A 214,081-nucleotide genomic window follows, 5' to 3' on the forward strand; every position below is an offset into this window, starting at 1 on the left:
AATGGCATGATGACACAAAGCAAGCACCTTAACTACGAACTAGCCCTACCGAAAAAAATACATAAAAATGCCTGATCTTGCTGCACCGTTCTCCAGCAATTTAAGGTACAAGACAGCTAGAACATCATTCACAGGTGCTCTAGTAAGTTAAATACCCTACTTACTAGCTACAGCTAGCCATGTATCATCCAACTTGATCTCCCATAACTCTCAAGGTATCTACAACTGCCCATCACCCTGCACGTCGCTGGCTGTACGGTCTACGGCATTACAGTAGCAATTGTGAGACAAGAAGTACTCACAATTGGCCAGACTAACTGTTTAATTTATGAAGGAAAAAAAGAAGAAAGCATTCAGCTATAAAACCGTGACAAAGAATGATACATGTAATAAATACTGTTGATAATGTTGATGATGACGATAATAATTCAATGACTTTGTTATAGATAATGACCTTGACGTTGTTGGTGTATGTGAGACATGGTTGCATCCAGATGATGATGCTGTGATAGCAGCCCTAAATCCAGGTGGTTACAGGTTTTGTCATACACCAAGACTCCATAAAAGAGGTGGTGGAGTTGCACTCCTTTATCGTAGTAACTTGGATGTTAAAGTTGTTCCTTCCTCACTTAATATTAGTACATTTGAAATGACTGAAATCAGTATTGTACATAATTCTGTATCTATGGATGTGTGTGTTATCTATAGGCCCCCGAGTGCTTCATCCTCTCTCAAGCAATTCATAGATGATTTCTCTTGTCTCTTAGACTACCTTCTTTTTAAGAATTCTAGTTTGTTAATTGCTGGGGATTTCAACATTCATGTTAATAATGTTTCGCCAAATACCAGGCTCTTCCTCGAAACTCTAAGTGCCTATGACCTTAAACAACATATTCAGGTCCCAACACACATACATGGCCACACTCTGGACTTGCTAATCACTCGCCAGTCAGATATAAATAATGTGACGGATGTAATGGTGGTGGATGGTCTTTCCGACCATTCTGCCATAATTTGTAAGTTGAACCTAATAAAACCTCCTGCTGCAAAGAGTGTAATACACACACGTAACATTAAGTCCATAAGTATTGTATCATTTATGGAAAAAATCACTGAACTATCTCTCCTAGGAAACTGTTCAAATAGTGATGTTTCAGAATCTGTTGAATGTTATAATTCTCTATTAAGAACTGTCCTTGACGAGTATGCTCCTGTGAAACAGAGATGTGTCACAGTTCGTCCTAACACAAAGTGGTACTGTCAAGATATTGCAAACAAAAAACTCCAACGTAGGAAATTGGAGCGCAAATGGCTTAAATCAGGCCTAGAGTCTGATCGTGAGAAATATCAGAACCAGCGTCAGTTAGTGCAGTTGAGTGTTCGCGCTGCCAAAACATCATATAACTCTATGCTGGTTGAAAGCTGCACAAGTACAAGACAGCTGTTTAGAGTTGCAAACGTTTTACTTAACAGAAGTAAGAAACCTCCCCTTCCTACTTATGTAAATCTTGCAGATCGTTTTAACAATTTCTTTGTGGAAAAAATTCAGAATGTCAGATCAGCTCTTACTAATATCGGAGGGTTTGAAATTCCTTTGATTACAGAGAAGACACTAGATACGCTATCTCCAACAACAACTGATGAGATTAGGTCAATCATAATGAGTTCACCTTCTAAATCCAGTGAACTTGACCCCATACCAACATTGCTTTTGAAACAATGTCTCCCTGCTATTATACCATCAATTGTAACTATAATTAACACAAGTCTTGGTTCAGGGATAGTTCCTGACAGTATGAAGATTGCAGCAGTGCGCCCCACCTTGAAAAAAAATCTAATTTGGACAGTGAGTGTCTTTAGAACTATAGACCTATCTCAAATTTGTCGTATCTGTCCAAACTCACAGAACGAGTGGCTTTCTCACGTCTTCTCACATATCTTATTGAAAATAATTTAATTGATAATTTTCAATCTGCCTACCGCCCTCACCATAGTGTGGAAACGCTACTAACTAATCTTGTGGACAGTGTCCTCTCGGAAATGGATAAAGGTAACATTACTTTTCTTGTGCTACTTGATATGTCAAGTGCTTTTGACACTATTGACCACACAATACTTGTTAAGAGACTACAGTCTCTTGGGGTAACAGGCACTGCGTTGCAGTGGTTTTCATCATACATTCATAAAAGAACCCAGTATGTCTCTGTAAATAACTCTCAATCTGACAAAACTTATCTCTCATATGGTGTGCCACAAGGGTCTGTTGGTGGCCCGTTAATGTTTTCAGTTTACCTTGAGCCAATTAGTACAATAATTAGAAAGCATAATATAAAATATCATTGTTATGCTGATGACATTCAGCTTTTCATTTCTGTTCATCCTTCCTCAGATGCAATTGCCGATGTTAGAGAACTTTAGAAGCCTGTATCCATGACATGAAAGACTGAATGGATTCCAACGGTCTTAAAATAAATGAAAATAAAACTGAGTTTATCATTTTGGGCTCTAAGAACTCTTTACTGAGAGCAAATCATACTCATTTAAGCTTGCATGTAGGTGACAAAGTTCTAAAGCCCGCCTCAAAGATCCGTAACCTCGGTGTGATATTTGACAATAATATGTCATTTATTGAACATGTATCTAGCATATCAAAGTCTGTGAGATATCAACTGCGGAACCTTGGGTTCATACGAAAATCTCTGACTCAAAAAGCATGCGAACAATTAATCCATGCATTAATCTTATCCCGCTTAGACTTTTGTAATTCTATTCTATTTGGACTCACAAAACAGCAGCAAGGCAGACTGCAATCCCTCCAAAATTCCAGAGCGAGACTCCTTACTTTCACACCAAGAATGTCTTCTATTACGCCTATATTACGCTCTCTTCACTGGCTACCTGTCCAGAAAAGGGTCCACTTCAAAATTATGTTATTTGTTTATCGGGCTCTCTGTGGAATTTCGCCACAATACATTAAAGACTCACTACACCCCTACAATCCAGCTCGTACCTTAAGATCTGGAAGTGATAATTTGCTGCAAATTCCCCGTACCCGTCATTCATGGGGAGACCATGCTTTTTCGCATGCAGCAGCCAAATTATGGAATAAGCTTCCCTCATCACTTCGCTGTATTGCAACATACTCCACCTTTAAAACTCGTCTTAAGACCTACCTATTCCATCTGTAACCCAGTATTTCCTTAAGTTGAATAAGTTTATTTTACTAAATCCATAATTGACATGTTATTTGTATATATGAAATTAATTAGTTGTCGCCCTTTAGTCTCATTGGCTGCCCGTGTGGGGCCTGTTGGCCTAGATGCTAGAGCTTCTGTGAATAATGTGCTGACTGGGCTAGTCCCTTAAATTGTCAGTGAACGGAGCAGCTGGAGGGCACCGGGCCCCATCGGGCAGAGCTGAGGATCGAAATGGGTCATAACAAAAAAATATTGCAAAAAAAAAAAAAAAAAAAAAAAATGTAAAATTATTTACTTTTCCTGTATCAAAGAGAACTGTTGCTGAGCTAGCGCCATGAGCGTCCCTGGACGGTGTGTGCGCTCTATAAGTTTACACTATTATTATTATTATTATTGATAAAAATAGTAAAAATAATAATTATGATAACGATAATAATGATGATGATGATAATGATAAAAATAATAATAATAAAAAATAATAACAATACTATTTCCGAATTCTACGCAATCGTACATTTTCAATAGTGTTTGAAGTCCATTTATTTATTCTATTTTCTTATATCCTTCCACTATGTAAAAACGATTTATATCCGTGTTTCCATATGAATATGTCATTGTACATTTGCTACTGTGTATTATCTATTTGTGTATATTATTTTCTATTGTATATTGTTCATGTGCTTATGTAATGCCAACAACTGAATTTCCAAATGGACCAATAAAATTAATCTGAATGAATCTGAATCTGAAAACTTAACGTCTTTCAGTGTATATTACACTAATGCACTCAGAAACATGAATTATTTGGTGATTCGTCGCGTAGCGATCCAACGGATCACCTCTGGCGTCAAGTTTCTTCTGTCTTCTTAATTCTTAATATTATTAGGTGATCCGTCGCGAAGCGATCCAACGAACCACCTTTTAATGTCGTCAAGTTTCTTCTGTTTGGAAATAGTACATCTTTGCTAACCTTTTTTGCAACCGCATAGCATTATTTGGTTTATAAAAATAATGCACCTTCATTAAATTGTATTATCTCTTTTGAGGTGTAACACATACAATTTTATCTAAATTCGAAGAAATCAACACCGAAGTAGGAATGAAAGTATGCAACTCTAAAAAGTACATATTCTCATCACTTTTGTAACTGAGTTTCAGTTAACATTGTTATATATTAAGGTACTTTTTTATCACGTTATATTTTCTCTTAAAATCTCAAATGCTTACCTTTGTTTTCTTCTTCAATTAAGCATTGCGTTTAGATTGTTTTTGTTATTTTTTTAAAGTGTAAGAGGCAGGTGTTAAGTCTGGCATTGAATATGAAGTACTATCAAACAAGGAAATATAGCTTTAAAAAGTTCTAAATGGTTAACAGAAAAGAGAGGGAGATGAGAGAGAGGTGACCAAAATAAAGATCTAATAATAAATATTTAAGTATGACAGAGAAGAGGGGGACAACATTTTTTATTTAAATTTGATACACAATACATACATTCAAAAGAGGCTAATCTAGAAGTCAGTTATTAACGAATTGTAGAAAAGCAAATCACTATCTGGTATAATAGGAAAACAAGATTTTAGTTTTTGGCTGTGAATCGTATATACAGTCTTCAATGATCACTTCATGATATGCAAAAACTTTGTTATATGAAGATAAAATAGGAGAGAGAGGGAGAGAGGGAGAGAGATAGAGAAGGAAGGGGAGAGGAGGTGAGGTACTCAACTTCTGGGCGGGCTCATGAAACCAACAATGTTATTCTCATGCAGATGCCGAAGAACCAGGGAGGGAGAAGGGGAGGGGGAGGGGGTGTACGAGGAAAGAGGGAAGGACTGCAGCCACACCCTTACCTTATTTTAGTTGGTGCATATAACTACTACAGCACTGTATGCAGCGTGATTAGGAACGACCCTCAAAAAAACAAAAAATATATAAATAAACAAATAAAAATAAATAAATAAATAAATATAAGTGTTAATGCAGATTATTTTGTAATAGTTTATTAATACAATGACAAAATATAAAATGTCTGCATTATTCCTATGTAAAAATTATGATTTAAACAAGTTTCTATTCACTCTATAGTATTGTATCTATTCCACCCATCAAACAGGCACATCTAGATTTGATAAGTTTTAGCTATGAAGATTTAAAACAAATTATTAAAAAAAATATTGTAATTGTACAGAGATACAAAAAAGAGGAATGGCATTATTTGTATGGATATTAATGTCTTTGTGAATTCATCTTAAAGATGAAAGTCCACAGAGAAAAACAAAGGAAAAAAAAAATTTAAGAAAGAAAGATGTAGATTGAAAAAGGTAAACTTGAAAAGCTTAAAATGCAATATTGATGGCAAAAAGTTAATACATGGTATTTCTGATGTCATTAAATCCATGGAAACCTAAACTATGTCTTACCAGACAGAAATATATTAGCCGGTTCGTTTTGGATTGATGAAGGTTGAAGTTTTTTAAAGGCCTTTCCTCAACTGTATAGCAATTCCCAAGATACGCCAAGACTAGAACCGCGTTCAGGTGATATCGCAGATATCATATAATTAGGATGCTCTCCTTTTTCTTTGATAATGATTAAGAATCATACATGGAATATATACATAAATGGGATAAGATTGCTTCAGTAAAGAAGCAAATCTGTTTATATTGATATAAACAAGACTGCAATAATCACTTCACCGACAAAAAAAAGTAAAAGTTAAAGAACAGAAATAATGGAGACTTTTTCTCATTTCATATACATATTGGAATAAATAAATGAGAGCTATATGCTCTGTCTCAATCAATCAAAGTATTAAAAAGACAGGTTAAACAAGGCCTAAAAAAAATAACGCGTTGATTTTCAAGCACTCAAATACCTCTAAATCGGCAAAGGATGCGTCTTTGAAACCAATTATAATGATATTAATACAGCTTATTGTATGTGGTTCAATAAGCATGTGATATACTCCCATCAAAATCTCTATTGAAGGTGCATTCCAACTATGCATGCATTTCTGCCCCTCCCTGATGATAAGCCATGCATTCAAGAAGATGACATGGGTGCCGATAATTGGAGCAGAAAGATTCATTCACCCCCTTTTTTTCTTCCTCCCTTCCCCTTTGTTTTGATTACCATGACTTCCTGACATGCCTAAAGGGCAACTCGAACATGTAAAAAAATACGCCATTCCCCGCGGTTACGTTTTATGATTCTTTAAGTAGAACTTCGATGAAAAAGAAAAGTGATTATTGGGGCAGAAACCATATGTTTGCTGCTCAATATACGGTACACGTACATTGGAGGCCCACTCATATCATTAAGGCACATACAAAATTAGGTTGTCTATAATTTTCCTTGACTAGACACAAATTATGTAGATTAACAAAGTATAAAATGGTCGGAGCAATTTTTTGTCGTTGATTTGAATGCACTCTGTACATGCTGACAGGCGCGTACGCAGGGGGGGGGGGGGGGGGGGGTAAAAATGTGTGTATTATGTTAGCATTTTTGAGCTACCCCCCCCCCTTTTGTTGATGCTTATTCAGCGGCGGGGCTGAGTCGTTGCGATATTTTTGGCCCGATTTCAAAATGTTAATCCCCCTCCCCCCTTGAAAAAATCCTGCGTACGCCACTGCATGCTGATACCACCTCGTCTGTGTTTTTGTTAAACTTTAATCTTTGCACAGCAACTTAACAGCAACCATTTTCAACCTCTTTGATGTATACTCCTGTTTCTTTTTCTTTCCTTTTTAGGAGGGAGGGGGGGGGGGGCTCTACCTTTCTAATAATTGTATTGTGTTGTTTTATGAGGCGTACCGGACGCAAGCTCATGGGTGTTATGCCTTCTTCTTTATCTTTTTACGATCGCCAACATTGTAATTTGTTGTTTAACCCGACTGCTTAAGTAAGCAACGAGGGGGCCTGATGTGTTACGCCCTCTCCGAGGAACTTGGTTATGAGGATTAATGTCTTACCAAATGGCATGCGCGCATCGACTTGGGTTCAAACCTGGGACCTCCCGGCAACGAGACCACTGCTCTACCACTGAGCCATCGCGCCTCCCCATTAATTAAATATGTCATTATACATATATCATTATGTTTAAGTATTTTTTTATGAATTAAATGAAAGAAAACAAATGTTACTTTAGATAGGATTAAATAATCTCTGTACCCCTCGATTTAAAATGGCCTCTGGGGTGGTATTCTGAACATTGTTGTAAGTTTTGTGTTATCTTTTGTTGTATCTTCCAGAGATAACACAGCGCTAATATTGTTGTAAGTTGGTATTCTGAACATCATTTTATCCCTGTGTTATCTCTCGCAGGACCGCCTCTATCTTATCTTTGACCACTATTGACACGCCCATTTGTATGGACCCTACCAATCAAAATCTGTTTTATATAAGCATTATAAGTAGGTCAACCAATAGGAATGATTTAGGCCATATCTAAAGATGCGCCTAGCGCATACTAATCTTGAGCGTAATTAGTTATTTGAGCGCGTATTACGCGCGTCATCATTATGTGTTGTTGAATGTGGATTATGAAGACAAATCACGCTTTCCCAATACTGGTTAAGATGAGAGCATTAAAATCGTCATATCCTAGCATGTAATTTCTTAGAAAGTTCTCATCTGTGATGTTTCCGGTCAACACTGGCACGAAGTTGGTTCTGGGCAAGAAATATTGCCGCCATTATATCACAACGAAAGATACAACAACCCCTTACCTGTTGTAAATATTGTTGTAAATACCATGCAAGATAAGATAAGATAAAAGGTACAACAACTTTCAGAATACCAATTATCTCGACATATTATCTCTCGTGCGCATATGCAAATGAGGATTAAACGCCACTTTATTAATAATACGCACAATTACAAGCGCACCAAACTTTGAGCGCAGGCGCAGCCAATGAGATGAGAGAAAAGATACAACAAAAGATAACACAAAAGTTACAACAGTGTTCAGAATACCAACTTGATCTTATCTTCAAAGATACAACAACATTTGAGATAACACAGGGTTCAGAATACCGCCCAGCTGGTTTCTTTCAAAGTAATCAACGGGGTATTAAGGCATGTTCACCAGTTTACCGTTTCATTTAACTAGCAAATAACAAATCGATATATTCCAGAAAAGAATATTCTTCCTCAAATGTACTCCAATTAAAAATATTCTTTAAATGTCTCTTAAAATAGTTGGTCGGTATAAAATAAGGTCAACTTTCTCCGTCGAGCGATTAACTCCCCCTTTGAACGTCGTTCACAAAGTGAAGTGGTTACAACATTGCATTGATTTTGAGATTATTCCCCTGAGTAGATTCACAAAATTTCCATCTAACTCAAATAGCAATTAAGCTAATTCTTGCATAGGGACATGCAGTGGGGTAACTATACCCCTCTCCCCCTTATGGAATGTATTGGAGATATCAATTGTTTTGTTGTCTTTCTTGTTAATAGTAGTGTATTTATACTTGTTTGTAAGTCTGTTTTATTTGACTGCCTGGCAGCCACTATTCCAGGGCCATTCTAAGAATCATTATCAGCAATAACAACAATTTAGTAAATTCAAAGCCGATCAGAAATGTCCTCCCTCTGCACATCATATGTCGAGATAATTGGTATTCTGAAAGTTGTTGTATCTTTTATCTTATCTTATCTTGCATGGTATTTACAACAATATTTACAACAGGTAGGGGGTTGTTGTATCTTTCGTGGTGACATAATGGCGGCACTATTTCTTGCCAAGAACCAACTTCGTGTCAATAGACGAGTTAGAAGAAGATTTTGTGTTGACCGGAAACATCACAGATGAGAACTTTCTAAGAAATTACATGCTAGGATATGACGATTTTAATGCTCTCATCTTAACCAATATAGTGAAAGCGTGATTTGTCTTCATGATCCACATTCAACAGCGCATAATGATGACGCGCGTAATAAGCGCTCAAATAACTAATTACGCCCAAGATTAGTATGCGCTAGGTGCATCTTCAGATATGGCATAAAGTATTCCTATTGGTTGACCTACTTACCATGCTTATATAAAACAGATTTTGATTGGTAGGGTCCATACAAATGGGCGTGTCATCAGTGGTCAAAGATAAGATAGAGGCGGTCCTTCAAGAGATAACACAGGGATAAAATGATGTTCAGAATACCAACTTACAACAATATTAGCGCTGTGTTATCTCTGTGAGATACAACAAAAGATAACACAAAACTTACAACAATGTTCAGAATACCACCCCAGGGCCTAAAGTAGTAGACTAAAGGCAAAGGCAAAATAAAAGAGGCCATGTTAGGCCTAATTGTTATTTTTTAACGATAGATTTGTAGTTCGAAGTTATCCTAGTCCATGATTAAACTAACAACACACGAGAAAGTACAAACCAGACTTCGTCCTGCTCGTCGAGCAAACTGCTTCGACATCGACAGCAATTATGTCGATCCTGCAAAAATTTGCATGCATACACCGTTCGGCGTCCGGTAGCTAGCTAACGTCACGAGCCGCGAGTCGACCAGCTAGCTAGCCCGGGCCGGTAGAGATATGGCGCGCATCGCAGTCGGATATCCTGGTCGCCCGGGCGAAAATCAATAGACGAAATGATACCGAGCTAGCTCTAACCCTAGATTGTTCACAATTCAACGCAAGTTGGCGACATTTTGCCTTTGAAATCGAGGGTCCGTCATGATCTTTGGGAAGATCAATACTATTTTGTAAACTTCATTTAAAAACAGGAAAATGCTTTTCCAGTAAAATTGACAGCGGATTTAAATTACAATTTACTCTTGCTAACTTGGTATAAAAGGGCAATCAATAAATACAAGAATTGGAGCCGTCAGAAAGGGATTGTGTTACGGGGACGTAGTCTATACATGTCCCCGTAAAACGCGGCAAGTCCCCGTAGCACGGGGATATACCGACAGAATGTCCGCGATTTCAACTTATCAAATGCAAGACTCGCTGACAGCAAGAACAACAAAAAGGGTACGTGAAATTATCCATAAACATGTTTGTTTAGTTGCTGAAAAAGCATAGACGTAGACTCTAGACGAAAATAGATCTAGTTGTCAGGGTGTCTGATCGCGCACCCGATGTTGTGTGTTTAAATTCTTCTCATAGAGTTTGCACGCAATGCAGTCGCTATGCAGTCTACGTGCATTGCGCGACCATGCAAAAAAAGTCAAGTTTTTTTTTTCAATTCGAGATTCAAACCTTTATTTGTTGTGATCCTGAAGGTGATACTCAATAAGTGAGGTGTCATATGAAAGCGCAGGTTCTTCTCCATATTACCCACAGGGCCGGCCCACCCCCAAAATTGTAAAAATATCTTGCTTAGACTAGAATCTAGATCTAGTCTACTCTCAAAGATACACTCATAAAAAACAACTGTGCAGATAAACTAGAGAAAGGCCAAGGTGGTGTCATTAGTTGACTCTTTTGTTTTCGGCATATAAAAGTATTAATGACTGCTTTAATATTCGAGAAATAGTTGTTTTTATACGATCTCGGGAAGGTTAGAACACGCCTCGGGCAATAGCACAATTCTAACCTTCCCGAGAGCGTATAAAAACAACTATTTCTCTCAAAGCAGTCATTAATACTATAATATGTTTTAGAATGTTTTTTTTATATGATTGTATGTTTGATGTAAACTTGCATTTTTAGTCTTTGGACATTTTGACAAGTCTCGAATAAAACCTCATTTGAATTGAATATAATCTTTTGTAATTTCTCGTCTTGTCTTCAGATGTTTACTCTGGTTTTGAATAATCACTATACTCCTGATTTAATTTGAACGACCCATTTTGTCTGAAACTCACATTTGAACTCTTTGGTTTTCTTTTTCTATATTTTATATTTAATTTTTAATTCATGCCAATCTATGTTCATTGTAATTGATATGTATATTTGTAATTTTGCATGTTTTTAATTAAACTGTATCGCAATTCAGCCATCAACGGCTGCGAAGATATATTTGAATAAACCTTGAAATGCTTCAACCAAATAATGTCTGTGGACATTGGAGATTTCATGCACTGCATATGAGCTGACGTAATGTAGGATCTGTGTATAATATAGCTTGTGCTTAGTAGAGAAGTAACAAATTATGCACCTTCACTGGGGATAGTTACCTGTGTATTGAGAGATATCTGCTAACGAAGTATATCAAGTGACAAATTAACATCAAAAGAAAAGCAATGCACAAATGTCACATTTGTATGGCTTATTTTGTATTCTTACCAATTCGTGAGAAAATATTTAACAACCCCCCCCCCCTCCCCTTTGAGCTAGGGGGAGGGGATCCGTCTTCATTTTTTTCTTCAACAAAGGTGAAGTTTTTGGGGGGCAAGGGGAGGGGGCCCCCCTTAGATCCGCCACTGCCACTGATCATGTGGAGTAACTCCATCGGTCTATTCACCTTAGCCGTTACAAAACATCCAGTTGTTAAGATTACAATATTTAGGTTTAAACATTATTACTCTTATCTTCGAGATATAATGAAATGAGAAATCATATATTTGAGAAAAGATCTTTACGCATACTCATTGCTAGGGTGGTGGCAAGATGATTTCGTTATTTGTTGGATCATGCTACCATACTTCTACAACATATAGCCATTCATTAAAACAATGCGAAATCATCATACAAAGTTTGTGTGCATGGAAGCAAAATGTTAAACGGAATTGGTATCTTTTTTTAGATTAGAGAAAATGGTGCTAAGGCAGTGACTTCAATGCTAAATGTACAATAAAAAGATAATCTGAAAGTTTGAGTGAAAACGGACCATTGTTAATGATAAAACTTGGGAAAAACTGATATGACCGAACCTTAATTCTCCTATTTCATTATATTCTAATTACATTTTAGGCCGACGTAAATCACCACAAGGCAATGAATTGGCTCTTGTACCTTTCCAAACATTTAAAAGTTAATTTTTTTTTTTAAAGTCTGTTTAAGGTATTATTTTCATGAAAAAACGGTCGGGAATATTCAAAAATTGGTTGGGGAATTTACTGTTACAGGGTTTTGAACAGTGACGCCTTTAAAGAAAACCCTAAATATTTGTTTGCATGTTCAGAGGGTTAGAACAGTAGAAGGAATATAGTAGTAACATTTTTTACCAAAATTACACAGTTTTTTCACCAACCTTTAACAATGTTACAGAGTCACTTTAACATATATATATTATATATATATATATATATATATATATGTAAACAATAACAACAATCAACTATGTGTTGCATACATGAAAAGCATCATGAGAATATAGTACATACACTTTGACATAGAAGAAAGAACAAAATATCCTTAGATATCGCTTCCAAAGCAGCACTGCTTTATTAGAAACCAATAAAAGACAGGTTTAAAATGTATTCTCCACCATTACAGTATTTATCAAAAAGTGCATGAAATGAAAATGGAAGACAAAAAAATTGTTAATTGTGAGTGTCCTTGTAATTTCAGAAAATACTTGCATAAAATTGGGAATGAATGCTTATCATAAAGATACCATAACTAGTGAATAGTATTCTATTTTCATGTTACACGTGTCTCTTTATACACCTGGTTCAATATGTAAACAAATTTACTCAACAATTTGTAACATTAAGACAAATCAAGAATAATAATGTTCTAAATAAACAAAAAAAAGCTATACGTACCTATAATTGGTAACCTGAATATAATGTGCAATGGAAAGACACTGATTCTCACAATTGATAATGTGAAACAAAGAGTATAGCAATTCTTCATTCTCTTCTGGACATACATATATATAACATAAAACACCATCTAAAATAGAGAATATTTCTATTAATCTGAAAGAATACATTTACCAACTGCATTAAAAGAAAGACAAAAGAGCAACACGTTGCCATGCAAATATGAAAGACCATGAATACAGAATATAAGTTGTCTGTTGAATTTCTACAAAACTCTGGTTCCTCATGTGCTGCATTAAATCACATTTATAAATCGACAAATCAGAAAAGTAAACATCTGAAATTGTCAGTTAAACACATGATTTAATTTTGATAAAAAGCACAGAGACCAGCTATTGCTTACATCAAAGTCTAAAGCAAGTGCGACTACAAAACACAAAACATTAAGGTTCATATTGACAAACTCTATTCAGGATTTGCAATCAGCATGTGATTGTTAGTTATCATTATCAGAAAGAGAGTCCCGTACAGAATATTCTTGTGATAGCTAAACATGAATTAAAATAAGAAAATCCCTCTACCACGATACAAATATGATACAAAAAGAAATGGCATGATTGATATTGAGTAATCATTTCTTCCCATCAAAAAATCTAACAGCTTGGATTAAAAATAAAGGCAATTAGTACAATATACACGTACATGTATGAGCAAAACAACATGATAAATTTAATGAGAACATTTGAAGATGTAAAATATGTTCTGAGTAATGTAATATAATAGATATAATACCAAATATTTATTCTGCATCATTCAGTACACCACTATTTCTATTTCAAGCCAAGAATGTACAGAACAATTTGAAACAAATAGAGCTCCAATCTGACATTCTTGTAGCCTGTACAGAATTACGATATGGAAGAGTAAGATAGATGCATGATTGCTAAAATAACATTGAATTGTTTAATTATACATACAAACATATGTCGCTCCAATAAGTGGGGGTACCAACTTAATGGTTAGTTATTAGATTAATATATTTAAATGATATGCAGTTCTTTGACATTGGTTATTTTAATGGTGATTCTACACATCATATCATTGCTAGTATATATCATATCACCGGTAAATACTTTCTTTCATTCAGAAAAACAAATTACAGTACCCTGGTCTTCAGCACAATGCCAAATATTATGCTGCCATAAGTACAAATCTTGCAATGTTAACCTCATTTAAACTCCTTTTGGGAGTGTTTAAACTAAACATGTACAAGTATGGTTGTGTGCATTTAGTTGACAAATGCTACTTCATCTGGGCGGGTCTTGGTCCTACCAGATATGCGGGGCATAATCCTACAGATAGTGATGGAGAGGATTAAGATTACTAGGACAAGCAGGCCCATTGCTGCTAAGGTAGGCCAGTTCATAAAGCCAGACCTGTCTTCAACTCTTTCCAAGTCCTGATGTCCACCAAAGTTGTGGTGTACCTCAAAGTCTGCAGAAAGTAAGAATAAGGAAGATAAATATTTCTCAAGCAGGAGGGTTTTCCAGTATTAAAAACCTACTCTTACCAAGGTTTCAACACTAATACTAAATGATATCTGCCAAATAATCTTGGTAGAAATATGCAATAAATGCATGTGAGTACCGGTAATGAGCATGGAAACTGCATGCAGATATGTCAGTTGTCCTTTTCACCATCTGTTTTCAGCACGTTTTAACGAGTTTATATGTTTTGCCAACCTAAAGAAAAGTAAAAAGTTCAGAACTTGAGCCATTCAATCTCTGAGTGGGAATTTTATTAACAGATCTCAAAATTTGCTTACCAATAGATTCAACTTTTCAAAAGTGGAAATAATTTCAGTATACTTACATGACTCGCAATTTTGCCCAGTCCAGTCTGATAGGCAGAAACAGGTGTAAAGTTCCTGGATCTGGACTATACAGGTACCATTATGAAGACAAGGGGATGAGGAGCAGGCATCTTCACCAAGCAACGCAGGTGGAACATCAACTTTCAGGATATCATCTGAAGAAGAAATAACATGATAAAATGTGCCTCAACCCTTGCGAAGCCATCAAGTTATACAACAGGTATCAAACATAACTTCCCAAGACAACTTTCCCATCAAAGTGCCCTTTAGCTTTTGTTGTTCATATTGATCCAATATTGTTATATTATATATTATTACCTATACAAGGCATTTTAGCTGCAAAATAAAAAGACATATTCTGCATGCTACTCCAAATACAAAACCAGAGCGGGCAACATTTGCCATATTGCCTTCTTCCAGATTTTCCCCATAAACCACTGTACTAAATTAGAGGGCAACATTCTGACATATTCCACTCTTTCTTGTCAGTGCACTTTTATTAAAGTGCATACACACAGTAGTGTGTAGGCGTTAAAGTGTACGCGTGGCAACAATTTATGACACAATTACATTTTCATACATTTTTATCTCTGGACAAGAGTAAGGGGAATACATGCATACATGGTGAATAAAAATCATGCTTGATACCAAAGTTGTATATCATTTGTAAAAAAATGCCTCTTATAGGTAATATTAATTACATAGACAGGGCTACTTTTGGGGTACATACAAAATATTGACCGCGCTAAGACCATATTGCCCTTGTCTTCGACTTTGGGCAATGTGATCTTAGTTTGGTCAAAATTTCTAATAAACCCCTCAAGCCCAGTCAATATAATACAATTATTTCACAATTATGAACCAATATGAATTTCAAGATGAAAATCGAATTCTTTGCAGTCATTATTAGATGCAAGATCAAAATACAATATCAAAAGGGTTAAGGTCTGTGGTTTACACTTGACTTGAATATGACTATAATACCTAATAGTAGTAATACTTGCCATTTCCAATGTAGGAAGTACATTAGGAACGTGTGAGATAAAATTGAGAGAAAATGATGGAAATGTATGAGTAAGTGAGAGGTAGTATCATCATGATCTTCACCATTATTTGGTGTCTATTTTCCCCATGATGTTGGGTTGAATGTTTCTTTCACTTATTGCTCTTCTCCAAGCCTTCTTGTCTTCAGCATCTACCTGGCTGAGGCCAGATGCTCTCATGTCTTTATCTAGAAGGTGGATAAAAACTCTTACCATGTTGACAGAGGATTCCTGAGTATCCCGGTCGGCATTGGCAGGTCACATCTCCCTCAGGTGTCTCCAAACAGCGTCCTCCATGTTCACATGCGCAGGTGAACTCAAGCTGGTGTTCAACTGAAGGACAGACAGAGGAGATAAATGACAGAGCTTAAAACACTACTACACTGCCGCGCTCCACTGTCAATATGACTATAGATGATAAGACAATGGTATAATCAATGCTCAAGAAATCTGACAAGACCTGTTTATTGACTAGATAAATACTAAATTGTGTCTGTTGTCTTAAAGCTGGCAACTAGTTTTTGTAAAGCATCATTCACACATGCCTGAGGAAACTGTTTCAGTAAACTGCAGGGTCCAAATAGCCATTACGCACATCACATTTTGGAATCTTATTAACATGTTTTTATGGTTATTGAGCCAGGGTAATAATAGTACTCTGTAGGTGCCCAGAGCATCCCCTGGGGCAGATATGTATGAAATATAAATGTAGCTCTTATTATTATCATTATTTAAACTTGCCAAATCTCTTTATAGTAGAAGCTGTATGTGAAGCTTATCTTGGGAATATTGTTTAACGACATGAAACATACAAAGCAAAATACTTTCCAGTGATTGATACACTTAAATTATCTAATCAATGCAAATTGTTATACTTACCAGTTTCCTCCCAGTGTGCTTTCCTCTTTTCTGTAGAGAATTAAATAGACAATTTTAGAAAATATTGCAAACTGCAAATATCAATAGATAAATTGGTCATCATGCCCTATTTTTTGCTAGGATATGTATGGATTTTCATAGTCCTCCCATTTTAAGAAATATTTATGCTGCCCCCATAATCTCTAAACCAGACCAGAGGGGTGTTTCACAAAGATCCAAAGTCGAACTTAACTCTTTGTTAGACTTCAACATTTTGGAGAGCCATTTGTAGCCTTAAAAATTTTAATATATTCAAAAGCGAAAATTCAAGTACTTTTTATACATTCAACATCAAGAACATAAAATATCCTTGATAATAGAAAATACGAAAGATTTGAATCAACATTTGATGTCTTTTAAAATGACTTTTACAAAATATTTTCATAGATGCCAAGGGCTTTCCATAATTGTCCAACTTAGAGATAAGTTCAACTTAGGATCTTTGTGAAACACTCCCCAAGTCTTATAAATTGTGGTGTGTTGCAGAAAGTCATCGGTCTTAATAACTTATGGTTGATCCCCCTGAATTATGGGCCCAAACAAGAAATGTATCTATGAGGCATAATTTATTTTACTAATAAACAATAGTACAGATCAAGTAAACTATCTTCAAGTATCCTTTGACTTCACATTATTAATTGTACATTTACATCACAAGAATGAAAGATAACCAGGATGGTAACTAAAATAATTCAACACAACATTAAACGAATACACATTCACACCTATCAAGAAGAGCACATAAAAAAGGGTGAAATGCCAAATAAAATTACATAATCTTTGGCAGGCCTAAAAAACCTGGCATTACCTTCAAAATAAAAATTTAATCATAATTACATGTTTGCACAACTTTAAAAAGAACATAATACAAATACATGTAGCCTTTTCTCCTAAAACATGAAAATATGTGTATGTACATGTACACAAGATCCAAAAATATCTACAACATTGCTAATTTGATGACAAAAGGAAGTGATCCAAACAATCATTCTTTTCATTTTTAAATCAGGTGACTTTGGATACGAATACTAATACGTTGCATACATGTATGCTGATGTGTAAAATAGCATAAAGGATAATGATCTAATTTATGATGACAATGGCCTTAAAGCATTTTCATTCTGAATCAACAAAAACACTTTTAGTAGAATGAAATAAAACATTATAGTGTTCCTGGGCTAAGAATTTGGGTACAAATATTGTTATAATATGTGAATTGTATTGTTCTTACTCCTTCTTCCTTGTGTCTGTGCATTGGGACAGTAGAACTCCTGATCATCATTTGGATTGAAGTAGCAAGCCGGATCGGGACAGGGGTTACATCGGCAAATGTTAACACCCTCTGGATAGCAAGAAGAAATACGATCGGTGAAGGGTGTTTAGGTGTAGCACAACATTTAGCAGGAGGAGGAAAAAAAATGACTGGTATTGCAATGTTTTCCTGAAAGCCTTTATAGTTAGGTCACATGAGACACATTTTGATCCTTTATTGTGCAGCAAGTGTTTTAAACAGACATTGTGAATAGTAATGATAAATCATGATTAAATAAAAGTCCAATCCCTTGCTTTGTTGCTTTTACCTTTCAATATAGCAAATCAGATTATATTTTTAAGAGAGTACCATGTATAACAATAGACATATGATTTACATTAAAGTTAGCACATTATAAGGTTGAGACTTGGTGATTTCTTGAAGTTGATTTTGGAACACCTCTTCAGATATGATTATATTTATTTTTAAAATAAGATTGACACTGTCTTTAGAGATTCACCAAGTGGGACTGTATATGTATTAAAATAGCATGAATAGGTGCTTCATGTTCCTTCTCTTGATAATAAAAGGGTGGGGCATAGTGATATATCATACTTACGTATAACAGAAAGGTCTATAGCACAGTCTGTCTGATATCCCTGCTGGTTGGTGAATGAGTACACAATCAGATAATCGCCGATTGCATAGTTATTCAGTGGTGAGCTGTTAGCAGGAGAGACTGTGACTGCAACTCCAGCCTGAATTGAAGAAGGCTCTGTGTATCGAGCGCTGCAGTTAACGCTATTATATGTTTCGTAAACAATCGTCTGGGCATCTTGCGGACAATTATTAATGACAGGAGGTGCTCTTCCATCATTAGCTGCATACCAGAAAGAGAAAAAAAAGCAAGAGTAAAGATTTATCATTGTTTTTTATGATTTTAGTCCAACACATGACAATAATTGGTTTTGTACAATGTACATGTGTATACAAACCCAACACAACACTCAGCCATTTCACCCTTGGATTAATATAAAATACATTTTTCAACAATTTAAGAAATTCCATTCTAATGTGAGATTGGTTTTAATAAAAAGGAGAAAACTAAGAGAAAAAGAATCAATACAAATTTAAAGGAAAATTTGAGAAAGGAAAACTGACAACTCTGCACCCCTCAATTGTTTGTTAACAAATAATTTCAATACTTTCTAATTTTTTCAAAGGAAAATATGTCATTCTTATGTGTTCCCCGGATCTTTATCAATTATTTTTACACACCTACTTTGTAAAATATATCTTTTCAAACAGCAATAATTTTTTATTTTTTTTAACGATTATCAATACACAAGTAGAGAGTTACTCATATTGAAATTGCCAGTCCTATAAAAAACAAAATTCATAAATTTGTATATATTTATACCCTAAACGATCTTCCTCAAAATTTCAGGGGTATATTCTTCTCATATTTTGCCCTATCGAAACCACTTTTTACTAGGTGGACTTCCCTTTGAACAATGACTTTTGTATTGCATTTATCTTAAATAAATTCATTGAGTTTCAGAAAACTGAATACTTTCATTCTGATGGGCCATAATGCAGGAGGCACCCGATTCCTGTATGCAATAGGTAAGTACACACATATTATTCCAGCAGCTATCCTATCGTTATTTCTAATATTCTTGGAGAAGCTATGTTATTTCTTCTAATTCATTGACCCTTTAATTGTGGTATATCATTCAATCAAAAAACAAAAACAAAGAAGGGAGGGAAGGGGAGAAGAAGAAGACAAACTAGATGGATCATCTACAGCGCGCAGACGAAAATGATGCCTCCGCCAATAGAGCGATTTTATAAACCAAAACAGAAGCAATTTTTAAAATTCAAGTTTGATTGTAATCCATTAAAAGGTTCTCAGAATATTGTGATTTCATGCTATTTTACACAAACATGTGTGATCCTCTGATCTCTAACCTCATGACCCAAAAATCTAATAAGTTCATTGGTTCAGCAAGATGCATATACATGTCTAGAGTTGATAGTAATCCTTATGTTGGTTCTAATGATAATGGAATCACAAGCTATCTTTGCATACATAATAAGTAGTTCTGTAAGTCAGGCGCCATGTTCGGTTTGGCAGAGTTCGGCAATTTTTTACACGAACTTGGTTCGGTTCGGGGTTCGGTAATATAATATCAAGCAGCGTTAATATAGCTACGGTAGGCGGCACTGGGCGGCCAGGCCTGGCGGGCCGACCAGCATGGAGCTTCTTCTGCATCTGCCTACCACTCCTGATGAAAAACACTGCTTCGGCACAAATTTCACATAAAAAATCTGCTTTAAACGTAACTATATGTGAAGAAAAGTAGTACTTACATTCATATTTCCGTCTTCAATTGTGTTTTATTTGCAATTTTACAAGAAGCATTTTTTCAATTTGACAATAAATGATATTTTTTAAAGATTTGTTGAGACGGTTTTTGTCTAATATGTTACGACTCATGGAAGCTGCCATTTTGGATATACGCCCAGGCTCGTTCGTTTTCTGTTCTTTTAAATGTTTAATTTTAATAAGGTAAAAAACAAAGTACCTTATTTTCTTGAATACATAAATAAAAATCCTATAATATACATTTATTTCATTATTTATATTGTAAAATTTGTTCGATATTGTTACAATTAAAATATTAATTATTTTATTGATTGGGTTTGAGGCAAACTTGTTTTAATCAGCACCTAGTACGCACGTGTATTCTTGTTTATAGCTTGCGATCGGGACGTTGCAGAGGTCAGGATTTGGGATTTAAATTGCATCAGTGAAGTCGCGCCAACCACTTGAGAGGCATAAATCACAAAGATGGAAAATCAGAAAAAGGTAAATATAGAATGAGCAATCATGACATGAAAATTAGGTACAAAGTGACAAGTTAATTAGCTTGCAAAAACTTTTAAATATTTTTTTGCCAAACATCCGAACCAGGCCTTTGCGTTCGGTTTGGTTCGGTTCGGCTCGGTTCGGCTCGGTTCAGAAGTGCCATGTTCAGCGGTTCGGCTACAGCACTAATAATAAGCCCCATGAACCTGGACCTAGTGACCCCAAAACCTAATCAGTTCATTGGCTCTACAAGATACATATATGTCTTGAATTTGATGGGAATGCATCAATTTGTTCTTGACATAACGCAATGATAAGAACGGAACATACGGACAGTCGGACAACCCGAAAACATGTCTCCGGCTACTACGTTGCGGAGGCATAAAAATCAAGTAACACTATATTCTTAATCTTTACCTGTCACAGTGACATAGAAGGAGCACTGTCCAACATTGCCAGATGGATCGGTCGCCGTGTACACTACAGCATATCTTCCAACATTAAAGGGTGTGTTGGAAGTCCTGCTTGCTACTAATGTAGCCTGCTCATTAGGTGTTGGTTGGTTCCAATTCACCAAAACACTTTGGCCGTTTGGTGCTAATACCTCCTGGTTGCCAGGACAAACGATTTCTGGTGGAGTTGTGTCTATGTAAAACAAATTGAAGGAAAATAGATAAATTATTCCATGTTCTGTGTGATGGTGATAGGGCTAACCCTATAGAGAGCGAATTCACTTAAAATATCACTGATTATGTACACATGTATATTTATAAACCAGAAGCAAATCCATGGTGGTGCCCATGAGGGCTATACTGCTCACACTTTTGAGAAAAATTATTAACAGAAAAGGTTTTCCCTGACAGCAGGACTGTATAGATACAGTAGAATTACATAGACTTGCAGGTGATGATGTTAATATTAACATGATTGAATATAAATGTAACCAATCATCTGTCCTTGAATCATTCATCAATACTCCTTTTTTTGGGCCCTGTAACAAAAAATTTTCCAATCAATTGCAAAATGGTAATGGCAAATCAACATATTGTTAAAAAGACTATTAAACAATCAAAATCAGAATTATTTCAATCTTTTCCATGAATACACCTACCTGTGCTTTGAGAGGTAACTGTGACAGTGAAAGTACACATAGCAGAATTCCCTGCATCATCAGTCACAGTATACGTGACTTGAGTGTTTCCAAACGGAAAGGAAGCAGGGGGGCTATAAGTAGAGGTCTGTGTGGATTGTCCAGAGTTGTCCGACGAAGTGGGCGGATTCCAAGTTACTGTAGTTTGGCTTTGTCCAGGGAGAAGCATTCCTGTAGCCCCAGATGGACATCCCACCAACATTGGGTCTGTTACATCTGTGTTTATACATTCATGGAGAAAAAGGATGATATAAACAAACAGCCACAGAAAGATCTCATACATGCAATACTCACTTGCATGGTAAATCAACTCTTTATAGAGAACACATATACACATATAATCTCCCTGTGCCACATTGTATTATTTATGGGATAGATATACCAAAGGCTTCAAGATCAATCTATCAATCTTTCAATCAGTGTTGTCATGGAGGAGCTCATTAAGACCAGAAATGGGTAATTTTGCAAATATATTATGCTGTGCAAAGTTGCACGTCTTGCAGAGGAGTGCACCATGGAGAGGCGAAGAAAGCAACTGCAGTGTTAAAGGGAAATTAACCTCAACTACATGTTAATTTCAGTTTGTAGGCCATTCAAAACTGAAAAATCATACATTTGACGAAAGGGAGGACGTAACTCTTCTTCAGAATCCTGTGAATAGTTTTTCCTGTTGTACTAGAACTTTTTGTCCAGAAATTTCTGCACCTTCAGAGCTGCTACGTATAGCTTGAAAATTTCATCGCAATTATGTCGGTCATGAAACCGATGACACGATTTCCCCTTGGTTTTTGAGGAACAATAATTACAACCAAACACTTGGCAGTACACCATGTTTGACGTGCTTATAGCAAGCGTGCTGCTCTCCTTGCGATACGTCACAACCCAGAAGTTTAGAAGGGAAATTCCTTGGGGAGTAGACGACGTCATAAATATGGCGCATTTGGCATACAGCAATGCTTTTTATATCAAATGAAACGTTGTTGTACTCTGTCATGATAATGCATCATAGTCAAGAGGTTAATTCCCCTTTAAGGGGCCAATGAATTGAACATGTACTTTCTGGAGTAAATAGATTGAGAAATTTTCAAAATCAATTAAAAAATAATATTCTGATTTATGGTACATCATTAAACTTCATTTCCAAGGAAATACATCAATTTTTCGTCAATTTCTTGGGTATCATACTTCAGAAGAACAAAAATGCAGTGTTTTAGTACTGTTTTTCTTTATTTCTTGTTCTGCGTAATATGAAAACAAAGGCTCACAAATATTACACTATAAAATGTTCTACATGTATATTCATTAATTTGCCATTCAAATAGGGAATAATTATTATGGCTATCAATTGTCCATTAAATGAGATTAATAAAATATTGAATACCCTTGAGTGGAATGCAAGGGTGTATTACATTATCTGATTAAAATATTTTACGAGTCGGCACAAGTGAAGTATTTTCAAAGCAAGTGTGATGTGTATCCCAAGAAAGAAAATTTATTCAATATTATTATTATATTATTATTTATATGAACCCTAGTACATCATCTTTTTAACATTACATCCTTGTGTTTTATGAACTTGCAGATAAATCAAAGAGTATTATATATCTTATGTCCCTTCTCAAGTATTTTGGCAAGTGCTGCACATGTACATCCACCGTCTAAGCCTTTGCATATGGATATGTGTTTTCAGTTCTGTACTCGTTTGCAAACCCCAAACCATGAGATATAGGAACAATACTGCATAGTCATCCGGATACTCTTTGACAACCGAGAGGTATTGTTTTAAGTTGCCCGGTAATCAGGATACTTTTTCTCAAACCATGAGGCGTTGTTTAAAAAATGCAGTCATCTAGATCGTTTTTGCATGAACTAGGAGATTAATAATGTATTTACTTGTTGGCTCAAAATCCTTCATACAAATTATAATACATCATTTTCTTCTTTTAATAATTACATATCATTATACTAAAATAATAATAATAATAGTGGGTTCTTGTATAGCGCTCATGTCAGTCAGATCTGAACCTCCTGGCGCTCCCGATTATTACCCTGGCTTTAGCATGGCTGCCATGCTATAAAAAAGATATTATACACTCTGCATTCAAAATTTCACACCATTGCAATAATTTTGAAGCATTTGTTAAATAGGGTTTGTCATTGTACTAAATCAACCTGAACATCAAGACCACCTTCCTATAAAGACCAATTTCCATGTCTCCCCTGAGTGGTCTTTATATACAGGTTTCAAAGTACATCCTCACACATTAACCATCATACCTATAACTATGACAGAAAAGGAACAGGTAGTTGAGAGGCCAGCTGAGTCTGTTGCTGTGTATGTAACTGGGGTTGAACCAGCCTGAAATGAACTGCCAGGTTGAATCGAAGGAGTCACAGTTGGTGTGTCAAAATCATCAGTTGCAGTTGGTGCTGTCCAGAAAACAGACACTTGATTTGAGGTAGATGGCAAGTCTCGAGTTATAACCTGCGGGCAGTTGAAGAGTTGAGGCGGCTGGTTGCCAGTAGTACCTGGAATAGTAATGAAACAGAGAGAGAGAAAACGAAAGGTTGTGAAAACCCATACGACCATGTAATGGAGCAATATGAAATATTATGATTAGTCTTTAATACCACAGTATTGTTTCGAGACTCCAACCCCCAAATCCTTTCTGTCAGCGAGATATATTTGTTTGGCTTGTCATAAATGTAGGTATTTGTGAATTGGACCCCATCTTAATTCCTTATTTTTTATATAATGTTTTTTTTATACTTGTCTGAGGTTTTGTTGGGGAATTTTGACAAACATATTTTGTTAGAAATTTTGGGGATATTATATAGAGCCCCACGTTTACCAAACCCTGGAGTTGCCCCTCCTTATATATCATTTACTTCTTCTGGTACATATGTGAACCATCACAACAAAACTTGAAAAAATAGGGGGGAATGTAAGGAAGAAAAAAAAGAAAAAAGAAAAAAGAAAGAAAAAAAAAAAATCAAAATTTGTTAACAAATTTATTTTTAATTCTTCATATGTTCAATGTTTCATGAATGTTCTGAAAAAAAATTCCAGTGAGAGGAAAGCAGGAAAGGGTCGAAAAGGCAGTTTTTGCGAGTGCTTATTTTGGTCAGCTCTTTTATAGAGTACCGAAGCTCTGACATGATGAAAATCTATTTTTGGAATTTCTCAATTTTTTCTTCATTTTCCGAAAGAGCATCAAAAATAGTGTTCATATGTCGAAAACCAATGAAATATGTGTAGTATTCGCTGAATAAATAGATTTCCTATGGGAACTCAGTGTTATATTGCTCTGGCTCATAATTACATTTTTGATGACGTCAAACTATTTGCTAAGCCCCACCCCTCAGTGACATATGGCTTTAATTGGCCATTGGTGGTTCACAGTCATGTGATCTCTGTAAAGAATTTTCCCAGTTTGCACATTCTTTTAAAAAGCAGCATATTTCATAGCTGTCTTAAATGTGAATAGAAAAGAAAGATAGCTTTTAAAAAAGAGTATGGGAACTGTGCCATTATTTCAAGGGCATAATTAAGAAGGAGCAATTAAAGATATCAATAATCGCCTGGTCAGGGCATGTCTTAATTCCTAGTCTTTAAAAAGCGGCAAATTCTAAAGCTCTTTGAAAAAAAGAAAAGAAAAGAAAGGTAGCTTTTAAAAGAGAAAGAACAGGAACTACATCGAGACTACGACACTGGTGTTATTTTTGAAGGAGAAAAATTACATTTTTACTTCATCTCACTGTGTATCAAATACAAATACGAAATATATAATAAAGTTCACTTTTAAAAGAGAGAAAAGGAACCATGTCGAGATCACAAGTTCATGATTTAGAAAGAGAGAATAAAAATATTGATAATCTTCTGGTCAGGGCGTGTTTCAATTTTTCATCTTCTAAAAACAGAGAATTCTTTAGCTATATACAAAAAAACTGGAGGAATAATGCATGAAATCATTTTTTTTTCAGAGTCGGTACAGTATACAGAACTAATTAATCATGGTAATCTTGTCAAAATTTTATTGGATTCATCTGGAAATATTTTTGCATTCAGTAGTTACCAAGTTTTATCATTCTGAATTTAAAAATGAGTTTGGAAGTCTGAAAATCAAATGAAAGTTTCTCATTCTGAAAATGAATTAGGGTTCATACTTCCCAAAAATGAAACATGGGAAAAGATTATGAAGAAACAGATACACTAGGTTTTATTCAAATTGAAAAGTGATTGCTAGGGCCTTTTTCAAAATGAAATTGACAATGAAATTAAAAATGCTCATGCTTAAAACCGAATGGAAGTCAAGCAATTTTTCTCGTAAAACCCTTTTTGAAAACTTTTGTTTTCTCATGGTTTAAAAGCTATTACTGTATCTCCATCCCTCTCTATAGAGTTGAGTTAAATATCAAACAAAAGCTAATGATGTAAGGGTTATTGTGCTAAAAGCATATTTGAACAAAGAGAAGTAATGTATGGACACAGTAACCTGTAAGTATCCTATAGGTGAGAAACATTTAATGTTAATCAAGTTTACTATTGTGATATTTAAACCTGTTAGTGACTACCGGTACTGAATTCTTTCATTCTCATTGGCTTGATGAAGAAACCACCTGATTTCATAGGAAATGGGTTAAAGAATGTGTCACAAAATGACAAAATCATTGGACTGGCTTACATATTGAAATACGTAACAATCATGGTCTATACAAACCTTGTGTAACTGTGACCTGGAAGGAACAGCTAGTTGCCAGCCCAGCTGCATCCCTTGCTGTCGCCATTTTGTTTTCCATTTCATGCAGTTTCGCATTACACCGTACATTATGGTTGCGGTATATATCGGACACCAAATCTGCCTGCGATCACTTTTTTTAGCTAAACTTCCAGTAAATTATAAGAATATTGATGAATTTCGTATCAGTTTGTAAAAAAAAAGTAGTGTTCGAAAAAATTATGATTATTTTGTTTTGTCCGTTATGTATTTTTTCTTCCCCTCTTTGAAATGTCAAAGTTGGGGTGCGGCCTATGCAGCGGTGCGTCCTTATTGCCGGCAAATACGGTATGGCACTTTACAAATAATCATTATTATCATTATTGCTATTGAGCTAATAGCATTTTGAGCCAAGAGAAGTAACCTCTAAAGTACCCTATAGGTGGTGATACATTTAATGTTAATTATTTACTATTGTGATACTTAAACCGGTTAGTGAGTACTGAATTCTTTTATTCCCATTGGCTTGATGAAGAGACCACCCGGTTCCAATAGGAAATGGGTTAAAGAATGGGTCCAAAATGACAAAATCATGGGACTGGCTTACATATATTGAAATACATAACAATCATGGTCTATACAAACCTTGTGTAACTGTGACCTGGAAGGAACAGCTAGTTGCCAGCCCAGCTGCATCCCTTGCTGTGTACGTAACAGGAGTTACACCAACAAAAAACTGACTGCCAGGTTGGAAAGTACTTGTTAAAGCTGGTGTGCCAGAATCATCGGTTGCAGTGGGTGGTGTCCAGAGAACAGCAACTGAGTTTGCTGGTGGAATTAAAACCCCAGAAGCAGATGCTGGGCAATTGAAAAGCTGCGGTGCCTGGTTTCCAGCAGTTCCTTGATCATGATAAAAACATTGAAAAAGAGAATGAGTAAGTGTGTGTGTGTGTGTGTGTGTGAGAGAGATAGAGAGAGAGAGATGTAAATTTAAAATCTGCAAAGGCTTTAAAAAAATAATGAGATACATGAATGTCGTACACTTAATGCCTATTATATGGTGTTGTATATAATGCATGTTAACATGTATCCAATCAAGTCATCCTCAATGTTTTGATAGTATTCATTCTGCCCCCCCCCCCCAAAAAAAAAAAAAAAAAACAACAACAACACCAATAAAATAGTTTTTTGCATCCTAAACACAAGATCATCTTCAATCTGGCTGATTTTTAGCTTAATTTCCCAAAACATCATTACTTCAATGGTTTAATTCTGAAGAAAATAAAGTTTTTTTTTAAATCTTAATCTTTTTCATGAGAAGAGATCCTAAAGAAACAAATAAACTAGGTCTTATTCAAATTGAAAATGGGTGCTAGGGCCTTTTTCTAAATGAAATTGACAGTAAATTGAAAAAATAAGACTCGAAAAACAAAACGGAATTTAAACTTTGGAAGCGTTTTTCTTGTAAAAACACCTTTTTGAAACCCCATTCCTGAGTCTTACGGTTTACAAGCTTTTATCTCCACTAATGCTCCTTCTCTAGAATTGAGCTTTATATGAAATTGAAGCTTATGAAAACTAGATGGAACTTTGACTGCGTGCTGTCGAAAAATGATGCCTTCGCCATAGAGAAATTTTACAAACCAAAACTTCAAGTTTGATTGTAATCCATTTGTCAATTTGAATGATAATGCATGCACAAGCTATTTATAGGCATACATAATGAGCTACATGACCTTTGACCTGATGACCCTAAAACCTAATCAGTTGATTGGCTCTGCAAGATACATATACATGTCTTGAGTTTGATAGAAATCTGTGTATTGGTTCTCATGATAATGTGATTAACAAGCTATTTGTGAATACATAATGAGCCTTGTGACCTTTGACCTTTGACCTGGTGACCCAAAAATCTAATCAGTTCATTGGCTCTGCAAGATACATACATGACCCTAGTTTGGCAGGAATCCATCAATCAGTTCTTGAGATAATGCATGCACAAGCTATTTTTGCATATATAATGAACCCTATGACCTTTGACCTTCGACCTCATAACCCCAAAATCTAATCAGCTCATGGGCTCTGCAAGATACATACATGACTTGAGTTTGGCTGTAATCCATTAATTGGTTCTTGAGATAACGTGATCACAAGCTATTTTTGCGTACATAACAAGCCCTGGGACCTTTGACCTTTGACCTTGTGACCCCAAAATCTAATCAGTTCATTTGCTGTGTAAGATACATACATGACTTAAGTTTGGCAGGAATCCATCTACCGGTTCTTGAGATAATGCAATCACGAGCCAATTTGCATACATAATGAGCCCTGTGACCTTTGACCTTGGATCTCGTGACCCCAAAATCTAATCAGTTCATTGGCTCTGTGAGATACATACATGACCCAAGTTTGGCAGGAATCCATCAATCGATTCTTGAGATAACGCGATCACGAGCCAATTTGCATACATAATGAGCCCTGTGACCTTTGACCTTGGATCTCGTGACTCCAAAATCTAATCAGTTCATTGGCTCTGTGAGATACATACATGACCCAAGTTTGACGGGAATCAATCAATCGGTTCTTGAGATAACGCGATCACGAGAACGGGACGTACGGACAGACGTACGGTACAGACGTACGGACTGACAACCCGAAAAAATAATGCCTCCGGCTACTTTGTAGCGGAGGCATCAAAAAAATAAGAATGAACCAAAAATTAAAATTTGAAAAATGTGACTTTTCTCTCATTTTGACGGATTGGTAGCATATTAGGGGCCTTGTGGATTTTCATTGTTTGCATAGTACTTTTAAAGTACAACTCTACTTGTTCACTTTCAATAGTATTTGTAAACAAGTCGGATCTTCAGACCTTTTTCTTCTTGTAGTTCCCAAACAATACAACCACGGGGGATCGATCTTTTGATCATGCTGGATCAGTTCTATGGAGTAAATTACCACAGCCTCTTAAAGCCCCACTGCACTACTAGTAGCTACATGTACTTGCTCCCTCTATATAGAAAACAATGCCTAAGCGGTGCTCGTTGGTCCCCCATGATCTTCTTTTTCTTATGTTAGGTAATTGAGAGCTGAGTTGATGAGATAACCACCTGCCAGTGACAATGCTGGGTGGTCTAATCCCTCCTGGCCAAACTAGTACAGACAGGCTTTAAGGAAATATATACTGTAAACTCAATCAAGTCTTCTCTCAAAACTCACCTGGTCAAAACCGCTTTAAATCAATTCAATTTCATCTTTGTCATTCATTATTTTTGTGTCAACTTATTTTTGTCAATGTACACTTTAATTTGTATTGTTCACGTGCACTGTATTGCAATTTACATGTAACTATATCATTTTTAGGTACGGGTATGCTCTTAGCACCCTGAGCATTACTGCAAAATGAATACCGTATTTGCGGGCGTAAAGGCCGCAGTATTTTTGGAAGAAAAAATATCAAAAAGTCGGGGTGCGCCTTAACGGCGAAAGAGTAAAAAAAAAATTTTTAAAAAAGTCAAAACCAGCACGAATTTGCACATATGGGACTACGAACGGCAAAATAACTATACCACTATGGTACAGGACATTTCCACACATCTTACCGACACTTTTACCTTGCATTGTTGACATAAAGACGAAAAGTAAACGTCCTAACACAACATTTGCCGATAGATCTTGATCTAAGTTCGTGCCAATGCATTGCAAAAGTAAAGGAAGGGACCGTTTAACGGAGCTGCAGCGAACATCCATCCAAAGTCGCCATTTTGTTTTCCATTTCATGCAGTTTCGCATAAGTATAAGTATAAGTATAAGAATTTATTGTCCTTTACAGGAAATTTGTTTTCCACTGGTTACAGAGTATTACAATACAAATATATACATGAAATATTACAAGACAGTGATAAACATGAATATTATGATAAGCATACATAAAGAATGAGATAATATGTGAGTAAGCCACTGTATATATGGTGGTTGAAGAGATAATATCAGATTCCATTTTACAAAATATGAAGCTAAATTATTTAATATTCATTGATTATTCCATATTAAATCTTAAAATGATAATAAATACATGAATTATTATTATTATTATTATTATTATTATTATTATTATTATTATTGATTACCATTTTCAATAGTATAATTAATACCGGCATCGTTATTATTGTTAAGTTTATTGATGACACATAAGTTGTAGTTACTGGCTCAAACGTTAGTAAATAGTTGGATGCAGTATTCATGGCATATACATTTATATTGATACATTACATGGTAGGTTCATAGTAATCAAACACGTTTTGCTTTGGAATTGAAAAGATGAATGGAGTCGGGGATAAAGGATCTTCGGAAACGTGCACGTTGGGTTCGTGGTGTGCACAGGCGTATTCCAGATCTGTTATAATTAAAGTGCTCATTCAGTGGGTGCGAGGGGTCATGCATTATTTGTTTTACTTTAGAAAGGGCATTTTTCTGATACAGATCTTCTATGGATGTTAGATCGGCTCCTGTGATAAGTTTTGCTGCCTTTCTGGGACGTTCGAGTAGTTTCTTGGCAGCAATTTTAGCGTTTGCATAATAGCAAATTAGGTTGAAGGTTAGGACACTCTGAATTAGGGACTTAAAGAACAGTTCTATCAACTTACTATCTACTCTTAAGTTTTTCATTACCCTAATAAAGTATAGTCTCTGGTTGGCTTTCTTTTGGATGTCTACAATGTTCTTAGTCCAATCAAGTGACTTTGAGATAGTAGTACCTAAATACCTGTACTCTGTAACTTGTTCTACAGGAGTATCATTTATCAAAATCGGGGTATGATCGAAGGGGTTTCGGCGAAAATCAATTATGATCTCTTTTGTTTTAGTTACGTTTAGTATTAGGAAGTGGTCATTGCACCATTTAACAAACTCATCTATAACCTTAACGTATGGGTCTACATCTTCAGAAAGATAACCTGTGATTACAGTATCATCCGCATATTTGATGATACTGCACTCTCCTACATTACATAGACAGTCACTTGTGTAGAGGGAGAAGAGCGCGGGGGAGATGACACAGCCCTGGGCGCCCCTGTATTTACAATTCTTGGACAGGATAAGGCGTTACCTAAGACCACTCTCTGTGGTCTGTCACTTAAAAAACTCTGTATCCACAGACTTAACTGGGGAGGGACTTCCATATCAATGAGTTTGTTTATCAGAAGGTGGGGGATAATAGTGTTGAAAGCACTAGAAAAATCCACGAAAGTGGATCTTACATAGGTCTTAGCCTTGTCTAAATGGGCATATACCTTATGTAGGTATGTTAGTACTGCATCGTCAACTCCTCTCTTACATCTGTATGCAAACTGCATGGGGTCAATGTAGGGGGAAGTGTATTCAAGAAGGTTCTTCATCATGATCTTTTCGAAACATTTCATAACACTACAAGTGAGTGAAATGGGTCGAAGGTCATTAAGTTCCTTCACTTTCTTCCCTTTAGGAATTGGTTTTATCAGGGATGTTTTCCAAAGAGTCGGGATATGTCCCCTTTCCAGTGAATGGTTGAAAAGTTCATTAAATACCCCGGCTAACTGATCCCTACAAAGCTTGAGTACTTTGTTACAGATACCGTCAGGCCCTGGGGCTTTATTAGTTTTAAGTGCCCCAAAACATCGCCTAACATCATGTTCAGAGATACATATTACATTTTCAGATCCACTTAACATTTGCCTTAGTCTGAGTGCAATTACGTCATTTTCAACTGTAAACTTTTTATCATATCTACAATAGAAGTCATTCAGTTCATCGACAAAGTCCTGTGTTATGTCAAATCCCAGAGTCTTGGGCTTTGGTTTATACCCAGTAATCACCTCCATCGTTTTCCAGGCAGCAGCAGGTTTGTTATTTCGAAAGTTATTTTCGAGCTTGTTTTTATAAGACATTTTACAAGAGTCAACTAAGCGTTTAATTTCCGTTTGTACCTCTTTGACACGCGTCTTGTTACCGTTGATGAGTGCACCATTCTTTACCTTCAGCAGGTCCCGGAGTTCCTTTGTAACCCATGGCTTATTGTTGGGAAACATTTTAAACGTTTTAAGGGGTATAATCGAGTCGACACAAAACTTGACATAACTTGTGATAGCATCAGTGGCTTCGTCTAGTGAGCTCGCTGAGTTGAACAATAGATCCCAGTCCGTACAGTCAAAGGCTGCTCGGAGTTCCTCCGTTGAGTCATCAGTCCACGCGTACCGTTGCTTAGTGACGGGCCGGCTTCTTTTCAACTTTTGCTTGTAAGCCGGTAGTAAGCGGATGTTTTGGTGATCGGACTTTCCTAGACGATGACACGGTTTTCCAACGTATGCTTTAGGAATGTTACCATAGCACTTATCTAGGGTAGCTCCGTTTCTTGTTGGTATGTCAATATATTGTTCAAACGTGGGAAGTACACCATTCAAGTGACATTGGTTAAAGTCACCCATTATGAATGTAGGGGCATCAGGGGACAACGAAGCTTGATGATTTACTTTAGCAGCTAGTAATTCACTGGCAATTTCAACATCAGCACGGGGGTGAATGTAGACCACAGTAATGAATATCTGGGGAAATTCACGGGGAAGATAGAAAGGTCGGAGTCCCACTGTAATGAGTTCAATATCGGGCAGACAAACGACATCCTTGACATCCCAATTATTACACCACTTTTGGTTGATATATAGACATACGCCTCCTCCTTTGCTTTTCCCTGACTGTTCTGTTCTGTCTCCTCTTACTACATCAAAATGTGGAATATCAATAACATTGTCGGGAATGCTTTCTTTCAACCATGTTTCTGTAAATGCCAATAGACAAGAATCTCGGTATTCGTTCATGTATCTAGAAAGTGTTTCAAGTTCTTCCATCTTATTAGGCAACGAGCGTACATTCCCCAATATTATTGAAGGGAGGGCCGGTTTTGTTCCTCTCTTTCTCAGCCTTGTCCTTATTCCGCCCCTCTTACCTCTCTTACGTGGTTTGATCTCGGGTGGAAAGTCCTCATATCCGAGGGGTCGAGCATCCCCGTGGCGGCGCGTAGGTTGAGTATCTCAGTCCGTGTGTATACAAGGCTATTCAGTTGGTGTTCGACTTTCAGGGCAGAACCAGTCAAAAACACCGATGCGAGGATCAAAAATATCCAAAAGGTAGCCATGGCTAATCTCACAGTTATGGAAAACATGATGAAGGTCAAAGTGCACTCACAAAATAAGACAAAATAGTAACAAATAATCCAAAAGATGGGGAGAACAAATCCAGTGGTGGTCGCCACTGAGCGGCGCCCTTAGCATTACACCGTAAATTATGGTAGGGATATATATCGGACACCAAATCTGCCTGCGATCACTTTTTTAGCTAAACTTCCAGTAAATTATAAGAATATTGATGAATTTGGTATCAGTTTGTAAAAAAAAAGGAGTGTTCGAAAAAATTATGACTATTTTGTTTTGTCCGTTATGTATTTTTTCTTCCCCTCTTTGAAATGTCAAAGTTGGGGTGCGGCCTATGCAGCGGTGCGGCCTTATCGCCGGCAAATACGGTATGGCACTTTACAAATAATCATTATTATCATTATTGCTATTGAGCTAATAGCATTTTGAGCCAAGAGAAGTAACCTCTAAAGTACCCTATAGGTGGTGATACATTTAATGTTAATTAAGTTTACTATTGTGATACTTAAACCGGTTAGTGAGTACTGAATTCTTTTATTCCCATTGGCTTGATGAAGAGACCACCCGGTTCCAATAGGAAATGGGTTAAAGAATGGGTCCAAAATGACAAAATCATGGGACTGGCTTACATATATTGAAATACATAACAATCATGGTCTATACAAACCTTGTGTAACTGTGACCTGGAAGGAACAGCTAGTTGCCAGCCCAGCTGCATCCCTTGCTGTGTACGTAACAGGAGTTACACCAACAAAAAACTGACTGCCAGGTTGGAAAGTACTTGTTAAAGCTGGTGTGCCAGAATCATCGGTTGCAGTGGGTGGTGTCCAGAGAACAGCAACTGAGTTTGCTGGTGGAATTAAAACCCCAGAAGCAGATGCTGGGCAATTGAAAAGCTGCGGTGCCTGGTTTCCAGCAGTTCCTTGATCATGATAAAAACATTGAAAAAGAGAATGAGTAAGTGTGTGTGTGTATGTTTGTGAGAGAGAGAATACATGTAAATTTAAAATCTGCAAAGGCTTAAAAAAAAATAATGAGATACACGTATGTCGTACACTTAATGCCTATACATGTATGTACCATATGGTGTTGAATAAGTACTGGTGTATATAATGCATGTTAACATGTATTCAATCGAGTCATCCTCAATGTTTTGATAGCATTCATTCGGCCCAAAACAAAACTAAACATGATCTAATAAAATAGTTTCTTGCATCCATAACACAAAATTATCTTACATCTGGCTGATTTTTAGCACAATTTCCCAAAACATCATCGCTTTTATTGGTTTTATCCTGAAGAAAAGAAGCTGTTTCTGGGGACCCATGCACCTCCAGGAGGGTTACAGTACCTGACACAATGATATTGAAAGAGCAGATTGCTTGGAGGCCATTGACGTCACTGGCTGTGTAAGTGACCAAGCGGTTTCCTCCCACTGGCACAGAAATACCAGGGTTTGCATCACTGATGATTGTCGCGGACGTTTCGGCATCGGATGCAGTTGGTGGTGTCCATGTGGCTGTAGCTGATGTTGCTCCTGCTGGAGCTGACAGAACAATCGTTGATGGGCATCCGGTAACCACTGGGGGGTTGTTATCAACAGCTGAAGAAAAAAAAAGTGTGAATGATCTGAGACAAAAACCAATCTTGAGAAGTCGAGATAAGTATGGATTTTGAGGAAAAGCTGCAAAATAGCCCATCAACAAGACACCATAAACCTTAACCTGACCTTGACTGTAACCCTGACTCTGGTCCTAACCCTTCATTGTAATTGTAACCTTAACCCAAATGCGTCTACATTATACTGATGCCTGGTGAAACATTCTGCAGCTGATCCAAATCTAGCTGCACAAGGTTTCAACTTTAAGACTTTATGATTGAGCAATTAACTCAATATTATTTGAACATTGCCGGCATCTGTCACTGATGGTTGATATCACACAAATATGATTGGAAAAAGAGTGCCTTCTCCCAAGCAGTAAAACCTATTCATCATCATACAATGTATAATAGGACAAGTCCAAGGTATTTGGTCTTTGTCCCATACATTGCCAAGTTTCATGAAATTAAGAATGTAACAAAACTTGAATCTATTATTTTTCTCAATATTTGGTTTGGTTAAAGCAATCGTATGGCTTTTAACTGAATATAGGTATCAAATATACAATGTTGGTCATTATATGGGACAAAATACTTTGTCTTTGCCAATAGCTGATGCACAAGAGGCTAACGTTTCTAATGAATCTAACTTGCTTTTACATTTCAGAATACCTTGGTTGTAGTTTTTCAAGAAAGATTTGTATATTCATCAAATTCTAAAGTGGTGTTCTTCATTTGCATATCTTGACATCACAGTAGGTTTTTGAACATTGGTCATGAACCGTACTCATGCATCTAAGCAAGAAATTTACCACCCTTGGTCCAAATTTAGTGAAAAATAGTGACACAACATATGGGGGGGGGGGGTAAAAAAATGTCATAGTTTTTGAGAAACTTTGTTCAGGTGAATTTGCCCTAATATTATTTTTAATGAATTCCCTCATGCTTCATATTGCCACAGAGGGTGTGTTGTGCTGTCCTGAGAACCCTGCCTGTACTGAGAACTAAAGTAATAATTGGAAGACTTACAACCACCACCACCGGTCACAATGACATTGAAATCACAGTTGGCAGTGTTTGCCTGGTCATCAATGAAGGTGTATCTCACTGGAGTTGTTCCAACGCCAAATGAATCTCCCGTATTACGAGTAGATGAAATGGTCAATACCGCAGTTTGTCCATCAGAAGCCGTGGGCTCTGTCCATGTGACAGGAACTGGCAAGCCATCGGAAGAAGCGGCAGTTACATCGCCTGGGCAGGAGGTCACACTTGGAGGAGTGGTGTCCGTGCGAGCCACTGCAAAATTCATTCAAGGATTGAAAAGCAAATATGAATACCATACATCAATATCTTAGCATTACTAATTCTAATCTGAGCTTTTTACTCCCCCAAATCATTTGTTGTTGAGAGGTCATCACCAACATTTACCATGTTTATATTTACAGAATAGAGAAAGTTTAAACAAGTAGGCATATCATTCTGAACTGAATGAAAAGTAACAAATATCACTTTTTTGACCACCAAAATAACCCATTATGTTGCATAAATCATAGATAAGGGAAATGTGTAGTAGAGAGGCAGATAATGTGCAAGTTTTTGAAGGAATGTGGGTCCATGCATGGGATAGTAGCCTTTACACCTCCTACAAATGTGTCAGATCGTCACATCTGTCCTAGGGGGCAATTGTCCTTGGGGAGGGGGGGGGGGGTCAGTAATTATCTTTGTGGTTGATTTTCCTGGACGGTGTGTGCACTCTATAAGTTTTCGCTATTATTATTATTATTATTATTATTATTATTATTAATATTATTGACATTCAAAACATCTTTACCTGCAGCAAAAATGTACAGCTCACAAGTGACTTCATTTCCTGCAGCGTCACTAAACCTCCAACTAAAAGGTCCAGTTCTACCCTCTGGGAAAAAAGCACTTGTGAACGTCAATCCACTGGTGAAATCTATCGCAACTCCGTCATCAGTAGCAGAGGGTAATTCCCATGATACAGAGGCCAATCCACTACTACTAAATAATTCACCAAAGACTGCATTGGGGCAATTCATTAATACAGGTGGAATGCCATCCACTACAGTTCCCCCTGTAACAAAGAGAGATACATCAAAGATATCATTATCATCATCATCATTATTTTTATTATCATTTTTATTAATATTATTATCAACATTATTATTATTATTATCATTATTATCATCATATTATCATCATCATCATTATTATTATTATTATTATTATTATTATCACTGTTCAGTATTGTTATTTTTTTTATTAATAGTATTCTAATTTTATCATTATCATTATCATTATCATTATCATTATTAATATCATCATCATCTTCATCATGATCATCATTCCATTCGATAATAAAAAAAAAAGTATAACAAATCATTAAAAAAAGAGAAAAAAATATAGATAATGAAACCACTGGAAAGGGTCAGAAAAAGTTGAAAATGAGTTAAAAATCACTCAAGTACTGTGAAAAACACATTTCGTCATAAGGGTTACATATAATAATTGCATGACATAAATTACCTAACATAGTTGAGCTACTACTTATAGTAGAGCTACATCTACAATATCCCAGAGTGTTGGCTACTTTAATCCAAACAATAGAAACTGAGCAACATACCCATTTCATATTCTAATTTTTCTTGTTGACACTATGTTAATCACAGATGCTAGAAACACAACAGCAATGGTACAAATACATTGTAAATGTAACTGAAAATGATCCATACAATGATGGTTTCAAGTGGGACCACTGTGGTATATTGGTGAAGGCTCTAAATTATTAAAACAAGAGGGCCTGGTTTCAGTGCTTACATCTTTGGACAAGGCGATTAGCCCATATTTATCCTTGTAGACTCAGGTGCATCAAATGGGTACCTACATGTCCACCATAATTGCAGGGACCACAGGAAGAGCAGTGTTTAATAATACTGATGTCTCTACCCTAGGTAAATAAGTCCATTTTGATTTATTACTTTATTACTATCATAATATCATATCATAAAACAGCCAGAGCCAATTATTTACTGTGCTCAAGAGGTAGTCTAGCAGTTTTAAATAAATCACATCAATACAGCTCCTAACCCCTGAATCCAGCTGTTAATTACCCCATACATGTTACAATGTTCGAACACAAGCATAGAAAGGAGTGGGGTTACCTCCTCCGGAAGTAACAAGGATGTTAAAGGCACATTTAGACTGCAGGCCAGCTTCATCTGTGGCTGTATATATCACGGTGGTAGAGCCTACTGGATAAGAACTTCCAGGGTTGTTTCCATTGGAGACGACACTGGCTGTGCCCTGACTATCTGTGGCTGTTGGTGGTGTCCAAGTTGCAACAGCTGACGGGGTACCATTGGGCACCTGCAGGGTTATTGTTGCTGGGCAACCGGACAAAACTGGAGGAGTGGTATCACCTTTGGGAGAAAAATGAAATAATGCAATTAATTGTTACACACAGGAAGACAGTAATGTACTGTATTTGAATGGTTTACTCACTGGACCGTGGGTGCATGTATTGTGTTTATAGAGTGCCCCAGCACACCATTACAGCCCTAATGTCCACATGCAAAATTGTATATACTGATCTATATTCTTGTGTTTGATAAACTTTATGTTTACCAAAGATTGTGTTTAAAGTCAGTATTTTCACTCCGCATTTGTTAACAACTTTTAACAAAAATGCTGGGGAACAATGATTTTAAGTGGGTTGGCAAAATAGAAATTAATTCAGTGACTGGAGTGTATACATACTACTGGTAAAGGAAGCGACAAAAATTACCTTCAATTATGACATAAAGTTGGATAGGAAGAAATTGATTTCCCTGTAAGGCAAGGCATAATTAGGGTTAGAATCCTAAGTGATTATCCACTCTAATGACTTTATTCAATGATCACTAACCTATTAAAGGCCACAGAGCTTCTGGTGACAATGAGTGGAATTTAAAAGCAATTTATATCTTAAATCAAATATCAAGATGTAAACTTTACCTGCATGAGTTGCTAAATGATTGTTCCGCCGCAGCACTAATGACCTTTGGCAAGACATTGATCTACATTTGCCACACTCAACCCAGGTGATGTAAATGGGTAACTGGCAGGAATTAATTCCTTAAAATGCTAGAGCATCATAATGGTAGCCGTGCTGAAACCAGGGTAATAATCGGGACCACCTGGTGTGTCAAGTCTGACAAAATATTAATATTATATATTTTTAAATACTAAAACATGTATGTTAAATGCTGAGTATTCTATCCTATTAAAGTTAGAGACTCATGGAAAGCTAAATTTGGCAACCAATCTATTGTCAGTCATGTGACCAGTTTGATATCTCTATGATTTGCAGCTGATTAGGCTCACAATTACCTCACTTTGTATAATACTATCTAGTTATGTGATCATTAGGGAATCAATTGGGAAGGATTTTCATCTCTGAACGTTTAACTCATATCCTGCCATGAGACTGCTAGCACGCTATTGTTATAGTGCCGTGTGCACTATCAATTGATTGCTACGTTCATGCTAGCGAGCTACCGCTTGTCTGCTTTGAGCACGCTAGCACGCACATGTAATAACAGTTATTGGTCATGCCCATTGCACCGTGCTGAGTGCTTTTGCAGCGCTATTGAAAGTACCATTGCGTGCATCAGATTATCGGCTTTCGATTACGCGTCTTCGTCTACAACAGTCAGATTGGATTTTCTCGAGTAATTTAGCGATTTTTTTTTAATATCATATATCATCATTATGCCTCCCCATCGCAAGAAACGTATATGCTTCATTGACCCGGATCTGGTGCGAGAGATGCTTATTTATCTCAGCAAAATTACAAATTCATGAAATGATATTGGTATCAATGGAAAGAGGGTGAAATTTCCTACAACTTTCATGTACAATGTTTGTTTATACAACATACGAATGAGAAGTTATAGTGGATCAAACATAGTAAAGATTTTAAAAACACGCACTTGAACCAACACTAAAATTAACTTGGCACACAGGGGGATTTGTGGCTGGCACAATAGGGATTAGCACTGTGGCACTGGGTGCATTGTATGGGTGGCAGCATAAGAGTTAAACCACGTGGCAAGTTCTTTCTAATGCCTGTCACAGTCAAATCAAGAGAAGTGGAGTGGCCTTTCACCCCTCTTGTGCCACCAAGTTTCTAGAAAAACTGAACCTTTAAGAGTGAAATTGGACTAAAAGCCTTTTGTTTCAATGTCAAATCCGGCACAGAGTACATGTATCTTCGATGGATGCAAACTTTAATTGAAGTATTGCCACTTCTGTTTCAGAAGGATAGACAAAGTCAAACATTCCTTAATAGTTCAAACACTGTTCGGCTTTGTGAGTCACGGTCTAGAGCAGGATTGACTGCCCATTTTATGTGATTTAAAAATCCAAGTAAATTAAAAGTGGTAGGGAATGAGAATACCTGTAGATGTAGCACCACTGACAATAACACTGAATGAGCAGAAAGCCTGTAATCCACTGGAATCTGTTGCTGTGTATGTTACAGTGCGAGAACCCAAAGAGAAGGAGGCCCCAGGGTTGAAGTTGGAGATAAACATCGCAAGCACTATATTATCTGTAGCCGTTGGCTCTATCCAAGACACTGTTACAGTTGAGGCTCCCACAGGAAGTGTTGCAAACTGATCTGAAGGGCAGCTGCTGATAACTGGAGGCACAGTGTCTCCTGTTTTTTAATAAAATATGTCATCATAAGCAGTCGCACAAAAGAAGCTCCAGATGTCGACAGTTCAGAGCCAGAAGAGTGTTAACTCTGTGTTACAGTATACAAGTTAATGCCTCCTTAGTGGGAACACAAGAACAACCCTGCTCCATGTACACTCTAGAAATTGTGGCAAAAATATCCCTTAAAACAAATTGTTCATATCTTAAATGGACAAATCACCAAAATCATTTAGAATGCAACAATTTACGGTTTTACTGTAGTCAATTACTTACAATTCAGCATAATTTGAGAAATTTTAATTTGTTGTAAGGTGGAAAGGAAATCATTAACACAAGGATTTGAATAGACTTTGGAACCCTGCAATCATACAAGTGCAGGTGTCCTCAAGTAGACTGTGTGAGCATTATGGATACAAAAATGCAGAAATTAAGCATTGCACAAACTACCCATGGAAACAATTCAATATTTTGTGATACCTACCTCCATTCTGAGTCACAAGAACTTGAAAAGTACAAGAAGTGACAAGACCGGATTGGTCTCTTGCCTCGTATCTGACGGTTGATGTCCCCACAGGGAAAGATGAGCCAGGAGTAGAATCCCCAGTGATGGTCACAAATCCGCTGTTGTCTGTTGCTGTAGGTGGTGTCCACGTCACTTGCGCACTCGTGGATCCTTGGAGCGCAGAAACAACTTGAGTCTCTGGACAGCCATTGATTACGGGTGGACTGAGGTCACCTAGAAGGAATTAATACAATACCAGTAACATTCAGGCAGTGCAATGCATCACACTTTACTAACACTACACTAGTTTGTATTCCCAATTTAGTGAGGTCAGTAAAGGGTTAGCCTCTTGCCCCCCCCCCCCCCCCCACTCAGAAAAAGGTTTAAACAAAAAATGGGATTCAAGATGGCCGCTTTTACTTTTTAAAAACCATAAATCCATTTAGGAGATACGATTCTGGAGTCTATACTACGGTTTTTAGGGTCAAAGAATTTTTTCACACCACTTACAACGGATTAAAGACATCAGGAAACCTGGAAAACCAAGATGCGATCCAAAAATCGCATATTCAGTTACTTGCACATTAGCTGGTGATAGGACATTTACTTTATCTGCTTCAAAATACTGGAATGATCTACCACTTAAAATTAGACAGTCTTCATCAGTTATTACCTTCAGAAAGGCATTGAAAACACATCTTTCTTGCAGTTTGTAGTTGTAAGATTGTTTTTCTTATTACATGTTTTTATGTAATTGTCATTTACTGTAAGCGCTTTGGGCCTTATGGGATAAAAATAATAATAATAATAATAATAATAATAATAATAATAAAAAGGCTGCCAGTCTCCTAAAAATGACTAGAAGTGAGTTACTGCATGTAATTACAGGAAAGTTGTAATTTGAAAGATTAAAAGTATGTATTACAGGTCAGGATATTCACTGGTATGCTTCAAATTATCATAAAGGTTTAGAGAAGCCTCATACTCAAAACAATACCTAAGATGGCAGCCATTTTTGTAATTCAAGCTGGCCATTGGAAACTGAATTATACATAAATTGTGATACATGTATATCCATCTTGGAGATGTAATTTTGTTGTCTATACCTAGGTTTTGTGGGTCACCAAATCCATGTAGACTGCATAAAATGTGTTATGGCAACAAGAAAAAGGAAATCAAAGATGGCGTCCAAAATGGTCGTCAGTCTCCCCTAGATATGAGGGAATTACTATTTACAGTAAAGCCGTATTTATTAAGCCTAGAAGTACGTTTAAGAGATTAGGATATTCATTGGTACGGTTTGAATAATATTAAAGATTAGAATAGCCTTTATTGCAATGAGGCATGATGTCATTGCCTTGTTTTCGTTCTCGTTCTGAATTCTTATTCTTATTCTGGATCTTCTTCCCCCAAACATTCACAATCACATTAACAAAATTGATGAATAAGTAATATCATAAGATGATGACATGGATGATCCTAATCAAATGATTGGTTGAAAGCATACATGTGACCAGGGGTGATATTCTGAACATTGTTGTAAGTTTTGTGTTATCTTTTGTTGTATCTTCCAGAGATAACACAGCACTAATATTGTTGTAAGTTAATATTCTGAACATCATTTTATCCCTGTGTTATCTCTTGAAGGACCGCCTCTATCTTATCTTTGACCACTGTTGACACGCCCATTTGTATGGACCCTACCAATCAAAATCTGTTTTATATAAGCATGATAAGTAGGTCAACCAATAGGAATACTTTATGCCATATCTGAAGACGCGCCTAGCGCATACTAATCTTGTTAATTGAGCGCTTATTACGCGCGTCAACATTATGCGCTGTTGAATGTGGATCATGAAGACAAATCACGCTTTCACTATATTAGTTAAGATGAGAGCATTAAAATCGTCATATGATAGCATGTAATTTCTTAGAAAGTTCTCATCTGTGATGTTTCCGATCAACACACAATCTTCTTCTAACTTGTTTATTGTTGGTTCTTGGCAAGAAATATTGCCGCCAGCACATCACCACGAAAGATACAACAACCCCCTACCTGTTGTAAATATTGATGTAAATACCATGCAAGATAAGATAAGATAAAAGATATAACAACTTTCAGAATACCAATTATCTTGTCATATTACCTCTTGTGCGCATATGCAAATGGGGATTAAGCGCCATTTTATTACTAATAGGCACAATTACAAGCGCACCAAAGTATGAGCGCAGGCGTGGCCAAAGAGATGAGAGAAAAGATACAACAAAAGATAACACAAAAGTTACAACAATGTTCAGAATACCAACTTTATCTTATCTCCAAAGATACAACAATATTAGAAATAACACAGGGTTCAGAATACGGCCCTAGGCATTTATTTTGCCTAACACGTAATTTGGATAATGACCGGTCATTATCAAAATTATGTTATATAACATCATTTTATAAAACAAATAAAACATAATCTTATAATAAACAAATAATACCCACACTCGGTACCTTCAAAACAGTCCAAACACCCTCGGCTATCGCTTCTGGCGTGTTAGACTGTTCCAAAGGTACCTTGTGTGGGTAATTCTTACTAATGCCCTCACTGCTGTGTATCATTTGTATATTATGACAAATTAAATTATAAATGAATAAGACAAAAGTTTCACCTGTAGTGGACACAAAGACAGTAAATGTGCATGAAGTCAGAAGTCCGTAGGGGTCCTTGGCGGCGTAAAAGACTAAAGTTTGCCCGGCTGGGAATACATCACCGGGGTTGTAATTAGACGATAGAGTAACCTGACCAGAGTTGTCCGATGCAATAGGTACAGGCCATACCACAGGTACAGAAGTGCTTCCAGCAGGCAGAGAGGCAAATCTCTCCTCGGGACAATTCTGAATTGTAGGTGGGGTGTCATCAACTGAGATGTTTAAAATTGTAAAAAAGGTAAAATGTTAAGGGAAATTCTTGATGCTGCCTTGATAATAAATGTACTGTTGAAATAATCATTCTAAAACAGCTCAAGAAGTACATCAAGAAAAATTGATCTTTAGAAACATGTATTAATGCAATACAGATGGAGAAATCTTTTAGATATTTGTCTTTATTCTTTACTGGGCATGGAATTTAAAAAGCTGAAGAAATGTATGGGCCTACAGATATATCTTACTACACATCACATAAACATGTATTGAAAAAGAAAGATGTAAGTATTGACAAGTTTCACAGGAAAGGGCGATTATTGTAGCCCTTTGTGATGCTGCTGAAACTTTAATAACACGTTTTAAAACGTTTCTTGTTATAAAGAATTTCCATTGCCACCTGATGGCTAATGAAGTTATGCTGAGCCTGTCTTGCTCTTCTTTTTTTTTTCTCCTTTCCTTCTCTCATACATACTTGTGATACACGCGATACAAGTATTATTAAACGATTCCTGGTCAATGGAAACAATACGCACCAGGCAATTGAGCGATGACATTGAATGAGCACCTGGCAGTCAGTCCTGCAGAGTCTGTGGCAACGTACACCACTTCAGTGATGCCTGCAGGGAATGAATCCCCAGGGCTGTAGTTGCTTGTGAGTGTGGCAGGTCCATTGTTGTCAGTGGCACCAGGAACTTGCCAAATGGCCATCGTGGTTTGAGAGCCAATTGGTAGGGTGAGAGTGATGTCTCCAGGGCAACCAAAGACTGATGGGGGTTGATCATCTACTACATCACCTGGTATGTAGGGTTGATAATAATCAAACTAAATTTAACTCTAATAATAACCTAGCAATAAATCTAAAAACTAATAATCATAACAATAATGATAATAATACTAGTACCAATACTATTATTATTATTATTATTACCACTACTACTACTACTACTACTTAAACTGCTGGCGAACAGAACAACAAGACCAAGCTCTGTAATTATTAGGATCTCTGTCCAGTAGTGCCGTGTTTGTGCCATCTAACTGGATCGACCAAATCAATTGATTCATAATATGTATATGCAATATTTTTTCCCGTAACATGAGAGTAATTTTAATAGTTTCATACTATTAATTAAATGTATTGTTAACTGTAACTGTATAATTGTTTTTAAATGGGGGCACGCTACAAGAGTCCTATCTCGCACCCCGGGGCAACGTGTCTGACACGGCCGGTTGTAGCAACTACTCCGAAGATCAAGATTACAGTAATCTTGATCTAAGGAGACACGAACAAACGAACTACTGCTACTACTATTACTGTACTAATAATAATTGATAAAGGTCATGATAATGATGATCACGTGAGAGAACGTGGAGGACAAGATGATTTTCATCCTGAAATATTGAGTTGTCCTTTGTCTAAACATCTGATATTATCTAAAATAATATCGCCAGTGACATTCGTTTGTCTTGCGATGTATGGTCAACAAGGGATCAAAAGATCACGACGTTTCTTCAGGTGATAAAATATATTGAAAGCAAGCATTTTTTATACTCTACGGGTGGACTGGCGGTAAAATAATTCGATCAATAATTTAAACAATAATGGACAAGGCCTATTGGCCAAAGCACACGAGTGCTCAACCATGGTCGAGCACCCGTGTGCTTCGGCCAATAGGTCATCAACTGACAGAGCTAGGCTGGACTCAAGGGTTTATGGAGTTGTGCTTAAGTGTCAAATCAAACTTTGTGCCTAAAGACTAGGCATACCTTATGTTTTGGTGAAGAAAAGCTACTTTGTCCTAAAAAACAGAAACAGATACAAAGCATTGCAATGTATGTTCTGATCATGGTAAAACATGTGAGTTTTTAAACCCAAACAAAGCATTAGAATCAAATTTTCAGCCTCCTAATTCAGTTTAAGATTTTCTTTAAGAAAGTCAATGGCAAGGAAGAAATATATTTACCTGAGACTCTAACAAAGAAGGTACAGGTGGCTCTATTCTCTGAGACATCCTCAAAGACATAGGAAACAGAGGATGTACCAAGTGGGAAGAGTGATGATGGAGCATCAGATCGGAATACCCTTACACCATCTGGTGATGTAGGTTCCTGCCATGTGCCAAAAGCCCTGGTCTGACCAAATACAAGCTGAAGCTCAATATCCTCTGGACAGCCCACAATGGATGGTTGGGTTGCATCATCTGTAGTAAAGGATTAATCACTGTGCAATTTTTTTTTCTTCTCTCTTTTACATAAAAATTAAAATGTTAGCTGTATTTTATTTTAAGATAAACAGAGGCTTTTCTTGAAGAAATGTGTGGTCTTTACAGATAGATGGTCAGAAAAAGAAGGTTTCACTGCACATACCACCAAAAAGAAAATACACAGGAGTAGTAAGCAATGTATAGTTAACAGCTAAATTATTCTTACCCCATGTGAATATGAAGTTTTTTTGTTTTTTTGTAACTCAAAATGAAAGGTGAACTGGATGAATAAGGAAAATTGTCAATACTATTAGATGTAGTCTTTAAGATTGGTAATTTGAAAACAGCTCAGGTAACATAAACCAAAGAATACATAATAACTGGTCGAAGGGTCTCATTCTTTAATTGAAAATCCTAGGAGAGCTTCTGCAAACATAAAAGTAATTATTTCAGGTATATACATAATCATTCAAAACCAGATCAACTTACTAGAAACTTGACACTGGTCTCCAAAGAATCCCAAGGGGCATGAGCATGTGTAGTAGGTATTGAAGGACATACAGTTTCCGCCATTCTGACATGGAGCACTGGCGCATGGGTCTGGAGCTGTGTTAAGAAACAAAATGAGATTGTGGTTTCTACATTCTATTTTTATTTAAAAATTCATAATCAACTTCTCTCTGTTCTACGGAATACATTATTCCTCATTTTTTAAAAGGTTAGTAGACTGAGAAATATGACTTTGTAGAAGAAGATTTTGTTAATGTCCCTATTAACACAAGAATCAATTAAGTTATAAATATTATGAAAGTACAGTGTAAATGATACATTTCGCTTGAAAGACAGTCACAATTCTCGCTATTGCTATTATTAAAAATACCTGTACGTTACATTAAAGCCCAATTTCAAATACACTCTGAGATAGGTTAGTGACCAAACGCCTGGTATATTTGCATATTTTTATATTTGCATATATATGTGCATGATAGTGTGTGTGTACTCTATTTTCCTACAATAACCACAGTGATTCTTAACACAATTTTCAAGCGATTTCAGGAGTGGATCATTACAAAAAAAAGTATGAAAACTATTTTTAAACATTCTAAAAATAAGACATTTGCATGTTTGATGGCAAGAGCAAGTAAAAGCATAGAAATAATAATGTCAACTTTCTTTGGTTGTGTTAGTTGGCAAGTGCAAAAACTTGTCTAAAATACTGATGGACAAGGCTACAAAACAGGGTTCTTTGGCTTGTTGGATGAAAAATGGACATTTCCTCAAAGTTTCTTGAAGAGACTTCCATTGTTTCAATCTGGTCGTCGATATGATTTGGAGCATCTTGCTTTTGTATTTCTTTGCTGCCATCACAAAAGTTGAGGAACCTAGAAAAAGCTGTTAAATCTTTCATACATGTACATTGGGCATATGCATAATACGTATACGGCGCGCATACCGCCGTAAACTTGAAATATTTAAGCCCCAGAAGTGACTTGAATTACATCCAAGAGGCTACATCTGGGCATTTTGGCGATGTTGGCGATAGCGAGAACTACAACGGGTAAAAGTGTATTGACCCCACTGACAAATGAATTCTCTCTTTCCCTAGACCCCTACACTTATAGTTTTGACACTATTGAGTGATTGACTGACATCTTTTTTCTTTGGTGATTACAGTCAAACCTGCTTTAGTGACCACCTGTCTACAAGGACCACATTTAATGTTTCGCTTGAAAATGGTTTCTCATTGTAACATGTACTAAAGTAACCTGTATACAAAGACCACTTTTTGTGTTTCCCTTTGGTGGTTGCTATAGACAGGTTTGACTGTACATACATAAAATGAGCTGTAACAGGTACATGAGCATTTGTCAACATCAATAACCCACGACTTGTAATGGCCAAAATTAAAGTGATTTAATCTTTGTGCAGCACAAAACATACAACCATTTTGTAAAAGGGTCTGAAAATCAGACTATTACTACATGTAAGTTGATTTGACAACTAATGGGCCTCATTTTCCCACTAAAAAACATTTTTCAAGCCCTTTCCTTTTGAGGGACGTTCTAAATTAGTATTGTCTTTCAAATGCCGTTGGAATTTAACCATTTCATTTTTGGGCCTGTAAAAGGGACATAATATACAAGAACCATTGGTCTGCATATTTAACTAGTTAAAATAACATTTATAATCATTGTATCAGTGAGTACGTCATGTATATTGACATGAATATTGAAAAAAATCTAGAAAATCTTGGTTAGATACAAATAACTATTATCATTCATATGCTTACCGACAGTTTCGCAGTTGTGCCCAGTGAGGCCAATAGGACAGTCACAGTAGTAGTCTACATCATTGGTAATGCTTTGATAAGAGTTGAAGCAAGGTGCACCACCCTGGCAGTCTGGTCTGTCAGGTCGTACAACATTGCAGATGTCTTCACTGGGAGACGAAACTGGAAACACAGGGTCAAGAAATATGGACATGAATGCATGCTTAGTTTTGAGGTACACGTATGCATCCCGTCTCATTATCACAGGATATATACAATTTCCACACAACTGCGCCAGGAGTGTCATTTTGACAGACATGGCGCATTATAAATGTTCACTATTATTATTATGTCTACTACAAATACTTTACAACTTCTATAAACATGAGTGTTGGCTCAGTCAGTAGAGCGTCCGCCTCACAACCGGGAGGTCGTGGGTTCGAATCCCGGCCGCGTCATACCAAAAGACGTTAAAAGATGGGAGTTGTTGCTACCTTGTTTGGCGTTCAACAATAAGGGATATAGCAACGTCGATCTGGCGCTGCTCAGTGGCTGCCGGGCTCACGATCAATTGGGCAAAAAGAATTTCTGTTTCGGTTTAATAAAATTTGGAGTGGACTATTAGGCTATCATTATTATTATGTATATTTCAAGCATATCATATTATTAATATTATCTTCATGTGTATTAAATACACATGAAGATCTTACAATGCCACATACATTTTTCTTTCCAGTATCACTGATTTTTTAAATCATAGTACACAAATTTGTGTTTACAGTGATTTTTACAGTGTTATATCAACATTCCATTTGCGTGCTCATCAAAATATCAATGACTATATCTTTACTCTTTGAATGTTTTGATGTAAATGGGTACCTGGCAGGAATTAATTCCCTGAAATGCTAGAGCGCCGCAGTGGCTGCCTTGCTAAAGCGAGGGTAATAATAGGGGCAGCGCCAGGAGCGTCACAATGTGACGGACATGTGCGCTATATAAGAAGCCACCATTATTACTATTATTATTAATGGAACAGAAAGCGGACTACCACAGTTGACTTATTTGTCACACGTACACAATGATTATGGACCTTGTACTCCAAACAGCAGCCTGGGGTTTCAGTCTGTACTAAATACAGAATTAATTCCATAGGTATCACTTCAAATTAACTTTGTGTAAACACAAAAAGGGATAATTTGTGTCGATGCCAAAGACTTTTCAGTGTTTGTTATTTTAAAGAGAGGGGAATGTTTTTTTTTAGAGCAGGATATTTCACAAAAAAGGTTACATATTTCAAAGATGACCCTGTACTTTTTGTGAATTTGTACCCAATAAGCACAAATTTGAGTTATATTTAGAACTCATTTTGTACTTTTTTTCTTTAAAGATAAACTTGAGTTCTGGTAAAAAAAGAAAATGAATTCTCACAGAATCAAACGAAACTTACACTTAATGTTCAAGATTACAAATAAATATCATGTGCCAAACAATTTTGGAAGAAAATGTATACTGGCTGAGTAATGAGTATAGAAAGATAAGGAAATCAGGGCAGTACTAGCCCCGACACCATGTGTGTTGTCCCATATACATCTTTCTGTGTAAGTGATTGTTACTTTACCAAGACTCTGCCAAATTTATGATGATTTTGATGACTCCAGAACCTTGCATTACACACCATTACTTACATGCTATATGATCAACTTTTCTGATCCATTCCACACCTTTTCTTTCACATTGCAATCGCATTACCAGAACTCAAGTTTATCTTTAAATTCCGCAAACAGGAGGTAAATTTCAACTCCACAAATAATCATGAGTGAAACAGAGTGATATCACTGAGGAGTTAATATACCATACCTGTCTGCCGCAGGCAATTAGTTCCAGTGAAGCCAATGGCACAGATACAGTAATACTGAGGCGTGTAGAAGTTAGGAAGACTGCTGTGGTAGCTGGCCACACAAGTAGCTCCATTTTGACAGGGATTGTCGAGACAGAGGTCAATGTTTTGGCCAACTGAAAAGACACATAAAGATTCAAAGCAGAGACATGTTATATACTAAATATTAAATGTTCCCATGTGAAATCATTATTGGTATTAAACAGTATAATCATTATGTAGTAATTTTTTTTTTCTTGTTTATGCCCTGTTTGTATGTCCAGGGCCCTGTCTTACAAAGAGTTGCAATTGATCCAAATCAATTGCTAGTCCTCCAATCAATTGCAAGTTTGCAGTCTTCTATCTCTTATGTACATAGTTGCGATTGATATCAACTCTTTGTGAGACGGGGCCCTGGGCTATCATATATCCTTTGTTGTGCAAGAACATCAATAATTTAAACAAAAGGAGAACAAAAACAAGAATTTAAAAAAAAAAATTAACAAAACAATGCAACTAAAATAATAAGAACCAATGCTGAGTTATAATTTCTAAAAACTGAATTATCAATATTTCTGTTGCATTTTAAAATAAAAGTTGTCTAGATCAGAGAAAGATCAAAGCTCGATATGGAACTAGAAATTCATATAACTAAATTTACAACATTTCTTGGGTTGATTTCTCCTTAAAAATGAGAAAGGTGTCAGTCACGAAATGAACGTACATGTAACTTAACACTGTGAGATACAAACAGAAAAAAGAAGAAAACAACAACATTTTGTTCTACATGAAGGAAGTATAGGTACAGAGAGCTAACCTGAGGGTTGATTGCAGTTGATACCAGCAAAGCCAGTACGGCAGAGACAGGTGTAGAACTGGCTGTCCATAGTAAGGCACTCTGCACCATTTAGGCAAGGGAAGCTATTGCAGGGATTAGGATTGGTTGTCACCACTGGAAAAATATGATGATGATGATAATAGTAAAGATAATTATAATGATAAATATATTGATATTAAAATAATAATAATAATAATAATAATGTTTGTAACGATCACTCACGTAACCATGTTTTGAGTAATTTCATAGATACAAGCTATCTAATCTACGAAGTGTAGGATTGACACTACAATTTTTTTTCCCAGCCAGTAAATCTCAAAAACTCACTCGCTTAATAGTACGCAATGCAACATTTTTCTGTACTATATACCACTTGAAAAAATATTACAAGTGCTTGTTATAGAGACTGGTCATGACATATATCTGATATATTTACTCCCTTTATTTTAATAGTTTATATGTACTCTTAGTTACCATCAGTTCCTTTAGTGGGTGGGGGATGAACTGTAGCCGGCCACATGAGACTTTCAGATAGAGTCAACCTTTATGGTAGTGCCCAAAATCATGGGCGGACAATTATGCACAATTTTTTGTGTTAGTCTCTTCTCAGTGACCATTTACATTGATTTTGTTAACATCTGGGTCAAGTACCATTATGTTAGCTAACACTTCATATATCAAATAGCGTGTTCTAGAAAGTATGTGATTATGTGAGTGCTTGTTACAAGCCCAATAATAATAATAATGATGAAAATAATAATGATAAAAACTAGACCCCCGCAATCGTGTTAAAATGATATGCATGCAATGGCATCCGTATTTGCCACCACTGATCTTGATACAGATTGATTTTTATAGGAATTTGTGAGAATTCTGAAGGACTTAGGTGATATGGTGAAGAAGCAGAAAAGAAAGAGAAGAAAAAGAAGAAAGAGAAGAAAAAGAAGGAGGAGAAGAAAAAGAAGAGGCAGAAGAAGGAGAAGAAAAAGAAGAAGAAGAAGAAGAAGAAGAATATATAACATTCTAAATGCTACATTTATACACAACCACTCTCAACTATGCATTAGAACACAAAAGGAGATTAGAAGTTAGAAAACGATATTCAGTGAAGCCTTGAAAATTTGATTCAAGATCATGTATTACGACAAACCGTGAGTTAGAAAAGAGTCCTGCAACAGGAGAGACTTTAATAAAAATCCAAATATCATCCTCATTATTAACACAATTATCTACAACTTTGTAAAAAATCACTAACTCTAAACACTTGAACTCAATTAATCCTCTTCACATTCGAATGCACCGATAAGCATCTTCCACAAATGGGTGAAATGTCAAAAAAGTAGAATACTTTGGCACAGTATTAAAGAACAAAGTAATTTACCTGTTTCACAGTGGAGACCACCAAAGTTAGCTGGGCATTGACACTGGTAAGCTGCACACTGTCCTTGAATAGGCAAACAGTTTCCTCCATTTTGACAGGGATTGGCAGTGCAGGGAGACGGAATTGCTGCATGAGAATCAATAATTGACAATGATGACAGTGATGATAACTATCATGATAATAGTAATAATGATTACGATAATAATATTAACAATAATGACGATGATGATGATGATAATAATAAAAATGGTGATAATGATGATGATACTGCTACTATTAAAAACATTGATAACTTTAATTTTTTTTGCACAAATTCTGTATATATATATATATATATATATAGGCGTGAAGAAAATGGTCTAGGAACGTGAGACGTAGCTGTACTTTATGTATATATATATATATATATATATATACTCAACTTGCCATATAAACTGCAATTTAACAGAAGTTCACATACCAATTTCACAGTTATAGCCAGTGCTACAGCCGGTACATTCACAGGTGTATGAGAAGCAGTTGCCGTCATTCAAAGGAGAACAAGCGCCCCCATTCAAGCATGGATTTTCAAAGCAAGCATCCCGCACTGCAAGGGTGGAGAAAAGATTTAGTAATCAAGTAAATATCCATTTAAGACATCTTTACAGTAAAAGATAAATATATATATGAAATATTCTATATTCATTCTCCTGGCATGAGGGCCGTAACAATCATACACAAATTTATCAAAAAAAGACCACCAATATGTTTTTTATATTGTACACTGCTCACTGAGCTTATTCTATTTCAAAGTCAGAGACAAGAAAAGGTTTACTGTGTCATATGCCAGCAAGCCTTGAAACATGTATTTTTCTTGGAAGTGTAAAAATGACCTTCAGTCTCATCTCACCTTCATTACAGTATGCACCAGTAAAGCATCCTGGACAGGAGCATTTATACTCTGTGCAGAGTTGCCCGACAGGGATGCAGTTAGCCCCATTGGCACACAGGTTGAAAGTGCATGCACTGACCTCTATTTGATTACACAGAAGGGGAAAAGAACCAACAACAAAAAATGATTATAAAAGAGGAAAGAAGAAGTGTTGACAAAGTAATACTATAACGTATACAGGTAGTTATATCAAACTGACTGTCTCTTTCTTTCATCCCTCTTCGCTTTCTGTTTTCAATTTAAAGACAGATATATATTATTATTGTATACACACATCTACTAGCAGAGCCTCAGTATTGATAATGCAAACACATTGAGACGTGCATTGTACATGTACTACTGTTTGGCCAGCTCCGTGCAATGCATGATGTGCCGTCAATAAAGCAAATGGCAGCCTCCATGATTGTGCAACTCTTAGCTTTTTGATCGAGTTTGTAGTAAATTTCTCGATTTCATACTCATATTATGGACCCCTCTTATGAAACAAATGATACATGCTAAAGCTTAGTCTAAAGTAGGGGGTAACAAATAAATAAGTAGAATACAGGCCATTGTGTTTTCAAAAGAATCTTGTAGAACAAAAAAACAAAACAATACCTTGTTCACAGAATTGGCCAGTGAAACAAAGAGGACAGGTACAGGTGTAGAGCTCACAGTTCAGAGGATCAACTGTACAAGATCCACCATTCTGGCATTGATGGTTCTCACAAGAGTCAATTGCTAGTCAAGACAAATTGGAAATATAACAGAGGAAAGAGAAATTGTAAAACTATATCCATTGGTACGTTTTATATAGGGGGAGTCCACAGTAATTTGTTCCACATGTAACTAACTGCATAACAAATTTCATTATATCTCATGTTGTATGAAGTTGAAAACCCTCTTATAGCTTGGAGCAGTCCAAACATCAAGGATATTGAACCGTGGTTATTTCATCTTTATTCAGTTGGGGTAAGTGGACATGTTCTTATGATAGCTATAGCACTAACGATAAAATGACAGAGACGATTGTCTTTTGTGTGCCTCATATTGCACTTTTTTCTTTTCTTTTAATTGTTAACATTGTATCGTATTTATGAAAAAAAAATTGTTAACAACACATGTAAAATATATTATTCATCATATAAATTCTCTGTATCTATTTTGTATCACGTATATAAACAAAGAAAAGAATTTCCGTTTCGGTTTTAATAAAATTTGGAGTGGACTAAAAGTTTATTATTACTATTACTATTAAAACAATTTCCGATGTTTGATTTATAGATTATACAGAAGAATTAAAGTTAATAATGATACTTTTGGTGCTAAGTATTGTCAGAATTTGATAATATGGAGGGAAAAAATGAACAAATACTATGACTTGCCTATAAGATACATTACCATCATGACAAGAAAAGCATATTAAATACATGTACCTATTAAATGGGTTGAAATGATTGTCATATGAATCAAGAAAAGCCAGAGAATAGAATATACTTACGCAAATTACAGAATCTTCCAGTAAAGCACCCAGAGCATTGGCAGCTGTAATCTGTACATGAGCCTGGATCAGGCGTACACACTGCTCCGTTCTCACAAAGATTGTTAGTACATGCATTGAGGTCTGTAGAATGGTACATTACAAAGATTCACAAATTATTTCAGTGAACTATACTTTACTCAACATTGTATTGCATTGCAATTGGGATAATTCTACTGTTGTAGGCCTGCATCTTTACATGTAACCCTGTAATTACTACAGCTCTTTTTTAGCATGTTTACTGTAGTGTGTTATATTGCAACAATGTATCAATCTACATTAAAACACAAGAGGTTTCTACTTTATACATGGATCAAACGAAACAAATGAAGAAATGCTTTCCTTTACAGTTTCAATGATGATCATTTTAATTAGGTGATCTGCCACCTAGCGTAGCAGAGCACATATTGATTTTGTCATAATGTATCTTTTTTCCCCTATTCTTTCTGCATGGATTTGTTTGCTTCATATCTCTTGAATGACATGGTTAATGACAATGATTTTTTTTATATTACTGATGCTGAATTGAAATCATCTAGGCGCCATTTTGTTAATTTCTATTATTGATCATATTTCCGTCATACATTGTCATTTCTGAATGATATTTGATATGCATAAACTTGACGTCATGGGTAAACTTTTGGTCACACCCATGTCCGTGCGCACCTCATGGTGGATGCGTACACGTCCATCAAACTTTTAAATTAGTCACGATGCTTATTGGACTAATTAACTACATGCTTCAAACATTTTTAAACATTAAAAGAAATTGGCGAGCGTACACATATACGCACACTTTTGCGTGTGCCGTCCGTATAGTAAATGTATGAATTTAATTTTTTCACTTGTATTGTGTTGCTGATACTATACTTAACAATTTGAAATCACTTTGAGCCATTCTTGACCTAAATGTAGCTCACAGACATTTGTTGAACCTCAAAATTGATGCATGCACGGATCTTCAAAAATCACCATAAGTGATATAAAAAGTACCTCTTTGCTATACAGGTTACAGGGGTGATAGCGAGCGTAAAAAACATAGGTTTTCATGAATCTGAGCGCTTGCGCAAGGTGTTCACGCAAGTCACAGCACCTCTCACCCCCCCCTCCCCCCCTTGCACGAGACATTCAAGCAAGGTCATATATGCGGCTCTCCACCCCCATCCCCCCCCCCCCCCCCCTGCATATAAATTTTTTTTCTTCAGATTTTCACAGGTAATTTTCAGGTTTGTGGTTACCCCCAATTTTTCTTTCATGTTCTGATAGGGTATGAATTGTAGACGTGATTTCATGTATCACGTTAGCTGTTAATAATAGAATGCTTTGTTGTCAACATAGTGCCACTTAATTGAAGTGAATTAGATTTGATTAGGTAATATTTCCCATTGATGTTTTGAATATATCTCGTCTATTCTTACCCTGATGTCTCCCATGTTTTATTAAGCAGGGCTCCCATTTAGCCAAGTTATATTGGAGAGTTATTGCGAGTTGTGGTGAGTTACCTCAAAGAGGCACTCGCACAAACTTGCGAAAAAGCTCTTCTTGTAACTCTCTATGGCTCGCTACAACTTTCAACGACTCTCCTCAAAGTCATGAGAAGTTCCAAAATTTTGAACATGTTCAAAAGTTTCACTGACTCGTTGTAACTCGCCACCCCTTGATCGCATTTGACTCGTAGAAAACTCTTATCACTCGTTAGAAGATCTTGATATCTTGTTGGTAGATAGGTACAAGTCATACACAGGTCATCGCCACTCAAACAGAGCTCACGTGACTTGTATCGCACTCGGTTTACTCATACATCTATCGTAGGAAACTAGATTTTGCGTCGTAGATCACTCATGCAAATATCATAAAAATAAGTAAATTTCAAGCGAGTTCACGCAAGCTTACGCGAGTTGAAGCTAGCACCTGCTTGCCACAACTCAAGGCTCCAACTCGGCTAAGTGGGAGCCCTGCTTTAAGCTCTAGCTGAGACATTACTCTACAAATGTACTTGATTCAATCAGAAGAGGGGATCGTGGTCAAAATTCTGATTTTAAGGTGAAGACCTGCAAAATCTGCCATTCTGGTTTCTATTTGTACATGCTATCTCCTATTGATGTTGTGTTATATTTCTGTAATGGATAGTCATTTATGAATGATATTTGGTATGCACGAACTTGACATCATGGGTAAACTTATGGTCACATCCATGTCCATGGGGGCCCCATGGGGGACTGAATTTGTTCATATGAGTGTAATATGAATGGAAGGTGGGATTTTTTTTGAAAGACCAAATCTTCCATTGAGTTAAAGGTAATACAAAGTTTTGGGAATATTTCATCAGGATTGGATCATGAAATTTAAAATTTGCATTACGTTTGTGAAACATAGTGTTAGAACACCCAACTCTAAAAAAATTGGGCTCTAAAAAGCTTTTGATTTGGAGTAATTAAAATTTTAAAAAATAAAAAATTTTACCGGTACTCCCGGTAAATTTGGTATAGCTCCCTCTCAGTTCGAAAATTTACATGCCATCTGAGAGCATAACACATATATAGCACTATTGTCAAAGTGTAATAATTAACATGTTTTGGCACCAAATCATATTACCAGACTTAAACAATATATATAATCATGAAGATAATTATTTTAAAGTTGAGTTGCCTTAGTGTAAGATTTTTATACCGTCTCCTAAATTTGAAGAAAAAAAACACTTGTCTGTACACTGTAATCGCAATATATAATTTTATAATCGATCAGACCGCCGCCATATCTTTACTGTACTTACGTACGTTAATCTATGTATTTCCTGCGCGGGCCGGAATATTCTGTGTTGTTCTCTTCAACTCATTTTTCCATTTCCCTCTCTTAATCGTTTCTGTGTTTTCAACTTTGAAATGCATTTTGTTATTGCTCGACTTTGATAATATTGTTGTTCGCCAGCTCTGTGAACGAACGCACATATTGCCTGTATTTTGGTCAAGTCAAGTGGTCGTGATGAACTGCAATGATCTGGCATTGATCCTGTGCATGTGTATTAGGCCCGCGTATATAGTACATGCAGGGACTTGGGAGATCACCTAATTGGTCTCCGTGACAAATTCATTGTCTAGTTCATTTTTGCTATTGGTATCACTCCTTTTAGGGTTTGGACAGGACCTGCTGCCGACAGTGTACAAATAGAAAGGGTGACTGCTATACATGGAAATCCTATATTTCTGTGTCCCCCCCCCCCCTGAAGTGGGAGTGAAAATTGGTCAACCAAAAGATACATCCATATATCAATATCCTTTAAATGTAAAATAAGTGCTTTTACATGATGTGATTTTCATAATATGAAGGAAAAGAATATTTGAAATAAAGCACTGCATTCACAGGAGAGAAGTAATTATTGAAGGCTATTTCAAAAAAAGATTGTAAGCTACACTGAACATACATATTGTAAAATGTGGAGAATGGAAGAAAAGAAGCTAGCAATTCAATCTTATGACAACATGAGATGAGCTATCAACTGTCTTTAAAATGCATTTGTAAAATGGTATTCAAATGACAAGCATTAATGCTTCTTCACATACGACTTGGAAAAATGAGGCGGTTTACCATAGGTTTTTTAAAGCATACTGCGCCTCACATTTTGTATCTTATAACACCTGGATAACCAAATGCCCACAGGACCATTGATGCACACAGATACTTAATTCCGATACCCTTTCGAACTCAAAAGCATGTGAATGAACCCTTGGGCAAGGAAAATACTAAATTAAGCTAGACTACTTACTTGTCTCACAGTTGGTCCCTGTAAAGCATTCTGTGCAGATACACTGGTAGTTAGTCAGATCTGTTGGTACACATAAGCCTCCATTAAGACAGAGATTTTGGTTGCAGGGGGTACCTGAGGGGAAAAAAATATGTATTTATTTTTTATTCATTTGGCAACAAACATCAAGATAAAACGATACATTTACATACAAAAAAGGAAGAAATCGATTGAAAACATTTGTTGTGATGGATTGGTTTGCGTATCCTAAATATACTTGGGGAAATTTAATTCCATATTATTGAAAAGTTAAATGCTCAAGGCAGTAAATACAGTATACATATCTGTACGAGTATTTCTGCTTTTCTATTGAGAAATATCATATTAACTTCCATTCATTAATTTTACACGTCTTAGAGTATAATGCAATAAAACTTTTTATATATTTTAAATATTTCTACAAGGAGATTGATCCTACCATTTGCAGACGATACATGTTTTTCAATTAACAAGAAGATTTTTCAAATATGCAGCAAATGGTAAGAGTGAAATTGTATCTGGATCAGTGCAGCCATCTGCAGGCCATCATCATTTATCTGGATAAAATATTCTTTGACTCCATAGATAAAATTTCACACATATCTCCAGCCGAGTACATACATATATAAGTGAAATCATTAGTATACTTGATGGTCAAAAATTGGCCGACACCACCTCTAATCTACCCTCTGCATTTCAAACGGTTCTTTGACACTCAATGCTGTACATATACATTGTAGATACCTGTGGTAATGGTGACTGTGAACGTGCAACTGTTCGAGTTGCCAGAGGAGTCAGAATATGTGTACGTGACTGGAGTCACTCCAATGGGAAAGAGGTCACCAGAACTGGAGGAGGATGATACAAACTCCACCGTGCCCGAGTTATCCGATACAACAGGAGGATCCCAGGTTACGTAAGTACCAATTGAGCCTATTATCACAGTCTGCCGAATGTTTGCAGGACAAGTCACTTGTGGTGGTATATTATCCGCTGTCAGTGCAAGAAAATGGGATGTGTATTGCTGAGAGTTACCTAAATATCTAATTGGATAATGCTATAAACTGCTGTAATTATCTGGAAATTAAGAAACAGTAATAAAGGTCTTAATTGTTTACATTTAAATAACAGAGGTTGCAATATTTTTGTATAGAAATATTTATGTATGAGTTTAATACAAGCATGATAATTCCAATGAACCTATACATATCTATTCCAACATACTATCGAATTACACTTATTTTAAATGTGTCTCACAACATGCCCTATTATTGCTACACATGGATCTATTGTACATCCACAATTATACAGTGCATGCCCCCCCCCCCCCAAAAAAAAGAAGGATACCCAACTTTGGCAGATCCAATTTAAAGGTTAAAACCACTGTTAAAGCCAGGGTAATTACGCTGCATTATTGTAGATCGCTTTAATAGAGACTTCTGATAAAGTAAGTGTTAGGCACTATATAAGCAAATATAATTATTATTGTTAACCTTTATGACTTTGAATTATGTTACTTTGAAGAGTATCTAAAATTCTGTCTAAAGATACCTTATACATAACTCTTGTACCAAGTTTGTGCTAGAGCAATAAATGTGCGCAAAAGCCCTTACCCAGTGTTATTTCAGTCCAAAAATAATTGCTGATATTATTATACGCATTGATTCTGTGCATTATAATAGAAAAGGTAGCAATGTTTAACTCAGATTCAAGGAAAGGCTCATTTACAAGCCATATTTATGATATCCTCCTAATGGTGACACAACCTTGGCAATTCTCACGTCCCATGTTTAAGGTAAGCATTGTCATTGGGTCATTCAACATGGACAAAGTTTACTTGCATGGATGCTATCTACCTATCATTTTCATGTAAGTCTGTTATCAATATCTTTGGTAGTTATCATCTTGACTTTTTTCTTGCATTTACTGAATCCTCAAAGTTAGTAAGCCTCTATTTCTTTATGTGCTGTTCCAGGCAAAAACACACATTTGTAATGGTGCATTAGACAAGCCAGAAGTGAGATTTTGGATCTTATGAAACAAGAAGTTATAAAGATGTTTAGAATAATTTAAGGTTATCGTGAAGATTGAAACAAGGTCATGTGAAAGGTTAGATACATTGGATCACTTTAAACAATGAAGCACTGAAATATGAGGCAGTATTTAACTTTTAAAAGGATTTAAGTAATGCATGCATATGGCCTGACTCACATTTGGTAAATAAGGAGTTTTTTATAGCATTTTTGTTAAACCCTGTTGCTCAGTCATCGGTAGCAGTTATAATATGAATAGGGTATCAATAGACAGAAAACAAGTCATTCTTTGCCATGAAATAGATTTCAAGGTCACATTAATAATGACTTTATAATTATAATCTACTACAGTTGGGTAAAACTTTTTTTTTATATGCAACGTATAATAATACCCATTTGTAATATTTTTGCTTACAAATCATCATTATAATATAAGCATAGACTGTTTAGCCAGAAACATCTCCATCTTAAACTTTGTAAACAAAAATTTGTGTACTACTTGTACATACTTCTTGTAATAGTTATTTGAAACTGGCACTGCTGAGTATTTCCTGCTCCATCTGTAGAGGTGTAGATGACATTCCACACTCCTGGAGCAAAACGATTCCCGGGGGAGAAGTTACTAATTATGCTTGGAAGCAGCCCAGAGTTATCTGATGTAGCTGGCGGTGTCCAGAACACAGCAATGTCTGTAGCTTCTAGAGAGATGCTCCTTTCGATGTCTCCTGGACATCCAGTAATCAGTGGTGGGACTGGATCAGCTATAACATCAAATCGTATTTTCAAGCAATTATTATACAAATACTGAATGCTCCATCATCATCATTTAGCTACTGTTTTTCCCACGCTATTTTATCAGACAATTCATTTCCCATTGAAAACCATGTAGATACCTACCAGTTTGGAAACAGATCTGGATTACCTACTAACATTACATGTATCTTGTTGGTCTTTTACATAATCTTTATCATAGTGCAGAGACAATAAATCTGTTTCAACAAATTTTCAATAATTCATATGTACTTTGTACATGTTTAAATATGTTTATATTGAAGCGGAAATAAATAAACCAAATTAAATCAAAATCATGTATTCAGCAAATAGGGACTTGCCCAGCATATGGAAATACAAGTAGTTGACTCTTTCTTGGTGAAAATTGTATCCTACTGGTTGACTGGTTGCATAAAATATCCCAAATACATCATGAACATTTTTTCTTCATGCATTTGTTCAAGTTTACAATGTTTTAATATATTTTCATGCTTTCTTTTGTGACAATTTAAACTTTTAGCATATTCTGACACGTCACAGGGTCACTTTTTGTGTTCTTTGATTCTCTTTGACAACTATCTACTACATGTATGTAAAGTGACAGTATAAAGACTGAATAATTCTGGATCAAGTGAGTTACAAGTGAGTTTAACTACTGTATACAAAATTATAACTAATGAAATGATCTTACTTATTGCAATGTACTTTAAATGGGAAAATGTTCTCACAAAGCTAGGTCAGCTGGTTTTCCTATAGGATTTACCTCATACTTGCTATAGATGATTTATTTGAATATTATTATCATCAGACTTGCATGTCTCCAGCAAGTGGGGGCTTAATTATCCAACATGGCCATGTGGATATTTTTTCCTCAATTGTAAACGTTTTCTCTCTGGTTGAACTCTTGAAAATTCTTTAAAAAATATGAGTATTTCTTATTAAACATGTGTGCAAGTATTTTATGCTTTAAAAAATGTTGATTAAAGCAGATCATGTGAAATATCTATTTTTCTTACTAAATGACCTTGGAATGCTTTTTATCTACCTTTTATGTACTTGTATGTCTGTTATTTTGTACAATGTTTTAAAATGTTTTATATTTTTTAACATGTTATATACTACTACGACATAACATGTAAACATGAATTATCCATCACTAGCTGCTGTTTGTGTGAATTTATTTGTACAAAACATGTATTGATTGTTTAAACTGATTAATAAACTGTTACCGGTATTGCATTGAAAATGAAATTGAATTTATGGTCCTTCTCTGAGACTTGCAGTGTTAAGCTGCCTATTAAAGTTAGGCAAGATGCTCTCATATCTCCTTTTACTAGCTGAATGAAATATACGAACCAACAAATTCACATTTCCAGAGTGATATTTCACCGAGACCATAGGCCAATGTTGAAATATCCTTGAACAAGGGAAATAATGAATGTTAAGGTACTTATATGTTAATATGTATATAGAATGAAGATATGCATCTATATTTGTCATATATAATCAAGGTTTTTTACTCTCTCATGTCTTGTTTAAAAAAAGAAATTGAATTGCCATCTCAATCAAATTCAAGGGATTGCCATAAAGGTACAATTTCAGTCTAAATTCTCAGTTCTATTGTAGTTCAATTAATGCATGTGTGAATGTAATAAGTGGGTGTATTTGCTGTGCATCATTGTTCCAATATCATGAATACTATACTATGTTTTGATATACAAATTTTTCTGACACAACAAAATAAGTTCTTGAGGGAAAATTTCTTTCCCTATGACTTAATTGTCCTGTGTTTTCACCAAAATTGTTTATTTTAAAGTTTTTCCTATGCACTAAGAATATATATGTTATCATTATAAAAATTCAAAGAACTTACACTGAATGACATTGACTACAAACAAACACTGGGCTGTGTTGCTGGAAGGGTCTACGAACTCAATGGTAACAGTAGTCGCACCTACAGGAAAGGAATCCCCGCTGATATGCGATCTACTGAGAATATTCACTACTCCCGAATTGTCAGTCGCCACCACAGTTGGCCAAGTAACCTGAGCAGATGTTTGACCCAAGTCAATGGCTGTGTTGAGCGGTGATGGGGGGCAGTTGCTGATGACTGGCAACTCGTTGTCCACTACAAACAAATGGAAATTGGAATAGAGATGTTGTGATGTAGCTAACACTTGAACATATAAGTCACTAGAGTGTGATTGAAATGATATGGGGTTCTAATCACTATGAATATGACGGACAAAGAAAGCGGACAAAATATACAGTTCCTCAGGTAGACAAGGGAACATCCCTTCACTAGCTGCTATTATGTAAAAATGTGTAGAACAGGTGTCACATGCATATTCACTTGTTCTACACATTTTTACATAATAGCAGTGAAGGGATGTTCCTTTGTCTACCTGAGGAACTGTATATTTTGTCCGCTTTCTTTGTCCGTCATGTTCATAGTGAATATTCTTGTTATGACCCTTTATTTGTTGTACAAACACAAATATTTGCTTTCAAACTACATGTCATGCTTACTCAAGCATGAACGAATATATGTACATGCACACCAGTACCCTATAAAGAGGTCATTATCTTTTGAAGAAATTTTCTTTTAATTCAAGAATAAGGAAGAAATTAACGGTCCTTGGACAAAACTTTTTTCCTTACAAAATCAGGCTTAGATATTTTACCGGTCTTGAGAACATTGTTTTTCTTAATTGCTTTTAGAAACACAAAGCATCCTATAAAATACCTCATATGATCACAATGTGAATTTGAAGACATACACAAAAATATGTAAAATCAATGATATTGAGCATGCTTCAAAGTTAATCTGGTTACCTTTTGAATAAAAATGCCTTTCACAAGACAATTAAAATCTATTCATCATGAAGTAGTTTGGTAGTTTGGGTTACAATTACATGCAAGCATATGAGAAATAGGTAAAACTCCAAATTTTCTGAAAATTGCTTTCACTGAAACCACATACCTACTTCTTGATGAGCAATCTGGATGAGGAGAGAGATTATATTATCTTTTCATGCTCGGTTACTTGGCTAACATGCATTTCATACCAAATTAATTAAACAGATAGTAATCTCCTGATAGTCGTAAGGGCATGAACTCATATATTTGTATACATAATAAATCTATACTCTAGATCTAGACTATACTGTAAGAATAAATGCTGTCCTGGCTCTCAGCAGATGATTTTTTTTTTAAATATTGGTGATTCTGTGTAAGATGGTTGGTTGGAATCTATGAAATCTTTAATATTATCAAGGGGCGGTTTAGATGGATTATCTACAATCTTAAATAACTAATATATTCTATCTTATCTTTAAAGGAGTAATCAGTATTCTGAGACCACTTTTATCTCATACTTAATCTTAAATGTTGTACCTCAATCAATACCCCTTGCATATATGTAAATTACAGTTGTACACATGATACACCTAGCTTTAACATTTAAACACCCACATTACTTTACATGAAACTTTATATATAAAACTTTAGCGTACAGGCTATTTTTATCTTTACCACAAGGGCAACATATTTCAACAAGTATTCTGCTAGTTGTGTGTCCAAAATAAACAAAGAATACAGATTATTGACCACCTTTCTCAAGCAAAACTCTTATAGGAATATCAAATTATATTTCAAGATTTTTGCCAGCTAAATTCATACATACAATAATGATTGTGATGGCACGATTTTTGAAAAAATCCCAGCAAATTCTTGTTTGAAAATTGAAGTACCGGTAATGCATTTGTAAGGACATGAAATAATTCTCAGAATACCATCCCAGATCTTTAAATAATACATTACCTGCTATTACAGTAATAGTAAATGAGCACATTGCAACATTTCCTGAGGCATCACTTGCAGAGTAAGTAATAAGGGTTTCTCCGATGGGCAAAAAAGATGGTGAAGAGCGATCTGATGTAACAGCTATGACTTCACCAGAGTTGTCTGTTGCTGTGGCGGAGATCCAAGTCACTGTCAAGCCACTCAATCCCAGAGAAGTGAGCTCCGAGAATCCTTCAGGGCACACTAAAACGGGAGGAATCCTATCAACTGCCAAGATCACAAAGAGAAAAATAGGGAGTTCTAAAACAATTGTTTGTTTGAATTACCTTGCAGTGAATAATAGCCTATACTGCACAGGGTTTCCTGGCATGAAAAGTTGCAAAAACATTGTCAAACCAGCACTGTGCATCCAGTGCTTGACAAAATTTTTGATACACTGCAAACGGTGTGCCTTGGGTGGGATTATTACTTCACAATAGAGTGCGCGCAAAGTTTGCATTTTCTCATACACGTAATAGATACGCAATGCAGATTACAAAATCTACATTATTGCCCACTAGTTTAGCACACATTTTGCCATTTCATTCTCTGAGCGGTCAATAATATTTTTTTGACCGTAGTTTTGTTGGTTTATCAATTAAACCTTGAGGGCAATAACATTTAATAATCGCCCTGCTCAGATGTCTGATACGGTTAATAATACATGATATCATTTTGGATACAAATATGGTGTATAGTCCATGTCAGTTTTTAACATAATACAACTGTTCTCCAATGGAGTCCCGAATAATATCATTCTCTACAGTCATATGGTATTCTTAGTGTGACAGCATTTTGACACTATAACTAAAAAAGAGAGTAAATTTTAGCAGTAATGACACACATGCAAAAAAAACAATCTTGATATTGATTCTTTTTACATCAACTAACAAGGATGTAGGAATTTTGTTGTATAAAACAAATGATGCATGTTTTTCACTCATTCATTACAAAATTTATATCTGCTCTTTTTAAGGCTCATTAAGGTACTAAGTACCAATAGCAGGCCCAAAATATGAAAAGGTTTAATTCCAACAGTATTTGAAAGATAATACTAATGTAGAACTTCTCTCAAAACGAAAGGGCTTGGCAAATAAAGACCAATAGTTGTCAAATTGACTTTAGTGATTGCGTGTGGTGTGTATTGGGTTTTTTACAGACGTGTATCAATCAGATATGATTATTTACTTCTGGGGACCGACCTTTAAACGTCACCATCCAAAAAACGTGACTCAGTTTTGAATCTGCGTCCTCAGCTGAATCAGTTTGTAACTTCCATTGTTAGCTGGATTACAGGCGCACGCCACAACGCCTAGTTGCAATCGAAAAAAAAAAACTAAAAACTAATTACCGTCTATACTATCATTTTATATTAAGATATTATAAATATGTAACAACGTTTTCTTGATAGTGCAGCGGCTTAGCAAGAAAATTGTGCACTTTTTGATAAAAGCATGAAACTTCTAGCATAGTTTGCTTTCACCATAAGATTTATTTTCAGATGTGGAGGGAAGTCAGATTTGACCTCTGATGACCCTGAGAGGTCAAATCCAAAATGGCCGCCAGGCCGCATGGTCTAATGTACAAACATGCTTAACTTTTGAACCAAATAGTCCAGAGAAACGTTTAAGGTGTCATTTCCAACTAACTTGGGGATGCCAATTCATTTGGTAATACTTCTGAGATCGCCTGAACTCAGGGTTTTGCATTTAGGTCAAGGTCAAGGTCAAAATTGACTAAAAATAGCATGTTTTGAAAGGTTACAAATGGTTAAATCTCATTTATTTGTCATTTGTTCTCAAATTTCTTTAGGAATTGTTCCCCTGCATAGTCCTCCACCTTAATCCTTTTCAGGTAGTCTATTTCAGTTTGATTTGACCTCTGATGACCCTGAGAGGTCAAATCCAAAATGGCTGCCAGTCCGCAAGGGCTAATGTATAAACGCAGTAACTTTTGAACCAAATAATCCAGAAAAACATTTAAGGTGTCATTTCCAACTAAATTGGGGATGCCAGTTCATCTGGTAGTACATTTGAGATCACCAGAACTCAGGGTGTGGCATTTATGTCAAGGTCGAGGTCAAAATTGACTAAAAATAGCAAGTTTTAAATGGTTACAGAAGGTTAAATCCCCATTATTTGTCATTTGTTCTCCCTAGCTATGTTCTCAAATTTATTAAGGAATGGTTCCCCTGCAGAGTTCTCCACCTTAATCCTTTTCAGTTAGTTTATCTAACAGTTTGATGTGACCTCTGATGACCCTAAGAGGTCAAATCCAAAATAGCCGCCAGTCCGCATGGTCTAATGTACAAACGTGGTAACTTTTGAACAAAAAAGTGTAGAAAAACGTTTGAGGTGTCATTTCCAACTAACTTGGGGATGCAAATTCATTACGTAATACATTGAGATCGCCAGAACTCAGGGATTTGCAATGAGGTCAAGTTAAAGGTCATATTAGGCCAAAAAAGTGCTGTTTTCTTTTTTAAAATAAACATTGCCTCTATTTTGACACTTAAGGTTTCATTATTTTAAAAATTAATAAAAAGACCCGTGTACCACCACTTTGACTATCCAGGGCCAAATTTCATAGAGCTGCTTATCGGCTGGTTCTGTGCTTACATATTAGTTTCTACTTCAAAGCACTGCTAACCGTAAGCACACGAAAATGCATTAACCTTACGCTGCTTACTGGACGAAAATGAATTTTGTAACAATGCAATCCATTGTGAACATACAAGGTGGACGCCTTGTTTTCTTGCTAACCAAAGTTGTCTGCTACAGTTATAGCACGAAAATTTGCTTACCGGTTAGCAGCTTTATGAAATTGGGCCCAGAAGACAAAAAAAGCTATTCCAAATACGACCTAAAACCTGTTCATAACCACAGCTATAGATATTTACATGAATTTAGCACTGTCCACAACTTATGCATATCCTAATGATGGTAACGATCAAAATCTAACAGTCTCCAGAACAAGATCACATTCCAGTGCATCTTTTCTTGCAGCGACAGTGGATTATTCATGCCACAACTTTTATGCTTCCGGGAGAGTGGTCCAAAGAGGCTGCCACCCAGTTGTTTCGTTTGTCCAGCCCAAGTCAGATGGCTCTGCATCTCTGGATTCTTGGCCAATATCTGGTTTCAACAGTTGGCCTGGTAGCAAGTGCGCTTGAGGTGCTGCTTGAGTGCTGCCTGGGATGGAGGAAAGTTCTCCAGGTTTCTAGACTTCTGTGCGAAGAGCTGTTTCCTGGCATCATTGACTATCATGCTCTCACTGGTTCGGTCGTATTAGCACCACAAATCGCTCTGGCAGTAACATTGATCCTTCACTGACCTCGATCGATCCTAGGCATGCACAGGAGTTCATTGAAGGAATCATTCACCTCTGGGAAAGACTTCTAAGTTTTTCCTGTGAATGTAGAAACAGTGTGACACCCGGTGAACGCATGAAAGATTGGAAGAGTCATACATTGTGTCAGACTCATGGTGGCAACTATCATGATTTTATGAAAAGCCTTGTACCGAAAGCTTGATCTGACACCAAAAGCGATCCCCAGCTAGCATCAGGAGCTGTCTTGCTGAATGAAGCCAGGGCCAGTTCAACCGCATCAGTACCAACAATACGTATGGATACCCTTTTACACCCATGGGACAAGGCCTACCAAGTGTGACTCAGCAGGAGAGCAGAGTACTCCACTTCCATCTGTTGCATATTATACAGTTCCTTGCCCTGTGGTAGAGGAAGGTAAACGGCTTCGCATGACATGAAATCAAACAATTCGGTTTTGTTCTCATTGAATCGAAGGAAGTCCTTCCAGCTTTCTGGCAGCAAAATGGAAGGAGCCACCCTTTTCCTGGTGCCCTTTCCCTTTTCCTGCCCTATTGAGGCTTTCAGGCTAGCAGGTAAGTATACACCATAGCCAAGGTCGATGTGGATGCTTTTCTCGAGTTGAGCAAAGATGTATGGGGCAAACACTTTTTCTCCATACTCTTGAAATGTTCTTGATGTTCCAGGGTTGAGCATTTAATTGAACCACAGCTTCACCATCAATAATTATTGCTTGGGCCACAGGTGCACTATTGTTTTCGAGCAGATTTGATTCCAGGCAGCGAAGTAGATCTGCTTTAACTCCAAACCGCATTTACCTCCAGTTAACAAAGCTGGTGGGACTGCCTGGTTTTCATGAGAGAAGAAATTGTCCATATCTCCATCCCTTGTCTGACACGAGATGTAAATCCTCAAAAAGAGACCACAGTCACTCTTAAGTGCTGCAAGCTGTGCCTTCTGTTTTAACATATATATAACCTTCGCCGGCTGCCGACTGAAAAATGGCAACTTGTTCGTATGAAGTGTTTGTGTGACAGCTAGGTGTCGTACACTGCTCTAGCCTTTCTGTCACAAACTTTGTGTACTGCTCACCTAGGGTCTCAATCCTTCTCCCCGTTTCAGCCAATTGGATGTCCATGATATGTCGCTTGTGCCAATGACTAGTATGTCTTGACTTTGTTCTAGAGATGGATTCCCCATCTCTTTCAGTACTGTCAGAAGTTCCCATCCCTCAAGAATGCTGCCTGCACTCCAGGTTGCTGGTCAAGGTGATGTTTGTATAGTGTTAGCAGAAACGTTACTTTGCTTTATGGCATGTTCCTCAAACTCTGTAGCGATTATTTAAATTACTTAAACCAAATAAAACACAAAGTAATTACGTAACTCATCGTTTCCGTAAGAGTGATCAACATCTTCAATTGGGATAGAGTAATAATAGTACTTAAAGAACATCTTACCAGTATTATTGAGCAGTAACGGAAAGGAGCAGTTTCTCTGACTTGAATTGAGGTTTGTACCGTATACTGCCTAGCTGCCCACTGACTATGCTATATGCATATGGTCAGTTACAAGACAACTACTGGTTTGGTGCTATAATTAGTGAAATAAACTAACTGACAGGGATTACGATGGAGACTATGCAGGGGAACCACTCCTAAAGAAATGTGAGAACATAGGGGGACAAATAAATGGGAAAACTTTTTGTAAACATTCAAAACTTGCTATTTTTTTAGTCAATTTTGACCTTGACCTTGACTTCATGCAAAGCCCAGAGTTCTGGCGTACCCTAAAGTATTACTAAATGAATTGGCATCCCCAACTTAGTTGGAAATGACACCTTAAACGTTTTTCTGGACTATTTAGTTCAAGAGTTAAGCGTGTTTGGACAATTATTAGACTATGCGGCGGACTGGCAGCCATTTTTTATTTGACCTCTCAGGGTCATCAGAGGTCAAATCTGATTTCGCTCTACATCTGAAAATGAATCTCATGGTCTGCAGGGGAACCACTCTTAAAGAAATTTGAGAACATAGGAGCGAACAAATGACAAATAAATGGGATTTGTTTCGTTGTAAAGATTGAAAACTTGCTATTTTTAGTCAATTTTGACCTTAACCTTGACCTAAATGCCAAACCCCGAAATCTGGCGATCTCAAAAGTATAACCAAATGCATTGGCATCCTCAATTTAGTTGGAAACGACACCTTAAATGTTTTTCTGGACTATTTTGTTCAAAAGTTAATTAGCGTGTTTGTACATTAGACCATGCGGACTGGCGGCCATTTTGAATTTGACCTCTCAGGGTCATCAGAGGTCAAATCTGACTTCCCTCCACATCTGAAAATGAATCTTATGGTCTAAACTAACTATGCTAGAAGTTTCATGCTTTTATCAAAAAGTGCACAATTCTCGTTATATGGGGAGCTAATCCGCTGTACTATGAACGAAAAAGCAAAGCAAAACACAACAAACAAACCATTCATTCATTACGAGGATACCAAATACATGTTAATACATGTTCTTACTTTCTTTGTTGCTGTTATGAGTTAATATTCATGATTTTGTTATTATTATTAAACTATTGTTCCTTATTATGTTTAACAGGGCCTTATGGAAAACCATCATTATTGGTGAAATGAGTCACCCTGTCTAAATATCAGAAATAACTAGAATTATAAGAACGGTTCTAGAATGTAAGCAATCCGATTGGTCAATTGACATCACGTGGCTGTGTATTAGTTCTTCCCATCGTGCAAAACATCTCCCATCAAAAATTGATGACACACCCTCGATACCTGCCAATATCGCTTTTGCATAATTCAGCCAAATTTAATTTGTGCATAATTTTCAATATCTAGATCTAGATCTAGAATATTCTAGACCTAGATCTAGTTAGATCTAACTTAGATCTAGATCTAATATCTATCTATACTCTAGATCTAGACTATATTATAAGAAAGTATTGCCGACCCATCTTATAAACCAAATAATGCACTGTTTCGCTTGTGTGTTTATATAGTAGAGCAGTTCCAGTGCACTCAGTTTTAATAGTCAGTGCGATATCGATAGGTTATCACCTATGTGCACTGACTAAACTTCATGCACTGGTCTTGTGCTAACATACTTGCAACAGTGCATTATTTGTATAATATTGCAATCTGTATTGCCCCGCAATGCGAATGTATCCCCCGGCAGTGGCAGCGATTTTGTGTCATCCTTACATGTATGTTCGAAGAAGGGACAAATTAGAGCCCCTCTCCCCTCCCTGAAACAAACGAATGACGTAGAGATCGCCACTAATGGCTCGGACTATATTGTCAAGACTAGGAACAGCACCACCAAACAATATGTAGATTAGAGTATAATGCATCTCTGTAGAAAATTTGAAAGAAATCTGTCAAGAAATGTGCCAGTTAGAGCGCACAAAAGACAGCAACCAAAATATGACCTTCGACCCTATAACAGACTGAACACAGGTGGCAGCCTCACCAACCACTACAGCCGTGTAGATTGTACCAAAACACACCTCCATACAACATTTGAAAAAAATCTGTCTAGAAAGTGGCAGTTAGAGCGCATAAAAGACATATATGACCTTTGACCATATGAAAGACCAAAAAATGAGGACAGCATCGCCCAAAAGTGTAGATTGTACCAAGATACATTTCCATTCAAAATTTGAAAGAAATCCGTCATGATAATAATGGTAATAGACAAACACTATAGTGGCAGCACCACCAAACACAAAACATGCGTAGATTTGATCAAGATACCCCTCCATACAACATTTGAAAGATATCTTTCAAAAGTGTGGCAATAACAGTGCACAAAAGGGATGAATGACCTTTGACCTTATAAAGGATGAAACAATGAGGGCAGCATCACCAAAAAGAAGAGGTGTGTAGATTGTACCAAGATACATCTCTATACAAAATTTGAAAGAAATACGTCATGACATATGACCTGAAGAGCGCACGCTAGATACCCACCAAAATGTAACCTTTTGACCCTATAAAACACAGGACACTGGTGACAGCATCACCAGAAGCTAAAGGTGCATAGATTTTACCAACATACACTTTCATACTACATTTGAAAGAAATTTGTCAAGAAATGATGCAATGAGACCGCACACTAGAGTGCACACAAGACATCTATCAAAATATGATCTTTGACCCTATAGAAGACGGAACACTGGGGGCAGCATCACCAAATGTTGTAGGTGTAAAGATTATACCAAGATACACCCTAATACAAAATCTGAAAGAAATCCGTCAAGGAAAGTGGCAGTTAAAGCGCACACATAAATATGACGCGGCGTAACGCTGCTGAATCCAAAGTACTCCACCCGCATACTGCCGGGGGATATAAATAAATAAATGAATAGTACCTTTAAAGCCTCAACTCAAGTGATTTTGAATTTGTTACAGTAGTCTGAATTTCTTAATTACCTTGGCTACTGGTATCATTTCGATCTTTTATTACTTAATAAAACAGAGTATTAAAGATTTATGCCTTGGAAAATAAAGATCATGATGTACACAAAATCTTGTAATTTGAAAATCCCTTCTCATGAATTTCCATTGAGATCTAGTTCCCCTTTTGTTACCTTCACAATACCATATAGAAGTCAGGCTACAGGATTTAAGCCCCTCTGCACTACTTGTAGCTACTTGCTCCCTCTATATAGCAAACAATCCCTAATTGGTGCTTGCATGTTGGTCCCCAATGAGCCCCCTTTTCTTATGTTAATTGAGAGCTGATTTGATGATCTGATTCAGTGACTTCGCAGGGTGGTCTAATCCCCCCTGGCCAAACTTGTACAGACAGGACTTAAATGCCATTTGTTCTAAATCAACATTTCTTGGGACTTGACATACTCCCCCCTTTCTTCATTGGGTTAGGAACATCCAATTGCAATGAGTTATATTAGATAGCTTAGACAGATACCGAGATGTGATTGGTCTAGAGCTCGTCACGTGATATCAATTGCGAGGATCCAAATTGTTATATTTTCCTGGTTGGTTATATTTTACCAGCTGGTAAAATGAATATATTTTTAATCAATGCATGTCGCCCTCTTGAGGACTGTATGTCACCAATTACACACATTACACCATTACCAAGTAGAGGGTCATTTTATTTTTTCAATAATTTTTTTTCATGAATTTTTTTTTTCCCTTGAAATTATTTTTTCCACATTTTCTTTTTTTCCCCAAAAATGCTTTTCTGGGTATTTTTTTTTCCCGAAAAATGCCTTTTTTTTGGGGGGGGGGGGGGGGGGTAAGATTTTTTTCTTTTTGTAAGGTTTTTTTTTTCTTTCTTCAACTATCTCGACAGATTATTTTTCTGTAATTTTGATTGTTCCCCCCCCCCCAAAAAAAAAGGAGAACAAAAAAATTAGGGCAAAAAAAAATATGGACCTCCCCCCCCCCCCCCCCCCCCACAAAAAAAACCAAGGCTATCTAATATAACAGTTATTGACTGGCAGGGGGTATATAACATTCTTTGGACCTGAAGGGAGTTATATTTCCCCTCGTGACCATATTTTCCCTCAGCGCTGCGCGCTTTGGGAAAATATAACCACTTGGGAAATATAACTCCGCTTCAGCGGTCCAAATAATGTTATATTACACCCCCTGCCAGTCAATAACTGTATAATATATCATTTTGAGCTGAGAATCTACTCTTTTAGAACCAGACCTTAACTAATCAAGAGGTCCTTACATGGACCTTATGCTCACTTGAGTCGATAAAAGTAGGGGCCTCACAGGTTTCGCAATAAGGGACATACTGGTAGCTCCCATCCCCTTGCACCAGGAATATAGGATTTATTGGAACAGTAGGGCAATCTAGGGGTGCTGCTCGAAGTTTCCTGCAGAAGCAGGTATCCCATTTAAGCAAATGTAGGACTTTTTCAGAAAATGATACCTACAATGTTTTTCCAGAATCCATTAAACATTTTGATGTGAAATCATATCTACACTTCATGGTCTATTAGAAATTGAAATAAAAAATGAGGGTATATAACCAGGCATTTCAAAGAGATAGCCTTGATTCAAACGGAACAATTTTTAAGACCATTTTTAGACAGTTTTAAAACTTTGAATGCATGCATTCTTAAGTCTGCCATGCTCGCATTGCTGTTTGGATGGTGGATATTGAAGGCTACCCCCATGCAAGCCCCCTTTTTAATAGGGGCATATACCCCATTTGAGAAACTTTAACTTTAACAAATATGTTTAAATCATCTTAAATTTGTTCTTTGGAAAAGAATTGTTATTTCAAGTCATCATGGCGTTGTTTTTCATCAAAGTCATAGTAACAGGCGTATACGCTGGGAAAACACATCCAACATGCATCTCAATCTTATCAAGGTGCAGCGCAACCAGTCAGCTGTGGCACAATCTTCAATTGTGACGTCATCAGAGTTAAAGGAACTGCATGAAGATCTTTTTGTGCATTTAATTTGATTGTAATTGGAAATTGGATTTTGGAATTACTAACACCTTTGCCAAGTTCATCTACTAGCTGATTCGCAACTCAATTCCAGATGTATGACTATCAAGTAAGATCTTTCCTTATTGGCTTCATTATTATCTACACATTTATATCACTGACCACTGGGAATTATTCTTCTGGGCATGACAGATCTAAATCTCTAGCAACCATGGGGAAAGCTAAAGATCTATGTATGTGGAAGAGGAGTGTCAGGTAGAACAGGAGGTATCCAGTGTGATGGCTACTGCAAGCTATGGTTTCATCCGAATTGCATCAATCTAAACTATCGTGAATATATAGATTTAGGAAACTGCTCTGTAATATGGATTTGTAATAAGTGCAGAATGCATAGGCCTAACATCTGTTTGACGTCAGGCATGGGTAATACTACCTTGGGTCTTTCAACCAATAATAACACTTTTGATGTCCTCGACTCAGGCGTGGAAGATGAAGGGAATGCAGAGGATGTGAATGACCCCTCCTTCACAGAGAGTGACATAGGTGACATAGGTACAGAATCTTGGTTATCGTCATCAATCAACAACAATGAGGTCTTCCCAATTGTTCAATATAACATTGAGAGGAGGGATCAACAAAATGACCCCCATGGTAGGGTGTTCATGTCTACTAAGAAGGAACTTCTTGCAAAAAGAGAAATAGAACTTGAAACTAACTGGAATTATTTGGTGTAAATTGAACATGGTGGGGTTTAAGACACTTCATGTAGCTGCTTACTAGGCCCCATGAAAACGACGAAGAAAGCATCACGGAACTCCAGCGATTTTAGAGATTAAATCATGCTCGTACGGCAGTGATAGGTGGTGATTTCAATCTGCCTGGATGGGATATTGGAATATTAGACAAGTGAAGGCATGCTACTACCCTTCGCTTCATCATGCTTTTGGTTCAATACTGGATGATCATGGACTAACACAAGTAGTCAAGGAGACAACAGGAGGAGAAAATGTACTTCATCTGTTCCTAGTTAGTAACTCAACGATGATCACTAATGTACCAGTTAAACCCGGCATTTCAGATCATGACTGCCCGCTGCTCACAATTGCTAGATGTCCCTGTTTTCTACCGATGAAGATAACACAAAATATGACAGTATGAAGAGATTTTGGAGGTTCATCAAAGATAACGGCCCAATTCACAAAGGAGGTTTGTCGACAAACCTCCTTTGTGAATTCGGGCCAACAGGTCTGATAACACAGGAAGAGCAGAACTTAAAATTGCAGTACCGGTATGCTGAAAGAATTTGATTGGACCACTCTACAAGAGCGCAGAGAAAATGACAAACTAACCATGATGTAAAGAAAACACAAGAATCTCGCTCATCTTCTGGCTCAGGACGATATGTTACACAGATAACCCAGTTGACGAGAGCCACCCAGCCACATTCCTATTGGATGCCATACTTGAGAACTGAATCGCATCAGCATTCATTCTTTCTGAGAACAGTAAGGAACTGGAATTCCCTGCTCTCAGAAATTGTTGCAGCGCCATCTGCTGGAGCCTTCCGTAATCAACTGCAGATGGTTGGTGACAGTGGCTAGTCTTCCTCTATCCTGCCATGAGCTTGTAAATATTTGTAAACAAACTGTATAATAATGTTTATAGCACTTGAAAGGACGTAAATTGCGGTTCACATATACACAGAGATGCCAACCCTATAGGATGGTTGTCAGTAACATTTACCGCATTTGTCCGTAACAAATGGGGGTCTTTCCGGAACGCAAGACAACGCAGTATATTTTTTCTCCTCCTCGGGTACTCACTCTTTTCAGTTAATCCATGATAATATTCAGGAAGAAAACACCTCGTTCAAGTGTCGAACAGCAAATCCGAATCCACAGTAAAAATGGCAGAGCTCGTATCCTACACACTAATGCACACCACACGCACACCGTACCCCCCATCCAGTGGAGTCAAATTCAGTGAACTTTTGAAACGCGTGCGTGACATGCAGTGCCGTGTACAGAGGCTATGGGTAGAAAGGCGGCATACGCTATAATCATGGACCTACTAATGCTATAATGTACTTAATTATAGTTTCCCGTAACCTTTTGATTGTTTACCGTAACGCCGTAACAAGAGCAATAAAACCGGAACAAATACGGCGAAACCGTAACGGTTGGCATCCCTGCATACATGCCAACGATATGCTATTAGTCTATATTTTCACCATGTAATTTTTTGTGTGTGTTGAAATCAATTTGGTGATATTGTGCGTGTGCTAGCTAGCTAGCTTGATATGTAAAGTAGATTCCGTCGTTTTGCTTTATACTTCTCGCATTCGGTCTGTTCTAACTAGCTTTATACACGTATGGTACATACTATAGCAATTGATAATGGCTGGTGAGTATGGCCAGAACAATCTTTTTATGGATTTTGAAGAGTTAATGGAGAAATATGATGTAAGTGATGAAGAACAAAGGGACCAGAGTGCATCTTCTTTCATACTGTGCATTGTGCGATCTTCCAAATTCTGACACCGGTAGTCACTGAGGGGCAGGTCTTTGTTAGTTTTATTCCTTAGCTGGTAACGTCGCTTTCATTCTCTTGCAATTGCCAATATACAGATACCTAACGCAAGTACAGTATGTTCTACAACCCGCCAAGAGCAGCGGCGGCCAGGACTTACCTGCCGATTCCGATCGCTTCACAAACTTTTGTGCAAGAGCCGCATCACTCCACTCACGGATGAATATCGTTCCATCACTAATCATAGACGTCGTCAGCTATTATAGAGGAAGCGCGCTTGATCTCGTTCAAGTTTGATACATTAAAAAATGAAATATCTAACAGGTACTGTATCCTTTTGTGAGGCAGTCAGCCAGTCACACACATCTATGATAAGTACTATCATACTTCTAGGCCTATTCGTTTTACAAAACTGCTCCTGTATTTTATCTGATGACAAGATAATGCATACGTGCACCCGCATATTCATAAGTGCATACGATTTCACCTTGTTTCTCAATCAGTAAAATTGTCTTAAAACTCTACCAAATAGGAGAATATGGGGACATAAAAAGAAATCAACGACTGGAAAATGTTCCTTGGTTATTCTTCATTCAAATGAAAACAGAAAATCCATTAAAAATACTGCATTATTAACAGCAAAAAATCTGAGCTCTGACAGGATAGCATTTACGTAGGTATATCATTGCCATTCACTCTCACTTTAATAGCCCATAATCACCGAATATTCAGGATTGTCTTAGAATGTTAACTTTAATACAAGATGAGGAAGCACTCTGGGAAGCCTGAGAAGGAAGCGTGTAAATCATCTGATTGTATGCAGTCAGCAAACTGGTGATAAGCAACATAAGCATTCAAGGGAGAAAAAAGTAACTATTTTTAAAGATATCTTGCAGTTACAAAAGAAATTATGTTATTTCTGAGGTAGATGCATGCAGGTTTATGTCACTAACTCAAATACCGTATTTGGCGGCGTAAAGGCCGCAGTATTTTCTGAAGAAAAAATATCAAAGTCTGGGTGCGGCCTTTGCGCAACAACTAAAATTCATCGGTCAAAACAGCACATCCACACAGCACGTCCACTGGTACATATGGGACTACAATGACTATACGATGGTACAGGACACTTCTAGAATAACTCCACACATCTTATCGACAATTTTATGTTGCATTGTTGACATGAAGATGAAAATAAACTACCTGTACATAACTTATTTTTAAAACAAAATCTACTGGTAGATATCGATCTAAATCTGTACTATTGCATCGCCAAAAAGTAAAAGAAGGGACCGAATACTGAGCTGCCGCGCATGCAAAGAAACTGCGCATCCAGCGAAAGTCGCAATTTCGTATTACACTACACATCGTGGTAGGGGTATATGTAGAATACCAAATCTGCCTGCAATACAGTACTAGCTTAAAAACCGATGAACCACTGCTAAATTACAATCATTTTTTAGGTAAACATCCTGTAAATTTATGAGAATATTGATGAATTTGGTATCAGTTTGTAGAAATAGTGTTCTACAAGAAAATTATGATTACTTGTTTGGTCCGTTTGTTTTTTTTCCTTTTTTTTCTCACTTCCATCTACGTAATGTCAAAGTTGGGGGTGCGGCCTATGCGGTGCTGCGGCATTATCCCTAGGAAATATGGTAGTAATTATTTCAATAATACTGACCTTGTACAATAATGACATTAAAGCTGCAAGAATCTTGATTTCCATTGGCATCAGCAAAGGTCCAGGTAACTTGGGTGGTACCAGGGGTAAAGAAATCTGTTGTTGCATGACTTTGAGAAACAATTGTCGGGACTAGTCCACTGTTGTCTGTTGCAGTAGGTGCAGTAAAGAAGACTTGACTACTAGTTTGACTTAATCCAACCTCACGCCGTATATCAGCAGGGCATGTGGCAACAGGTGGCGTTCTATCAACTGACAGATAAAATTTGGGAAGAATAAATGTACGAGGAGTTGGACTCATTTCAAATCTAATCAAAAGATGTTCACATTTTTACCTTTATACATGTATCCATAGGGAAATGTCCTTCCCTACATTTCTCTGTAATGAGAACTAAAGTTTTCATGAAGTTAAACATTTTCTCGCAGTATCCCCAAAATCTACCAAATTGCTCCTGATTTTGCCTCACTTATTCTAGAGTTTAATATATTGCAATGACACTTAACACTTAAATTCTGTGGGTAGCATCATATAAACATGGAGATCTTCTTATATCTCCATGATATAAAGATACATTATGAGTTATATCAGGACCGTAAACAATTGTAGTAATATTTTATTAAATAGACTACCGGTAGTCTGAAATGGCAGAAAATGTGTAATTAAAAAACACATGAGAAACATACGGTACCTTAAATACTGTATGCAACTGACCGAATTTGACAATAGTGGATAGCCATGCATATTTAACAACATAAGCTCTAAAATGTCTTTCTAGGTTATAACAAGAATCAAAATAAGGAAAATTATAATCTATGCCCAAATAAATATAAATAAAAGCATGTAACAGACAGATGTACAGTATACCCTCATGGTTCAATCTCAATGGACGGACCGAGACATAAAAAGGTCATAAACACTAGACAAAGCTAACAATGACAGCTCAAGGCATCAATATAGTAAAAAAATAAGAAGATACTGTTCATCAAAAGACCCAAACAAGAATTCATATCCAAATACTATTATAAATCCCCAAAACTCACCAACCTACATGTACTTCATTGAATGGCTCTATTGTGATTTCTGAGGAAAATCCATGCAGGTTTATGTCATTAACTCAAATAAGCATCATTTTAGTAATACTGACCTTGTACAATATTGACATTGAAGCTGCAAGAATCTTGATTTCCATTGGCATCAGCAAAGGTCCAGGTAACTTGGGTGTTACCAAGGTCAAAGAAATCCGTTGTTGAATGAGTTTGAGAAGTAATTGTCGGAACTAGTCCACTGTTGTCTATTGCAGTAGGTGCAGTAAAGAAGACTTGAATCCTCGTTTGACTTAATCCAACCTCCCGCTGGATATCCGCAGGGCATGTGGCAACAGGTGGCGTTCTATCAACTGAAAGAACATTTGGAAAGAATAAATGTACCAGGAGTTAGACTAATTTCCAATCTCATCACAAGATTTTCACATTTTTACCTTCATACATGTGTCCATAGGAAATGTCCTTCCCTACATTTTCCCAGTAATGAGACCCACAGTTTTCTGGAAGCTTATCATTTTAGTTGTATTATCCCCAGAGCTATCAAAGAGCTTCTTATTATACCTCAAATAAAGTTATGGCCTCAAACGATTCTAGAGTTATATAGCAATGACAAATAACACTAACATTCGGTGGGTAGCATATACACATACTGTATATTATCAGTTATATTAGGAACCAGGATTGTAAAATTGTAGCAATATTGTATTAATTAATTTAGTTTGAAATGGCAGAAAAGGGGTCTTGCAAAGAACTACATGAAAAACATATCACAATTATGCAACTGATTGGGCTATACAAAACTAAATGGCTATGCATATACCGGTAGAACAACATAGGCTCTAAAATAACTTCCTAACTTTCAATGTAAGAAGAATCAAAATATGGAAATAATAATCTATGCTACAATTATTATAATGCAAGCATGCATTATACAGATGTATGCCTCCAGAATTCAATCTTGATGAATGGATTGATGCATAAAAAAGTTTTAAAAAACACTAAACAACGCTAACCATCACAGCTCGAAGAATAAACATAGTAAAAACTAAGAAAAAAATGTTCATCAAAAGACCCAAACAAGAGTTTTTTATATCCAAATACTATTTCATTAAACGCAGCTGATTATTAGAAATATTATTCCACATTTTGGTACACAGGTATAACAAGTTGGACAAATTTTGTATGTCATCGAAAAATGTCTTTGTTTGTACCTGCTCACATGCTTGTGTTCTACATGAACTGTTTCATCAACTAGATATTCACTACCGGTATGCACTATTGGTCTTATTATCCCCAAAACTAACCAACCTATTTCATTGAATGGAGCTATTGCGATGACTCATACATTTTATACATAAACACTGTAATTTAATAGGTAGAATATCAGGAACCAGGCTCCAAGAATGTAGTAATACAGTATTGATGTACTTTAAATTGACACCCAAAAGAGTCTAAAATTGGCCATGTATATATAGCAACAGTTTACTCTCAATGTCTTTCCATTATATCCACATTCAACTTTTTTCAGTTCTATAATCTATGACACAGTTCATATACATGTATGCAAGCTTGTAAAGAATACTTACAACACTACAGGATTGAAACATAAAATGGTAGAGATATACAAGGTGATTCTTCTGCAAAAGAATCAAACTTTTCGTTTTTTGGGATCAAATTCATTATTAAAAAAAGAGATGATCATTAGATGTTTTATTTTTTAATTATAAAGGATATCATTTATTTTTTAGGTTGATGTCTTTACATTCAATTCTTGAATCAAACTTTATTTCCCAAGTAATACTGACCTTTATAACAAACAAAGCTGCAATTACCTTAATATATTCCTTGCCATCTACAAAGCTGCAGAAATATCAGTGTAAACCGATAATACAGATATTTTGCAGTTACAAAAGGATTTTTTTTTTTTATTTCTGAGGAAAATCCATGCAGGTTTATGTCATTAACTCTAATAAGCATTATTTAAGTAACACTGACCTTGTACAATATTGACATTGAAGCTGCAAGAATCTTGATTTCCACTGGCATCAGCAAAGGTCCAGGTAACTTGGGTGTTACCAATGGTAAAGAAATCCGTTGTTGCATGAGTTTGAGAAGTAATTGTCGGGACTTGTCCACTGTTGTCTATTGCAGTAGGTGCAGTAAAGAAGACTTGAACACTCGTTTGACCTAATCCAACCTCCCGCTGTATATCCGCAGGGCACGTGGCAACAGGTGGCGTTCTATCAACTGAAAGATAACATTTAGGAAGAATAAATGTACCAGGAGTCAGACTAATTTCCAATCTCATCACAAGATTTTCACATTTTTACCTTCATACATGTGTCCATAGGAAATGTCCTTCCCTACATTTTCCCAGTAATGAGACCCACAGTTTTCTGGAAGCTTAACATTTTAGTTGTATTATCCCCAGAGCTATCAAAGAGCTTCTTATTATACCTCAAATAAAGTTATGGCCTCAAATGATTCTAGAGTTATATAGCAATGACAAATAACACTAACATTCGGTGGGTAGCATATACACATACTGTATATTATCAGTTATATTAGGAACCAGGATTGTAAAATTGTATTGTATTAATTAATTTAGTTTAAAATGGCAGAAAATGTGTCTTGCAAAGAACTACATGAAAAACATATCATAATGATGCAACTGATTGAGCTATAAAAAAACTGAATGGCTATGCATATATAACAACATAGGCTCTAACATATCTTCCCAAGTTTAAATGTAAGAAGAATCAAAATATGAAAATAATAATCTATGCTACAATTAATATAATGCAAGCATGCATTATACAGATGTATGCCTCCAGAATTCAATCTCGATGAATGGATCGATGCATGAAAAGGTTTTTTAAAAATACTAAACAACGCTAACCATGACAGCTCAAAGAATAAACATAGTAAAAACTGAGAAGAAACTGTTCATTAAAAGACCCAAACAAGATTTTTTTATATCCAAATACTATTTCATTAAACGCAGCTGATTATTAGAAATATTATTCCACATTTTGGTACACAGGTATAACAAGTTGGACAAATTTTGTATGTCATCGAAAAATATCTGTTTTTGTACCTGCTCACATGCTTGTGTTCTACATGAACTGTTTCATCAACTAGATATTCACTATTGGTCTTATTATCCCCAAAACTAACCAACCTATTTCATTGAATGGAGCTATTGCGATGACTCATACATTTTATACATAAACACTGTAATTTAATAGGTAGAATATCAGGAACCAGGCTCCAAGAATGTAGTAATACAGTATTGATGTACTTTAAATTGACACCCAAAAGAGTCTAAAATTGGCCATGTATATATAGCAACAGTTTACTCTCAATGTCTTTCCATTATATCCACATTCAACTTTTTTCAGTTCTATAATCTATGACACAGTTCATATACATGTATGCAAGCTTGTAAAGAATACTTACAACACTACAGGATTGAAACATAAAATGGTAGAGATATACAAGGTGATTCTTCTGCAAAAGAATCAAACTTTTCGTTTTTTGGGATCAAATTCATTATTAAAAAAAGAGATGATCATTAGATGTTTTATTTTTTAATTATAAAGGATATCATTTATTTTTTAGGTTGATGTCTTTACATTCAATTCTTGAATCAAACTTTATTTCCCAAGTAATACTGACCTTTATAACAAACAAAGCTGCAATTACCTTAATATATTCCTTGCCATCTACAAAGCTGCAGAAATATCAGTGTAAACCGATAATACAGATATTTTGCAGTTACAAAAGGATTTTTTTTTTTTATTTCTGAGGAAAATCCATGCAGGTTTATGTCATTAACTCTAATAAGCATTATTTAAGTAACACTGACCTTGTACAATATTGACATTGAAGCTGCAAGAATCTTGATTTCCACTGGCATCAGCAAAGGTCCAGGTAACTTGGGTGTTACCAATGGTAAAGAAATCCGTTGTTGCATGAGTTTGAGAAGTAATTGTCGGGACTTGTCCACTGTTGTCTATTGCAGTAGGTGCAGTAAAGAAGACTTGAACACTCGTTTGACCTAATCCAACCTCCCGCTGGATATCCGCAGGGCACGTGGCAACAGGTGGCGTTCTATCAACTGAAAGATAACATTTAGGAAGAATAAATGTACCAGGAGTCAGACTAATTTCCAATCTCATCACAAGATTTTCACATTTTTACCTTCATACATGTGTCCATAGGAAATGTCCTTCCCTACATTTTCCCAGTAATGAGACCCACAGTTTTCTGGAAGCTTAACATTTTAGTTGTATTATCCCCAGAGCTATCAAAGAGCTTCTTATTATACCTCAAATAAAGTTATGGCCTCAAATGATTCTAGAGTTATATAGCAATGACAAATAACACTAACATTCGGTGGGTAGCATATACACATACTGTATATTATCAGTTATATTAGGAACCAGGATTGTAAAATTGTAGCAATATTGTATTAATTAATTTAGTTTAAAATGGCAGAAAATGTGTCTTGCAAAGAACTACATGAAAAACATATCATAATGATGCAACTGATTGAGCTATAAAAAACTGAATGGCTATGCATATATAACAACATAGGCTCTAAAATATCTTCCCAAGTTTAAATGTAAGAAGAATCAAAATATGAAAATAATAATCTATGCTACAATTAATATAATGCAAGCATGCATTATACAGATGAATGCCTCCAGAATTCAATCTCGATGAATGGATCGATGCATGAAAAGGTTTTTTAAAAATACTAAACAACGCTAACCATGACAGCTCAAAGAATAAACATAGTAAAAACTGAGAAGAAACTGTTCATTAAAAGACCCAAACAAGATTTTTTTTATATCCAAATACTATTTCATTAAACGCAGCTGATTATTAGAAATATTATTCCACATTTTGGTACACAGGTATAACAAGTTGGACAAATTTTGTATGTCATCGAAAAATATCTGTTTTTGTACCTGCTCACATGCTTGTGTTCTACATGAACTGTTTCATCAACTAGATATTCACTATTGGTCTTATTATCCCCAAAACTAACCAACCTATTTCATTGAATGGAGCTATTGCGATGACTCATACATTTTATACATAAACACTGTAATTTAAGAGGTAGAATATCAGGAACCAGGCTCCAAGAATGTAGTAATACAGTATTGATGTACTTTAAATTGACACCCAAAAGAGTCTAAAATTGGCCATGTATATATAGCAACAGTTTACTCTCAATGGCTTTCCATTATATCCACATTCAACTTTTTCAGTTCTATAATCTATGACACAGTTCATATACATGTATGCAAGCTTGTAAAGAATACTTACAACACTACAGGATTGAAACATAAAATGGTAGAGATATACAAGGTGATTCTTCTGCAAAAGAATCAAACTTTTTGTTTTTTGGGATCAAATTCATTATTAAAAAAAAGAGATGATCATTAGATGTTTTATTTTTTAATTATAAAGGATATCATTTATTTTTTAGGTTGATGTCTTTACATTCAATTCTTGAATCAAACTTTATTTCCCAAGTAATACTGACCTTTATAACAAACAAAGCTGCAATTACCTTAATATATTCCTTGCCATCTACAAAGCTGCAGAAATATCAGTGTAAACCGATAATACAGATATTTTGCAGTTACAAAAGGATTTTTTTTTTTTATTTCTGAGGAAAATCCATGCAGGTTTATGTCATTAACTCTAATAAGCATTATTTAAGTAACACTGACCTTGTACAATATTGACATTGAAGCTGCAAGAATCTTGATTTCCACTGGCATCAGCAAAGGTCCAGGTAACTTGGGTGTTACCAATGGTAAAGAAATCCGTTGTTGCATGAGTTTGAGAAGTAATTGTCGGGACTTGTCCACTGTTGTCTATTGCAGTAGGTGCAGTAAAGAAGACTTGAACACTCGTTTGACCTAATCCAACCTCCCGCTGGATATCCGCAGGGCACGTGGCAACAGGTGGCGTTCTATCAACTGAAAGATAACATTTAGGAAGAATAAATGTACCAGGAGTCAGACTAATTTCCAATCTCATCACAAGATTTTCACATTTTTACCTTCATACATGTGTCCATAGGAAATGTCCTTCCCTACATTTTCCCAGTAATGAGACCCACAGTTTTCTGGAAGCTTATCATTTTAGTTGTATTATCCCCAGAGCTATCAAAGAGCTTCTTATTATACCTCAAATAAAGTTATGGCCTCAAATGATTCTAGAGTTATATAGCAATGACAAATAACACTAACATTCGGTGGGTAGCATATACACATACTGTATATTATCAGTTATATTAGGAACCAGGATTGTAAAATTGTAGCAATATTGTATTAATTAATTTAGTTTAAAATGGCAGAAAATGTGTCTTGCAAAGAACTACATGAAAAACATATCATAATGATGCAACTGATTGAGCTATAAAAAACTGAATGGCTATGCATATATAACAACATAGGCTCTAAAATATCTTCCCAAGTTTAAATGTAAGTAGAATCAAAATATGGAAATAATAATCTATGCTACAATTAATATAATGCAAGCATGCATTATACAGATGTATGCCTCCAGAATTCAATCTCGATGAATGGATCGATGCATAAAAAGGTTTTTAAAAAATGTCTAAAAACTCTCCTCTTTGACCATGATCAACAATAGATTCTTTTATAACTTTTTATGTAAAGCGCTGTGAAACAACAGTTAGTTCGTAAGAGCGCTATATAAATGACTTTATTGTATTGTATTGTATTGTATAAAAAATACTAAACAACGCTAACCATGACAGCTCGAAGAATAAACATAGTAAAAACTGAGAAGAAACTGTTCATTAAAAGACCCAAACAAGAGTTTTTTATATCCAAATACTATTTCATTAAACGCAGCTGATTATTAGAAATATTATTCCACATTTTGGTACACAGGTATAACAAGTTGGACAAATTTTGTATGTCATCGAAAAATGTCTGTTTTTGTACCTGCTCACAGGCTTGTGTTCTACATGAACTGTTTCATCAACTAGATATTCACTATATGCACTATTGGTCTTATTATCCCCAAAACTAACCAACCTATTTCATTGAATGGAGCTATTGCGATGACTCATACATTTTATACATAAACACTGTAATTTAATAGGTAGAATATCAGGAACCAGGCTCCAAGAATGTAGTAATACAGTATTGATGTACTTTAAATTGACACCCAAAAGAGTCTAAAATTGGCCATGTATATATAGCAACAGTTTACTCTCAATGTCTTTCCATTATATCAACATTCAACTTTTTCAGTTCTATAATCTATGACACAGTTCATATACATGTATGCAGGCTTTAAAGAACACTTACAACACTACAGGATTGAAACATAAAATGGTAGAGATATACAAGGTGATTCTTCTGCAAAAGAATCAAACTTTTAGTTTTTTGGGATCAAATTCATTATTAAAAAAAGAGATGATCATTAGATGTTTTATTTTTTAATTATAAAGGATATCATTTATTTTTTAGGTTGATGTCTTTACATTCAATTCTTGAATCAAACTTTATTTCCCAAGTAATACTGACCTTTATAACAAACAAAGCTGCAATTACCTTAATATATTCCTTGCCATCTACAAAGCTGCAGAAATATCAGTGTAAACCGATAATACAGATATTTTGCAGTTACAAAAGGATTTTTTTTTTTTTTTTCTGAGGAAAATCCATGCAGGTTTATGTCATTAACTCTAATAAGCATTATTTAAGTAACACTGACCTTGTACAATATTGACATTGAAGCTGCAAGAATCTTGATTTCCACTGGCATCAGCAAAGGTCCAGGTAACTTGGGTGTTACCAATGGTAAAGAAATCCGTTGTTGCATGAGTTTGAGAAGTAATTGTCGGGACTTGTCCACTGTTGTCTATTGCAGTAGGTGCAGTAAAGAAGACTTGAACACTCGTTTGACCTAATCCAACCTCCCGCTGGATATCCGCAGGGCACGTGGCAACAGGTGGCGTTCTATCAACTGAAAGATAACATTTAGGAAGAATAAATGTACCAGGAGTCAGACTAATTTCCAATCTCATCACAAGATTTTCACATTTTTACCTTCATACATGTGTCCATAGGAAATGTCCTTCCCTACATTTTCCCAGTAATGAGACCCACAGTTTTCTGGAAGCTTATCATTTTAGTTGTATTATCCCCAGAGCTATCAAAGAGCTTCTTATTATACCTCAAATAAAGTTATGGCCTCAAATGATTCTAGAGTTATATAGCAATGACAAATAACACTAACATTCGGTGGGTAGCATATACACATACTGTATATTATCAGTTATATTAGGAACCAGGATTGTAAAATTGTAGCAATATTGTATTAATTAATTTAGTTTAAAATGGCAGAAAATGTGTCTTGCAAAGAACTACATGAAAAACATATCATAATGATGCAACTGATTGAGCTATAAAAAACTGAATGGCTATGCATATATAACAACATAGGCTCTAAAATATCTTCCCAAGTTTAAATGTAAGAAGAATCAAAATATGAAAATAATAATCTATGCTACAATTAATATAATGCAAGCATGCATTATACAGATGTATGCCTCCAGAATTCAATCTCGATGAATGGATCGATGCATGAAAAGGTTTTTTAAAAATACTAAACGACGCTAACCATGACAGCTCAAAGAATAAACATAGTAAAAACTGAGAAGAAACTGTTCATTAAAAGACCCAAACAAGATTTTTTTATATCCAAATACTATTTCATTAAACGCAGCTGATTATTAGAAATATTATTCCACATTTTGGTACACAGGTATAACAAGTTGGACAAATTTTGTATGTCATCGAAAAATATCTCTTTTTGTACCTGCTCACATGCTTGTGTTCTACATGAACTGTTTCATCAACTAGATATTCACTATTGGTCTTATTATCCCCAAAACTAACCAACCTATTTCATTGAATGGAGCTATTGCGATGACTCATACATTTTATACATACACACTGTAATTTAAGAGGTAGAATATCAGGAACCAGGCTCCAAGAATGTAGTAATACAGTATTGATGTACTTTAAATTGACACCCAAAAGAGTCTAAAATTGGCCATGTATATATAGCAACAGTTTACTCTCAATGTCTTTCCATTATATCCACATTCAACTTTTTCAGTTCTATAATCTATGACACAGTTCATATACATGTATGCAAGCTTGTAAAGAATACTTACAACACTACAGGATTGAAACATAAAATGGTAGAGATATACAAGGTGATTCTTCTGCAAAAGAATCAAACTTTTCGTTTTTTGGGATCAAATTCATTATTAAAAAAAGAGATGATCATTAGATGTTTTATTTTTTAATTATAAAGGATATCATTTATTTTTTAGGTTGATGTCTTTACATTCAATTCTTGAATCAAACTTTATTTCCCAAGTAATACTGACCTTTATAACAAACAAAGCTGCAATTACCTTAATATATTCCTTGCCATCTACAAAGCTGCAGAAATATCAGTGTAAACCGATAATACAGATATTTTGCAGTTACAAAAGGATTTTTTTTTTTAATTTCTGAGGAAAATCCATGCAGGTTTATGTCATTAACTCTAATAAGCATTATTTAAGTAACACTGACCTTGTACAATATTGACATTGAAGCTGCAAGAATCTTGATTTCCACTGGCATCAGCAAAGGTCCAGGTAACTTGGGTGTTACCAATGGTAAAGAAATCTGTTGTTGCATGAGTTTGAGAAGTAATTGTCGGGACTTGTCCACTGTTGTCTATTGCAGTAGGTGCAGTAAAGAAGACTTGAACACTCGTTTGACCTAATCCAACCTCCCGCTGGATATCCGCAGGGCACGTGGCAACAGGTGGCGTTCTATCAACTGAAAGATAACATTTGGGAAGAATAAATGTACCAGGAGTCAGACTAATTTCCAATCTCATCACAAGATTTTCACATTTTTACCTTCATACATGTGTCCATAGGAAATGTCCTTCCCTACATTTTCCCAGTAATGAGACCCACAGTTTTCTGGAAGCTTATCATTTTAGTTGTATTATCCCCAGAGCTATCAAAGAGCTTCTTATTATACCTCAAATAAAGTTATGGCCTCAAATGATTCTAGAGTTATATAGCAATGACAAATAACACTAACATTCGGTGGGTAGCATATACACATACTGTATATTATCAGTTATATTAGGAACCAGGATTGTAAAATTGTAGCAATATTGTATTAATTAATTTAGTTTAAAATGGCAGAAAATGTGTCTTGCAAAGAACTACATGAAAAACATATCATAATGATGCAACTGATTGAGCTATAAAAAACTGAATGGCTATGCATATATAACAACATAGGCTCTAAAATATCTTCCCAAGTTTAAATGTAAGAAGAATCAAAATATGAAAATAATAATCTATGCTACAATTAATATAATGCAAGCATGCATTATACAGATGTATGCCTCCAGAATTCAATCTCGATGAATGGATCGATGCATGAAAAGGTTTTTAAAAATACTAAACAACGCTAACCATGACAGCTCAAAGAATAAACATAGTAAAAACTGAGAAGAAACTGTTCATTAAAAGACCCAAACAAGATTTTTTTATATCCAAAAACTATTTCATTAAACGCAGCTGATTATTAGAAATATTATTCCACATTTTGGTACACAGGTATAACAAGTTGGACAAATTTTGTATGTCATCGAAAAATATCTGTTTTTGTACCTGCTCACATGCTTATGTTCTACATAAACTGTTTCATCAACTAGATATTCACTATTGGTCTTATTATCCCCAAAACTAACCAACCTATTTCATTGAATGGAGCTATTGCGATGACTCATACATTTTATACATACACACTGTAATTTAAGAGGTAGAATATCAGGAACCAGGCTCCAAGAATGTAGTAATACAGTATTGATGTACTTTAAATTGACACCCAAAAGAGTCTAAAATTGGCCATGTATATATAGCAACAGTTTACTCTCAATGTCTTTCCATTATATCCACATTCAACTTTTTCAGTTCTATAATCTATGACACAGTTCATATACATGTATGCAAGCTTGTAAAGAATACTTACAACACTACAGGATTGAAACATAAAATGGTAGAGATATACAAGGTGATTCTTCTGCAAAAGAATCAAACTTTTCGTTTTTTGGGATCAAATTCATTATTAAAAAAAGAGATGATCATTAGATGTTTTATTTTTTAATTATAAAGGATATCATTTATTTTTTAGGTTGATGTCTTTACATTCAATTCTTGAATCAAACTTTATTTCCCAAGTAATACTGACCTTTATAACAAACAAAGCTGCAATTACCTTAATATATTCCTTGCCATCTACAAAGCTGCAGAAATATCAGTGTAAACCGATAATACAGATATTTTGCAGTTACAAAAGGATTTTTTTTTTTAATTTCTGAGGAAAATCCATGCAGGTTTATGTCATTAACTCTAATAAGCATTATTTAAGTAACACTGACCTTGTACAATATTGACATTGAAGCTGCAAGAATCTTGATTTCCACTGGCATCAGCAAAGGTCCAGGTAACTTGGGTGTTACCAATGGTAAAGAAATCTGTTGTTGCATGAGTTTGAGAAGTAATTGTCGGGACTTGTCCACTGTTGTCTATTGCAGTAGGTGCAGTAAAGAAGACTTGAACACTCGTTTGACCTAATCCAACCTCCCGCTGGATATCCGCAGGGCACGTGGCAACAGGTGGCGTTCTATCAACTGAAAGATAACATTTGGGAAGAATAAATGTACCAGGAGTCAGACTAATTTCCAATTATTATGAGTTGCATCAAATGAAAGAGGAGGATCTAACCTTTCCAAATATATGTCATTTATCAATTATAATTGTGAGTAAGTTATGATAAACATCGATAATTCTTGGTTTCGTTTCATCTGGGATGCACTGTACAAGGTGATTCTTCTGCAAAAGAATCAAACTTTTAGTTTTTTTGGATCAAATTTACTATTAAAAAAAAAAGATGATCATTAGATGTTTATTTTATATTTTATAAAGGATATCATTTATTTTTTAGGTTGATGTCTTTTCATTTGATTCTTAAATCAAACTTTATTTCCCAAGTAATACTGACCTGTTTGACAAACAAAGCTGCAATTACCTTAATGTTGTCCTTGCCATCTACAAAGCTGCAGAAACGTCAGTGTTAACCGATAATACAGATATTTTGCAGTTACAAAAGGATTTTTTTTTTTTTCTGAGGAAAATTCATGCAGGTTTATGTCATTAACTCAAATAAGCATTATTTCAGTAATACTGACCTTGTACAATAATGACATTGAAGCTGCAAGAATCTTGATTTCCATTGGCATCAGCAAAGGTCCAGGTAACTTGGGTGTTACCAAGGTCAAAGAAATCTGTTGTTGAATGACTTTGAGAAATAATTGTCGGGACTTGTCCACTGTTGTCTATTGCAGTAGGTGCAGTAAAGAAGACTTGAGTCCTCGTTTGACTTAATCCAACCTCCCGCTGGATATCCGCAGGGCATGTGGCAACAGGTGGCGTTCTATCAACTGAAAGATAACATTGGGGAAGAATAAATGTACGAGGAGTCAGACTTATTTCAAATCTCTTCACAAGATTTTCACATTTTTACCTTCATACATGTGTCCATAGGAAATGTCCTTCCCTACATTTTCTCGATAATGAGACCCACAGTTTTCTGGAAGCTTAACATTTTAGTTGAATTATCCCCAGAGCTATCAAAGAGCTGCTAATTATACCTCAAATAAAGTTATGACCTCAAACGATTCTAGAGTTATATAGCAATGACATATAACGATCAAATTTGGTGGGTAGCATATACACATATATTATCAGTTATATTAGGAACCAAGATTGTAAAATTGTAGTAATACAGTATGGATGTACTTTAAATTGACACCCAAAAGAGTCTAAAATTGGCCAGGTATGTATAGCAACAGTTCCTCTTAAAGACTTTTCAAGTTATAACCACATTCAAATTTTTCAGTTCTATTATCTAAGACACAGTTCATATACTGTACATGTATGCAAGCTTGTAAAGAACACTTGCAACACTACAGGATTGAACATAAAATAGTAGAGATATACAGTGCGTCCCAGAAAAAGCGAAACCGAGATTTATTGATGTTTTATCATAACTTAATCACATATACAATTAATAAATGACACATATTTGGAAAGCTTAGATCCTCCTCTTTCATTTGATGCAACTCATTATGATGCATATTTCACGCATGAGTGATTAAAAGCAATTTGAAAAGAGGAAACCGAAAAGTCGTTTGGCAGGCGGTATCTGAATTTCAAAGAGAAAATCAAATTTCTAGAAAGGTGAGTTCCTGCCCTTTCATATGACACCTCAATCAGGAAAAATGAGCAAGGAATGACAAAGTTCTGTTTGTTTAAAGTAGACCTTACATTTTTTTTATAATTTTAGCAAACAAATTCATTTCACTGGGTGCCTGCCGTAGCAAAAAGCAGAATTGACAAAAGACTTTACTCCGTTTCGTTGACAATTAGCCATGCATGAAGTCTTTCGTCTACGGCTGATTGTCAACGAAACGGAGTTAAGTCTTTTGTGAAGTTCGTTCGTTGATACGGCAGGCAGCCAGTTAAAACGAATTCGTTTCATCAAATCATGGAAATGCAAGCATTACTTTAAACAAACAGAACTTTGTTATTCCTAGCTCATTTTTCCTAAATGAGGTGTCATATGAAAGGGCAGAAACTCAACTTTCTAGAAATTTGATTTTCTCCTTGAAATTCAGATACCGCCCGCCAAACGACTTTTCGGCTTCCTCTCTTCAAATTGATTTAAATCACTCATACGTGAAATATGCATTATTATGAGTTGCATCAAATGAAAGAGGAGGATCTAACCTTTCCAAATATATGTCATTTATCAATTATAATTGTGAGTAAGTTATGATAAAACATCGATAATTCTTGGTTTCGTTTCATCTGGGATGCACTGTACAAGGTGATTCTTCTGCAAAAGAATCAAACTTTTAGTTTTTTTGGATCAAATTTACTTTTAAAAAAAAGAGATGATCATTAGATGTTTATTTTATATTTATAAAGGGTATCATTTATTTTTTAGGTTGATGTCTTTTCATTTGATTCTAAAATAAAGCTTTATTTCCCAAGTAATACTGACCTGTATGACAAACAAAGCTGCAATTACCTTAATGTTGTCCTTGCCATCTACAAAGCTGCAGAAACGTTAGTGTAAACCGATAATACAGATATTTTGCAGTTACAAAAGGATTTTTTTTTATTTCTGAGGAAAATTCATGCAGGTTTATGTCATTAACTCTAATAAGCATTATTTAAGTAACACTGACCTTGTACAATATTGACATTGAAGCTGCAAGAATCTTGATTTCCACTGGCATCAGCAAAGGTCCAGGTAACTTGGGTGTTACCAATGGTAAAGAAATCCGTTGTTGCATGAGTTTGAGAAGTAATTGTCGGGACTTGTCCACTGTTGTCTATTGCAGTAGGTGCAGTAAAGAAGACTTGAACACTCGTTTGACCTAATCCAACCTCCCGCTGGATATCCGCAGGGCACGTGGCAACAGGTGGCGTTCTATCAACTGAAAGATAACATTTGGGAAGAATAAATGTACCAGGAGTCAGACTAATTTCCAATCTCATCACAAGATTTTCACATTTTTACCTTCATACATGTGTCCATAGGAAATGTCCTTCCCTACATTTTCCCAGTAATGAGACCCACAGTTTTCTGGAAGCTTAACATTTTAGTTGTATTATCCCCAGAGCTATCAAAGAGCTTCTTATTATACCTCAAATAAAGTTATGGCCTCAAATGATTCTAGAGTTATATAGCAATGACAAATAACACTAACATTCGGTGGGTAGCATATACACATACTGTATATTATCAGTTATATTAGGAACCAGGATTGTAAAATTGTAGCAATATTGTATTAATTAATTTAGTTTAAAATGGCAGAAAATGTGTCTTGCAAAGAACTACATGAAAAACATATCATAATGATGCAACTGATTGAGCTATAAAAAACTGAATGGCTATGCATATATAACAACATAGGCTCTAAAATATCTTCCCAAGTTTAAATGTAAGTAGAATCAAAATATGGAAATAATAATCTATGCTACAATTAATATAATGCAAGCATGCATTATACAGATGTATGCCTCCAGAATTCAATCTCGATGAATGGATCGATGCATAAAAAGGTTTTTAAAAAATGTCTAAAAACTCTCCTCTTTGACCATGATCAACAATAGATTCTTTTATAACTTTTTATGTAAAGCGCTGTGAAACAACAGTTAGTTCGTAAGAGCGCTATATAAATGACTTTATTGTATTGTATTGTATTGTATAAAAAATACTAAACAACGCTAACCATGACAGCTCGAAGAATAAACATAGTAAAAACTGAGAAGAAACTGTTCATTAAAAGACCCAAACAAGAGTTTTTTATATCCAAATACTATTTCATTAAACGCAGCTGATTATTAGAAATATTATTCCACATTTTGGTACACAGGTATAACAAGTTGGACAAATTTTGTACGTCATCGAAAAATGTCTGTTTTTGTACCTGCTCACAGGCTTGTGTTCTACATGAACTGTTTCATCAACTAGATATTCACTACCGGTATGCACTATTGGTCTTATTATCCCCAAAACTAACCAACCTATTTCATTGAATGGAGCTATTGCGATGACTCATACATTTTATACATAAACACTGTAATTTAATAGGTAGAATATCAGGAACCAGGCTCCAAGAATGTAGTAATACAGTATTGATGTACTTTAAATTGACACCCAAAAGAGTCTAAAATTGGCCATGTATATATAGCAACAGTTTACTCTCAATGTCTTTCCATTATATCAACATTCAACTTTTTCAGTTCTATTATCTATGACACAGTTCATATACATGTATGCAGGCATTTAAAGAACACTTGCAACACTACAGCATTGAAACATAAAATGGTAGAGATATACAAGGTGATTCTTCTGCAAAAGAATCAACCTTTTAGTTTTTTTGGATCAAATTCATTATTAAAAAAAGAGATGATCATTAGATGTTTTATATTTTATTTATAAAGGATATCATTTATGTTTTAGGTTGATGTTTTTACATTCAATTCTTAAATCAAACTTTATATCCAAGTAATAATGACCTGTATGACAAACAAAGCTGCAATTACCTTAATATATTCCTTGCCATCTACAAAGCTGCAGAAACATCACTGTAAACCGATAATACAGATATTTTGCAGTTACAAAAGGATTTTTTTTTTAATTTCTGAGGAAAATCCATGCAGGTTTATGTCATTAACTCTAATAAGCATTATTTAAGTAATACTGACCTTGTACAATATTGACATTGAAGCTGCAAGAATCTTGATTTCCATTGGCATCAGCAAAGGTCCAGGTAACTTGGGTGTTACCAATGGTAAAGAAATCCGTTGTTGCATGACTTTGAGAAGTAATTGTCGGGACTTGTCCACTGTTGTCTATTGCAGTAGGTGCAGTAAAGAAGACTTGAACACTCGTTTGACCTAATCCAACCTCCCGCTGGATATCCGTAGGGCACGTGGCAACAGGTGGCGTTCTATCAACTGAAAGATAACATTTGGGAAGAATAAATGTACCAGGAGTCAGACTAATTTCCAATTATTATGAGTTGCATCAAATGAAAGAGGAGGATCTAACCTTTCCAAATATATGTCATTTATCAATTATAATTGTGAGTAAGTTATGATAAACATCGATAATTCTTGGTTTCGTTTCATCTGGGATGCACTGTACAAGGTGATTCTTCTGCAAAAGAATCAAACTTTTAGTTTTTTTGGATCAAATTTACTATTAAAAAAAAAAGATGATCATTAGATGTTTATTTTATATGTAATAAAGGATATCATTTATTTTTTAGGTTGATGTCTTTTCATTTGATTCTTAAATCAAACTTTATTTCCCAAGTAATACTGACCTGTTTGACAAACAAAGCTGCAATTACCTTAATGTTGTCCTTGCCATCTACAAAGCTGCAGAAACGTCAGTGTTAACCGATAATACAGATATTTTGCAGTTACAAAAGGATTTTTTTTTTTTTCTGAGGAAAATTCATGCAGGTTTATGTCATTAACTCAAATAAGCATTATTTCAGTAATACTGACCTTGTACAATAATGACATTGAAGCTGCAAGAATCTTGATTTCCATTGGCATCAGCAAAGGTCCAGGTAACTTGGGTGTTACCAAGGTCAAAGAAATCTGTTGTTGAATGACTTTGAGAAATAATTGTCGGGACTTGTCCACTGTTGTCTATTGCAGTAGGTGCAGTAAAGAAGACTTGAGTCCTCGTTTGACTTAATCCAACCTCCCGCTGGATATCCGCAGGGCATGTGGCAACAGGTGGCGTTCTATCAACTGAAAGATAACATTGGGGAAGAATAAATGTACGAGGAGTCAGACTTATTTCAAATCTCTTCACAAGATTTTCACATTTTTACCTTCATACATGTGTCCATAGGAAATGTCCTTCCCTACATTTTCTCGATAATGAGACCCACAGTTTTCTGGAAGCTTAACATTTTAGTTGAATTATCCCCAGAGCTATCAAAGAGCTGCTAATTATACCTCAAATAAAGTTATGACCTCAAACGATTCTAGAGTTATATAGCAATGACATATAACGATCAAATTTGGTGGGTAGCATATACACATATATTATCAGTTATATTAGGAACCAAGATTGTAAAATTGTAGTAATACAGTATGGATGTACTTTAAATTGACACCCAAAAGAGTCTAAAATTGGCCAGGTATGTATAGCAACAGTTCCTCTTAAAGACTTTTCAAGTTATAACCACATTCAAATTTTTCAGTTCTATTATCTAAGACACAGTTCATATACTGTACATGTATGCAAGCTTGTAAAGAACACTTGCAACACTACAGGATTGAACATAAAATAGTAGAGATATACAGTGCGTCCCAGAAAAAGCGAAACCGAGATTTATTGATGTTTTATCATAACTTAATCACATATACAATTAATAAATGACACATATTTGGAAAGCTTAGATCCTCCTCTTTCATTTGATGCAACTCATTATGATGCATATTTCACGCATGAGTGATTAAAAGCAATTTGAAAAGAGGAAACCGAAAAGTCGTTTGGCAGGCGGTATCTGAATTTCAAAGAGAAAATCAAATTTCTAGAAAGTTGAGTTCCTGCCCTTTCATATGACACCTCAATCAGGAAAAATGAGCAAGGAATGACAAAGTTCTGTTTGTTTAAAGTAGACCTTACATTTTTTTTATAATTTTAGCAAACAAATTCATTTCACTGGGTGCCTGCCGTAGCAAAAAGCAGAATTGACAAAAGACTTTACTCCGTTTCGTTGACAATTAGCCATGCATGAAGTCTTTCGTCTACGGCTGATTGTCAACGAAACGGAGTTAAGTCTTTTGTGAAGTTCGTTCGTTGATACGGCAGGCAGCCAGTTAAAACGAATTCGTTTCATCAAATCATGGAAATGCAAGCATTACTTTAAACAAACAGAACTTTGTTATTCCTAGCTCATTTTTCCTAAATGAGGTGTCATATGAAAGGGCAGAAACTCAACTTTCTAGAAATTTGATTTTCTCCTTGAAATTCAGATACCGCCCGCCAAACGACTTTTCGGCTTCCTCTCTTCAAATTGATTTAAATCACTCATACGTGAAATATGCATTATTATGAGTTGCATCAAATGAAAGAGGAGGATCTAACCTTTCCAAATATATGTCATTTATCAATTATAATTGTGAGTAAGTTATGATAAAACATCGATAATTCTTGGTTTCGTTTCATCTGGGATGCACTGTACAAGGTGATTCTTCTGCAAAAGAATCAAACTTTTAGTTTTTTTGGATCAAATTTACTTTTAAAAAAAAGAGATGATCATTAGATGTTTATTTTATATTTATAAAGGGTATCATTTATTTTTTAGGTTGATGTCTTTTCATTTGATTCTAAAATAAAGCTTTATTTCCCAAGTAATACTGACCTGTATGACAAACAAAGCTGCAATTACCTTAATGTTGTCCTTGCCATCTACAAAGCTGCAGAAACGTTAGTGTAAACCGATAATACAGATATTTTGCAGTTACAAAAGGATTTTTTTTTATTTCTGAGGAAAATTCATGCAGGTTTATGTCATTAACTCAAATAAGCATTATTTGAGTAATACTGACCTTGAACAATAATGACATTGAAGCTGCAAGAATCTTGATTTCCATTGGCATCAGCAAAGGTCCAGGTAACTTGGGTGTTACCAAGGTCAAAGAAATCTGTTGTTGAATGACTTTGAGAAATAATTGTCGGGACTTGTCCACTGTTGTCTATTGCAGTAGGTGCAGTAAAGAAGACTTGAGTCCTCGTTTGACTTAATCCAACCTCCCGCTGGATATCCGCAGGGCATGTGGCAACAGGTGGCGTTCTATCAACTGATAGATAACATTTGGGAAGAATAAATGTACGAGGAGTCAGACTAATTTCAAATCTCTTCACAAGATTTTCACATTTTTACCTTCATACATGTGTCCATAGGAAATGTCCTTCCCTACATTTTCTTGATAATGAGACCCACAGTTTTCTGGAAGCTTCATAACATTTTAGTTGTATTATCCCCAGAGCTATCAAAGAGCTGCTAATTATACCTCAAATAAAGTTATGGCCTCAAACGATTCTAGAGTTATATAGCAATGACAAATAACACTCAAATTTGGTGGGTAGCATATACACATATATTATCAGTTATATTAGGGACCAGAATTGTAAAATTGTAGTAATACAGTATGGATGTACTTTAAATTGACACCCAAAAGAGTCTAAAATTGGCCAGGTATGTATAGCAACAGTTCCTCTTAAAGACTTTTCAAGTTATAACCACATTCAAATTTTTCAGTTCTATTATCTATGACACAGTTCATATACCGTACATGTATGCAAGCTTGTAAAGAACACTTGCAACACTACAGGATTGAACATAAAATGGTAGAGATATACAGTGCGTCCCAGAAAAAGCAAAACCGAGATTTATTGATGTTTTATCATAACTTAATCACATTTATAATTAATAAATGACACATATTTGGAAAGCTTAGATCCTCCTCTTTCATTTGATGCAACTCATTATGATGCATATTTCACGCATAAGTAATTAAAAGCAATTTGAAAAGAGGAAACCGAAAAGACGTTTGGCAGGCGGTATCTGAATTTCAAAGAGAAAATCAAATTTCTAGAAAGTTGAGTTCCTGCCCTTTCATATGACACCTCAATCAGGAAAAATGAGCAAGGAATCACAAAGTTCTGTTTGTTTAAAGTAGCCCTTACATTTTCATAATTTTAGCAAACAAATTCATTTTCACTGGGTGCCTGCCGTAGCAAAAAGCAGAATTGACAAAAGACTTTACTCTGTTTCATTGACAATTAGCCATGCATGAAGTCTTTCGTCTACGGCTGATTGTCAACGAAACGGAGTTAAGTCTTTTGTGAAGTTCGTTTGTTGATACGGCAGGCAGCCAGTGAAACAAATTCGTTTAATCAAATCATGGAAATGCAAGCATTACTTTAAACAAACAGAACTTTGTTATTCCTAGCTCATTTTTCCTGAATGAGGTGTCATATGAAAGGGCAGAAACTCAACTTTCTAGAAATTTGATTTTCTCCTTGAAATTCAGATACCGCCCGCCAAACGACTTTTCGGCTTCCTCTCTTCAAATTGATTTTAATCACTCATACGTGAAATATGCATTATTATGAGTTGCATCAAATGAAAGAGGAGGATCTAACCTTTCCAAATATGTGTCATTTATCAATTATAATTGTGAGTAAGTTATGATAAAACATTGATAATTCTTGGTTTCGTTTCATCTGGGACGCACTGTACAAGGGGATTCTTCTGCAAAAGAATCAAACTTTTAGTTTTTTTGGATCAAATTTACTATTAAAAAAAAAAAAAGATCATTAGATGTTTATTTTATATTTAATAAAGGATATCATTTATTTTTTAGGTTGATGTCTTTTCATTTGATTCTTAAATCAAGCTTTATTTCCCAAGTAATACTGACCTGTATGACAAACAAAGCTGCAATTACCTTAATGTTGTCCTTGCCATCTACAAAGCTGCAGAAACGTCAGTGTAAAACGATAATACAGATATTTTGCAGTTACAAAAGGATTTTTTTTTTTTTCTGAGGAAAATTCATGCAGGTTTATGTCATTAACTATAATAAGCATTATTTCAGAAATACTGACCTTGTACAATAATGACATTGAAGCTGCAAGAATCTTGATTTCCATTGGCATCAGCAAAGGTCCAGGTAACTTGGGTGTTACCAATGTTAAAGAAATCTGTTGTTGAATGACTTTGAGAAATAATTGTCGGGACTTGTCCACTGTTGTCTATTGCAGTAGGTGCAGTAAAGAAGACTTGAGTACTCGTTTGACTTAATCCAACCTCCCGCTGGATATCCGCAGGGCATGTGGCAACAGGTGGCGTTCTATCAACTGATAGATAACATTTGGGAAGAATAAATGTACAAGAAGTCAGACTTATTTCAAATCTCTTCACAAGATTTTCACATTTTTACCTTCATACATGTGTCCATAGGAAATGTCCTTCCCTACATTTTCTCGATAATGAGACCCAGTTTTCTGGAAGCTTCATAACATTTTAGTTGTATTATCCCCAGAGCTATCAAAGAGCTGATAATTATACCTCAAATAAAGTTATGGCCTCAAACGATTCTAGAGTTATATAGCAATGACAAATAACACTCAAATTCGGTGGGTAGCATATACACATATATTATCAATTATATTAGGAACCAGAATTGTAAAATTGTAGTAATACAGTATGGATGTACTTTAAATTGACACCCAAAAGAGTCTAAAATTGGCCAGGTATGTATAGCAACAGTTCCTCTTAAAGACTTTTAAAGTTATAACCACATTCAAATTTTTCAGTTCTATTATCTGTGACACAGTTCATATACCGTACATGTATGCAAACTTGTAAAGAACACTTGCAACACTACAGGATTGAACATAAAATGGTAGAGATATACAGTGCGTCCCAGAAAAAGCAAAACCGAGATTTATTGATGTTTTATCATAACTTAATCACATTTATAATTAATAAATGACACATATTTGGAAAGCTTAGATCCTCCTCTTTCATTTGATGCAACTCATTATGATGCATATTTCACGCATAAGTAATTAAAAGCAATTTGAAAAGAGGAAACCGAAAAGACGTTTGGCAGGCGGTATCTGAATTTCAAAGAGAAAATCAAATTTCTAGAAAGTTGAGTTCCTGCCCTTTCATATGACACCTCAATCAGGAAAAATGAGCAAGGAATCACAAAGTTCTGTTTGTTTAAAGTAGCCCTTACATTTTCATAATTTTAGCAAACAAATTCATTTTCACTGGGTGCCTGCCGTAGCAAAAAGCAGAATTGACAAAAGACTTTACTCTGTTTCATTGACAATTAGCCATGCATGAAGTCTTTCGTCTACGGCTGATTGTCAACGAAACGGAGTTCAGTCTTTTGTGAAGTTCGTTCGTTGATACGGCAGGCAGCCAGTTAAAACGAATTCGTTTCATCAAATCATGGAAATGCAAGCATTACTTTAAACAAACAGAACTTTGTTATTCCTAGCTCATTTTTCCTAAATGAGGTGTCATATGAAAGGGCAGAAACTCAACTTTCTAGAAATTTGATTTTCTCCTTGAAATTCAGATACCGCCCGCCAAACGACTTTTCGGCTTCCTCTCTTCAAATTGATTTAAATCACTCATACGTGAAATATGCATTATTATGAGTTGCATCAAATGAAAGAGGAGGATCTAACCTTTCCAAATATATGTCATTTATCAATTATAATTGTGAGTAAGTTATGATAAAACATCGATAATTCTTGGTTTCGTTTCATCTGGGATGCACTGTACAAGGTGATTCTTCTGCAAAAGAATCAAACTTTTAGTTTTTTTGGATCAAATTTACTTTTAAAAAAAAGAGATGATCATTAGATGTTTATTTTATATTTATAAAGGGTATCATTTATTTTTTAGGTTGATGTCTTTTCATTTGATTCTAAAATCAAGCTTTATTTCCCAAGTAATACTGACCTGTATGACAAACAAAGCTGCAATTACCTTAATGTTGTCCTTGCCATCTACAAAGCTGCAGAAACGTTAGTGTAAACCGATAATACAGATATTTTGCAGTTACAAAAGGATTTTTTTTTATTTCTGAGGAAAATTCATGCAGGTTTATGTCATTAACTCAAATAAGCATTATTTGAGTAATACTGACCTTGAACAATAATGACATTGAAGCTGCAAGAATCTTGATTTCCATTGGCATCAGCAAAGGTCCAGGTAACTTGGGTGTTACCAAGGTCAAAGAAATCTGTTGTTGAATGACTTTGAGAAATAATTGTCGGGACTTGTCCACTGTTGTCTATTGCAGTAGGTGCAGTAAAGAAGACTTGAGTCCTCGTTTGACTTAATCCAACCTCCCGCTGGATATCCGCAGGGCATGTGGCAACAGGTGGCGTTCTATCAACTGATAGATAACATTTGGGAAGAATAAATGTACGAGGAGTCAGACTAATTTCAAATCTCTTCACAAGATTTTCACATTTTTACCTTCATACATGTGTCCATAGGAAATGTCCTTCCCTACATTTTCTTGATAATGAGACCCACAGTTTTCTGGAAGCTTCATAACATTTTAGTTGTATTATCCCCAGAGCTATCAAAGAGCTGCTAATTATACCTCAAATAAAGTTATGGCCTCAAACGATTCTAGAGTTATATAGCAATGACAAATAACACTCAAATTTGGTGGGTAGCATATACACATATATTATCAGTTATATTAGGGACCAGAATTGTAAAATTGTAGTAATACAGTATGGATGTACTTTAAATTGACACCCAAAAGAGTCTAAAATTGGCCAGGTATGTATAGCAACAGTTCCTCTTAAAGACTTTTCAAGTTATAACCACATTCAAATTTTTCAGTTCTATTATCTATGACACAGTTCATATACCGTACATGTATGCAAGCTTGTAAAGAACACTTGCAACACTACAGGATTGAACATAAAATGGTAGAGATATACAGTGCGTCCCAGAAAAAGCAAAACCGAGATTTATTGATGTTTTATCATAACTTAATCACATTTATAATTAATAAATGACACATATTTGGAAAGCTTAGATCCTCCTCTTTCATTTGATGCAACTCATTATGATGCATATTTCACGCATAAGTAATTAAAAGCAATTTGAAAAGAGGAAACCGAAAAGACGTTTGGCAGGCGGTATCTGAATTTCAAAGAGAAAATCAAATTTCTAGAAAGTTGAGTTCCTGCCCTTTCATATGACACCTCAATCAGGAAAAATGAGCAAGGAATCACAAAGTTCTGTTTGTTTGAAGTAGCCCTTACATTTTCATAATTTTAGCAAACAAATTCATTTTCACTGGGTGCCTGCCGTAGCAAAAAGCAGAATTGACAAAAGACTTTACTCTGTTTCATTGACAATTAGCCATGCATGAAGTCTTTCGTCTACGGCTGATTGTCAACGAAACGGAGTTAAGTCTTTTGTGAAGTTCGTTTGTTGATACGGCAGGCAGCCAGTGAAACAAATTCGTTTAATCAAATCATGGAAATGCAAGCATTACTTTAAACAAATAGAACTTTGTTATTCCTAGCTCATTTTTCCTGAATGAGGTGTCATATGAAAGGGCAGAAACTCAACTTTCTAGAAATTTGATTTTCTCCTTGAAATTCAGATACCGCCCGCCAAACGACTTTTCGGCTTCCTCTCTTCAAATTGATTTTAATCACTCATACGTGAAATATGCATTATTATGAGTTGCATCAAATGAAAGAGGAGGATCTAACCTTTCCAAATATGTGTCATTTATCAATTATAATTGTGAGTAAGTTATGATAAAACATTGATAATTCTTGGTTTCGTTTCATCTGGGACGCACTGTACAAGGGGATTCTTCTGCAAAAGAATCAAACTTTTAGTTTTTTTGGATCAAATTTACTATTAAAAAAAAAAAAGATCATTAGATGTTTATTTTATATTTAATAAAGGATATCATTTATTTTTTAGGTTGATGTCTTTTCATTTGATTCTTAAATCAAGCTTTATTTCCCAAGTAATACTGACCTGTATGACAAACAAAGCTGCAATTACCTTAATGTTGTCCTTGCCATCTACAAAGCTGCAGAAACGTCAGTGTAAAACGATAATACAGATATTTTGCAGTTACAAAAGGATTTTTTTTTTTTTTCTGAGGAAAATTCATGCAGGTTTATGTCATTAACTATAATAAGCATTATTTCAGAAATACTGACCTTGTACAATAATGACATTGAAGCTGCAAGAATCTTGATTTCCATTGGCATCAGCAAAGGTCCAGGTAACTTGGGTGTTACCAATGTTAAAGAAATCTGTTGTTGAATGACTTTGAGAAATAATTGTCGGGACTTGTCCACTGTTGTCTATTGCAGTAGGTGCAGTAAAGAAGACTTGAGTACTCGTTTGACTTAATCCAACCTCCCGCTGGATATCCGCAGGGCATGTGGCAACAGGTGGCGTTCTATCAACTGATAGATAACATTTGGGAAGAATAAATGTACAAGAAGTCAGACTTATTTCAAATCTCTTCACAAGATTTTCACATTTTTACCTTCATACATGTGTCCATAGGAAATGTCCTTCCCTACATTTTCTCGATAATGAGACCCAGTTTTCTGGAAGCTTCATAACATTTTAGTTGTATTATCCCCAGAGCTATCAAAGAGCTGCTAATTATACCTCAAATAAAGTTATGGCCTCAAACGATTCTAGAGTTATATAGCAATGACAAATAACACTCAAATTCGGTGGGTAGCATATACACATATATTATCAGTTATATTAGGAACCAGAATTGTAAAATTGTAGTAATACAGTATGGATGTACTTTAAATTGACACCCAAAAGAGTCTAAAATTGGCCAGGTATGTATAGCAACAGTTCCTCTTAAAGACTTTTCAAGTTATAACCACATTCAAATTTTTCAGTTCTATTATCTATGACACAGTTCATATACCGTACATGTATGCAAACTTGTAAAGAACACTTGCAACACTACAGGATTGAACATAAAATGGTAGAGATATACAGTGCGTCCCAGAAAAAGCAAAACCGAGATTTATTGATGTTTTATCATAACTTAATCACATTTATAATTAATAAATGACACATATTTGGAAAGCTTAGATCCTCCTCTTTCATTTGATGCAACTCATTATGATGCATATTTCACGCATAAGTAATTAAAAGCAATTTGAAAAGAGGAAACCGAAAAGTCGTTTGGCAGGCGGTATCTGAATTTCAAAGAGAAAATCAAATTTCTAGAAAGTTGAGTTCCTGCCCTTTCATATGACACCTCAATCAGGAAAAATGAGCAAGGAATCACAAAGTTCTGTTCGTTTAAAATAGCCCTTACATTTTCATAATTTTAGCAAACAAATTCATTTTCACTGGGTGCCTGCCGTAGCAAAAAGCAGAATTGACAAAAGACTTTACTCTGTTTCATTGACAATTAGCCATGCATGAAGTCTTTCGTCTATGGCTGATTGTCAACGAAACGGAGTTAAGTCTTTTGTGAAGTTCGTTTGTTGATACGGCAGGCAGCCAGTGAAACAAATTCGTTTAATCAAATCATGGAAATGCAAGCATTACTTTAAACAAACAGAACTTTGTTATTCCTAGCTCATTTTTCCTGAATGAGGTGTCATATGAAAGGGCAGAAACTCAACTTTCTAGAAATTTGATTTTCTCCTTGAAATTCAGATACCGCCCGCCAAACGACTTTTCGGCTTCCTCTCTTCAAATTGATTTTAATCACTCATACGTGAAATATGCATTATTATGAGTTGCATCAAATGAAAGAGGAGGATCTAACCTTTCCAAATATGTGTCATTTATCAATTATAATTGTGAGTAAGTTATGATAAAACATTGATAATTCTTGGTTTCGTTTCATCTGGGACGCACTGTACAAGGGGATTCTTCTGCAAAAGAATCAAACTTTTAGTTTTTTTGGATCAAATTTACTATTTAAAAAAAAAAAAGATCATTAGATGTTTATTTTATATTTAATAAAGGATATCATTTATTTTTTAGGTTGATGTCTTTTCATTTGATTCTTAAATCAAGCTTTATTTCCCAAGTAATACTGACCTGTATGACAAACAAAGCTGCAATTACCTTAATGTTGTCCTTGCCATCTACAAAGCTGCAGAAACGTCAGTGTAAAACAATAATACAGATATTTTGCAGTTACAAAAGGATTTTTTTTTTTTTTCTGAGGAAAATTCATGCAGGTTTATGTCATTAACTCAAATAAGCATTATTTCAGTAATACTGACCTTGTACAATAATGACATTGAAGCTGCAAGAATCTTGATTTCCATTGGCATCAGCAAAGGTCCAGGTAACTTGGGTGTTACCAATGTTAAAGAAATCTGTTGTTGAATGACTTTGAGAAATAATTGTCGGGACTTGTCCACTGTTGTCTATTGCAGTAGGTGCAGTAAAGAAGACTTGAGTACTCGTTTGACTTAATCCAACCTCCCGCTGGATATCCGCAGGGCATGTGGCAACAGGTGGCGTTCTATCAACTGATAGATAACATTTGGGAAGAATAAATGTACAAGAAGTCAGACTTATTTCAAATCTCTTCACAAGATTTTCACATTTTTACCTTCATACATGTGTCCATAGGAAATGTCCTTCCCTACATTTTCTCGATAATGAGACCCAGTTTTCTGGAAGCTTCATAACATTTTAGTTGTATTATCCCCAGAGCTATCAAAGAGCTGCTAATTATACCTCAAATAAAGTTATGGCCTCAAACGATTCTAGAGTTATATAGCAATGACAAATAACACTCAAATTCGGTGGGTAGCATATACACATATATTATCAATTATATTAGGAACCAGAATTGTAAAATTGTAGTAATACAGTATGGATGTACTTTAAATTGACACCCAAAAGAGTCTAAAATTGGCCAGGTATGTATAGCAACAGTTCCTCTTAAAGACTTTTCAAGTTATAACCACATTCAAATTTTTCAGTTCTATTATCTATGACACAGTTCATATACCGTACATGTATGCAAACTTGTAAAGAACACTTGCAACACTACAGGATTGAACATAAAATGGTAGAGATATACAGTGCGTCCCAGAAAAAGCAAAACCGAGATTTATTGATGTTTTATCATAACTTAATCACATTTATAATTAATAAATGACACATATTTGGAAAGCTTAGATCCTCCTCTTTCATTTGATGCAACTCATTATGATGCATATTTCACGCATAAGTAATTAAAAGCAATTTGAAAAGAGGAAACCGAAAAGTCGTTTGGCAGGCGGTATCTGAATTTCAAAGAGAAAATCAAATTTCTAGAAAGTTGAGTTCCTGCCCTTTCATATGACACCTCAATCAGGAAAAATGAGCAAGGAATCACAAAGTTCTGTTCGTTTAAAATAGCCCTTACATTTTCATAATTTTAGCAAACAAATTCATTTTCACTGGGTGCCTGCCGTAGCAAAAAGCAGAATTGACAAAAGACTTTACTCTGTTTCATTGACAATTAGCCATGCATGAAGTCTTTCGTCTATGGCTGATTGTCAACGAAACGGAGTTAAGTCTTTTGTGAAGTTCGTTTGTTGATACGGCAGGCAGCCAGTGAAACAAATTCGTTTAATCAAATCATGGAAATGCAAGCATTACTTTAAACAAACAGAACTTTGTTATTCCTAGCTCATTTTTCCTGAATGAGGTGTCATATGAAAGGGCAGAAACTCAACTTTCTAGAAATTTGATTTTCTCCTTGAAATTCAGATACCGCCCGCCAAACGACTTTTCGGCTTCCTCTCTTCAAATTGATTTTAATCACTCATACGTGAAATATGCATTATTATGAGTTGCATCAAATGAAAGAGGAGGATCTAACCTTTCCAAATATGTGTCATTTATCAATTATAATTGTGAGTAAGTTATGATAAAACATTGATAATTCTTGGTTTCGTTTCATCTGGGACGCACTGTACAAGGGGATTCTTCTGCAAAAGAATCAAACTTTTAGTTTTTTTGGATCAAATTTACTATTTAAAAAAAAAAAGATCATTAGATGTTTATTTTATATTTAATAAAGGATATCATTTATTTTTTAGGTTGATGTCTTTTCATTTGATTCTTAAATCAAGCTTTATTTCCCAAGTAATACTGACCTGTATGACAAACAAAGCTGCAATTACCTTAATGTTGTCCTTGCCATCTACAAAGCTGCAGAAACGTCAGTGTAAAACAATAATACAGATATTTTGCAGTTACAAAAGGATTTTTTTTTTTTTTCTGAGGAAAATTCATGCAGGTTTATGTCATTAACTCAAATAAGCATTATTTCAGTAATACTGACCTTGTACAATAATGACATTGAAGCTGCAAGAATCTTGATTTCCATTGGCATCAGCAAAGGTCCAGGTAACTTGGGTGTTACCAATGTTAAAGAAATCTGTTGTTGAATGACTTTGAGAAATAATTGTCGGGACTTGTCCACTGTTGTCTATTGCAGTAGGTGCAGTAAAGAAGACTTGAGTACTCGTTTGACTTAATCCAACCTCCCGCTGGATATCCGCAGGGCATGTGGCAACAGGTGGCGTTCTATCAACTGATAGATAACATTTGGGAAGAATAAATGTACAAGAAGTCAGACTTATTTCAAATCTCTTCACAAGATTTTCACATTTTTACCTTCATACATGTGTCCATAGGAAATGTCCTTCCCTACATTTTCTCGATAATGAGACCCAGTTTTCTGGAAGCTTCATAACATTTTAGTTGTATTATCCCCAGAGCTATCAAAGAGCTGCTAATTATACCTCAAATAAAGTTATGGCCTCAAACGATTCTAGAGTTATATAGCAATGACAAATAACACTCAAATTCGGTGGGTAGCATATACACATATATTATCAATTATATTAGGAACCAGAATTGTAAAATTGTAGTAATACAGTATGGATGTACTTTAAATTGACACCCAAAAGAGTCTAAAATTGGCCAGGTATGTATAGCAACAGTTCCTCTTAAAGACTTTTCAAGTTATAACCACATTCAAATTTTTCAGTTCTATTATCTATGACACAGTTCATATACCGTACATGTATGCAAACTTGTAAAGAACACTTGCAACACTACAGGATTGAACATAAAATGGTAGAGATATACAGTGCGTCCCAGAAAAAGCAAAACCGAGATTTATTGATGTTTTATCATAACTTAATCACATTTATAATTAATAAATGACACATATTTGGAAAGCTTAGATCCTCCTCTTTCATTTGATGCAACTCATTATGATGCATATTTCACGCATAAGTAATTAAAAGCAATTTGAAAAGAGGAAACCGAAAAGTCGTTTGGCAGGCGGTATCTGAATTTCAAAGAGAAAATCAAATTTCTAGAAAGTTGAGTTCCTGCCCTTTCATATGACACCTCAATCAGGAAAAATGAGCAAGGAATCACAAAGTTCTGTTCGTTTAAAGTAGCCCTTACATTTTCATAATTTTAGCAAACAAATTCATTTTCACTGGGTGCCTGCCGTAGCAAAAAGCAGAATTGACAAAAGACTTTACTCTGTTTCATTGACAATTAGCCATGCATGAAGTCTTTCGTCTATGGCTGATTGTCAACGAAACGGAGTTAAGTCTTTTGTGAAGTTCGTTTGTTGATACGGCAGGCAGCCAGTGAAACAAATTCGTTTAATCAAATCATGGAAATGCAAGCATTACTTTAAACAAACAGAACTTTGTTATTCCTAGCTCATTTTTCCTGAATGAGGTGTCATATGAAAGGGCAGAAACTCAACTTTCTAGAAATTTGATTTTCTCCTTGAAATTCAGATACCGCCCGCCAAACGACTTTTCGGCTTCCTCTCTTCAAATTGATTTTAATCACTCATACGTGAAATATGCATTATTATGAGTTGCATCAAATGAAAGAGGAGGATCTAACCTTTCCAAATATGTGTCATTTATCAATTATAATTGTGAGTAAGTTATGATAAAACATTGATAATTCTTGGTTTCGTTTCATCTGGGACGCACTGTACAAGGGGATTCTTCTGCAAAAGAATCAAACTTTTAGTTTTTTTGGATCAAATTTACTATTTAAAAAAAAAAAGATCATTAGATGTTTATTTTATATTTAATAAAGGATATCATTTATTTTTTAGGTTGATGTCTTTTCATTTGATTCTTAAATCAAGCTTTATTTCCCAAGTAATACTGACCTGTATGACAAACAAAGCTGCAATTACCTTAATGTTGTCCTTGCCATCTACAAAGCTGCAGAAACGTCAGTGTAAAACAATAATACAGATATTTTGCAGTTACAAAAGGATTTTTTTTTTTTTTCTGAGGAAAATTCATGCAGGTTTATGTCATTAACTCAAATAAGCATTATTTCAGTAATACTGACCTTGTACAATAATGACATTGAAGCTGCAAGAATCTTGATTTCCATTGGCATCAGCAAAGGTCCAGGTAACTTGGGTGTTACCAATGTTAAAGAAATCTGTTGTTGAATGACTTTGAGAAATAATTGTCGGGACTTGTCCACTGTTGTCTATTGCAGTAGGTGCAGTAAAGAAGACTTGAGTACTCGTTTGACTTAATCCAACCTCCCGCTGGATATCCGCAGGGCATGTGGCAACAGGTGGCGTTCTATCAACTGATAGATAACATTTGGGAAGAATAAATGTACAAGAAGTCAGACTTATTTCAAATCTCTTCACAAGATTTTCACATTTTTACCTTCATACATGTGTCCATAGGAAATGTCCTTCCCTACATTTTCTCGATAATGAGACCCAGTTTTCTGGAAGCTTCATAACATTTTAGTTGTATTATCCCCAGAGCTATCAAAGAGCTGCTAATTATACCTCAAATAAAGTTATGGCCTCAAACGATTCTAGAGTTATATAGCAATGACAAATAACACTCAAATTCGGTGGGTAGCATATACACATATATTATCAATTATATTAGGAACCAGAATTGTAAAATTGTAGTAATACAGTATGGATGTACTTTAAATTGACACCCAAAAGAGTCTAAAATTGGCCAGGTATGTATAGCAACAGTTCCTCTTAAAGACTTTTCAAGTTATAACCACATTCAAATTTTTCAGTTCTATTATCTATGACACAGTTCATATACCGTACATGTATGCAAACTTGTAAAGAACACTTGCAACACTACAGGATTGAACATAAAATGGTAGAGATATACAGTGCGTCCCAGAAAAAGCAAAACCGAGATTTATTGATGTTTTATCATAACTTAATCACATTTATAATTAATAAATGACACATATTTGGAAAGCTTAGATCCTCCTCTTTCATTTGATGCAACTCATTATGATGCATATTTCACGCATAAGTAATTAAAAGCAATTTGAAAAGAGGAAACCGAAAAGTCGTTTGGCAGGCGGTATCTGAATTTCAAAGAGAAAATCAAATTTCTAGAAAGTTGAGTTCCTGCCCTTTCATATGACACCTCAATCAGGAAAAATGAGCAAGGAATCACAAAGTTCTGTTCGTTTAAAGTAGCCCTTACATTTTCATAATTTTAGCAAACAAATTCATTTTCACTGGGTGCCTGCCGTAGCAAAAAGCAGAATTGACAAAAGACTTTACTCTGTTTCATTGACAATTAGCCATGCATGAAGTCTTTCGTCTATGGCTGATTGTCAACGAAACGGAGTTAAGTCTTTTGTGAAGTTCGTTTGTTGATACGGCAGGCAGCCAGTGAAACAAATTCGTTTAATCAAATCATGGAAATGCAAGCATTACTTTAAACAAACAGAACTTTGTTATTCCTAGCTCATTTTTCCTGAATGAGGTGTCATATGAAAGGGCAGAAACTCAACTTTCTAGAAATTTGATTTTCTCCTTGAAATTCAGATACCGCCCGCCAAACGACTTTTCGGCTTCCTCTCTTCAAATTGATTTTAATCACTCATACGTGAAATATGCATTATTATGAGTTGCATCAAATGAAAGAGGAGGATCTAACCTTTCCAAATATGTGTCATTTATCAATTATAATTGTGAGTAAGTTATGATAAAACATTGATAATTCTTGGTTTCGTTTCATCTGGGACGCACTGTACAAGGGGATTCTTCTGCAAAAGAATCAAACTTTTAGTTTTTTTGGATCAAATTTACTATTTAAAAAAAAAAAAGATCATTAGATGTTTATTTTATATTTAATAAAGGATATCATTTATTTTTTAGGTTGATGTCTTTTCATTTGATTCTTAAATCAAGCTTTATTTCCCAAGTAATACTGACCTGTATGACAAACAAAGCTGCAATTACCTTAATGTTGTCCTTGCCATCTACAAAGCTGCAGAAACGTCAGTGTAAAACAATAATACAGATATTTTGCAGTTACAAAAGGATTTTTTTTTTTTTTCTGAGGAAAATTCATGCAGGTTTATGTCATCAACTCAAATAAGCATTATTTCAGTAATACTGACCTTGTACAATAATGACATTGAAGCTGCAAGAATCTTGATTTCCATTGGCATCAGCAAAGGTCCAGGTAACTTGGGTGTTACCAATGTTAAAGAAATCTGTTGTTGAATGACTTTGAGAAATAATTGTCGGGACTTGTCCACTGTTGTCTATTGCAGTAGGTGCAGTAAAGAAGACTTGAGTACTCGTTTGACTTAATCCAACCTCCCGCTGGATATCCGCAGGGCATGTGGCAACAGGTGGCGTTCTATCAACTGATAGATAACATTTGGGAAGAATAAATGTACAAGAAGTCAGACTTATTTCAAATCTCTTCACAAGATTTTCACATTTTTACCTTCATACATGTGTCCATAGGAAATGTCCTTCCCTACATTTTCTCGATAATGAGACCCACAGTTTTCTGGAAGCTTCATAACATTTTAGTTGTATTATCCCCAGAGCTATCAAAGAGCTGCTAATTATACCTCAAATAAAGTTATGGCCTCAAACGATTCTAGAGTTATATAGCAATGACAAATAACACTCAAATTCGGTGGGTAGCATATACACATATATTATCAATTATATTAGGAACCAGAATTGTAAAATTGTAGTAATACAGTATGGATGTACTTTAAATTGACACCCAAAAGAGTCTAAAATTGGCCAGGTATGTATAGCAACAGTTCCTCTTAAAGACTTTTCAAGTTATAACCACATTCAAATTTTTCAGTTCTATTATCTATGACACAGTTCATATACCGTACATGTATGCAAACTTGTAAAGAACACTTGCAACACTACAGGATTGAACATAAAATGGTAGAGATATACAGTGCGTCCCAGAAAAAGCAAAACCGAGATTTATTGATGTTTTATCATAACTTAATCACATTTATAATTAATAAATGACACATATTTGGAAAGCTTAGATCCTCCTCTTTCATTTGATGCAACTCATTATGATGCATATTTCACGCATAAGTAATTAAAAGCAATTTGAAAAGAGGAAACCGAAAAGTCGTTTGGCAGGCGGTATCTGAATTTCAAAGAGAAAATCAAATTTCTAGAAAGTTGAGTTCCTGCCCTTTCATATGACACCTCAATCAGGAAAAATGAGCAAGGAATGACAAAGTTCTGTTTGTTTAAAGTAGCCCTTACATTTTCATAATTTTAGCAAACAAATTCATTTTCACTGGGTGCCTGCCGTAGCAAAAAGCGTATTGACAAAAGACTTTACTCTGTTTCATTGACAATTAGCCATGCATGAAGTCTTTCGTCTACGGCTGATTGTCAACGAAACGGAGTTAAGTCTTTTGTGAAGTTCGTTTGTTGATAAGGCAGGCAGCCAGTGAAACAAATTCGTTTAATCGAATCATGGAAATGCAAGCATTACATATAATACAGATAATACAGATATTTTGCAGTTACAAAAGGATTTTTTTTTTTTTCTGAGGAAAATTCATGCAGGTTTATGTCATTAACTCAAATAAGCATTATTTCAGTAATACTGACCTTGTACAATAATGACATTGAAGCTGCAAGAATCTTGATTTCCATTGGCATCAGCAAAGGTCCAGGTAACTTGGGTGCTACCAATGTTAAAGAAATCTGTTGTTGAATGACTTTGAGAAATAATTGTCGGGACTTGTCCACTGTTGTCTATTGCAGTAGGTGCAGTAAAGAAGACTTGAGTACTCGTTTGACTTAATCCAACCTCCCGCTGGATATCCGCAGGGCATGTGGCAACAGGTGGCGTTCTATCAACTGATAGATAACATTTGGGAAGAATAAATGTACGAGGAGTCAGACTAATTTCAAATCTCTTCACAAGATTTTCACATTTTTACCTTCATACATGTGTCAATAGGAAATGTCCTTCCCTACATTTTCTCGATAATGAGACCCACAGTTTTCTGGAAGCTTCATAACATTTTAGTTGTATTATCCCCAGAGCTATCAAAGAGCTGCTAATTATACCTCAAATAAAGTTATGGCCTCAAACGATTCTAGAGTTATATAGCAATGACAAATAACACTCAAATTCGGTGGGTAGCATATACACATATATTATCAACTATATTAGGAACCAGAATTGTAAAATTGTAGTAATACAGTATGGATGTACTTTAAATTGACACCCAAAAGAGTCTAAAATTGGCCAGGTATGTATAGCAACAGTTCCTCTTAAAGACTTTTCAAGTTATAACCACATTCAAATTTTTCAGTTCTATTATCTATGACACAGTTCATATACCGTACATGTATGCAAACTTGTAAAGAACACTTGCAACACTACAGGATTGAACATAAAATGGTAGAGATATACAGTGCGTCCCAGAAAAAGCAAAACCGAGATTTATTGATGTTTTATCATAACTTAATCACATTTATAATTAATAACTGACACATATTTGGAAAGCTTAGATCCTCCTCTTTCATTTGATGCAACTCATTATGATGCATATTTCACGCATAAGTAATTAAAAGCAATTTGAAAAGAGGAAACCGAAAAGTCGTTTGGCAGGCGGTATCTGAATTTCAAAGAGAAAATCAAATTTCTAGAAAGTTGAGTTCCTGCCCTTTCATATGACACCTCAATCAGGAAAAATGAGCAAGGAATCACAAAGTTCTGTTTGTTTAAAGTAGCCCTTACATTTTCATAATTTTAGCAAACAAATTCATTTTCACTGGGTGCCTGCCGTAGCAAAAAGCAGAATTGACAAAAGACTTTACTCTCTTTCATTGACAATTAGCCATGCATGAAGTCTTTCGTCTACGGCTGATTGTCAACGAAACGGAGTTAAGTCTTTTGTGAAGTTTGTTTGTTGATACGGCAGGCAGCCAGTGAAACACATTCGTTTAATCAAATCATGGAAATGCAAGCATTACTTTAAACAAACAGAACTTTGTTATTCCTAGCTCATTTTTCCTGAATGAGGTGTCATATGAAAGGGCAGAAACTCAACTTTCTAGAAATTGGATTTTCTCCTTGAAATTCAGATACCGCCCGCCAAACGACTTTTCGGCTTCCTCTCTTCAAATTGATTTTAATCACTCATACGTGAAATATGCATTATTATGAGTTGCATCAAATGAAAGAGGAGGATCTAACCTTTCCAAATATGTGTCATTTATCAATTATAATTGTGAGTAAGTTATGATAAAACATTGATAATTCTTGGTTTCGTTTCATCTGGGACGCACTGTACAAGGGGATTCTTCTGCAAAAGAATCAAACTTTTAGTTTTTTTGGATCAAATTTACTATTAAAAAAAAAAAAAGATCATTAGATGTTTATTTTATATTTAATAAAGGATATCATTTATTTTTTAGGTTGATGTCTTTTCATTTGATTCTTAAATCAAGCTTTATTTCCCAAGTAATACTGACCTGTATGACAAACAAAGCTGCAATTACCTTAATGTTGTCCTTGCCATCTACAAAGCTGCAGAAACGTCAGTGTAAAACGATAATACAGATATTTTGCAGTTACAAAAGGATTTTTTTTTTTTTTCTGAGAAAAATTGATGCAGGTTTATGTCATTAACTCAAATAAGCATTATTTCAGTAATACTGACCTTGTACAATAATGACATTGAAGCTGCAAGAATCTTGATTTCCATTGGCATCAGCAAAGGTCCAGGTAACTTGGGTGCTACCAATGTTAAAGAAATCTGTTGTTGAATGACTTTGAGAAATAATTGTCGGGACTTGTCCACTGTTGTCTATTGCAGTAGGTGCAGTAAAGAAGACTTGAGTACTCGTTTGACTTAATCCAACCTCCCGCTGGATATCCGCAGGGCATGTGGCAACAGGTGGCGTTCTATCAACTGATAGATAACATTTGGGAAGAATAAATGTACAAGAAGTCAGACTTATTTCAAATCTCTTCACAAGATTTTCACATTTTTACCTTTATACATGTGTCCATAGGAAATGTCCTTCCCTACATTTTCTCGATAATGAGACCCACAGTTTTCTGGAAGCTTCATAACATTTTAGTTGTATTATCCCCAGAGCTATCAAAGAGCTGCTAATTATACCTCAAATAAAGTTATGGCCTCAAACGATTCTAGAGTTATATAGCAATGACAAATAACACTCAAATTCGGTGGGTAGCATATACACATATATTATCAATTATATTAGGAACCAGAATTGTAAAATTGTAGTAATACAGTATGGATGTACTTTAAATTGACACCCAAAAGAGTCTAAAATTGGCCAGGTATGTATAGCAACAGTTCCTCTTAAAGACTTTTCAAGTTATAACCACATTCAAATTTTTCAGTTCTATTATCTATGACACAGTTCATATACCGTACATGTATGCAAACTTGTAAAGAACACTTGCAACACTACAGGATTGAACATAAAATGGTAGAGATATACAGTGCGTCCCAGAAAAAGCAAAACCGAGATTTATTGATGTTTTATCATAACTTAATCACATTTATAATTAATAAATGACACATATTTGGAAAGCTTAGATCCTCCTCTTTCATTTGATGCAACTCATTATGATGCATATTTCACGCATAAGTAATTAAAAGCAATTTGAAAAGAGGAAACCGAAAAGTCGTTTGGCAGGCGGTATCTGAATTTCAAAGAGAAAATCAAATTTCTAGAAAGTTGAGTTCCTGCCCTTTCATATGACACCTCAATCAGGAAAAATGAGCAAGGAATCACAAAGTTCTGTTTGTTTAAAGTAGCCTTTACATTTTCATAATTTTAGCAAACAAATTCATTTTCACTGGGTGCCTGCCGTAGCAAAAAGCAGAATTGACAAAAGACTTTACTCTCTTTCATTGACAATTAGCCATGCATGAAGTCTTTCGTCTACGGCTGATTGTCAACGAAACGGAGTTAAGTCTTTTGTGAAGTTCGTTTGTTGATACGGCAGGCAGCCAGTGAAACAAATTCGTTTAATCAAATCATGGAAATGCAAGCATTACTTTAAACAAACAGAACTTTGTTATTCCTAGCTCATTTTTCCTGAATGAGGTGTCATATGAAAAGGCAGAAACTCAACTTTCTAGAAATTTGATTTTCTCCTTAAAATTCAGATACCGCCCGCCAAACGACTTTTCGGCTTCCTCTCTTCAAATTGATTTTAATCACTCATACGTGAAATATGCATTATTATGAGTTGCATCAAATGAAAGAGGAGGATCTAACCTTTCCAAATATGTGTCATTTATCAATTATAATTGTGAGTAAGTTATGATAAAACATTGATAATTCTTGGTTTAGTTTTATCTGGGATGCACTGTACAAGGGGATTCTTCTGCAAAAGAATCAAACTTTTAGTTTTTTTGGATCAAATTTACTATTAAAAAAAAGATGATCATTAGATGTTTATTTTATATTTAATAAAGGATATCATTTATTTTTTAGGTTGATGTCTTTTCATTTGATTCTTAAATCAAGCTTTATTTCCCAAGTAATACTGACCTGTATGACAAACAAAGCTGCAATTACCTTAATGTTGTCCTTGCCATCTACAAAGCTGCAGAAACGTCAGTGTAAAACGATAATACAGATATTTTGCAGTTACAAAAGGATTTTTTTTTTTTTTCTGAGGAAAATTCATGCAGGTTTATGTCATTAACTCAAATAAGCATTATTTCAGTAATACTGACCTTGTACAATAATGACATTGAAGCTGCAAGAATCTTGATTTCCATTGGCATCAGCAAAGGTCCAGGTAACTTGGGTGCTACCAATGTTAAAGAAATCTGTTGTTGAATGACTTTGAGAAATAATTCTCGGGACTTGTCCACTGTTGTCTATTGCAGTAGGTGCAGTAAAGAAGACTTGAGTACTCGTTTGACTTAATCCAACCTCCCGCTGGATATCCGCAGGGCATGTGGCAACAGGTGGCGTTCTATCAACTGATAGATAACATTTGGGAAGAATAAATGTACGAGGAGTCAGACTAATTTCAAATCTCTTCACAAGATTTTCACATTTTTACCTTCATACATGTGTCAATAGGAAATGTCCTTCCCTACATTTTCTCGATAATGAGACCCACAGTTTTCTGGAAGCTTCATAACATTTTAGTTGTATTATCCCCAGAGCTATCAAAGAGCTGCTAATTATACCTCAAATAAAGTTATGGCCTCAAACGATTCTAGAGTTATATAGCAATGACAAATAACACTCAAATTCGGTGGGTAGCATATACACATATATTATAATTATATTAGGAACCAGAATTGTAAAATTGTAGTAATACAGTATGGATGTACTTTAAATTGACACCCAAAAGAGTCTAAAATTGGCCAGGTATGTATAGCAACAGTTCCTCTTAAAGACTTCTCAAGTTATAACCACATTCAAATTTTTCAGTTCTATTATCTATGACACAGTTCATATACCGTACATGTATGCAAACTTGTAAAGAACACTTGCAACACTACAGGATTGAACATAAAATGGTAGAGATATACAGTGCGTCCCAGAAAAGCGAAACCGAGATTTATTGATGTTTTATCATAACTTAATCACATTTATAATTAATAAATGACACATATTTGGAAAGCTTAGATCCTCCTCTTTCATTTGATGCAACTCATTATGATGCATATTTCACGCATAAGTAATTAAAAGCAATTTGAAAAGAGGAAACCGAAAAGTCGTTTGGCAGGCGGTATCTGAATTTCAAAGAGAAAATCAAATTTCTAGAAAGTTGAGTTCCTGCCCTTTCATATGACACCTCAATCAGGAAAAATGAGCAAGGAATCACAAAGTTCTGTTTGTTTAAAGTAGCCCTTACATTTTCATAATTTTAGCAAACAAATTCATTTTCACTGGGTGCCTGCCGTAGCAAAAAGCAGAATTGACAAAAGACTTTACTCTGTTTCGTTGACAATTAGCCATGCATGAAGTCTTTCGTCTACGGCTGATTGTCAACGAAACGGAGTTAAGTCTTTTGTGAAGTTCGTTTGTTGATACGGCAGGCACCCAGTGAAAATGAATTCGTTTAATCAAATCATGGAAATGCAAGCATTATTTTAAACAAACAGAACTTTGTTATTCCTAGCTCATTTTTCCTGAATGAGGTGTCATATGAAAGGGCAGAAACTCAACTTTCTAGAAATTTGATTTTCTCCTTAAAATTCAGATACCGCCCGCCAAACGACTTTTCGGCTTCCTCTCTTCAAATTGATTTTAATCACTCATACGTGAAATATGCATTATTATGAGTTGCATCAAATGAAAGAGGAGGATCTAACCTTTCCAAATATGTGTCATTTATCAATTATATTGTGAGTAAGTTATGATAAAACATTGATAATTCTTGGTTTAGTTTTATCTGGGACGCACTGTACAAGGGGATTCTTCTGCAAAAGAATCAAACTTTTAGTTTTTTTGGATCAAATTTACTATTAAAAAAAAGAGATGATCATTAGATGTTTATTTTATATTTAATAAAGGATATCATTTATTTTTTAGGTTGATGTCTTTTCATTTGATTCTTAAATCAAACTTTATTTCCCAAGTAATACTGACCTGTATGACAAACAAAGCTGCAATTACCTTAATGTTGTCCTTGCCATCTACAAAGCTGCAGAAACGTCAGTGTAAAACGATAATACAGATATTTTGCAGTTACAAAAGGATTTTTTTTTTTTTCTGAGGAAAATTGATGCAGGTTTATGTCATTAACTCAAATAAGCATTATTTCAGTAATACTGACCTTGTACAATAATGACATTGAAGCTGCAAGAATCTTGATTTCCATTGGCATCAGCAAAGGTCCAGGTAACTTGGGTGCTACCAATGTTAAAGAAATCTGTTGTTGAATGACTTTGAGAAATAATTGTCGGGACTTGTCCACTGTTGTCTATTGCAGTAGGTGCAGTAAAGAAGACTTGAGTACTCGTTTGACTTAATCCAACCTCCCGCTGGATATCCGCAGGGCATGTGGCAACAGGTGGCGTTCTATCAACTGATAGATAACATTTGGGAAGAATAAATGTACGAGGAGTCAGACTAATTTCAAATCTCTTCACAAGATTTTCACATTTTTACCTTCATACATGTGTCCATAGGAAATGTCCTTCCCTACATTTTCTCGATAATGAGACCCACAGTTTTCTGGAAGCTTCATAACATTTTAGTTGTATTATCCCCAGAGCTATCAAAGAGCTGCTAATTATACCTCAAATAAAGTTATGGCCTCAAACGATTCTAGAGTTATATAGCAATGACAAATAACACTCAAATTCGGTGGGTAGCATATACACATATATTATCAATTATATTAGGAACCAGAATTGTAAAATTGTAGTAATACAGTATGGATGTACTTTAAATTGACACCCAAAAGAGTCTAAAATTGGCCAGGTATTTATAGCAACAGTTCCTCTTAAAGACTTCTCAAGTTATAACCACATTCAAATTTTTCAGTTCTATTATCTATGACACAGTTCATATACCGTACATGTATGCAAACTTGTAAAGAACACTTGCAACACTACAGGATTGAACATAAAATGGTAGAGATATACAGTGCGTCCCAGAAAAAGCAAAACCGAGATTTATTGATGTTTTATCATAACTTAATCACATTTATAATTAATAAATGACACATATTTGGAAAGCTTAGATCCTCCTCTTTCATTTGATGCAACTCATTATGATGCATATTTCACGCATGAGTAATTAAAAGCAATTTGAAAAGAGGAAACCGAAAAGTCGTTTGGCAGGCGGTATCTGAATTTCAAAGAGAAAATCAAATTTCTAGAAAGTTGAGTTCCTGCCCTTTCATATGACACCTCAATCAGGAAAAATGAGCAAGGAATCACAAAGTTCTGTTTGTTTAAAGTAGCCCTTACATTTTCATAATTTTAGCAAACAAATTCATTTTCACTGGGTGCCTGCCGTAGCAAAAAGCAGAATTGACAAAAGACTTTACTCTGTTTCATTGACAATTAGCCATGCATGAAGTCTTTCGTCTACGGCTGATTGTCAACGAAACGGAGTTAAGTCTTTTGTGAAGTTCGTTTGTTGATACGGCAGGCACCCAGTGAAACAAATTCGTTTAATCAAATCATGGAAATGCAAGCATTACTTTAAACAAACAGAACTTTGTTATTCCTAGCTCATTTTTCCTGAATGAGGTGTCATATGAAAGGGCAGAAACTCAACTTTCTAGAAATTTGATTTTCTCCTTGAAATTCAGATACCGCCCGCCAAACGACTTTTCGGCTTCCTCTCTTCAAATTGATTTTAATCACTCATACGTGAAATATGCATTATTATGAGTTGCATCAAATGAAAGAGGAGGATCTAACCTTTCCAAATATGTGTCATTTATCAATTAATATTGTGAGTAAGTTATGATAAAACATTGATAATTCTTGGTTTAGTTTTATCTGGGACGCACTGTACAAGGGGATTCTTCTGCAAAAGAATCAAACTTTTAGTTTTTTTGGATCAAATTTTCTATTAAAAAAAAGAGATGATCATTAGATGTTTATTTTATATTTAATAAAGGATATCATTTATTTTTTAGGTTGATGTCTTTTCATTTGATTCTTAAATCAAACTTTATTTCCCAAGTAATACTGACCTGTATGACAAACAAAGCTGCAATTACCTTAATGTTGTCCTTGCCATCTACAAAGCTGCAGAAACGTCAGTGTAAAACGATAATACAGATATTTTGCAGTTACAAAAGGATTTTTTTTTTTTTTTCTGAGGAAAATTCATGCAGGTTTATGTCATTAACTCAAATAAGCATTATTTCAGTAATACTGACCTTGTACAATAATGACATTGAAGCTGCAAGAATCTTGATTTCCATTGGCATCAGCAAAGGTCCAGGTAACTTGGGTGCTACCAATGTTAAAGAAATCTGTTGTTGAATGACTTTGAGAAATAATTGTCGGGACTTGTCCACTGTTGTCTATTGCAGTAGGTGCAGTAAAGAAGACTTGAGTACTCGTTTGACTTAATCCAACCTCCCGCTGGATATCCGCAGGGCATGTGGCAACAGGTGGCGTTCTATCAACTGATAGATAACATTTGGGAAGAATAAATGTACGAGGAGTCAGACTAATTTCAAATCTCTTCACAAGATTTTCACATTTTTACCTTCATACATGTGTCCATAGGAAATGTCCTTCCCTACATTTTCTCGATAATGAGACCCACAGTTTTCTGGAAGCTTCATAACATTTTAGTTGTATTATCCCCAGAGCTATCAAAGAGCTGCTAATTATACCTCAAATAAAGTTATGGCCTCAAACGATTCTAGAGTTATATAGCAATGACAAATAACACTCAAATTCGGTGGGTAGCATATACACATATATTATCAATTATATTAGGAACCAGAATTGTAAAATTGTAGTAATACAGTATGGATGTACTTTAAATTGACACCCAAAAGAGTCTAAAATTGGCCAGGTATTTATAGCAACAGTTCCTCTTAAAGACTTCTCAAGTTATAACCACATTCAAATTTTTCAGTTCTATTATCTATGACACAGTTCATATACCGTACATGTATGCAAACTTGTAAAGAACACTTGCAACACTACAGGATTGAACATAAAATGGTAGAGATATACAGTGCGTCCCAGAAAAAGCGAAACCGAGATTTATTGATGTTTTATCATAACTTAATCACATTTATAATTAATAAATGACACATATTTGGAAAGCTTAGATCCTCCTCTTTCATTTGATGCAACTCATTATGATGCATATTTCACGTATAAGTAATTAAAAGCAATTTGAAAAAAGGAAACCGAAAAGTCGTTTGGCAGGCGGTATCTGAATTTCAAAGAGAAAATCAAATTTCTAGAAAGTTGAGTTCCTGCCCTTTCATATGACACCTCAATCAGGAAAAATGAGCAAGGAATCACAAAGTTCTGTTTGTTTAAAGTAGCCCTTACATTTTCATAATTTTAGCAAACAAATTCATTTTCACTGGGTGCCTGCCGTAGCAAAAAGCAGAATTGACAAAAGACTTTACTCTGTTTCGTTGACAATTAGCCATGCATGAAGTCTTTCGTCTACGGCTGATTGTCAACGAAATGGAGTTAAGTCTTTTGTGAAGTTCGTTTGTTGATACGGCAGGCACCCAGTGAAAATGAATTCGTTTAATCAAATCATGGAAATGCAAGCATTATTTTAAACAAACAGAACTTTGTTATTCCTAGCTCATTTTTCCTGAATAAGGTGTCATATGAAAGGGCAGAAACTCAACTTTCTAGAAATTTGATTTTCTCCTTAAAATTCAGATACCGCCCGCCAAACGACTTTTCGGCTTCCTCTCTTCAAATTGATTTTAATCACTCATACGTGAAATATGCATTATTATGAGTTGCATCAAATGAAAGAGGAGGATCTAACCTTTCCAAATATGTGTCATTTATCAATTATAATTGTGAGTAAGTTATGATAAAACATTGATAATTCTTGGTTTAGTTTTATCTGGGACGCACTGTACAAGGGGATTCTTCTGCAAAAGAATCAAACTTTTAGTTTTTTTGGATCAAATTTACTATTAAAAAAAAGAGATGATCATTAGATGTTTATTTTATATTTAATAAAGGATATCATTTATTTTTTAGGTTGATGTCTTTTCATTTGATTCTTAAATCAAACTTTATTTCCCAAGTAATACTGACCTGTATGACAAACAAAGCTGCAATTACCTTAATGTTGTCCTTGCCATCTACAAAGCTGCAGAAACGTCAGTGTAAAACGATAATACAGATATTTTGCAGTTACAAAAGGATTTTTTTTTTTTTCTGAGGAAAATTGATGCAGGTTTATGTCATTAACTCAAATAAGCATTATTTCAGTAATACTGACCTTGTACAATAATGACATTGAAGCTGCAAGAATCTTGATTTCCATTGGCATCAGCAAAGGTCCAGGTAACTTGGGTGCTACCAATGTTAAAGAAATCTGTTGTTGAATGACTTTGAGAAATAATTGTCGGGACTTGTCCACTGTTGTCTATTGCAGTAGGTGCAGTAAAGAAGACTTGAGTACTCGTTTGACTTAATCCAACCTCCCGCTGGATATCCGCAGGGCATGTGGCAACAGGTGGCGTTCTATCAACTGATAGATAACATTTGGGAAGAATAAATGTACGAGGAGTCAGACTAATTTCAAATCTCTTCACAAGATTTTCACATTTTTACCTTCATACATGTGTCCATAGGAAATGTCCTTCCCTACATTTTCTCGATAATGAGACCCACAGTTTTCTGGAAGCTTCATAACATTTTAGTTGTATTATCCCCAGAGCTATCAAAGAGCTGCTAATTATACCTCAAATAAAGTTATGGCCTCAAACGATTCTAGAGTTATATAGCAATGACAAATAACACTCAAATTCGGTGGGTAGCATATACACATATATTATCAATTATATTAGGAACCAGAATTGTAAAATTGTAGTAATACAGTATGGATGTACTTTAAATTGACACCCAAAAGAGTCTAAAATTGGCCAGGTATTTATAGCAACAGTTCCTCTTAAAGACTTCTCAAGTTATAACCACATTCAAATTTTTCAGTTCTATTATCTATGACACAGTTCATATACCGTACATGTATGCAAACTTGTAAAGAACACTTGCAACACTACAGGATTGAACATAAAATGGTAGAGATATACAGTGCGTCCCAGAAAAAGCAAAACCGAGATTTATTGATGTTTTATCATAACTTAATCACATTTATAATTAATAAATGACACATATTTGGAAAGCTTAGATCCTCCTCTTTCATTTGATGCAACTCATTATGATGCCTATTTCATGCATGAGTAATTAAAAGCAATTTGAAAAGAGGAAACCGAAAAGTCGTTTGGCAGGCGGTATCTGAATTTCAAAGAGAAAATCAAATTTCTAGAAAGTTGAGTTCCTGCCCTTTCATATGACACCTCAATCAGGAAAAATGAGCAAGGAATCACAAAGTTCTGTTTGTTTAAAGTAGCCCTTACATTTTCATAATTTTAGCAAACAAATTCATTTTCACTGGGTGCCTGCCGTAGCAAAAAGCAGAATTGACAAAAGACTTTACTCTGTTTCATTGACAATTAGCCATGCATGAAGTCTTTCGTCTACGGCTGATTGTCAACGAAACGGAGTTAAGTCTTTTGTGAAGTTCGTTTGTTGATACGGCAGGCACCCAGTGAAACAAATTCGTTTAATCAAATCATGGAAATGCAAGCATTACTTTAAACAAACAGAACTTTGTTATTCCTAGCTCATTTTTCCTGAATGAGGTGTCATATGAAAGGGCAGAAACTCAACTTTCTAGAAATTTGATTTTCTCCTTGAAATTCAGATACCGCCCGCCAAACGACTTTTCGGCTTCCTCTCTTCAAATTGATTTTAATCACTCATACGTGAAATATGCATTATTATGAGTTGCATCAAATGAAAGAGGAGGATCTAACCTTTCCAAATATGTGTCATTTATCAATTATAATTGTGAGTAAGTTATGATAAAACATTGATAATTCTTGGTTTAGTTTTATCTAGGACGCACTGTACAAGGGGATTCTTCTGCAAAAGAATCAAACTTTTAGTTTTTTTGGATCAAATTTACTATTAAAAAAAATAGATGATCATTAGATGTTTATTTTATATTTAATAAAGGATATCATTTATTTTTTAGGTTGATGTCTTTTCATTTGATTCTTAAATCAAACTTTATTTCCCAAGTAATACTGACCTGTATGACAAACAAAGCTGCAATTACCTTAATGTTGTCCTTGCCATCGACAAAGCTGCAGAAATGTCAGTGTAAAACGATAATACAGATATTTTGCAGTTACAAAAGGAGTTTTTTTTTTTTTCTGAGGAAAATTCATGCAGGTTTATGTCATTAACTCAAATAAGCATTATTTCAGTAATACTGACCTTGTACAATAATGACATTGAAGCTGCAAGAATCTTGATTTCCATTGGCATCAGCAAAGGTCCAGGTAACTTGGGTGCTACCAATGTTAAAGAAATCTGTTGTTGAATGACTTTGAGAAGTAACTGTCGGGACTTGTCCACTGTTGTCTATTGCAGTAGGTGCAGTAAAGAAGACTTGAGTACTCGTTTGACCTAATCCAACCTCCCGCACGATATCCGCAGGGCATGTGGCAACAGGTGGCGTTCTATCAACTGATAGATAACATTTGGGAAGAATAAATGTACAAGAAGTCAGACTTATTTCAAATCTCATCACAAGATTTTCACATTTTTACCTTCATACATGTGTCCATAGGAAATGTCCTTCCCTACATTTTCTCGATAATGAGACCCACAGTTTTCTGGAAGCTTAACATTTTAGTTGTATTATCCCCAGAGCTATCAAAGAGCTGCTAATTATACCTCAAATAAAGTTATGGCCTCAAACGATTCTAGAGTTATATAGCAATGACAAATCACACTAAAATTTGGTGGGTAGCATATACACATACTGTATATTATCAGTTATATTAGGAACCAGGATTGTAAAATTGTAGCAATATTGTATGAATTAATTTAGTTTAAAATGGCAGAGAATGTGTCTTGCAAAGAACTACATGAAAAACATATCATAATTATGCAACTGATTGAGCTATAAAAAACTGAATGGCTATGCATATATAACAACATAGGCTCTAAAATATCTTACCAAGTTTAAAAGTAAGAAGAATCAAAATATGGAAATAATAATCTATGCTACAATTAATATAATGCAAGCATGCATTATACAGATGTATGCCTCCAGAATTCAATCTCGATGAATGGATCGATGCATAAAAAGGTTTTAAAAAAATACTAAACAATGCTAACCATGAATTCTCCGAAGAATAAACATAGTAAAAACTGAGAAGAAACTGTTCATCAAAAGACCCAAACAAGAGTTTTTTATATCCAAATACTATTTCATTTAACGCAGCTGATTATTAAAAATATTATTCCACATTTTGGTACACAGGTATAACAAGTTGGACAAATTTTGTATGTCATCGAAAAATGTCTGTTTTTGTACCTGCTCACATGCTTGTGTTCTGCATGAACTGTTTCATCAACTAGATATTCACTTTTCACTATTGGTCTTATTATCCATCAAAATAACCAACCTATTTAAATGAATAGTGCTATGGTGATGACACATACATTTTATACATAAACACTGTAATTAAATAGGTAGAATATCAGGAACTAGGCTCCAAGAATGTAGTAATACAGTATTGATGTACTTTAAATTGACACCCAAAAGAGTCTAAAATTGGCCATGTATGTACATGTATAGCAACAGTTACTCTTAATGTCTTCCCATTATAACCACATTCAACTTTTTCAGTTCTATAATGTATGGAAAATTTCATATACATGTATGCAAGCTTGTAAAGAACACTTGCAACACTACAGGATTGAAACATAAAATGGTAGAGATATACAAGGTGATTCTTCTGCAAAAGAATCAAACTTTTAGTTTTTTTGGATCAAATTAACTATTAAAAAAGAGATGATCATTAGATGTTCTATTCTAATTTATAAAGGATATTATTTATGTTTTAGATTGATGTCTTTATGTTCAATTCTTGAATCAAACTTTATTTTTAGATGTTCTATTCTATATTTATAAAGGATGTCATTTATGTTTTAGGTTGATGTCTTTATATTCAATTCTTGAATCAAACTTTATTTCCCATGTAATACTGACCTGTATGACAAACAAAGCTGCAATTACCTTAATGTTGTCCTTGCCATCTACAAAGCTGCAGAAACGTCAGTGTAAACCGATAATACAGATATTTTGCAGTTACAAAAGGATTTTTTTTTTTCTGAGGAAAATCCATGCAGGTTTATGTCATTAACTCAAATAAGCATTATTTCAGTAATACTGACCTTGTACAATAATGACATTGAAGCTGCAAGAATCTTGATTTCCATTGGCATCAGCAAAGGTCCAGGTAACTTGGGTGCTACCAATGTTAAAGAAATCTGTTGTTGAATGACTTTGAGAAGTAACTGTCGGGACTTGTCCACTGTTGTCTATTGCAGTAGGTGCAGTAAAGAAGACTTGAGTACTCGTTTGACCTAATCCAACCTCCCGCACGATATCCGCAGGGCATGTGGCAACAGGTGGCGTTCTATCAACTGATAGATAACATTTGGGAAGAATAAATGTACAAGAAGTCAGACTTATTTCAAATCTCATCACAAGATTTTCACATTTTTACCTTCATACATGTGTCCATAGGAAATGTCCTTCCCTACATTTTCTCGATAATGAGACCCACAGTTTTCTGGAAGCTTAACATTTTAGTTGTATTATCCCCAGAGCTATCAAAGAGCTGCTAATTATACCTCAAATAAAGTTATGGCCTCAAACGATTCTAGAGTTATATAGCAATGACAAATCACACTAAAATTTGGTGGGTAGCATATACACATACTGTATATTATCAGTTATATTAGGAACCAGGATTGTAAAATTGTAGCAATATTGTATGAATTAATTTAGTTTAAAATGGCAGAGAATGTGTCTTGCAAAGAACTACATGAAAAACATATCATAATTATGCAACTGATTGAGCTATAAAAAACTGAATGGCTATGCATATATAACAACATAGGCTCTAAAATATCTTACCAAGTTTAAAAGTAAGAAGAATCAAAATATGGAAATAATAATCTATGCTACAATTAATATAATGCAAGCATGCATTATACAGATGTATGCCTCCAGAATTCAATCTCGATGAATGGATCGATGCATAAAAAGGTTTTTAAAAAATACTAAACAATGCTAACCATGAATTCTCCGAAGAATAAACATAGTAAAAACTGAGAAGAAACTGTTCATCAAAAGACCCAAACAAGAGTTTTTTATATCCAAATACTATTTCATTTAACGCAGCTGATTATTAAAAATATTATTCCACATTTTGGTACACAGGTATAACAAGTTGGACAAATTTTGTATGTCATCGAAAAATGTCTGTTTTTGTACCTGCTCACATGCTTGTGTTCTGCATGAACTGTTTCATCAACTAGATATTCACTTTTCACTATTGGTCTTATTATCCATCAAAATAACCAACCTATTTAAATGAATAGTGCTATGGTGATGACACATACATTTTATACATAAACACTGTAATTAAATAGGTAGAATATCAGGAACTAGGCTCCAAGAATGTAGTAATACAGTATTGATGTACTTTAAATTGACACCCAAAAGAGTCTAAAATTGGCCATGTATGTACATGTATAGCAACAGTTACTCTTAATGTCTTCCCATTATAACCACATTCAACTTTTTCAGTTCTATAATGTATGGAAAATTTCATATACATGTATGCAAGCTTGTAAAGAACACTTGCAACACTACAGGATTGAAACATAAAATGGTAGAGATATACAAGGTGATTCTTCTGCAAAAGAATCAAACTTTTAGTTTTTTTGGATCAAATTAACTATTAAAAAAAGAGATGATCATTAGATGTAGGCCTGAGTCATGTCGGGATTTTCATAAACCGGGTCCCGACGGCCTTGCACCGGTCGGGACCCGGTGTCCCGAAATCAGCTCGCAGGATTTGTCACTTGCCTCTATAAAAAGCGCATATCATCAGTATGTCCCTTAAAAGTGACATTTTTATCAGTCAAATAAATCAACACATGCATACCTCGGCACAGATTGGTATATTCTTCCATTTGACATTATATATTCATCCATGATTGGCGATGTTTAGTGCCATTATCGTGCCTCTAAAAGTAAAAAAACTCGAGCAAAAATATAAAGACTACAATCGAGCCGCCATTTTGATTTATGCAGGTTGAATAAATCTTGTCAAAAAATATGAATGTTAGAATAATAAAACGGCTTTCTAAAAAATTCTTCTGTACAATATACCGATCATATAATATTTTAAAGACAAAAATAAATATTTATCTCTTATTTTAAACATCGCATGCTTTTTTTTAAAAGCTGAAAATTACTTGGTAATCACAAGAAGTTTCGATACGATCGCTGTTGCAAGGCAAGTTCAGACTAGTCTCGGAAAAATGCGCAGTGCTCCTCGTTATCTGTAATGCGTGCCAGAACGAACCCAAACAAAGACGTGATCGTAACGAGAAAAAAATCATTAAAAACTACGAGAGCACAATTGGAATGATATACTGCTCGAAATTACCATAATCAGATACATAACTTGGACAAAGAATACAATAGTTTTCCAAGAAAAGCCACATAAACAGTGATATTTAATGAGTTACTATAGGTACAATCATTATCGGAATGGCCTGCTGCAAATACTCGAATCCTTTGTTATACTGCTTTTTACCGTAGAGGGCGGTATTTGCCTCGTGTTCAATTTAAACACGTTTAGATATATTGCAGCAGGCCATTCCGATAATGATTGTACCTATAGTAACTCATTAAATATCACTATTTATGTGGCTTTTCTTGGAAAACTATTGTATTCTTCCTCCAAGTTATGTATCTGCTTACGATAATTTTGAGTAGTTGTCTTTCCAATTGTGCTCTCGTAGTTTTTAATGATTTTTTTTCTCGTTACGATCACGTCTTTGTTTGGGTTCGTTCTGGCACGCATTATAGCTATAACAAGGAGCACTGCGCATTTTTCCGAGACTAGTCTGAACTTGCATTGCAACAGCTATCCGTATCGAAACTTCTTGTGATTACCAAGTCATTTTCAGCTTTTAAAAGAAGAATGCGGTGTTCAAAATCAAAGAAAAAATATATATTTTGTCTTTTAAAAATTATTCGATCGGTATGTTGTAAAGAAGTACTTTTTAGAAAGTCGTTTTATTATTCAAACATTAATGTTTCTTTCAACCTGATTTATTAATTCTGCCGAGAGACCCGGCCAGTACTAACTAGCTAGCAGCTGGCAACAACAACCCCATGGGGCGAACTGCTTTGCAACCCATATTTATATCAGCAGTTCGGATCGATTCTGGATGAGCTAGAATACGATTGGTAACAATTAAATACTTAAGTTTTAGGGTGGATTGATTTTAGTGGTGTCCAAAACTGCAATTTCTTATATATTTCATTATTTTTTTCGGAGCACCGGTTCTCAAAAAACGAAACCGGGACCCGACGGCAACGGTCGGGTCCCGGTGTGATCGACCGTACCGACTCAAGCCTAATTAGATGTTCTATTCTAATTTATAAAGGATATTATTTATGTTTTAGATTGATGTCTTTACGTTCAATTCTTGAATCAAACTTTATTTTTAGATGTTCTATTCTATATTTATAAAGGATGTCATTTATGTTTTAGGTTGATGTCTTTATATTCAATTCTTGAATCAAACTTTATTTCCCATGTAATACTGACCTGTATGACAAACAAAGCTGCAATTACCTTAATGTTGTCCTTGCCATCTACAAAGCTGCAGAAACGTCAGTGTAAACCGATAATACAGATATTTTGCAGTTACAAAAGGATTTTTTTTTTTCTGAGGAAAATCCATGCAGGTTTATGTCATTAACTCAAATAAGCATTATTTCAGTAATACTGACCTTGTACAATAATGACATTGAAGCTGCAAGAATCTTGATTTCCATTGGCATCAGCAAAGGTCCAGGTAACTTGGGTGCTACCAATGTTAAAGAAATCTGTTGTTGAATGACTTTGAGAAGTAACTGTCGGGACTTGTCCACTGTTGTCTATTGCAGTAGGTGCAGTAAAGAAGACTTGAGTACTCGTTTGACCTAATCCAACCTCCCGCACGATATCCGCAGGGCATGTGGCAACAGGTGGCGTTCTATCAACTGATAGATAACATTTGGGAAGAATAAATGTACAAGAAGTCAGACTTATTTCAAATCTCATCACAAGATTTTCACATTTTTACCTTCATACATGTGTCCATAGGAAATGTCCTTCCCTACATTTTCTCGATAATGAGACCCACAGTTTTCTGGAAGCTTAACATTTTAGTTGTATTATCCCCAGAGCTATCAAAGAGCTGCTAATTATACCTCAAATAAAGTTATGGCCTCAAACGATTCTAGAGTTATATAGCAATGACAAATCACACTAAAATTTGGTGGGTAGCATATACACATACTGTATATTATCAGTTATATTAGGAACCAGGATTGTAAAATTGTAGCAATATTGTATGAATTAATTTAGTTTAAAATGGCAGAGAATGTGTCTTGCAAAGAACTACATGAAAAACATATCATAATTATGCAACTGATTGAGCTATAAAAAACTGAATGGCTATGCATATATAACAACATAGGCTCTAAAATATCTTACCAAGTTTAAAAGTAAGAAGAATCAAAATATGGAAATAATAATCTATGCTACAATTAATATAATGCAAGCATGCATTATACAGATGTATGCCTCCAGAATTCAATCTCGATGAATGGATCGATGCATAAAAAGGTTTTTAAAAAATACTAAACAATGCTAACCATGAATTCTCCGAAGAATAAACATAGTAAAAACTGAGAAGAAACTGTTCATCAAAAGACCCAAACAAGAGTTTTTTATATCCAAATACTATTTCATTTAACGCAGCTGATTATTAAAAATATTATTCCACATTTTGGTACACAGGTATAACAAGTTGGACAAATTTTGTATGTCATCGAAAAATGTCTGTTTTTGTACCTGCTCACATGCTTGTGTTCTGCATGAACTGTTTCATCAACTAGATATTCACTTTTCACTATTGGTCTTATTATCCATCAAAATAACCAACCTATTTAAATGAATAGTGCTATGGTGATGACACATACATTTTATACATAAACACTGTAATTAAATAGGTAGAATATCAGGAACTAGGCTCCAAGAATGTAGTAATACAGTATTGATGTACTTTAAATTGACACCCAAAAGAGTCTAAAATTGGCCATGTATGTACATGTATAGCAACAGTTACTCTTAATGTCTTCCCATTATAACCACATTCAACTTTTTCAGTTCTATAATGTATGGAAAATTTCATATACATGTATGCAAGCTTGTAAAGAACACTTGCAACACTACAGGATTGAAACATAAAATGGTAGAGATATACAAGGTGATTCTTCTGCAAAAGAATCAAACTTTTAGTTTTTTTGGATCAAATTAACTATTAAAAAAAGAGATGATCATTAGATGTTCTATTCTAATTTATAAAGGATATTATTTATGTTTTAGATTGATGTCTTTACGTTCAATTCTTGAATCAAACTTTATTTTTAGATGTTCTATTCTATATTTATAAAGGATGTCATTTATGTTTTAGGTTGATGTCTTTATATTCAATTCTTGAATCAAACTTTATTTCCCATGTAATACTGACCTGTATGACAAACAAAGCTGCAATTACCTTAATGTTGTCCTTGCCATCTACAAAGCTGCAGAAACGTCAGTGTAAACCGATAATACAGATATTTTGCAGTTACAAAAGGATTTTTTTTTTTCTGAGGAAAATCCATGCAGGTTTATGTCATTAACTCAAATAAGCATTATTTCAGTAATACTGACCTTGTACAATAATGACATTGAAGCTGCAAGAATCTTGATTTCCATTGGCATCAGCAAAGGTCCAGGTAACTTGGGTGCTACCAATGTTAAAGAAATCTGTTGTTGAATGACTTTGAGAAGTAACTGTCGGGACTTGTCCACTGTTGTCTATTGCAGTAGGTGCAGTAAAGAAGACTTGAGTACTCGTTTGACCTAATCCAACCTCCCGCACGATATCCGCAGGGCATGTGGCAACAGGTGGCGTTCTATCAACTGATAGATAACATTTGGGAAGAATAAATGTACGAGGAGTCAGACTAATTTCAAATCTCTTCACAAGATTTTCACATTTTTACCTTCATACATGTGTCCATAGGAAATGTCCTTCCCTACATTTTCTCGATAATGAGACCCACAGTTTTCTGGAAGCTTCATAACATTTTAGTTGTATTATCCCCAGAGCTATCAAAGAGCTGCTAATTATACCTCAAATAAAGTTATGGCCTCAAATGATTCTAGAGTTATATAGCAATGACAAATAACACTAACATTCGGTGGGTAGCATATACACATACTGTATATTATCAGTTATATTAGGAACCAGGATTGTAAAATTGTAGCAATATTGTATGAATTAATTTAGTTTAAAATGGCAGAGAATGTGTCTTGCAAAGAACTACATGAAAAACATATCATAATTATGCAACTGATTGAGCTATAAAAAACTGAATGGCTATGCATATATAACAACATAGGCTCTAAAATATCTTACCAAGTTTAAAAGTAAGAAGAATCAAAATATGGAAATAATAATCTATGCTACAATTAATATAATGCAAGCATGCATTATACAGATGTATGCCTCCAGAATTCAATCTCGATGAATGGATCGATGCATAAAAAGGTTTTTAAAAAATACTAAACAATGCTAACCATGAATGCTCGAAGAATAAACATAGTAAAAACTGAGAAGAAACTGTTCATCAAAAGACCCAAACAAGAGTTTTTTATATCCAAATACTATTTCATTAAACGCAGCTGATTATTAGAAATATTATTCCACATTTTGGTACACAGGTATAACAAGTTGGACAAATTTTGTATGTCATCAAAAAATGTCTGTTTTTGTACCTGCTCACATGCTTGTGTTCTGCATGAACTGTTTCATCAACTAGATATTCACTATTCACTATTGGTCTTATTATCCATCAAAATAACCAACCTATTTAAATGAATAGTGCAATGGTGATGACACATACATTTTATACATAAACACTGTAATTAAATAGGTAGAATATCAGGAACCAGGCTCCAAGAATGTAGTAATACAGTATTGATGTACTTTAAATTGACACCCAAAAGAGTCTAAAATTGGCCATGTATGTACATGTATAGCAACAGTTACTCTTAATGTCTTCCCATTATAACCACATTCAACTTTTTCAGTTCTATAATGTATGAAAAATTTCATATACATGTATGCAAGCTTGTAAAGAACACTTGCAACACTACAGGATTGAAACATAAAATGGTAGATATATACAAGGTGATTCTTCTGCAAAAGAATCAAACTTTTAGTTTTTTTGGATCAAATTAACTATTAAAAAAAGAGATGATCATTAGATGTTCTATTCTAATTTATAAAGGATATCATTTATGTTTTAGATTGATGTCTTTACATTCAATTCTTGAATCAAACTTTATTTTTAGATGTTCTATTCTATATTTATAAAGGATGTCATTTAAGTTTTAGGTTGATGTCTTCATATTCAATTCTTGAATCAAACTTTATTTCCCAAGTAATACTGACCTGTATGACAAACAAAGCTGCAATTACCTTAATGTTGTCCTTGCCATCTACAAAGCTGCAGAAACGTCAGTGTAAACCGATAATACAGATATTTTGCAGTTACAAAAGGATTTTTTTTTTTCTGAGGAAAATCCATGCAGGTTTATGTCATTAACTCAAATAAGCATTATTTCAGTAATACTGACCTTGTACAATAATGACATTGAAGCTGCAAGAATCTTGATTTCCATTGGCATCAGCAAAGGTCCAGGTAACTTGGGTGCTACCAATGTTAAAGAAATCTGTTGTTGAATGACTTTGAGAAGTAACTGTCGGGACTTGTCCACTGTTGTCTATTGCAGTAGGTGCAGTAAAGAAGACTTGAGTACTCGTTTGACCTAATCCAACCTCCCGCACGATATCCGCAGGGCATGTGGCAACAGGTGGCGTTCTATCAACTGATAGATAACATTTGGGAAGAATAAATGTACGAGGAGTCAGACTAATTTCAAATCTCTTCACAAGATTTTCACATTTTTACCTTCATACATGTGTCCATAGGAAATGTCCTTCCCTACATTTTCTCGATAATGAGACCCACAGTTTTCTGGAAGCTTCATAACATTTTAGTTGTATTATCCCCAGAGCTATCAAAGAGCTGCTAATTATACCTCAAATAAAGTTATGGCCTCAAACGATTCTAGAGTTATATAGCTATGACAAATCACACTAAAATTCGGTGGGTAGCATATACACATATATTATCAGTTATATTAGGAACCAGGATTGTAAAATTGTAGCAATATTGTATGAATTAATTTAGTTTAAAATGGGAGAGAATGTGTCTTGCAAAGAACTACATGAAAAACATATCATAATTATGCAACTGATTGAGCTATAAAAAACTGAATGGCTATGCATATATAACAACATAGGCTCTAAAATATCTTACCAAGTTTAAAAGTAAGAAGAATCAAAATATGGAAATAATAATCTATGCTACAATCAATATAATGCAAGCATGCATTATACAGATGTATGCCTCCAGAATTCAATCTCGATGAATGGATCGATGCATAAAAAGGTTTTTAAAAAATACTAAACAATGCTAACCATGAATGCTCGAAGAATAAACATAGTAAAAACTGAGAAGAAACTGTTCATCAAAAGACCCAAACAAGAGTTTTTTATATCCAAATACTATTTCATTAAACGCAGCTGATTATTAGAAATATTATTCCACATTTTGGTACACAGGTATAACAAGTTGGACAAATTTTGTATGTCATCGAAAAATGTCTGTTTTTGTACCTGCTCACATGCTTGTGTTCTGCATGAACTGTTTCATCAACTAGATATTCACTATTCACTATTGGTCTTATTATCCATCAAAATAACCAACCTATTTAAATGAATAGTGCAATGGTGATGACACATACATTTTATACATAAACACTGTAATTAAATAGGTAGAATATCAGGAACCAGGCTCCAAGAATGTAGTAATACAGTATTGATGTACTTTAAATTGACACCCAAAAGAGTCTAAAATTGGCCATGTATGTACATGTATAGCAACAGTTACTCTTAATGTCTTCCCATTATAACCACATTCAACTTTTTCAGTTCTATAATGTATGAAAAATTTCATATACATGTATGCAAGCTTGTAAAGAACACTTGCAACACTACAGGATTGAAACATAAAATGGTAGATATATACAAGGTGATTCTTCTGCAAAAGAATCAAACTTTTAGTTTTTTTGGATCAAATTAACTATTAAAAAAAGAGATGATCATTAGATGTTCTATTCTAATTTATAAAGGATATCATTTATGTTTTAGATTGATGTCTTTACATTCAATTCTTGAATCAAACTTTATTTTTAGATGTTCTATTCTATATTTATAAAGGATGTCATTTATGTTTTAGGTTGATGTCTTTATATTCAATTCTTGAATCAAACTTTATTTCCCAAGTAATACTGACCTGTATGACAAACAAAGCTGCAATTACCTTAATGTTGTCCTTGCCATCTACAAAGCTGCAGAAACGTCAGTGTAAACCGATAATACAGATATTTTGCAGTTACAAAAGGATTTTTTTTTCTGAGGAAAATCCATGCAGGTTTATGTCATTAACTCAAATAAGCATTATTTCAGTAATACTGACCTTGTACAATAATGACATTGAAGCTGCAAGAATCTTGATTTCCATTGGCATCAGCAAAGGTCCAGGTAACTTGGGTGCTACCAATGTTAAAGAAATCTGTTGTTGAATGACTTTGAGAAGTAATTGTCGGGACTTGTCCACTGTTGTCTATTGCAGTAGGTGCAGTAAAGAAGACTTGAGTACTCGTTTGACCTAATCCAACCTCCCGCACGATATCCGCAGGGCATGTGGCAACAGGTGGCGTTCTATCAACTGATAGATAACATTTGGGAAGAATAAATGTACAAGAAGTCAGACTTATTTCAAATCTTTTCACAAGATTTTCACATTTTTACCTTCATACATGTGTCCATAGAAAATGTCTTTCCCTACATTTTCTCGGTAATGAGACCCACAGTTTTCTGGAAGCTTAACATTTTAGTTGTATTATCCCCAGAGCTATCAAAGAGCTGCTAATTATACCTCAAATAAAGTTATGGCCTCAAACGATTCTAGAGTTATATAGCAATGACAAATCACACTAAAATTCGGTGGGTAGCATATACACATATATTATCAGTTATATTAGGAACCAGGATTGTAAAATTGTAGCAATATTGTATGAATTAATTTAGTTTAAAATGGCAGAGAATGTGTCTTGCAAAGAACTACATGAAAAACATATCATAATGATGCAACTGATTGAGCTATAAAAAACTGAATGGCTATGCATATATAACAACATAGGCTCTAAAATATCTTACCAAGTTTAAAAGTAAGAAGAATCAAAATATGGAAATAATAATCTATGCTACAATTAATATAATGCAAGCATGCATTATACAGATGTATGCCTCCAGAATTCAATCTCGATGAATGGATCAATGCATAAAAAGGTTTTTAAAAAATACTAAACAATGCTAACCATGAATGCTCGAAGAATAAACATAGTAAAAACTGAGAAGAAACTGTTCATCAAAAGACCCAAATAAGAGTTTTTTATATCCAAATACTATTTCATTAAACGCAGCTGATTATTAGAAATATTATTCCACATTTTGGTACACAGGTATAACAAGTTGGACAAATTTTGTATGTCATCGAAAAATGTCTTTGTTTGTACCTGCTCACATGCTTGTGTTCTACATGAACTGTTTCATCAACTAGATATTCACTACCGGTATGCACTATTGGTCTTATTATCCCCAAAACTAACCAACCTATTTCATTGAATGGAGCTATTGTGATGACTCATACATTTTATACATGAACACTGTAATCTAATAGGTAGAATATCAGGAACCAGGCTTCAAGAATGTAGTAATACAGTATTGATGTACTTTAAATTGACACCCAAAAGAGTCTAAAATTGGCCATGTACACTGTATGTATAGCAACAGTTACTCTAATGTCTTCCCAAGTTATAACCACATTCAACTTTTTCAGTTCTATAATCTATGACACAGTTCATGTACATGTATGCAAGCTTTTAAAGAACACTTGCAACACTACAGGATTGAAACATAAACTGGTAGATATATACAAGGTGATTCTTCTGCAAAAGAATCAAACTTTTAGTTTTTTTGGATCAAATTAACTATTAAAAAAAGAGATGATCATTAGATGTTTTATTTTTTATTTATAAAGGATATCATTTATTTTTTTAGGTTGATGTCTTTACATTCAATTCTTAAATCAAACTTTATTTCCCAAGTAATACTGACCTGTATGACAAACAAAGCTGCAATTACCTTAATATATTCCTTGCCATCTACAAAGCTGCAGAAACATCAGTGTAAACCGATAATACAGATATTTTGCAGTTACAAAAGGATTTTTTTTTTAATTTCTGAGGAAAATCCATGCAGGTTTATGTCATTAACTCAAATAAGCATTATTTAAGTAACACTGACCTTGTACAATATTGACATTGAAGCTGCAAGAATCTTGATTTCCACTGGCATCAGCAAAGGTCCAGGTAACTTGGGTGTTACCAATGGTAAAGAAATCCGTTGTTGCATGAGTTTGAGAAGTAATTGTCGGGGCTAGTCCACTGTTGTCTATTGCAGTAGGTGCAGTAAAGAAGACTTGAATACTCGTTTGACCTAATCCAACCTCCCGCTGGATATCCGCAGGGCATGTGGCAACAGGTGGCGTTCTATCAACTGAAAGATAAAATTTGAGAATAATAAATAATTGAGGAGTCAACCAATTTCAAATCTTACTCAGTAAGCTACTGAATTGATTTGTGGCATCTGCCTTGCACAATCACATTGATTCATATGGTTTGCTCTGTACTAACCAACATGAGTTTACGGCAGGAAGAAGTTGCGTGACCCAATCGGTTAATGTATTACACAACTGGAGTTCTTCCATGGACAAGAGACACATACCTGCCAACATTTGAAAATAAGAATTAGGAATTTTTAGCACGATATGCCTTTGAAAATAAGAAATCGCACTTGCAGCGGCAGTGTATTATGGCAATACGCAGTAAATCTGTACCAAAAAGCGAATAAAAATTGCTGCTCGATCATGCAGCCATTCAATGCACATAATACATGAACTCTGAAATCGCAGCACATTATAAAACAAGCTTAACTTGGCTTTAGCACTAAATAAATGTATTAAAAAATTTATTTAAAAAAATTATTTTAAAAAAAAAATTGAAATTTTGAAAATTCGGAATATCCAGATTTTCAGGTCCTAGAAATCCCCCGAAACAGAATATTCCGGATTATTCGGAAGGGTTGGCAGGTATGGAGACATCAAACAAGAATAGATGCTGTGTTCCTTGATATTTCAAATGCCTTTGACAAAATGCCTCACCCTGTCTTGCTCTCTAAACTAGCTGTAGATTTCAATATCCAGGGTCAATTGTGGCACTGGATATGTTCATTTTCCTCTGGGCAGATTCAACGTGTTATTTTCATGGGCTCTACCTCCAATCAGGGGTACCCCCAAGGGAGTGTCCTTGAACCAAAGCTGTTCAACTTATTTGTCAACGACTTGCCTCTCTCAGATTTTCCCAAATGTGTTCTCTTTGCTGATGATGTACTCCGATTGATGAAGTCCAATTCTAAGATGATCTAAATGCTCTGCATTTTTGGGCCCATAGGAATAACATGATATTCAACGCAGCAAAGACTAAGATTATGCATGTGACAGAAAAAAATTGTGCCATTGATTCGCTAAAAAGTAAAAGAAGGGACTGTTAAGGAGCTGCCGCGCAACGCAACTCCGCATCCAGCCGAAGTTGCAATTTCGCATTACAATGTACATTATGATAGGGGTATATATCGGATACCAAATCTGCCTGCGATACATTACTAGCTTAAAGGGATCTGTTGCAGAGGGCGCTGACACAAAATAATTTTTTTGTGAAATAATGAAAAACTGAGTGTCAAATTTTAAAGAACATACAATTTAAATGACAAAATCATCTTTGTTTGATCAAAATTGGTTCAGAGACGGCTGAAATATCCATAATTATTACGATTTCTAATACTAATTGTGTACCACCACAAATATTAGATAATTTGAAAAATCCTTTGAAAAAATGAAATAGCGCCTTTTACGTCGTATTTCAGCCAATGCTGATGTTGGATTTTTTGTTGGCATTTGCGTGTTGTATTACGTCGAGCCGAGCCGGTCCATGTATTGTTATTTTAAATTAAATAATTAATTAACGGTCACCATATTTTTTTTTAAAGTGGAGCTAAATTGGTATGATCCTATTGGCTAAATTTCCTACATTTTGGGGTCTAAAATTACCTTCATAGCAATTTTATGTTCTAAAAGGGCACTAGAAATGTCATACATAAAAATAAGAGCAATAACCATGCACTAATTTGAAGGCATTCGCGGTCTGAAAACAGAACTCAACTATCCCTTTGACACAAGCCGATTTTTGTACTCTCACAAACAAATGCCTCCTGTTCATCCAAGCGTGAGCACATACCACACAAAAATTATACTTAATGATTTGGGATAAAACACTCTTTCAAAAGATGTATAATAGTCTTCTGTTCATAGATAATTTTTTCAATGATTAGCAATTTTCTAGGTGTAAACTTTAATTTGACTCACACGGTACTGTTTAAATCCTTATCATTGGACATACACATGTGATGTTGTGATGCAATGGTAGACTTACTTGCTACAAGATTGACAAAGAATTGACAGGTTGCAGCAAAATTGTTTGATCCATCTCTAAATCTGTAGGTAACTTGAGTTTGACCAACTACAAAGAAAGCCCCTGGTAAGTGGCTGCTGGAATCAAGAATGGCTACACCACTGTTGTCCGTTGCAGTAGGTGTAACAAAATTAACCGATGCAGATGTTGTACCAAACTCGACAGTCTGGGTGAAATCCTGAGGACAGTTCACCACTGGTGGAATAGTATCAACTGAAAGATTCAAATAAGATGAAATTGGAAAAAAACATTTTAAAGAAATATCTCAAGGGCAATTTCTTATAAATAAAAAAGAAAATGTTTACAATGTTTCAACTATTGATGTGCGTATACAGTGCGTCCTAGAAAAAACGAAACCAAGAATTATTGATGTTTTTTAATAACTTAATCACAATTATAATTAATAAATGACACATATCTGTAAAACTTAGATTCTCCTCTTTCATTTGATGCAACTCATATGATGAATATTTCTTGCATGAGTGATTAAAAGCAATTTGAAGAGAGGAAACCAAAAGGCCATTTGAAGAGAGGAAACCAAAAGGCAATTTGAAGAGAGGAAATCAAAGAGTCATTTGGCGGACGGTATCTGAATTTCAAAGAGAAAATCACATTGGTTGTGCTAGATGTGCATGTATATCACTAGCCACAGTAAGGCAACGTATCTTGGTCATCAAGAAATGCATCTGTGTCATGAATTTAGCACTCTTACTCCAAAGTTAAATAAGGTTACTTTTTATGGAGAGTTCATCACACCTGTGACCTAGGGCAGTTTTTCAGTCACCTCTTAGTCAAATGGAGCGCCTTGAGCACCTTGCATGGTGGATATGTGCGCTATATAAATATCTGATATTATACAACTCACTCCCAGATCCTAATCAAATGATTGGTCATGCACGGTCACGTGTGGTTCCTTTACTGAGCTTATTGCACTCGTTTTCATGAAAAGGAGTGCAATATTTTCCAGTACTATTGAACTCGTTTTCAGAGCGCAGTAGTGCGCGTAGAGGTTCGAGCGCTATACTGCGTGAGCATGAGCCAATTCTTGCGCAGTACTATGTGTAAATGAGTATAGAGGTAATTAGTGCGCTTGCTATATCTATAGCTATGTGTGCGCACTAACTTAAGCCTCATTAAACCTGAGATTTATTTGTCAGCCATATACTGTCACAAAACAATCTTGAATGAATTCTTTTTACATCAAATAACAAGGATCTAGGAGTTTCGTTGTATAAAACAAATGATGCATGTTTTCATTCGTTCATTATACGATCTATCCGCCCTCGTTGATGCTGTGTGTATCTATCACACTCAGCTTAACTGCTTCATGTGATAGATACACACAGCCTCAACTCGAGTGTGGATAGATCGTATAATGAACTCATGCGCATGCATCATTTTTATATTATTAAAATGCATTATCTTTTGATAGTGGAGTCCAAAATATTAAGCCTTAAACACAGGTTCAAATTTTTCTCTAAATATAACCCTATTTTGGGTATATCGAGTGCAATACAAAAAAGTACCCTCTTTTCCAAAACATTTGCCCGATATTGATAGTAAAAGGGGCATTTTCCTTTTTGAAACATGTGAAATTTTGGGGGTGAAATCCATGAACATCCCTGTAAATACCGGTAGCCCCTTTTTCATGAACTATCATGCACATGCACACACAAAGTCACTATGGTGTGACATAACCAGGGACAGATTTAATCCACTAAATGTGATTCATGACTTAAGGACATGCACCTGTGTTATAAATTTTGATGATCATACCTGAACACTGTTAGATGTTATTCAGAATACAGAGCAGAGAGTACAGAATTAGACATTTCAAACAAAAACGGCCAAGGTCAAGGAATTTACCAAAGTAGTTGTTATAATTAACTAATGCTACGGTCACAAAGGTTTGTATGAACGATAATTTTGTACGAATCTCCGTTTTTCCATTGTTTTCCCAAATTTCCAGTCTGAAAATAGTTTGTACGGCGTTCGTAGCAGTTCGTAATGGCATTTGTGACCGAGGCTTAAGGAAAACATTTTATATTCAATGTTGCTAATCATGTACATATTGTAAGGCCATGCATCCAGTTATATAAAACTCAATCAGTTGCATATTGTAGATTTAGACATATTTTCTGTTATTTTTAAACTAGATTGGATTAATCAAGAAGATTTGAATTATATCCTAAGATCCAAGTGCAGTAAATGTCATTGCTGATTTCGCTTATTATTTTACCATTCCATTCTACACCCTAATAAAGGTGAAGATAAGTAATCAAAAACTGAGGATTGCAGAACAAAAAAGGGGATAAAAAGTGGATTTTGCTTGAGCATTTTAAGGAATTTATTTCTGCCAGATACCCATTTACCTCACCAGGGTGGCCATTATCACAAATGTAGATTAAAGTCTTGCGAAAGGATATTAGTGCTGTGACAGGGATTTGAACCCAGGTGTTAAATGGGTACCGGTAGGAAGGAATTCCTTAAAATGCTGTGAGCGTCGAATCGGCAGCCTAGCATAGCCGGGTAATGTTGGAGCGCCTTGAGGACCTTGCAAGGTCGATACGTGCACTATATAAGAATCCAATATTATTATTATTATGAATAGCAAATCATGTTGATTATTAGATACATTCTTCTACATTTATGTAAGATATTTTTCATTTTTAGGTAGATGCCTTTATATTCATATCTTATATCAAACTTAGTGTAATCTACATTTGCCACTCTCCACCCAGGTGTAAATGGGTACCTGATATGCTTGAGCGCCAGTTACTTTGGCAGCTCGGCTATAACCAGGGTAATGTGTGTAAAGCGCCATGAGTGTCAGAGCCTGGCGGATACCGGCACTATATGAATATCCATATTCCTATTCATATGCATCGCGAAAATTCTACATCATTCGGGCCCTAAAGCGTTATCGGGCCCTTGTGGAAAACCTCCTCACAATTTATACGTGCTCCATCCGACCTGTGCTTGAGTAGTGTGTTCCAGTTTGGAATTCATCCATTACATCCGAACAGGTCAATGATATCGAGAGATTAAAGAAAAGAGCCCTCCGTATCATTTGTCATGATTGATACCACAGCTGTGACCATGCCCTCCATATTTCAGGTCTACAATCCCTCTCTGACAGAAGGGAACATCTTTGCCTAAAAGGTTGGCAGAATCGCTTTACAAACTCTTTCGCGACTGGCTCCCAGAGATGTAGAGCACGAATCGACGATTGAGACACAGTGAAAGATTGAGAGACTTTAATTAAATGCTGAATTGAAAAATTGAAAGACTGAGAAATAGCACTTTTCCCTACTCGGTAAGGACTCTGAACGAACATTTTTTCTGATGTCAATAATTGTGTATATCTGACATCACCCTTGCGGTAATATAGAGTGAAATGCATTGCCAGTGATAGTGCAATAGGTGTATAATCATTGAATTCTTTAATCAATTATCAATTATTTGATATTTAATTGTGAATTAATATTATATTAATAGCATTGAATTTTAAATAACGATTAATACTTGAATATGAATGAATTCACACCGATCACCGAGTATATTTAGCAAGTGCAATATGTTTATTTTTATTTTTTATAATCAACAAATTTTGATATTCTTCGCGAATTTGCAATGTTACTCGCTTTATTTCTTAATCCATTATGAAATTCAATTCCAATATTTCCAATATTTTCTACAAACGACACAAAATCAACCCTTCGGCATGCTAAATTTGTAATAGTAATGGTTTTAATGTTAATTTCAATAGTATATTTTTAGAATGTTTCAGTTAAGATTTTAATTGCTTATTAATCAAACTTAATGATAGTTGCCATTATTATTGTCATTTGGTCACTTTTATTTGAATTTCAATGTTCATTGCCTTGACTGTTTTAATAATTATTGTATAATTACTTTTATCATGAAAATATATTTGTAAACTGTTGTAACCATTGCAATTCAGCCTTTGGACTGCGAGAATGGATAATTATCAATAAAATCCTTCAATCAACAATCAAATCAATCATATCTTAAATCAAACTTAGTGTATTTCCAGTAATACTGACCTAGTATGACAAAAAAGCTGCAAGTACTCTAATGTTGTTCTTGTCATCTACAAAGCTGCAGATAACTTACGTCAGCTAGTGTAATCGATTTTAAAGATATTTTGTAGTTACAAAGGAAATGTTTTATTTCTGAGATAGATGCATGCAGGTTCATATTATAAACTCAAAAAATCGTTATTTCAGTAATACTGACCTTGTACAACAATAACATTAAAGCTGCAAGAAGCTTGATTCCCACTGCCATCAGCAAAGGTGTAGGTAACTTGGGTGATACCAAGGCCAAAGACATCATTTGGTGCATGAGTTTGAGAAACAATTGTCGGGACTACTCCACTGTTGTCTGTTGCAGTAGGTGCAATAAAGAAGACTTGACTACTCGTTTGACCTAATCCAACCTCCCGCTGTGTATCCGCAGGGCATGTGGCAATAGGTAACACTCTATCAACTAAAAGATAAAATTTGTGAAGAATAAACGTATGAAAATTGAGGACGTATGAGGAGTTGGACTAATTTCAAATCTCATCGTCAGATTTTCATATTTTTACCTGTTTACATTACATGTGTCCATATAAAATGTTCTTCAACTATATTCTCTCTGTAATGAAAACCAAAATTTTCAATAAATTTGACCCATAAAGTTTAATATTTGGTTGTACAGGGTTCAAGTCCTTTGGCAAGACATTAATCTAATTTGCCACTCTCCACCCAGGGGTAAATGGGTACCTGCTATGCTTGAGTGCCAATTACTTTGGCAGCTCAGCTATAACCAGGGTAATATGTGATTTAAAGCCCATGAGCGTCAGAGCCAGGCGGATACTGGCGCTATATAAATATCCATATTTACATGTATTATCCCCAAAGCTAATAACGGGTGGCTAATTCAATTCAAGTGTCTGCCTCAAATGATTCTAAATCTATTTTGCAATGACACATAACTCACAAATTTTGTAGATAAAAAATATACACATTCTTCATAATAAAGTTATGAGGAGGTACACGGATTTGGAAAAATTTAAATTGGTGGAATATCATTAACTGCAAAATGAATAGTTAGTGCTAGGTACATAGATGGCTCCAACAGGGATATGGTGTTCACCTACATTTTTTTTGCAGAATCTGAAGTAAAATTTAATGCTAAAAGCAATGCCACCGACAGATTTTAAAAAAATCGGTGCTCAAAGTGCCTAAATGTTATGTTTTGGTGGCCGGCCAAAAAATGTTTGGATGCATTTCCTGATTTATATTATGCATGGAATATTTAAAGGAAATAGCAACTTAGCAGAACAAATTTTTGCTATAAATACCATGCTTACTGCATAATCTACAACAAATAAATAAACTACCTAGATTATCATAGAGGGGTTAAGTGAAATAAAGGCAGAAAGACATAAATACATGAATCTGCTACTACTACTACTCTTACTACTACTACTACTACTACTACTACTACTACTACTACTACTACTACTACTACTACTTGTACTACTACCTTTATACTACTAGTCTACTACTCTACTACTACTACTACTCCTACTACTACTACTAATACTAGTACTACTACTACCACTATTACAACTACTCCTACTACTCATAATTCTAATACTATAGTATTATTACTACAACTACTACTAGTACTACTACTGCTACTGCTAATTGCAGTACTGCTACTACTACTTGAACTACTACACTACTATACTACTACTACTACTACTACTACTACTACTACTACCACTACCACTACTACTACTATTACTACTGCTACTTACTTCTACTAATCACACTACTACTACTACTACTACTACTACTACTATTATGCTACTACTAACACTACTACTACTACCACTACTATTACTACTACTACTACTACTATAGTTACTACCGCAGCTTCTGCTACATCTTGGTATTTCTAGAACTCCATTGCAATTGTTTTTAAATGTACGTCTGTTATTAATACTATTGCTACTCCAGCTGCAATGAGAAACTTGGAGATCATTAGAGGCCATGAATTGAAATTTCCTGAAATTATTTGACTGTTATTTCAGGTATATATTCTTGCTTTGTCTATTCATCAAAATACATCATTAGGGTTTTTTTTTTGTAACTAACACACTTGCTCATGACATAAATTATCAAACTGAACATCATGTTCAATTAAGCTGCACAAATCTGCAATAATATAATAATATAAATTCTGCTTTACATGTCCTTCATCTACCATAATGCATTCCTAGTCCATGGCAATACCAGTGATACAAGACACATTTCCATAATTGACATAACAATATGGATAAGGAATATCCAAGTTGTTATTTCAAGTGTAAAGGGTGATCCGGTTGTTGCACTTTGTGATAAACATAAAAATTGCTTGATACACCATGGTTGATCCATAAAGTCATCTGTGTTGGATACAATATAGTATACAATTCAGTACTTATATAAGTCAGAATTGAATTTTCCTCATTTTTAGGCTTAGAGAAAATATTTAGCCAACTTCAGTATTCAGTTCAATATTTATGGATAAGTATTTACGCTACTTCTAATTTCAAAGCTGTGCAAGAATGCACAAATTACAAAGCAGGTAGTTAATGCAACATGTTTTTATATTGCACATAATTGCATTAAAAAGGTCATCAGTAAGTATTTTTGCTGAGAATCATTTACTGCAACACATAATTGCATGTAATTTAAATAGTACTAGCTTGAGCCAGCTTACTTAGCTAAGCTGACATAATACTGACATAATTCATAATACTGACATAATTCAAGTAGATAGTGACTGGAGTGACTGGTTCTGAGGCATCTTCAGTTAAAGTGGCTACTCCAAGGGTCAAGTAGCATATTACTAACACTAGTCCGAAACTGACATAGGCTACTGGTTACATTTTAAGAACAGTATACGGTAGTTCAATCAATTTATACTTTCTTTTTTTATAACTGTGTTGTGATAAAAAGTGAGGGGAAAATGCATTTATGGACAAAAAAGAGATGTCCAGGGATGTACTTGCACATAGAAGATTAAAGCTGGTCATTGCTGGGCAAGCTAAACAATTAAGAGCTGTTAGTCCAATCAATATGTTATATAGCTAAGCAATTATTGGTGCTCCTGCTTTATGTTAGCCTATTCCTTTTGTCTGTGCTTCGACTGCTTCTATGCATTGGCTAGGTTGGGTATAATACCTGCAATCACAGAAACAGTGAATTCACAAGTGGCTACATTGCCTCGCATATCAACGCCAGTGTATATCACGATAACTGTTTGCCCTGCATCAAAGAATGATCCACTTTGTCTCGATGAAACAAAGCTTTGGACCCCGCTTGGGTCAAAAGCGAAAGGTTCAACCCATGTGATCAATGCTCCCGCATCATTTATGCCAACGGTTTCTGTTATGGAACCTGGACAGGTGAATGTTGGGCCTGTAATATCCACTGTAGTTGAAAGAAACACACATAAAGCAAATGATAGAACTTCCTAACTTCATGTATTCAAGAGTCATGTCAGACCAAGTTATCTTGTCATTTTAAATATGGTGTGTACAAAAATAATCAAACTAGATTTTAAATGGCCATATCTCAACCAAACATGATGAATCTTTGTACTTGAGTGTTCTTACCAAATCACCCACAATAAAGGCTTGTTCAGATATGAGGCAGCAAAACCCCTGCGTTTTTAATGACGTAAAGTGTAATACACTTCACATTTCTGTATCTTATAACATAGAGCTCAGTGTATACGTACAAGTCCATTGTTGCACAAGATTGTCATTCATGTTTAAGACATGAACAAAATGTGGTGGCTTTTTTTGTGGCTGTTCACAGCGTCATATCTCAATAAGCTTAAAGCAATGGTCACAACTCAATGTGGCGACCGATCGATTTGTAGCCTGCTCGGTCGCCGCTGGAAGATAGGCATCGCCCAATGATTTTTGGAGAAGTCGAGGAGGCTGTAGAGCCCCAGCGATGCCTGGGCGGTGCCCTGTCAATTTCCCGCCGTTCGCCTGTCAAATTTGGATCAAAACTGGGCGAAATCAGGGAACTTCTTCGGGCAGCGTCCCGGCAGTGACTGACTAATGAACCCCTGATTCGCGAGCGGTCTCCTACCAGCCACCGGCTTATTCTAAAGAAATTGCTCAGGGGCCAGGAGGTGAACGGCGAGGCACCAAAATACGCTCGAGCGTTTGCCATCAAGCGATATAGGTCAAAAATCAAGGCCGCTAGGTCAAAGGCTGCCAACCAATTTCGAACTCACCGCCCAGTGACCGACAGATCTCCCAGCGGCGACTGCTCAGCAGTCTTTGACCTAGCGGCTTCGATTTTTTACCTAAATCACTCGACGGTGAAAGCTCGATTAGGTCGGTGCCCAGGCACCGAGAGCATTTTAGGTCGCAAGTGAAAAGTGAGCAGGCGCCGCCGAATTTTAACTTCGCGTTAAAACTTCAGCGGCGACCAAGCGATGCTATGAAAACAAGCGGAGCCTGGGCAAAATTGGCTAAAAACTCGCCACCCGGCCGCCGAGCAGGCCACTTTTGGGGGATGTGACCATAGCTTTAAGCGTATACCCATTGCCAGAACATTTGATGTAAAATGTACTTACATGTGCTTCTTCAACTCGTGATATTTCAATCATTATGACACAGAGGGAATTTACTGTATTGAAGAAATATAGTTTTACCTACCGGTAGTCATCTCAAATAATAACAGACTACCTGAACTCTTACAACTTAACACTTACCCGGGTAATCCTAAGAAGAAAAGAGGAAAATCCAGGACAATAGAAGTCCTAAAATCAACTGTTAATCCACAAGACAGCTAAATAATCCTGGTCCTCATTTGAATAGAACTGTGTAACCACAGAATACAACTTTTACTATACAGTGTGAGTCAAAAAAAAGTTTACACCTAGAAAATTGGTAATTATTTAAAAAAATCATCAATGAACATTAAATTGTTATATGTCTTATGATAGGGTGTTTTATCCCAAATCCTTTGGTACCATTTTTGTGTGGTATGTGTTCACGCTTGGATAAACAGGGGACATTGTTTGCGAGAGTGAAAACATCGACTTGCGCCAAATTTGCCTATGTGATGTTTGAATAAAACAATTGGGATTTGGGTATTAATTCGGTCTTTGCAGATCCAAATAACATCCCTAACAAAATTTATCATGCCACACATATCAAATATCGAATATCAAATATCAACGAACATTTGTGCGTGCGTGTGTGGGTTTGTGTGACTTTGCCCTTTGCAAAAAAACATATGCAATGCATTTCATTTGATACATTCAATCCATTCTCTCACTCCGCTAATCCCAACATAATACATACTGTAGGCATCACTTTGGCGCAAGTCGATTTTTGCACTCGCAAACAATGCCACCTGTTCATCCAAGCATGAACACATACCACACACAAATGGTACCAAATGATTTGGGATAAAACACTCTTTCATAAGATGTTTAATTATTTACTGTTCATAGATGATTTTAAAAATGATTAGAAATTTTCTAGGTGTAAACTTTTTTTGACTCACTCGGTACAGTGCGTCCCAGATAAAACGACACCGAGAATTATCAATGTTTTATCATAACTTAGTCACAGTTATAATTAACAAATGACACATATTTGGAAAGCTTAGAACCTCCTCTTTCATTTGATGCAATTCATATAATGCATATTTCATGCATGAGTGATTAAAATTAATTTGAAGAGAGGAAACCAAAAGTCATTTTGAAACAATCTTATCACTGGATGAAGAACATGCCAGGGCATGCACTCTCACCCAAATTTCCTCCATAAAAACAGCAGTATTCAGAGGATTACCAATGAGGTCGAAACCAAGTGAAATCCAAATTTTTTCAGAACTTTCGTCAATTACGATTGACTCAAAATAATAATAATAATAATAATAATAATAACAATATTCGGTTCTTGTATAGCCCATATCACATTATATAACGTCCCTATGGGTTTCCAAAGAGCTTTGGACATGATTACTCTAGCTTTATTTGACAGCCATCAGCACACGGTGCATTTCAAGGAATAATCCTACCAGGTACCAATTTACCTCACCCGTCTTGAGTGTGGCAAATGAGGATTAAAGGTACAGTTCTGATCATGCGATTGCATTGTGAAAGAAACGTGGAATCGATCAGAAAAGGTTGATCATCTAGCATACATGTATAAGTATTGGTGTGTACTGTAAGGTTCTGGAATCATCAAAACGATAAGAAATTTGGCCCAGTCTTGGTAAAGTTACAAGCACTGTACACAGAAAGATATATGGGACTACCTTATATCTATCCAGTCCAGATAGATATATTAATTAATCAAATATATCAATTAGTAGGCTGTTTCCCGGCAAAATTTGTATCATCACGTATTAGTCGAAACATATTCTTTTACATGATTGGTAATAAGAGCTTCCATTTAAATTTTTGAGAGGGGGGGGCATTTCCAAAACTGGTCTTTACCTTTAATGTCTTGCCAAAGGACAATTAGTGCAGCAGCAGGACTCGAACTGCGGACTATTATTTGTCTGCAGTACGATTGTATAGCAGACAAATGTTGTTTGTATCGTTAATGAATGCATACTTATGTTGGGTCCGGGGCTGTGCCCCGATGGAATGTAATTTGCATAGGCAGCTCGTACAGGTGTGCGAGCTAATTCTGCCACGGAGACCAGGGCGTGGCATGAATTAGTGTGTAATTGAATCATTCTAGCTTGAGCTTTCAACGAGACAACTTTTATTTACAATAAAAGTGCGTTGTGTCATGTACTGTTACATGACTGTGTTTGAATAAGGTTTTCCAGAGTTTTTATGCTCGTTGAGTTTTATCTCTGGTTTTTTATCCTGGACCATGATAGGTCCGGTTTCCAGCGAAGGAAACGGTTTCCAGTGAAGGAAACGAGAAGAAATGTTTGTTAAACATTCATACTGAATAAATGGCCGGCTCTCAGTAGTCGTTGTCAGGCTATTCCACAATAATTGAAGTGTATTATTGTGTTATTTGTGTGTATTGGAAGTCAAGAGGGATGACAGACGAAATAATATGTGAGATTATAGGACAGACCTTGTGTTCCACAGTCTGGTGACATATCCACTAGACCACGACACCTCTACTAAAATTTTCTCAATAAACATATACCTGTACAGAGTAACTTATTTGGTATCATTCCAAAGGGTATTTCATTGTGGTAATTTTGACACCATTGTCATTGTTATTCAATACATAGTCAATTTATCAATTTTGGCGATGACGTTACGATGACGTTGCGATGACGTCACAAAATGTCACACTATATGGATACAAATGATTTCCAATTAGATTCATATATCTAGGTACGGTATAAGGTTCACAATTTTGTAAAGTCAATAATTGGTAGGATTGTCGTCCTATTGTTGTCTTGTGGTTCTTGAGATACCTTGACAACGAGGCTAATACCTGTAATGTTATAAATTGACTTATATGACCTTTGACTTGGATCTACTCAATCTAAAATCTAATCAGACCATCTTCCTATGGTGAAACATACTATCACCAAGTTTGAAGTTCATACCTTAAAGGGTATTCCAACCCTTGTAATAAGTTCATTTGTATGAAACCAGAAAAATAAGAGAAACATATAATGGCGAAAGTTTGAAATAAATCTGACCAATAATAAGAGAGTTATGAATGATTGAAATATGAAAATCACTAAAGGTATGCAAAATCTCAATTTGGCAGTTGTGTCAGTGGATCGTAACCTAGTCACGGACTACTCTTATGTTTGTCGTTTGCAAAAATATCATAAATTTCAGTTGTTCACCCTTGGGGCAGTACTCCAAATATGTTATGGATAGTGTATTATTTTAGGTCCTTTAAAGAGAAACGACCCTCCAGAGTCATATATTTTATATAGGGTGTGCTGGGATAAATACCATTCATTTCTCTCATCCTAAGAAATCTGGATATTGGACTTATTGATGTTGGTACTAGACTATTTTTATGTCTTTGAACATATTATCTAGCAGCTGAAAGATAATTATCTGCACAGCCATCAATATCAGAAGATTAAAATGGGGGGGGGGGGCATATTAAGGAGGAGACTAAATAAAGATATTGTCACTAGGGTCCTAAAGGCAAAATAATATAAATACAATATACTTACATACTGCCGTCCAAGTAACTTCAAAGCCCAGTAGCTCAATATTTTTGTCAGTTTTCCATGTGATGAATGCAGAATCTGTGTTGAACAGCGTTAGAGGTTGTGGCACAATACTATTCTCGTAAAAATATATCTGTTTCGATGGCGTATCTGTCCCGTTCAAATCCAGTATATCATCATACGTTAGACCTGCTCCAATATAAAGTTCATCCTTGCGTTGTTCTACTTGAAACGGATCACTGAAAACGAAGGTGATTTCAGTAGCTCCAGGAATGAACAAGAGGTAGACCCTTACTTCCCGGAAATTATATGGAGCTGGGTAGTTTGGTGAAGAGTATCTACCGCTTTGACACTCTGTTCCATAGCAAGATTCTAAAACCCTGGTAACTGGTTATGCAAACAAAAAGAAAGAAAAAACATAAAACAAATTTAGTTTCAGATTCAAAAGTATGTTATATGTATGTTTTGATAAATATTTGTTCTGCCATAAATACCGGTAAGAAACACTGGCTAAGTTTTTTGTCATATATATATATACATACACACACACACACACACACACAGTCATTTTTCAAAAGTTAAAGGCCACCTAGAATTGTGATGATAATTCTGTCACTGAGCTTGCATAATATTATCTCATTTAACAGTTACATACTAGGTATTTTACAGTGGTGCTATGATCCCACTTGACTATTTTTGGGGGGCAAAGGCAGGTGTTTTACGACTTAGGAACATGGTTTTAAAAAATGGCCAGGTTCAAAGGGCCCTCAAAGTGACCTTCCATCAAGAGGGCCACACTGATAATTTAAATGTCATTACAGTAAGGTAGGGCATAGCAAGACTGATGTGCACAATTCCATTACAAAATTTGAAAAAGAAATATGTGGTTGTTTATGTTGGGACGAATCCTGCTCAAACTCTCATTGAGATATCAATGGAGCTCTGACATAATTTAATTTTATATTTAAGCACCATCTTTTGCCGTTTGTTTGAGTACGTTATTTAATCATTAATTTAAGTTCAGATTTTCTTCGAGTTAATGCCCTTGTTGTGGGTGGTCTCATAATATATATATATATATGATGTAATAAAAACTGAATGATGAGTTGGAAACTAATTGTGAAATGAATCTTTCATCCATACATGAAAATATTCTTGGAGATCATCAAGCCATGAAAGTTAATTACAATGATGAAAAATTACAAAATTACTTACAGACATTCTGAGAGCAATCGTAACCCACTTGCATATTTGTACATAAACAAGCGTATGATGACACTGTAGATCCTGGTCTGTTGTAGCATGTCTCACCATTGGAACACTGGTTCGGCACACAAAATTCTGCAGAAACGGGCAAGATTGAACAAGAAAAGTGATTCAGCAGGAGAATTTTTGTTTTGAATGTGCATATTTGTTTCAATTATTACTACAGGACACAGGGTAGTGGGAAACCAGATACAGGATTCTCAATCTGAAGGGCGGGGAAAAAGTGGGGGGGGGGGGGGAATTGTCACATCTTTCAGAATCATACTTCTGTATCACTCTAGACTGAAAACAGAAATTAGATTCACACCAATTGTCACACTTTTCTAACAAAACATAATTACATCTTTCAAATATCTGACAAAGCAAGAAATTGTTCTTAGGTTATGTGGGGGGGGGGGGGGGTAGTGGAGGGGAAGGGGTAGGGGTGGAGGAGGAAGTAAGTTAGCATATATAACATTTGAACACATTATGGTGTTGCTTGTAAGTGTCGGCTTGCATAGTGATGTAGATGTACAGTAGGCTTGCGGGTGCACCATGTGAGAGAGAGGGAGGATTGAGGAGTCCTGAAAAAGGACTCTCGGTAATCTTTCTTGAGGGTTTGTAGTCCTGAAAAGGACTGTTGGTATAGTCTTGAAAAAGACTGTTGGTTATCTTTCTTAGCTTATAGTTCTAAGGAGAACTATAGCGCTTGGAGAGGATGAGTGGCGAGAGTGAGCCACTCCCGCCACTCATCCTCTCCAAGCTACTGTACATTATGGTTTATAATATTCACAGATGATTTAGTTTGGTCAGGGGACACACACACCTGCTGGATAGGACATATAATAACACATTGAAGAGCATTATGCCAGATATTTTCACAATTTTAATTTCACAACAATAAACATCTTTTATTGGGTTACACCCAAAGTGTTAAACATGAACTCTGCAGTCATTGGTGAAAAGATGACCCAACAAAACTGGTCATCTACTATTAAGGTAGGCCTACATGTACATCTCTTTAGGGTAAGCATATGCGTGTTCGAACCGACCCCCCCTTTTCAGCTAAAGTCCGGTGTATAAAGTCAATACGGCTCGACCTTTTTCTTTTGTATACAAGCCTTTTTCAGCACCCCCCCCCCTTTCAGCAAAAGTCCGGTGTGTAAAGTCAATACAGGTCGACCTCTTTCTTTTGTTACGAAAAGGACATTTTGGCAACACAGATGGGGTCCGTCCGTTCTCGGAGTGGGGGGGGGGGCCGGGATCTCTACAAAGCCAACATGGAAAATACACAAGTGCATGAATCTGCAAAATATGCTCCTGGATCATCTGTGTGTATTGTGTTAGTATTGAGTTGGCAAAATGAAGTGCCACCATGCAGAAAACATGAACTATCTGGCAAGGTATCTGCAAACACACGGTGTAAACACCTGGGACTTCTACCATGGTAGCGGTATTTCCATTTCTCTCCTTCTCCTTGTTAAACCATGTATTCTCCATGACTGGATCAGGTTCCATGTTCATTCCATATCTCCAGAGGATGCTGGTCTCAATTTGATGGCTATATATACACAGAGACTCCCAAAGATGTTTGGTGGCTGCACAGAGGTATACTGAGACTAGCTACCAGGAGTAATAATTCAGATAGTTTACACATGCGTACTCTGGAGCAAAAGACTGCCCCCCTCCCCCCCCCCCCAAAAAAAAAAAAAAAATAATAATAATAATAATAATAATAATAATAATAATAATAATAATAATAATAATAATAATAATAATAATAATAATAATAATAATAATAATAATAATAATAATAATAATAATAATAATAATAATAATAATAATAATAATAATAATAATAATAATAGTAGTAGTAGTAGTAGTAATAATAATAATAATAATAATAATAATAATAATAATAATAATAATAATATCAAGTTAAGTTCAAATTCAATTTTATTGATCATGCACAATGACATGGCATAAAAATCATTTTCCGGCTGTTTATCAATTTAGTACATCAATTAACATACATGTGGGCCCTACTATTTATACAAAATACAAAATCAGGAATAAATACAGCAAACAATAGAACATGAGTACAGAATGGTATAGGCTTTGGTATAGAAACATAATGACACAAATTACAACCATAGACATACCAGAGATCATAACTGCTATATCATTATATGGTTAAATAGGCAGATTAATAAAGTTTAAATAAATGTGCAGGACATCCATACAGTGCATATCCATAATGACTGATTCTAGACCTAATAATAAGTAACAATTACCTCCTGAACCTTTCATTGTACAGTGTCATGGCATGTATGATAAATGACCCCCTAAATATATTTTTGTTTTAATTGACTTTCAGCAGCCGGACACAACCTGATTTGTTGAAAATAATGTGCATATGTAGAGGATGAGTTTTATCCTCAATGGTGTGATTGAACTTATCGTTTATAGCCGATTCCATTATCTCTTTGAGTTATTTAACCGGTAAGCAAATTTTACCTTACTTGCAGTTTTCAGTACCCTTATCAGTTTCATTTTGTTTTGAGAGGTGACACCAAAGAACCAGACAAGACAGGAGAAGAAGATAATTGGTTTGATGATGCTATCATAGAAGAAAAGAGGAGTCTCCCTTCTGATATTGAATGTTTTCAATTTCCTTAGGAGGTATAACCTTTTGACACAATGTTTTGAGTATTCCAACTTAAATCCTTGTCAATGTGGGTTCCTAGATATTTGTAGTTCGAAACCATCTCGATATCATCTTGATCAATAGCCAACGGCAAAAAGACATTATCCTTTATCCTGAAATCCACAATCATTTCTTTTGTTTTCTAAATATTAAGGATCAGTGACATTTGTTTACACCAAATAGCAAAATCATCCACCTTCGGCAAGTATAAGGTGTAACAGGAAATAACATGGAAAACTAGGAGGATGCCTGAGCAATGATCCATGTTGATTCACATTTTCATCCTTAACCCATTGTCTACCTGGTTCAATGGCATAGCTGATAAATTATGCACTCTTATATAAAAATGAAAACTAATTTATTTTTGATATTTTTGCTAGGATATTCTTCTAAACTGGTGAAAATGAAAGAAAGCTCACAGATAATTGTTTTACCTGTACCAAAACTCAATTATAGCTATTACGTTACCTTTTGAACAGTTCGTTAAAATTTATCATGTCCACATTTTATAACAAGGATGGCCGGCATTGAGATTAAACAAGGGAAACGCTCTCGGCGGTCTCGCCTGCATAACGCAATTCAATATGATACACCAGAACGTCAATGACGTAGCGCTCATCCGCATCTCACAACAACAAATATCGTAAATTTTATGTGGTACACTTTTGAACTGGTCAAAAAATAGAAATTTGATGCCCTGGAAGGGACATAATTTAATTTCATTTGCATAAAGTACCATAAATAATCAATGGAACAAAATCTCACAATTCTGTGTAGAAGTTTAGTGTTCCAAATTTAGCTCTACCAGATAAGGCAAAATCGGTCAAGAAATGAGGGAAAAGAAGCAATTTTTGTTATTTTTGGAATAAATTTGCATAAATTACCATAATTAATGGAGAACAATTTCAAAATTCTGTGTAGAAGTTTAGTGTACCAAAGTTAGCTCTACGATATAAAGCAAACCAAATCAAAATCGGTCGAGAAATGAAGGAGAAGAAGCCTTTTTTGTGATTTCGAATAATTTTGCATAAATTAGCATAGATAATGAATTTCACGATTCTGTGTAGAAATTTTAAATCCCCTCCTAAGCCCCATCATATGAAACAATCAGAATCAAAATCGGTTGAAAAATAACGAAGAAGAAGCATTTTGAAAATCTTAATGTTGATGCCACAACAAAGTCTAAGTTTGTTGACCTTAAATGGCCTTTGACCTTAACTTAGTGACCTGAAATTCTACTCACATGATTGGGGAGACTTGATAACCCTATAGTCCAAGTTTCATTGACTAAGAACTTATACTTTCAAAATTATATCAAAAATTCAAAAACTTAACCTTAGGTTAAGTTTTCGATGATGATGCTACAACATAGTCCAAGTCTGTTGACCTGAAATGACCTTTGACCTTGACTTTGTGATCTGAAATTCTACTCACATGATTGGGGATACTTGATTACCCTATAGTCAAAGTTTCATTGACTAAGAACTTATACTTTAAAAATTATATCAAAAATTCAAAAACTTAACCTTAGGTTAAGTTTTTGATGTTGACGCCGTCGCCGTCGCCGTCGCCGTCGCCGTCGCCGTCGCCGTCGCCGTCGCCGCCGCCGTCACCGGAAAAGCGGCGCCTATGTCTCGCTTTTTGCTACGCAGGCGAGACAAAAAGGAATGCTGGCAATGGAATTACAATTGCAAACAAAGAAAATCTGACATATTTGAACTTCAACAATTACTAAAAATCCTCCTTAATATTCAACATGAAAGATTGCAATGAAACTACTTGTTTTAAAGAGATTAATACACTTATTCTAGTGGAGGAGATCTTGGCTGTTTTTTTCCCCTAAACGCTAGATTGCCAGCCTTTGCTACTCCAACATGCCAGATCTACGAGAATGACACAATAACATATAAAACAATATGATAAAATAGTAGCAAGAAAATTAATTAGTAATGATACAAGAGACAAAGAAAAGGAGAGAAGAAGTAAAACTAAACATGGAGGTTGAAAAGGAGAGGAGTAAAACCAAACATGGAGGTTGAAAAGGAGAAAAGGAGTAAAACTAAACATGGAGGTTGAAAAGGAAACTTCTTCTCTCCTTTTCTGTGTCTCTTATATCATTACTAATCAATTTTCTTGCAACTATTTTATCATATTGTTTTATATGGAAATGCGTATTATATATATATAAAGAGAAATGCAAAGAAAAGATATGAACAAAAATGGAAAGTAAGATAAGAGAAGGAAACCAAAAGATGTCAATGAAGAAATATAAATCAGAAGAGGATTTAATAAAAATAGAAAAACAAACAGCAATAAAAAAGCGAAAATGGAAAAATACACTAAAAGAAGGAAAATCAAAGAATTATATCAGGAAATGTAGAAAGGAAAATTGTCGGAAGAGGACCAAAAATGTATGTAAAGAGATGAGATGAGATTTTTATGCAATGAGTTAAAAAAAAAAAAAAAATGGGTCGTTTGAATAAGTAAAAAATGATACTTCAGATAGGAGGGAAATTTCATTACAAATACATTTGGTGGGCAGGGGCATACACAAAATTCTTTTAAATGTTATTACCTTGAGCTGTAACAAGATGAGGCACCAAAGCTATGAGGGCTACCAGCAGTCCCCAAAAACGGGGCGTTGCCATATTTGGTGAAGGCAGAACGGCTCGGCCGTTATCCAAGGTACAACAAAAAAAGTTGATAAAGTGGATTCCACTTAATATCCAGCAAATAGATTTTGAACCAATGCAATGGTCAAGGAAATCAAATCTCTAAACGAAGAAGAAAACGACAGAAGAACGGAAGACGGAGACTTGGTCTGTATAAACCAAAATTCAAAGAGTGAGAGGTAGAGAGGCACGTACTCCCTGATAGCACAACCTGTCTGCTGTGAAAACTTATCCTAATAACTGCTTGATGTTATATCCTTCTCTCTAAGACTCTCTCTCTCTCTCTCTCTCTAAACTGTGATAGGAGTGGTGGTGCATCACAATAAAGAAATGCGTGGGTGAGTGTGTGTGTGTCCTGTAGCTCTTTTTCTCAGGGGAACACCGAGCCAACACCCAGTTCTCCACTCTTTCGATTTCTCTCTCTCTCTCTCTCTCTCTCTCTCTCTTCATTCTTCATATTTCCTCTGGAGGCATGCCTAACAATAGGGTAGAACGCTGATTGGTTAATATCAACAAACCCTAAAAAATTGTATACCTCTAGTTGAAGGTCAATGAACAATATGTGGGAACCTGCACAACCTGACACTGTCTATATGTCTCCATCAAAATGTGTTGAATATCGACAGAACTATTATAACTTTGTCTTGTTTCGTATTATTTATATATTGAGTCCTTCATGACTGATAAATTTTCTAATACAATACATCAAATAGTGATATGAATTAGAAATTATAGAAATTCAGATATCGATAGGTTGCAAATTTGATTTTGATTCAGATAGATGAAAATAGTCAATATCATTCAAGAAACACAGTAACATCAATATTTGTAGATTAAAATACATCAGTGCACACTAGTCATTTCCAAAGAATGGAGGGACTTGAGTTCTCTCTCTTCTTTCGACAAGATATTACATCCAGTCCATATGTTTGAAACTACATACAATTTAGGCAATCAAAACCATTTAGTGGTGTGTTAATTCATACAGAGGTACATGTAGATTGTTATGTTAAGAAACATCATGATAATAGGCCAGTTATTTCATTTACCTGTAACAAATAATTTTATTTCATAAGTCAGAATGCGAATTGCATATATAATTATATCCTTCACAGTCCTTGACCTCATTTACTATTTAAGTTTCCCTCAATTAACCTAAACTGACACACAATATCACTGAAAATACATTCTCTATCCAGTTCCATTGAGTAACTGCCTAAGCAAAACAATTGGTATAAACAACAAACCAACATCCAAGTCTATACGAGTCTTTGGTTTTTCATCTGATGCGATTTTATTAACAGTTGTATTCATCGTTTATCAAAGCTTGAGTAGAACAATATAAATGGCTGCTCAGCAGCCACTGACAATCAAATATCCTCATCTTGCATATGTGATCTGCCAGCTCAACTGCATCGGTAAATCACTAAATGAACAATGGAGAAGATTAAGGTTGTTCTGGCTGCTGATACATCATGTTACTGAAGTGTTGAAGTAGTATGAAGCTGACAATCCATGCTGAGGTTATGCAAATGACTTAAAATACAAGTCCACTCCAAAAATAACTTACTTTCAATAGAAGCAGAAAGATCAGACAAACGAATCAAACAAAGTTTGAGCAAAATCAGATAACTAATAAGAAAGTTATGAATTTTTGAAAAAGTATGTAAAACTATGGAACAATGGATCACTACACAAATTGCCAATTTGGTTATCAGTTTGTGACGTCATGTCCTCACTATTTGTCAATTGCTTTATATAGTTTTATCCCATTGATTTTTCTTTTTATCCTCCAAAACTTGATTTCCCCATGTCTTTGCCAAGGTTATAGCTTGCATGACATTTCAAAAAATCTTTTACGAACTTTGGAGAATTGATACTATTTTCTGAATATTGTTTATTCATAATTATTGATTTTTATATAAATAGTTAATCAAAATTCACATTTTTCAGGATTTAATTGGAAAAAATTACTCTATATTAGTGTATCCACACAAAAACATATACTATCAATCTAACTTGGATGCTGGTGTAGAGAAATAAGATTCTTAGGGGGGAAATAGGTAATCTATATTATCAATATAAAGAAATTAGTGGATAGTGAGGACATGACGTCACACAGACTCATGAGTGAGTTGCCAATTTGTGTAGTGATTTTCAAAGTTTTTCATGTCATTAGAAATTCATAACTTTCTTATTAGTTATCTGATTTTGCTCAAACTCTTTTTGATTGTTTTGTCTGATATTTCCTATATTGAAAATAAGTTTTTTTTGGAGTGGACTTGCCCTTTAAACCAAAATCATGCGCCATCAATGTGTTGTATAGAATGCGCATTGACTTAATTGTGCGCAGTATATATGACTGCATATGAAAACCACATACAGTGTACCTGCCAATGAAGGCCTCCACAATAATTGACGTAAGTCAGTTAAGGAGATATCTGAAATCTAGGGTAAAATACTTAATTAGCCAACATCGTCAACTGAATACCAAAGTTGGCAAAGTATTTTACCTGAGCGGAAAACTGAGTAAAATATTTGTATTTATGACATAAGTATTTGATAGAATTCTGGCCCTGGGCCCAATATACTAATCATGTAGCTACATTTATAGTTATGCCCTCCTATTTGGAAAAAAGAACATGAAGTGGTTAACTTTTGCATTTATCAATCAGTTTCATACTGTATGAAACAAAACAAACAAAACAAAGTATATTGGAAAAGGTACTGTGTTTAAATAGAACCTTGTCTACCTTTTGATTTTGTTTCCTGGGGGCCGTCATAAGTTTGTGGACACCCCCATAGAAATGCATGTTAATTCTATAACACACGTTTCAATGGGATGTCTAAGGAGTTAGACCAATGATGATTTCAAGAAAGGAGCCTTTCAAAAACCTTTAGAAAACCATAATTGGCTATGTGTTAAAAGCTGGTTCAGTTATACCTTTATAAAACCATGATCGGCTATGTGTTAAAAGCTGGTTCAGTTATACCTTTAGAAAACCATGATCGGCTATGTGTTAAAAGCTGATTCAGTTATACCTTTAGAAAACCATGATCGGCTATGTGTTAAAAGCTGGTTCAGTTATACCTTTAGAAAATCATGATCGGCTATGTGTTAAAAGCTGGTTCAGTTATACCTTTAGAAAACCATGATCGGCTATGTGTTAAGTGTCCAAGAAATAGGCAAATTGATCAATCAATAGTACTTGCCTCATCTTTCTTTCTTTTTCTTTTTTTGGGGTTCTACCCTGTTGTGGAGGTGTTATGGTACATGTATAGTGGTTCATTCACTTCAACCAATGGGTTGAATGCACCAATCCAAGCCAGGCACATACATTAGCAAGACATTATTTCATGTTTGCCATTCTCCACCCAAGTGAAAATGGGTACTCTATATACTTGAGTGTTTGGCTATGGCCAGGCTAATAACTTTAGATAGAGCATCATGACATGACAAAAATGAAAGCTATACAGAAAGCCACATTGTTATTATCATTGTCATTCTTGTTATTATAATTACTAGGTACTTGGAGAAACACTTGATGTCGAATTCTGATTGGGTCACTGAACCTCTTATAAACTGACAGATCACTATTGATGATTATGATGAATTATTATCATTATTATTATTATTATCATCTTTATTACTATTATTACTATTATTATAATTATTAGTATCATTATTATTGATACTATTATTATTAATATTATGATTATAATTATCATTATTGCTATTATTGTTATTATTATTCTGTAAAAAAATGATCTCTAAACTTGTGTTGTATTTCATCACATAAAATTGCTAAATGATGTGATCAGCTGAGAGCCATAGGAATGTTAGCATATAACCTAATGCCCATCTGGGCCTGTATTCAATTCAATACATAAGTACAAAATTTAAGCTTTTTACTTAGTATTTGGCTTAGATAAAATACTTAGCCAATTTTGGTATTCAATTCAAAATTTTGGCTTAGTAATTTACCCTAAATTTAAGACAGCTCCCTACCAGACTTAAGCCAGTATTTTAACCTGCGTACAATTATACCAGCGCACATTCATTGCAACGCATTAATTGCACATTAGTTTTGATTGAACGTGTGACGTCACAATGCTTATCAGTAAGTATTTTACTTAGATTTTGTCCTAGAGTACCTCACTGCCGAAATCTTGGAACTCGCAGGCAATGCTGCCCGCGACAACAAGAAATCTAGGATTTCTATAAGTGTAAAATGCGATTTAAATACGAGATAAGTAAATTTCTTAGCTTAGCCATTTACTTAGTAAATTTCTTACTTATGCTAAGTATTGAATTGAATACCGGCCCAGGTTCTCAACAGATGAAATAATTCTTTCTTTGTGAAATCACATGTGAATAACTCAGTTCTGACCCCTGCCAACAAACCATAACAATTGGCTAGAATATTTGATGAAAACAATATCATTTAGAAGCCCCCCAAAATAGCATCATAGTTTTATACATGTTCATATTTTTTTATCTTACATATAATGACCCCTCACAATACAGCAAAAATCCTTTTCTTTACAGAATAAACAAAAATAATTAATTGTGTTTCAAACCACTTTTTATTAAACAGTGCAAAATTAATTCAAACATAATTCAAGAGGGGAAGACTTGCAAGAATAACAAAAATGTGCCTTCATCTAGTGTCTTTACAATTTTGTTTATACTAATCACATTTGCTGCTAAAGCACTCCTGTTATTTCATCATCCACAATCAAGGTAATACATGTGAATGAGTGTATGATTACTTTTCAGATGGCTACTAATCATTGAAATTACACTCATCTATATTATACTCAATGATTTGTTTATGTATCAAAGTCTGTGACTAGAATAAGAGTCAAGGTTACTCTCTTCATTTATCGTGGCTTTAGGAAGAAATACATTCTTTCATTTGTTGACAAGCATGACACAGTACTATTGAGAACGTAATACCAAGTCAGAAAAAATTGATGTTCAAATCTATAAGGAGATGAAATAAATTATTCTCTAATTTTCTTTAATTGGTAATCTTTAAAATAAGATTGTTTTAATGTTCAATTTTTTTTCTCCTTTTTGTTTTGTAGTATTTATATCTTATTAAAGTGACTCGGTAATGGGGCTTTCACATATACACTCCGGGGCCCGTACGGCGAGTAAAAACAGACATTTTGGGAATTTTCGACCGGTGTCCGGCCAGCTGCCGACAAGTTCCTACGGGCGCCGGGACAGTTTTCTAAGCCGTACGGGCCCCGTGGTGCTGAGTTGGCTGCTCCCAATTCTCCCGGCGTTTTTAACTGACCGTTAGCCCGTAGAAAACCCGTAAAGGGCCCGTGAGGCACCTTACGGGTCCCGTGCGGGCTCCGGACAGTGCCCGGACGGGCCCCTTACGAATTTTTTCTTCAATTTTAATAAAAAATGTTTACGGGCGCCTTGCGGTGCTCAAGGGTTCCGTACGTGTACCCTACGGCGCCCTGACGGGCCCCTCAAGAGCCCCGGGTGATATGCACAACAACAGGCGTCTGCCGTCCGGGGGCCATTTAAAATGAATATTGCCCGTGCGGGTCCCTCACGGCGGCATCTCGAAATGTACAACGCAGATTTAAATACAGGAGGTACGGATACCAGAGGACACATACAGAGTGAGTCGGAAAAAATGTCCCACTTTTTAAAAGTTGTATTGTTTGAAGTATGAATATTTAATGATGAGTTTTATGATAGATGTCTTGATAGAGTTATCCTCCCAGTACATTTAGGTACCATTTTCATTTGAATTTCTGCATGCATGACTGAACATCAGACAATCTTTACAAGACTGACAGATCTCACTTGTGCCAAGTTGCTAGGTGAGGAACAAAATAATGTTTTGAACAAAGACAGCCATTTTGTTCAATTATCCAATCAGCCAGACAGACAAAAACACACAAATACACGCACCCCCCCCCCACACACACACACACACACACACACACATATATATATATATATATATATACATATATACGAACATGCACAGGCACACGTCCACAAATGAGCATTCCATTCCCGACAAGGCCTACCAAAACTGTTACTTTTTGTCGGGAATTCTTCTTATCGTACGAAAAGTTGAGTGGCCGCTGTCCTCTTGGTGCGTATTGGCGGATGTTGTGCTAGATGATGATGATGGTGATGATGATGATGATGATGATGAAGATTAAGATGATGACAATGATGACATGATCGTGGTAGTGAATGTGTTTAAAAGCGAAAGATTTTTACTTTAGGGTTATGCCACTTAAACATTCAGCGATCTTGATAAAAATCAATGCTCAATCAAAAAGGGGCAATTATGAAATAATTGTCACCGTGTGTGTTGTGTGTGTTGTGTGTGGGCGTGTTGGTGTGTGCACGTGTCTGACTGTCATTGTCCAATGCATTGTTTTATTCCTCACCAAGTAACTTGGCGCAAGTGAGATCTGGCAGTGTCTGGTATTCAGTGATGCATGCAGGGATTCAAATGAAAATGGTACCTAAATGTACTGGGAGGATAACTCTATCAAGATATATCATGAAACCCATGATTAAATATTCATACTTCAGACAATACAACTTTTAAAAAGTGGGACATTTCTTCTGACTCACTCTGTAGTTCAGTGCACCGCACGGCACCCGGCCTGGCGCCTTGAGGACCCCGGCCGGGCCCCGGCAGGGCACCTTCCGGGAGCCATCGGTACACCTGCTCATCGGACGGAGCCCGTAAGGTTACCGGTCGGCACCCTGCCGGCACCTTGCCGGCACCCTGCCGGCACCCTTACGGGCGCCTTGCATTTCACTCGACCAATTTTCTCCGGGCACCTCCCGGGCGCCGCATAATATGTGACCACACATGCCGTAGAAATGAAAATCGGACGGTTCCCGTACGGTCTCTAAATCTACGGCAAGCCGCCGGGTAGGGAAAATCGTACGGGGCCCGGTTTATATGTGACCTAGGCATTACATTGCCTCAGATTCTGAAACAAAATCCTGGATTTGGCTCATGCTGCAATCATGATTATTAACCCAGTCAGGAATCCCATGAGTTTTACAAGCCAATAGCCTGTCTGATTATCAAGATATCTATGATTGGAAATCGAAATGTTATTTTTCGTTTTCCTAACAGTTTTTATAACACTACAGTCTATTGGAGAAAATAAGCATGATTCGTTTATGATCTGTATAAAATTATATACACTTAAAATATTGTATCAAACCATATTATGTTCATGAAAATGTATGAAGAAAAAAGATGCAGAAACCAATAAATCAAATCGATTCAAATAAAATCAAATAAAATCAAATAAAATAAAACCGGTCACTTAAAGATTTTTACTTTTTTGAGGCACTTCATGATCATTTTGAAGCGCAATTTTGTTTAGGGCTTCAATATTACACCATATCACAGTCACTGATAACACGTAGGGCCATGCATCTCAGATTTAACATTGTTAAACGGTGCCTTTAAGACATTGTACAACAATTTAAGTATTAAGTGCGAGGCCAGATGATTCCTTCTTTTGTGATATGTTGTCCTATTGGGCTCTCCAGTAAAAAGTCAAAGAATAGTTCATTGATGCGAAGTTAAATTGAGATAATTTGTTCAAAATCTTTAATAACGGAAATCCCCTATCTGGGATATAAGCAAGCCCTCAAAAACTTATCTCAAAATTTATCTGGAGCAGCAAGATGACTTGATGAAAGTTTGTGAACAATTTTAGATAAAAAAACTCAGTCTGTGGTTTTCTCTCTTTGACTGAAAAATGAAGCCCTCATTTTGTGAATAAAACTCTGCCAGTCGCAAAAATAAAATTTGAAGAAAAAAGATGACGGTCAGTTTGTTAATAATAAATATTTTGCGACCAAAACTTTTAGGAAAGTTTTCAATTATGATTTTTTTTAAAACAACATTTCTGCCTTTTAATAACTTTTGATATTTTCACTGTGCACATCCCAGCAAATCCCTTCAAAGACACATAATAGTGGCTTCTCATGAGGGATTTGACACCATTCAGATGATTGAATAATGGGTGTTATCAATTATTGAGAGAGTGGACTTCACTTTAATGACCAAAATGTATTATATAATGCATGTACTTTTCATCAACCCTGTAAACTTCAAAAGAGTTGCCCGTAATGAAAATCCATCATTCCTACTCCAAACAGTGGCTGAATACTTTTGATCGGCACTCTCAGCAACTGCCAAGTCACTTCCAGTAGGGGCTAGAATTTTGCTGCATTCAAAATGTGTAATGTGTAATTGCAGCAAGTCCAGTGTAAGTGAACTACATGTATTTTCAATGCACATGGAAACTGTCAAGAGTGTGTCTGTATCAATCAAGTGGCGGCTCCAAGTGCTTTCTGTGTTGATGAGTTACATGCCCTTCTGCTTTTCAAGATGTAATTATTGAAGACATTTTGGGGGTTGTTTTCAGTACTATTTCTTGTTGACACTGCTCAGACTTGCATCCTTCTTTTGCATCCTTCCCTTAGAAGACTTGTGATGAGTATGTTTGTGCATATCTCCATGTCTGTGTTTTGACTTCTTGATCTGCACACAAAAATGGACAACATTGAATAATATACATTTCCAAATGAAACAAGTTTGAACTCAGATAATACCCGGTAGAGTGATTCTAATCTTTAATTGTATAAAACATGTTACTCAATACATCTAATATTTTAGTATACATGTACCTGATTACTGGATGGATACATTCAGCACAATCAGAGCTAGAATCTGACCAAATATGATGTAAACAGATACAGTTGATGTCAATCTTTCGTCTGTTTGGAGCCAGAAGGGTGTTAACTCATATACCTACACACAGAGGTAAAAATCCCTTCTACCTTCCTTTAGCTGCACATATATTCAATTTATTCTAGCTTTTGCCACTTCAGATGTACAATGCCTATAAATTCATTATTAAAGATGATCAACATTTTATGGTTTGAAATAAAGTAAGATATGAGGAAAGAGGGGTCATGTGACCAGCCAACCATAATGAGAAGCCATGTGACCCATGACTTGTCACATGACAGACAGCCAGAAAGAATAATATAAGACATAGGAGAATGAGGGTATGTAAGTCTAGTGTGAGAAAACAAGACTGTGAGTGATAGATGAGTAATAGAGAATTAGGAGGTTGAGCAATATGTGGGACACATGTAGTGTTACTAAATGTACATGACCATAATCAACTAGATGGACCTTCGACTACGCGCAGTCAAAAAAGATGCCTCCGGCATGGAGCAATTTTACAAACCAAAACAGAAGCAATTTTTAAAATTCAAGTTTGATTGTAATCCATTAAAAGGTTCTCAGAATATCGTGATAACAAGCTATTTTTAATATACATGTATGACCTTGTGACCTCAAAATCTAATCAGTTCATTGGCTTTGCAAGGTACATACTGTACATGTCCTAAGTTTGATAGTAATCCATCCGTCAGTTCTAATGAGAATGCGTTGACAAGCATACATAACGAGCCCCATGACCTATGAACTTTGACCTCATGACCCCAAAATCTAATCAGTTCATTGGCTCAGCAAGATACATACATGTCCTGAGTTTGATGGTAATCTGTCCATCAGTTCTTGAGATAAAGCGATAAGAAGCTATTTTTGCATACATAATGAGCCCTGTGACCTTTGACCTTTGAACTTGTGACCCTAAAATCTAATCAGTTCATTAGCTCTGCAAGTTACATACATGATAAAAATTTGGCAGGAATCCATCCGTCGGTTCTTGAGATAACGCGATCAAGAGAACAGGACGGACGGACGGACGGACAACCCGAACACATAATGCCTTCGGCTACTTTGTAACGGAGGCATAATTATGCTCTTTCAAGCACTGGTGGCTTGTGTGTACTTACTCATGGCACAGTGCAATTAAGGAATTTGTGAATGCCTTCCATTAATACAGCTAACCCGCACCCATTTCTGAGATTGGGAAACGAATTCCTTAGTAAAGTGTGGAATGAATTGGGTTTTTCTGAATAAAAAATGAGCTTCACAAAGTAAGGTGGTGGTGGTGGGTGAAAAGAAGGGCTTACCTTTTCATGTTTACTGTTATGACTTGATAATTCTTTGGTGTGCTTTTCTCTATCCTTTTTCTTGTCTCTGCTTCTGTCCCTGCTTCTGTCCCTGCTTCTGTCCCTACTTTTGTGTTCACTTTTTCTCTTCTTACTCTTCTTTTCTCTTTCCTCCTTTCTCTTCTCTCTATCTCTCCTTTTTCTTCTCCCTGTAGAACTCTCATCCTGACTTTCAGTGTTTTTTGGAGGGCTCTCCTGGGTATGGTCTAATGACGGTGGAAGCATCGGTCCATATTCCTCTTCCTCCTCCTCCTCCTCCACCTCCTCCTCTTCTTCCTCCTCCTCCGCTCTTTCCTTGCCTTCATCTCTATGAATTGCACCACTAGTTCTGTTTCCATGACTACGAAGTTCTCTCATTACTTGTTCATCATCAACACTTTCCAGCCCGGTCATATATGAGGCATGTTCATTCTGTATTGAAGCCTCAACTCCATCATTCATCTTTGCATTTCCACCTCCAATTGAACTCTCCAGACCTGTATTACAAAACAAAAATAGAATTTAAAAAAAAAAGAAGAATAAAAAGGAAGAAACAGAAACAAGGAAGAAACAGAAAAAAGGAAGAAACCGAAAAAAGAAAAGATAAGAAGAAGAAGAAAACTAGAATTTAATTCGTCACGAGGACGAATAAGGTGGTCTGTCTTCAAGTCTTATGATAGATTATAATATTTACTGTATTGAGAAAGGGAGAAGTTATATAGACATGTAGACAATGATGATCATGATGATGATCATGAGGATGATGATCTTGATAGTAATGGTGATGACGATGATGATGATGATGATGATCATGATGATTTTGATGATCATCATCAACAGACCATGATGACATCTGATTGAAAAAAATGAGGGGCATTTAGATAGCATATAGTCTCAGCTACAACATACTCCAAAATCAACAAAAACCAAGCGGAAATAACGGCGATATTGCTTGCAAACGACCGGAAAGTAGAATCCAGATTTGAGAAAAAGTCATCTCCCATAAGGATTACACGCAAAAAGTAATGGATCAAGTGATAATAGGGTAATAATAAAGTAAATATAGTTGTTTAGTACATTATATGCGATACTACGTGTTTTAATATTCAAAGGAGATGGTATAGTGAAAGGTCAAAAAGAAAAAAAAGTGAAGCAAAAAAATTGTTGGAGACGCCCGGACTCGAACCAGGGACCTCGAGGTCAGAAGTCAAGTGCGTTAACATTTCCCATACAGATTACACGTAAACCGAAAATGGAATTATCAAATCCCACTTTGCAAGTGAGATATGAGCATGATCCCGGCATCTGATCGAAAAATAAAGGGCACACTTGTGATAGCTTATTGTCTCAGCTACAACATACTCAAAGCTCAGCGAAAACAAAGCTAAAACGACGGAGATATTGCTCGCAAAAGACAGGATGTAGAATCCAGTTTTGAGAAAAAGTCATGTCCCATAGAGAATACACGCAAAATGTAAAAAATTGACATGCCACCTTTAATCGCAAAAATACGCCATGATACCTTAGTCAAATGAAATATTGTGGTGACTGCATTTGTAGAGAATGGTCTAAGGTAGATCATATCAAAATTTGGAAGAATATCGATCAATATTTACAGAGATACAGTCAATTTTCAAGAAATATGCTGACGTCATAATATGCAAATTGAAATTTTGAGTTGGGAGGCCATTATGACGTCATGAGTTAATTGAGGGTCAAATGAGACATGAAATCATATCTCCAATTCATACTCTATCAAAATATGGAGAAAAAAAATGGGTTCACCTTGCATCCTAAAGCGCTACAATGGATTTTGTATAGGCATGTTTTTGCCCAGCTATGTATAACAAGAGCTCGCACGCACAGAAATTATCTTAAACGTACGCTCATTCCGTTATTAATGGTCAGAAAAAGGTGAACAAGGTATCAAAATGCTTGAAAAAAATGTGTCAAATATGATGACAGAGAAAAATTGGCGATTCTATGTTGGAAAATACCAGTACGCGCGAAAACGTGCGCGTTTTTTGCAAAATGCTTAAAATGGCCTGAAACGTATGCAAAATTAATTTAATATGATTTCGAGCATTTTGAAATTTTGCGCGCAGGCTGACGCGCGGACATACGCATGCGCGCGCGTTTTTTTACCTGAAATTGACCGGACGGATATTGACCTTAATCATGATAAATATGAATGAGAAATGCTTTTCCGTTATGAAGATATGATCATGAGTAAAAAGTACCAAAAAAAACACAAAATGGCGCCTGGATGACGTCATGAAGATTTGATGACCTTGAAAATGTCACAGTCACATCTCATGACAATGACCTATGACTGTGCCAAAATTGAAGGAAATTGATTGAACCGATCTTGAGTTATCCTGTGAACAAAAAAGTGTGAAGAAATAAATAAAAATAAAGAATAATAATAATAATAATAATAATAAATAAAGAAAGAAAATTCTGACGAAAACAATAGGTGATCTGTCATTGACAGACCACCTAAAAATATTATTTTGACATGATTAATATCAACATTAAACATGACCATAGATATATAGAGTACCGAAGCTGTGACATCATAAAAATCTATTTTTGGAATTTCTCAATTTTTTCTTCATTTTCCGAAAGCGCATCAAAAATAATGTCCAAATGTTGAAAACCAATTCAATATGTTCAGTATAGGCTGAGATATGACCATCTGAATAAATAGATTTCCTATAGGAATTCAGTGTTATATTTTAGGTGTATACATGTGGGTGAAGGTTCAAAATAGTTTACTGTATTGTAAATGAAGATTGCCAAAGGAAGACAGGTGCAAGGGAAAGAGAGAGAGAGAGAGAGAGAGAGAGCTGAGAGTGTGAGAGAGGGAGAGGAGTGGATAGAAAGAAAGAGAAAGATAGAAAAACATACAGAGAGAGAGAGAGAGAAGGGGGAGAAGTAGAGAGGGAAAGAAAGAGGGAGATATAGAGACAGAGGTGAGGAAAAGAAAGAAGAAAGGAAGGAGATGGTCATCAACATACAACAATAGCATAAAATAAAAGAAACATTGGCAAGGTATCTTCAACTGTGAAGGAGGTAGACGAAGAAGAAGAAGAAAAAGAAGAAGAAGAAGGTAAATTGGAAGTAAGTTTGACTTTGACCGACAGAAAATGTGATGTTGGGTGTTTAAGATCAGTTGCTTCCAGGTTTACAAAGTGTTGAGCATGACATTATTCAATTATTATTAAAGATGAAAAACTAAATGTCATGACAAAATATATAAAAACAAACATGATAAGTGTTCAAAGAATGTATGAATATAAAATATCATGATGAAAGAGATGAAGGCAAATATAGTTTTGATAAAGCAGATTCAAGAGGTAAAGAAGTGGAATTGGTTTCATTTACACAACCAAAAATTTGAGAGATAACACCTATGACTTCCAGAGATACAAAAACATCACGCACACAGAAAAAGATCAAGGAAAATGGAATCAATATAAATTCTAAAGAAACATGACTTGTTTCTTTTACACATGCTTTATGCTACAAAGATTGCTATAAAGAAATATCACAAAATAAGCAAAGTGTAATTGTAATATCAAAACTCTTAAAAAGGATATTGTGACATACATGTAGCAAGGATATTTTGACATACTGTAGCACCTAAAATATTACTAACTAGAATGTACGTAACATCATAGATGTAATTATTGGTACATGTACAGAAGGGTTTATAGCAACAGGCCTGTACAGCAGGTCAGTTTGCTAAAAATTGTCTGTGATTGCAGTTAGCCTCATTATAATCACAAGTATTGGTATTGGTATTGAATCTATGGAATATGGGTTGAAAGTAAAGCCTTGGTTTAATAGTCTTTGTTAAAAATGAGACTTCTAGTATTCCAAGTGTTTTTTAAAACTTAATTTGTCTATGAATATATCATAATGTTTGGATAAAATATGTGATAACTTGAGCTTCATATAAATTGTGAAATAAAGGTAGAGCTCAGCATCCTACAGGTATGTCTCCACTTATACACAGGGGCTTGGGCAGACTTGGGCTTGGGCAGTGTACCACATTATTGACGGAGACATTGCAATATTATCTTTGTAGTGCTACAGTGTATATGATCATGGCTTTCAAACTTTTCCTCAGCAACCATCCTTTCACACAAATTTGGTAACAGATCTTTGTTCTCCTCTATAGTCTCAAGTGATGGGGAGGTAGGTCCAATGCTTTGACAACCTGCACCTACATGTAGGTGTTACACATTCTTTGTCAGCACTGGAACAGATCAACCTTGTCTGCTGTTTGTGTTGATTGATTGGTTGATTGATTTGTTTTTTATTGTCCAAATAAATGGGAATTCTTTTTCACATGGTTACAAAGTATATAACATCAAGCATAAATCAATTGAACAAACTCCAAATTACACATTAATCACCAAGTAAGTCATATTAATAATTTAGACTTAATCTTTATAGAATCAACACTAAATTCAAAACAATAACTCATACTTTTAAATTTTAACTTTATGATCACATGATCTCATTATTGACTGTATATTTAATCTCAAGATCATATCTTACATGGAAGTACAATTTATGAATCACAAACAACTAATGAGTATGAGTGTATAATATACTTTGTATGAAAATACATTTACCGTATCGCCCCCCCCCCCCCCACTCCCATTACCTAAAGTCGGGGACAAACAAGTTTCTAGAGCGAACCCACTTGATGCGGGGGACATAAAGGCGAACACCAGATCTATTGAAACGAAAAATGACTGAACAAAGGATGGGTTGGATCTTTCATAATACACATGACCTTAGCTAGTGAACCATCACCATGCAACTTTGTTATGTAGTACAATACATCTCTTAAGGTCCTTATTTCTCACATCTCCACCGAGCAAAGTTCACTTTTATCAGACTTCCTATAGCTGACTTGGGTCAACATCCAAATTCATTCCGATAAAAGGAATGAGAGTGTGGGAGGGAGGGAGGGAGAGAGAGACAGGGGAGGGAGAAAAAGAGAGAGAGAGAGGGAGGAAGTGAGAAAGAGAGGGAGAGAAAGATACAGAGAGAGAGAGAGAGAGAGGAAGTGAGAAAGAGAGGGAGAGAAAGATACAGAGAGAGAGGGGGGGAACAGAAAAGAGTGAGGGAGACAGAGATGAAGTGAGAAAGACAGGGAGAGAAAGATACACAGAGAGAGAGAGAGAGAGAGTCGGAGGGAGATAGAGAGCGAGAGAGCGAGATAGATGGGAAAGAAAAGTAGAAAATAAAACCTGTGGCATATCTCAAGTACCTTATTCAAACATTGCAGACATGGTCCATTCAAATCAAGCTGTGATTTTTTGCCTATTTTATTTATAATTCATGCCATTCCACAACAGTCAATCACACTCCCATCTCTTGGTAAATTAAACATTGGTTGATCTGCAAACAAGTACATTTCTCTTTCCTCTTTTAAAACTGAGAACATGGATGGGATGACAGAGATTTTTCTGGGTGTGCCATTGTAAATGATTTGTCCTACAATCAAGCAAAGACAATATAGATATATTGGCTGGGAGATGAATCATCTATTCTTGACACCCTAATAATAATGGCCCAGAGTTCATCAAAATCTCAACTGTTTTTGTAACGCCCCATATTAAACTAGGTGGGGTACATGTACACAGCTTGCCCGGAAATGGTACTCATTGGGGTTTCTCCCAGTTGTGAGCCAGAATAGATGGGTGCACTACAAAATACTTTAAAGTGTACCAATCCCCGATTCATGTTTTGCTCTCGATGTGAGCCAGAATAGATGGGTGCACTACAAAATACTTTAAAGTGTACCAATTCCCGATTCATGTTTTGCTCTCGATGTAAGGGGTTTCATGCTGTTATAATTAAATCAAAATAAAAGCTTCAAACATTACTTCTACAAAGAAATATTGCAGTTGAACATTAAAGCGTCTTGTTGGGTAGACTAGTTAAATAATAAATAATCATTAAAATAGGCATCTATATAGCGCTGTCTATCTAGACAATTCTATTCCAAGGCGCATAAATTAATTATTACCCAGGCTTTAGCCTAGCTGCCATTACAGCGCTCTAGCATTTCAAGGAATTAATTCCTGCCAGATACCCATTTACCTCACGTGGGTTGAGTGTGGCACATGTAGATTAATGCCTCGCCTAAGGACATTACTGCCGTGTCGGGAATAGTTAACATATGCATACACATTCGCATAGATAGGATGCATGTTTTGTGCCAAAGGTTCATCAGGTTCATTCTATCAAAAGCTTCTTTTTTTTAAATAAGATTCAGGAGATAGTTTTACTAAAGTTAGAGGACAGAAACTGTCATATTTTCAGACATAATTCCATTATTCTTTTGATCTTGAGGCCCTCCACATGAAAAAGATATTTTTTATTTTCCTTCTTGTTTTAAGTTCATCACTTGATATTGTAAATATTGAAACGATCAATAAGAATTTATTACTTCCAATCCAATAATATAATTTTCTTTGTCTCAATTTCATATGTATGGTTAGTTAACACTCTATCATCCATGCTACCAGGGGGGTGGTTCATAAAGCTGTTCGTAAAGTTACGTATGACTTTACGAACGACTTGTATATAGCCAAATGGGATGCTCAATCATTATTTACTGCATCAAATAAAGTTAAACTGTGTAGATGTAGATTAATATTCTTATTATAACAAACATTTTTAATGCAAAGTATATTTTTTGCCATAATTTAATTGAGGTTATTGGAAATATCAGGAAAAACTTTGGGCATTCTATCTGGCACTTCATATACAGTGTGTCCCAGAAAAAACGAAACCGAGAAGTATCAATGTTTTATCATATCTTAATCACAACCATGATTAATGAATGATACATATTTGGAAAGCTTAGAGTCTCTTCTTTCAGTTGATGCTACATACGTGATGCATATTTCATGCATGAGTGATTAAAATCAATTTGAAGGAAGGAAACCAAAAAGTAATTTGGCGGGCAGTATCTGAATTTCAAAGAAAAATTCATATTTCTAGAAAGTTCATTTTCTGCTCTTTCATATATGATACCTCAATCAAGAAAAAATGAGACAGGAATAACAAAGTTCTGTTTGTTTAAAGTAGCCCTTACATTTTCATAATTTTAACAAACGAATTTGTTTTCACTGGGTGCCTGCCGTAGCAAAAAGCAGATTTGACAAAAGACTTAACTCCTTTTGTTGACAATCAGCCATGCATGAAGACTCTCATCTACGGCTGATTGTCAACGAAACGGAGTTAAGTCTTTTGTTAATTTCGTTTATTGATATGGCAGCCAGCCAGTGAAAACAAATTTGTTTAATAAAATAATGGAAATGCAAGCATTACTTTAAACAAACAGAACTTTGTCATTCCTCACTCATTTTTCTTGATTGAGGTGTCATATGAAAGGGCAGAAACTCAACTTTCTAGAAATGTGAATTTTTCTTCGAAATTCAGATACCGCCCGCCAAATGTCTTTTTGGTTTCCTTCCTTCAAATTGCTTTTAATCACTCATGCGTGAAATATGCATTATCCGAGTAGCATCACATGAAAGAGGAGACTCTAAGCTTTCCAAATATGTATCATTCATTAATTATAGTTGTGATTAAGTTATGATAGAACATCGATACTTCTCGGTTTCGTTTTTTCTGGGGCGCACTGTACAAGTCGAAGACACGCACAAATACTCAGTGTGTTACATATTGTTATCCAATTCATGAAACAAACATGCACATTGTATATCCAATGATGTTATTCAAAATCTAGCACCTCATGATTTTTTAGGCTTCCAAATTAAATCAGTTCTCACAAAACTCTTTTAGTTCATAGTACTATTGCACCTCTGGTACCATTGATACCATTCACAACTTCTCTTTCTCCTATGCTATAGAAAAGAGTCACAATGAATAGGTGCATAATACAACCAGGGCTTTGGTAGCCTGGCTTTATTAAAATGGCAAAAGCAATTCTATTGTACTTTAACCCTTCTGGTTCACTAAACAATTATTGAAAAGAAAATTCCAACAGACAGAATTGGGTTTTAATATTTTTTTGATCGTTACTAAATTTGGAAGTAGAATATCTCTCACAGGAATACACTGGCATGTTTCTGCTAAAAGAAAGAAATATAGAAAAAACAGTAGGTCCGTGACCCAGCTCCCATCCCCTTTGCACCAGGAACATTTATTGGCAATCTAGTAGTGTTGCTCCAAAGTCCCCTGCATGAGCAAGTATCCCATTCAAACAAATTGAGGTCTTCTTCACATAAAAATGATTCCTAGAATCTTTAGCCAGAATCTACACCAACATTTTGATATGAAATCATATCTACACTTAATAACCTATCAGAATATGAAATAAAAAAATGAGGGTAACTGGGCATTTTGGAGAGATATCCTTGATTCAAATAAAACAGTTTTAAAAACCATTTTTCAACAGTTTTAAAGATTCCCACCTGTGCATTTTAAAGTTTGCCGTGCATGCATTGCTGTTTGGATGGTCGATATTGAAGGGAAATAACTTAAATTCTTAACAATCTTATAAGGAATTCAAAAACTTTTTTTTTTAAATTTCAGCAATCATTAAGGAAACCATGCAAAATGTTGTAATTCTTGAAATGACCTGAAACATACAGAAAATGTTGAAGTTGGGCATTTTGAGAATTTTAAAACTTTGATGCATTTGTACCTAAGAGAGCAGTCATGCATGACAAAGTAACTGTAGGATGACACATGACCTGAAGTTCATGCATACCAAGTTTGATGCAGAAATGAACATCAATACATTTGGAAAATATTGACAAAAATGAATTTACAAAATGGCATCTAGATGACTGCATGCAGAAACAATCACATCCAAAAGAGGAGATTCCCTATTCCAGAAGATAGGGAATCATCCTAAAAACTTTGAAGGATTTGACATTTAGCATGCAGAAGATAGTGGAACCAGAAGAAGGTAAAGGAAGAAATAATAATAAAGATTCTGACAAAATCAACAAGTGATTCTTATGCTATGCAGCGGATTACCTAATAAATACCACAGGTTAAAGGGCATTGAAAGAAAAAAGTACGGTAGCAAAACATTCCTTATTAGCAAAATTACATTTTTTTTTTTTTGTCCAAACTGAATTTGCAACTGGCAGTGTTTTATTTGTGAACCCCATTTGTCATGTATAAAAATGATGGCTTCAATTTTCACTCATATTATAGAAAACCACAGAGTCTTTTGACCGTAAATTTCGCAGATACTTCATAAACTTATCTTGCTGCTACAGATAAATTTTGAGATAATTTATTGAGGGCTTACGTTTCCCTGATAGGGGATTTAAAACCATCTAAATTTCAATACAGGAGCCTAGATTGGTTGTGATTAACAAAGTGTTCCTAACCTATAAAGGGAAACTATGGTGTGACACCCTCAAATTGAATTTCACCTCATCCCCCATGACCAACTTTGGCTGCAAAGTGATTTTGTTTCATACTAGTAGTGATTTCTGAAGACTTTTTTGCAGGAGTGTTATTAGACTAGAAACCACAAAAAAAATAATATTCAGTAAAACACAATAAAAGACAAAAGTTCTATAGTAACTATGGATGTATGCAAAGGACAGAAGAGTGAATTCTTTTATCTAGGAGTGCCTCTGTCTAAAAGATGAAATTCCTGCCGCACCTTTTCTTGCCATTTGAAAAACAACTTTGAATAGAACCTTCCTGCCTGAAACCAATACTAAAGCCAATCCTGTGTATTGACCCAGTTACTGGTCTTTATACTTCTCCCCCCCCCCCCCCCATTACCCAACTTCCAAACTTATTTTGTAATTTTGATTCATGGTAAATCGAGGGTCGGCATAGAAAATCTGGCTATACATGTACATCAGTAACATTTGTATTGATCCTAATGAACATGACTTGACTTTGGTATATACTGTACATAATTTATCCATAGATCCCAACCATGCTGCCTCCGGCGCATGGTCTTTAGACTATTCATCAGAAGAACAAAAATCCTTATAGGTAATAGACAGGACAAAACGAGATGGTATAACAATAGCACGTTCAATTTGGCAAATATTGAACATTTATTCTTGAAAAAGGAAAGCAAACAAAATGGGTGCGAACCAGAAGTGAGAAACAACAGACATTTTTAAGCGCAGGTAAACTTCAGATAATAGCATTTTAACATTTAATCAGGCATTGCTCACTAAAGCCTTATCAATTACATGTAATAATTTCCAAATTTGTATATCCACTTTGCAACATATCTGTCATATTCTCTCTGTTACTATTAATAGCTCTTGCTCGAGTTTCTTCCTATCCTCCCTCTTTTCTATCTCCACTTTCCAATATCTCCCTCTCCCCTTTTAAGTATCCCTCTACTATTTCTCTTCTCTTTTTCCACATTTCTGTTTCTACTTTGAAACCTCTCTTCATTTGACTCTACTTCTAACAGCTACCGCATTAACCTTTCCCTTCTTTCCACAAATTTTTAATTCCTTTTTGCACTATTTTTGTCTTGTTTTCTTGCTGTTTAATAATTAATTAATATTATTCTTTTCTTTTCCTCTCTTAATTTTTTTTATCAGCACTTTTAAAGCTGTCTGTTTCTAATTACTATTTTTCGCAGGTTCTCTCTTCGATTTGCAACCCTCTACTCTTACCCTGTTGCAAAGTTATTTTCTCCACTTTGCAATATCTCTGTTTGTCTTGTTTCTGTTTCTAATTGCTTCTACTTTTTTGGTCTGTTTGGCAATCTCTATCTTACTTTTTGTGTCTTCTTCTCTTTCTGACCCACTATATTAATGTACAAATAGTATGTTTGCACCACTTCAGTCATTTTTTGAGGCAATCCTAGCAAAACTGAATTTGCACTTTGAGGCACGCATAGTGAAAGTTGTCAAGATTACACATTCACACGCTCGTGCCCCACAGACTGGCAGGTTGTGATTCTATGGGCTTAACATGAAGAGAGTGAATCTAGAAACATTTCTTATTAGTTATTGCATCACAAATGGGTGTGTCTCAACGAGATAAAAATCTCTGGTCTTATCTGAGATAAAATGAACCTCAGAATACTGCCCCTTAACTTTTGGATCAGAGAGATGGAGAAGATGTCATCAATGTACAATAAAAAACACAACGCATCTTTTACAGAACCACAAAAGACTGAAGATTGGACATAACAAGCTTTAAAACCCCAGCCACTTCTATACTCTTATTATCTCTGCTTATTTCATTAGGAAGACAGTCATACCTTGCACAGTGTGGAGTTCACTTTGTGGTGCTCCTTCATGTTTTTTCTGATCATCATTCTCATCTCTGTCATACTCGTCACTGCTACTACTGCTGGAGTCGGAGTCAAGGAAGATGGCTTGGAAGAGATCTAGAGGAGGGCGGGGCTTGTCATCACTATCAGCGGTAGAATCCTGAGATGGAACATCATACTCTGCAATCTGTGATTGGGAAAACAAGTTCAAGTTCATTTCCACATTTCATTTCAAGGTATCACAAATAACAGCAAAAACATTACATAACTGGCATGAAATAGCAGTAACATACATAACAGAATAAAATAGTACATCATACTGAAAGAAAGGGTAAAGATAAAATTGAAATGTGAAAGGGAACTGCATAAGACATTGGCCTTTTCAGGCAGAACCCCTATATACAATAAAATATATATATATATATATATATATACAATATACTATATACAATTAAAACTTATGTAAATACATGTGCAGTGATCAAACTTTCTCTCATTTTTTTTTTCTCTCATTTTTCTGCTTCTATCAAAACCAAATAGGACTTGCCCTTTAAATTTTCCTCTTCAAATTACATTCACCCTAAATAGGATTATTGCAAATATGTTTTTAATACAACCCCTGCATGAAAGAATTGTATTTCTCCATCAATAACTAAATGAGAGTTAAGGAAGTTTATGAAATTGTCTGTATAGAGCAAATTGGAAAGAAGCTTGTGATAATCACAGTATTGCAAATTTATGTGTCACTGAAGACAACTTGAAGAATTCATAACGTTCCTATTTTTAATTGGGTATTGATAAAACTTTCTCTCATTTTTCTGCTTCTATCAAAACAAACTTAATATCAGGGTGTGCTTCCCCTTAATGATCAAACCATAAGAATGTTGAATAATTAGTGGAGCGATGGCTGTAATACCTGCTTTTTTATTTCTGTACAGAGAAGGTTGGGCTCTCAAATTGGCTTGCCTTAGCATCAATTGAAGTCAACATAGCAGAGTAGATAAAGTTTATTTTTATTGATTGATGGTGATGGTGACAATGAAACTATTTTGTTGAGTCTACTAAAGTCACTTAGCGTTTATTTGCACAGGTAGTGAGCTTGCTCAATGATCCTGCACCGCAGTACTTTGTGATCAATGTATAGCATTATGTTGCCTACAGACATAACCAATAATTATATAAAGTGGATTGTTGAAGTGTTGTGTTGAATGCTCACATACCAGAAAATCATCATTGGAATGAAATGAAGTTTACATCAGGTGCCACTGGCGTAAAATCATGAAGATATGATTTTTAATTAAAGTACCGGTATGAAAAACTATGGAACTTAGAAAATCACTATTTGGTTATCAGTTTGTGACGTCATTGCCTCACTATTTATCAATTGCTTTATATATTTCAATCCCATTAATTTCCCTTTTTATCCCCCCAAAACTTGATTTCCCCATGCTTTTGCCCAGGTTATATGATTTGTATCATATTGCTTGCGTGACATTTCACAAAATCTTTTATGAACTTTGAAGAATTGATACTATTTTCTGAATATTGTATATTCATTATCATTGATTTTTATATAAATAAAATATCAAAATTCTCATTTTTGTGATTTAACTGAACAAAATTACTCTATATCAGTGCATCCGCACAAAAACATATTACTATCAATATAACTTGGATGCTGGTGTGAGGAAATAAGATTTTTAGGGGGGGAATTGGAAATTTATATTATCAATATAAAGAAAACAATTAGTGGATAGTGAGGCAATGACGTCACAACTCATGAGTGAGTTGCCAATTTGTCTTGTGCTTTTCAAAGTTTTACATGTCATTAAAAATTCATAACTTTCTTATTAGTTATCCGAGTTTACTCAAACTTTTTAAATTGTTTTGTTTGATTTTCTGCTTCTATTGAAAGTAAGTTATTTTTGGAGTTGGACTTGCCTTTCAGGGTAAGGTCTACATATAGTGTTTGGTTGAGGGTTGAAACTAGGGATTTAACTTGAGGGTAAGGTCTACATATAGTGTTTGGTTGAGGGTTGAAACTAGGGATTTTAGTATTGTTACAAAGTTGACCAAGCAGCAAATGTCTTCAAAGCATCAAAAATTCTTTTACAGATATCACAGAAGAGCTGCATTGAGTGGGGACACGCAGAGCTCAACCATGCAAATTCTCTCTTTGTGAAGGAAGATTTTCATATCATGGAAAAAATAAATATTATAAAATTATATGTCTCTCGAAAGCTCAGGATTCTGTCTTTCATGTCATGTCATTTTCATCAAAATCCATTAATTACTTACGACACAGTTGTTTGGGATTTACCCTCTAATTCGTACCGTCTCACTTCGTTTGTCGCCATTTTTATTTGACAGCCGATTTGTATCCCTAGTTTTAGCTCAATGCGCTTGAACGCCATTTGTCTTTGAGTTTTAAAAATCCACTGGTTGGAAAGAGCACATCTTAAGCTTTATTTTCATATAAAAAATGATGGGGGTATGTTTAAAAAAGATCGTGAAAAATCAGAGTGAAAAGTTTGAAACAATTTTCTATATCAGAAAAACATACTTTTAATTCAATTTCGATACGAGAAGAAAGAGAATTTACTGGAGAATACGATCATGTAAATATTAAGAATGACCCCGAGATGGCGCTAGAGCGCCAATCCAATGAAAACAACTATACCCCTAGTCGATACGCTCTGAGCGAAAGTGACTTCAACGAGCAGGCACCCAGCTTCGCTCGAAGACCCGACGGGCCACATGGCCCCTCACCGCACCCGCCGCTTGCCGTCCCATCAAGATCCGAAACGGAGCATGAATCTGAGGCTTCAAATATCGAAACTGAGGCAGGATTTGCAGCATTTGGCGAACAAATTAGTAAATACATATATATTTCAACGGAATTATTATGCTAACGTAACCTAAACAGATTTTAAAGCGATCACAAGACCAATAATACATGTTTGTGTTTTTCCACTCGCAATTTTTCTCGCACCTCATGCGAGTGAACTTTGAATTTCAAAGTGACTTTTTAAGAAATTCAAGAACAAACTTGTGTAATCTTTGTCAATTTATAGAGTGAAAATTTAATCAAATTTTGTCAGAAAAATTTTTTTTGTGTGTTTCAATCTAAATAAAATAACTGTTATGAAGGCTTTTCTGATCTTTGGAAAATTATTATTAAATTCCAATTTAATTCAGGCAGCGTCTTTTTAGTAATCATATCTGATTGATGCACGTCTGTGTATGAAAACCAAATGACACACACACACACTCGGTGATAGCTCGGCGGCAGTGCACCTCCCATACTGGTGTCTCTATTCTCATGTTGTGATTGTGAACCCACGCCAAGGATTTAAAGGGCATTTATTGTTTTCCCAGAGTTTTTAAATTTAAGATCGTGGATTCAATTCATGAATTTCAATTAAAAGGGATTTGTTATTATTTTTGTTTATATAGTAAATAAGTTAGGTAGGCCTACTCAAATTTTCCTCATTTCTTTCACCCCCACCCTCTCTCCAACCCCTCTCTCCAACCAAAGGCAAACTGATGGCACTTTGATGGAAATCTGGACTTCTTGAAGAGTGTATTTCTTTGAAGTTTAGAGCCATTTTCAAAAGCCATTTAAACTTTAGTTAAAGTAGGTTGATGGCCCAAAATACTAAAAAGAAGTGAGTCCCATACAGGCGCGGATCCAGGAATTTCTTGCCGGGGGGCACACGAGGGGGGGGCACACATATATATATATATATATTATTTTTTTTTTTTTTTAGTCCCAAAAAAAAATCGCAATGACTCAGCCAGCCGCTGAATAAACGGGGGGGGGGGGGGGGGGGGGAAAGGACACTTTTTTTTGGGGGGTCAAGAAATTTTTTAATTTTTTAATTTGCTCCGTGGGGGGGGGGGGGGGTTCGTTCCGTTTGTGTCTCCTTAGATCAAGATTACTGTAATCTTGATCAACCGGCCGTGTCAGACACGTTGCCCCGGGGTGCGAGATAGGACTCTTGTAGCGTGCCCCCATTTAAAACAATTATACAGTTACAGTTAACAATACATTTAATTAATAGTATGAAACTATTAAAATTACTCTCATGTTACGGGAAAAAATATTGCATATACATATATTATGAATCAATTGATTTGGTCGATCCAGTTTGATGGCACAAACATGGCACTACTGGACAGAGATCCTAATAATTATAGAGCTTGGTCTTGTTGCTCTGTTCGCCAGTTTAAGTTTAAGGATATGGAATCCCGCGGCACATTACTCACAAGAGTTCTAACAAGCCAAGCTTATACAGAGCCTATAATAAGTAATGTCGTACATGTACCACCCACCTGATCGATCAAAAACTCATAACTCATAACTGAAAAAAAAAGTAAAAAGAAAAAAAAAAAAACACGAAATGGTAACCATCTAAAATTTCATAGTTGTGATAAATATCTATAAAGATTTATCAAGCACCAAAAATAAATAATATCATGTTCAAGAAAAGGATATATACACTTTGTATTCTTCTTTCGTGTCCTCAAATGCTCTGCCAGGCCTTGGCACACTGGAGAGCCTTCTCATTTGCTGCCACCAGGTCTTCCAGGCAGCATGGGTCGATTAGGAGTGGACATCTTAATAGGTGTGACATGGATTGCACGGATGTTCCACACTCGCAGTTGGTGTCTGTGTCGTCAGTATATCCCCATTTATTCATGTTGTATTTACATCGCCCCACACCTGTGGGGGGGGGGGTGGGGTAAGGTCACCTTTTTAGGTCAGCCATTGCCATATTTTTTTTTTTATTTTTTTTTTTAATAATTTTTTTGGGGGTCGGGGGGGGGGGGAGCACATTTGGGGGGAATTTAGGGCTGATTTTAACTTTTTTTTGCGGGGGGGGGGGGGGGGGGGGGGGTCGGGGAGCGGCAGGTGCCCCCTGTGCCCCCCCCCCCTGGATCCGCCACTGCCATACCTTCTATTGATGTGCCAAAATTCATTCCCCTACCATTAACGGTTTTCAATTTAGGCAGACTTGAAAACGCACAAAAAAGCTTAAGGGTGCTTTAAAATATGAAGTTTTAAGAGTTTAGAGCCATTTTCAAATGCCATTGAAAATTAATTTAAATGGATTTGATGGTCCAAACTTACAGAAATAATTAAGCTATATATATATATATATATATATATACCCCCCAGATATGCCGAAATTCAGCCCCTCTTGATAGACACTCTTAAATCTAGCCAAGTTTCAAAACCCATGAAAACTTGTTCCGGCGACGCAAAACTAGCCATTTGTCACACGCATCAAAATGGGCTTCATATAATTATTTGAAAAATTCCACAAAAAAATATTTGTCTAAAGAACCTTAAAAAAAATAGGCATGTAGAAATCCATACAGAGAACAGATTTCTTGAAAAGAAAGGTGATTCATCCATTAATTACAAAATTATGCCACCTTGAAAATGGCTAATTGTCAGTTATAGCCAAATTACGCAAAATTTGACCATTTCGTCTCTTATGTAAGTGGTCGTATTTTCAAAAGTACTTATTCAAATTTGACAAATGAGGTATCAAAACTCCTCTTTCCATGTGCTCTAAAAGGAAATTGGCAGGGGAAATGAAATGTAGATACTTTCAAACTTTAGCTGTGATACCTACTTTTACAGGTACGACATAAAAATGCCCAAAGTTATGCTTACTTACAATATACATATAGATCACTAAACACAGGGGAGGCACAATAAGTGTTTCAACAGCTTTTTGTATTAAATGTCAAAATCTTTAAATGGAGCATGAAATTGCATTTCTTTCAGTTGAACTAGTACAAAATATTTTTTCAGGAGAATGCTTCCGGCATGACATACTCTTTTGCAATCTTGGCTACATAAATTTCCCAGTCTTTGTGTTTAGGGGTGATATGTTATGCTAAGTGCCTGAAAAATGGTCTAGTAGAGTGTGAGAAGATTTATGCATGAAATTTAAAAGCAACATGGAAAACTTGTGGAAATTATTATATATATTACACTGGTCACCATTCAATAATTAATGATGCTCTTTTGTGTGTGCAAATGGGTAGGGAGAGTGGGTGGTGTATGTGGGCGAGTGTGTAGGTAAGGATGAGTGTGTTGTGTGTGTGTTTTTTCTTCATTATACATAGTGTGTAATTTGAAATATTACTAGCTAAGTTGTACAGTACACTACATATGATTGTATACGATAGATGGAATTTACATATTAGAAAGTACACTACGTAGGTGAAAATAATCCTTTTTAAAAATATAAAGAAGATGAGAGAAATAGGAAATGGCAAGAACAGAAAAAGAGATGGAGCTAGAAAGATATGGAGGAAAGGGGAATAAATGAGAGAGGAAAGAGAAAGCTACATAGCAATTATCGATATTACAAGTTGTGTATAATAATTTTTTTTAAATATTATCAATAATATCATTAAAGGTATTACAAAGTTTTGGGAAATTTTGAAAAATGGGTGGATAGTGATTCTTTACAATTTTGATATATTTGGATGCCCATGTGGATGCATTAAAAGCACTAGAAATTTTAGCCCCTAAAACACTTCTGCTTTCGAGAAAAATTGAATGTAAAGATTTACCGGTGCTCCCGGTAAATTTTGATAAATTTTAAATGGCTCCTATGGCCGTACTATGGTAGATGCGACCATGGAAATCTCAGAATATGTAGTTGTGGTATAACGGGAATAGCTAATCGATCGATATTGGTCAAGAAACATTGTTTTATAGCTTAATTAATATCTTGACCTTGAGAGGGAGCTATACAACATAAAGTGATTATTATTTATAATTTCATGAATTTAGACTCGATTTCGACCGCGACGACGATCACTGAATATTGTAGGGTCGCATATGCTTCTAATATGTTCATTTAAACCAAATTCATGACCCCATACCAAAACTTTGTATTACCTTTAATAATCATGAAAACAAAAGTGACATTTTCTAAGAAAATTTGTATGTATGTGCTCACCCTTGATGTTAACCAAATTTAGTCAGTTCTGACTTTTGAGATGCTGTTCAATAAACTTCATGTAGGCATATGGTAAGATACTAATCAAATTTGTTTCTTGTTTCTTCTTTGCATTGCAGAAATTTAAGTCCCACAAGTGGAATTATATCTTCATCTATGTGATCTCAATGTTGAACATACATCCCATCTCAATCCAATCCAATCCAGGAAATTTATAAAGCGCCAATATCTAGTTACCTAATCAAAGGCGCTGATGAGACTGAAAAACTACCAAAAATATCTGTTCATGATTCTAAATTGGTAAAGACAAAAAAGCAGTGACTAATTGTAAGCAATCTTAAATAGGTATGTCTAGTTTTTAAATAGGTATCTCTCAACTTGTAAATAAAATATCCATTTTTTTTTCTTAGTTGTGGGAGTTTCTTTTAGATTTTCTAGTTCAATTTCATTGCACAGGTTTCTATGCATCATTTTAACAAAAACTATTTTTGATCTTTGTTAACCACTGCTCTTTTTTGTCTTATTCACTGCAATCTCTCACGTTTTAAGAGTTGAGCAAAATTAATTTTTCTGAGATCAGCTCACTCTAATCAATATTGTAATTTTTTTGTTTACCCAGTGCTCTTTTCATTCTTGCCTTTGTTTTGTAACATCAAAGTTTATTCTCACACGTTCTGTAACTCGTAAGCATTTAGTTTAAGAGGGAAAAAAGCAAACTAGATTTATTATATCATGAAAAGGGGCATTTGGTGTAGCTCTACAGCTGATACAGATACATAAACCCAATTTTCACAAATCGTCTTTTGTCAACTTTTTCTACCTTCTTTTGGCTTCACTACATAGAAAAGGAGCTTGTATAACTTTACTCTTTATGCAATAGTAGTTACAAGAATGCCAAAAATTTCATTAAAAGTATAACTATTTTATAACAAGACCATCATGGTTAATACTACCATAGAAATCAGAAAAGATTGAGGTTTATCCACGGTTTATCTGCAGTGCATTGATGCATGGTCAGGTTACAAAATCTTATAATTACCTCGACAGAAAAGGATACTGAACTATTTTCTCTAGAAAGTGTGTGATCCCAGTACTTGCTGGTACTGACAGCAAATAATAGATTAAATACAGGAGATTTTGTTTGCATTAAAGCATATATACATAAATATCTACAATAGATTTTGATTTGCTGATTAATATCTATTCAGTATTATAGAAATTGAAATACTGCCTTCCTTTTCTGGTCAAAATGTCACGGTTACTTGGACAAGAATGCAGCAACCTGCTGATGATCTGTTCAATCGCTCGTTCATTCATTCATTGTAAATAAGTATTTTCATATTTGTATTGGGATGACTGACCTTAGGGTGTGTATCAAGGCAGGCATAATAGGGCTTATTGACCAGATTCCAACGTGTCCCCAACCAGGTCAACTTTACAGTTTTTCTTTCTACATGTCCATATTTCATCGTTTCTAGTTATTATACATGTACTTGAAAATGACCAAAGATATTCTTCTTTGATATGAAAAGAGATAATTTTGAATTTTGAGTGTTGAGGATGCCTTATTCAAACTTATTTTGCTCTAAAAGGGTAATCCAACCCTAGTAATCAGTTGGTTTGTATGAAAGCGGAAAAATAATAAAAACAGAATGGCAAAAGTTTAAAATGAATCGGACCAAATGTAAGAAAGTTATGAATGTTTGAAATATGCGATCACTAAGTCTACGCAAATCTCAAATTGGTAGTGTGGTCAGTGGATTGTGACGTAGGACATGGATAACTCACCCATTTGCTGTGTACAAAAATATAACTAATTTTTGTTTTTCTCGTAAGTTCCTTCTCTCTTGGGGCACTACTCAAAATATATTGTAGAAAGCATATTATTATCGGTCATCTAAAAAGAATAGACCCTTCTGAGCCATGACTTTTTGAAAAATATTAAATTTTAGTAATTTTATATGTACGGTTGGAACAGATGGGAAAGTCATCCGGCACTTCATCCCGTTGACATTACCGCTTCAGCCTTGTGGACCTTGTGGCAGATTAGCCCTGTGCTAAACAAGGTATCCAATAAAGTCTACTACTACTACTACTACTACTTCTACTACTACAACTACTCCTCAGCCAATTTGAAGTGCCCATACATCTAGTGATTACAACTTTCAACAATTCATAACTTTCATATTTTTTGTCAGATTTAATTGACACTTTAATCAGATGTTAATGATATTTTTTTCCACAGTATTTTAAAAGGAGATTTATTACCGACTATGTCACATTCCACTGACCAAACTGCTAATTTGAGATTCACATACACTAAGTTATCTTATATTTCAAACATTCTTAACTTTCATATTATTGGTCTGATATTTTCACCATTCTGTTTATCTTATTTTTCTGCTTTCATACAAATGAACTTATTACAAAAGTTGGATTGCCCTTTAATTAGTATGTGGTTGCCAACTTTTTATCATTTGTACAATGTACTTAGTAATTAAAAGAAAAGGGACAGGATTCATCTCTGATCTATTGTAAACCCTGTTCAAAAGATCATAAAAGGTAAAATACAAGAAAAGCTCTAAAGGGTGTCATTTTAAATGCTACAATAATAAGATGTTCACCAAAGTCATTCTCATTTCAGCCTTCAACTTTCTTTTATATGCAGGTAAATAATCGCCCCCTTCTTGACATTCATTCTCTTGGGAGCAAGAAAAGAAAGAGAAGTCTTAAGTGCAGCAAACATTATGAATCTGTTCCATCAAGCCAATAATATTTTGCTGTCCATAAAATGCATCTTCCACAAGCCAAGATAACTCTCACCTTTATATAGACACTACAAATAATTCAAATCACGCTCTTTAAGAATCACGCATGTAATGTTGCTGACAGAACCATGCAGCAAGAACGAGGTAGCAAATTAATATTCAACATTCTGATATAATTTGCTGACATCTTCATGAATCTGTGTTAATGTTTAAGAATCACAACATGATCTTATGATTTCACATTATAGAAAGCGATCAAATTATCAGGCCTGTTTAACACATGTGTACACCTTTTATGCAATACCTTTTATGCAATACTCATTTTCTTTAAAAATGGATCACCATGACCAAGATCAGGTTTTAAAATACCATATCATACAATTAGACTGTAATGTCACATCACCAACAATTAAACCCCTGTTTGTACCCAGATTCATTATTTCAAGCCACTAGGTTTCACTAAGATAATTCTGGTCGATAGCCTTTTACCAAATTCCCATAAATCAAATCATATTTTCTGTTCTTACTTTGCCCGTTCCTTGGCTCTCATCACATTTGACCTCTTGTTTAGATCCCATGTTGGCAAGGATACCAGGATGTTGATCCCATCTTGACCTTTTCAGAGAAGATGATGATGATGATGACGAAGATTGTCCTGGCTCTTCCACTTCTTTTGATATCACTGTTATTAAGAAAGGTGTTGAATTTTAATTGGTGATGGGAGTAATATGAATGTGGGCAATATGTTTGGTATTTAAATAAATATATTGAAGCACAAAACTATAATTTGATTGACAGATGTGTAATTTGTCATAAGAAGATGCTAATGTAGGATTTTATAGATAAAACTGTTATAAGAAAACAAAACACCAAGGAAAAAGAAAAGGGGAAAAAAGCAACAAAAAAAACAAAAAGAATTACTTCTACAGAATAGCAGAAACAGGAGTTTTGTGAAATTCATTATTTTCTCTGAATATCCATGATAAATGTTTCATCCTCAAAACCTCAAAGAGCTGGCTAAGAATTTCATTGTATTCCAAATTAATGTAAAAACTTTGTTGTTTATTACCTTAATTTCCTTTTTTATCAAACTAAATCAACCTGTCAGGGTTAACTTTGTGTTTAATTCTCAGAGTTGATGAGGATCATATTTTACTCAATAGGAAATTATTCATAAAAATATGACATGTCTACATCCTGTTCTGCAGACATAGAATATGTAGGTGTACCATATACAGTATATTGAAATGTGCTTATTTATATCAAATTATATTGGCACGCTGCCCAAAATCAATATCAGCAATATTTTGTAGGTTTAGGGAAAAAACTCTTGAATTTTAAGGCTTAACTGCTCTTTAAAGTCTACATACAGCTTTAATATATCCCCAAATCAATACAAAACAAAACAAACAAACATCAACTTAAAAGTATTAATCAAATTTGATTTGGCCTTTAGTTGATGGATAGAAATACACTCCCAAATTTTACTTGTTCAAGAGATTTAATTCAACCTAAAAGATGAACATTTACTAAGTTTTATACCACACTAGTATTACTCTTGCCGTTTAGTGATGGCCTTTTGATCTTAAATGATCCGCATCAATCCATATCATTGACTGGAGCACTGAATTGAATATAAGGAGTGTGCAAATATTTTTCATGCAGAAAATTGCAAGAACAGCCTTGCATATGAGATGGAACATGATGAGTTTCATCACTCAACACATTTTAAATTCTGGTAGAAACAATTTAAGAGAAACAGGCTGAAAGAAAAACATATATCTTTCAGGGCCCCATGCATCTATAACCACCCACATTTTGACATTGCAACTAATATTTTAGACCGAGAAATATTTTTATTTTCTCTTGGAAACCATGGCTTATAAATTGTCAAGTTTGATATCATGCAACACTAAATTGAAAATGTAAATATTAGAAAAACTAAATGTGATTAAAATGTGTTTCATGAAATCATTGTTGGTACAAGTTTGTCAACTTGGTGACACTGCAAGGGAACAGTATTTATTACACAGTAGCTGGGTCATGTGGACCAGCAAATGTACCAGTAACCAAAAGCTAACTGGCAATACGCGGTAAATACGCGGCAATACATGAACTCTCACATCGCGGCATATGATAAAACAAGCTTAATTTGGCTTAAGCAACACAAAAAAAAACAACAACAAAAAAAAAATTGAAATTTTGAAAATCCGGGATCTCCCGCATTTTGGGGTATGAAAATATACCTCCGCCTGCAGAACAATCAATATATTTTAATTATCGGATTAAAGGTAGTAGCCCTCTTTTGCAGCCCCTCCCTAATTTTGATGAAGTTCTTTATAGGCATGATAATAACCCTCTTCATATTTTAGACCTAACAGACCAGTAGCTTCTAATGAATTTCTGCATCTCTTTTTTCATCCTCAAAATGTTATGAACAGTGTTTTCAGAACATACATTATCAAATTATAGTAGCAAGTAGGTCCCACAGCACCTAATGATCTTTAAATGGTCATACATACTCTTACAAAGTTTCACTACGATAGCACAATTCGTTCTCAAACTATCGTGCTCACAAGATATTTTAGCACATTTAAATTGACCTGTAACCTTTCAACTTTTGACCCCTTAATTTAATCAGGTGATCTTTACATGGTCATACATACTCTCACAAAGTTTAACTATGATAGCTTGATTCGTTCTTAAGTTATAGCATTCACAAGAATAATAATGGACAGATGCACCAGCAGGTGTACGGACAGACGGACAACCCGAAAACATAATGCTTCCGGTACTCACTTCGTGTGGCAGAGGCATAAACACCTGTCCATAAAGACAATCTGTCTGCAAAGACTACAATTCTTGTCTCAGTCTAGTGGTCTTTGTATACAGGGTCTAATATGACCTGTTTTCTGACAACAAACAAAATGTCACTAGTTTTCAACTTACATGTTTGTATCTCTTTATTAACTGACAACAGAGACATCTGCAAAAGGTGTAGGGGTGGGATTCTCTCAATTGAACTTGAAAGAAACGACCCAAATGAGAAGCATTGTAAATGGTTACAAATAGTTAGTGACCTGGCACTGATTTTGAGAATGTTTCATGGAGCCAAAGTGATACATACATTTAGATAATCCTGGTTGTGTAGGGTATATGTCCATCTGAGCACTGGCCGGCTGCTGAATCTCCAAGAAATTAAAGACAGAAAACTTATCCTTCTTTACAGTAGGAAGGCCAACAATTGAAGACCTGTTGGAAAAAGAAAGATTTTTCAAAAGTAGACACCAATGAATGACTTATCCAAAAAGCATATTGCGTAATTTCTCAAGGTTGAATGGTTGCCGAATGTTGCCAAATTCATCTATGATAGTTTTACCCCATTGGCTATAGGAAGGGGTGAAGTCAGCAGTAAACTGGTGAAGAAAAATTGATCAATAAAGACTGGGGAAAGTCAATATTGATGTTCTGTAAGAATAGCGTCCGCCTCACAACCGGGAGGTCGTGGGTTCAAACCCCGGCCGCGTCATACCAAAAGACGTTAAAAGATGGGAGTTGTTGCTACCTTGTCTGGCGTTCAACAATAAGGGATAGAGCAACGTCGATCTGGCGCTGCTCAGTGGCTGCCGGGCTCACGATCAATTGGGCAAAAAGAATTTCCGTTTCGGTTTAATAAAATTTGGAGTGGACTATTAGGCTATTATTATTATTATTATTATTATTATTATAATTATTATTATTATTATTATTATTTCTATTTGTTATGCAGTACAATACTTGGAACTATACAGAATCACAGATATTCAGTAATTTTCAAAGAAATCTCCATGAGATTAAACAGGTTTTTAACCATGTAATCTTGCTTTTCAATACCAAATATTATAATTTTCACACCCATTTTCAAGAGGTAACTTCTACATTCAAATTACTTACACCAAGGTAATTACTAAGAAAATAGTGCAAAAAGTATTTCATACATGTACATACAGAATTAATCAACAATGTCTACTGGTGCCTATCCAATATTATCGAAGTCTCTTCCCCTGTCCCCACATTACCAAAAGGTCATGTGAACCATGAAGAAATAGTAAAAACGTTTTGAGATCCTTAAAGATCCCTGCAGATAAAAGGGCTATGGTAACTCCCAAACACTATGTTCATCATATTCTTAGTTTATATCGTTCTTAGCATATATGTTAACAGTAGTAGTACTGTAGCTACTTAATTTATACATTCCTTTTTTTCTTCATTTTGTATGCAATTCATTTTTTTCAACCTATGATCTTCAAATTATCTCCTGCCCTTTAATATAGATGGCATCTGGTTCAGGTAGGTAATAAGTTAACGTAATGTACCTATTTTCTAAAAATATATTGTTTGTTTTTTGGTTATAAAACACCAGAATCAAAATAACTTAAACTTAAAACTAAGTGGGAACACTATTTTGAATCCACCGCAGTAACACAGATCTGGCTCATAAAAGTATGAGGTTAAGGGTAGCCCTTTGTCATGTTTATTTCTTTTAAATGGGGATCTTTCAGAAAAGTGGGCTTGGCAAGAGCTATTCATAAAGTTTTCATACAGCTTTTTGTGAGTGTGAAAGACTGTGGATTTTTTTATGATCCAAACCTTGACCTCTTACAAATGGGTATATTGTTGTCTCAATTTTTATCTAACCAAATATATAGATGACAAAAATAAGATAGAATTTTTGTGATATAATTTTGTGATATAATTTTGTTAGATAATTTTATTACAGAAGTCTTCACCTTCTATGCTTCATTTGTAATTTAAGCTTTCTGGTGTTATTGAATAACCTTTGGTAGCTTTTAATTACCGGTATGCAATTTTGAGATCTGACACAAAGAAAAGTTCTGTAAAAATAGAAAAGATTCATGGTATTTTCATGACAAAAATAAATCAATCAACGTTTTAAAATATAATAACGGTACGAACTTGAAAAAAATAGAATACTTTTTAAAATAAATGTTAAGATTATGACTAGGATTTGATCCTGTATCATCAAATGAAAACAATAACAACAACCCAAGACATATCAATAAAACACATAGTCTGAAATTAGGTGTTCCGTATGTTAAATAAACAAATGAATTGTACCAATATGAGAACACAAAAGTGAATGAAACCTAGTCTCCAATTCTACCTTTATGGGATTTCTTCAAATGATTGACACTTAACTTTACCTTTGAATTTCCTGAAGATTTATTGTAAATAGTCACAATATTTATCGAATAGAGTATGATAATGTTCTTTTTTTTGGATAGGGGAAAAAATTCTACTTGAATATATATATATTGTGTAAAGGTGTTATTGGTGTAATTAAAAAACAAAACAGAGTCAATTCTTTCACCACTCACAACAAAGCAGAACAAAAATCATTTGGATAGCAGGTAATAATTGTTTGTACCTCCTTATTCATCAATCCAAATTGCATAAAATGTTACAACCACAAAAATGCATATTGTGTTTTATGTGTGTGTGGGAGGGGTGGCATGGTTACAAAAAATGGTGTATGGGCTTGTACGCAAATAGATTGTTCAATCCTGACCAACCAAACATAGTCATACTCTCCCTGTCTAAAAACTTGCCAAAATCATTTGCTTTTCCTACCACCTACAGGGTTCCTCAACCATGCATCATGACTTTACATTATATTTCCCTACTCAACCATCCTTTGAACATATCAATGCTTCCCTGATCATGCATGATCTCAGTCGGGTACACTGAAGAAATGTTGTTTTGGTGGTTTTCCCTATAATAAAACATCCAAGGCAAACAGTCATTCTCTGGCAGGTTACACAAATAGAGAATCTCCTGAATTCATTACACAACTTAATAAAAGTCGCCCAAGTTTCTTGACTGACAAACATATGACATGTTTCCCAAGCTTTTGAAAAGGTGTCGCTGTACTAACACGAAAAGTAAATACTCTCAGAGGAATGGCACAATCATATTTTTATGCCTTTTGTCATAACATGAACTCTGGAGAATAAGAAGTACAGTCTGTTTGTTTTATATCAAGGAAGAAGAAGAAGGGTTGGGGGAAGAAAAGTTGGAATTGCAGTAATATAACTCAGCATGACCTCATCCAAAAACCATTATTGAAACCGGAATCATACTAGACATCAATATGACTCACGATCTCTCCTGAAATAAAGATTAATCATATTCAGATCAAAAGCAATCTCTCTTTAAAATAATCACTTATCAAAGTATGATAATTGCATGCAGTTAAAAATGGACAGGAGTTAATCCACTTCCCATGTAAAACAACCCAAATAAATGAAGGGAGTATATCCACATTTACCCCCACAAACACAACTTGGCAAATGTAAGTATATTGGTAAAGCTGAAATGTGCATGTTACAGGGCTGTCAACCCTCTCGCATTTGGAGGGAGTCTCACCCCACCATGCTCATTCTTCTGCCGTCCCACCAGCTCGTAGCAGGAGACTCCTGCTACCACGCCCTTTTTCCCGCTTTGATGTAGAATCTCCCGGTTTATGAAGAAACCTCCTGCCAAACATGGTAACCACAATTTCCCTTTTTTTTTTTTTGCTCAAGGGGGAGGGGAGGTGTTGAGTATATATTTATCTACAAATAAATAATTATGAATGTCCAATATTCAAAAAATACTATAGTATCAATTCTTTAAAGTTCATAAAAGATTTAGTGAAATGTCATGCAAGCAATATGATACAAATCATATAACCTGGGCATAGGCATGGGGAAATCAAGTTTTTTGGGGAAATCAAGTTTTTGGGGAAATCAAGTTTTGGGGGGAAATCAAGTTTTGGGGGGAAATCAAGTTTTGGGGGATAAAAGGAAAATTAATGGGATTAAACTATATAAAGCAATTGATAGATAGTGAGGACATGACGTTACAAACAGATAAGCAAATTGGCAATTTGTGTAGTGATTTCGATTGTTCCATTGTTTTACATACTTTTTCAAAAATTCATAACTTTCTTATTACCTGGTAGTTATCCGATTTTGCTGAAACTTGTTTTGACTGGTTTGTCTGATTTTTGTATTGAAAGTACCGGTAAGTTATTCTTGGAGTGGACTTGCCCTTTAAGACTTGGCACATACATTTTCACAAATGTTTATTTTTAATTTATGGTGTTGTACTCCTATTAAGGCTGTGTTTGGAGATGAGACTACATCTTTCTGAAAAAAATGAGTTGCCAATTCAATATGCTTCCCAGCCTACAGGCAATTGATCAATGATTAACCGGCAAGCTGCATCCATTACAGACAAGGAAAAGAGGAAAAGTTTGCATTCCTGTTTTCAATAGCACATTCCAAACTCTATTTGCTGAATACCTATGCCTTTCATACATTGTCAACTCTGCGAAGAAACTCAAGAATATGATTTCCATCTCATCTTCTTTGTTCATTCTTTCTATTATGCAAGTCATGCTCTGAAATACATTTGTTAGTCCAGTGAGCAAACACAGTCTACCTTTTCAGCAGCAGTTCCTCAAACATGTCAAAATATTGACACCAGATAAACAGAAAATAATCTTGATATCTACCCCAGTATGCAAGAAGGTACCAAAATTGAAATGTCCTCTTTAGACCACGATGGAGTTGCTACAGGTCTGTTGTATTTTTTAGTTTTTTGTGTAAAGCGCCATGAGCGTCAGAACCTGGCGGATACCGGCGCTATATAAATAACAAAATTATTATTATTTACTATTAAAGTATCGTACTCTCCATCTTGCAAAAGTGTGAATGTAGCACATATCATACCTGCCAACATTTGAAAATGAAAAATCTTACTCATAGACAGAACACGAATGCTAAAGTGTTCACCCATAACATTTGGGATTTATAGGGGAAGTCCTCCCTGATATTAAGTTGGTCATAATAAAAGCAGCAAAATGGGAGAAACAAATTAGTAGTGGAAGTTTGAACAATATCAAATTAAAAGTAGCAAAGTTATACATTTTTGAAGTTGTCATCAGTGGAACACTAATTGGCAATGATGTGACATATCTTGCGAGCTCCTCTCCAATTTGCTCTGTACACAAAATTTTGTAACCTTTCATTTTTTTTAGTTATTGATGACGGAATAGATAGTTTTTCATATAGGGGTCGTATAAAAAACATATTTGCAATAATTATATTTAGGGTGAATGTACAATATACAACACGCACAGACGTTCCAGTAGCTCGTTATTATGCCGCCTGTTTCAGATATCACCTCGGCCTATAACAGTGTCACAATATATTTTTGAATTCTGATGCATTTTCCCCCTTATAATTTTTTTTAAATCGTACTGTTCCGATTTTCCACACTTTTTAAACAGAATAATAAGAACAAATACAAAAAAGAGGTATGAAAGGTATAACATGCATATATTACAACTTTGACATGAGAATTCTTTCTAGATACTGTAAAACCAGAAATTGTGTGTGCTTAAAGTGTTTACAAATTTCCAAAGTGGTTTTGATTCATCAAAGTTTCATATGGCAATACAAATATATCACAAGTAACCCTACACTGACTTTTTGCAACACACAAGAGGTTCTTGCTGTGAAAATCACTCATTTGCAAATCATGAAACTTTCATTTCACTAAAGTTCAGGTTTTAATGTGGCAAATACAAAAAAAATGTCAACGTATCCCATTTTGAAGGAAATTTGAAAAAAAGAAACAGATCAACTTCAAAAGAACTAAAAAGCTTACTTAAGTGACTCTCACACTCTGCCGTGTAGGCCTACCGTGTGCCACCGTGCGCGAAAATGTCTGCGGACGGTGGAGAACGGCGAGGGCACACGGTGGTTCGTTATCAAAGCGGGCAACACGTTAATAGGGCGTTGGCGCTTATTTACACCCGGTGTTGAACATGCCCAAAACTTTCGCCGGCTGGCACCGGCCACAAGTAAGCAGCAAGAGGACGGTGTTGAACGGTATGAGGACGGTATGAATACGTTATGAAAACGGTCACACTGTATGAACACGTTCACAACACGCTCATAACCCATTACAGGACGGTGATGAACAGCCAAAAAAAAATCCACCGTCTGCAATGGGTTGTAAGCGGGTTGTGAAAGTGTCATGAACGTCAGCAGTCCGGGGACTCGCTCACAGGACGCTCCGAGCGGTGAGGGGACGCTAAGTGACTGGTAGGTCGCTGCTACAAACCCGGTACACACGTTCGAGACCCGGTATGGGCCCGGTATGGAAACGGCCAAAATTTTCAACAAAAGTCAATCTGGGCGGTGAAGACGGTAGAAGCACGTTCAACACCCGGTATGCACCCGGTGAGAACGGTCAGAAGATGGCAACGAAACGGTGAAAAGATTAATTTTATGAATTTTTTTTTGCGGCCGGGGACAAGTTCGCTCAAAACCCAACGTTCTGGACTCTGTTATTTTTTTAATAGCCCGGCAGGTGGACGGTAGGCCTACACGGCAGAGTGTGAGAGCTCTCTAAGGGTTTGCCAACATAGCAACAAGTAATATATGCAAAGAGGCCTCAATCCATAGAGATGCCATCATTCATAGCAGGTGAATGAAATAGCTGAAATAACAGGTCTAGTTACATGTAGTTAACAAAAGCAACTCTTATCCCTTCTGGAAATGCTTTAACTGTTATGGTGATTTACCATTCATAAAACTTGATCTACTTCAGAATAGGAGTGAATTACACACTCCATCATGCATGATGATGCAAAAGCACTGGTAATTGCTTTTTACCGACTGATATTATTTGCTCTAGCTCCAAGCTTCAGTTGCTTTGAGACAAAGCTTCAATAGGTTTGTCTTCATCTGACTGGGGATAATTTCCTGAAGCTCAAAATTGCGTCCTCACCTGACTGATATGCTCAAATTAGCCCGCCATTTGGGTAATAGCAGGCTCTCTTGGGAGACCAAGATTTCTCGAACCAAATAGCCCGCCAATTGCAACTGCAAGTTGATGAAGGCGCAAATTAGCTGGCTAATTTGAGATCGGGTCAGTTACAATAACATGTTATTTTGCAACTTCAGTCTGATGAGGACAGGCCTCATAGGTCAAAAACATTGCTTGTATTGTATTACTGACCACCACCACTAAATAACCACCACCACTGATACCAAATAATGATAATAATCAATTTTTCACCATTTTTCATTTACTTTTGCACTATTGTGGCCTTGACCTATGTACACAAAAGTGATTTATTACCTCCCTCATCCCCACTTTTTTTGTGTGAAAAACATGCGAACCAACAGCAAAATCTTTTTAAAAAATGACCAACAAAATATGCTTACACGTAGGTTAATCCCAAGTACAAACTCCTCATTAAATACATGTACCGGTACTATCATTTGTTTAGGTTTAGATCAAATAGATACATATATCAGCCGTCTATTACAAGATAAATGTATGATAATGAATATATTTTGTTGATATGGAAAATTAAAAAGTCGTTCAAGAGACCTAATATTTCATGAATAAGGTATGATGATAAATATCTTTGGCCCATATGTAGTAATTTAATGGTCAGTAAGAACACCAAAACTGTGCCTCTAAAGTCTAACAATGAAAGTATTACAGTACTTAATATCTGTGGCTGATATGGATTATTTAATGGTCACCCATGACACCAAATCTGTACCTGTAATGACTTACGACAAAGGTAAAAATTATCTTTGACTAATAAGGATAGTTTAAAAAGTGATTCATAACCCTAAGAGCATGACTCAAATCATTAAGCACTGTGGGAGAAAACCAAAGGCCTAGAGCCATTCACTCGATCTAGATTTTTTTATTAATAGTGATGCAATTTTTCACTTTAAGATACTATGTCCCTTTTGCTGCCAACATGAAATTCTGTAGAACTTTGCAGGAATTATGAATATGTCATCTATGTCTTATCTGTGAAATTTGAACGTTAGCAGTGTCCCAATATTCTAATTATGCAAGGAAACTCGTTTACTTGCTAGACTTCACTGTCAGACACTATTGAGTGACTGACTGGCCTTTTTCTTCTTTGGTAATAACGAGCTGTAAAGGGTACATGAGCATTTGTCTAGACAAATCACCCACTTCTTGTAATGGTCAAATTTAAACTGATTGAATCTTTGAACAGCACAAAACGTACGACCATTCGGTACAATGGTCTGAAAATCAGACTATTACTTTACTGACTTGGTAGTGCTTAAGTCGATTCGACAACTAATAGTCGTTATTTTTTGACTTACAGACAATTTCAAGCCCCCCTTTCTTTAGAGAAGTTCTAAATTAGTATTATCTTTCAAATGCCGTTGAAATTTAACCTTTTCATTTTTTTGGCCTGCAAAAGAGACTAGAAGAGATTAAAAAGTAATTCTCCCTCCCATACAACTCCACTATCCGTAACACAGAGAAAATTTTCTATCCCCATGAATATCAGGAACCTCATAGAAATCTAACAATAGCTATCTCTTTGAAAGGGAATACATTTTTGATACCGTTCTCACTCTAAAGAGAAGGACAAACACAGAGTGATAGAGTTAATCGAGGAGGCGCGATAGCTCAGTCGGTAGAGCAGTGGTCTCGTAGTCCGGTGACCCGGGTTCGAAACCAAAACGATGCGCTAGTACCCTTTGGTAAGGCATTAATCCTCATTACCAGGTCCCTCGGAGAGGACCTAAAGCTGTCGGCCGTCTGGTTGCTTACTTACAAGCATTTATGCTTTCTTAGCAGTCGGGTAAAATAACTACCATCTTCATCATCATCAAATGCCCTTCTCACTCTAAAGAGAAGGACAAACACAGAGTGGTATAGTTAATGCCCTTCTGGCTCTCAAGAGCCCTAATGAGATGTGAAGACCAAATGAAAGATGTATTATAACTCAAAGAGAGGTGAAGAGCTATGAGAAAGTGAGGTCCTTGGCCCTTGACATGACTACAAGCCAACAGGCATCAGGGTGAGAAGAAGGTGAGAAGGTGAGAGAGAAGCCTTAGTCAGGTTTTATAAATACCATTTCCATCGACCATTGTGCCAAATACCATTGTGCTTGTATAAAAAGACATATCGTCGCTATTTTCACGAAGTGACGGTAGTGAAAAAAAATTGCATTCACTTTGCGTGACGATTTTCCTCACTACCGTCACTTCGTGTAAACAAGGACGATATTTAGGGTGACTTTATGATATAAAATTTTCTCAAGGGAAAATATAGATTTTGAAGTTTTTTAGTACAGGGCAAATTGGTGGAGACCTCGCAAATACATCTCAGAGTTGCCAATATGTGTTTGATTAATTGCACTTTCAAAATCCCTAATTATCTCCTTTTTATCAATTTTTGCTCAAACTTTCACCGACTGTTTTCCTGCTTCTATTACAACTAACTTAAAATCAGGGTTGCCTTCCCCTTTAAGTGCATCATATTTTAATTTTCACTGCACACAAACTATTTTCACTGTTCTGATTTGAAGTGGGTATGCTACATAAAGTGGTTCTTTGGATCAATTATGCTGGAAGGGAAAGTGAACGTAAGCACTATACCCAGGTGGTCTCTCCTCCTGGTATGACTGACTGGGACGCTGTAGATCAATAGGCTGGAATAAAAGTCTTATTCAGAATAACTACACTTATTCTTTGGGGTGATATTTCCTATATAGTATAAAAACGAGTAAAATTCTCCCTGAAAAAAAGGCAAAGGGAAAAACAACTTTAGAATTACTAGGCAGTGTTTTATCTGCATGTATATCAATCAGATATAGAGGAAGGTCTCTTGAGTATTTTTAATTCATCACTAGATTCCTAACTCAGTGGCAACATTCTCTATTCTCAAGATCTCTGCCCTTTTTTAAAAACAAACAAAGTGTGAAAAAGGTAGAAAGAAGGAACCTATTTATGAACACACTTCTATGTGTACCTTTAACTTGTTTTCTTACACAACATGGACCCACACGAACTCACAAAAACTTGAATATAATAGTGCATTCATATCTGCAAGCAATTTTACACCTTCCGCACCTTCATTCTACACTAATGAAAGAAGATGGCTGTTTATGAAATCTATACAAAAGCCTTTACAATCCTTGAACTTTTAGTTTTTTACACAACCACAAAAATGCATTAGGTCTGCCTTTTATGCAAGAGAACCTATTGTCCTATCCACACCCATGTACATTGAATAACTAATCTCATTCCAGCTTCCTTAACATCCCTGGTATGCTGCAAGAAAAGGCTCACACACCCATCTTTGTATATGTATGAATTAATAAATTTAAACCCTAATGCCCAGATCATTGCAAATCTTGTGGCTATGGAATTTTCTTCCTGTTTAACTTTTGTATCATCGAGAGCAAGGCCATCATATTTCTAGTAATAGTTTCCCATTAAGTTACAATACGACATATTCATAAGTTTCTTGACTAATAAGTTCATATCATGTATATTCTTCTTTGAGATCTCTTTTATCAAATGTTCAGCCAAAATTAGCTGTTAACATATATTAAAAACCGCTGTGATTTCAAGAGTAATTTGTATGTGTGGATGGATCTGGTGGAACCATGTGAACGATGAGAAGCAGTCCAGAGTTCAAGCTAAAGACCATTTAAAACAAAGAAATAGATCATCTTGTAGTGCAACAAAAAATGAACATGGCAAAAAATGTATTTCTCATAACAAAAGGTGATGAAATGTCTGCATTATGCACATAAATCTATTAAAATGGTGAAAGAAAGAAAGAATGGAAGTAAGGAAGAAAGACAGAAAGTCAGTGAGCATGAGAGAGAGAGGGAAAACATGAGAGGAAAAAAAGAGAGGAGCAGTGAGAAAGGTAGGAAGAGAGAAAGACAATGATCATGAGAGGAAACAAGAGAGCGAAGCAGGGAGGCAGGGTGAGAGAAAGAAAAGCAGGAAGAGAGAAATAGGGGAATGAAGAGAAAACAAGAGGCTGGGAGCCTTTGGAACATAGAAAGAGATGGAGAGAAAAGAGAAGAGAGGGATAGATTGACCACACAATTACAAATAACTAGAGATAAAGAGAAATTGAAGGATTTGCTCATTAATCTGTAAGAGTAAGTCAGCCTTACACATTATACACGTCTTGCATTTTAGACATATCTTCTTTCATCATTTATCCTTTCTACATAATACAAACTAGTTCAAAAATACAAGTCATTTCCAACATTTGCAATATAGATGAAAGATCATACCAGCTATTTACTCAGAGCGAAACTGTCAAAGATGGCGTGCATCTTTTGCCAGACAAAATTTTCAAACTTGATAAAATATGGTATTAGCCCACATGTAAAATTATTCTTACAACTTTCAAGAGTTTAATTTGGATTATAATTTTTTGCTTCATTGTTAATTAAATTAGGTATTATATGCATATCTTCCATGGGTAATTTACTTAACTGTTTATTTTTTTATTTAAGTAGAAGTAAGTAGCTATCATTTGTCCAAACTTCAGCTAAAACTTCAGACACGACAGAAAAATGCAAATAGAAAATACTGTTTAAACACTTTCTTACGCTGTACATGTCTTTCAATGGGGATACAGCACGGTAGGTATCTATAGGTGCTGCAAGGTATCTCTAGAGCAGCCATAATAGAAATTTAGTAAAATTGAAAATTTGTTTTGGAATAAGGTCAAATTCATGAAAACAATATATTAATAACAAATTATAAAGACCGCTATATTTTTCATTAGGAAATAGCAGTTTCAAGTGTCTTTCTTCCTCACTTGCTTGCAACATTAAAAAAAAGGAATGATTTCAGGTAGCAAAGTGCCTGAATAACTCCATATTTGAGCAAAGAGGTGCCCAAATATCCTCACATACATGCACCAAGGTGCCCAAATATACAACAACAACAAAATATCAAAATTACATTTTTTACTAAGCTCCTTCGCTTTACTTGCTCTCAACATTTAAAAACCGGAAAATTCCTGTATCAAGGTAGCCAACTATATTACAAATTTGTTTTCATGGATTCCACAGTGAGGTGCCCACATAAATAATTTGTTTATCACGAAATTGAAAATTCCCTATGCAAACATGTATGCAACTGTATGTGGTTGCATCAGTGCTGAATATTTTCTGTTTCGATTTTCTTCTCTTTTTTTGCTTTTATGGTCGAATTTGTTTCAAAATTCATCAACTCAAGTTGGTAAAAAGAACAGTAAAAACTGCCTACCTCTATACAGTTATCATACAAAATTACATGCAGGTGAGTTGAAATCTATTCCCAATAGACATTTGTTCCTATATTGTTGGATATTGCCTAAATATTTCTAGCATTCATCATAAGGCACAAAATTGACTTCCGCCTCCTTTCTAAACAAATGAGTCATAAAAAATGAAAGGACCCCCTCCCCCCTCCACATGCAATACGCAGGCAAAGTGTGTCAATATGTTCTCTCTTAGAAATCCTCCATCTAATCCACCATTGCAACCTTGTACCTAGTGTCTGTCTCAAGTATCATAATGGATAAAGGGGACTCCATGTTGACTCAGACTACTAAGCATTCATAATGCACAGACAAATCGGGTTGGTCCTGAATGGTTTCCATTTACTCCAAGATGTTTGTGTTTCAAAGCATAACAAAAGAATCATAATAAAGATTAATTTACATAGGGAATACCAAACAAACAGCATCTCTATTGAACACAAATGAAGAACTACTATTGGATCATCTTACATTGTAAGAGCCTGAATAATAAAGATATATTTACATAGCGTGTACTAAACTAAAAGTCACTGTATTTGTACACAAATGGCACAAATTACTCTCGTTTCCAAGCCTTGAAATAAGCGGGCAGGGGGCAAATTTGCGCTCGTAAAGTCACCAATTGCGCTCGTAAGTCATCTAAAACTAGACATCAAGGCGCAATTGTTTGCTGTGAAAATGCGTCCGATGGTAGGCAGGTTCATGCTGCACTAGATGACGCTCTTGCACACATACTAAAATCTAATTGCCCTTTTCACCCGCAAGTGCTCATGATTAATTGCCTTGACTCTTGAATGACCAAATGGCTCGAAGAGTCAAGAAAACAAATTGTCAAATGGAGAAATAAACTGGCATCTGTATAGTCATTACAGATCTATCGAGGTTCATTTGTTGGTCTAATTTATCAGATAATCTCAAATAGAATTTAGAATTCTCTCACTGACAAGTTAGGAACACCTACGATGTTTCCGATCGTAGTTGCTTTCATTTTGCCAGCAGCCGATATAACGTTGTTTTGGCAAAAATTTAGCCGGCCAGCTTCCCAACGAGAACCTTTCAAGTCCCAGTAATTTTGCATGCAGCGGATCTACTGCTGGCGCTGTAGCCTCACCGGCACACTGCCAGCTCGCTAGCTTGCCACCACAGACCATTTGTGTTCCGCCAATAGTGTGGCGGAAGGTTTGTGAAAATTGATCATATTCGCATTATGATATTAACATTGTATGTTTGAGCTTAAATAACTTGTGTAATTAGTTGTCATTATCTGTTTTTAGGAAAATTGCTACTGGTTCTTCAGAAATTGCCCCTTGTTCTGGTCAAATTCTGTGGGCAAGGAGCAACTTTTAAAAATAAATTGCCCCTTGGTCCTGGCCGCTTATTCAAGGCTTGCTTGTACCATATCTGTTCAAAGAGGGCAGCAATACTCTGATATATATATATACATGCATATATTGAGTCTACCTGCCCAATTAACCCACTGACTACTCAATCCTCTCATTGCCCTAGGCCTGACATAAGAACCACTTGGTTTCTAGAAGACCGGTTAAGATGTACATATATTATGTAGAAAAACATTTTGACACGAAGAAATTATTGTTTGTTTATGTTGTATTATACCTTACATGTATATGTTCTTTGTTATTCAGTTATATTTTATTTGGAAAAAATGCAGAAATCAAATCAAATCAACAACAAAAAATAACCCAAAGGCAAATTGGAAGTAACATGAAATTCTTCAAATTGGTAGATTATCTATCACTGCTTTACAATAACTGGAAAGTGAATCATACATGCACATCCTATCTAGATTAATTAAAACTGACAGAAAAGAGAGCTAGAACAAGAGTACGAATGAAACAGAAAACATTTGTGAGAGACAAACAAACAGATACAAACTTAAAGAGGAAAGAAATTGAAAAAATATATACAAGTGCGTCCCAGAAAAAACAAAACCAAGATTTATCGATGTTTTATCATAAATTAATCACAATTATAATTAATGACACATATTTGTAAAGCTTAAATCCTCTTCGATGCAACTCATATGATGTATATTTCATGCATGAGTGATTAAAACAATTTAAAAGAAGGGTATCAAAAAGTCATTTGGCAAAGGGTATCTGAATTTCAAGTAGAAAATCACATTTCCAGAAAGTTTATTGTTTGCCCTTTCATATGACACCTCAATCAGAAAAAATGAGCAAGGAATAACAAAGTTCCGTTTGTTTAAGTAATGCTTGCATTTCCATAATTTTATTAAACAAATTTGTTTTCACTGGCTGCCTGTGGTAGCAACAAACAAGAGTTGACAAAGGACTTTATGAAGTCTGCATGAAGTCTTTTGTCTTCTTCGTTGTTAGGGCAGGCAGCCAATGGAACGGCTTCATTTAATAAAACAATTTGAAGAAAGGGTACCAAAAAGTCATTTGGCAAATGGTATCTGAATTTCAAAGAGACAATCACATTTCCAGAAAGTTCATTTTCTGCCCTTTCATAATTTCTAAAATTTTATTAGACAAATCCTTTTTTCGATTTTTCTGGGACGCACTGTGTAGAGAGAGAGAGAGAGAGAGAGAGAGGGAAGGAGGAAGAGGAGAAGTAGGAGTCATGGACTTACATAAATAGTTAGAAATTCAAAAAAAGGTAACCCGCTGAGTGGATGCATTGGTTTTTTACAAAATCTTTCTATTCATTCTGATTTCATAATGCATAGTGATTTTAATGACTGCATTACAAAAGAGTTTGCATGCAAAGTAGCAGTGAAGAAAATGCTGTTCTCCCAATAACTGTTTAATCATGAGTTTGTATGTCTGCTTTATTAACAATGATATGTGCAATCAACTGTAACTCCTTCTCACTTCGACCCCCCCCCCCCCCTTTTGCCTTTCTTTCTCTCTCTCTCTCTCTCTCTCTCTCTCTCTTTCCCTCTCTCTACCTATCATTCTTCTCTTCTCTTTGCTATACTTTTGCATCACCAGGTGCATCCTATTTTATGTATCTTGCTCGTACATCTACTTAATTGTCAGGGCTCTCAAAGCAATAAAGCTTTGCGTATCTTGGAGCCCTGGCGAGTAATGTAAACTGATGTTATTTTATATTCAGAGCTGAAAATAAAGAAATGAAATGAAAGACTGTAATGTATCAATTTTCCAGTAAAGCACCAGTCAAAATGTAAACCAAGGGGAGAGAAAGAGATGTGACAAAGGCAATATTCTATATCAATGTGGTTTGCTGATAGAAATCACCTTATAAATGGGGGCTTTAACAACTGTTTGCTAATAAAAGCAATTGTGAAACAATTCTACATCAAATAACTGTTGTTTGTTTAAAAGATATGTCACAATGTAAAAAGGGTCTCAACAATTGTTTGCCAACAATAGCAACAATAACAAAAGAAGAGGGAGAGAGAAAGAGCGAAGGGGCTAAAGGAGAAGAATGAGTCATGGTCTTACATAAATTGTTTAGAAATTCAAATAAAGGTAACCCACTGAATGTATGCATTGGGTTTTTTTCAAAATCTTTCTATTCATTCTGATTTCATAATGAAGAGGAGTGTTTTGTAAAGACTGCATTACAAAGACTGTAATGTATCAATTTTCCAGTAAAGCACCTGTCAAAATGTAGGCCAAGGGGAGAGAAAGAGATGTGACAAAGGCAATATATTGTATCATTGTGGTGTGCTGAAAGAAATAGCCCCCTTATAAATGGGGGCTTTAACAACTGTTACATGCAACTTTTACATGCAATAGCAATTGTAAGACAATTCTACATTGAATAACTTATCATTGTTCTTTGCTTAAAAGATATATCACAATCAGGGCTCAAATTAATTTTTTGTCCACGGGGGCTCTTTCAAAAATAAAAGAGCCCCTGTGAGCCTTCTCACGGCGGCTCTTTTAGTATTGACAGGGGCTCTTTTTTAAATACAAATTTCCATTGAATTGGTACCCATGATACTCCTAAATTCTTTGCTATTTCATCATTATCATTAATAGTCGGCATTATTTCCCTCTTAACTTTACAAGTTATAACATGCAGATAATGGTCAGATCTCCCTCTGTACAAAATTTCTGGTCCAAGCCCGTATACATTTGCCTCCTTGCCAACAGGTTTCCTTTTAAAAAATTTAGCTTTCTGTTGATTTACTGGTGGAGGTTCATTATTTGCTGGTCTTTTGGAATCACCAGATATCAGAGGATTCATGATTTTTACAACGAAAAAAAAACTTCTCCACGTTTCGGTCCTTGCGCGATCGCCTCTAGCACCAGCAGATATGGGGCGGCAGCGTGCACACCAGTATACTACCGTGCAGCTAGTTTAGCCACTGCTGACTGCCGCAAGTCACTGCGAGCTTCCGTTGTTTGTATCCGTAATACCCATAGAGATGTGGAGATGGGAGATATAGCGCAATCTTGTGGCGAAAAAGCGTTTTATTTCTTTATATGGCAGCCTCTAAACACCAAAAATTCGAGCGAGAAATCCTGCACGGAGTGC

General features: G+C 35.4%; 2 protein-coding genes across 8 annotated transcripts; both read right to left on the reverse strand.

Moving 5' to 3' along the window:
• Positions 1-12,522: 12,522 nt before the first annotated feature.
• On the reverse strand, positions 12,523-163,560 carry LOC587453 (mucin-17). 7 transcript variants are annotated; one of them, XM_030975372.1, is made up of 72 exons: positions 163,180-163,552; positions 157,868-157,993; positions 156,656-157,039; positions 148,701-148,952; positions 144,402-144,653; positions 142,159-142,410; positions 140,267-140,518; positions 138,300-138,551; positions 136,326-136,577; positions 134,354-134,605; positions 130,705-130,956; positions 128,734-128,985; positions 126,668-126,919; positions 124,602-124,853; positions 122,535-122,786; positions 120,472-120,723; positions 118,408-118,659; positions 116,342-116,593; positions 114,847-115,098; positions 112,783-113,034; positions 110,720-110,971; positions 108,657-108,908; positions 106,593-106,844; positions 104,528-104,779; positions 102,465-102,716; positions 100,400-100,651; positions 98,336-98,587; positions 97,526-97,777; positions 95,497-95,748; positions 93,433-93,684; positions 92,623-92,874; positions 90,747-90,998; positions 88,870-89,121; positions 86,844-87,095; positions 84,965-85,216; positions 83,092-83,343; positions 81,198-81,449; positions 80,053-80,304; positions 66,036-66,284; positions 64,087-64,341; positions 61,952-62,203; positions 60,154-60,402; positions 59,392-59,505; positions 55,590-55,712; positions 54,707-54,829; positions 54,068-54,190; positions 53,639-53,764; positions 53,179-53,304; positions 51,777-51,911; positions 50,941-51,096; positions 49,105-49,266; positions 47,304-47,420; positions 46,575-46,811; positions 45,147-45,407; positions 44,358-44,609; positions 41,679-41,933; positions 40,938-41,198; positions 38,662-38,919; positions 37,311-37,574; positions 36,509-36,775; positions 35,232-35,483; positions 34,601-34,802; positions 26,700-26,752; positions 24,256-24,507; positions 21,940-22,194; positions 21,246-21,473; positions 18,576-18,836; positions 17,936-18,046; positions 16,666-16,695; positions 16,000-16,119; positions 14,743-14,898; positions 12,523-14,364 (listed from the first exon to the last, which is right to left on the reverse strand). In XM_030975372.1, exons 1-72 carry the CDS (start codon positions 163,250-163,252, stop codon positions 14,159-14,161), a joined length of 15,894 nt encoding a protein of 5,297 aa, XP_030831232.1. In that variant the 5' UTR covers positions 163,253-163,552; the 3' UTR covers positions 12,523-14,158. The 7 variants fall into 7 exon arrangements, with proteins under 7 accessions (XP_030831232.1, XP_030831229.1, XP_030831231.1 ...); XM_030975369.1 differs by lacking the exon at positions 26,700-26,752 and adding an exon at positions 27,342-27,596 and having other exon boundaries at positions 34,548-34,802; XM_030975371.1 differs by lacking the exons at positions 26,700-26,752; positions 93,433-93,684 and adding an exon at positions 27,342-27,596 and having other exon boundaries at positions 34,548-34,802.
• Positions 163,561-170,674: 7,114 nt separating this feature from the next.
• On the reverse strand, positions 170,675-197,674 carry LOC100889762 (serine/threonine-protein kinase fray2). Its single transcript, XM_003725450.3, has 5 exons — positions 197,532-197,674; positions 194,932-195,086; positions 184,636-184,834; positions 173,352-173,866; positions 170,675-171,843 (listed from the first exon to the last, which is right to left on the reverse strand). The coding sequence occupies exons 1-5, from the start codon at positions 197,566-197,568 to the stop codon at positions 171,730-171,732; spliced, it is 1,020 nt and encodes a 339-aa protein (XP_003725498.2). The 5' UTR covers positions 197,569-197,674; the 3' UTR covers positions 170,675-171,729.
• Positions 197,675-214,081: the final 16,407 nt, after the last annotated feature.

Source organism: Strongylocentrotus purpuratus, unplaced genomic scaffold (genome assembly GCF_000002235.5).
Source record: "Strongylocentrotus purpuratus isolate Spur 01 unplaced genomic scaffold, Spur_5.0 spur5_scaffold_8, whole genome shotgun sequence".
Lineage (NCBI taxonomy): Eukaryota > Metazoa > Echinodermata > Echinoidea > Camarodonta > Strongylocentrotidae > Strongylocentrotus > Strongylocentrotus purpuratus.

Excerpts from the sequence above, each read along its gene's own strand:
- LOC587453 (XM_030975369.1), bottom strand. The coding sequence starts at position 163,252 with ATGGCAACGCCCCGTTTTTGGGGACTGCTGGTAGCCCTCATAGCTTTG. Across the intron at positions 108,909-110,719 it reads CAATGTCATTATTGTACAAG|TTGATAGAACGCCACCTGTT; the intron begins GTCAGTATTACT and ends GTTATCTATCAG. Across the intron at positions 97,778-98,335 it reads CAATGTCATTATTGTACAAG|TTGATAGAACGCCACCTGTT; the intron begins GTCAGTATTACT and ends GTTATCTTTCAG.
- LOC100889762 (XM_003725450.3), bottom strand. The coding sequence starts at position 197,568 with ATGGACATATACCCTACACAACCAGGATTATCTAAAT. Across the intron at positions 184,835-194,931 it reads AGAGCCAAGGAACGGGCAAA|ATTGCAGAGTATGATGTTCC; the intron begins GTAAGAACAGAA and ends TCCCAATCACAG. Across the intron at positions 171,844-173,351 it reads ATAACAGTAAACATGAAAAG|ATCAAGAAGTCAAAACACAG; the intron begins GTAAGCCCTTCT and ends TTTTGTGTGCAG.